Source organism: Felis catus, chromosome C2 (genome assembly GCF_018350175.1).
Source record: "Felis catus isolate Fca126 chromosome C2, F.catus_Fca126_mat1.0, whole genome shotgun sequence".
Lineage (NCBI taxonomy): Eukaryota > Metazoa > Chordata > Mammalia > Carnivora > Felidae > Felis > Felis catus.
In genome coordinates this window covers 132107731-132396088 of record NC_058376.1, presented here as the reverse complement: position 1 = coordinate 132396088, position 288358 = coordinate 132107731, and the positions used below count along the sequence as shown (strand labels likewise).

Below are 288358 nucleotides of genomic sequence, written 5' to 3'. Positions count from 1 at the left end.
TGTTTGTGGAGACGTGTTACTCAAATGGCTAGGATTTTCTGTGGAATGGTAAAAGAACTGGGTCGGCATTATCTTCTCAGGGAGAAGGCTGGCTTTGTGTTTAGCTTTTAACGCGTCTTGGATGAATAGGCTTGTTGGTGGTTGGACGTCAGCCAGCCATGCATCATCATCCCTGGCAACACAGCCTCATTTATAGAGGGAAAACACTGATGTCAAATCAAGTCCTTTGGGTGCAATACCCTTTGATAGCCACACGCTTACCCAGGCTGGTGGTCCCAGGATCTGCCCACCAGCATCCCCTGAGAAGCCCTGTTCACTCTTTGGTAAAACCCAGATCTGATCTGGTCATGCCTCTGCTTAAAAATTCACCACGGTATCTTAGCACAGTTTTTAAAAAGGCAAAAAAAAAAAAACCCAAAAAACAAAACCCCCCGTCCTACCCCATTCCCATCTTCCCCTCCCTTAAGGGCAGTTTGATCAGTTGACCATATTTTAGCTGATTAGGTATTAACTTCTATGACTTAATGGTGGGCCCTGTGTGGCTGCTTGTTGATTTGTCAGTTTTAGTTAACCATCTGCCAGCATCCCAATTGGAAGATGAGATTTTCATTTCTTTCCTCCCTCCGTCCCCCCAAACCACCTCTCTTTCTCACTTCCTTTCCTCCCAACAGAACTATCTTGTAGTCAATATTCAGTGTACGTTATCGCAGCTGTGGAAGTGCTTCATAGTGGAGTCTTCCAGTAAACTAGATCACTTTTCTTTTTGTGGAAGAATGCATTCTTTGGTCATTTCTGCCAGGGGCTCATGGGAAGTAAATTGAGATTTACGTGAAAAGAAAAAAAAAATCCACCCCGTCTCCCCACTGTGCTGGGATAAAGTTCACATGCCTTAACTCAGCACCCACACCCTTCCTTGCTCCAACTCCCACCAGCCCTCCCGCCAGACGCTCTTTGCTCACGTTCCTCCCTCTGCTTCTAGTGCCCCTCCCTCCCTGTCTGGTGAAATCCCCTTTCTTCGGGGCCTGGCTTGGGTGACACTTGGGGTGGCCTTTCCAGCTGTGTGTCCGCCGCACTGTGTGTGTATTGAGGCCTTAGTGTTTATCACGCTGCCTTATACTTGTCTATTTACTGCTTGAGTTTAAATCTTGGTTCTGCCATTTCCCAGCTCCGTGGCTTCAGGCATGTTACCTTCAGGCCTCAGTTTTCCTCTTCGTAAAATGCGAATAACAGCAGTCTAGCACCTGCCTGATCAGGTTGTGATTGCACGAATTGATGGAATGAAAGCATTTGTGGTCACGTCTGCCACATAGTAAATTGCCCATCTGGGCTCTGCATCCCTCTCCCTCCCTCAGAAAGGCAGGCTTGGTGGGCTATATTCACCCGTGCTCAGAATAGCTCTTGGCAAATCAAAAGTCTCCGGGGGCCGATCTGGGCACCTCAATGGGTGATGCAGGCTGGCTGTGATTCAGGCAAAGGGCTAGAGGGACTGGAAAGGGAAATCTCTTTCTTTTTTTTTCAAAATTTTTTTTTCAACGTTTATTTTTGGGACAGAGAGAGACAGAGCATGAACGGGGGGAGGGGCAGAGAGAGAGGGAGACACAGAATCGGAAACAGGCTCCAGGCTCTGAGCCATCAGCCCAGAGCCTGACTCGGGGCTCGAACTCACCGACCGCGAGATCGTGACCTGGCTGAAGTCGGACGCTTAACCGACTGCACCACCCAGGCGCCCCCGGGAAATCTCTTTCTAAGGGGGCGTCTCCTCCACTTCTAGCCAGTGGTTTCCAGGTAGGAATGAGGGCCCCATGTTGCTAGATTATCAGATTCTTTTTATGAGAAAATTGAGAATCCACTTTAAAAAAAAAAAAATACAGATTTTCCTGACATTTAGTACCCAGCGTACGGACCAAAGGCACTAAACCTACTGGCCCAGGGCCACTGGTTTGGGGCCCAATTCTCATTTTACAAAAGAGACCCGGAGTGATGATGTGATCTGCCCTGGGTCACACGCTGTTGATGGCCCTCCGTTTTCTCACCTGTGGTCTGGATACAGCACTGGTCCTGCGTCTCGTCAGGGTGGGGACTTGAAGAATTCAGTCATGCTTGTGAGTGCATTTGCAAAGCATCTGCCTACACGGTGTGACAGGTTGTTACTTCCGTCCTGTCAGCTGCCCCTGCCTCAGAGGGACGACCTCGGTGTTTTTAAAACAGGATCACGGGTCTCTTTTTGTGCCAGGTGGTAATGGGGGATTGCGTGTACTTGCTGAGCATGTACTGTGTGTCCAGCAGCTATCAGTTGTGTTACATTTGCATTCTCCTTTATTCCTTTTTTTCTGCCCTCCCTATGAGATGGAAAGTAACGATTTAATTGGTAATAAAAATGATGAGTCCAGAAGTTGCCTGATGAGGGCCTCACAGAGGTTTGGTGGAGATTGGATCCATCTCTCTGGTTAAAAAAAGAAAAAAAAAAAAAAATCCCGGGCTTCAGACAACATGCTGCCTCCTACATATTGGAAATGCAGTCTGGCCGGGGCTCAGCGGGGCTAGTCCCTGGGCTGCCCTGTGCACCCACACCACTTCCTCTCCAGGACAGACCTGGTGTGCTTTGTTTCCAGAAGCTGTAGCAGGTGACTGCGGGCCTGGCCACATAGAAGAGAAGGCAGAGAAGAAGATGATGATACAGGGCCCGCAGAAGGGACCAAGGCCAGTGTCAGAAGTAGGATGGGGCTCAGGAGCTGTGAAGCGCCCATGTGAGGCAAAGGCAGCACCCTCGTATGCTCGAGTGCCGGCATCATTTTCAAACCCATCTAGCAAGCCCTGGTGCAGTAGGGTGGAGGACACACAAGTGGGCAGAGCCTTCTTCACCCCCTTGAGCCATCCCCTTGGCCCAGGAGGCCCCTACAGTTCGATGCTTAGAGATAGTCTTCAGATAGTTGCTTGTGAGGCGGGCCCTCTGCAGCCAGTGGAGCACACGTGTTTGTGTGTTTGTTTTAATTTTTTTTAACGGTTGTTTTTGAGAGAGAGAGAGATGGGGGGGGGGAGGGAGGGAGGGGCAGAGAGGGAGGGAGACACAGAATGTGAAGCAGGCTCCAGGCTCCGAGCTGTCAGTACAGAGCCCGACGTAGGGCTCAAACTCACGAACCTCAAGATCATGACCTGAGCCGAAGGTCAGACGCTTCACTGACTGAGCCACCCGGGTGCCCCAGCACATGTGTTTTACCAGCTGGGTGGCTGCTTGGTCTTGGGGCAGCCCCACGGCTGGTGTTCATGCATTGTTCCTTCTCTGAGTATCTATTTCCCCTCTCAGATGTGTGCCCCTTTCCTCCCACCCCCACGAGGCTTTGTCAGGCAAATGCCTAAGGGAAAAGGAGTAGAGGGGTGTGGGGTCTGGAAAGTACTAACCCAACCCTCCAATATGTCGCCCTAGACATTGGACTGAGTTCCTTCTTTTTAATTTTATTTCCTCCTCGTGAAGTCCGTGGATCTGGGTTTCTTGACTTTGACATTGTGGTTAAGCCTAGAATGGGCTGCCTGCCTGTTCCTCCCTTCCAACCCCTAATTGAGACCCAAGTTGCTTGTAGCTGCCTCCAGGATGGGTGGCCACCCTTATCTCTTGCTGTTTTCCACATTTCGGACTTCTAGTTTCATTCAGACCGTGCCGTTCCCTCTCCCCTCTTGGCCGAATATGGCTTCTCTGCCTGCTCGGGGCTCAGTATTTCCTCTCCCTCTCTCCCAATGACCATTCATGCTCCGGGCTTCTGTATAGATATCACCCCTCTGGATGTTTTCCAAGTCTCTCTCTCACCGCCCCGCCCCGCCTTACCAGACCTTGTGAGGTTCTCTGCTGCTGGGTTCCGTGGCACCTGTACCAGTCTCATCCTGGCTTGGACTTTTCTGGAATGGCTATAATGCCTACCTCACCCGCCAGACTGGACGTGTCCTGTGGGCAGGGACCAAGCCCCACACCCAGCATAGGGTCTGGCATGTGAGAAGTTTCCAATCAGTGGAATGCATGGAGGACTACATTATATGGTTGAGGACTCCATGGGAGCATAGGACATGGTGCCATCACTGAAGCTGCCCACTGAGGAGATAGAGCTTTTAAATCAAGCCTGAGCTGTCCACCTTCATATAGTAGTCACTGGCCACACTTACTTTTATTTTTATTTACTTTCATTAAAAACTTTTTTTGGGGCACCTGGGTGGCTCAGCCGGTTGAGCCTCCGACTTCAGCTCAGGTCATGATCTCACGGTCTGTGGGTTCGAGCCCCGCGTCGGGCTCTGTGCTGACCGCTCAGAGCCTGGAGCCTGTTTCGGATTCTGTGTCTCCCTCTCTCTCTGACCCTCCCCCATTCATGCTCTGCCTCTCGCTGTCTCAAAGATAAATAAATGTTAAAAAAAAATTTAAAAACTTTTTTTAATGTTTATTTTTGAGAGAGAGAGCACGAGTGGAGGAGCAGAGGGAGAGGGAGACACAGAATCCGAAGCAGGCTCCAGGCTCCGAGCTGTCAGCAGAGCCCCGCGCGGGACTGCGAGATCATGACCTGAGCCAAAGTTGGCTGCTTAACCGACTGAGCCACCCCGGCGCCCCCGTGCTTATTTTTAAAATAGAAATACATTTAATTAAAACTGAATAAATTGGGAACCCATTTCCTCAGCCTCCTTAGCCAATTTCAAGTGCTCAGTAGCCAAATGTGGCTAGTGGCTACCATATTGGACAGTGTGATAGAACATTTCCAGTATCACAGAGTTTTAGATGGTGCTGCTCACAAAGATATTAATTTAGGAGCTTGTAGGTTTTGCGAAGGCCCTCCTTGGTGCTTTTGGATAGAGAAAGTGGATTTTCGCGGATGCCTCCTTAAGCCTCCACTGTTCCTCGTTTTCTCTTGGCTGCAGGATGCTCGTCAGAAGTTCCGCTCCGTTCTGGTGGAAGCAACGGTGAAGCTGGACGAGCTGGTGAAGAAAATTGGCAAAGCTGTGGAAGACTCGAAGCCCTACTGGGAGGCCCGGAGGGTGGCGAGGCAGGTAAGGTAGCCCCGCTGACCGTCTCCCCTGCCTCCGCCCCCAACCGTGTTTTGGATGCGCCTTCTGACTTCTGTGTCCCCGGTCGAAGGTTAGAAGCACGAGTCCCCCAGGATGCAGAGCCACCACGACTTTGTATACACTGCATTTGAAGACAGCCTCTTGCTTTCTCCTTCCCCCTACCCAAGCTGCTCCATTCCAGCTCCTGATGCTATTAATAGAGTGTGGGTGCTGGCATTTGGCCGACCCTGTGAGTGGGTGCGACCTGGATACCGAGATAGTGCCCAGATCCGCCCCCCCCCCCCCCCCCCCCCCCCAGGCAGCTGGGCCAGCTGGTGTGGACGAGAGGACGTGTCTAGAAGACAAGGTGTCTTCCTCTGCCCTCTCTGGTGATCGCCTGGCAGGCAGCAGGCAGAAGCCTCCCTCCCTTGCAGCGTCTCCTCTCTGGTTTGAGAGGAATTTACCATTTGCTTCTCTTGAGAAGTGGGTTCTTTGCCCCGAGAGCCCAAATAGGCAACTGGGGAACTGGCACCAACAAAAGGGCAGCAGAGGGGAGCTGTGGTCAGGCGACTGCTGGACGGCATGGGACCGGGCTCTGGTTTCAGAGTGTGTCCTCCTTCGTCCCCACTGAGGTGGTGCAGTGTTCTGCCTCTGTCCCCTCCCAGCCTCCGCTAGCCGGGCCCCGTGAGTGGGGGGAGGCAAAGAGCCCCCGACCCTCACCGGTGTCTGCTGGGTGCCAGCCCCGGGGCTTTCGCACGCCCCCGCTCGCTCTGGCTTCCTCGCACCATGTCTTTTCAGCGTGCGTGGCCACCCAGAACGGGCCTAAGCGGTTGGTCCAGAGCGTCGGTCCCATCCGTGTCGTGTGTTTATGTGACGGAAGGTGCCGGTAAGAAAGCGTTCAGTGAGCGACGGGGACGTGTGCACCAGGGTGCGCACGCATGCGGTTGGGCGCGGTAGAGCAGGGAAGGTGAACTCTTGGGGAGACGAAGCCTCAGAAATCTAGGAACATGTTCAGACCAGACCTGTTGAGGGTCAGGGGCCAGGACTTGGGCGTTCTTCCTCTTTGCCCTGCCTCCGCGGGCCTCTCAAATTTCTCATCCGGGGATTCCCTTGATGCTTTAGTGGCTCTCCTGAGATCCTAGCTGCATATGTGTGTTCATACTCTGAACCCTGAGCTGAGCTTTCTGTTTGGAACCTGCCAGATAGGTTGCCTTATTCCTAGACAGAATGGCCACCTGAACCCTTCCTCCTTCCTGACCAGCTAAACCGGGTTGGTCAGCATCGGAGTGCCTGTTACTCACTGGGCTGCAGCAAGCTCTGAGCAGCCGCCCCCTCTTTCTGCCTTTCTCTGGGAGGTGAAACCCTTCTTAAAAGGTCCTCCAGACCCTGAGGTATTGTCTCCAAAGTGCCTGTGTCTCACCGGTCTTTAAGGGGCACCCCCAGCTGGGATGTAGCCCAGAGTAGCAGTATTCTTGACCTGAAATTGCAGTGCAAAGGGTTTGGGTTTTGGGTTTGAGGAGGAATTTACGATAATTTAACATAAACATTGATCAGTACCAAGGAGGTCGTGAAACCTTTTCTGAAAGTCTTCAACACTTGAATTTATTGCCCTCTGACTCTCTTGAGCCCACAGATATCTCTTAGAACTGTCTATGTGCCTGTGCCTCGGGATCGTTAAGACTGGTCTGTTAAAACAACCCCTTGGAGTTGTGGCAGTGGTTTCCTCACTTGGTCCCCTGAGCTCGGGCTTCGACACCAAGCTGGTGAACAAGACCTTTGTGTTCAGGGACCAGTGGAGGTTGGCCCATCAGGTCACTGGCCCCAGCAGGTGGGAGGTGTCCATCTTTGGCTGTACTCGTGTCACATGTGCTCCTACCTCAGAGTCTTGGAATTTGCTGGTCCTTCTGTTTGGCATTGTCTAGTTTTTTAGTGTTTATTTTGAGAGAGAGCGTGCACAAGTGGGGGAAGAGCAGAGGTGGGAAGAGAGAGAGAATGAATGAATGAACGAATGAATGAATGAATTAATCCCAAGCAGGCTCCACGCTGTCAGCACAGAGCCCGACATGGGACTTGAACTCATGAGCCGTGAGATCGTGACCTGAGCCGAAATCGAGAGTCAGACGCTTAACTGTCTGAGCCACCCAGGTGCCCCTCTGTTTGGCATTGTCTTAACCCCAGAATCTGCATGGTCTGCTCACTCAGCTGTTCTTCACTTTTCTGCTCAAATGTCACTTTATCAACAACAAAGCCTCCCTGGGCCACCATTTAAATAACTGCTACTTGCTGTCTCCACCACCGCCATCCCTTGTTCCTTGATGTGCTTTTTCTCCATGGCACTCTTTCTGACTTGTTATTGTTGTTTGTAGTAGCGAAGCTCCGTGAGGGCTAATGGAACAAATGAGTGAACCATGCATTGACAGGCCTCCAGCAGGGCCAGTGTTCCTCCCGGCCCTTCCTTGGCATTCTGAGCGTTTCCTTTGTTGTCCCTGGTCCTCCCCACCCCCCCGCCCCCCGGCTTTCCTGCCCTGTGGCCACATAAGCGGAAGGATAGGAACACAGCTGGCAAATCTGTTCATTTAAATCTCATTTGCCGGGTAGGTCCCCAGTTGTCTGTGACACGTCTGGCATAGATCTCCTACCACTCTCTTCTTTTCCCTCCCCAAATGCTCTTTGATGGGAAAAGAGGTAGGAGGGAGCTGGGTCGGCAGAGTCTCACTGCTGGGCAGCTGTGAACTATGGCATCGCTCCTTCCTCTCATCCCTTCTCGTGGCTAGTGAGGCTAGTGATCGTGACAATTATGGAGTCCCTTGGGTGAGCCACTGAGTCATCAGGTCTCACAAGATAACAGCCAGACCCTGGGGATGACTGAGTGACTCACTGTCAACCGGCAGAGGCCAAGAAGAATGTGAAGGGAACCCCTGCCTTCTTGCAGGTGGGGCAGGAAAAGGAGGGCGGAGAAGGCCCAGAGTGACCTCTGCCCCTCGCCCGCAAGGGACCTTGCTGGCGTATAGCCGAGGAACTGGAAGGATGCTCAAAGGCTGAGGCGGGGCACGGATGTCACATTTCATCTGGGCACACGGTGGGCTGTCTGGGCTTGGGCCAGGTGACTGGGTCTGTTTGTGTACCAGCATCCTCTGACCTTCCTGATGGCGAAGGGGGTGGGGCCCACCTCCAGCGGCTGCCAGTTGGGCTTCCTGTTTTCTTCCTGTCTCTGATCCCCACCCCCTTCCCTTCTGTATTTACAGACCCTCTGGCTGTGTACAGCCGGGACGGTCTCTGAGCATCTCCTTCAACGTGTATCGTGAGGCACTGTGTTCCCAGAGCCTCTGCCTCCTGGTCTAGGAAGCAGGGGTGGTTACGGGAGCCGCCTCGGCTCTCCCGTGAGGTTGTCTCAGGACTTCAAGGAGGCACCGTGTTTGACAGGGGAATCCCTGCATGAGCGTAGGTGTCAGCTGCATTAAACAACTTTTTTTGTTGGAGAAAATTTCGAAAATAGACGAAATGAAGAAAAGAAGTCCCTGTATCTTCTGTTAATATTTGATGTGTGTCTCCTTTTTTTTTTGTTTTTTTTTGTTTTTTTGTATGAGATCATCCTGGTGGTGGTTTTATGATCTGTCTCTCCGAATGCCCATGTCCATCCACCCAGAGCCCTGATGCAGAAGAGACTTAAAGAGCTTGGTTTTCCATAAAGAGTCTACAAAGAGTTGTAATTGTTGGGTCAGTAGAAATTGTATTTGCTCATCAAAAATTTGCGTTAACTTTATTGGTCCTGTTGTCACGTTGGATAAGGGATGAGTCAGCTCCAGTCCTATGATTGTGAAAATCCAGCCCAAATTCCGCCAAGAGGAGGGAGAACATAGCTCCCCACGCCCAGCTGGGGTGGGGGCAGGGAACTGGCTTTCATTTATTTGAGGGTTTTTGTCCTTGAGCCAGAGCGTGTTTGTAAGGCTGCTTTGACATACCTGTCAGCCCACGTGGCCTTCAGCGTGTAGAAGGCGTCAGTGTCTGACGAGGGGGTGGAGCCATGTGAGCCCGAACAGTTGAGCGTTTCTTGCTAGCTTTGCTCCTGGGGCTCTGACTGGTCTAGCAGTGGCCCTGGGCCTGTCGTTTTTATCACTGCCAGTCCCAATGCTTCTGCTTTTTTGTTTCTGTTTTGAAAGTGCGGTAAACTATAGAGAAGGTACATATCACCATTTGAGCCATTTCGAAATGTGTAAGTGAGCAGCATTAAGTATGTTCCTATTAGGGAGCAGCCCCACTGCCATCCATCTTCAAGTTGTGTTAGATGCCAACTCCCCCTTCCTCCCTCCACCCCAGCCCTTGGCAACCATGGTTCTACTTTCTGTCTCTGGGATTTTGACTCTTCTAAGTGCCCCATACAAGTGGAATCAGGCAGTATTTGCCCTTCTGTGACTGGCTGATTTCACTTTGCATAACCTCTGCAAGGTTCGTCCATGTTATGGTGTATGTTAAAATTGCATTCTTTTTTAAGGCTGAGTAATAGTTTGTGGTATGGATATAGCACATTTTGTTAATCTGATGGTGAACATTTGGGCAACTTTTGTTTTTTATTAATTTGAGTTTATTTATTTATTTATTTTGAGAGAGAGCAAGACACAGACCACAAGCAGGGAAGGGGCAGAGAGAGAGAATCTCAAGCAGGCTCTGCACTGAGCCCAACGCGGGGCTTGAACGCATGAACCATGAGATCACGACTTGAGCTGAAACCAAGCGTCAGATGCTTAACTGACTGAGCCACCAGGATGCCCCAACTCTTATTTTTAAATGGTTGCAGTGTGTCAGAAGACTTTGCGAACCTGAAGAGCAACATAAATGCAAAATAGGGTCATTCAGTGCTGGAAGTGGCCTGTATTGTGTTTATGAGGCCATGTGAGTCCACGTTCTATACTCAGCCTCCTTTGGGGAAGTAGGTGAGAGGAGAGGCGTTTGAAACTTGTAGAGTGACTTAGCTGTAGGACAACCGGCAAATCTTGGCCTTTCCTCTGAGCCAGACAGATTGGCTTTGAATCCCACCTTACCATTTAATAGGTGTGGGACTTGGGGTGGATTACTTAATCTCTGTGCCTCAGTTTCTTCATCTATAAAATTGTGTATGTTAGCTTTTGCTGTGAAACAAACCACCCCAAACCTAAAATGGCCTAAAACATTTATTTAGCTCGTGATTCGGGTGGGCAGTTTTTCTGATGTTAGATGGCTTCATCTGTTAGGCACTTGGCCTGTTGTCAGCGAAGGCATCCCGGGTGACTGGACCATATGAGTCTCATCCAACAGGCTGGCTTCTTCCCGTGGTGTTGGGATTCCAGGAACTAAAAGGACAAGCTCTCTTCGAGCCTCTTCCTGCATCACATGTGTTAATGTCCTGTTGGGCAGAATAAGGCACACGGTCAGTCCAAATTCAAGAGGTGGGGAAAAATAAAGTCCACCCGTAAAGCACCTGTGAAATGTTGTAGCCATTTTTGGCAACTTACCATAGTAATGGAATTAGTACTTGTAAAACGTTTGCACCAAAAAACAAAAAACAAACAAACAAACAAACAAAAAATCTTAGTTCTTATTCCAGATGCATTTTCCTCTCAAATATTGTGTCTGTCTCTCTGGTGACTCTGCTGCCTTGACAACAAAAGACCACCACACCAAAAACCTCTGGATGGAAGAAACAGTCCTGTGTTGGGTAAAGTGTCAAGAGTGTGAGGACAGGAGGGTGACCCCACGCAGTCAAGGAAATACCGAGTTGCTTGTGGGGGTAACATGTGCCAGAAGGTCAATAATAATGCAGCGGGAGTCTCTGACTTGCCTGTTCACTGACCGCAAACACTCTGAGCCCTCACAGACAGCGTGGTGAGGGCCTTGAATGCATGGATGGAGAGTCACGTTTGCCACGAGACGAGACCGGTCAAGTGCATCAAATAATGCCTTGAATTCTTAGGTTAGTCATAGAGGAACAGAGCATTGTAGTCTTTTTTTTGGTTGGGGAATTCTAGATGCTGATTTTGTTGGCAGAAGGAAGACCTTCCGCAAGTAGAGAAGTAGAGGGCGAGGTTCCACAAACTTGGGACACAAACTCGAAGACATGTCAAGCATGGGTCCTTGCTCGTTACTTGTTGGTTTTTTGTTTTTTTTTTTTTTTTCCTTCTAATTTATTTTCTTTCATTCAACAAGTATTTACTGGGTTCCTACTAATTGTAGAGCACTGTTGTAGCCACTGGTCAAGAATGGGACAAAGACCCTAACCCTGTGGAGCTGGCATTCCCCTTTTAGTCTTATAAAAGCATGTGGGGTGGGGTGGGGTGTTTGGGGGCAAAAGTGGAATCTCTGTTACTGATCTGATTTAAAGTGTGGGGTTGTTCCCCCCTCCATCTGAGACATAGAGTGAGTCCGTGGATTATAGTGGGCTAGTGGGTTGGCAAGTTAAAGGTTTCTGAAAGTGTTTTCTGAGCATCTCCCCTTTGTCTGTGCTGGCCATTGTGGAGCATAAAATGTGGTCTGTATCATCCAGGAGCCCTGTCAACACATACAAATAAGATGATTTCTACGGCATAGGTAATTACAGTCCATTGTTCTTATTCACAATAGTTATGTTCTCCAAAGCCCCTACCCGGATGCCTGGGTGGCTCAGTCAGGGGTCTGACTCGGTTTCAGCTCAGGTCATGATCTCAATGTTTGTGGGATTATTGGGCTCTGTGCTGACAGCGTGGAACCTGTTTGGGATTCTCTCACTTCCCTCCCCTGCTCATTTGCATGCTCTTTCGCTCTCAAAATAAACTTAAAAAGTTGCTACTCGTGCTGAATTAGAGAGGCATCCTATTGAGGTATTGCTTGTAGGTGAAATACAGGGTCAAGTTCCTGAGAGCCTCTGGTCACGTTTTCATCAACTGACCCATACGTAGCCTTGTTTTACGTATGTCTGTCTTTAAAGGCACCTTACTTAATATATATATTTCTTAAAAGTAATTATGTACAGTACTTCTTTATAACAAAACACTAGCCAAGGAGGGTCAAACATTTTTCCGACCCTGGGTGACACGATTGTAAATTTACTTGGCTTTGAGCATCACACAGCGCTTTTTAAATTGGTCAAGACCTCCCATGCATTGATACCAAACAGAGTCCACAAATTTAAACTTGTCCGTAGCTTCCTCATGCGCTATGGACGTGACTTTAGCACTCACTGGAACAGCCTCTTGTAGGAATCTGCAAATTTCCTCTTTCTTTTTCTAGATGCACTGTATTGTTGATTCATTAACAGTAGACTCATGGCCAACAGCACTATGACTCACACCTGAATGAAGCTTATGTAAAACATGTATTTTCTCCTTACATAAGGCATGTCAGAGCCTTCTTGCACTTAGGAGCACTAGACAGCGCTTCAGCACTAGGCTTGGGGGCCAAACAGCTGAATCGAACAAAAAGCACAAAAATGTGAGAAATGTGGCACTAAGACAGAGATGGACAGTTGTTTACAACATGAGAGTTGAAACAAGGAGGCAGAGTGTTGCCTTGTTGGACCTCAGCTGGGAACATGCATGTTGAATAACTAAATGTTTTGCTTCTCTCGGTGGGTCTGGACCCTGGAGATACCACAAATGTTGATTTGGGGTAACAAGTTGTAGTGAGTAGACACATTTGCAAATATGGGATCCATGAATAAGGAGAATCATTTGTATTCACTGAGTAAAGAGTCCGATGGGTGAGGCTCGTTGGTTAGACAACCGAACCACAGGGCACAGAGGTAGACATCGTGTGGAAGAAGCCAGGGGGTGGTGAGGTCACTGTAGGGGCTGGAGTTGGAAACCTGGGCAGAAAGGTGCACCTGAGCCCCAAAGTGCAAGAGTCTGGGTAGAAAAGAGAAAAGAGCTGAGATCTGAGGGAGAAGTCAGTGTGGACGTAACCTGGGGTGAGTGCATCATCAGCTCCAGAGCTGTGGAAAGGAAGCTTTCTGGGAGCTGAAGAGCCAGAAAGGGAAGGAACGACGGCCAGCTGAGCGAGAACCAGACAGCCTCAGCCCGGCCTCCACTCTGGGTTGAGACACCACAGAGCAGCCACAGTGGGCTCTTAGGTGGGGGGTTCTATTCTTTGAGACGGTGATTAGACATTGAAGCCAAATATTGTGTCTTCCCTTAATAGCGGCATCATCTTTTGAGATCTAACTATGTGCCAGGCACCATGTGTACTGCTCTGTGTAGGGGAGAGCATTTATCTTTCCTGTTTGTCCCCACATCACAGGTGAGGGACCTGGTCTTAGAGCCCAAAGACCATTACTTGCGTCCGTGCGTAAACCCTTCTGGTGTCATGGCTTAGTCTGAGAGCATACGAAGGCCAGCTTTAACAGACGGAGTGGTTAACCGGCGGTCAAGAATGAGTCACTGGGAACTCCGAGGTTTTGACCTGAATAGCCTGAATGCCAGTAGGAAGTTGACCGTGGGGATCCAGCTTTGGGAGAAGGGGGTGCGCTCACCCTCCTGAATGTTAAGCCACGACGGGGGCCGCGGTGGGGATGTCATGGGCGAGGATGCAGGATGGCTTGGAGGCGGGGGGGAGCTGGGAGTCGACTCTGGACAGTTTACTGGAAGCGTGTGCGTGGAAAGAACTGAGTCAGAGCTTCAGGATGGAGGGAAGGAGGGAGAGGAGAGGAACTTTGGCACTCTGTGTACAGAGCACTTTTCTACGTACTTCAGATGCAGGAGGGAGGTACTTTTGTAGGTTTTGCAGAGCGGGAAACTGAGGTTTAGCGAAGTCGAGTTACTCAAGGCAGTGTCCCTGCCTTTTCTGCTCAGGGGGTAACTGTGAGGCTCTTCTTCCAAGCAATTTGGGGCCCTTTGAAACTCCTTCCCCTTGTGGCACGCCCTCCTGGTTCTCCTGCGACTCGGGCGCGACCTCGTCATGCCTCCCTTCTTCCCGGTCACCTTTCATTTCCGCTGGGCGGCAGCTCCCACGTAGGACTCGGGTGAGGAGGTCTGGGTCACTGACGTCCTTCCCCATGGCCCTGATCACGTTCCCACTGGGGGGCCACAGGCCAGTTTCTGGGAACTGCGTCATCCCTGCGGCCCAGGGTAAGGGCAGGCGGTGAGTGATGGGGCACCTGCCCCAAGGCAGAGCTCCTGGTGATTTACAGCCAGAGAGGAGAATGGACTGTTAACTCTCCCTTGCCTGTAAGACTGCATCCTGCTTTGCAGTCTTGCTTGGAATTTCTGGGGAAGAAGCAGGTGCATTTGGGAAGCCTAGATGCTTGATCACAGATGGGGTCAGTGGGAGGGTCGAAGTGACCCAGGTCGAAGCCTCCTGACACAGAGTAGGTCTTGAGGCTTACATCGGCAGGGCTCACCTCCCTGGAGTCACTGCGCCTCGTGCTTGGCTGGCTGTGCATCGGGCTGTGTTGGGGCTGCAGCAGGGCATGTTGCTGATCCTGGGGTTTTCTCCTCTGGTGGTGCAGTGGGCCGCTGGCTTTGACCCTTTCCTGCCTGGCAGGTGTCAGGAAGCTACCAGTGCGGGTCTGGTCGCAACAGAGTCTCAGCCCAGCAGTATTACCCCCCCCCCCCCCCCCCCCCCGTTACCTTGTCAGTTGGGAGTGTCGTCAGGGCCAATTCCCTCTTCCTTGTCCCCTTTGCCTTTCATGGGGTCATGGCTGATGCCCAGTAAGTGCTGCTTGGCGGGCAATGTGCTACCTGAAGCTGACACAGGTGGTTTGTCACCGCGGCTCAAAGGTAGTGGGAGGTGTGGAGTTTTGTACCGTATCCAAAACCGTGCGGCTTCTTGGATGTTTCTCTTCTTTCTTTCCATCTTCAATAAAATTGTTGCGTTAACACGGATCGACCCTTCCCTCCCCTCTCTGTAAACCACTCTGGAACGAGTGGCAGGACGACCGATGTCTCAGCTGAAGAAAATCAGACTATGGGACATATTTTTGTTTTGTAAATGGGGGTGGGCCTTTTTATGCTGTCAGGTAACAAGGTTTGGTCCCGGACAGATGGTGGTGTTTCTCTTGAGCGCTTTTGGCTCACCTTTCCGTTCCCTTTCCTCACCTTGCGGGTACCGACTGCCCACCCCGCTTTCCTTCCTTTCTCCTCCAGTCCCCCTCCAAGCCCTCCCAGTGTGACTTCATATTCTCCTCCTTTCCTTCTGTGAAAATCTACCCTGAAGAATCGATGGCCTTATTCACACTAAGAAGCAGATGAGCGACAACAGTCAATCAGAGAAAGACAGATACCATATGATTTCACTCGTATGTGGACTTTAAGAAACAAAACAGACGAACATAGGGGAAGGGTGGGTGGGGTAGAGAAGAGAGGGAAACAAACCACAAGAGACTTTTAAGGACAGAACAAACTGAGGGTTGACGGAGAGAGGTGGTAGGGGATGGGCTAGATGTATAATGGGCATTAAGGAGGGCACTTGGGATGAGCACTGGGTGTTATATGAAAGTGATGAACCACTGAAATCTACTCCTGAAACTTGTATTACACTGTGTGTTAACTAACTTAAAAAAGAAACACTCAAAATAATAAATTAAAATTAAAGCAATGTAAATACCTGAACCTAAAAAAAAAAGTAGATGAGTGATAAGGCTTAGGGATTTACGGACTCTGGACATCTGAGTAGCTCTGCTTTAGAAGCATTCCCCTGTGTTGGGACACTCTGCTTCCTGTGTGTAGGACTGCAGATTCCCAGCTCAGGGTCTGTGGCACAGCAGAAGCTTCTTGACGTGTGTGAAGGAACCACATCCATTCCCAGGAGGGGAGTGTGTGTTCATTTCCGCATGGTGGAATGTTTTCATGGAACGTAAACCAGAGGTGGAGGCAGCAGACAGAATACAGGATTTTCGGTTGATATGAATTTCAGATAGTTTTTTAAAAGATACCTCCGTCCGATCAAACTCAACACCCAAAAAACAAATAGTCCAGTGAAGAAATGGGCACAAGACATGAATAGACACTTCTCCCCCAAAGAAGCCATCCAGATGGCTAACGGACACATGAAAAAGTGCGCAACATCACTTGCCATCCAGGAAATACAAATCAACACCACAATGAGATACCACCTCACACCCGTCAGAATGGCTAAAATTAACAACTCAGGAAACAACAGATGTTAACAGGATGCGGATAGAGGGACCCTTTTGCACTGCTGGTGGGAATGCAAACTGGTGCAGCTACTTGGGAAAACAGTGTGGAGGTTCCTCAAAAAATTAAAAATGGAACTACCCTATGAGCCCACAATTGCACTAGGTATTTATCTGAGGGATACAGGTGTGCTGTTTTGAAGGGGCACACGCACCCCCATGTTTATAGCAGCCCTATCGACAATAGCCAAAGTATGGAAAGAGCCCAAATGTCCATCGACGGATGAATGGATAAAGAAGATGTGGTATGTATATATGATGGAGTATTACTTGGCAATCGAAAAGAATGAAATCTTGCCATTTGCAACTACGTGGATGGAACTGGAGGGTATTATGCTAAGTGAAATTAGAGAAAGACAAATATCATATGACTTCACTCATATGAAGAATTTAAGATACAAGACAGATGAGCATAAGGGAAGGGAAGCAAAAATAATATAAAAACAGGGAGGGGGACCAAATATAAGAGACTCTTAAACATGGAGGATAAACAGAAGGTTGCCGGAGGGGTTGTGGGAGGGGGGATGAGCTAAATGGGTAAGGGGCTTAAGGAATCTACTCCTGAAACCATTGTTGCATTGTATGCTAATAATTGGATGTGAATTAAAAAGTAAATTAAAAAAGGTAAAAGATACCTCTATCTCATGTGATATTTGGGACTTACGTAACTAAAAAAATTATTTGTTGTGTACCTGAAATAAAATTTCACTGGGAGTCCTCTGTTTGTATGTGTTAGATCTAGCAGCCCTCCAAAGGATGGGAGCTGTGTCATCAGCCAGATGGATAAGGTGGTTTTTGGAGTCAGCCCTGCCCCACCTCAGGTCCCTGAATTCATGGCATGTGTTGCTGTGGAGGGATTCTGGTCCCTGCTGTGCCATTCCTTAGCCTGTAGCCTTGGGCGGGTACAAGGGAACGTGTAGGAGTGCCCAGGACAACTGAGAGCACTCAGCATCTCTCACTGAAGTTCTGCTCTCCTAAGCCTAGTGTTTCCAGGAAGCAATGGGTTTCTAAGAAAAGTGGCTGAGTCTACGATCACGGCCCCCCTCAGCCTTACCAGCTTGATTGCTGAGAGCTGGTCAGCTCCAGACAGAATTCTGAAGGGCTCCGTGAACGGGCCACACAAACTAGGTCTCTTCTGAAGGATCTTCCCAAATGTGGGCCCCTCAGCCACTCTTTCCCTCGACTTATCCAGGCACCAACTGGCATCTGCCTCCCTTGAACTGTCTCCCCTTCCCCGTGCTCAAGTGTCTTTGTTAGTTTGATCGTTTATTCATGTTTGTGTGTTAATTTTTCATTTGAAAGCTTTGCTAGGCGCCTCTGCGCTTACATTCTCGCAGGGGAAGGAGTGCCTCTTTGGTTCACTTAGGGCAATGATCTGCTATGTTCAGGAAGCCTTGCTTTGTATGTTTCCCTTGGAGGAAGTAGGTTGAATGGAAGTAAGGAGGAGACCATTTGTTCTTCAATTCGTTACCAGCCTCAGCACATTCCTGTGGCAGAACACCATACCGCAGAGAAGATGGTGGGCCTTTTTTATTTCTAAAAGTCATGGTGTATCGATCTCCTCTAAGCTTCTCTTATTCTTTGAATTTAAGTCTCTTGATCTTAGGCTGAGGCCAACTAAGAGAAGGTTGTCTTTACACAGAGGAGACTGGGAAGTCTGTTTTCACACCGGCCTGGGCACTCAACCAAGGTGATTGAAGGCATCTCTAGTGGGTTCTTTTGAGAACAGTTGGAAGGAAATCATGAGAAGAGGGCGCTGTATTGAGTTTATGTAGATTCCTCTTCTGTCTGGCCTCATCCCAACACCTCAGGCCGTAAGAAGATATAAAGCTCCACAGCCTGAAGTCCTGAAATTTACATTGCCTTATGCACAAAATAATGGCCTCCTCTTATGTCAACCAGGAATTGCATTTGGTTGCAAGTAACCAAGGACTCAAAAACAGTTGTCTACACACATTAGCATACTTTCTCCTGCTTAAAAGGAGGACCCGAAGGAGGCAGTCTAGGTTGGTGCTCTGACCCCATGGTCATCTGAGACCTAGCGACTTACGTGTTGCTCAGTCCTGTGTGAGTCCCAGCCTCCAAGCCACATCATGGTCCAGGGTAGCTCCGGGAGCTCCAGCCATCACATCTGCATTTCAGAAGAGAAGGGGTAAAAGAGGAGTGGGGAAGAGACATATGCTTCTTCTCTTTTAAAGAGTCTACTTGGAATTCTCAGACACCACTCTGCTTCCATTTTACTTCCAGAACCCAGTCACATAGTCATGGGTAGCTGCAAGGGAGGCTTGGCTTAGGGTGGTTTTTTAGGTGTACGTTAGGGTGGAGGGGAGGATAGATATTGGGAGGCAGCCAACCAATTGTGCCACGTCTGTGCTGTGGTTTGCCTGTCTGTCTTGTAGAAAGACTCTGGGTTGGAAGGAGGTAGAGGTGAGCAGGTGTGACCCCCAGAGCAGACCAAGGACTCGCTGGAGTAGGGAAATGTTACACCCCGTTTTCCTCTGCTATGTCACTTCCCTCCCTTCGTGGTATGTGGAGAGACTTCCTGTTCTTTATATTGTGTCGGAGACCTAGGAGGAAATCGTAGTAGCTTCCCACGAAGGTGTAACTGTGTGCGTGTATGTGTTTTGTCAAGTCACAGAATCCATTCATACTTTCTTTTAACAAATGTGATTTAAATGACTCATTTCCTATCGACACTTCTTTGGTAGAAGCCCTGCTGTCTTGCAGGGATGATTGAAATAGCCTTTCAGTTGGTGTTCAGTTCAGATGGTGAAATAGCCTTTCAGAAGCCCTGCCTCCTGGTGCCCCTCCCCTACCTCCCCCCAACCCCCCCCCCCCCTGCTGCCTCCCAACTGAATCTTGCCAGAGTCAGTTCTGCTGATAGTTCCCAAAAAGTTTGGCGTGTGGGCGGGATGGTTGATTTTGTGTGTCAACTTGGCTGGGCCACACCAGCACCGAGGTATGTGGTTGAACATCATTCTGAACGTTTCTGTGAGGGTGTTTATTGGATGAGATTTGCATTCAAACTGGTGGGATTGAAGTAAAGCAGATTGCCCTCCATAATGGGGGGGGGGGGCGGGGAGGGAAGGTGCTCGTCCAATCAATTGAAGGCCTGAATGGAACAAAAGAGCGACCTGCCCCAAGCAAGAGAGAGTTCTGTAGCAGATGGTCTCTGGACTTGATTAAAGTAGTGGCTGTTCTCTGAGTGTTCAGCCTGTTGTCCCACCTTGCAGATTTGGACCTGCCAGCCCCATTGTTACGTGAGTTGATTCCCTAAAACCGTTTTCTTTACAAACAGACATACCTTGGGGATATGGCAGGCTTGGTTCCAGACCACTGCAGTGGCACAGTAAAGCAAGTCAAGTGATTTTTTTTTTCCACTGTGCATACATAAACTTTGTTTATCTTGTACCGTAGCGTATTAAAAGTGCAATAGCATTATGTCTAAAAAAAAGAGAGCACGTGCCTTAATTTAATCGCCCAGTCAGTAGGTTGAGCGTCCAACTCTTGATTTCAGCTCAGGTCGTGATCCCGGGGTCACGGGATGAAGCCCTGTGTCAGGCTACGCGCTTAGCATGGAGCCTGCTTGGGGTTCTCACTGTCCCTCCCTCCCTCCCTCTCCACCCCCCCGCCTCTGCCTGCCCCTCCCTCCCTCCCTCCCTCCCTCCCTCCCTCCCTCTCTCTCTCTCTCTCTCTCTCTCTCTCTCTCTCTCTCTGCCCTTCTCTCCTGCTCATGTGCTTGCTCGCTCTCTTAAAACAAAAGGCCTTAATTTAAAAATATTTTATTGCTTGAAAGAAACGTGTTAACCGTCATCTGAGCTTTCAGTGAGTTGTAATCTTTTTGTCGGTGTAGGGTTCGTCTTGGTGAATGATCAGATGGTAGTTGGTGCAGGTTGGGGTGACTGGGGCACTTTCTTCAGACAACAGTGAAGTCTGCCTTTTCAGTTGATTTTCCCTTTCGCGAATGATTTCTCTGCAGCGTGTGATGCTGTTTGATAACATTTTACCCGCAGTAGAATTTCTTTCAAAGTTGGGAGTCAGGGGGCGCCTGGGTGGCTCAGTCGGTTGAGAGTCTGACTTCCGCTCAGGTCACGATCTCGCGGTCCGTGGGTTCGCGCCCCGCGTCGGGCTCTGGGCTGATGGCTCAGAGCCTGGAGCCTGCTTCCGATTCTCTGCCCCTCCCCCGTTCATGCTCTGTCTCTCTCTGTCCCAAAAATAAATAAATGTTAAAAAAAAAAAATTAAAAAAAAAAAAAAGTTGGGAGTCCGTCTTCCCACACCCTGCTGCTGCTTCGTCAACTAAGTTTACGCGATACTCTAAATCCTTCATTGTCATTTGAACGACGTTCACGGCATTTTCACCGGGAGTAGTGCCCATCTCAAGGAACCACTTTCGTTGCTCATCCCTGCGAAGCACGTCCTCATCCATTCGAGTTCTATCGTGATGTTGCAGCAACCCAATATAATAATAATGAAAACGTTTGAAATATTACGGGAATCACCAAAACGTGACAGACTCGTGAATAGATGCTGTCGAAAAGTGGCGCCGATGGGCTTGCGGGACACATGGTTGCTGCAGACCTTCGGTTTGTAAAAACCTCAGTGTTCTTGAAGTGCAGTAAAGGGAAGCAGCACGGACGTCGGTGGGCACGTCCTTTTGGTTCTGTTTCTCTGGAAAACCTTGACCCGTACAGCATTCCTGTGTCCAATGTCAGGCCCGGATCTGAGTGCGGACACAGGGCTTTTCAGTCTGGCTCGTGCACTGGCACCTGTGTTCTCGGTGCTGCGCCCCCATGTACACCCTTAGCCCCCCGCCCCCGCCGCTGGGTCCATCCTATGGTTGTGCTCCCAGCTTCGGAGCACACGATCCAGCGTTTTGCATTGTTGCGTATTCTGTTCTCTGCCTGTGGTGTCTTCCTCCCCAAGCTGACTGGCTCTGTGATGAGCAGAATGGCAGCCGTTAGCCACATGTGACTACTTAAAGGCCAGTTAATAAAACTGAAAGTTCAGGTCTTCAGTCTCCTTAGCCACATTTCAGATGCCCAGAAGCCACATGAGGCCGATGGCTACTATTTTGGGGACGGCACACATAGAGAACATTTCTGTCATTGCAGAAAGTTCTCTTGGGCAGCTCTACTTGGCTTTTATCCTTTGCCTAGTTAACAGGAGGGCACAGGTAACTGCTGTAGTTGTCCTGCAGTCCCCTCCTTCACTAAGCTTTCCTTCAGCTTTGCTTCTTGAGAATTCGATGAAGTCTACGGCCATACCACCCTGAACGCGCCCGATCTTGTCTGATCTCGAGAATTCGATGAAGGCTATGGGTATTATCCTCGGAAAACCTGTGCGCGCGGGGCATAAATTACAAACATAGTTTCAAGGTATTCACCAGCTTCCCTTAAAGGTCACCCACGTCCTGTGGGTTAATAACTATGAGCTAATAGTGCTCATGCCGCTCGCCTATGTAACCGCTGGCACTTCTGGAAGGCTTACCGTGTGCCCGTTCTGAGCAGTTGGCGTGTGTTAACGCGTTCTTCCGAGCCACACCATGAGCTAGCTTCTGTCGTCACCTGCATTTTGCAGATGAGGAAACTGAGGCACAGAGAATTGAAGTGCTTGGGGTCACCCAGCCAATGAGCGGCCTGGCCAGGATTTGACCCAGGCAATCTGGGTTCCAAGTCTGCGTTCCTCACCTCTACGCCCAGGGCTATGAACCCTGCGCTGGAAACCTGAGCTCCCCGAAGACAGAAATTGCTTGTTATCCTTTGCAGACCTTCACCATGTGCGGTGCACAGTGAAGGTGAAACAAATGCCTGACGAAAGGAATGCTTGGAATTGAGTTACACAGGCTTGAGGCATAATCGTCTTGGCCCTGGGACGTTTGGATTCTTCCACGGGGTGTCTTATCCTTTTTCTTAGTTTTATTGGCTGCAATTTGTTTCTGACCCCTTAGAGCTGGGAGACAGCCCGAGTGCTCAGAGCAGCTTTGCTTGGCAATCGCAGGTGGAAAGGAGAGGGTTTGCCGGGAGACCCGGCTCACTTGGAACACCCCCGCCACGCCAGCTAGTGCTGCCCTGAGCTGGGGACCCAGCTGCCGCTGCGGCCCTGCCACAAGGCCGTTCCTGTCTTTTTCAGATTCCTAGGTGACTCAAAGTGGCACCACTCTAGCAGCCAGGGGGCCCTGGATGCCTGTGTTCTTGTGTCCCCGTCACTTTCTGACCGTCAGCTCCTGCTGGGGTTTGCTGGCCTTAACCTTGTTGACGTCTTTGCCTTGTACTGCAGGAGACCCCCAGCTTTTCCATTTACTGAGCTAAGCAGGGAGCTGTGTTGTGCTAACTCCGGTTTATGTTAAGCCCTCCTTTTCATCTGCATCCCCCTGACCTTGAATTCTTTTGGAGATCTTACTGCAGGTAGAAGTTAAAATTAAGCCAAGTCATGCTGACCCAGAGGCAGAAGATGGGCTGGAGGGGAGGGGGGTTGACATTTCAGTGAATTGGTTGTTCCCCTGGCCGTACTTAAGTGTACCTGGCAACGAATAGTGCCGGATGATCCAGGGAAGCCCGAAACTCAGAGAAGGTGGGAAGAGGCAGCCAAGGTCTTTGGCTCAAGAGGGTTTGGAATAGTCTCTAAGTGCAGATTCTCCATTATTCTGGTCATAGTGACTCACAGAGGTACAGAACGTGGTCGCTGCCTTCTGGGAGTTTGTAATTTCGAGAAGACCCAAATGAAGGGCAAAATAATTCAAGAGACGTGTCATCCATGTGTTCAAATACTGGGCAGTTTTCAAAGTGCTTTTCCACTATCTTGTGATGTGGCAAACTGCTGACATGAGTATAGAAACTTGGTCCTATGGATTCAGAGGGGGTAAAATTTCACCCAGGAACAAATTTTCTGGAGACCCACTGGGACCTGGGTTACGTATCTTTTTAGCTTGTAGGAGGCAAGGTGGAGTGGAAGGGGGAATTATTTCGATCTTGAGAGAATAGCATTCACACCACATAATTTAGCACAATTTAGTATATACAGTTAGGCCATTATTCAGGTGAGTTTTCACATCATGTAAATGGGCATTTCCAAGGAGAATTGCACCCAGAGAGACATTAATCTGAGTGTGTGAGCCACAGAAGAAAAAGAATCACAAGGCGTATTAAAAGATTGACCACAAGGGAGTTGTCTGGGGCTTATCATTGGTACCCAACCTGGTACCTTAATGAAACACGTATTTATTGAACAACTGCAGCCACGGGCCACTAGGGCTAGGTTTGGGGAATTTAAAAATTCAGTGACACAGTCCCTGTTCTTCTGAGGCTCCCCGGGTCACCACTGGTGATGGTGCTGCAGAGGTCATAGAAATTCCATGCACTGTGCAGAAAGGAGACTCTGTGGGTCCTGGGCCTTTTCTGCTATAGCACCGACTCCAAGGATTCTGGGTCTGTGGCACTGACCAGGTGTCTCTCATCACTGAGCCCGTGGCAGTGGCCCTGGGGTTGAGCTGTCCTACTGTTAACCTCTCTTCCCTCATCTCCCTTCAGTCCCCCTCGGTGGGTTTCTCCCAGGCTTCCAGACCAAGAATAGAAAACTTTGAGAACCTTCTTTCCAGTCATCTGTTCCAGGTTGCCAAGTGAGTTAGTGTTAAAGGAAGTCACTTTGTCTAGAATGGGGGTGTCCTCTGCCTTGTTCATGGCAGCCTTGCAGGAGTGAGGCCCAGCAGCTGTGGACCGGTGGCTCATGGGAGACCAGCGCTGGCTGATACAAGGAGGCTCTCCAGTTGAGAACTTCTTTTTACGGATCCCAGCCGGCAGGGAAGGGGCCGTCAACAGTTACTCCCATTCATTATTTCTTGTCTCCGAGGCAGGAGGAATGTTCATGACTTTGAACCCATTTATTTTATTTATTTTTAAATGTTATTTGTTTTTGAGAGAGAACAAAAATGCTCCAGTGGGGGAGAGGCAGAGAGGGAGAGGGAGAATCCCAAGCAGGTTCTGTGCTCAGGGCAGAGCCCGACTCTGGGTGCAGTACGATGACTGCCAAATCACGACCTGAGCTGAAATCAAGAGTTGGACCCTTAACCTACTGAGCCACGCAGGCACCCCTATTTTAGTCGTGTTAGAAAGCAGCCTCCAAATGGAGACAAGCGGAGCACAGGTAGCTTGTGAAAGTTTGGCATGTGGCATGTGTAGCCAGCGGGCGGGGGGCAGGGAGGACGAGGGGAGCTCTGGAAGGCTCTAGAATCCAGAGAGTTAGCCTCCCTGTGGTGCGCTTAATGATGTCACTCTGTCCTTTATTGTCCGTATCACCTTAGGTTAGTTTCTTAGTGATCCGAATGTGATTCGAAGGAGTTGGAGTCTTTATTGTTTTGGGAATGGTGGGTGTCTCCCGAACCAGTCAACCGTAGGCTGCTAATTAGTCTTCCTGCCTATGCCAGCAGAGTGGGATCATGGCCCTCCTTAGCAAAATGGGATACAGGAGCCAGGGGTGGACAGTATAACCAGAGTGCCTGGGAGAGCAGCTTTGGGTGGGGATGTGTGTTCATCTCTGTGCTGGTCTTTGTGAGTGGTAGGGTATAAACCATACTTCCTGCCCTCAGGAAGGTTTCATTGTGCAAACTTTCACATACCCAGCTGCTTTTGGGCAGTGCGGGTCAACCTGAATGACTTCTCCATCAAGTGTTGGGAAATTAATCAGTGGAGGTTGAGAAAAGAGGGAAACCTGTAAGTCCTAGAAGAATAGGACTGTTCACTTCGAGGAAGAGGCTGAAGGATGACAAGGACTTTTTTTTTTTTTTTTTTGCCTATGAAGTGTCATAAGAAAGAAGATATGATTGTTTAACAAATGAGTCCAGCCAGCTGCAGTGAAAAGAGAATTCACAGAAGATGGGGTGTTTGAGATGGGTTTTAAAGGATGAATAGGAGTTCCCTAGGTGGAGACAAGGACGAAGGGCATGTGTTGCTGGCGGAAGGCATGGGACATACAAGAGCGAGGAGCGTTGAAGGAATGGTGAGTGGTCGGGCATCACTGGGTGGATGGGAAGTGAGAACCTGGGCTGTGGCTGGTGGTGTTGGGGTGGGGAGAGTGTCAGGCAGGGAGTGACATCATCAGATATACACTGCGGACAGATGACCAGGTGTCCTAAGTGCTATTGTGTGAGACTACGTGGATGCCGTGCGGAGTTTCTATGGCTATATGAGATTGGAAGCTAGGAGACGAGTTGGAAAGCTTGTAAAATAATCTGGGTAAGAACCGATGCTGGACAACATCTGCTGAGGTTCCCTTAGGGCACGTTTGTTCCTTGGTGCAGAGCTTCAAGGGGAGGGGAGCTTGGGCAGGGCTCGTCAAGCCTCTGGATGCTCTACAGAGAAAACATCTTGGCCACAGTGCTCGGCAAAGTTGGTGTGCAGATGGTGTGGTGGAGATTGTTTACCGGACTGAGGGTGGCCCCTAGGGTCCTGTGATTTCTCATCCGGGTCTAGGGAATCAGTTTTGGAAGTGTCCCTGCTGGAGAAGTGAGTAATACAGGGCTCTGTGTTTATGCTTTTCCTCTCTGGGCCACTGGAGTCAGAGGGCTTGGGTTTGAGTTTCCTGTCCTTTCTAGCACATGACCTTGGGCCAGATTTCTTAACCTCCGTTTCTTTGGATGTGAAATGGGTACAACAGGACTTAACCAGCAGGGGCTATAGGATAGATTCCGTGACGGGGGACAGCTGGCACACAGCAGGATTGAATAAACACCCCTGCCCCAGCTCCTTTGTCCTTCCTCTCCCATGGCAGTAGAGACGCAGGGAGGGACAGGACTTAGCCAGATGCCTGCAGTTCGGTTTCAGCCCGCCTTACGTGTGCTTTGTTGCCAGTGGGTATATGTATTTTTCTTCTCTGTCTCTGCCAGAGTCGGAGAAAGAGCTGAGGGCTTCAAGTCATAGCAGAAGAGACAGAGAGATGAGAAATTCTGGATCACTCGAGTGGTTTGGCCACTAGCAGGATGTTGGGGGGCCAGTGTTGGATCCCCATGTTTTGATGCAACTTAAACGCTGCACATGGGCAGGATGGGCTTTGAGGGATCAGGAGCCCTTTCAGTCTTGGAAACTTGTCTCTCGCTTGGACAGCATTCTGACTCTTTAACTTTCCCTCCTTGGCAGTCTTACTCTTCTGTGGTTTTATTTATTTTTTCGCTTAAATTTTGCCTTTAGTAAGGACAACCTTTGACAAATGTCTTTGGTTTCTCTATCCTTTCGGTGAGTAGTGTTTTCTTGAGTTTTGTGATTCTGTGGCGGGTAAATAGGCAAGCCTTCAAAAAACATTTCTTTGGGGCGCCTGGGTGGCTCCGTTGGGTAAGCGTCCGACTTTGGCTCAGGTCACGATCTCACGGTCCGTGAGTTTGAGCCCTGCGTCGGGCTCTGTGCTGACAGCTCAGAGCCTGGAGCCTGTTTGAGATTCTGTGTCTCCCTCTCTCTCTGCCCCTCCCCTGTTCATGCTCTGTCTCTCTCTGTCTCAAAAATAAATAAACGTTAAGAAAAAAACAACAACAAAAAAACATTTCTTCACCATGTTTTATTATGAAATGTTTCAAGTATATACAAAAGGGAGAGAGTAGTCAGTGAACCCCCTGTATGCATCCCCAGCAACTAACATCTTGCCAGTCACGTCTTCTCCACTCTCCTGTTTTCTTCTTTTCCCCTCCTCCTCCTCCTCCTTATTTATTTTTATTTTTGAGGGAAAGAGCAAGCGGGGGAGGGGCACAGAGAGAGGGAGAATCCCAAGCAGGTTCTGCACTGTCAGCACAGAGCCCTCTGTGGGGCTCAAACTCGCCCATGAGATCCTGACCTGAGCCAAAATCAAGACTCAGGCGCTTAACCAACTGAGCCACCCAGACGCCCCTGTTTTCATATTTTACAATGTCACAGATATCCTATCACTTCTACCGTAAATACTTCAGTATTTTATCTCTAATAGATAAAAACTTGTAAAAGATCACATTCTCTTACCAAAGAAAATTAAAGTTCTTGTAATATTCTCCAGTACCCAGTCCTTTTTCAGATTTCCCCAGCTGTATCAAAAGTTTTTCTCACTATTAAAGCCCCTGACCTGGAACAGCTGTTCTGTTTTGACTGGACAGTATGGGCCTCCCCTTGCCCTTGCGTTCTGCTATCGCTCAACCCAGTGACATAGTTTTGAGTGGATAGAAAGAACTATGGAGTAGATAAATAGCGAAGTGATAGCTGACTGAGAAGCAGTTTTGTGAACTTTTTATTTTGGGAAACTCGCAAACATGCGCAGTAAAAATGACGGCAAAAGTGAAACAGCTCGGTGGTCAGCTCGCCTGCTGAGTGACCGTTTGCACCTGTTTAAGCCGGACACTGCATCCCGGAATGACCTTGTGAGTCCTGCTGTGATTGTGTATCCTCAATACTGAAAACACAGCTCCCTGGGAGTTAACAGAAGGCTTGGCAGTCCCGTCTCAGGAGTCTGATGACTTACTTGTTCAAGGTTGTAGACGCAAGACAGTGGCCCTTGTGGGTGCTAGGATTTGACCCCGTTGCTCCCAGTTCTTTGGACGTAGTGTGCTGCCTCACGGAGGCCCAGCTGTCCTGTTGAATCAGCGCCAGCTCTGTGCAGGGCTTTGGAGCGTTTCTTTTGTCGCTACCGTGGTCTGTTAAGAGCTGGGGTCCCTGGGGGTTGGAGAGTTGCAAGGGGGGCCCATTTGTCCCCTTTGCTGTTCGAGGCACTATATCTCTAGAGGGAAGTCCCCTGGAAGTGTCGGCAGCTGTGTGCACACTTGCCGGTAGAGAGAGCTATGCCTTGGGGGGGGGGGGGGGGGCGAGCGGAGGTGGGGGTGGGGAGGGGTGAGGGCGACCAGCCACCTGGCTTCTCCACCGGAGGGGAAGAGGAGAGAAGTAGGGGATCAGAGCTTTGCCCCAGGGGCACCTCATGGCTTCTAGCCCTTGGCTCCCCAGCTGTGGCCAAAGGGAGGGAGATGCTGTCCCCAGTTCTGACACCCCAGTTCTTCCTACGCCCACCTCTCGGCCAATCCATCCTCACAGGATACACGGCAGCAGCTGACTGGCGGGAGAAAGACTGTCATGTAGTTACAGAGTACGAGGTTTCTCTCCACGTGCGGGGTTCTGGTTCGCCCCCAGCCCCCGCGCTGCAGCACAGACAGCATTCTTCACTCCCTCAGAATCCAGGGCGGTGATCAGGCCACGTGTCGTGGCCTTTTGTGGCGCAGGTCTGCGTCGTGTTTCCCTGGGAAGGAGGACGTGGCTCCCCTGATTGGGGTGTGTGTGTGTGTGTGTGTGTGTGTGTATCTGGCCTTGGGACGGGGTGATGCTGATGCTTCCTGGGTCCTGGGAATGACAGTGTGGGGGGCCGAGGCGGGGAGGGAAATACATTTGAGTGGACTTGCAGAGAGGAAGGTGCAGCCATGCTGAATTTGGGGAAACCCTCCGCGTTTGAAGAATTTAAGAGATGGGGTATGTGACTTACGCACTCGAGCAGGCCATTTTAACTTGTTAGGCTCTTGAATTTTCTTCCATAAAGTAAAAGGATTGGTTTACACCGTTTCCATTGCCTTGAGCCCAAAGACTCGGTGGTTTGTGGACCAGGGATCAAGGTGTGGTGGTGGCTCCTGGGACAGTGTTGGGTCACGTGGGCCTTGACTTTGGGCCTTGCTGCCGGCCTCTGCCTCGGGCCTCTGCCTCAAGCCTGGCCCCAGATCTTGCCGGTTTGTAATTCTGTAGCCAGCGGACACTGCTCCAGCCCAGCCAGCATGTGTGCGAGAGCAAGAGGAAGCCCGTAGAGGAACACGGATGTTGCCTTGCTAGCTGGGGTGGGGATGGCTAGGCACCTGTCATGTCCCTGCACCCACAGAAAGGATTTGGTTTGGGGTCCTGCAGGGAGGTGCCGCTCATGGTTAGCAGGTTTTGTAATCCGCTGGTAGTTGAATGGGGTAGGAGTATGTGAAGGGGTCAGAGACCTCCCGCTGGCCGACCAGCTCTGACATCCCGAACTGGACTAAGTAGCCCCTGGTGGCCTGGGGAAGTACAAGGCATGTGCCTTCCTCCTGCCGGGAGCTTTTGGCTGAACTGGGGAGATTCGGTAGGACGACAATGGTGCCACCCTAAAGCAGAGGGACAAGGGGCACACGAGTGGATCCGGAATCCCTTTGGTCTGATTGGGATGCGTATGCTTGCATCCAGAGGTGAGTTGCGGGCTGATGCCCAGCACAGAAGAGGAGACAAGGTGGGCTCAATCCTGGAGGAACCTCCCCAAAGCCCCCAACTGAAACCCTTGAGTTCGACCCACCTCTGGTCAGCACGAGGCCCTGCGTGACCACGGGGAGTAGGGGATCATCCGGCCAGAAACTAAGTCACTGCACACTATTGGGTTGGCTGGGCCTTCCCATACCCAAGATCTAGTCACATCGTAGCCTCCAGGTTCATTATGGGTTTTTAATTTTTTTTTTTCATGTTTCTTAGAGAGAGAGACAGAGTGAGAGCAGGGGAGGGCAGAGAGAGAGGAGACAGAATCCGAAGCAGGCTCCAGATTGAATTGTCTGCACAGAGCCCAACACAGGGCTGGAACTCATGAATTGCAAGATCGTGACCTGAGCCGAAGTCAGAGGCTTAACCGACTGAGCCAGCCAGGCGCCCCATATTATGGTTTTTAAACGTATGATTATTTATAATCTAAAGCAGGAATGCAGATGCTGTTTTGTTATTATTATTTTTTTTAATTTTTTTAACGTTTATTTATTTTTGAGACAGGGAGAGACAGAGCATGAACAGGGGAGGGTCAGAGAGAGGGAGACACAGAATCCGAAACAGGCTCCAGGCTCTGAGCTGTCAGCACAGAGCCCGACGCGGGACTCGAACTCACGGACCGTGAGATCATGACCTGAGCCTAAGTCAGCCGCTTAACTGACTGAGCCACCCAGGCGCCCCTACCTGTACTATTTTGAAGCAGGTAATAGCTTTTTAATTTTTATTATTAAACAGCTCGTCTCCAGGACAGAGCAAAACTATTTGACCTTGATTTTTCTGATCCCCTGAGGCTCCTCTGACCCGGGATCTGTTAAAGAGCTTTGGGGCCTGTCCCCTGAAATGGCTTCAGGCCCTCCATTATATCTCTCCCGGAACTGCGCACAGCTTCCTCATGGGTTTCAGATATACATACCATGGACCTTTCACTTAACTTAGAATCTCTGTCGTTTCGTTTACTATATCCTGTATTAGGCAATTTGCTGTTAACTGATAATGGCTCAACCTGTACCTGATAACAGTTGGGACTGAGTGAGAATTTTTGTCCCGTATGCTCAACTGATTCTTAGATGTGTACAAAATCGATCCAGGAAAACTGAACTGGGTAGAACTTATGAAAACCTCCATGGCACAAGCTGCATTTAGTAAAGGTTGATATGGATGAAACTATTCAGTGGATCGAACCTATGGATTTGAAATAGGAAAGAACTGATCCTAATTAAAATAACTTCGACTAAAGAAAAATGAAAAAAATTAGGAACACTGGCTTTGAAAAATGATCCAGGACCTAAATGGGCTTAATGGCATTTTTTTCTAGAAAATGCTTTCACATGAAAATGTGTCTACTCTGGGATAACTCTGATTAAAATGTTTGTATCCAAAACATCCTCAGGGGCCGAATGGCCTCGTCAAAATGGCCGGCACCCACCTCTGGCCAGACAGTAATTTTTGCTCAGACAGAAGTTGTTTTTTGGTTTTTTGTTTGTTTGTTTGTTTTTGACTTTTTTTTAAGTTTGTTTATTTTGAGAGAGAGCGTGTGCTCGCGCAAGGAAGCAGGGGAGGGGCAGAGAGAGAAGGAGAGCGAGAATCCCAACAGGCTCTGTGCTGACACAGAGATCAAACCCACGAACCGTGACCTGAGCTGAAATCAAGAGTCAGATGCTTCATGGACTGAGCCACCCAGATGCCCCCCCCCCCCCCCCCGGAAGTTTGAAAAGGGAGAAGAAGGAGAGGAAAATTTCCGAATGGAAAGACTCAGACTGTCAGCTGCTGATGAGTGGGATTGCTCGGAATAGACGCAAAACTCTAGAGCTTGAATCGAACTGAGAACGGATGCCGCTGTTGTCACTGTCTGTTGTCCCCTTTGATGTTCATCCCAGACATGCCTCCCTCCCTGAGGCTGAGGCCAGCCCGGTTTTTGATCCTGCTTTCAAACGTTTTGATTTCCTCAGGTGGCCTGGAGAGGAATCCAGGACTTTTCTTCACGAGCTTCTAGCTGGAAGATGGGTTCTTTTCAGCGGCACATACAACATTCACTCTAAAGGGCAAGGGCAAAATTGTATCAAGTGTAAAAAAAAAAAAAAAAAAGACAAAAGGCTGGGACAGAGGGTGTCCTCCTGGTGGTTGCTCAGTGCAGCGACCATACCCTGGCGCCTGTGGGGCTCAGGGCCAGCCCAGTCAGAGCACCGACCCGGCAGGAATAGGCCAGGCCTCTCTTTCCCCAGTGACCTGCGGCTCATGTCTGCTGAAGGGTCAGTGCTGACCTCATTCTCGGGCAGCCTCTGCTTCCCCCCCACAGGCTGATGTCTTTCCGACCCTGTTTAGATGGAAGTGGGCGTGCCCCCCACTTCCATTTCATGCCCAAGTACCCAGCGGCTTCTGGAAACCTCGTTGCTCTGTAACTTGCCCTTCCAGGAGGGCCCACACTCTCCTGTGTCTCTTCCATCCCCGCCCCCCCCAGCTTCCCTGTGAGTGGGACCCAAGTTGTTCCCAACAGCAGATAGGGAAACGGCGTTGGGCGGCAGGAGAAGTTAAACCCAGCATTCAGGATCAGCTCCCAGACCCCACGGTCGGCATGCTGGCTCCACACTGTGAACGCTCTGCTCTGACGAAGCAGCCTGTTCCCTGCCCGCTCTTGGCGGAGGAGGGGGGCGGGGAACAGCGTGCTCCCCTTGGTGGTTGGCCTGGTTTCTCCTGGTAACCCCCCTACCTTCTTTGATCTGTGTAGCAGTGGCCAGTGTGGCCTTGATTAGGGTGAAGGCGTAAGACCCAACTTAGCTTGACCTCTTTGTGAGGAGTTTGTAGCCCCAGCAGGTGGTATTTAATAGAAATCTAGAATGGAGGCTCAGGGTTTGAACCTTGACCTCACCCTTGGTGATGTGGAGCAATTTATTCAACCTTTCTGCGCCTTGGTCTCCTTTATAAAATAGGGATGATCATTGGACCACCCTCGTCGCATAATTTTGAGATTGAAATGAGGCACTGTACTCAGAACACCTTTCATACGTTATCGGACTCAGGAGAAATGCCCAAACAGTAACTGCTATGATTATTGTCCTATAACCATCTATGTCCACCCTTAGGGGTTTGCTAGTGGTCGGGTACAAGACTGGTCTCATCGTGGGGGCTTCCTCTGTGACTTAAGGCCATCCCCAGCTGGAGTATGGCTTTGGGAAGCCATGTGACAAGACTCCTTCATCTTTCCGGTTTCCTTAGCTGACTGGCTGGTGTGTTAGTGACACCTGCGTGAGCCACAGTGGGAGGCAGCAGTCCCACACGACAGCTTGAATTCCCGTCTCCTCTTTGGCCCCCTGAGCAGCCTTTCTTGCTGTGTATTAGTTACAGGTAGGCTGTCCAACTCTCCAATGATTGTGTCCTTGCCAGAGGTCTACACCTTGGCAGATACTGCCTGGCAGAAGAGAAACAGCCCTGTTTAGGGGTCAGAGGCTCTGGTTTCCTGGCTCTGGCCAGGCCTCAAGAGCTGTGTGACATTCGGCAAGTTGCCTTGCATTTCTGGGCTGTCTTTTGAAAAGTGAAAATGAAGGTCTTGAACCCGGTGGTCTGTAAACTTCCTCCCACTCTGAACCTTTGTTGCAACCACGTAAATGTCCAGATACCCTTGTTCCTTCCTGAGACCAAATATGGGCCGGGGTGGAAGTCCAGTGCAGCCTCTCTCTTCTCCCGACAGCCTCAACCACGGCGGACCTCTTCCCTCATCCCCCCCCCCCCCCCCCGCCCCGCCTTGTTGATGACACAGGGGACCATACGTGTGAGTGCTTCATAGTCACAGCTGGCCCCAGGCCAGAGTCTAATGAAGGTCACTGTCAAATTCATTCGTAAGCAGCCTTTTAAAATTCTTTCCAGCGAGCTGTTTCCATGAAAGTCATTAGTATCCCTGAGTCATGAAGATATTTCAAATTTTCCTATGTTGCGTCTGACAGTGAAAACCCAGCTCCCCCAACATTTTCCTCGTCGGTGCTCTTCTAAGTAGAGCCTCAGCCAGTTTGCTAACTGGGTTTCTCTGCAATGAGACCCACTGTCTGATTTGTGTACACCGGGGAGTAATATATTCGTAACTGGAGCTTGAAAGGGCCTTTTTTTTTCTTTTTTAGAGTTTGAAGATAAAACTTGTTGGTGTTGGTCGTGCCAAAGATTTCTGGGTGTCCTCTTTCATACATTGGTGAGAACCAGATAGTCAGCTCTTGGTGGGATTGCTAAGTCAGTTTCTGATTTTGGTGGTCACGTGTCCCCCTTGTGATGAGCCGTCTCAGAGGTAAGCCCTCCCCAGGTAGATATGTGTGTAAACTCATGGGTGCCTCCTGTATTTCCATGACCTAGCCTGGTGTCTCACCCTCTCCTGGATGAATCTTCCTTAGGAAACCTTTGATAAATCATTCTGTCTTCCCTGTGTTCCCATAGCGCTTTCCACCTCTGTTAAGGTCACGATCTGTCTTGGATTGGAGTTTGTACTGAACGTGTCTGTTTTCCTGACTGACTTGGAACCCCTTATTTGGTGTGGGCCCCCTGTCTCCAGAAATCAGGTTCCAAGACGTAACTCAGCAGTGTTGAATGGAGTATATCCTACTAGCAAGGGTACGATAGGATGTTCCCCGCCTTGCGTGTGCGCCTGCCTGTGAATGTGGTTTTGGAAAATGTCTTATGAAATGCCTTACAAAGAAGCTATGAACTTTGGGATTCTTTAGGAATCCCCGAAAGTTTGGTTCCTTGGGCTTATTAGTAGTAAAGTGGGCTGTGAGCAGCCAGAAAGCTGTTGAGGGAGATTTGGCCAGTCTATGCTAGTTGCTGTAGTCCCTTCTGTCATGTTTACAGAATAGCCCAGCTGTATAGAAGGGAACATGTGATCACTTGGGTTTAGATTTCACCAAATGTAGCAGAAAACTGGCTTAAACATGAGCCTGTATTATATTTTTTTCTGTCATTTAAAAAGTTAGGAGGTAGGCAATCCAGGGCAGGGACCTAACTTACTTTTCTTGTACCCTTAGGAGAGTTGCCTCATGATCCAAAATGGCTGTTGAGGCACCAGCCGTTGTGTTGATAACACAAATGGAAAGACAAAGAAGCCCTCTTGGGAGGCTCCAGGAGTGTCCATTTATATCTCATTAGCTAGAAGTTAGTAACAGGAGTCTTAGCTAACTTGACGGCTGGGAAGTAAGGTCTCTAGCTGGTACATTGCCTCGCCGTAAGACACAAAGGCTCTCTCACCAGAGAAGATGGAGAGAACAGACTGTGGTCCTGAAGAGCCACCCACCATTTACTTGAATAAATGAGTAGGTAGGGAAGGGATGGAGAGATGCCATTCGGTTTCCGTGGGTCAAGTGTTGACTGAAGCCTCCGACTAGATCTTTGATATGACAAGGCCAGCACATTTCTGACACCACCACGTGGGAGAAAGAGCCTTGAGGAAAATTCAGAAACTCACAGACTTGACAGAAAGCATGTTCTTCTAAAGTCCCCTTCAGATGGGCCTCCTTTTTTCCTTCCTTGTAGAGATCCGGTTCCCTTATTTCGAACTCATCAGATGCAAGACAGCAGGCGAAAAGGGTGCGGGTCTGTGATACAGCAGCCACATTTCAGCTTGTTCTTTTGTTTGCTGGAAGAAAGAAAAGCTTCATAATTCAAATGGGGAGACGGGGGGGGGGGGTTGGGGGGGTGGGGGGGGTTGGGGGGGTGGGGGGGGTTGGGGGGGTGGGGGCGGGGAAGAGAGTTTACCCTTAAATGGTGCTGAATTGAAATACTAACATTTCCGGAGCACCTGGGTGGTTCAGTCAGTTAAGCGTCCGACTTTGGCTCAGGTCATGATCTCGCGGTCTGTGAGTTCGAGCCCCACGTCGGGCTCTGTGCTGACAGCTCAGAGCCTGGAGCCTGTTTTGGATTCTGTGTCTCCCTCTCTTTCTTACCCTCCCCCGCTCATGCTCGGTCTCTCTCTGTCTCAAAAATAAATAAACATTAAAAAAAAAATTAAAAAAGAGAAATACATTTCCTTGAAAAAAACAAACACAAGTACAAATCCCGCCTAGGGAACTGTTAGAATCCTGTGGGATTGATGGTCTCTTGGTGTGGTTCAAAGCCATAGGTGGTCTGTGGGGCAGGTTGGGGGTAGCTTTGAAGTGCCAGGTCCCAGTGCCTCCCCGCTTGTCCCTCGGTGCACCTAGGCAGAAGGGGGTGGGAGAGCCACCGGGGCTGTCCTCTCATGGGACTTCCATGGACTGGCCTAGAGGCCTGGGGTCTGGAGTGACGTGTCATGTGCCGAGAGCATCCACGCGTGCTCAGTTGGTCAGTTCTGTAGGACGCAGGCCCCTTGTCCCCATGTGTGGCTGAGGCACGCCTGTGTGGGCATGTGGCCTGGGGCCACGCAGTGGTCACAGCAGGCAGGCCCCTGGGCTACTGGTTGAAGCATTAGCCGGGCGTTCCCTCAGGCCCACGCTCTTCATGTTTTTTGAAACTTTTTTTTTTTTTAAGTTTACTTACGTATTTTGAGAGAGTGCATGTGAGTGGTGGAGGGGAGGGGCAGAGAGAGACGGAGAGAGAGAAGCCCAAGTAGCCCAACACAGGGCTCTACCCCACCGACCCCGGAGATCATGATCTGAGTGAAATCAAGAGTCAGACGCTCAACCGACTGAGCCACCCAGGTGCTCCTGCGTCGTTTTTGATAGCAATGTACGTATTTTAATTTTAATTCTAGCGGAGTTAACATACAGGGCTATATTAGTTTCAGGAGTGCGATATAGTGATTCAGCAATTCCATACGTCACCCAGGGCTCCTCGAGATACGTGTGCCCTTCCATTTTGAAATTTTGATCCTCCTCTTTGTCAAGGTCTCCTGCAGATACCGTGTCTCATGAGGCCCCTTCCTCCTGGCCCCCCCACCAAGGCTGAATTTTTCAGGTCATCTTGTCCTCCAGTCCTCCGTTCCTGCTCATTCTCTTTTCGGAAGGAGCCCCGGATTCCCTCTCCTGGAACCAGTTTCCTCTTCACACCCTGGTACTGTCTGTATCTCCCTCCCTCCAGTAGCAGTCTTCGCGTGCAGCTCTTGAGGACGGTTTCTGGATGTCCGCTCTGTGCCTGTTCCTGTTCCCCGACCAGATTGTCATCCTGGAAGGTCAGGCTGGGTGTGGTGCACAGCACGAGTCCACCGTTTGCTGAAGGGTGGAGAGCGGCACCCACAGGGTCACAGAGCTGTTCCTTGCCTCGGGGGCTGCTGTGTTCCAGGTCTCTTTTGTTCCCTTTAACCATCTGTGCCCTGTGGTTCCCGAAGACTTCCTCTAAGTCATGTGAGACTCACCCTGGGGATGGATGGGGATGGTTGTTCCTCTTGCTCCTGAGCCCCAGGGGCTACCCCGTGGATGTCCCCGGGGTTTGTGGAACTGATCTGGTTAACCAAAGGTGGTGGGTAGGCGGCTGCAACGGGCCAGCGTGTGCTTGTGTTCTGCTGGGAAATTCAGAGTGGTGGCCGGAGGGTTTTGTTGCTGGTTCCTGATGCAATCTCATGGGCCACTCTTGGGGGAGAAGTGTTTACTGTCCAAAAGAAATAGAAAGTGAGCCAACAATGTAATTTTAAATTATCCGGTAGTTTCATTAAAAAAAAAAAAAAAGTCGAAAGACACAGGTAAAATTAATTAAGACAGTCTATTCAACCAACGTTATCCGAAATACCATCATTTCATCATGTAGTCATTCTGAATACGGAGATGGTTAACAATTCTTTTTTTGTACTAAGTCTTTAAAATTTGGGGCGCTTTAGGGGCGCCTGGGTGGCTCAGTTGGTTAAGCGTCTGACTCTTGGTTGGTCTCAGCTCAGGTCATGATCTCACGGTTCGTGGGTTCAAGCCCTAGTGTCACACTCTGTGCTGACAGTGCAGAGCCTGCTTGGGGTCCTCTCTCCCTCTCTTTCTGCCCCTCCCCTGCTTGCGTGCACGCGCGCTCTCTCTCTCTCTCTCTCTCTCTCTCTCTCTCTCTCTCTCTCAAATAAACTTAAAAAAACTAGTACAGAAAAATACCTTTAAAATAAAGTCTGGGGTGCTTTGCACTCAGCGTGGATTAAGGACCTTTGAGGTGCTCAACAGGCGCGTGCGGCTGGCGGTGCTCTAACATACAGCCCGCTACGATTTGTGTCCGTCCCTCCCTCCGCCCGTCGCTGTTGGTGAGTGCGAATTGGGCGAGAGCCTGTCTGGCAGAGTGACAGCACTTAGTGGGACTTTGAGTAACTGGGGTCACAGCTCTGCTGCTCGCCCGCGTCGGGTGGCCTGGCCGGGTCTCTCAGAGCCACAGTTACCACCTGTAGAATGAAGGAGGCCGTTGGACTGCAATCCCCTGGGCCCCTCTGGCTCTGACCTGTGGGCAGGGAGCCACGGATCTGGGCAGGGATGGTGCTGGGAACTGCTGTGTCCGCCGTGGCATCCTTAGCAAATGAGAGCTGCTCTACGAAAGGCCACAGCCGGCCTCACCTGGCTCGTGAGGGGCTGGTTTGCCGTCTCCAGCTGACTGAGCCGGCATCCGTATCTGACCTCTTGGGTCCTGGACTCTGGAAATCGTCTGCTCCTCTACCTGCTGCCTGTCCCCTTATCCAGCATTTGCGAGGCCCTGCAGGTGCCCGGCTTGTCCCCACGTGGGAAGGCAGAGATGGACAGGGCAGCCCCAGACCCTCAGGAAGCTCATCTTTTGGAGGGTGTGACGGGCCAGAGGGAGCCCCTGCCGTTTCCTGAGGCCTCATGAGGGTTCTTTCTTGCACAGGCCCAGCTAGAAGCTCAGAAAGCCACGCAGGACTTCCAGAGGGCCACAGAGGTGCTCCGAGCCGCCAAGGAAACCATCTCCCTGGCTGAACAGCGGCTGCTGGAGGATGACAAGCGGCAGTTCGACTCAGCCTGGCAGGAGATGCTGAATCATGCCACCCAGAGGGTATGAGTCACAGCCATGTGTGCCGGGAGGGGGGGGGGGGGGGTGGTTCGTGCGCATGTGTCTGTGTCTGCAGGTGGGTGGGGGGGCATCTGCGTCAGTGCCTCCCCTTTGTGGGTGGGGGGTGGGAGCATCCTTCACACTGCTCGTCCATGCAATACAGACTGGTTCTTTTATTTATTTATTTATTTTAACGTTTATTTATTTTTGAGACAGAGAGACAGAGCATGAACGGGGGAGGGGCAGAGAGAGAGGGAGACACAGAATCGGAAGCAGGCTCTAGGCTCTGAGCCATCAGCCCAGAGCCCGATGTGGGGCTCGGACTCACGGACCGTGAGATCGTGACCTGAGCGGAAGTCGGACGCTTAACCGACTGAGCCACTCAGGCGCCCCGCGACCCAGACTGGTTCTGACGAGCTCGGCGTGCCCTGCTTCTCCCAGCAGAGGCTTGGTGCCTAAAAACACTCTCTGAAAGTCACAGGCTGTCTCTCCCTGGGGTCTCTGCTGGCCTGGTACTAAGGCGTACTCGGAGTGAGTCTCCCAGTAATGGGTACAGCTGTTGCTTCCCTGGTCACTTGAGTTTATCTGGTTCGGATCCTCTCTCTGAAGGTCTTGACTGTGGATTGGCCTTCCCAGAGGGACCAAGTTGTTTTCCAGGGTCTGTTCCCACTAAGTTCCAGGAGAATGGTTGAATATAGAATCCAAGGTGGAAAACCTTGATTAACGGCCCCAAACCACGTAGGGCCTGGACTGTGTGTGTGTGTGTGTGTGTGTGTGTGTGTATGTGTGTATGCGTGCCCACACGTGTCTATAACGTTGGCGGGAGGGTGGGGGCCATGGTAGATGAAACCAGAATCCAGTGGCCACTCCGGCTTGGCCTTTGGGCTCGGCTGGGATTCGAGGAGGCAGCACGGGAGCAGGAAGTGGGCCGTGTATGATCTTGACCCCAATTTGACTCCTAGGTTTTGTAGCCATTATTGTTCGGGTCTTTACCAGCTCACGTGACCTGCGCTCTGACCACACTGCTCAGAATCGAGACAGCTGCTCGGTTCAGCAGGACTTGATACCTTCACCTAACTCCACTGGGTTTTCTAGGAGTCGCACTGAGTGTTCTCGATACCCCCCGCCCCCCCAGGCTGACTTGGCTTGCCGCAGGGTGGGTGGGTGAGCTGACATGTGGCTTTGGCGGCTGCAGCTAAGGCCTTAGACGGAGGGGTGATGGAGAGGAGGCAGTGGGGGAGGGTAGCCGCAACTCCCCCTGGCCTTGCCACCTGTGGGGCTAGGAAAGTCAGGAGTTGGTGCCACAGCCTCTCCTTTTTCAATGTCACCTGCCACAGTTCAAGTCCCAGGGGATCTGATAATTAAAGATGGCCTTGTGCTTCCCTAAATAGAAAGCCTGACACGCAAATAAATGACTTCCAGTCAAATCAGCGTCGACTGTACCGCCTCCCTCTGAAGCCTGAGGTACGGGCCTGGCTTTGTGTGGCTTTGGGCCTCCTGCCCCCTCGTGGACATGATGCCCAGAGAGCCAGACACAGGCCGAGCTAGCTTTTCTGGGTCAGCCCGTCAAAAACCCAAGTAGAAGTTGGAAATCTTGGAAGTTTACAAGCCACAGGCTGACAGATGTGGAAAGGACCAAAACAAAAAGAAGGGAGGTGGGGCGGGGGGTTGGGGTGGCTCAGTCAGTTAAGCGTTTGACTTCGGCTCAGGTCATGATCTTCCGGTTTGTGAGTTCTGGCCCCGTGTCGGGCTTCTGCTGTCAGCGTGGAGTCCACTTTGGATCCTCTGTCCCCTTCTCCCTGCCCCTCCCCCTCTTGTTCTTTCTCTCTCTCTCTCAAAACATAAACACTTAAGAAAAAAAAGGGGGGGTAGCTTCTTCCAAGAAATTAGCGAAAGAGCCGTTTCCTTTTTGCCCTCCCTCCCCCCCAACTGGAGCTCAAAATCAGGCTTAATAAAATAATTTCAGAAGCTATTTAATCTGTTCTTTAGAAAGGAACAAATCATGTGTGTGCTTAAAACAACAACAACAAAAGCATATATTTTGTAAGTCCCAGGGCCCTAGCATGGATGGTGAGCGGCTGGTCAAGGAGAGGTGTCCCCAGGACCTCTACGTTGCACAACTCTTGGGAGCACCGTTTATGCCATCGTCTTTGAGAATGATGCTTCTTGGGGTTGGGCAGTGCATAACTTGTGGGGCTAAGAAGGCAGTGAGGTCACACGGGCTCCTAAGGGCCTGGGAAGTGTCATCTGATGTGTGCCCTCCCTGAGGCCACTGGAGGTTTCTAGGCGGTGGGGATGACTACTGCAGATTAGCAGGTGCTCCGGGTCACAGGCCGGGATTTCCCCCCTGGAGCCACCATTCTGTTTTCCCAGGTTCCTTCACGGTTGCACAGGTTTGAACCACTGAGAGAGAAGCAAAGTTCGAAACTGAAACCAGCAAGAGACAAGGCTCTGGTGGCAGAGCCTTCCCCAACCAAGGCCTTGCGTTGCTGAGAACCTTAACCTGGAACGGGGCATGCGGAATTTGATGGCTGTGGGGTGCAGACCCTCACTTTCTGCCTGGCTGTGGGTCTCCGTCTGGATTTAGCACTTCACGAAGTGGGGCTCATGTTGCCTGCTCCCCAGACCTCATGGGGCTGGCACACCCAACCTGCTGCATGCTGGGTGGTGAGGACAGTGACAAGTGCAGACTGTTTCCTGCCTTGTCTGACTTCCGGATGCTCCAGGAAGCCCATTCCTTCAGAAGGAGCTAGCTTTACCTCACCCTCTTCTTCCGAGGAAAGTGCCTCTTAATGGTCTAGTCAGAGATCCAGAGCTCAGAAAGGTCCACCGTCTTGAGAAAGTGGCAGTGGTTTGGGCTGCGTGATTCCCTCACCCCAGGCAATTGGAGAAATGCTGGAGTGAGTGCCCTTGTTCCTTGCCCAAGCCCATCAGTGTGTCCCCTTTGCTCCCTTTAGACTTCTTATGGTGACGTGGGGCAGCCACACCCTGAAGCCATGGCTGAAGCCAGCATTCTAGGAGACCCTAAGCAATGCCAGGAGTCCCAGTTTCTCTGTTAGGCCACATGTAATGCCAGACAGGGACAAAGGGACAGTTCTCCACTTGGTGTTGGGGTCAAGGAGGGCCTTAAAAGCCACAGTGGGTGAGGCAGCGTGGCTGAGCAGGCCATACCTGTACGTAAGTGGCTTTCCAGAGGACACACGGCCTAGGGTCCCTGCTGCTCACCACTTGGGGCCTTGGGCAGCAGAGGCCCCTACAGCCTCGGCCATTTTGGCCTTGAAACAGCCTTTTTTGAAGGGGATAGCTTTTCATCAAATGGGAGAGGAGGCCCAGCATCTGAGGGGAGAGGAATTGGCTTTTCTTTAAAAAAAAAAAAAAAAAAAAAAATTTTTTAATGTTTATTTTTGAGAGAGAGTGTGAGTGGGGCAGGGGCAGAGAAAGAGGGAGACACAGAATCCAAAGCAGGCTCCAGGCTCCAAGCTGTCAGCACAGTGCCCGACGCGGGGCTTGAACCCGCAAACTGTGAGATCATGACCTGAGCCGAAGTCGGACGCTCAACCGACTGAGCCACCCCGGCGCCCCAGAATTGGCTTTTCTGATTGATATCTGTTGAAAGAGAGCAGATCGGGGAAGGGGCTGTGACTTGGAAATGGGGAGGCGTTAACTGTGGGTGAGCAGGCAGCAGGTGGCCTCCGGGGAGGAAAGGGCACAGGGCCAGCGTCTCACCCCAGGTCTGGGTGCGTGGAGACTGCCTGGCAGCGGGGATCCAAGGCCTGGGGTGGCACACGCGGAGCCGGTGAGGCCAGCTGCCCTGGGCTGCCTCCCGCATGGTGGTGAGAAGCCATCTCCACGGGCCCCCTCGCCCAGGGAGGCAGCAGAATCAGAAAACAGCGAGGAGCTGACTGAGGTTCTGAGAACCCGCAACCGCCCTCCCTGGGAGGACCCTGATCTTGGCTCTGGGATGTCAGGGGTGGTGGAGCGAGGGTGGAACGCTTTGGGGCTTGAAGAGGAGTTGAGAAAGGGGGAACTCGAGGCCATGAGGAGCCAGGCCAGGTAGAGGTCTTCTGGCCGGTGCGGGTGGTTCTGCAGGCGTGGGGCCGGGGGGGGCTGGGCCCAGTGCAGCTGGCACACCAGCTCGGTGCCCATTGGGATCCGGGCAGGACGGCCGCAGCTGTTTGAGCAGCTGTGTGCTGCTGTGAGCAGGGTCCCTTGGGCCGTTGGGACCCAGCTGCCTGCCTGCCCTGGGCTTTCAGGAGGGGGCCGGTCGGGCACTCCCGGACCCCACGCTTCTCTCTGTCCTGCTGACCTAGGAGGAGGGGCAGAGACCTGTGTCTTTCCCTGGATCCTGAGCACAGGTGGCTGCTGGCCCGCATGCTCTCCCCAGGGCCCCCTGCCCACTTGCCTGCCCATGCCTATCCTAGAACGGACCCTTCGGTGCTGGTTCTAGGCACTCGGGGCCACCAGGCCCCAAGCCTTGCCGTTGGGCCCCGGTGGATGGTCGGTTCTTGAGCATTTGGGACAGACCCTGAGATGGACACATCCAGAAGTGGACACAGCCAGAGGGTCACCTCCAGGACTGGGTCATCTCTGGGGAGAGAGTTCTCAACTACCCCGAGGGAGTCCAAGACTGTTCCTGTTGAACAGTTCCTTCCTTCCGGAGCCTTCCAGCTCCAGGAGAGGAGGTGGGAAGCCCAGCACTGCCTGTCTTCCTTTGTTGAGTCCTCACGCACATCCCAGTGGGGGTGGCAGATGGGGCTTGGGGGACGTGTGCGAGGCAGGGGAGGGCTGTCCGTGCTGACCCCGTTTCAGCCAGCCCTGCTTCCTCCCTTCATAGCCTTGACCCCAGCTGCCCGCCCTGAAGACCTCTCTCGAGTGCCCCCTCCGAGCTGCCGTGGCCGTCCTGACAGCCCAGACTCCTGCTGCCTTGAACGGAGGCCGCTGCTGCCGGGCAGATCTATCCCTGCTGGGCTGTCCGCCCGAGGTTTGGTCTGCGGCGTGCCCCGTGCGCACGGCAGGTGCTTGAGCACCGTGTGTGGCTCCGAATTGAGTGGGAAGGTGGCAAAAACGCCAGAGCATGGCACAGACGTGGGGGCAGCTCTGTGCAGAGGTTAGAGTCAGAACCCAATAGCTATCGATCCCAGGCTCGGAGGAGGGCAGGGGTGGCCCCGGGAAGCCCAGGGTGATGGCGGTGTGCACCCCAGTGCTGAGTTGCATCTGCCCATTGGGTTGCTTGGCCCGGCTCCTGACTGCCCTGGGGCGCCGAGGGGCTTAGTTGTTGCTTTATTTCGTGGCTCGCCCTGTTTCCTGTGGCTTCAGCCTTCCTAGCGGAGCCCCTGTTCCCGTGTTCCCGTGCTGCCCTGCCCTCTCTTTCCCCGCCATTGCAGACCTCTCGTGCCTGATGCTGGGCTTCAGATGGGGTTGTTCCTTGGTTACCCTGCAGCCAAGGCAACATGCATGGTGTCTTTCTCCCTGGAGGTGGAAGGAGGAGTTCGGGGGGTTGGGGGTCTCCTCCAGGAGCTGGGGGTTGTTTTTCTGTGGGAGTGCAGATCGGGATGGGATACGGCAGACATGGCCTGGTAGGGGTGAAGCGGGGGACCGTGACACGTCTCTTCCTCAGTCTTCACTGGCTCCAAGTCCTCGGAGCTTTCTGAGTGTTTAATTTCAGACAGACTTGGCTTCTTTTTGCAGACTAGGGGCTGAGATAGACGAGGGCCTGTGTGCAGCTGGTGTGGATCCTGCTTCTGGTGGGGACCCTTCTTGTTCTGTAGCCACAAATCACAGCTTTTGTGAATCGGTCTATTTAAAATGCTTTCGCCCGCTCCTTGAAGGGAACCCTGTATCGCCTCTTGTTGTAACGGGACAGTTCTCCACCAGTACGAGTCTTGATCTGCCTGATAAAGTTGGGGTTTGCGCTTTCGTGAAGGTTACACCGGTAAATCCTTAGCACTTACCATTTAAGACGAGGCTGAAGAGTTACTGCGGTTTCCCTAAGTGGCCAAGTTTTTGTGCACTTCGTTTCAAAATTGTGAAATCTTTGGTGTTTGAAGCCAAGGGAAAGGGGTTTCTTAGCCCCTTGGGCTTGGTTGAGAAGTCATTTTAGGGAGCATGTCCCCTCCTGCCCGCTTAGCTCAGTTCCTCATACTTCCCTGCTTTGAGGTGGTTTTGATTCTGTTGTTTAAAAGTATCTCAAGCATTGAAGCCTTTTGCTAAGGTATGTATATTTTCAAAAAAGAAGAGCATAACTGGTAAATATAAAGTGTTCAAAATTTTAACTCTCTCATTGAGGACACTAATGAGATGTTACAGTTATTTCAAAGGAGAATTACACACACGCACACACACATCAGGAATGCCGAAATGAATTTACAAACATACAAAATTGGTCAATATTTACGGGCAATCAATAATCAGATCCATCTCTACCGGGACATAATTCATCTTCATTTCTAGGGAGAAGAATCATTTGTATTACTATTCATTTCTACAACGTGTATAGGGTTGTAAAATACCTCCGAGACCATAAAACCCAGGATAACCTGGAAGGGTACACTAGACAGGACACCCACTAGTTTTTTTATGCTCATTTGAGTCTTTCATAATTTTTTCTGACACTTTAAACAATCTTTTTTTTTTTTTTTTTAATTTATTAATTTGAGAGAGACAGAGTGAGTGAGCACGAGCAGGGTAAGGGCAGAGAGAGAGGGGCGGGGTGGACAGAATTCCAAGTAGGCTCCACACTGTCAGCACAAAGCTGGATGCGGGGCTCGAACTCATGAACTGTGAGGTCATGACCGAGCCAAAATCAAGAATCGGACACTTAGCTGAGCCACGCAGGCACCCCTAAAATCCTTATGAGTAAGTGCCTAAACAAACACTCTCAGGGCTGCCTGGCTATTGACTGGAGGGGATGGTAGGGCGTCAGCAGCCTCAAGTTAAAGGCGTGGTGGTGCCTCCCTAAAGTTGTCCTGCTGGGGTCCGAGGGAGTGGACCCATGACCTGAGGGCCCTCTGGGCTCCACTCTGATGCTCTTCAAGTAAAAATAAGTATGGGCCTGTAGCCTGACCTCACCCCTGCCTCCAGTTGACTTTAATTATTTTTAATTTTTTAAGTTAAAAATTTTTTAAGGATTTATTTTTGAGAGAGAGCATGAGCAAGCATGAGTGGGAGAGGGGCAGAAAGAGGAGACACAGAATCCGAAGCGGGCTCCAGGCTCTGAGCTGTCAGCACAGAGCCCGATGTGGGGCTCAAACCCATGAACCATGAGATCATGACCTGAGCCAAAGTCGGTAGCTTTACTGAGCCGCCCAGCCAACCGGTTGACTTTATAACACGTGTGTGAGCTCTAACAGGAAGATGGGATAGAACTGGTGAGCTGGGCCCGTGGCCTCAGCTGCCTTTCGTTTCCGTCATCCTCTCTCCTCAAGGCAGGCCTCCTTCTGATGCTTTTCTTTCGGTAAGAACTAACATTTCCATGTATTAGGCAATGAGCCTTTCAGCCTCCTTGGTTTTGGCCATCGACGGCTCCTGATTGTTGGTTTTAAAACTCATTTTTATCAACAGGCTCAACACAATGTTTCCTCCAGAATTTCCTGCCAGGATGCTGACTGGTCTCCTCCTGGTCACGAATGTCTGTGAACCTCAAACTCTTGATATGAATGACTTGGTACTAATTTGTTTAAGTGTAATGTTTGACTCCTCTGGATCCTGGGTTCTGGTGTGTCCATTGGCTAATGCAGGATATTTGGGAAAGGGCCAACAAGCTGAGATTGCGATTGCCTTGCTATTCTGATGCGGTCATGCCTGGTTGTGCTAGGCGTGACCGTCCCTTGACGTCTCTGCCGGTGCTGTTGGCCCATTTGTGAGCCCGTCAGCCCCTGTCCCAAGGCAGGAACCCAGGAGTCCATGGTGGCTACTTAGTGCCAGGAGGGAGGAGCAGGAGAAAGTGGACATCGGTTGACTCACAGAATGTTTTCAGTTTTCTGATTTTTCTTTATCCTTGTTTTCTTTCTCAGTCATTGCCACAGCCAGTTTTGGCTGCTTAATCTCACCTGATAAGACTTTGCCGGAACAGATCGATGAGAAAAGTGATCCTCTCCTGTTTGGAATTTAGTTTAATCTTAGTCCACTAAATCCCTCGAGGAATATTTTTAAAAAATGATATAAGTAATACTCCAACAGGGGACAGTCTGGTCAGTGACATCTGCTGTTGTTTGAAGGTCATGGAGGCGGAGCAGACCAAGACGCGGAGCGAGCTGGTGCACAAGGAGACCGCGGCCAGGTACAACGCGGCCATGGGCCGCATGCGGCAGCTGGAGAAGAAACTCAAGAGAGCCATCAACAAGTCCAAGTGAGTCTGGCCACGTGGGTCCCCGGCGCTGTGTGTGATTGTCCTCCTCGTGCAGCTTCTTCTCCTTTCGTGTTCTCAGGGACCCGCCTCATCAGAGCCTCCCGCCCCGGGCTGTGTCTGCCCCCCAAGTTCTGTATAACCCCCAGAGGCAGGAAGTGCTGCTCCAGACACGACCGACCCAGGAGACAAAGAAAAAGCAATTTCAGAAGCAAACTATTGTGTGGTTCATTGGCTGGGGCTTGGGGCTGGCCTTTGGGAAACCCTGATTGTGCCCTTGGCTCTGGGGCAGCCAGTGTGGACGAGCCCTGTCCTTCATTTTACCTGTCAGCATACTGGGGAGGAGCTGTGTGGACCAAGAGTTGATGAGATGACCCAAGACTCGTTTTGATGGGGGTTTTTGCAAACTTTTCTCACTATTCTTCCTATATATTTTTATTTTTAATTTTTATTATTTTTAACTTTTATTTTTTTTAATTTACATCCAAGTTAGCATATAGTGCAACAATGATTTCAGGAGAAGATTCCTTAATGTCCTTTACCCATTTAGCCCATCCCCCGCACCCATTCCCTCAAATAACCCTCTGTTTGTTCTCCATATTTAAGAGTCTTTTATGTTTTTGTCCCCCTCTCTGTTTTTATATTATTTTTGCTTTCCTTCCCTTATGTTCATCTGTTTTGTTTCTTAAAGTCCTCATATGAGTGAAGTCATATGATACTTGTCTTTCTCTGACTTATTTCGCTTAGCATAATAGCCCCTAGTTCCATCCACGTAGTTGCAAATGGCAAGATTTCATTCTTTTTGATTGCCGAGTAATACTCTATTGTATATATATACCACATCTTCTATATCTATTCATCCATCAATGGACATCTGGGCTCTTTCCGTACTTTGGCTATTGTTGATTGTGCTGCTATAAACATGGGGGTGCATGTGTCCCTTCGAAACAGCACACCTGTATCCTGTGGATAAATGCCTAGTAGTGCAATTGCTGGGTCATAGGGTACTTCTATTTTTAGTTTTTTGAGGAACCTCCATACTGTTTCCCAGAGTGGCTGCACCAGCTTGCATTCCCAGCAACAATGCAAAAGAGATCCTCTTTCTCCGCATCCTCGCCAACATCTGTTGTTGCCTGAGTTGTTAATGTTAGCCATTCTGACAGGTGTGAGGTGGTATCTCATGTCATTTTGATTTATATTTCCCTGATGATGAGTGATGTGGAGCATTTTCTCGTGTCGGTTGGCCATCTGGATGTCTTCTGTGGAGAAGTGTCTATTCATGTCTTTAGCCCATTTCTTCACTGGATTTTTTTTGGGGGGTGGGGGAGGTTGTTGAGTTTGATGCGTTCCTTATAGATTTTGGATACTAACCCTTTATCTGATATGTCGTTTGCAAATATCTTCTCCCATTCTGTCGGTTGCCTTTTAGTTTTGCCTTCTATATATTTTTAAATAGTAATCATCTTGGGGACATGCTCCCTGCTTCATTCACAGTTGCTGGGTCTCCAAGCAAAAGAGCTTCGTAGCGGGTGAACAGCTGGAGAAAAAAGCTCTGGTCTACTCTTAATGCTCAGACACCCAAGTTCCTAAAAAGAGCCAGGGTCTTTTGACCCAGAGCCGGAGGACTAGTAGAATGTTGGCATTTGTCCTCTCTCTTGCCCATGACCTGGCCAGGTCTGCAGACTGTCTGATACCTTCGGTCCTGGACAGAATTCAAGAGGACCAGTCTGAGACCCCCTCATTTCGGTGAGGGAGGGATGGCACTTTTCCCTTCCCCCAGTGACCTCAGCAGAGAAGGGAATGTGTTGAGGCAGTCCCCTCCCCCGCCCCATCTAGCCTTCATTCTCGGGGGAGCCGACGTCCTCCTTGGGAGAGGAGATCCGGGCTGCCTCAGCTGCCGGGCACACCCTGTGTGGCCCTGAACAGCCTCCTAGAGAGGAAAGCGAGCCAGGGTACAAAGGCTCAGGATAAGCGTTCCCATGTGTGGGTTCCGCAGATCTTGAGGCGGGCCTTCTGTCAGCTCAGCCCCGGGTGAGTCCAGCAGCAGTGACTGGCTCCTGTATCTCCCTGGCTCCGGAGCTGGGTGCGTTCTCTTCATCTGATGGCCTTGTCAGGGTTTGCTAAATCCCGGGCGGGTGGCCTGCCAGCCGTAGCTAATGCCTCTTATCCGCCCTGTGCTGTCTACTGTGGCCATCGTATTCTGTTACGCTTACGGTTTTCCTTTGTGTCTTCCACAGGCCTTATTTTGAACTCAAGGCAAAGTACTACGTGCAGCTTGAGGTAGGTGTGGCCTTCTCTGGCTTTGTCGTTGATGGGATTTTTCTGCCCTCGAAGTCCCACTTTTGTGGTAGCGGAGCTTTCAAATGGCGCATTTGCCACAAGAGGAGGGTGGGGAGAGACACGTCCTTGACTGAGCGTTCAGTCCTCGAAACGGTCTTCGTCGGGTCTTCAGGGAGTGGCCTCTGAGGTCCTGTAAATCTGCCGTTCAGCCGCTTGCTGTATCGTGCTGGGGTCGTGGCTCTCAGTGGCTCTGAGGGGCCAGGGGCCTCAGCATCCCCGAGGAGGTGCAGATTCCTGAGCCCCACCCCAGGTCCACCGAATTAGAAACTGCAGGTGGAGCCCGGCCGGCCGAGTTTTAAAAAGGCCTCCAGGGGATTCAGATGCAAACTCCAGGGTGAAAAACCACAGTACAAGGGCTGGAATGTGTGTTTGCCACCCACTGATGTTTCTCCGATGGGGTTTATTCTGCCAGCGATAGTTTCTGGTTATTGGCTTGAGTTTGTCACCCGGATGGGAGCCGGGGCTGGCTTGTGGAGAGCCAGATAAGAGAAAATCAGCTCAGCAGTCGTGTCTCAGGGAGGTCGGGGGAGTGGAGTGAGTGCTGGGCAGAGAGTGTGCTTGAACCTTGACCTCGATCCCGAGGCCGGTAGGGGTTGCCTCCACTTACTGAGCCTTCTGTTCTCCTGACCAGCAACTGAAGAAGACCGTGGACGACCTGCAGGCCAAACTGGCTCTGGCGAAAGGCGAGTACAAGACGGCCCTGAAGAACCTGGAGATGATCTCAGACGAGATCCACGAGCGGCGGCGCTCCAGCGCCATGGGGCCTCGGGGCTGCGGTGTGGGGGCCGAGGGCAGCAGCACGTCTGTGGAGGACCTGTCGGGGAGCAAGCCTGAGCCGGACGCCGTTTCAGGTGAGCTGGGGGCTCGTGTGCGCCTGGGAGGTGACACAGCTGGTGTGGTCTCCTTCTAGGCCCGTCTCGCTGATCGTGGAAGGGCCTGAGAGTTGGGCACCCCTCAGGGCTCTTTCTGGTGGCTTCCCACATCTTGTGGAACACTGTGATCATCAGGGTGCTACTGAGTGTTCCTCGGAGTCAGGACTCTGTGGTGCCTAAGTTCAGAAAATGTTACACTTTCACCCCTGACGTTCGGAGTACCTATCAGGACATTCAGGGCTCTGAGCAGTACTGCAGGAAAGAGGAGTTGCCTATGAATAGAGACCATGCGATCAGATTTGATTCAAATCCTGGCTTCCCCGTAGTACATGATGTGGGCAAGGGCTTAGCTATGTCTGTTTCTTTACCTGTAAAATGGGGACTATGAGTGTCTGCTACCCACTGTGTAGACGGAGGCTGGCACCCAGTAAGCAGTCTGAGAACGGTGGTTCTCACTGGTGTCTAACTGTGGAGACCTTTTTTCCCCAGGGCCACTCCTTGGGAAGCTGATACAGAGGTTTGCTGTGCCCCCCCCCCCATTTTTTTTCATCATGATAAACGTACTCTTTGATCCCCATTCCCCCTCCCCCCCCCAACTCTGGTAACCATCAGTTCTCTATAGTTGAGTCTGTTTCTTGGTTTGGCTCTCTCTCTTTTGTTTTTTTTTCCATTGCTTATTTGTTTTGTTTCTTAAATTCCACGTATGACTGAAATCATATGGTCTGACGTCTTTTGCTTAGTATTATATTCTCGACCTCCATCCACGTTGCGAGGGGCAAGATTTCAGTACTCCATTGCGTGCGTGTGTGCATCTTCTTTGTCCGTTCATCAGGCCATGGACGCCTGGGCTCTTTCTACAATTTGGCTATTGTTGATAATGCCGTAAATATCAGGGTGTGTGTATCTGTTCAAATCCCTATTTCTGTGTCCTTTGGGTAAACACCTAGTAGTACAATTGCTGGACCATAGGGTAGTTCTATTTTTAACCTTTTGAGGAAGCTCTATACTGTTTTCCACAGTGGCTGCACCAGTTTATAGTCCCACCAGCAGTGCGCTTTTTCTCCTCCTTGCCAACACTTGTTTCTTGAGTTTTTGGTTTTAGCCCTTCTGACATGTACGAGGCGATACTTCATTGTCCTTTTGATTTGCATTTCCCTGATGTTGAATGACGTTGAGCGTCTTTTCGTGTGTCTGTTGGCCATCTGTGTGTTTTCTTTGGAGAAATGTCTGTTCATGTCTTCTGCCCATTTTTAAAATGGATTATTTGTCTGTTGGGTGTTGAGTTGTATCAGTTCTTCATTTTTGGATACTAACCCTTTATCAGATATGTGATTTGCAGGAATCTTCCCCCATTCATTAGGTTGCCATTTAGTTTTGTTGATAGTTTCTTTCGTTGTGCAGAAGCTTTAATTTTGAAGTAAACCCAATAGCTTATTTTTGCTTTTATCTTCCTTGCCTCAGGAGACCTATCTAGAAAAATGTTGCTATGGCCAATGTCAGACATTAGTGCCTGTGGTCTCTTCTAGTATTTTTATGGTTTCAGATCTCACGTGTAGGTCTTGAATCCATTTTGTGTTTATTTTTGTGTATGGTGTAAGAAAATGGTCCAGTTTTCCTTGTGTGAATTAAGAAAACCTTTCCAGATTGTCTTTGAACACTGTCTGTCTTTCCTTGTCTGTAGAATCATTCCTCTTGGTGCTCTCCAAAGTTTTCCTTCCTTAGGAATTTTTAAATTCAGTTAACAAGTGTTTAAATGCCAGGCCCAAAGGAAGGTAAAGGAAACTAAAATTTGAGGGTCAGTGATGTGTGAGGTACTCTAATACTCATCCTTTCATATGGAGAGGAAGATGAAGCTCAGAGAGGTTAAGTAACCTGACCAAGACTACACAGCAAGTAGGAGGCAGGATCTGAATTCAGGTAGGAGCCTGTTTTCTGTCCTCAGCGTTACAGTACTTCTCGTTTATGGTAGTCCTCTAGGGGACGCTACCGAGGCTGTTTTTAAAGATGAGGGAGGAGGGAAGACGAGTAGAACACGAAAGCTCTAATAAGCAGGCTCGTGTGCAGGCTGAGGGGAAAATGGTTAAAGGTTGAAGTGGCTTTCAAACCACAAGAATGACCTGTCCTCTGGGCCTTGGTTATTCTGATCCACAAAACGAGTGAGGCGCCAGCCACAGAGCATTCATTGTAAAGGAATTTTATCCTTTTGCAGCAAATGGTGACCCAGCTAGTTAGGCCCCGAGTGTGTCTTTTATGCACGTTACCTGGAAGATCACAAAACCCCAACAGACACTCCACACGGGACTGTTGCTTCTAGCAGCTCCTGCTTCTACCGTGTGGAAGATGAAAGCTGCTAAGTCTGACTGGTTTTGTTCAGTACGCATCACACGGCACCAGCTGCCTTCCCGCATCCGTGTGGCTCTGTGCGGGGGCCCGGGGTGGAGAAAAGCCCCTGATCTGTGGCTGCATTCATCTTCCACCTTTAGGTCGTGTCTTCAGGGAGCAGACGCTGACTTCTAGGGCAGGAGCTAGAAAGTTGTTGCAAGGACACAGAGTGTCCATGGGATCCAGCCGCTTCCCTTCAAGTTGTTTTATAGTCCGGTCACGCAGGCTCCGGCGGGTGCGCGAGGCGGCAAGGATTGTGCAGGCCCCTTGCCGTGTGGCGCTGCTGGCCAGCAGGGGCCACTTCTGGAGGTGTTGAGGGAACCGGGCGGCTGTCGGGCAGAGCCCTGACCGGTGTTCTCTCTCATCCTAGTGGCCTCCGAGGCCTTTGAAGACGACAGCTGCAGCAACTTTGTGTCTGAAGACGACTCGGAAACCCAGTCTGTGTCCAGCTTCAGTTCAGGACCAGCGAGCCCGTCTGAGATGCCCGACCAATTCCCTGCGGTTGTAAGGCCTGGCAGCCTGGATCTGCCCAGCCCCGTGTCTCTGTCAGAGTTCGGGATGATGTTCCCGGTGCTGGGCCCTCGCAGCGAATGCAGCGGGGCCTCCTCCCCGGAATGTGAGGTAGAACGAGGTGAGTTACCGCGCTCTCGCCGGTAGTGCCCGTGCCAGACGACTCACTGCCTGGGCGGCCAGACCCCTGCACCCTTCTAGACCTCTGCCGGCTCTCAGGCCCCCCGGCGCTGTGGTACGGGGCCCTGTGAATGTGCTGTTACGCGGTCGGTATCGATCCCTGAGACGCCAGCTGCCGTCCTGGGGGCTCCCGGCTCCGCTCCTGAGCTCTTCTTCAGAGTGCACGTTGGGTTCTGGGTCTGTCATCATAGCCGTCCCCGTGACGAACGCAGGCCAGAGAGGTTTGTTTTCCGGCTGTTAGATGAATGTGACCGATCATCTCTAAAGCTAAGGAATATATAAGATGCCTTGAGCAGTAATCCCACGATGGAGAACGCTCTGTGACAGGCACGGCTGGGCAGCGCTGGGAGATCCCAGAGGGCGGAGTTGGCTCGGGCCCAGGTGACTCTTAGAACTGTCAGTACTCACTCAATAATCTTTGCGTTTCTGTAGGAGACAGGGCAGAAGGGGCAGAGAATAAAACAAGCGACAAAGCCAACAACAATCGAGGTCTCGGCAACAGCAGTGGCAAGAGCCAAAGCAGCAGCGCCCGCGAGGGCCAGGCCTTGGAGAACAGGATGAAGCAGCTCTCCCTCCAGTGCTCAAAGGGAAGAGACGGGATTATTGCTGACATAAAAACGGTGCAGATTGGCTGACCCATCCGAAGCCCGGGCCCAAGGGCATATCCGTATTTATACATGGAGCTGTATGGAGAACATTGTGCCAATTATCATTTAATACATGCCAAATCTTAAGCGTTTACTCTACACTGCACTAATGAAGTTGTGACCGTGAGGGCTGAAGAGTTTTCTTCTGGGAAAGAGCTCTTGGGCTGGTTTGTTTTTCAGAGCAGAGGCGTTGTTGCGGTGGACTGTGACCAGGGTCCCAGCCTTTGTGGAATATTACCTGTGACCGTGTTGTGGAAGCAATAACTAGTTCCTGTGAAAGAACCAGAGCCAGGAAAGGGACCGGGAAGCTGAGCCAACCTGGGGTCAACAGCTTGCTCCTCTTTCCTTTCTCTTACCCTCAATTTGGGAAAATGGGCGATGGTCTCTCCTTTACATCCCAGGGGATCTAAATGAAAAAACACAAGAACAAAACTCACATCTTCAGAAAACACCTTTTTGACCCAGCAAAGGCTTAAAAAAAAAAAAAAAATCCAAGAACACGATTCCTTTTCACCACCTCTGGTATTCGGAAGGGGCTTTTAAAAAAGCATATAAGCTGGGATACCCATTAGAACCATTTTCTATAAAGGTTACCACGAACTGCACTTTTTGGGGTGGGAAAGGTGAATGCCAACGTGGGGATGGGAGGGACGGAGAGTAGCAGGGACGTACCATAGAAGGTGATTTGTGGCTGTGGGAGAGAAGAGTCTGTAGCATAAACCTTATCCTGCCAGCCAAGGGACTTGATTCTTAAGAGAAGTGCATGTGAAGAATGGTTGCCATTGTTATATCTAGATTGACAAGGTGTCAATTTCTCTGTAGGTTGTGACTTTAAACATAAATTATTTAAGGGTTATGCTGCATTAGGATTTCTTAGAGGGAATCGTTCCTTAAAGATAGGAAAGGGAGTAGGCATGTGTTGGCACAGGCTGTTAAATAGAAGCAATGAAGTCTGTTATGCTAATAGTAGTAAGTGTTAAGATTGCTTTTCTTTAATGTTTTCACGGTTACACGTATTTAGAGCACTGTATTTTATTTGTCCTTTTTTGTTAAGAAAAGTTAGCATTTCTAAAAGGAAAAAAAAAAACCCATTTCAAGTTGTCTGTGATTCTGACACAGCTTGTCTATTTTAGTCATTTGTAAATCTCTTCATACTATAGTGTTTTCTCCTTTTTTAATGACTGATCCAGTATCCTAATTCCAAGGTTATTTTGTACTTGTCTTAATTCCTTGAGTGTAATAAAAATGGCTTCAGAAACTGTTTACCTTTCTGTGTCTTCAAAGAACAAACCCCGATGTTGCCTAAATCTTCCATTCTAAGCAGCCTGCTTCAAGGAGGGGCATGGAACGCAGTGACCATCGGTCCTCATTTCCAGTTAAGGTCCTGGGTCCTAATAATTGAAGTCCCGATTACCAAGGTTTGAGTTAGAATTCTACTTTGGCTGCTACTAAAGCTGAGCGGTAAGGAGACATGGCATCGGGGAAAAGTAGACAAGGTGATGGTGTTGGAGGAATGCGTCTCAGTCGGCTGCGCTTGAGTCTCCTGGGAAGCTTAAAAACTCCCTGGTCTTAACCCTAGAGACCAGTATTATTAATTTGGGGTATACTTGGGTACTGAGCTTTTAAAAGCTCCCCCAGGTGATTGTCATGTGCCTCTAGTTGAGGATCTGTTTTCTGTGTTGGTCCAGCCACACCTGGTCTGCTATGTCCATAGCACCATGCGTGGAGCTCTATTATAGAATTCAATAGTGTATTGCTCATGTGTAGGCCTCTATTAGAATTTTGAAGGCAGGGATTTGGTTTTATTTCATTTTCCACCCTGTACAATATACAGTAAAATCTTGGATTGCGGTAACTTGTTCTGTGAATGTTCTGCAAGACGAGCAAAGATTTCTAATTTTAAGTTGATACACGAGCCAGGTCTTGCAATAGTAGTATGTGATGCTGAATGTCATATGATCACAACTTAGCGGTGGTTCGTTCTCTCTGTGGGATTGTGGGTGATCGTCTCCCATGCTCAGTCTCAGGCCATAGTGTTCAGCAGAAATCAATGATTTTTCAGAATGTTGGGAGGTGCCTATAACTGGCCCTAGTGTATTTTTTGTCACTTCAAAGCACCTACGGACAGTCCTTTGCTTTTCCATACAAGAGTAAATTTAGGAATGCTTTGCTTCATTCTAGGTCAGGCTGCCTGCGGATGTAGAACCTTTCCTTATTGCCAGTAACATTAAATACAGTATATGACAAGTTTATTAATACTGTAGTCCATATCCGTGCGAGCATATACAATGGCCCGAATGCGGAAAAAGGTTGAAAAGAAAAGCAGTAAGGCGGAGGAGATCATTACGGCGGAAGTTAAGAAGTCATCGAGAAGTAGGAGCAAGGTATGCAAGTGGCCGAAATTGCAAGATTTTATAAGAAGTCTACGTCTGCATCTCGTCTGCTAAGAGGAATCCCTCACTTCAAATGAAATTAGGGAGATGTGTAAAATGTGGAAAACAGTGCAAAATTTTGTAGAAAAGCACCACTCGAATAAGGCTGTAGCAGTGTGAGTGATGAATCTGTTTAACGACAACACAATGTCACATTTCCACGATATCCTCAAAAGGAGACAAAAGCAAATGTCATTGGATAGGTTGTTAAAGTCACACAAAAAGAAAAAGTTTCCATTGAGCCGATACTCGTGATTCCATTATAGGGAAAGTCGTCCTACACAATCACCCTCCTCTCTCATCTCCGTCACACTAGCCACGAAGGTTTTCAAAGGTAAGTGCAGATTTTTTTCTTTATATTTTGTATTATATTACAGTGTTATAATCATTTTTATACAAATTTATTTGGGTTGTGGAATGAATCAACTGAGTTTCCATTATTTCTTATGGAGAAATTCACTTTGATGTACAAGTGCTTTGGATTACAAGCATGTTTCTGGAATGAATTATGCTTGCAAACGAAGGTTTTACCGTATTGAATACAAAAGGTTCCAGTCATGTGTTTAAAATACACTTCACGCTACAAATTTTTCTTTTTAAAGGGCTACAGAAAATTAATCCATCTAAAATTGAAAGCACAAAATAGTTACCAAAGTAGAAATCACTGTTCTGAATATGAAACAGATTTGTTGAAGTATAAATTTTCATTTAGATGGAACGTACTAGATGAAGTCCTTTAATAATTTCTCTAGGTTAAACTATGCAGTTTCCATAAGTATAAAGATTTTATTTCAATTAAAGGAAGTAGAAATACAAAATAAGTTGTGATAATTATAAAGCAGAGACAATGAAAAATTCCACCTTATTTTCAGATGTTTAAAACCTTGAGCATCATTCTGCTCTGATGGATTTTTATGTAAACTGGGAATTTATACACGGCAGTAGTACCTTGGCAGTTGCTCTAAATGCAACCACAGTTACCATATATTAAATTTTCCACTGTATTTTCTTCAGTGTCACCATAAGAGCAGTTTTTAAGATTATTACCTTCAGTCAGCCTGATAAAAAATAAGCATTCCAATAATGAATTTATCTCAGTTCTCTTCACATGAATTAATGGGAGACAGGTACCTAAGTTCAACAACCTTCATTGTTAACTAAGTTAAAATATTTCTTAAAGCTTTATTCTTTCATAACATCTGGGCCACAAACACTGAAAGTCATAGTACAGAATTAAAATCTGTTATGGCGACATGATTCATTTGGTAATTCGTTGCCCAAGATGTAGAGTCACAACACAAGCAAGTTTAACTTACGACATGCTTTGCCAAAAGACAAATATAAGTATTTCGGGATCTATGTCAGCCTACTGTTCCACCATGTGAGCGGATATGTCCTGTTGCTATCTGGTCACAGCTCTTTCAGCAAAGGCATCTCACAGTGCGGAGTCTAACCTTGAATCATCAGCATGTGCTTTTATAAGATGTGGCCCCTCAATGCAAACCAACTCCTTGTACACACAAAACTGTGGAACTAGGACTTCTAAGTGATTTAGGGTAATTCTGACTACATACATTTCTAAACACTGTGACCCAAGCACCAGATCCCACTGTGACATTTTTAGAGATTTAATTCTGTTCTGAGGGTTTCTGTCTTCATTCGAAGAGTTGATGTTCGGTAAGTATAAAATCCAGTAAATGCTGAAATCTGCATCATTGAAGTTGTGTTGTCTTGATGGGGATAACACTATTGAAGTCCAAGAAAAAAGGTCCTTCTTGTTTGGGCAAAAAAGTACTAGGAATGATATTGTAGATCCCGGCAGGTATACTTTCTAATTCCAGGTAGCAAAACCCACACCTGTATGCAAGGAAAATGAGAACAAAGTTTACAGAAGATGAAGCCACAGAAAGTAAAGTACAAATTAGATGCAATCAAAATGCCAACATTACCTATAGTCACCACTAGATTTCCTCTGAAAGCCATGGGGACCAGGGTCTCCCACCATGGAAACTGTTACAACCTCAAATCCAACACTATATTGCCTGCCAACAACAAAAACCAATTACTGTTATTAAGTAGTATCAAACACATACCTAAAAATAAAGTACAGATATACTATTAAATCAAGCATATGCTTTCTAAAGCTTTAGGAGCAGGCAACACTCTGAAATGCATACTATTTTCACTCTTAATTATACAAAATACCATTTATATTTTTAAATTGAAGGTATGGAGATTAATATTAAACTTACTTTAGAAGAAACTATTTTTACCACAGGCTTTCAAGAGAATACTGTGGAATTTCAGTGGTAAAATACTGTCTTTGTATGCAGAAAAAGTGGAAGGAGAGGGAAAGCCCTGAAATAAAACCTAAATTTACAAAAGTAATAAGCATATAGTAAACATGACATTCTAAATCAGTAAAGACAGGATTAAGATGGTGATGAAGTGACAAATTTAGGGGAAAAAAAACCCTGTCAAATTGTATTCACACCAAATATACATTCTATGTGGATGTTAACAGTAAACCATAAAAGAACTAGAAAAATGTAAAAATTTGATATTGGGGTGAGATTTCCTGCCCATAGCAAAATAAACCAGAAAAGACAGATCTGATTACTTTAAAATGGAAATTTTTCTCTATGCAAAAAAAACCAAAACAAAACACAATCTGGGAAAAATATTTGCAAATATGTGCTACAGATCCTTATTTATGTTTACAATTCAGAAAAACATGACAATTCTAAGAGAAAAATGGGCAAAAGACGTGAATAGGCAAAGGAAAAAATACACACTGTCAAACGCTTTTACTCTATTGACGAATACAAAAGGGCAACTAAATACATTATTTCACCTATCAAACTGTAGAAAAATAGCTTAACCACATCTAAAGGATTGAGTTTTTGAAGTAGTTTGTAAAAAAGGCAAAAATTGTTTTATTTAGAAATATGTACTATTCTTATTCTGTGTGCTTTAAACCTTTTTAAGTTGAAAAAAACAGGGGCGCCTGGGTGGCTCGGTCGGTTAAGCGTCCGACTTCAGCTCAGGTCACCATCTCGCGGTCTGTGAGTTCGAGCCCCGCGTCAGGCTCTGGGCTGATGGCTCAGAGCCTGGAGCCTGCTTCCAATTCTGTGTCTCCCTCTCTCTCTGCCCCTCCCCCGTTCATGCTCTGTCTGTCTCAAAAATAAACATTTAAAAAAAAAAAACAGAACACAACGTACACAGAATAACCTAAATAACCTATAAATGAATACACATACGGGTTGCCACTACCTAAGTCAATACAACCCTCTCTGCACCACAGAAGTCCCTGTACGCTCCTTTCCTTACAAATCCCATCCCCATAAAGCAAAACATTTAACACTTCCTTGCTTTTTAAAAAAAAAAGCTTGGTTGACATATCAATTTCAGGAATACAACATAGTGATTCGACAGTTCTCGATGTCATGCTCACCAGGGTAATTGTAGTCACCACATAACAATATTATTGACCGTATTCTCTATGTTGTACTTTTCATCCTTCTGACTTATAACTGGAAGTTTGTGCCTCTGAATCCCCTTCACCTATCTCACCCAATCTCCAACTTCCTCCTTTCTTGCTTTTATACAGTTTGATAACCTAAGTGTGCATCTTTAGATAATAGTTTAGTTTTGCCTGACTTCACAGAAGTGGAATCACACAGCTGACGTTCTGTTATGTGTGGCTTCTGCTCAGCATTGTTTTTAAGACTTCTCTATCTTATTCTGGGTAGTTGTAATTTATTTTCATTGTCATGCAGGACTCTAGGACTATTCTATAATCTTCAATGCCATGATGAACACTTGGGTTGTTACAAATGGTTGGTTCTTATAATGGTTTACTAGCCATTTGGGACTCTTCCTCTTACGTCATGCTTATTTTTTTATTTTTTTTAAACTCGATTTTTTTTTCTTTTTTACTAATGTAGCATATTTATAAATCTTTGTCCTGTAGTCATTAACATAGATTTGATGTGAGAAAGCTGTCTAATGACCTTTTTGGCACACGGATACTCAATTATTTCAGCACATTTACTCAACAGACCATCCTTCCCCCACTCCTCTGCAATGCCATCTTTTTCATTAATCAAGTGCATGTATATGCATGTCTGTTTCAAAACCCTACTGTGTTCCATTAAACTCATTTTTAAGAAGATATTAATTTAAGAAAGTTACTTAATCACAAACCTTGGTCCTCTTAGCTCAATCAGTAATGGCCCAGTCTTTTCTATATGGAACTGGTAGATGGGGTTATTTTTGTGAGTTTCCTGGAAATTTCCACATCCTCCAGCACTCTGACCACTCCACTTTCCATTAATCTAATAAAACAAAGTTTCTGTATTAATAAAACTTCTCATTCTCCAATTCTACTTTAAAGACTTTAGAAAGGGAATGAGGTCACCAAGATGGCAACAAAGGTTCCTCCTCCTTTGCTCCCACTCATAAGGACAACAAACAGCTAATCAAGAGTAGGACACCACTGAGAGAATCCTAAACATGGGGGTGAGACTGAAGGACCCCTGTGCACCACAGAGACCAGGACAAACTGCCTTAGAAGGTGAAGAGAAATAATACTTGTGGGCCCCATTGTCTCTAGGCCAGCACTGCACCATGTGGACAGGTCTCCCCTGAGTCCGATTACTCCAGTGGCCAACCAGCATCCCCCAGCATTATGGGTTACTCTGCAGAAACCCTTACTCTGACCTTCCACCATGAGGACTGCAGGGCAATCTGCGGCAGTGGAGTGGGGGGAGCTTGCAACAACCAGCGCATGGACCTTGGCAGACTGAATTCATACCTGCAGTGTCCAAGTAGCAATCGGCTCATGCAGAACCAAGTCCAGGGTACTCTCTGACCAGGGAATTTGGCGGGGTGATCTGCCTGATCTGGACACTCGAATGAGTTTTGGCAGCCCTAGAGCCTGGTTTGCCCATACCCACCCAAGGAGCTGAATCAGCTCCAACTGCTGTAGAGTGCCTTCCAGCCCAATCTGATCAGAAGGGCTGGTGACAACTACTGGATGCTGTGTGCTCTAGTGGCGCTTTAGCCAAGTGGTAGGCAGAACTGATAGTTTTCAGAGCAAAGCCTGTGGCCTTGTTTGGTTATGGAACGTGGTATATAGGTGGGCTTGTGTTAAGATGACAAAGAGCTGCATCTCCTGCTGAGCCCACAAGGCGAGGAATTTGTAGCCCCGTTCATCACGGAATACAACCTTCAGGCTGTCTAAGGAATCTAACCAGAGCACATGGGAAGCCGCCAAACCCAACACCCCTGCTCACAGTGGCACTCGAGCAAAGCACAGCTTGTGGCTTGCCCTGTCTGCAGAGCAACACTGGTGGCCTCTCCGGACTAGGAAATTCAGTGCACATTCTGGCCTGATTTGGGTTCCCGCACGATGAACTGCACAATGCCTGGGTCCTGTCCTGCTGCCCAGCCAAAGCAGGGAAACTAATTCACTGCTATTACGATCTACTACTGACTATAGTAGTCCCAAGCAGTACGTAAGCCTGACCAGAGAATGTAAGCAGCTGTGCAGCCAGATCCACAGCCTCATTTGGGTAGGGACCAAGCCAGCAGTCCTACCCAACTGTTCTCAGCTAGTGGCACAACTGCCATCCCTGTCCTCAGAGTTCTAACAGCTGCCTTGCCCAAAAACAGACAATCATAGCAGGCCCCAATCTGCCCAAGGCCAATACCAACAGACACACCCAGAAACCCAAACTAAACTAACTGGTGGAAAACTGTTCTTGCCCAAAGCTGTAAAGTCTGCTAGAGGAGCCTGATGACTCAAATGCGAAGATTCACAAACATAAGAAACCAAGGATCACAAAAATGCAGGTAAATATGACATCACTAAAAAAACTAATAATGCTCCAATAACCCTAAGAAAATGGAGATCTATGAACTGTCAAAGAATGGAGAATAATCTTTAAGGATGTTTAATGAACTATAAGAAAACAAAATTAAGAAAACAACGAATGAACAAAACAAGTTTAATAAGGAAATAGCAATCATCCAAAGAAATAAAACAACACCCAAACAAATCCTAGAGTTGAAATATACAATAATTGAAGAAATCAGTAGAGAGTTTGAAAGGTAGACTCAATAGTGCTGAAGAAACAATCAACGATCTGGAGCACAGGACGTTGAAAACTACCCAGAGGAATAAAACAAAAAAAGAATGAAAAAGAGTGAAGAAAGCCTATAGGAATTATAGGACACAATGAAAAGAAACAATATTTGCATTACATAAATTCTAGAAAGAGAAGAGAGAGAAAGGCAGAGAAAGTATATTTAGAGCAAACCTTTCCCAAACCCTGGGGAGAGAGAGGAATATCCAGGTCCATGAGGCCCAAGGATTCGACAGCTTAACCCAAACTGGGCTACACCAAACACATTATTAAACTGTCAAAAGTCAAAGACAGTTTTAAGAGCAGTAAACGAAAAGAGAGATTACATACAAGGAAGGACCTCCTATAAGATTATTAGCATATTTCTCAACAGATACTTTTTCAGGCTAGGACAGAACAGGATGACATATTTCAAATACTAAAAGAAGGTAGCAATCAACCAAGAATTCTATACCTGGTGAAGCTATCCTTTAGAAATGGAGGGATAAAAGGGTTTCCTAAACAAAAGCTGAGGGAGTTCATTACCCCTAGATCTGCCTTATAAGAAATGCTAAAGGGAGTTCATTAAGTGGAAGTAAAAGAATGCTAATTAATATCATAAAAACATAAAAAGATAGTGTAAATCTCACCGGTAGTAGTAAATATATAGTCATAGTTAGAGTCTGGAATATGGTAATAGTTGATGCATAATTCACTTAGCACTGCAGTTTAAAAGTTAAAAAACCCTGAATGTAGTAAAAATAATAACTACAATAATCTGTTATTAGTTATGCAATATTAAAAACATGTAAACTATAACAGCAATAACGTAAAATGTGAAGAGGAAGAGAAGTAAAAGTATAAAACATGAATTCCACTGAAGTCATTAAGTTATTATCAGTTTAAAATAAAGTATTATAAGTTTAAGATACTTTATGTATGCCTCATGGTAATAGTAAGGAAAAATCCTGTAGTAATTACACAAAAGAACCCAATAAAGTCAGAGCATACTTATTTTATACCAAAAGACTTCAAAACACACACAAAAAGACAACAGGATAAGAAACAGAGAATGGATCTACAAAACAACCAGAAAACAATAAAATGGCAATAGTAAGTCCTTACCTATCATTAATGTAAACATAAGCATTAAAATTTCCAATTAAAAGACACAGAATGGGGCACCTGGGTAGCTCAGTCAGTTAAGCACCTGACTCTTGATTTTGGCTAGGGTTGTGATCTGTTAGTGGGATCAAAGAACCTGACAGCAAAGAACCTGCTTGGGATTCCCTCTCCGCTGCTACTGAACTCATGCACTTTCCCTCTCTCTCAAAATAATATAAACAGCAACAAAAAGGAAGCAAGGAAGATCCCAAATAACCTTACTCTATGCCTTAAGGAACTAGAAAAAGAACAAGCTGAGCCCAAAGTTAGCAGAAGGAAATAATAAAGATCAGAGCAGAAATAAATGAAATAGCAAACAGGAAAAAAAAAAAAAAAGATGAACAGAGTTGGTTCCTTGAAAAGATAAAACAAACCCTTAGACTAAGCAAGAAAAAGGACCCAAGTCAATAAAATTATAAATGAAAAAGGCTACACTGCAACTGATAACATAGAAATTCAAAGGCTCATAACAGGACACCTATATGCTAACAAACTAGACAACCTAGAAGAAATGGAAAATCTGAATAGACCAACTACCAGTAAGGAGACAATCTGTAATCTGAAGATCTCCTGATGAAAAAAAACCCAGGACTAGATGACTTCACGGGTGAATTTTACCAAACATGTAAAAAAGAATTAACATCAATGCTTCTCAAGCTCTTCCAAAAAAATCAAAGAGCGCTCCCAAACTCATTTTACAAGGCCAGCATTATCGGGATACCAACAACAGAAAAGGACACTACTGGAAAAGAAATCTACAGGCCCGGGGCGCCTGGGTGGCTCAGTCAGTTGAACGTCTGACTTGGGCTCAGGTCATGATCTCATGGCTCAGGAGTTCGAGCCCCGTGTGGGGCTCTGTGCTGATGGCTCAGAGCCTGAAGCCTGCTTTGGATTCTGTGTGTTTGTGTGTGTGTGTGTGTGTGTGTGTGTGTGTGTGTGTGTGTGTGTCTCTCTCTCTCTGCCCCTCCCCTGCTCATGTGCTCTCTCTCTCTCTCTCAAAAATAAAAACATTTATAAAAAAAAAAAAAAAAAAAAAGAAATCTATAGGCCAATGAATACAGATATAAACATTTTCTTTTTTTTTTTTTAAGTTTATTAATTTTGAAGGAGAACAAATAGGGGAGGCACAGAGAGAGAGGGAGAAAGAGAGAATCCAAAGCAGGCCCCATGCTGCCAGCACAGAGCCTGAGATGGGGCTCGAACTCATGAACCAGTGAGATCATGACCTGAGCCGAGATTAAGAGTTGGATGCTCCACTGAGACACCCAGGCGCCCCCAGATATAAATGTTTTCAACAAAATATTTAGCAAATCGAATTCCACTGCACATTAAAACGATCATTCACCACAATTACGTGGGATTTATTCCCAGGGATGCAAGGATGGTTCAGCATATGCTAATCAGTCAATGTGATACATCATAAAAGACAGAACAAAAGAAAACAATCTTCTAATCATCTCAACAGATGCAGAAAAAGCATTTGAGAAAATTCAGTATCTGTTCATGATATAAACTCTTCTCTAAGAAATGAGCCATAGATGGAACATATCTCAACATAATAAAGGCCATATATGACAAGCTCACAATTAACATCATACTCTATGGTGAAAAACTGAAAACTTCTCCTCTAAGATCAGGAGAACAAGACAAGGATGTTCACTCTCACCACTGCTATTCAATATAATTCTGGAAGTCCTAGCTAGAGCAATCGAGCAAGAAAAAGAAAATGTATTAGAATTGGAGGGAAGAAGTAAAATTGTCTCTCTTTGCACGTGACATTTTATATATAGAAAACCCTAAAGACTCAACCAAAAACCTGTTAGATTTAATCAACAAATTCAGTAAAGCTGCGGGATACAAAACTAACATACAGAATATCAGTAATATTTCTGTTAACAAATTTTCTGAAAAAGAAACTGATCCCATTTACAGTAACATCAAAAACAATAAGATCCTTAGGAATAAATTTAAGGAGGTGAAAGATCTCTAATCTGAAAACTACTATATTTCTAATAAAAGAAATTGAAGATGACAAAATAAATGGAAAGGTATTCTATGTTCATGAACTGAAAGAATATTGTTAAAATGTCAACACCACCAAAAGCCATCGATAAGTTCAATGCAATCCCTATCAGGACTCTAATGACAAGTAAAAAAAAACACTCCTAAAGTTTACATGAAACCACAAAAGACCCTGAATTGCCAAAGAAATCCCAAGAAAGAAAAAGCAGGAGATATCAAACTTTCTGATTTTAAGCTATGCTATAAAGCTACGGTTATCAAAACAATCCCAAATATGTATGGTCAATTAACATTTGACAAGGGAGCCACGAATTCTCCCTCGAATCTTCCGCTACACATCTAGCACACCCTGCAAAACCAGTCTCAAATTCTACTTTAAAGGTTCGTCTACATGATGAACCCTTCCCTATGACCAAAGTCTACATAATCTTCTTTCTTTGAACTTTAGTTCTTCCCACAGAATCACTGAATGTTGTTCACTGAAGATCTCGTATTCCAACCCAGACTGCAGGCTACTTACATTTCCCTTGTGTTACTGTCAAGTCCAGAATGTTTAATTGTTAAATGTGAAAGATAAAGTGAGAAAAGGAGAAAAAGGCAAGGGAATTCTAAGATTTTTCTGAGATTATGACCCAGAGAAAGAATTCACTTACCTGTTTTGATAAGGTGTACGGTGAAGGAATCTTTGAAAAAGTAAAGCTGCAGGCTGAATATACCTAGATTAAAAAAAAAAAGTTTATTGTACTGATCAAGTGTATACTTATAAAAATACCAAAGTGATAAAAGAATATATTGGAAGGTTGAAAACTTAGTTGGCATACATAAAAGCCATGATTCTGTACACAGCCTAGTTATCAAGTCAGGTTTAATGAACTGGGAACTGAACAGCTGGGGTTCTTGTCCTGGCTTTCTGTGTGTTTGACTCAGGACAATTTTGCTAGGCCTCAGTTTCTGCATCTGAAGAATAAAGGGGTAGAAGCAGTTCCCCAATGTCTCTAAAAATCTATTCAAACTGAGCTCCCTTACTGATGTATGGGAAAACAGCCTATGCAGAACAAAATTAAAATAACCTTCCCAGCTACATGATAACAGTATGTTTATAAGCAATTGATTTCCTTTCACTAAGTTCAAAGTTGTGTTTTTTAACTCAATGAAAGTATTATAGAGGTTAAAGAAGTTTTTAACTGCTTGATCTGAAATAGAACTTATTAGTCCAACATACCACATTACCTTAGGACTAAATTATTCTGAAAACTAAAATGTTCACTCAAAATAAAAACATTACTTTTCAAAAGCATTACTTTCTGCAGGAAGCATAATTTAATACCGAACTGATATACAGATAAACACACAAATTTATAGAGGACAATCAATTTTCAGATATAAACTTCTTCTATAGCTAATCCCACTTATGAGGCCAAGCATACTATGTACTTTATATTATCGTGTTCTGTCACTGTATGTTGGTTTACTCACCCGGACAGTGTAATGGATTGTATTCTGTTTTTCATACTGAGAAACCACTAATGTAAAGGTATGGGTCCCAGGCGTGGTCAGCTTTATCTTAGTCAAATAATGAGGGCTGTTAATTCGAATGCCATCAATATATGGAGGTGGGTCACCTACAGAAAAGTAGGTTTATGCTTTAGTTTCTGTAGTTTTTAAGTTTTATAATTCATGATACAAAAAAAATTAAATGGACGGACCCCCCCAACTGATTCAATCTTTAAAATATAATGCTACTAGAGAATTTAAATTTCAACTTAAAACTTTGTAATTAAACACTTTAAAACTTTAAATAATTTCTAGTAAGTAAAAGGAATCTTTTGGAATACATTCAGTGAGGTATAAAATAATCCCTAGTAAGCCTTATGTAGCATTTTTCTCTAACGGGATTTTAAAGTCAAGATTGGCTTTGCTTTGTTTTGTTTTGAGGAAATGTTTTAAGATGCAAAGAACTATATAAAAATATACTTCCCACCAACAGATATATTCCCCACCATTCATAACTGAATAACACTTTTTGTCATACTAGATTCTTTATAAAACAAAGTCCCTTTTAAACACCACCCTTAGTCCTATTCTGTTCCACTCTGATGGATTTAGTGGGCTTTTCAGACGCTCACACACACACATCCCTAAAAATGAATGAATGAGTGAATGTTATTTCTGTGGGCATATATCTAAAAAAAGGACAGCATAGGTCTTATTTTAAGCTTTCATTTTGCACTCAACATGTTTTTAAGATTCATATTTTTCTACACAGATACGGTTTATTCCTTTTAAAACTGCCTGCATGATATTCCATTATATGAATGACTTATTTATACCCCCATCTAGTTATTCAGTCTGACAGATTATTTACAGTATTTTTCTATTACAAACAATGTTACCGAATATATTCTCTGATGTCTCCTCAATCAAGGCCAATGCAATAGAATCATTTCATGCATGTCAATTAGTACATGTCATTTAAAATCAATGCTGTATCACTTAGCTTATTTAGGAACACTGAATATTTATAATGTAATCTATTGAAATAACTAACATTTTACTGTCTATCTGTAACAGGTAAAGTCTCTAATGCTCACAGTGGTGTGATCTAGTGAAGAGAAAAAGGGCCTATCTGTGATCTTGGACAAGGTTTTTAACCTTTCTATGTCTCAGTTTACTCTTCTGTGAAATGAGAAACAATTTCAGAGTATTTTAAAAATTTTCTTCAGCGTGTTGTGATGAAAATAAAATTATAAACCAGAAAGTACTCTTTTCTGAAAAGGCAGTATCATTATATGTAAGAGGGAGCAGCATTGTTTTAAAAAAAACAAAAAGAGAATCCAAATAAAAAGAGTACAAAAATATTTTTGAAGGTCGAAAGCCTATATATAAACATCTTAATGCTAAGAATATATAGCCACAGTATTTGTTTTTTTGGTTGTATAGTGGCCAACATATGAATAGAAAATCTGGCTAGTTTAACTTTAATTCTTAGACATACTGCCTTGTCCATTCCAGGATATCTAGGGATATTGACTGATAGGAATCAGTGCCCGCCTCATGACCTTCACAGTGTAATGGGTACGAGTATCATTTTCCTCTGATTAAATAAGACTTAACAAAACCACTTTCCATCTCATCTCCCCCAGTAATGCCCATTTCTTTGCCCTTTTTAAAAGAACTGTCAATAATTGCTTCCTTACCTCCCAGCCTCTCCTCAATTCACTTCTAACTGGGCTTATAAGTCCACCTATCCACCAACTCTGTTCTTGTTAAGGTCAACAATGACTGCCAAGATGCTATGCCCATTTGTTTCTTCTCTAACCTAAATTTCCTGACCTCTAAAATAGCAACAGATGCGGTTGCTCATTCTTTCCCTCATGAAATATTCTCTCTCCTTGGGTCATGTGAAACCTTATTCTATTTCATCAGGTATTTTGTTCTAATTTTTTGCAGTAACCTTCCTCTGCTCAACTTTAAGATGTCTGAATCCCAGGGTCAGGTTCTGAGTGTTCATCTCTGTACCTACAGCTCTCTCCATTGGTAGTATATACAGTCCTGTCTTCAAATGGCAGGACTTTATCCCAGAACTCTTCCCCCAAATCCAATTGCTTACTTAGTTTATACACTTGCATATCTAATAGATATCTTAAATGTAACAAAACCACAAAATTTACTTTTGATTTTACTCCAGAACAAAACTGGTCCCTCCCCACCCCCACCAACTCTTACCCATCTCAGTAAATGTTACAGCAGCTTTTTATGAATTAAGCCAAAAAACAGGAATCAGTCTTGATTCCTCTTTGCCCCCTACATCAACTCAAGTCCTGATAATCCTACTGAAACCCAAATCTGTCCACTCTTTCTCTACTAAGTTCAAACCACCATTATTTCTCATACAAAATCATGTAATTTGTTTCTCTGCTTCTATTTTTTTGCCCCCTCCAATATATTCTACAGAGAATGTTCTTTAAAAAAAAGTTTCTATCAAGTCATTTTCCTGATCAAGGCCCTCCAAAGATTTCCCAACACACTGAGAATGAAATCCAAATCCTTGTGGCTTACAGAACATCATGCGATCTGAGCCTGCATATCTTTCTGACTTCTTGATATCACACCACCCTTGGCCTACTGGTCTTTTTTCTGTTTCTTTTTCTCATTTCAGAGTCCTTGTATTTGTTCTTCCCTCTGCCTGTAATGCTTTTCCCTCGATTTCTTTACATGACTGATTCCTTTTTGTCATTTAGGGTTCCTCTTATCCTTTCCCAAAGAGGCCCTCCATGGCCACCTAACCAAAGCAACCAACCAGTCACTAACACATGACCCCATTTATCTCTTTACACACATATCACTATCTGTATTTTTCTTATTATCTGTTTCTCCAGCAAGAACATAAACTAACAGTTCCTATCATTTAATATGTGATAAACTTTTTTTAAAATGTGAAAGCAAAGTGGTTCCAATACAGCATGTTAAATGCCTCAGGAGTCCTGCAGAGGGAAAGATTCACTTTGCCTGGCAGAAAGGTTATCACAGAGAAGTAACATATAAGCTGGATATTAACCATGTTCATTACACAAACTAGGGTAAAAGGAAAAAAATGGGTAGAGGACAAGGAGGAGAGAGATCCTTAGGAGAAGAAACTGTATGAAAAGAGGGGAAACAAGGGCATGGTATGTTCAGGAGTAGCCAGTACCTCACTGAGGGTACTGTGAAAAGCTACGGCATGAGATAACAGGTGACAGGAAGTTAAGGTCAGAATATCAAAAGGCTTATAAACCATGCCAAAGAGCTTAGATTTTATCCAGGAGTTCAGGGAAAAACCACAGAATTTTTGATCAGGGAAAAAGATATTAGTTTTAGAAATAAAACTCTGACAGCAACATATAAGAATATAGGAATCCCAAATTCCTGAGGTCTCTAAATTAAAAACAAATCAAAACAAAACACAAAAGTAGTATAAATACCACCTCGTCTGTATGAGTGGTTTTTGTTAGTCTATCAGCATTATTATTTCTGCATATTATCTACGTAAAGCGTGTCATTTTAAATGTAATCAGGTAAATAAAATTTCAATTGTTTGTCTGAATGTCTACCAAACATACCTGGGTAATAAACTTTTTTCCCATCAGTCTTGTATACAACCATTGTGATAAATTCTCGATTATTGGCAAAATCATCCTAAAAGTACAAAGAATCCAATGTAGTTAGGAAAACGGGCTCACAATGCTCTTAAGTGGGAAGAAAATTCAAATTTTAAGAGCATTTAAGCTACTTAGTGCTATAAAAAATGTTCTCTGAATTAAATTCATTTCAAGGATGACTACACTGTATAAAGTAATACATTAAACAAGACTAAGGCTATTAAGATTATGGTAGTTTCCCTTTATAGAATCAGGCCTAATAATTTAACATCTCCAAACCCCCTTCAGAGTATTTTAATGTTAATACTCTTAAGACCTAAAGCATATATAATCAACCTCAAAACCCTCACTGAAAAGCATAAACTCCCATTTTTCTTCGAAGATGATTTCTGAACAAGATTGTAAGTATATAAATTTCCTTAGAGGAAAACATTTACCTAATACTACACTATTTTCAAGCCACTTACATAAATGAAACAGGATGATGATCAAATTACATATCTTGTTCATATTGGTCTAATTACATTTTTTAAAGTTTCTGTATGGGATAGATATATAAGGAAGGGATCAGTACCTTGTCTGTTATGTGCCTGCTGAGCAAAACCCAAACTGCAGCGCCCCCTTGTGGACACTGCACCTCCAGTTTGTACTGGGGATTGTTAGCCAGGCTATAGGCATCTTTCACAGGTCCTTGCTTAGCATCCCAAGTACTAAAAGATAAAGTCAACAAAGAAAGTAGTAATTAATTGCTCATTGAGCTAAAGTAGAACACTATTTTTAAAAGCTTTGTGTCTCTAATACAACCAAGTTATCAGGATTTTTGTTTTATTGTTTAAAAATTTTTTGGCGTAACTGAGAAATACATAAAATAATTACGTGGCAGTCATCTGTGGGCATGGCAAAAAGAATGCTGGTCTTCATAAATGATGTAATATATATATAACTCAATCCTTCATAAATGAATCCTTATATATGAAAAAAGTAGAGACTACCATAAAGCATATTCTGAAATGTGCAAAAAAGTTACCTGTGAATACATGTTGATTCTTTAAAAAGACCTGGATTCCAACTCAAATAAATCACATCATAATACTGGCAGAGATCATCCCATGAAATCCAAAATATTCCTGAAAATTAGATGTCTGTTAATCCATAAAATATCTTAATGATAAATGACTTGAATAAATACCTTTCATATTATGAAACCGTGTTATTTAAAGATCAAATGGTATTAAAATTAAAGATACTTACCATTGTCTATTTTCTGAGCTGTTCGAGGATCAAAGTTTAAATATTTTTGTAACTCTGGGGTCCAGTTTTTTACATCATTTTCACTGTATCTTCCTTTCCAACGTAAATGACTCCAAGGATTTTTCAGTTGGATAAATCGCAGCCCCTATTAATAAAAAAGCAGGAGATAAAGTTGCAGAAGAATTTTAGCCTATTTTTAATTAATTATATTCGAACACTTTTCCTTCCAAATCCACTTGAAATATTCTTTAATCAGCACTTTCACTAGGTCACACATCTGATCAAAAACTGTAAATGGCTACCTATTCCTGAGGGCTATGCAGTCCATATGGTAGTCACTAACCACAGGTGATAATTAAAATTTTTTAAAATTTAAAAATCAGCTCCTTAGTCACACAAGCCACATTCCAAGTGTTCAAGGACCACGTGCAGCTAGCAGTTAATGCGCAGCCCAGATACACAATATTTCCATCACGGTAGGAGGTTCTTTTGCATGGTGCTGCCTTAGAGCATCAAGACTTTCCCATCCTTTCAAAGCCTACTCTGCTCTGGCCCCACTTTATTTTCCAGTATTCATATCCCATGTATCTTTGGCTCTAACTTAGTCTTTCCTCTCAAAATTCCCACAAATAATCCTTACTCAGTTTTACCTCGGAAGGGATTTACCACGCTGTCTCCCTTCCCCAGAAGGCCCTTTCTGATCCCTTGTGACCACCCTCCCTTCAGATCCTGTCAGGTCCTCCTTAGCTTTTTCCTCCACTGACCCTCTCTCAGTGCACACTGAAGCAGTGAAGAGGAAAAGAACATGGACTTTGGAGTCAGAATGAAATGGGACCGAACACCAGCTCTATCAGTTTTATGGGCCTTGGGTGGGGATCATTTACTCTCTGAGCATTTGTTTATTCACACGTAAAATAAAAATTACAATGTTTCCTAGAACACTCTTGTGAAGATTAAATGAAGTAATGTATGCAAAATATTTAGCAATCAGTTTTCTTCTCCTTTTAATTAATTACTACCTTTTCTTTAAACATTTTAGTGCTAACACTCCGTATTACTTTAGTTTAAAACAAATAAGTTCCCATTGTATCTTGCTTCCTACTTGTGCAAATGTACCAGCCTTGACTCCCCAGTGAGATTGTACACTGAAATGGTAACACTATTTTCCTTTTCAAAAGTCTCCACTGAGCTTATAAAACCGAGCATTAAGGTTATGGTAAGTGCTCAACAAATACTGGGTATGTCTACAGAACTGATTACATGGACTCAGAAAATCCAAAGAGCTTGTAAATCCAGAAGGGTATTTGTCTTATTTCAGGCAGTCAAATTAGGAAATCGTATTAATTTTCTAATGAAGTCATAAACTGTTTGGGGGACGTTTTTGAAAAACACATTCCTCTCCTATTTTTAAATGTGGCAAATCATAGCCTGGGATAGATGTGATTTCTAGACATGAGACTCATTCCTCTCAGGAATCTTCAAATTCCTTTTCTCAGTGTTTTCTTACCACTTGTCCACTCTTGCCCCTGCCACACAGATATTTAACTCTAATTTACTACTATTTTTTTCATTAAACCTAGTTCTACATAAACAGGAAACGTGCCTTATTTCAGAACTCTATCACTTTAAGTTTTTGAGAGAGAGCGCGTGAGTGCACAAGTGGGGGGAGGGCCAGAGTGAGGAAGAGCGAGAATCCCAAGCAGTACCCAAGCGCTACCAGTGCAGAGCTGGACCTAGCGCTCAATCCCGTAAACCAGGAGATCATGACCCAAGCTGGAAATCAAGAGTCAGACGTTCAACGGAGCCACAAGTGCCCCAGAAGTCTAACACTTCTTTAAAAAGGAATATAAAAGAGAGGAAATTGCTGCTAAGCTTTTCTGGGGCAGGTCTGAGCAATCACTGACATTCAAGGACACTAAGATATAGCTGTAGATTTTGTTTGAATAGAGAGCCTACAAGTCAGAGGCCCTGAATAGAGGGAAGAAATGTTAGACTAAAAAAGGATCTGGATCTGGTTTATGATGACACGTCCCATTTTCAAAGTTATTTCCACGTGGCAGCAAATGCAACGTCGTGGATGGATTCAGAAATCCCTTGGTGAGACTTGCTGCACTTAGAGACAGCAGCCTGAGACCGAGATGTATCTTCATAGTAGACTATGGAATATCACCTTAAGGAGGAGACAAAAAAAATGACCCAAAGGACTGCTGAGACTAAAGTCTTAGATCTTAGAAAAGATCTTAGAAAACTCAAGCTGGTTAGAGACAAACAAAAAGGATAACATTTTCACACAAGTGTTAATAAAATCTTATTTAATGAAGAAACTCACAAATGATAGAAGATTGGCAGTAGCTTTAGTTTAAGATTAGGTCTACCTGCACAACAGAGGTTCTAGAAATTAATGCCTCAGGGAGAGAAATATTTTTGGAAATTTTTTTTTTTAAGTTTATTTTGAGGGAGAGAGAGAGAGAGGAGGGAGAACACGAGTAGGGTAGGGGCAGAGAGAGAGGGATTTTGATCAGGGATTTGCACAGAATTAAGATATGACCATAAAGCACACATATGAACAGGGTGAAGAAACCTGTCTTGGGGCCACAGTTTACTCCATCTACACAGGCTCTAAAATGCCTTAATCTCTACGAAATAACTGCCATGTGAAACTGATACTATGTGAATAATGCTTCTGATTTTTTAAAAAGGCTATTATTTGAAATTCTTTACTGACATTCAGCAAATTTTTAAATGTTTTGTTTTCAGGTCAAACCATAGATGCCTATTTCTCTCGTAAGCATGTTATCTATCTAGTTTCCTCTGAACAATCAGAAAAATAGCCTTGTAAATGATATAATCTTCACAGAAAATTTCCTCAAATTCAAGATTAAACTTCCATATTGACTTTCATTATCTAAATTTAATTATCTTACCATTACCTCACTATTGATCACCTATCAGGATGTTTTAACAATAAAATAACATACACATAGTACTAAATAATAGCAACTGTTATTCCTAATGTTTTGACTGATGTTTGTGGAAAATACATTTCTAAAACACAAAGCTCTCAACTTATTCAATTTCATATATTTTTAATTTTTTTGCTTTAAGTCATCAAATTTTATGCTACTTTTAAAGGAATACATAATTCTACACAGTATGGTTAGGGATACACGAGTGGCTGATTTAGAAAGCCTCGAGACTATAAAGACTTGAAAAACAATGTTGCAGCAGGTCCCTATTGCCTTCATAATTCATATAATTGCATATAATTGCCTGTGTCATCTAAGAAGATCAATCTAATAAATACACAGTGGAACACTGTCATTACTGATTGATAACTACTTCCTTCTGTAAGTTGAAACAGGGAAGTGGAACACATGGCTAGTTAAACTTTCTAGTGACTGCATAGCTCAGGTACTATATAACATCAGGGAAAATGAATCCTCCTGTAATCTTTGTATTTTCTAATCCGTAGAACAGACCTATTTTTCAGTTGAAAATAACTAATCGATAACCTGAGAAGTAATGAAGTCAACCATTCCAACATCAGAGCACAGGGCCAGGGTCTGAAATACGTGAGGGCAACTAGGAAGAGAAACATTTGCAAAACCAATGGCATGTTTCTTATTCACAGACACTCTCTTATTTTCTGTCCTTTCACAAATATTTACTGAAATCTACCATGCTCTACAGCCTAACACTATGACTGACCCTAACGCCAGAGTATAGCCCGGAACCTTGAGGGCTGTGTATTTATCTCAACCTTTTACTTTTATGAACAATAAAAAGAGGCATACAGCATGTCTGTTTTGTCATCAGTATCTGTCTTTGTCATTACATTTCCCATCTTTTGATTTCATAATTTCCAACGGTGAGGTCAAATTATTTAATGGAACATAGGTGGAATGATTTTTAAAACTTCATCCAAACCTTGACTTGTCAGTATTCAAAAGTCTATTATACTATTAGGGATCCTTGCAATGTCTTACTATCAAGTAAGAGAAAGGAGAAAAAAATGTAAAGCAAAACCTTGAACTCTCTAATATCCAAAACAGCATATGCGTGTGTGGGAACCAGACCCCACTTCTCTCCTTCAGCTTCCGTCATCATTCCAGTTGATGCAGTGATGAGGACGTCCCCTTTGTGAAATCTGGAATGACCCCGACAGAGAAATAATTAAAGAAAACATTTCTGTAACCTCAGATCACACTATCTTTCCTTTAGTCTCAAGGTTTACATGAAAATTTCCACAAATTTGAAATCTTTTCTAAAATGGGCTATTCCCGACACCCTTCAAAGAACAGGAAGTACATTTGTACTTCACAATGTAGCAGATAAATTATCATACTGCCCCACTCTCCTCCAGTTTTAGTCAATTATTAGGTAGAAACTTATCAGTGAAGGAAAGTAAATGCTAAGTTTTCAAAAGATTTACAAATAAAGTTGAAGATGTGAAATACATTTTGTGAGATCTTTGAAGTTTTCTAGTTTAACTAATGAATGTGTACTGTATAGACAATTTTCCAGTCCTTACATGTGGATCATTCTTTTAAGGCTTAAGCTACCTTCCTCTTTATATTCTCAGACTTCTCTTTTTCCACCTTCCCTCAAATTGTAGGTACTTAGGAAGTACAAAACAAGTTGTCCATATGACATATTCCAGATTCAAATGTTTTGGGATTATTTATAATCTGGATTAATTGTAACCATCAGTGAGGATAACTGAGGGCTGGCCATAGCAAGTACATAAAGTGAACTCTACTTTAGAAACACAATTTCCCGGGGTGCCTAGCTGGCTCAGTTGGTGGAGCATGTGACTCTTGATCTCAGGGTTGTTGAGTTCGAGCCCCATGCTGGCTGTTGAGATTACTTAAACCAAAAACAAAATAAATAAAATCACAATTTCACTAAGTAATTAATAATGTTTCCTCAGCAATATCTCTTCTATAAATAAGGCATAAAGTTTTAAAACAGCCTCTTTTACTACCGAAAAAAGGGGGGGGAAGGGAGGGAGAGAGAGAGACAGAGAATATGAGTATGTTTACCTTTGATAAAGCATTCTGAAAGAATTATCCTTACTGAAAGTTTGGCTATCTGAATGCATAGCGATCCTTTCTGGTATCCACCCGGTCAGTGCATGAAGATCAATATTCTGTAACATAAACACATTTTCAGGAGTGTCTATGTTGTTGCCAGACTCTTAAATCCCACTAATTTGATATAATGATTTCGATAGAATAAATCAGAGGGCAGTAAGCTGTTTTCTACCACTAATAAATTTCTTGTTTAACTCAAATTCCTACTTGGATTTAAGCACAAGTTTATCTATTCCTTATAATCTCTGTTGCTTTCCCTGAATGCAAGAATTATTTTACTGGTAAGTATGATGAAAACTCAAAACATGTAACAGGAAAAAGCTGCTTTAATAATGATGGTGACTGTCATTCACCATTTAGTACTCACTAAAGTGACTCACTTGTGAGAGTCACTTTCCTAATGATTTACATATATTCTCATTTTCTAGGCTATGCTGGGTAAATTAAAAGGCACTGAATTGGAAAGCTAAACTGAAAATATTTGAAGGACAGAACACTTGAGCACGCAGGCTGAGAAAAAATTTTAACATCCTATTTCATTTACCTATCACCTATACATTCTCTGCCTAACATTGTAAGAACCAGAGAGTGAAGGAGGCCTGTACCAGGCAGGGAAACTAACCAGCTATGAACAATGGATGATTTGCATACATTATTTCATTTAGTCTTTACAATTCTGCGAGGTGGGTGTTATCCTCATATTTTAGACAAGCAAAGAGGCTAAGAATGCTTAAATACCGTTTCTAAGGCTCCAGGCTGGTTAGTGCCATAATTCAAAGTTATAATATGACTAATCTAAGCCCAGTTTACCTCATACAACTAAAGGACACTGGCACACACCTTGTTTTATAGGCTAAGTAGTGTTAGGATTGGGAAAAATTAAGAAACAAGAAACTCCTTGAATGTGAATTTATAAAATATATATATATATATATATATATATATATATATATATATATACACACACACACATACATACACACACACACACACATAAGGATGACAATATGACACATCCTTTGATCTGAAGAGACTTCTTTGGAAAGGTACACTGTATCTAACCGGTCTTGTATCCCAACAGGACAGGAGACATATATTGTAAGCTTCCCTGAATACTGAGTCTTTACAACGCTCTATCCTTGTAAAAGAAAATAAGTACTTCCTTAATAGGGGAATTGGATCAGCATTTTTCAGGAGTTAATATTGTTTTATTTTCCTTTAAACAAACATATCCTCCATAATCTCTCCAAATAGTCATACTGGATAGTATAAATCTGTCTGGATCATCCTGTTACTTACTGAATTGGATCCTGGGAAATCATATCCTCCCATGACCTTCATATATGCTTTCTCTATGAGAGAAACCCATAATTCACTTTTGTTGTTAGAATAAGAACAGAGCAATTCTCCCTTATGATCAACAGGTAACTGATCATCAATTATCACCTGGAGAAAGAGAACATTAATTTCCTTAGGTGGTACAAAATATCTTAAAACCCTTCCTATCAAGGAAAAAAATACCTTTCATACAGATGAAACAAAGGCACAATATGACTATTATAAAGATCATGATAGTTTCAGATTTCTAGAATCTGGTCAATTATAAAATGTTATACATATATGTCTTTATTCAATTTTACAGGCTAATCTCCCTATCAGGTGATACCTTTGAGCCAAATGGTTAAATGGATCTACCATCAAAATTATTACAGATTCTAGAAATGTACATTATATCTAAAATAATTACAAAAGGGCTTCACTATTAAGGTAAAAATATTATTACTATCTGTACCTTTAACCTAAACCTAGAAAAAGACTCATGTTCAGTTGTAAAAGTAGAATATTATGGCTAAAAAATATATTTAAATAAGGGAAGAGATCACCACAAATACAGTTTCTAGTTCACATTATAAAGTGATTTGGGAAACAAGGATAGGAAGAATTTCGATCTAACACTAATATGAGAATCATGGAACTACATTTTCAAAGATTCTTTAAACAAGGAGTTAAAGTTCAGAAAAACCATTCTCAATAATTTTAAGTAATCAGCTAGAGCAGCAGTTCTCAAAGGGTGTTCTCAGCAGCATCCGTGTCACCTGGGAACTTGTTAGAAATGCAAATTACGGCCCCACCCACAACTTCTGAACCAGAAACTCTGGGGGTGGGGCCCAAAAATCTGTTTTAACAAGCCCTGCACCTACTTCTATACACACCAAAATTTGAGTATTACTGACTGAGCCACTGAACAACAACTCAGCTTCTCAAACTGAAAGGACTGTTTAAATGCAAATAGTCATTCAGTAGGTTCAAGGTGAGGCCTAAAATTCTGCAATTCTAGTAAGTTCCCAGGAAATGCTAATGTTGATCCACAGACTTCAGAGTAGACAAGAGCTAGAGAATCCCAACAATGCCAGGCCATCACAACAGGTTCACAGTTCTTAAAGAAACTAGTGTAATTTAAAACTGCATATATATTTCATAAAGGAAAACATAATTCTAAAGACTTCTTAGATCTGAACTTATGACTATACATATAAACTCTTGTGACCTAACAGATTTAGTTTTGTCTGATTTCCTTTTTTTTTAATCAATTAAAAACTATCAGATTAAAGTTTAAGCATTGGTAGTCATTAGCTCATTGTTACTTTCTGAAACTTTCTATAAATTTCCCAAAACCATTTTTAAAATGACTTTCTTGATTTTTAGTTTTAATTATTAACATATGATGTTATCGGTAGTAATATGCATAAAACCAGACTCAAAATCTTTTTAAATGTTTACACAAATTAACATTTCTTAATGATTCTACTCAATATTCAAAGGTGGGGAAGGGAGAGAGAGAAGGGGTTGGGGATGGGGAGAGACATTATTCACCTTTCTTGGGACACCGTTGAGGTGAAGTTTTACCATATACTTTCCACATGGATTGTATTCTGGCTCACCATCCTTATTCTGAGGATAAATTATGCTTTTGTAAGGAAAATAAATATTGAAATACCAAATTAATATTCAATATAAATTACTAAGCAGGATATTATATTTTATTTAGACAGATGTCTTGGCAATTTTATAAAAATAAACTTGAGAATATTTTTCTATAATAGGTCTAGAAAAAGAATTTCATGCTTATTTAATACAAAGAAAGTATCTTACGAGATCACACAACAGGGAATAAATTTCACAATACTCTGAAAAATACTAAGCTTTTCATTATGTACTCTAATAAATTTTCTACTAAGTGGATATATTTTAAGCCAGTTAAAATAATCTTCTACCACTGGCTCAAGAAAAGACCATTTCAGTTAACCAGAACTACTTAACTACAACTCTGACAGAGATAAAGTTACACAAAGTTATCCAATAAGATACTTGTATCAGTATCAATTTTCTTTTACACTACATATTATTTATATGATCTATTTATCCAAGATGGTAAACAGCTTGGAACTAAGGTCTGTATTTAATTCATCTTTGTAATCTCAGGACTTACACAAAAATCACTCAGGACAAGCTGCATGAAAAAATTATAACGCTTAATTTTTACAATGAATGATTTTAAGCTAATAAAACTTTTAAAAATTGAGAAAAAAAGTATTTTGGTAACATTTCAGGACACACTAAAGCAGTTCTAGCCAACAGAAATATTTTATATTTTTCAGTAGGATATTAAGTTAAAAAGGTGAGATTTTAATATATTTTATTTAACTGAACTTATCCAAAATACTATTTCAATGTGCTATCACTATAAAAATTTGAGATATTTTCCAATTTTATATTTTTTTGTGCTTAGTTTTCAAAAATCTGATGCATTTTACACTTAACAACCCGTTTTGATTCAGACTAACCCATTTCAAGTATTCAATATCCACATGTGGCTAGTGGCTACCATAGAGTATAATTATACATATGACATAATTTTATTTTACCAATTTACCGATTTCATTTACTTCAAAATATACTTATATATATATTTAACACACATGCATATGTTCTTAGACTATTTTAGGGAACCTTTCCACATTCACAAATCATCTGCTTAAGACACAAGGTAACATATTCTAAGTGAAATGCCTTCTTCACTTTCTATGCAGATAAGACCTAAGCTATTAATTTCTAGTTAAGAAACAATTACATGAAAAGGGCTAAAGGGACAAATACAAAATTTTACCTGGTAATCAACTTCTTATTAAATCGTCTTTCATAAGCTGCACTGATAGCCAGTGATGCCACAAAGGAACAATCTGATACTATTGTCTGTTAATAAGAATTTATTAATATATCAATTCGTTCATTCATGTAATTTCAACATTATTTAATCACTGCACCTAAGCACCAACTTTTTATACGGGGTACCCTAACTGTTGCTTGAATACTAAAATAATAAATCGAAATGCTATGCTGCCAACTCATACAAATTTTCTTCAAACGAATCCTAGAAAAACTAAGGTATTTCAATAAAGTTAATTTAGAATACATATGAATGATGTATTTCTTACATGGATAAAAGCATACTTCACCAAATCCACACATTTTTAATGATAATTTAAAGGTATTTTAAAAAATGGTTTATTATCATATTACCAACTGAAGTGAACACGCACATGAAAAGATTCTTGAATCATAATATTTTAGGACCATTGTTTTTATACCAATTGGAAGATATCTCTACGTCAATGCAAAACTTTTATTAATAAAGCTTGCAATAAAGCCATATTGTTGTTCTACCACTGAAGTGTTTTTAATAAGCCTAATATCTCCCTTTTTAAAAAATATATATTTTCTTATCAAAGGTGATGTTCAGATCTTCAACTTTCTCATCTGTAAGAACATATTGATAAACAGGGTCTATATAAAAATCTGTAACTGCTCAAAACACTTACTTATATTATCCCAGTATGTCTAAGTCAAAGTGGGCAGAATAATCTTTCCAATTATACTCATGCACCTCAGTATATAATAAAAACCAAGAAAAAACCCAAATCTACATTTAAATTACTTCAAAATGTTAGCTTTCATATAAAATTATATAAAATATTTACCTGCTTTATGCTAAAACTGGACACAGTATAAATCATTGTAGGATTGTTGGTGAGGTCTTCTGGTCGTACCCATTTGGAAAATGTAGCTTTTTGTTTAGGTGATAACGGTAGCTTGCCCCATCTATCACTGAGGTAATAATAAAAATTAAATACTACTGCTAATAACAAAATTAATCTTTAAAAATAACACAAAAACAAAAGTAAATCTCCTAGAGATTTTTTACGGGGGAGGTATAATGATCATAGCTATGCTTGTACCATCCTAAAATACTGCTTGAAGAATATAATTTAAAAGTTTAATGTTGCATTGTTATATTCAAGGAATTCAGTTTCAATAAAATGGAGCCATTAATTACAATACAAACTGATTCAAATCAAAGGGACCTAGGAAGCTACAGATCCTTACCGTGGCTCGACAGACTCTTCTCTGCAAAGCTAACGTTTAGAGTAGCTAATTACTAAGTAATAACCACGTGTTAGGCATCATGCTAAAGTATTCTACATACGCTATTCATTTATCCTTTAAAACAATTCCATTAAAGCAAGTATTTTTGTAAAAGGCTTAAAGTGATTAATTTGCCAAGGTCACACAGCTAAAAAGTGGCAGAAGTGGTATTTGAATCCAGGTCTCTGGTGCCAAATCCACCATTCTTATCCATTACCCTCTAACTCACTGTGTGTTGGGAATACACTGTGTAGAATTCCTCTAAAATTAATGTATAGCACAGAATAAAAAACATCTACCTTTCCTTAAACCTCTTCTAGAAGAAGGGTAACAGTCTTCAGGTTTCTTAAGATTTCTAGGATAATACAAAGTTTATGATATGCAAACTGAAGCAAATATGCTTTTTGCAGGAAGTGTTGATACTAGGCAAAAGGAGGTTCTGTGATCAGGTGTGATCTACAAACTCCTACATTGTTTTTTTTCATTAGAGGACATCTGTAAATGTTTAATAAACCAAGGTTTATGTAAATTTCTTCGACTATCATATATAACACTTCTCAAACTTTTTGATGATCGTCTCATAGAACCACTGGTGTTCTAGGTAACATTTTGGTACCTGAGTAGTTAACAGTAGCTGATTGTTAATGGAAAATGAGCTGAATGAATTAAGAATAATTTAAAGACAGCCATCACAAAATTTTAGGGGAAAATATAAAGTTAATTCAAATCCATAGTTTAATCACTTTGTATTAACCTGCCATATGAGAATAGAGTAAATCCAAGATTCCTTAATATCCGATCTCTCAAAAGTCCCCACAGTTATCAAATTCAATGTTTTCTTATAACTTTAATCACTCAACCTTTCTAGCCAAAGATTTACAAATTGTGGAGCCCTTCTTCATTAGTCTGTTACCTGTGAATTTTGAAATATTTACTGTTACTTTTTCTTCTGATTACTGGAGCATAATTTAATTAAAGTAGACATGTTCTCTGTCCTTATGAAATTTATAATCCACCGTGGAAGCCTGGCATTAAACAAGTAATCTTATACAAAACATGTAAAATTCCAACTGTGACCAGTGTTATGCCTAAATTAAGGGAATTTGCATGGTGTTACATTTTAGTGTTTCAATTATAAGCATTTTCCCATGTTACTTAATTTCTTGAAAACATGTTGTTCATCGTTGTACAGTATTTGTCTTAAAGACTTTCGGTTGCATGAGCACTAAAAACATGATTTATCTTAACTTGTTACACAAAAACTGGAACTGCAAGTTTACATCTCTACTTGGACATAACCATTTAAGAATATATTAGAATAACTGATTCACACGTTCACAATTACAATATTGATGAATATCTTTTATATCAATTTTTTACTACATCCATAAACACTTTTCAGAAATGGTTTCCTGAAGTGAAATTATTGTTCAAAGGGATACATTTTTTGTTTTCTTGTGTATTGTAAACACTTTGAAGTGTCTGAAATGTACAACCAAATTTTGTAATCTAATTTAGCATTTAACAAAGTAATTATTTTTCTACCAGTTAACCCTTATTATATTAACAATATAACAAGCACCAGTAAGTGCTTTGCATTTTATTGACTAATTACAGTAACACTATGAGGCAGATTCTACTATTATTTTAAAATCTGAGACAGATTTAACAACTTGCCCAGCATCGTACAGGATATGAAACTGGATAGTCTGGCTCTAGAATTTGTGTGCCCTTAACATCGATCAATACTATAGAACCTCTCAGATATAAAAATGTCTCAGACTCTAATCAGTAACCAGCATCAAATGGTTGAGTGCAAAAACTTAGGTTGATAACCCATTGGCTTGGAGATATCAAACTTTTGCCCATCTAAGAATAACAAAACACTAGAAAATGGGAAAGAGCCCTTTTGTTCTTTATAGAGCCTTTTACATATTCTGTATATAATAAACAATCAACTCTGATTTTTTTCTGGTAAGTATAACAAGCTCATTGCAAAAATTTTGAAAAATTTTAAAAAATTAAATCACCCAATTTTCCCATCAAGATAACCACTGTAAATACTGGATGTGTACCTTTATATCTTTTTTCTACATCTCTATAAATACATAAAAAAGGAAAAATACACATACAACATCCAAATTTTTTCTTTTTTAATTTACTACACTGCAAGCGTTTTCCCTACATCTTTCAAAGATGTGTTTTTTATTGGTAGCATAAACATTTACTATAACATAGATGAGCCATTAATTTAATCATTTCCATATTTTTGGATAGTTTGTTTCAACAATTTTTTGCTCACAGATGTTTTCATGAATGCTCTTATTATACACATATTTAGCCAAATCTTTATTTCCTTAGGATTAGAAGCCAGGAGTCATGAACCAAATAACATTTTTAAGGCTCTTCATATAAGTTGCCACAGTGCTGGAAGGCTGTGCTAACCAACACTTTCAAAATTAACCCTTTCTTGAACTGGATTTTAGTAAACAATGACACTGTCATTCCGCAACTTTTCCATTCAATTTCTTTACTGACTTTGTTGTTGGGATTCAAACACCAATTTGACAAACATTTACTGAGGGCTTACTCTGTGCCAGGTACTGTGCTAGTGTAATGGCAGGCAAAAGGAGATTCGTACGTACCCATTACCAGGCAAATGACAACAGAGATACTCTTGCTATGTTGCCTTACCTTTTTCTCACAGCTGTACCTCTCTTCCAAATTTTTATTACAAATTATAATTTCAAGGCTGTGAATTAAGTTGGATTTCAGAGTATGGAAAAACTACAGAAAAATTAAAATGATCTTGGAAATAGAAATTACAATAGTACTTACTTACCAAAAAGGCATTGGATAGGCAAAACGTTCCCTCAGATCAATACTCATGAAAGGAACATATTCTATACCATTTATTTTTGATGTTGTCCTATAAAGCACAAGAAAAAAAATCTAATTGTTCAAGTTTATCTTAACTACCAATCTCATTTAAACGCCTTAAAATTATATGACAAGGTATGGCGCTGTAGTAAAATTAAAGTGACAATCTCATACTGTTGATATCTTTATTTTAATATCATTTTCACAAAATAGTTGAATACCAAAAAATAACCGATACAGTTCAATTCAGTGAGAGTTATCCTTTTAAAACTAACACCCTTCACAACTAAACCATGGTCTCAAGATAAGCCTATACTAAAGGTATCAAAAGTATCCCTGACAGCAGGACACAAAACTTAGGCTTCTATCCTAAGCCCAAAAGGAGAAAGTGATCACTTAGTTATTTTGGAACTTAAAAAACATGACATTTACAATTCTGAAAAATATGTCCTTCAGATTTTCTGGTTATGAGCATGAGCGATGGGTAGTGCAAGAAGGAAGCTATGGTCGTTGACAAATTAAAGAAATGTGGTTTGTAGCAGCTTTGCATATTTTGTGTATATGTTTATTTGTATGTAACAACTATTCTCTTCTTCTGTTTCTTTCCCTCATTTTATTTAGAAGTAGTTTCAGGGTAGCTTCACAATTTAGTCTTTAGGTAATAATATTCAGTGAGACTGTGACTGACCTTGAGGACTGGTTAATAATACAGTGAGCAATGGATACAATGACTGTGTATTCTCATTTTGAGAGGATGAGAACTTTTCACCTGTATAAAGGATAGCTGAATTCTGTTAGGTAGAAATGGTAGAGTTGTTTTGTTGTAGCATGAAATTCAAATGTGTGTACAAAGGAGCATATGGATGCTGAGTGGCCTCAGTGTCGGACTGTTACTTATGGTCTCTCAACTCCAAAACCAGCCTTCTTTGTCCTGTGTGTTGTATTGGTTCATGTGCAATTGTTCTAGGCAAAATGAGTCACATTAGTAGAAGAATGAAAATCTTCAGGAAGAAAAAAAAGAAAACTGCCTTCTGGTGGCGGTTGCAAACGAAGGAAGCCTTTCAGTTCAATTTTAGGAAATTAAAAGTGAGACTACATGACTTGCACAGTTATGAGCACTTTGGATCTCCTCCAACTGAAGAAAAGCCACACTGGCTTTAGCCCATCTACACTGGCTCACAACACAATCACAAGGATTTCCACAACTTTGTTGTTTTGCATTTTTAATATCCCCTGAGGCTGCTTCCAGACTCTGAGTTGGCTTCCTAAACCAGGGATTGGCAAATGTTTTCTGTAAAGAACCAGACAGTACATCATTTTGGCTTTGCAATGAGGTCTCTGTCACATATTCTGTTTTTTCTTCGTTTTCTTTTTTATAACCCTTTAAAGACCATTCCCTTTGCTGACCTAGGTCTAAACTATTTCAAGGTGACAACTGTTTTCCCTAATGGGCTCTGGTTACCAGTTGCATAGATTATGAGTGGTCTACCATAGCTCTATTTTATTAACCTTTTCAGTGTTCAATTTTAAAGTACGTTAGGATTTTCAGAAAGATCTACTAGAAATGCTAACACTAAAATATATGAGAATAAATTTTAACTATTTCAAGTTATGGCTATATGGCAATATAATTTATACCTGAATAAGAGCACAACACACCATAACAAAGATGTGAATACAACTCAGCGAACCTGATGAAAATTAAATTACCTGTGTTGATTATGTTAACAAAATTATTCATTACAATGAATTGTAAACTGATTTACCTGAGAACTTCTATTTCTTCTGCTGTATATCTCTGTCCTTGTGCATCACATGACTGTGGACTTATAAAGGGCTGAGGTCTTTCAAGGAAGGGACTAGTCCCTAGTGGAAAATGTGCTCTCGTTGGAGGTGGCTTTGGTTTGATATTTGTTGACTTGATTTTACATAATGGTTTTGTTAAAGGCTCACTCAATGCTTCTGCTCTATAATAGAAAAAGGTACAGAAAAACTGTTCTAGTTTTTAAGCTTTCCAGAAAATAAAATTTACTTCAAGAACCAGTCAAGCATTCCTAATGTAAAACTAGTAAGATTCATACATACCAGTCAACAGTTCACTACTTAAGCTACTTCCCAAAGTAAGATTCAGTATTTCGCTACTGATAAACATTAATTGATAATATTACTGAGAACATTAATTGAGCACATATTGCATGTCAGATACTATGCAAAGTAAGGGGGATATAAGAATGTATAAAATGCAATCTCTTCTCTTAAGGTGTTCAGAATTTTGTGAGGAAAGAAAGACAACTGCATCAAAAGTAACAGATGCTAGAAGTATTACATGCGAGTGAACGCACGGCAGAAGACATTAACTTAATGACCGAGAAAAAAGGGTGAGTCAAGGGAGGTTTTTCTGAACTGGATGTGTGAGCCACAGAAGTCCACCTGGGGAGTGAGGGAGCATTCTAAGTAGAGAGAAGAGCACGTGCAGATGTGCAGGAGTATGAAATAGCACAAGTTAAAGATAACTTCAAAAGAATGGACGATGCCCCTGTGAAAAGTACAAATGAGAGGCAGGAGAAGATGAGACCAGGGCAAGAGTTGATCATGGAATGTGTCACATGATATCCAAGGAAATTGTGGCTTTGTTTTGTCAAAGGTTCAAACAGAAGTTCTTAACTTGAGGTCCACATAGGAGCTTCAGGAATCTTGTGAACACTGAAATTACATGAAATGTACATGAAAAAAATTTTTATGTACATTTTTCTTAGGAAGAGGACCCATAATTTTGAACAGACCCTCAAAGAAGCCAATGACCGACCCACCCCTCTGTGCTTAGGGTGCACTCAGAGGACACCGGATGGGTTATCCACATGGGTAATAAACATCACCTATGATTCTGACTAGTGAAGTGAAAATGGAGAAGATAACTATGTGTCAAGTGCTCATACCCTCATGAATCTGGAGAGACAAACTAAATGTTAGATGATGGCAACAAAAAGGAAGGATGACTCTTATACCTCAATAAAAAAAAAAGAAGGGCTGGGGGTGGTATAGCTACCTAGTAAGATCCTCAAAAAGAGGTAATTTTATTCATACATAAATGTAATTTCCATCCTTTACTTTCATCTCTAACACTCTTTTTTAAGAGGTATAGTTCTCTTGCACAAATCTATTCATTCTCAAATACCCACTGAGCACATACTGTATGTCTGGCACTCAGCTAGGTGGCTACGGCATTGAACAAAAGAGACAAAATTCTCTGCACTCACAGTTTACATGGAGGGTTGGAGTTCAAAGGAGCACAGACATTCATAATAAACATGATAAAACTGGTAAATGTCATATACTTTAGAAAGTGGTAAGGTCTGTGGGAAAAAGAGTAAGCAAGAGGAAAGTACTGGATGAGATTCCATCTTAAATGAAATGGTTAGGGCAAAGCCTTGTTGGAAAGTGGACATCTGAGCAAAGAGTTGAAAGAGCTACAGATACTATATAATTTGGGGGTATGTATATGGATGCAGGCCAGCGCAATGTCAATTTCTCTAATTTTAATAGTTCTGGAAGGCTCTCTGGAAATCTGGTACGACACAACAGAAGGAAGTCTTCCACTTCAATATCATAATCGTATCAATATCATCATCATTTTCTTTTACACATAGCAAACACTAAATAAAAAGTGTCTTGACTGATTTGTTATTTCTTGAGTTGAAAGCAGGGAACTAGAAAGAAATAAATTCACCCAGAGGAAGGTCGACTTGCTCTAGATCTCAGGTTAAAGATGGACGTTTGTCACTACGAACTCTACAACACATTTAGAGACATCTGTCAAATTTAAGTAACACAGTACACTGCCATCCATAAGAACTTGAGTGACCAAAACTCACCTATCTAGTGCCTGTCGAGCCAACTGTTTCAGTTTATTTTGCAGAGTTTTATCAGCAGTTTCATAAGACTTAAGAGAAAGAGAGACAGACATTCTGAAGCATAATTGTTTTCTTTGCTTGATCCATATTTCTAAGCAGATAATTTACAACGCAATATATTTCTTCAAATAACGAGAGAATAAACCAAGATGACCATTTGTTTTCATCCTTAAAGGTATCATTTAAAACAGCATTGAAAACATGTCACTGAGGTAAACTTTAAGACCACGTCATGTGGTAAACGAGCCACAACTGTACAAACATGGTGTCATGGAAAGCTGAGCAGCAGGAGCCTCAGGAGACCAACACTCACCCCCAGTCTCAGGTTCCTACAGAATCAGGCAAGATGGTTTCCCTGGACAAAAAGCCAGTCCTCTGACAATACTGAGAACACCACTCTCTATCATTCCACCTCATCTTCCTGTCAAATACACTACACTGCTCTCTCTCATGCCCTAGATGTCCCTTAAAGCTAACTGTCCCAAACAGGGTCCAGAGGAAGCAGTAAAAGCCCCTCAGCATATAGATTTTACATTGCAACACAATAAAGCTCTCCCAAACCACTTATTTTTTAATGTATGAAATTAAAAAAAAAATGGGGGGAGGTTTATTCTAAATTCATGGATTTGTGCTGGTGAATTCTTCCTGTAATAATTTTAGGTACATGGGTTTAAACAGGTTAAAAAATAACACCTAAAATTAAAAACAACAACAACCTTGCCTAACGATTCAATCTTAAAACTCCATTTTTTAACAAAATGTTAAAAATCCATCATTATCTACTCTTCATCATCTTTTAATGAGGAGTGACTTAATTATATTTCTTAACGATACAGTAATTTTTTTCTTAAAGGAATTGTTAAATAAAATTCACCAGTAACAGAAGAAATCTCTTCGCTTAATCCCACCAAATTTAGTAGCTATACATACGGTTTTCAGACAGAGATCTACAGCTTCGGTATACAATTCTATGGCATCTTCCACATTCCCTTTTTCATCTTCGTCAAAAGCTTGTGTAACAAGGAAATGAGCACGCTCTAAGTCCAACTGCTGTTTTGATTTCAAAGGATCTGCACTCTTTGACTGAACTAGGATAGGAAAAGGGCCATACAGATGAAATATTACATTTATGTGTATTTATATATATCCAGGAAACACACCACTTTAATACATTTAAGACATTTTTTATCAAAACTTTGTAATTTTTCATTTTAAAAACAAGGTCAAATAATGATCCCTAAAAACTAATTTCTCCCCTTTCAATCTGAATTTTAAGGCCTAAAAAAAAAAAAAATCCCTACTTTTGTAATTCATCACACAATACATGCCAGAGACCAAAATAATCAAAAATGTATTATTTACAAAAAAAAAAAAAATTTCCCCTGAATTTATCCTTGCCAGCACTTTCTTCCTTTAAAAAATAAAACACCTGGAGTACTCCTCACATACCCCTGCCCTGCCCCAAAGACAAAACAAAAAAATTTGGAAAATGTTGATTCTAAAGAAACTCTACTTTATTTAAGGAAATTAAAACAATGTTTTTCAGTACAGACAATAATTGTGTGGCACAGTATCTTAGGCCCTGATGATAAAGTTCCTGCTGTTTCCTATTCATCTGAGTCCAGGTTAAATAATCATGTATTTTTACTGCTCTTTGAAATAAGTGTTTGTTTTTAATATAAAGGTTTCTAAGGGACTTATTTCAAGAATGTAAAAAATCTGGGGCGCCTGGGTGGCGCAGTCGGTTAAGCGTCCGACTTCAGCCAGGTCACGATCTCGCGGTCCGTGAGTTCAAGCCCCGCGTCGGGCTCTGGGCTGATGGCTCAGAGCCTGGAGCCTGTTTCCGATTCTGTGTCTCCCTCTCTCTCTGCCCCTCCCCCGTTCGTGCTCTGTCTCTCTCTGTCCCCAAAATAAATAAACGTTGAAAAAAAAAAATTAAAAAAAAAAAAAGAATGTAAAAAATCTCTTACAACTAAATAATAAAAAGACAACTCCAATTTTAAAAATGAGTGTGATGATTAATCTTATCAATTTGTATCAACTCTAACTGGGTGCCTAGATACTTGTCTAGACTTGGTTTCCAGGTACATCTAAGAGAGTGATTCTGAATGAAATTAACCTTTGAATTGGTAGTAAAAGCAGACTGTCTTCCCCAATGTGGGTGGGCATCAACTAATCCCCTGAGGAGCTGAAAAGAATAAAAAGGCAGAGGAAGGGAGAATTTACTGTCTCCAAATGATGGCTTTCTCTCTGTCTGTCTGTCTGTCTGTCTCTCTCTCTCTTTTTATTTAAGTCTTTTCCTGCCCCAGGGACTGGGACTTACACAATCAACTCCCCTGCCTCTCAGCTTTTCGACTTGGACAGAACTATACCACTGGCTTTCTTAGGTCTTTCTTGCTTGCAGACTGTACACGATGGGATTTCTTAGCCTCCATAATGAGGCTCTGTTATGATTCAATTCCTTATGCTAAATATCTTTATATCCTATTGCTTCCGTTTCTCTGGAAAGCCCTGATTTACATAATAGGCAAAAGATCTGTACAACCCTTTCTCCAAAGACATTCAAATGGCCAACTGGCCCATGAGAAGATGCTCAACATTAGCCAGCAGGGAAATGCATACCAAAACCCAAGATGCCACATTTATACCCACTGGGGTGGCTAAAATTAAGAAAGACAGAAAATAATAAATGTTGGTAAGAATGTGAAGGAAATGGAACCCTCATACATTGCTGGTGGAAATAAATGGTGTTGCTACTTCGGAAAACAGTTCAGCAGTTCCTCAAAAAGTTAGACATAAAACTACCACATGACCCAGCAACTTCACTCCTGGGTATATATCAAAGAGAACTAACAATCTATGTCCACACAAAAACACACACACGTACATTCCAAACAGTATTATTCACAACAGCCAAAAGGTAGAAGCAAGACAATGTCCATCAAACTGATGAATTGATAAACAACACATGGTATATTGACACAATGGCTTTATTATTCAGCCATAAAAAGGAATGAAGTGTTGACACATACTACAACACGGATAAACCCTGAAAACATTAATGCTAAAGGAAAGAAGTCAGACACAAAAGGCTACATACTGGATGACTCTATTTACATGAAATGTCCAGAATAGGCAACTCCAGGGAGATACAAAGTAGGTTAGTGTAGTGGCTGCTAGAGGACAGTGGGTGGGAGGAATGGAGAGGGGGTGACTACTAATGGATAAGAGGTTTCTTTTGGGGCAACAAAAATGTTCTACAATTAGCAGTGATGGCTGCACAACTCTGGAAATATACTAAAAACCACTGAATTGTATACTCTAAAAAGGTGAATCTTATGGTAAGTGAATTACAGCTCAATAAAGCTGTTATTAAAAAAAAAAAAAAAAGCTGGGGCGCCTGGGTGGCGCAGTCGGTTAAGCGTCCGACTTCAGCCAGGTCACCATCTCGCGGTCCGTGAGTTCGAGCCCCGCGTCAGGCTCTGGGCTGATGGCTCAGAGCCTGGAGCCTGTTTCCGATTCTGTGTCTCCCTCTCTCTCTGCCCCTCCCCCGTTCGTGCTCTGTCTCTCTCTGTCCCAAAAATAAATAAACGTTGGAAAAAAAAAAAAAAAAAGCTTCACATTTTCTCTCTTAAAGGTATGGTGGCAACTTTTTAGAACTTTAACACCTCTCTGAAGCATATACTCATCCCATTTACAAAATGAAGACACCAAAGTTCAAAAATGTTAAAATATCTAGCCCAAAGTTTCTCGGTCACACATGACTGACATTTTCATAATTCTTTGCTGTAGACTATCCTCTGCATCAGAGGATCTTTAGTAAGATCTCTAGCCTTTACCCAACTAGTTGCCATAGTATACTTCCTACCTCTCCCTATTCTAAAACCCCAAAAATCTCTCCAGACACTGCCCAAAATCTTCTGAGGTACAAAACTGTTCCCAGTTGAGATGGACTGATCTGGCCTAAGGTTTTGCAGCTACAAGCTACAATTTAGATCTTTTAATTCTAAATCTTGAGCTCTTTATACTATACTGGTGAATTTCAAACTGTGTTACCCTTCCCCACCCAGAAATCAACTTATCCCTCAAGAGTCCCCTGTCAGCAAAACTTGTTTTACACATTGTCTGAAATGTTCACCTGAAAAGGGATTCTTTTGCTTAAAATAATAATTAATCCATTGGATTCTCTACAAATTATACTTCATTTGTTGAACAAAGAGGGTCAAAAAGCTAGCAAAACAATTAAGGTACGCTATGCTTTAAAAATCCTTTTGAACTTTACTTCTGTTTCACTGGCAAACCTTTATTCCTCAAGAGATTAGAGTTGTCACAATCCATGCCTGAATATCACATTTAAAAATATCTTATTTATAAACTCATTTGGCTGGGAAGACAGAGTTACTTTGAATTTCATGTTATTTTGACTACATGAATCAGCAGAACTTTGTATTAATTGAGGCCCTAATACACAGGCAGATGACTTTTCAATACACGCAATTTCTGGGCACTGTCTTAAACTAAACTATCTCGTCCTTAAGAGGATTATCCTAACAAGAAATCCAATGATGGGATCTACTTTTTCCTAACCATGTGCTAATAACTGCTCTGATCTACTGAGAACAAGTGATGGAAAACAGCACAAAGTCCAGCACGGAATGCTGAATAAAGACTCCTCTAAGCTGCTTGTGGTTTTATTACAGGGTCACAGAAGAAAAGGGGTAAGAAGAGCTCTTAGTGAGATGAATCCATTTTTAAGGCTAAATATCAGTAGGCTACCACTTCCTTTTCTACCATGTCAACAGCAGATTTTGACAGCAGCCACATACCTCTAACAAAACTGTGATCATTAAGCCTGTGTGCTTGTGTCACAGCATTTGCCATGCTGTTTACTATAAAAGTAAATACAAGTTGTTCCAGGTATCAACTTACATGTTGGTTTCCAAGATATGGCTTAAAAAAAGAGTTTAGTTAAGGTCTTGAGGTTGAGGATACTGATATAGAAGAGATTATGAACACGCTGCTGAAGTCGTTAACACTGGAGACATAACCCCTGAACAATGAAGAGGTTAGGGGCACTGACAGAAATCCGCATGTAACTTTTGACTCCCGCAAAACTTAACTACTAATAGCCTACTGCTCACTGGAAGCCTTACAAGTTGATAAACACATATTTTAAATATGTGTTATATACTATATTCTTACAATAAAGTAAGCTAGACAAAAGAAGATGTTATTAAGAAAATCATAAGGAAGAAAATATATTCACAGTACCATAAAAAAAGTCTGTGTGTAAGTGGACCTACACAGTTCAAACCCCTGTTTGTTCAAGGGTCAACTGAAGTCATTTAATCTTAATATCAGGAGAGGGCATGTGACAGATATTTAAAAAGTAGACTTTAACAGGGTCCTAATCCTGACTCTGCCACTGATACAGTTTAAATATAGGTAATTCAGTATCTCTGTACTCCTGAGAAATTAGAGGAGACTGGACTATATTATCCCTAAGTTTCCTATTCACAGATCTATCACTTATTTCCACATTATGACTTATAAAGACATGACTACCAAAAAAGAAATGAGCAGCAAGAGTGAAGATCAAGACGTAATGATGAAAATGAAAAGGAAAGAGAAACATAGGGGGCTAATGTAACACTATATATGTCAACTATACTTAATAAAAATTAAAAAAAGAGAAACATAGGGGGAAAGGATGTGATGAGAGAAGGAAAAAAATGACATTTAGTAGTCCTTTACTAACCTGCTGAATGCAAAGCCTGAACTCTTTCCAGATACTCATTTATTTTTTCTTGAATATGTTCCAGGCTTGATCCTGCCATCTCAGCATAAATTAAGGCTTGTGCAGCTTCCTAAAAAAAAATAAAAATAAAAAAAATAAAAAATCAAAGGAATCTAATAAATGAATTACAATTTGAATTTTCTCTACCACTTTCTAACTCACTACTGCTTTCTATAAATGACAAAATAAGGTCTTTAAGACAGTAGTAAGTGGGGTTTATATAACCCCCCGATACCTTTTCTTCAGTTCTCAATTTTTTCATAATGTTAAAAATTTATGAACTCAAATATGAGATTATAAACATTTTCTCAGGATAGCTGTACTTCTACGTTTTCTGCTTTCCTTTTTTATGCAATAGGTCAGACTTAAAATTATATACCTTGAAAATATGAATTAGGCCTGAAAAGCATTAGAATAAGTATATAATAATAATACTGGTTATTACTGGTTCATACTAATAGGCTAATGATAACTGAAAAAATTAAGTGTCAAAAAAAGATTGTAAGAAATTATAAAGCTTAGGGTGCCTTGCTGGCTCAGTCAGTAGAGTATGCGACTCCTGATCTCAAGGTTCCAAGTTTGAGCCCCTTGTTGAATGTTGAGATTAAAAATTAAAAAAAAAGGGGGGGGATTATAAAGGTTAAATATCTCACAGTGGAAAATCTTTTTTTCCATGTAAAATATTGCCAAAGGGTGACACATTTTTTTTAAACTTTATTTTGAGACAGAGAGAGAGATCATGCCAGCTTGGAGGGACAGATTGAGAGAAAGAATCCCAAGCAGCACTATGCAGAGCTGGAACTCAGGAACAGTGAGATCATGACCTGACCCCAAATCAAGGGTCGGACTCTTGACTGAGCCACCTAGGTGCCCTTTTAAATCTATTTTAAAGCAGATTTCAGTTGTACGGAATCAACGTATTTTAATTAAGAAAATCTGCATTCATCTTCCAGTTCTTTTAATACTCCCATAGCCAGTTATGCTGCGGCTAGTTCTCCCCATTACCATTTTAGGATAACAGGTTACAAATGCTATGGTGAGAAGGACCATAAAGAGATTTCTCCATGCAACACCTTCCTAGCAATAACCTAAGCATGTGCACTTTGCAGAGGCTGTTGCCAAATTGTCTGGATCCAAAGAAGCCAGCTATCTACTGAACAAAACTTTCTGAATACAGTTAGTGGAGCAGGGGTTGTTTCACTGAACTTAACAAAATCAGTAAGAAGAGTATGGTTTTGATCCATATGAAAATTTATTGAAAGGCTGTGGGGGGTAAGGAAGATGATTTCCTCAGATTCTGTAACTCAAACATTTCATAGGAGAAAGAAAATTTTACATGTAAACATTAAATATTTTATGTACTATTATTATCTAAATACAACATAGTTTATCTCAAACTGATGTTATATATGTATAAATATATATTTCATACCTCCAATTATCTTGCATGTAAATACTGATTTTCAAATAACTATCTGGCTTAAAAGAAATAAAGCCAACTAAAAACTTGCTGGTATCAGTTTTTATTCATTTAATCTATATTTGAAAATGACAATTAAGGAATCCCTCAACAACAGTATGAAGACAGAAAATGCTAAATATCTGGTAAAGTTTACATAAACAGTTCCTAGAAGCACAACCACTTTTCTGACTTTCTCAAGGATAAAAAATTCTTCATGCATGCAATCTTACAGCAAAATAAGAGGCACTGGTATAGTATTTTCTTTTGCTTTAGACAAAGCTGTTTCATATGGCACTATTTTAACCTATGAATATCTGTCAGTTATTTCACAAAAGTAAAACACATTGAATTTTAAACACATACCACCTTCGCGAAATTGTTCAAAAAAAAAGTCCAAAAGGAATGATTCTGAAACACACCAAAAGTCTCTAAATATGGATTATTAAATGAAGGCAATAAAATAATAATCTGAGAAAAGCAAACCACACATTACTGATAGCAAACACGTTTATATATAAAAAAAATTACTACTACTGGTATGATCAAAGTCCGACATTCTTTCTTTAAAAAAAAAAAAAAAGATGACTGTATCACGAGGATACAGCTACCTCCACTAGGAAGCAGAGGCCATGGCTAAGAGCTGGAGGAGTGTATTTGCAAATCCTCAGGACCGGAGAGCAGAGAGTGGGCTGTAGAAGGTCATATTCTTTAATTATTCCGCCCCCGGTAACTTAGGAATAAACTGCCAAGAAATGTGTAAAGCGTTAGTTATAAGGAGATTAACCGCACCAATACTTATGATGCTGAAAAATCAGAATGAACCTAAATGTCCATTAGTCTGTAAATAAATTATGGCACATCCACACAATGGAATACTACGCATCTGTCGTTAATAAGATTAAACAAGCAACTTTAATGACTTTTTTAAAGCTCAAATACAAAGAACAGGCTAAAATACTATCAACAGTACAATCCAAGTTTGTCTTGTACAGAGAAGCTGAATCACTGTGTTGTTCACCTGAAACTCATGTAACGTTCCACGTCAACTATACTCGCTTTTTTTAAACGTGTGTACGTGCATACGCGTAGACAAACAAGCACAAAGATAAATGCTCCGGTAAGAGACGTGTTATTCTTCTTTAAAACTTTATTTTCTTCAAAGAACATGCATTATTTCAGTGTTTATCAGAGACCACTTCCCACTAGCCATAAATCAGAGCCAAATGACAGCGAGAATTAGCTGGCTACTTAACAACCCATGCCTAACTACTGCTGCCATGCGTAGCTCAACGGTGGACACTGGCCATCCAAGACTGTAACCAGAGAAGTGGTGGCTCCCAAGCCGCTACCAAACCCGCCCACGGTGGCAGGAGCCCGGGTGGCCTCTCCCCTGCAAAGGAGCGCAACAGAGCAGGAAGAGGGAAAAGCAAAGCTCAGTGGGCCTGGCCGCCGCGGCACCTGGACCCGCCCCCTGGCTTCATAAACAGTGCAGCGATCCCCCCGCTCTACCTTGTAGTAAAACACAGCCTCGGAGTAGCGACCTTCGTGGTCGCGCTGCACCGCCAGCCGGGCGAACTGCACGGCGTCCCGCTCCAGCGCCGTGGCGTCCATGGCGCCAAGGCCCGGCACCGGCGGAGGGAGGGAGGGAAAACCTGACGAACGAAGGCTCCTGGCCGACCTCCGCACAGGCCGGGAGGCGGACTCGAGAACGCCGCCAAAAGTGCAGCAAAGTTTATTTTCAGTGACTGAGGGAGGAGAGCGGGTCTTCCCAGCCCGGGTCCGCGGCTACACCGAGCCGCCTCAACGCCGCGCCGGTTCCCAGCCTGTACGGCCGCCCCACTTCTCGGCCACCGCATTTCCCCCGTCCCGCCCACCGGTTCCACTGCGCAGGCGCAGCCCGACCCTCGGGAGTTTCTCGGGAGATGGGGCGGCGGAGACCGGGCTCGCGGGAGTACGTGGGTGATAGGCGGGGCCTGGCCTGCGCGGCGGCAGCGCGCACGTGATCGCCAAGGCTCCGGGGATTGGGCAGACGAAAGCAGAGTGGAGTCCGGGTGGCACACCTCCCCTTGGTTTGCGGGGGTGTGGCAATGCCTACGGCGGCTGTTGCTGGCAACGCTAGGCAGGAGCGGCGCATGCGCCTTAGGGAGCTGTTTTCTCCACAATGTGTAAAGGTGGGGGAAGCGTAAAGGGCCATGGAAGAACAGTTTCCAGAGTCATCTGGACCGATTTCTTAAAAATTAGGGACGTAAAATAGGACATAGGATTCTCTTAAGATACCCTTTAATAGCATTTATTTTCTATCAACTCAGTCATAACCCTATATAGCACCCCCCACCGTGTGTGATGTTGGTTGAATTGTCAACAAACAAGGTGATTTATCTTCACTTGTACTTATCCTTTGTTCAACTCAATGCTGTTGTAATTAATGGCTTAATTAGGTGGCTATTTGATTAATGTCTTCCTCATGTGGCAATGTGGATGAAAGTCGAAATTCAATCATGATGATTCAAAGCAGCAAGACACCAGAGTACATATTGCATGGTTCTGTCCATAAGAAACACTGGAAAGGACAAGTCTAATCAATAATGCTAGAAATCAATAATTGGGGAGGGATACAAGGGAAACTTGGGATAATGGAAATTTTTTTATGTCTTTTATGTCTTTTTACGTGTGCTAAAATGTAAACGTTTGTCAAAACCCATTAAAGTCTACGTTTTACATGTGTGATACAATGTTTTTCTTAATAACACCTTAATAAATTTTTTTTGTCATAGTCTTTATTTAAATGGAACTTTCCATAGTTTCTTTAATTCTTCACATTTAGTGACGTTAATATAGTAACTATCAAACTGGGCTGTTGTAAAAAGCACAAGAGTTGGACGCTGTGTGGAACAAAGATAGTTCTCGTCACTAGCTACTATATACAGTTTTATAACTGAAGCAGGGATGGCTTCTGTCTTTACCAGTTTTATGGTAATACTGAACACAAGCCTTGATCCACAGCAGGTGTTTAGCAAGTATTGTCAAACATGAATGAATGAACTCCCCTACTAAATATATTCAATGTGCCCTCCCCCATCTTGATTACTGAAGAATGAAATATAAATTCCTTAGCATAGATTAGAAGGTCCTTCAGAACATGACCTCAGGCCATATTCCCAAGGTATTTACAGTCACTATCTTGCACAAACTGATTAGAGGCTACAGCAGACAAATGCAGTTTTACTCATAAGAGGATTTCTATGACTTATGTTCTTTCCTTCATTACAGCTTATAGAATTCCTAGTCCATCTTGAAGGAAGCCTTTTCTAGCACTCCTACGTAGTTGTGATCCCTTCCCGTACTTATTCATTTATTCCCCATACACGTAATCCTATTTCTTATTCATTTATTCAATGAACACTGGACACCTACTTTGTGTCAGAGACAGAGCTACTACATATTGAAGACACAAAGGCAAGAGAGTGAAATAAGGCAGGGTAAAAGCAAGTTGAAGCTCCAAAATATCTGCAGTCTCGGCGAAATGGAGTTTTCTAATCCATGAACAGAGTAAATCTCTTCATGTGTTCAGGTCTGTTTTATCATAATAATGTTTTACAGTGCACAGGTCTTGCACATCATTGAATAAATTTTATCACTAAGCATATCACTAATGCTATTTTCAATTGCATGGCTTAGTTTCAATTGTTTTTGGTAGTGTATAGGAAGAGAATTGATATTTATTTATTGACCTTGTATTGAGTAATTATGAATTCTCCAGAAATCTTGAGAGTTTGGTGGTAGAACCTCATGACAGGCCACCTCCGTGGACCATCTGCCAGGATGCCCAATCACACCTCCACCTTAGGCTAGGTGTGTGACATGTACCACAGTAGAACTTGTCCAATGTTAAGGTCAAAAGTCCAAATGCCCTCATCCTGCACCATGACAGCCCACATGGAGAGCTGGGACAGACCCAGAGGGAGGGGTAGGCTTGAGAAGACACTGATCAGCACACAAGCCCTCCTCAGGATGCCCCATGGATTGTCGAATCCCTTGCCGCCCTCCCTGCAAATGGCTTCACTGTCACAGCAGCAAAATAAAGAAGCAGCAAAAGTTTTGCAATTCAGCCTTGCAAAGGGCTTCGGGGAAATAGCACTGCCCTGGGACGCTGTAGGTGGAAGAGAGAATATCATTGCTAGTAGTAGTGTATTACTCTCTTTAAAGTTCCCTGCCTAGGAATGGTCATTTGTTACTTTGGTCAACAAATGCTAAGAATTCCTTCCACCGGACATGGGGGGGGGGGGTTCGAACAAAGGGACCGAAGCGGTTCACACTCGAGCCCGTAGGAGGCACAGAAGCTAACAGTGCAAACACCACTGGATGACTGCTGAGAGAGGGGGCAGGCAGGGGCTGGCAGGGCCAGAGGAGCAGCTTGTCAATCAGCCTGGGGAGTCTCACCCCCAGTCCCAGAGGAAGGCAGACAAGAGCAAAGCAGAGAGGAATAGAGGGATGTGTCAGTCTCAGGATGAGGCAGGAGTGTGGAGCCAGGGTGCAGGGAGGATTTCCGTTCCCGGGTATGGCTGTATGGCTGTATGGCTGTTCCCGGGTATGGCTGTATGGCTGTATGGCTGTGGGGAAGTGACGGCAATGACCCTGGAAGGAGGCAGGGCTCCTCACACTTTGGCTGAATTGGGCTCACCTGGGGGGGTAGTGGGGTTCCACCCCCAGGGTTTCTGATTCAGCAGGTCTGGCTGGGGTTCTCTCCAATGTGCATTTCTGACAGGTTCCCAGGTGCTGCTGCTCTAGAGTTTAAAAGGAGGCATGGGAAGCCCAAGATCAGTTCCCAGCCAAGACCCTTGACCATGGCTCCATGGCCTCGTGGCCTTGAACTTGCAGGGCTCGGGGAGGGCGTGTGTCATGCTAATGATGCCAGGACAGGGCTGGGACCCATGGCTGCTGTGCCAGCTCCATGTTCTTGAATTTTCCTGCTTTCCTAATCTCTTCCTCTGCAGCCCTTTAGGCTGTTTGGGTTTTGGCCCTGCAATGTGTCTGAACACAGCTTTTCCAGGCCTCACCACCTCACAGGGCTTGTAAGGAGACAAAGCTTTTGTGAGTTATCTGGGTGCAAGTGGATCGCCCTTGGGTGCTCCCACACTCCCTCCAGACTCCAGTCCTGGTGCCTCAGTCCCTGCCTGACTTCTTGCAGAAACTGTCTGATTTCAGTGACCTCCTTTCCTCCCCACATAATGGGAGGAACTGCCCTGTGATTTCCCGTATGCAAAATAATCATTGGTTTTTGTTTTTTTGTTATAGCTCCTCAACAGTATGAGGAGGGAACAATTTTTCAAATCATTAAAGAATTGGGACACTGTAACTAGAAACAACGGACGAGTCTGGGGAAAAGTTGCACAAAATGAGCTTCGAACGCCAGTAAATATTATTATTTTGGCTCATTTAAAGTATGAGGCTCAGCCATATCAAATCACCATTTTTGTAGGTCAAAAATAGTCAAATATCTGTCACAATAAGCAACTTCCTATGGTTCAACCTAATTCTACATATATATGTATATATCCTAATTATATATTCAAAATTCTTAATCCCATTTATATCTATATATTCTAAATATATATCCTAAATTAAATATAAATTATAATTAGATATATATTCTAATTGTATATGAATACTCTATGTATAAATTATATATTAATAGGTTATATGTGTAATTATGCATAGATTATATATAATAGGTTATTTTATATACAGCTTAATTATATATCCTTATCAAATATATGCCCGAATTAGAATAAATATATATACATATGCACAGAATTAGGATATATATATATATATATGTAAAATTAGAATGTACGTATATGTATGTGCATTTGTGTAAGTTAGGGCTTGGTATTAGACACATGCCACAACAGCTTGCTCTCATGACCCGGAACCCTGGCTACCCTAATCCTTGCCTCTCACGCACGTACAGCACATACCCCGCCAACACATAGAGGGCATCTGGGGTCATCCAGGCTGGTGGAGTTCTGATGGGTCCCAAACCACCTGCATAACCTCTAGGGTGAAAGGAGCCCACCTCCTAAAAATCTGTGGTGGCAGCTTTCCACAGTGATAGCTAGTCCCCAGTTACACTGGCTGTCTGATGGGTCCCAGGCTTACCAGTCATCAAAAGTCCCAGGTGTCTTAGGGAAGGCCATCGGGACAGGCCCCATACTAACAAGGCGGTCCAGACTCCTGCAGCTTTACCTTCAGGGCAAATATTTCCGCGCCTTTATGTAGATTAAGGGCTTGGAATGAGTCAGGTACCTTTCACCCCCAATAGCCTGTTCCTGTAATCAGGCCTCTCCCCACAGCTGTCCTGTGCCCGGTCTCTGGCTACCCTGACCTGCACCGCTTAGCTTGCAGTAAGCACCCGTCAGCCGGCCTGGAGCTCCAGTGGAAACCACCTACGTGGCCTCCGGGGTGGGGGGGACTCCTAGCCTGAAATTCCTTGTGAGGCATCAGTTTTTTGTTTTTGTTTTTTGTCTTTTTTTAGTTTATTTATTTATTTATCTTGAGAGAAGAGAGAGACAGAGAGAGAGAGAGAGAGCACGAGAGGGAAGGGGCAGAGAGAGAGGAAGAGAGAATTCCAAGCAGGCTCCACACAGCGCAGAGCACGATGTGGGGCTCGAACTCACGAACCATGAGATTACGACCCGAGCCAAAACCAAGAGCCAGACGCTTAATGGACTGAGCCCCCCCGTTGCCCCAGAGGCAGCAGTTTTAAACTGGCAACAGTCAGTCCCCATCAGACCACATGCCTGATGGGGGTCCTGATCTCAGGCACATGCCTGAGGAGTTCTGATGGGTCCCAGCCCATTGAGGGCAGCTGGGGCCCTCCAGCAACATCGAGCTTGGGTCTTCTCAACTACCTGCATCGTCTCCAGGGCAAAGGGGGCCTAACTCCCCCAAATCTTTCTGAGGCAGCAGCTTTAACCTGGCAGCTTTCAGGTCCCATGATGGAGTCCTTGGTTACTTGTCATCAAGGCTCAGAAATTTCTTACTGGAGGTTACCCTGGCAGACCTGGAGGCCCAGCCTGGAAAGGCAGTCCAGACTCCGCCAGCTTTACCTTTGGGGGAACACAGGCACACCTTGTTTTATTGCATTTCACAGTCACTGCGTTTTTTTACAGCTCAAAGGATTGCAGCAACCTTGCGTCAAAGAAGTGCCTCAGCACCATTTTCCAATAGTCTTTGCTCACTTGGCGTCTCTTTGTCACATTTTGCTAATTTTTCCAATATTTATAAACTTTGTCATTATTATATTTGTTATGGTGATCTGTGATCAATGATTATGACTCTGAAAGTTCAGATTATGGTTAACCTATTTTAGCAGTAAAATATTTTTAAATTAAGTCATATACATTGTTTAAGACATAATGCTATTGCACACTTAATGGATGACAGTGTGCACGCACTTTTAAATGCACTGAAAAAATTAAAAAATTCATTTGACTTGCATCGAGATGTTCACTTTGTTGTAGTGAGCTAGAACCAAACTGTAACATCTCTGAGTTATGCCTGCATCATTTATACACACATATGGACATCCAAATTATCTTTCTATCCTGATTTTTAAATATAGCCCAACTATATGTACATATTTTTATCTATACACACTCTAAATTTATTTGTATATATCTAATATACAGATTTTATAATCCTCATTTATAGAACTCCTAAGTTTATGTACATATCCTTATTTTATACTTATATACGTTGATGTACTTATTTCATACATATCCTAATATGTACCCACACTCAAGTGGTCCTAGATTTAAAGCCTGGCAGGTAGTAAGAATGGAGAAAGGACTTGTTTGGACACAGGAGTGTGCTGATGCTGGTCCTTCACAGTTGCCATCTCATACACATAAAAAACCCAAACCGAAACAAAACAGGTCCGAGGAACAACTCGTCCTGTTTACTGCAGAGCTTCACCAGCCACGCTGGGTTTATGTGAGTTTCTGAGATCACACTGCTACTCGTGTTTCTGTGTGGCCCTGGGGCTGTATACGGTAATGTGACATGGCTGCATGTTACCCCCCAAGTTCTTATGGTCACTAGTTTACTCTTTTTTTTTAAATTTTTTTTAACGTTTTTATTTATTTTTGAGACAGAGAGAGACAGAGCATGAATGGGGGAGGGGCAGAGAGAGAGGGAGACACAGAATCAGAAGCAGGCTCCAGGCTCTGAGCCATCAGCCCAGAGCCCGATGAGGGGCTTGAACTCGCGGACCGCGAGATCGTGACCTGAGCCGAAGTCGGACGCCCAACCGACTGAGCCACCCAGGCGCCCCACTAGTTTACTCTTTTGAACAAATATTTATTTAAAACCCTTACCGTGATGCCCAAGAGCACAATGGTTCCCAGTCCCAAGCCTTTGTGGGGCTAACAGCTCCATCCCTAGGGCAAGGAAAGGAAACAGAAGTAGGCTGGGGTTGGGAAGGGGAGTTGGAGGGTCAATGTCCCACCTAACTGGGCTAGCCACTGCTCAGTTCTTAACAGTTCAAGGGAATTGGCGACCCAGTACTTTTTAATTTTTTAAGTAAGTATTTATTTATTTTGACAGAGAGAGCACATGCATGCATGGGGGAAGGGCAGAGAGAGAGGGAGAGAGAGAATCCCAAGCAGGCTTCCCGCTGTCAGTGCAGAGCTTGACACAGGGCTTGATTTCAGAAACTGTGAGATCATGATCTGAGCCAAGATCAAGAGTCCAACGCTCAACTGACTGAGCCACCCAGGCACCCTCCAGTACTTTTTTTTTTTAACTTTACTTATTTTTGAGAGAGAGAGAGAGAGAAGCAGAGGGTGAGTGGGGGAGGGACAGAAAGAGAGAGAGACAGAGAATCCCAAGCAGGCTCCCCTGACACAGGCTCATGAACTATGAGATCATGACCTGAGCTGAAGTTGGACACTTAACTGACTGGGCCACCCAGGCACCCCTCCAGTACTTTTTAAAAGAGAAGTCAGAACTGCAAATTTTGGTGTAAAAATCTCCGTTTTTAAATAAACATGAATAAACATGTTTTTCTAGATACAATGAGCCAACAGTGTGTATCTATCTGTAGGCTATCATGGGCCCACATCCTGACATTTTGATCTTTTGGTTTGTACTTTATTTCTTTTGCTTTCTATAGAGGGATCTCTGTTGGGGGCGTGGGGGAGGGGTAATGCTGGTACCTGTGGTCGCAATGGTGAGTGAAAACAGAAACAGCCCTCTGCTTGTGGACCTTTTCGGTCTAGTGGGAGATATGATGACAAAAAAAAAAAAATCCACTGGCAAATGAATAGTTACAAGTGGAGATGAATATTCCAAAGGTAATTCTATTCTGGAAGAGCTTATGAAAAGGAAACTGACCTTAACTAGGGGGTCAGCAAAGACTTCCTCTAAATAGAGGGACCTCTTTGTACAGTGGTTCTGTGACCAGACTTAAAAAATGGGACAGGACCACTGTGGCTGAAGCAGAGAGAGTAAGAACAGTAAGATGTACAGAGAGGCTAGGGAGGTGGGTGGTCAAGTACCAGACCTGTAGGGTCTTGCTGGCCATGTTAAGGATTTAGATTCTATCTTAATCCTCAGTACACATTATAGACCACTGGACCCAATTTTAGTTTTTGACTTGCTTTATGGAAGATGCTTAGCATCTAAACAACCTTTGGAGATCTTTCTGTGTGTTAAAAATATTTTACTATTTTATGATTCAATGATGAAATTCCTTACTGAATAATTACTAAATATTACTACTAACATTACTAAGTAATTCCAATCTATGGTTCAAAAATGCTAGGATAACAGGGAAATAGAGGATGGAATGCCTAAATCAATGAAGTAATAATGAAATAAATCATTACATGACATCGCTCTTCAGTTTTCTCACTGAATTGCTCGAAGAATTGTATCACCTCTCAAAAAGATATAAAAGAAGTCTGGAGAAACCATCTTTGTAGGATAACTTTAGTGTATTTTAAAAAACTTTTTTTTTATTTTGAGTTGTGAATTAACATACCATTGTAAGAAATAATACAGATAAACTAAAATAAATAATGCTAACATTTGTATGCAAGCACAAATGACTCCAAATCATCAAGCAATCTTGAGAAAGAAGAATAAAGCTGGAGGTATCACAATCTCAGACTCAAGGTATACTATAAAGCCATAGTAATCAAAACAGTATGGTAAGGGCATAAAAATAGACACAGATCAGTGGAACAAGATAGAGCACCCAGAAGTAAACCCACACCTATATGGTCAATTAATCTATAACAAAGGAGGCAAGAATATACAGTGAAGAAAAAGAATCTGTTCAACAAATAATGTTGGGAAAACTGGACAGCAACATGCAGAAGAACGAAACTGGACCACTTTCTTACACCATACTCAAACATAAACTCAAACTGTATTAAAGACCTAAATGTGAGACCTGAAACCATCAGACTCTAAAAGAAAATATAGTAAGTAATTCCTTGGTCTTCACCCATAGCAACATAGTTATGGACACGTCTCCTCAGACAATGGAAAAAAAGCAAAAATAAACAATTGGGACAACACCAAAATAAATAGCCTTTGCACAGTGAAGGAAACCATCAACAAAACAAAAAGGCAACCTATGGAATGGGAGAAGATATTTGCAAATGATTATGTCCAATAAAGGATTAATATCCAAAATATATAAAGAACTTATATAACTCAATACACACACACACACACACACACAGTAATAAAAGAAAACAAATAAAAATGGGCAGAGGACCTGAACAGATTTTTTCCAAAGAAAACATACAGGGGACGCCTGGTTAGCTCAGTCAGTTAAGCGTCCAACTCTTGGTTTCAGCTCAGGTCATGATCTCATGGTTTGTGAGTTTGAGCCCCGCATCGTGATCTGTGCTGACTGTGTGGAGCCTGCTTGGGATCCTCTCTCTCTTTCTGCCCTTCCCATGAATGCTCACCTTCTCTCTCTCAAAATAAATGAATAAAATTTAGAATAAAATAAAACAAAATATACGGATGGCCAACAGACATATGAAAAGATGCTCAACACCACTAACCATCAGGGAAATGAAAATCAAAACCACAATGAGATATCACCTCACATCAGTCAGAATGGCTAGTATCAAAAAGATAGGAAATAATAAATGTTGGCAAAGATGTGGAGAAAAGGGAATTCTTATGCGCTGTTGGTGGGAATGCAAATTGGTACAACTAGTGTGGAAAACAGTATGGAGGTTCCTCAAGAAATTAAAAGTAGAATTACCATATGACCCAGTAATTATACTACTGGGCATTTTCCCAAAGAAAATGAAAACACTAAGTTGAAAAGATATATGCACCCCTATGTTTATTGCAGCATTATTTACAATAGCCAACATATGGAAGCACCTCAATTGTCCATTGATAGATGAATGGATAAAGAAGATGTGATATGTACAGACACACACACACACACACACACACACACACACACACACACAGAATATTAGCCATAGAGAAGAATGTGATCTTGCCATTTGCAACAACATAGATAAACCTAGAGGGCATTATAGTAAGTGAAAGAAATCAGGCAGAGAAAGACAAATACCATATGATTGCGCTTATATGTGGAATCTAAAAAACAAAGCAAATAAACAAAAACCAGAAACAGAATCAGATACTGAGAACAAAACTGGTGGTTGCCAAAGGAGAGGGTAGTGGGGTAGGGGGGTTGGCGAAATAGGTGAAGGGGATTAAGAGGTACAAACTTCCAGTTATATAGAATAAGGAATCATGGGGATGAAAAGTACAGTATAGGGAATATAGGCCCTAGTATTGTAATAATGTTTTATGGTAACAGATGATAACTACACTTATCTGATAAGCACTAAGTAATGTACAGAATTGTTGAATCACTATATTGTACACCTGAAACTAATATAACACTGTATGTCAACTATACTTCAGTAAGAAAGAAAACAAAGGAAACAATATGGAGAGATCATATCCCATGTACCTTTACCCGGTTTCTTTCAATGGTAACATCTTGCCAATCTGTAATATAATATCATAATCAGGAAAGTAGTGTTATAACAATCCGCCAATTTATACTTAGGTTTTCACTGGACAAAGTGGAAAATTCAGAAATTTTCATTTCTACCGTAATAGCAAAGACAAGAAAATTGATGGAGAAGGTTGCTTCACAATTTCTGCTACCATCTTCTAGGTTTACAAATTTTGAGCATATTACCTAACATCTCTAAGTCTCAACTATCCCATCTAAGTGGGCCAACATAAATGGGGAGATTTATACAAGCACAGGGTTTGCAGAAGATTGAATGAGACAGTGTTGGAAAGGCCCTTTGTACAGTGCCTGGTATATTGAGGCATTGGACAGTTATGTCCTGCAACACTTTGCTGTGCTCTGTAGCCTTCTGGTTGTTTCAGGGGATGATCTGTCAGTGTAGGGCCAAAAGGGATGGTCCTGGAACAGTGTTGCCTTTGAGCTGCTTGGATTCAGCTTCCTGGAGACTGATCACCTTGGGGAAACAGAAGCAACGATAGCATCATCTGAAGAGCTTGGTTATTAACAGGTGATGTGTTTATCAGGTTTTTTTCTTACACTCTGTGGGTGCAGATCCACAATTCTTTACAACACCTTTGGAACCAGATGTATTTTGGAATTTGGAATTCATAGGAAAAAACTCCCTGAGAGTAAGAATAAGACCGAGTTCTTTTTCTTTTTTAAGTTTATTTATTTATTTTGAGAGACAGTGTGTGAGCGGGGGAGAGGCAGAGAGAATCCCAAGCAGACTCTGCACTGTCAGTGCAGAGCCCAACGCGGGGCTCAAATCTACGAACCGTGAGATCATGACCTGAGCCGAAATCAAGAGCTGGATGCTCAACTGACTGAGTCACCAAGGCGCCCCAGGACCAAGTTCAAATAAGGAACTGGAAGTGTGTATTCAGCTGGATTTCAGAATTAGTATGAACTATTGCTGTGTGCCTCCTGCCTCCCTTCCCCATGCCCTTTTGAATAAGATTTTCTGTACTGATCGCCCTGTGTCTGTCTTATCATGGTATGTTGACTACGTCTATATGTGAAGCAAATCACTAGTCTTTTCAATTAACAGCTCCCCAGTCAAAAGGAGTGGTATTAAAGGAGCTGTACCCAGTGAATCACACCCAAGGGGTCTCATCCACACCTGGAGGTGATGTAGAGGACAAGATCAAGCTCATGCCATAAATGGTCTAAGGCAGGTTGCTCATGTGGACCAATTATCATCTATACCTTCCAGGAAGTTTGTCTGCCACCCAGGGGCAGGCCTCTCCTTCAAATAGGTTACTCTGGTAGGATGCATATGCCCGTGGCAACCATACCCTCTGCCAGGAGACCTGAATGTCAGCCTTCCAGGGCACCGTAGCCCGTGCCTAAATTTCTCAGCTCCTTCCTTGCTCACTTTCTCTCAGCCATAGTAGTGGTAGCTTTCTGCAGTTGCTTCTTCTATAGGACTAAGAATGCTCAAAAAAAAAAAAATCCTTTTCAGTAATTAACTACCTTTTAAGAGTTAGCATTTCTTCATGTTTAATTTTCCAATTGGCATTACTTAAATGGTTTCTATCTCCTATTACCTTCTATCTCATAATTAAATATGCTTTTACTACACCCTGTAGTTAATTATGCCCACTGATTGTAGAATCCAGAACAAAGAAAGAATACATCGTTTCTAGTAAAGGAGGTAAAGGTTCTTGGAACTAGATGACAAGGTTGTCAATGTTTTACTGGTTTTACTAGTTAAGCTTCCATCTGGCTGGTGTCTAAAATAGTATCCACCAACCTTTCCTGGGTAGCAATTTAAAAGTACTTCCTCCCCACAAATTCCCAAAGGTTAAATGTGTAATATCAAATTAAGGAAGTTTATGCTTTTCTGGTGATCTCAAGCTGGTGTATGAAGCAGAAACAGAAAATATGATTGTTTTCCATCTTTTTCTAAAGAAATTACGTGTTTCTATTTCAGATATTCCTGTTGTCCAATACATGGCAGTTGGGTTGGTTTGTACACATTTTTTTCCTGGCCGTGGGGAGTCATCCTAGGATGCGCAGAATTAAAAACATCAGCAGGAAAGGAAAGGAAAAGCTCTCTGATGGCGACTACCTGGTAAAGAGCTGTTTCAGCTCAAGTTTAAGAAAATGAACAATGAATGTGTGCATGCCTTGCACACTGCCGGCGGGTTGTGTCTCTTCCCACGCCCGCCTGAAGAGTACCTCTGCTAGTTCAGAGCCCCACTCCACCCTCTTTGTCGCAGAGTGCCATCCAGGAGTTCCACATTGTGTTTCCGTGCATTTACAAACATCCTCCCACTAAGCCTCTTGACGTTCTGGGGGGCTGCCTAGATTATTTCAACCTAACAATTGTTCCTTTTTTTAGGGATTGGTTACAAAGTTGCACAGGTTGTGAGTGATCCACTCATAGCCCTTGTGGTAGGGTCCCCTCCCTAAGGAAAGAAGAAAACAAAAAAAAAAACCTCAAGCAACCTGGCTATATGTAGGTGACAACATTCCTCACGACCTTGTAACTCTTGTAATGGCAGAACACCTACTCGGACTTTATGTTTGTGTGTTACCATATATGGTAGACAAAGAAGTAAAAGATATGTAAAAAAAACTATGCCACATGGCGTTTGGGGCTCCGTCCTTCGGATACAAACCCAGTTGAGCCATGTGGGCACCAATAAAGTTGCTTCCTGGAAAGAAAAGCCTTGGTGTCATGGCTCTGTGTGAAAATCCCGCTACACCCTATTTTTCTTCATTAGTTTCCAGTGCTTAATTTTGCAGACTACCAGGCCAGGTATGTCAGAAACTTATCATGTCTAGAAGGAATGCATATTAAAGACTGTTAGAGGCAACACATTTTAGCAGATTATTTCAAGTTTTGACTACAGGGTGATATCACTTCTAATTACATAATAACAATACTATACACTGTGACAAAGGTTTGAGTAGGAGAAGCCTAATGAGAATAAAATTGCCTGCCTTTATTATGTTAACAAAATCCCTCATGTCAGTGACTCATAAGCTAGTTCCTGACCTATCTGAGCATTTTCATATAGCATTTCTTCTGCTATGTATCTCTATCCTGGTACGTCACATGACTGTGGATTTATAAATGGCTTTCCAGGACGGGATTAGATTCTAGGGGAAAATGTGCTCTCACTAAGACGTTTCTCTTTAATATTTGTTGACTTGATTTTCTAACATGACTGTCAAGAGGTCACTAAATGTTTCTTTTCTAAAATGAAAGGGAAAATATAGGTGGAGAAAAGTGTTTTTCTTCTTACATTTAAGCTTTCCAGGACATCAAATTTATTTCAAGACCCAGTAAAATATTCTTTTGACAAAAATTTTTAAAATTTTATATTTGAGAAAGAGAGAGACAGAGCACAAGCAGGGGAGGGGCAGAGAGACAGAGACAGAATCTGAAGCAGGCTCCAGGCTCTGAGCTGTCAGCCCAGCGCCAGATGTGGGCTTGAACTCACTAGCAGTGAGATCTTGACCTGAGCTGAAGTCAGATGCTTCACCAACTGAGCCACCCAGGCGCCCCGACCCAGTAATATATTCTTAGTGCAATAATTGATACATAGAATTCATACATATCTGCCAGCATCTGACAGTGTAAACTGTTTCCAAAGGTAAGATAAGTATTTTTCTAAACAACATTCCGTTAACATTAATTGGGCACCAGTTGCATTCCAGACTTGACACAAGGTGATAGGGATACCATGTGTAAAACACAACCCTACCCTGAAGGTGTTCAAAGTTTTGTGGAGGAAGACAGATGTTTGAACAAATTATTGTGTCAAAAAGTATCAAAAAGCTGTATCAAATAGTATTGCGGATGCTAGCACCCAAGTGATTGAAAGCACAACAGAAGATATTAACTCAATGGCTGGGAAGAGTGTGTGTCAGGGAAGGTTTCTTTTAATCAATATTTGAGCTGCAGAGAAGTCCACTTGAGGGGTGAGAAAGCATTGTTAAGTAGAGAAAAGAGCATGTAGATGTGCAGAAGTAGAAATAGCATAGCGAGTTACGCAAACTGCAAAAGGATGGATGGAGCCCCTGTGAAAACTAAAGGTGAGAGGCAGTGGGGAGTTGGTACCAGAAAGGAAGGTGGGGTTCAATGGCAGAATGCCTCTCATGATATACAAGGGAATTTTGACTTCGTTCTGTGGAAGAAATTAACTAAAGATACACACTCTTAACCTGGGATTCATTGATAGCTTTAGGAGTGCTGTGGACACCAGGAAATTAGATGCAACATTTTGTTTATGTACATTTTTCTTTGCAAAATGGACCGTAGGTTTTAAGATCCCCAGAGAAGTCCATGGCTACTTCTTCCTGCCAGGCACTTAGGAGCACTGGGAGAACACTGGATGGGTCATCCATGTAGGTAATAATGACACTTATGATTCTGCCTGGTGACAGAAGTAGAAATGGAGAGGACAGCTGTGTGGCAAGTGCCCAGCTCTTCATGAATTTGGGGGAACAAACCAAAGTTTGGTATATGATGGTGAAAAGGAGGAGTGTTATATCTCAGTGAAAACACAAAAAAAGAGAAGGGCTGGGGTGGTACAGCGGCCTTATCAGAACGTCAAAAGGAGACAATTTTATTCACTCATGCTATTAGTACAAACGCAATCCCTGCCTTTTCCCTTTGTCCACAATACTCTTTAATTTCCCTCCTTTTTAGCAGACTTCTTCTCCTTGAAAGCACTTGACATGTGGCTAGCCCAAATTGAGATGTGCTGTAAGTATAAAATTTATACCAGATCTCGAAGGCTTAGTACAAAAGAGAACAGAAAATATCTCATTAATTATTTTTAATATTGTTTACATGTTGAAATGACAATATTCTAAACAAGGTGGGTTAAATAAGATATTTAAAAAAGAAATTTCACCTGGTTTGTTAACTTTTTATATGTGTCTACTGGAAAATTAAAAATTATACATGTGGCTAACATATCTCTGTCATCAGCATTATTCTAAGACATTCTGTCAGGGCATTTCATTCAGACTGTAACACTTGCTTTTCAAACAACATCTAGGTGGTGCTCTAGTCCTATGTAACATGCTGGGTTCTCGGGGAATCAGAGGCTGAAATGGGCAAAAAGGAGTCTTATTGGGAACACTTGGGAAAGAAAGTGGGAGGAAGAAAGATTGGGAAGGCGAGTGATTGGCCAGCTATATAGACAAAGCCTCCTCTGGTCTATTGGGAAACTTCAGAGCAAATACTGTTCTCTAGAGGTGTCTCACTTGGGGCATGTCAGGTCCTTGTATTGCTGCCTTGCTCTGATATAGCTTGAGGGCTGTTCCCAGAAGAGGATGCCTCCATTGAAAGCTGAAGCAGATGCAAAAGGGTTAACAGCTGGAAGCACTCAGTTAACCATACTCTTCTTCACTACAGATCGAGTTTTTCCTTGAAGGGGGTTCTGACCAGAACATCCCTGTGTCTGCTAGATTATGTTTAAGCTCACTTTTCAAGGTCCCTCCTTTACATTCTCTAAGGGTCAATAGCCTGAACAATTTCGTACAAAATGTAATAAGAGCCACTCTTTGGCGAGTACATCCAGCTCCGAATTGCACACGTCCCTAGGGATTCTAATTTGTTTGATCTTTTACAAGTTTAGTAATAATAATAATCCAATAAAGTGCACAAGTTGCATGTGTGTATCTCAATACACTCTTACATTTGTGTACCATATTTAGCCATACCCAAATTAGATTATAAAACATTTCCAACATCTTAGAAGAGTCCCTTCTATCACCTTGCAGGCAGTATCTCCCTTCACCCAGAAATGAGCACTATTCTGACTACTATTATATAGATTAGTTTTACCTGTACTTTAATTTTATACATTTGCAATCGTATGGTTATGTACTCTTTTAGTCTTGTTTCTGTAACCCATCATTATATTTTCAGATTAAAAATATTTTTTTTAAGTTTATTTATTTATTTTGAGAGAGACAGAGACAGTGCAAGTAGAGGAGGGGCAGAGAGAGAGGGAGAGAGACAGAGATAATCCCAAGCAGGCTCCACGCCGTCTGCGCAAAGACCGATGTGGGGCTTGAACCCATGAATCATGAAATCATGACCTGAGCTGAAATCAAGAGCCAGATGCTTAACCCACTAAGCCACCCAGATGCCCCTTATTTCCAGATTTATTCATATTTTTAATGTATCAGCATCAGTGATTTTTTCCTGTAAAGAACTACTGTATGATATTCAATTGTAGAGGTATGGCAGAATTTATCCATTCTATTCATGATGAACATTTGGTTGTTTACGGTTTTGTGCTATTGTGAATAAAGTTGCCAAGAACATTTTTCCACATGTCTTTTAGTGGACACATGCACTCATTTTTCTTGGGTGTATACCTGGGAATAAACTTGCTGAATCTAGGATATGCATATGTTCAGCTCTATAAGATATTACAAAAACAGCTCTTCAAAGTAGTGTAATAGTTTACATACCTGTTGGGAATGTGATAAAAAGGACATGACCCCCTATTGACCTGTGAGCTGGACCCGGGCACTCGGAGGCTCCTTTCCCCTGTATTTAGAGGGTGGGTTCCCCTTGCTTTTTCTGCTCCCAGAGGCTGCTCCAAGGATGTAGCTTCTAGATGGTGATGGGAGTGTTAAAACACATGCACAGTATGTGTCACTGAGCCCAGTTAGGGACACTTTATAAGCTTTTAAGATTTTGAAGGTGGGTGCAGGGATCCATTGTCTTACTGACGCCCAAGACAAGCCTTATATGTAAGTTCCCTTTGCTATTATTATTATTTTTCAAGTTTCTTTATTTTGAGAGGCAGAGAGAGAGAGAGAGAGAGAGAGAATCCCAAGCAGACTCTGCACTGTCAGTGCAGAGCCTTATGCGAGGCTCGATTTTGTCAATCGTGAGGTCATGACATGAGCCAAAATCAAGAGTCAGATGCTTAACAAACTGAGCCACACAGGGACCCCTCCTTAGTTATTTATTAAAACTGCCAACCTTGGGGGGGGTATGCCTGGGTGACTCAGTCGGTTAAGTGTCTGACTTCGGCTCAGGTCATGGTCTCACTGTTCATAGGTTCAAGCCCAGTGTTGGGCTCTGTGCTGACAGTCTGGAGCCTACTTTGGATCCTCTGTCCACCCCCCCCCCCCCATCCACCACTATGCTCTATCAAAAATAAACAAACTTTTTTATTATTATATGGAATTTATTGTCAAATTAGTTTCCATACAACACCCAGTGCTCATCCCAGAAGATGCCCTCTTCAATGCCCATCACCTACCCTCCCCTCCCTCCCACCCCCCATCAACCCTCAGTTTGTTCTCAGTTAAAAAAATTTTTTTTTGATGTTTTTATTTATTTTTGAGACAGAGAGAGCATGAGCAGGGGAGGGGCAGAGAGAGAGGGAGACACAGAATCCGAAGCGGGCTCCACGCTGTCAGCACAGAGCCCGACACGGGGCTCGAACTCACAGACCGTGAGATCATGACCTGAGCTGAAGTTGGATGCTTAACCGACTGAGTCACCCAGGCGCCCCTGTTCTCAGTTTTTTAGAGTCTCTTATGCTTTGGCTCTCTCCCACTCTAACCTCTTTTTTTCCTTTTTTTTCCTTCCCCTCCCCCATGGGTTTCTGTTAAGTTTCTCAGGATCCACATAAGAGTGAAAACATATGGTATCTGTCTTTCTCTGTATGGCTTATTTCACTTAGCATAACACTCTCTAGTTCCATCCACGTTGCTACAAAAGGCCATATTTCATTCTTTCTCATTGCCACGTAGTACTCCATTGTGTATATAAACCATAATTTCTTTATCCATTCATCAGTTGGTGGACATTTAGGCTTTTTCCACAATTTGGCTATTGTTGAGAGTGCTGCTATAAACATTGGGGTACAAGTGCCCCTATGCATCAGTACTCCTGTATCCCTTGGGTAAATTCCTAGCAGTGCTATTGCTGGGTCATAGGGTAGGTCTATTTTTAATTTTGTGAGGAACCGCCACACTGTTTTCCAGAGTGGCTGCACCAGTTTGCATTCCCACCAACAGTGCAAGAGGGTTCCCGAAAAATAAACAAACATTTTGACAACAACAACAACAACAACAACAACAACAACAACAAAAAACAACTGCCACCTACCAACCTGCCTCTTTCTTTGGTTTCTCCCTGCCCTCTGTATGCAGGGCTGGTTTCAGATTATACCAGGAAAGCTCCAGAGAGGGTTGTGAACTTGCAACACCCATCAGCAATGTATGAACATTCCAGTTCCTCCACATTTTCACCAACACTTCATGTTGTCAGCCTTATCAATTTTAGTCATTCTGGTGGGGGTTCTAATGTAGTTTTATTAGTTAAGAATTCTCTTGGTACTAGTCACAGTGAGCAGGGGTATGGTTGATCTCGAGCTTTGTGCACGTTTTCCTCTACCAATTTAACCCCCACCTCAGATGGTGAGATGTACTGAAGCAGATGCTTAGCTCCTTGTTAAGGTGGGGGAGGGGAGAGGTACTATTTGTTCCTCTTTATCACCTACTCTCTGTTATGTGACTTGCCAAGATTAAGAACTGGCAGATTGTTAGCTTATTCCGGAGCAAAGTCTCTAGGTATGCTAGACTGCTGTGCTTTTTACCAGTCTAGAAAATACTCTTATCAATGTAGATGTTAGCAACTGCCATTTTTGTAACCTCATGAGAGGAGGGCTGTGTCTGTGTTTGCTCACTACTGTATCCCCAGGGGTCAGTATTTATCCGCTCTCATTCATGAGGCCCCACCAGAATGATGGAAAGGGATACAGAAAGGGATAAAGAAAACCAGGGGTTCCAAACCGGCAGGATGTGAGCTGAGCCCACAGACGCATGATGTTGGCTTACGGTGTTTAGACATAATTAGAATTCGCTGTTATTTAAAAATTGGATTTTCACACCAAAATTTGAATTTCTGGCTTCTCTTGGGAGAGAATACTAGGCCCATACTCTCTTCTGCCTTCTTGGAGAAGCTGTCTAGAGCTGAGCAGTGACTGCTCCAGTTAGGTGGGACATGAGCTGTTCTACTTGCTTCCTACACCCAGCCTGCTTCGCACACGGACGTTCTTTGCATGTGGTATGAAGCTAATGTTGTCTGAAGAGCTCCAGAGAAACTTCAGACTACAAATCATCGTACCTGGAATCTATCCTTGTGCAAAGTTCATAGTAGGTGTTAAATAAATGTTTACTAAACGAACAAACGAGCGGCCACAAGTCCCTTCCAGAGTAAGAGGCTATGAGACTCACAGTTCCTCAAGGAGACACAAGGTGGTGATGTGCTCTCAGAAATCCACATACGTCCGAGGTGTAGCCAGAGAAGTGGAACGGAACAGTCCTGATTTTCTTTACAGGCCAGAATTTGAATTCTGTCTGCCATGAATGTGTGTGCACATCTTTTAATAACATAAATATATTGTAATTTTACGTATTTCCTAATGTGTGTTTCTTTACCCCCACATATCCACACATATCACATGTAATAAAAATGTTTAAAATTAGAAGATACATAATTAGGATATATCTAATTGACATGTAATTGGGATATAAATCTGATTAGGATGTATGATAGAATGTATAGGTATAGTTAAAATACATTTACAATTTGTTATATAATTAAAGTATATATACATATATATAAAACTAGTGTCTATTAAATACATATAATTAGGATATATATGAAATTAGGATATGTAATCAGAAATACATTATTTAAAAACAAGTAAGATTTATATGTATAGAATTATATAAATTTAATACAAGTAGAATATAAGATTATGTCGAACCATATGAAAGCACAAATATTTCGCTATTTAGACCTTCAAAATCAGCAGTTTTCTGGAGTTGACCTGAGTGTTTCAAGTGGGCCACATTTATTTTATCTGTTAGAAGACAAAGCTTAACTTATGTTCACTTTCACTAGGATCTTCTCTCTTAGTTTCTAGTTCAAATGTCCTCAATCCGTCAGTGACATGAAAAATTGGTCCCTTTTTGGAATAAGTGAGACAATATAAACAAGAAACCAAGGACCAACAGTTATTTTTGCTTCTCCCATGTGGGAAATCACAGGGCAGTGTTGGTAGGTAGGGAAATTATTCCATTTTCCCATTATGTGGGGAGGAAAGGAGGTCACTGAAATCGGACAGTTTCTACAAGAAGTCAGGCAGGGACTGAGGCACCAGGACTGGAGTCTGGAGGGATTGTGGGAGCACCCGAGGGCGATCCACCTGCACCCAGATAACTCACAAAAGCTTTGTCTCCTTACAAGCCCTGTGAGGTGGTGAGGCCTGGAAAAGCTGTGTTCAGACACATTGCAGGGCCAAAACCCAAACAGCCTAAAGGGCTGCAGAGGAAGAGATTAGGAAAGCAGGAAAATTCAAGAACATGGAGCTGGCACAGCAGCCATGGGTCCCAGCCCTGTCCTGGCATCATTAGCATGACACACGCCCTCCCCGAGCCCTGCAAGTTCAAGGCCACGAGGCCATGGAGCCATGGTCAAGGGTCTTGGCTAGGAACTGATCTTGGGCTTCCCATGCCTCCTTTTAAACTCCAGAGCAGCAGCACCTGGGAACCTGTCAGAAATGCACTTTGGAGAGAGCCCCAGCCAGACCTGCTGAATCGGAAACCCTGGAGGTGGAACCCCACTACCTCCAGGTGAGCCCGATTCAGCCAAAGTGTGAGGAGCCCTGCCTCCTTCCAGGGTCATTGCCGTCACTTCCCCGCAGCCATACAGCCATACAGCCATACCCGGGAACGGAAATCCTCCCTGCACCCTGGGCTCCACACTCCTGCCTCATCCTGAGCCTGACACATCCCTCTATTCCTCTCTGCTTTGCTCTTGTCTGCCTTCCTCTGGGACTGGGGGTGAGACTCCCCAGGCTGATTGACAAGCTACTCCTCTGGCCCTGCCAGCCCCTGCCTGCCCCCTCTCTCAGCAGTCATCCAGTGGTGTTTGCACTGTTAGCTTCTGTGCCTCCTACCTGCTCCAGTGAGAACCACTTCGGTCCCTTTGTTCAAATCCCCCGAATCCCCTGTGTCCGGTCAAAGGAATTCTTAGCATTTGTTGACCGAAGTAACAAATGACCATTCCTAGGCTGGCAGCTTTAAAGAGAGTAATACACTACTACTAGCAATGATATTCTCTCTTCCGCCTACAGTGTCCCAGGGCAGTGCTATTTCCCGAAGCCCTTTGCAAGGCTGAATTGCAAAACTTTTGCTGCTTCTTTATTTTGCTGCTGTGACAGTGAAGCCATTTGCAGGGGGGGCGGCAAGGAATTCGACAACCCATGGGGCGTCCTGAGGAGGGCTTGTGTGCTGATCAGTGTCTTCTCAAGCCTACCCCTCCCTCTGGGTCTGTCCCAGCTCTCCATGTGGGTTGTCACTGTGCAGGATGAGGGCATTTTGACCAAGTAGCTTTGAGTCCTTAACATTGGACAAGTTCTTTTTTTTTTTTTTTTTTGAGAGAGTGAGGGAGAGAGGGCTCAAATGAATGAGGGGCAGAGAGAGAGAGAGAGAGGGAGAGAGAGAGAGAAGCAGGGCTGGAGTTCACCCGATGTGGGACTCCAACTCACGAACCATGAGATCATGACCTGAGCCAAAGTCAGATGCTTCACCGGCTGAGCCACCCAGGTGCCCCAACATTGGACAAATTCTGCTGTGGTACAGTCACAGACCTGGCCTAAGGTGGAAGTGTGATTGGACATCCTGGCAGACAATCCACAGAGACGGCCTGTCATGAGGTTCCAAATCCCAAGAGTTTCTGGGGAATCCATGAACTACTGTAGGTGTGTTTCTTCCTAGCCTCATCAGCCTATTCAGTACAGAATGCGACTCTAGATTCATTGCCCATTTCCGGCCTCACCCCCCGCCCCCTGGAAAATGTGCAGATAAGACCCACTGTAAGTTTTGTAGTCTCCCATCTCCCATAAATCCTGTTTTCGCTTTTGTTCCTTCACGCATTTTACCCATTCCCTAATAACTGAGCAAACGATTTGCATGCAAAACAACCAAATAGCATGAAGAGTGGCTAACTATGTGTATGAGTTACTCTTTGACACATTTAAATGTCCTGGGAAGAAACTCTTGCTAAGGCAGCAAAACAATACACTCAGAATAATACTAATGGTATGATTTAGTATATATAAACATTTCTTTTAAAGATATATATATTTCTGTATATATACAGAATCGTATATATACATTTAATCGTATATATACATAGGTATGGATGTATACAGAAATGCATAAAGAAGAGACTGGAAGGGTGCATACAAAACTAGTGGTTTGTATACAAAATTTTGTATTTTTTTAAAAAAAGCTTGGGACATCTGGGTGGCTCAGTTGGTTAAGCATCTGACTTTGGCTCAGGTCATGGCTCAGGGCTCATGAGTTCAAGCCCTGCACTGGGCTCCGCGCTGACAGCTCAGAGCCTGGAGCCTGCTTTGGATTCTGTGTCTCCCTTTCTCTTTGCCCCTCCCTCTCTCTCCCCCCCTCAAAAATCAGTAAACACTAAAAAAAATTTTTTTTTAAGTTTATTTATTTCTTTTGAGAGAGAGAGCATGAGCAGGGGAGGGGCAGAGAGAGAGAGAGGGAGAGAGACAATCCCAAGCAGGCACAGAGCCTGACTCAGGGCACAAACTCACAAACAGCGAGATATGACCTAAGCTGAAACCAAGAGTCAGATACTTAAGTGACTGAGCCACCTAAGTGCCCTCCAATTTTGTATTTTGTCTACAAAAATAGTGGTTACCTCTGGGGAGCGGGTGGGGAGGTGCTGGAGGGTTTAGAAGGAGGACTTCCACATACGGCTCGATACACCTAAATGCTGTGTGAATACCAAATGTCTTAGTTTGGGTTCTCTAGAGTCTGGCCCCTACACTTAGGAAGTACAAACCTGGGAAGCAGGAGTGAGGGATGGTTGTGAGGGAGGAGGTGGAACCTAGGCAGAGAGTTATTGAGTTGGCTGTTTTGTTTAATCCCATGGGGTCCTCCACCAGAATTTGTTAAGACTGCTCAGTCTCAGGGCTGTCTGGAGTCAGTTAAACATAGTGAATTCAAAGGAGAAACACCACTCTTGCACATAAAGGAAATTTCACTTTGGTGGCCAGTGGTGCCCAGGGGTCAGCAGTGCACAGATTACCCCAAGAGGTTCATTCTTAGAAGGCTGGTTGGGTTTAGTTTTACCAGTCTGCTTTCTTTATGACTCTGAGGTCAGAGCCTATGAGCCGACATATATATATATATATACATATATATATATACACACATATATATGTATATGTATATATATATATACATATACATATATATATGTGTATATATATATATACATATACATATATGTATATGTGTATATATATATATATATATATATATATATATATATATATATGAAGCAGTAGTGACCAAGGGTCTGGCTATCTTTGTTTGGTGGCGTAAGGAGGAAGAAGGTTGTCAAGAAGGTACCAGATATAGGAACTCCCATACATGCCTGCCCATGGATGAGGATGACTTCAACCGACACGTGTGAGGGAAGCAGCTATGAAGTTGATATTAATACTCTCAAACCCCATGCTCTCTCTTTAAGTTCTTGGTGGATAGAATCTTCCGGCAAACCAGATGCTAATAAACATTTCCTTGCTTTGTGAAGCATTGATCTGGCTCGGGCTGACTTTGTTCCAAGGCTACTTTCTCCAGGGGAAAAAGTGCTTTTAGGGACCCCATTTATGTAGAAAAACTGAGGGGGTGCCTGGGTGGCTCAGCCGCTTGAACTCCTGACTCCTGATTTCAGCTCAGGTCATGACATGATCTCACGATTTGTGGCATTTGAGCCCCACATCGGGCTCCATGCTGTCAGCATGGAGCCTGCTTGAGATTCTCTCCCTCCCTCTCTCTTTGCCCTTACCCCCACTCATTCAATCTCTCTCAAAATAGATAAATAAACATTAAAGAAATTAAAGAAAAAAACCCCTGATTCCCAAGTCCTTAGTGTGGCATACACTCGCTCTGTGATCTGGCCACAGTTTGTCTTACTCTACGTCTCCCCACTGCCCCTTGCACACTTTTACTACAGCTGTGGTCAGTCCTGTGAGGTCATACAGTCTGTCCCGGGTAAAGTACGGTACTGTCCCCACTGCCAGAATTCTTGTTTTCCCAGTTACATCTGGCTGGCTTCTCTTTCTACAGTCACCTCCTTCGAGAAGCCTTCCCTGGGGCACCTGGGTGGCTCAGTTGGTTAAGCATTCGACTTCGGCTCAGGGCATGATCTCACCGTTTGTGAGTTCGAGCCCCACGCCAGGCTCTGGGCTGACAGCTCGGAGCCTGGAGCCTGCTTCAGATTCTGTGTCTCCCTCTCTCTCTGCCCCTCCCCCTCTCATGCTCTGTCTTCTGTCTCTCAAAAATAAACGTTGAAAAAAAATTAAAAAAAAAAAAAAGAAGAAGGTTTCCCTGAATACTCCTCATCTCCAATTGGATTAGTTCTCCTCACTTCCCCCAGTTATGGAGCTGGTCCTACCGTATTGCATTCCCTCTTTGTGGGTCGTCTTCTCCATTAAGCAGAAAGCTCTTTGAGAGAAAAGCCCACAGTCTTGTTTGCCAGCGCCTCATAGATGCCTGCCACATAATAGTACTACAGTACTTACTGAATGAAAGAAGAAACTTAATTGCAAGATTTTTATAGCTTATTTATAGTATTTATAGCTTATTATACTAAGATAATTTGGGTTAAAATCCAGTTCATCACAAGAGAATGAAAAGACACATACTGGGAGAAAATATTTGCAGAAGACACATCGGATAAAGGACTGTTTCCCAAATACACAAAGAACACTTACAACTCGATAATGAGAAGACAAACAACCTGATTTGTAAAACGTGGACAAAATATCTGAACAGAAACCTCACCAAAGAGGCGGTACAGATGGCAAGGAAGCATGTGAAAAGATGCTCACATCATATCATTAGGGAATTGCAAATTAAACAACTTTGAGACTGCGCTGCACCTATTAGAATGGCAAAAGCCCAGAACACTGACCTCACCAAATGCTGGCTAGGATATGGAGCGACAGGAGCTCTCATTTCTCCGTGCTGGGAATGGAAAATGGTACAGCCACTTTAGAAGACAGTTTGGAAGTTTTTTTATAAGACTAAACATACTCTCACCTTACGATCCAGCAACGATGCTCCTTGGCATTGACCCCCATGAGCCAAATCCTCACAAAAACCTGCACACCGATGTTTGTAAGCAGCTTTATTTACAATTGTCCAAACGTGGAAGCAATCACGATGTTCTTCAGCGGATGAATGGGTAAATTGTGCTGCCTGCAGACAATGGAATATTATTCAACACTCAAAATTAGTGAGCTATGAAACCAGAAATGTTAACATTAGCCGGTGTGTAGATTTTGCTGCGACAGATATAACAGAGCCGTGTCAAATAGTTTCTCTAGCTGAAGGAAATCGACTAGACCCGGGCTGGAGAAATCTTGCTCAGGGACCCACAGGAGTGTGGTAATGGTGACATATGGGTGATGATGGTGGCGATGGTAGATGTGGGAGAAAGCCTAGCACAGGTGACAGTGGTAGGGAGGGTGATGGTTGTGGTGATGAAAATGACCTTGGTGGTGCTAATGCTATGTGGTATGTCTGGGGTTGAAGGTGATAATTGTGACCATGGTGGGAGCAGTGGCAGTGAGGCACGTGACGCTGGTGACGACGGTCTAGCTTGAGGAAGAAATTGCCTCTGCCAAGAAGTTACCAGGTAGCAGAGGGAGCCCCCAGGAAATGGGGTTCTCTTACGGACCAGACATCGTGCAAGTGTTTTTCCTACAGGAATTCACCGAGTTTTTACAACGTCCCCATCTTGCAATAAGCTCATACCGCAGCTGAGAAAACCCAGGCCTCAAGTTATATTTTGTCTTAGCCTGAATTCCCTGAGAAAGCAGAAGGTGAGATGAGGGCTTGTGTGCAAGTTGTTTATTTTGGAAAGTGATCCCAGAGAATATGAATGCAAGGAGGAAAAACTAACGCCAGGGTGGATTGTCTTGAATTGGCCATCACTCTAGGCAACAGGGGCTGCTTCCTCATAGCTTTCTCGGGGAATCTTCTGAGGAGCTGAGTAGAATGTGCTTCAGAATTATGTGCATGGGAGAGAAAAGTAAAGACTTTGTTATGGGCTCTGGACCCCTGTGGTTAAGGCTACGTCAGGGATGGAACATACGCGTGAAGGGCATCCCAAGCACCCTCTGCCTTAGAGGAGCCTTGGGCAAGACACAAGGAGATACTCAGCGAAGCCGGGGCCAGCCGCCATCACTTTACACGGGCTACACCTGTGAGCCAAGATGCGCAGTCAGGCACAAAATGTGGCCGTAGCTTTTAGGTGACAGAGCCGGGATTTCAACCAAGTCTGCCGAATTCCAAAGTCCGTGTTCTTTCCATTCTCTCAAGCAGTCAAGGAAGGACACACAGCAAATTCTCACAGTTATTTACGACTAAAAAAAATCAAACCCTCATCATTGGCGGTTCCCAAAGTTCAGTCTCTTGTTTGCTGCAGTCAATCACAGAGGACGTCTTGTTTTGCACTTAGCGTGTGCCCCTAGGGGCCTTTAGGTGGCGCTAGTACATCTTGGCTGCTTGGAGGCTGGTAAAACGTGTGGGTTGTTCGGCAAGTCACAACTGGAGCATGTGATTTGGTAACCGGCAAGTTTTTTTTATTAATAGAGCAAGTAACATTTATGAGCCCTCAATAAATAGAATTTTAAAATAACCTTTAGAACATCATGCTAACATAAATAGCAAGTTTCTTTTTTTTTCAATGTTTTTATTTATTTTTGGGACAGAGAGAGACAGAGCATGAACGGGGGAGGGGCAGAGAGAGGGAGACACAGAATCGGAAACAGGCTCCAGGCTCTGAGCCATCAGTCCAGAGCCCGACGCGGGGCTCGAACTCACGGACCGCGAGATCGTGACCTGGCTGAAGTCGGACGCTTAACCGACTGCGCCACCCAGGCACCCCAAATAGCAAGTTTCTAATCTCCCACCGCTGCCTTTCTGTAAAGATACTCTCTGATGTTCCCTCAATTAAAATAACCTGCAGCCACCAGCTTTTGCAGCCGGGGTAGATTTGGGAGTTTGCAAGTTGACTTGCAAGCCGCTAGAAAAGTCTTGAGTGTGGACTAAGGTTCACTGGTGGGAGAATCATTTTGGGTGTTAGTTGAAACACAGATTCCCGGGAGTCCTCCCGGACCTTCCAGGATCATGGGGGGGGGGGGGGGGGAGGAATCTGTATGTTTACCACAAAGTGGGGGATTTTTATGGAGTCCAATTTCTGTGTCTAGATTGCATTTCTCATCTTGTCCTGAAGAGCCAGCTTGTCAAGAATCTGTCCTGAGTTGCCTCCCTTGGCTAATTGGTATGAAATTCAACTGAAATCAATTACACCTCCTAAAATTTCCAAGGTTGCAGTTTGCACTCTGCCCCTCTTTTCTGAGAACTGGCTGTGAGTTAGGGTTTATGGTCAGCACCTGATTCTTGTGCTTAGACCCTCTCTGAGCTGGAACAAGGAGCTTCACCCTCAGGAGAGTCTGACTTCTGGCCACCATGCCAGGGGTTGTGGTGGGTTTCTTTCACGTCGACTCCTCTTAGTTAGGACTACATTTTCCAGAGTTTTCTTTTCTGCATGGTGGGGACCCCATGTGACATTTTGTGTGAAATGATTCAGAAATGAATCAGCAGCTATATTGTCTTCAGTGCTTGGAAGGTGGGTTTGGGGTACTGGTTGGTGTGGTAGGTGATGCTTGTTGTCGCTCTTCACCTGGTTGGCGGGGGGGGGGCAGCAGCCCTGTCCGTAGCGACTCTGCTTCTGCCGAATCTCCTCTCTGGCTTCTCCAACTCCCGTGCCAGCTGCGTGTTTATCTCTGTGACAAAGGACACCAACTTTGCCTACAGGTCCCTTGCATCACTGAAGATGGCGGCTGGGAGGCTGTGAGAGTCTGACATGGCTCCATCCATCTTTGTGCTTTCCTGCTCAGCCTGAAAAGTCTAGCTTGTCCCGTTTTCTCCCACTTCGCATCCACCTTTGCTTTTGCCGACCAGCCCTGCTGACTCAGTCCCCAGTACCAGATGTGGAAACAACAGCCCTGTATAAACTGTTTAACCGGCGCTCATGATTACAAATGTTCAGATCCCTTTAAAAAAGCCATAATTGCTTATATTTCTCCTGGTGGTTCTCTGATTAAACCCTGACTGATACAGGTATGGAAAGAAACAATATTAGCAGGCAAATTTGAAGCCTGTCTACATACTGCTTTCTTATGACTCCCAGTTTCTTGAATTTACCACAGCCACCATATAGCACCAGTGTCATAACAGATTAAAAAAATAAAACCTGTCAACTATTACCTTGTTTAGTAACTTGATTAGGAAATCAGCATTTCTTGAGCCCCTATCGCTTCCCAGGTGCCGTGTATGAGGTGCTGAGTCTCAAAGAGGTGTGAAAGCTGCGCCTGGGACTGGCAGGGGGGCGGAACAGTGGGGCTGAGGGTTTTGGAGGCTGCACGAGACCGGATATGCTCTGTCAGCCCCATTCTTTGTCTCTCGGTTTCCCGGAAGTCCCAGGAAAAGTCCAGGCCTGAGACTGCAGCTGCTGAAGCCAGGGTGTTGGTCAGGCCCCGGCTCTACAAAATCAGAGGTCGGTCCGCAGTCCCCCGCTCGCCGCGGGCCAGTGCGGCAGGGTCTGATCAGGTTGGATGCCAGCTTTTCCGCCCCCCACCCCTTCCCCTGGATGGATTAGGTTGCAAAGAGCTACACCCCCACCACAGTCCAGGATTCTGCAAACATGGACCTTCTTTTCAGATACCCTTGCCAACAAAGGTAGTCAGAGCTGGTTTTGTAATTATAAATTATTCCTGAAGCTTTTCTTAAGATTCTACTTTAGGGGCGCCTGGGTGGCGCAGTCGGTTGAGCGTCCGACTTCAGCCAGGTCACCATCTCGCGGTCCGGGAGTTCGAGCCCCGCGTCGGGCTCTGGGCTGATGGCTCAGAGCCTGGAGCCTGTTTCCGATTCTGTGTCTCCCTCTCTCTCTGCCCCTCCCCCGTTCATGCTCTGTCTCTCTCTGTCCCAAAAATAAATAAACGTTGAAAAAAAAAATAAAAAAAAAAAGATTCTATTTTTTTTTCTAATGAAGAGCCACGATAAGACAGTTTGGGACAGACTCTAGGTTACTTTGCTTCTTGTCACTGTTAGTACAATTTACAATAATGTGAAAATAATATTAAACTTCCCTATTTAATTGCGATTTGAATAAATCACAGGTGTTCAGCTTTGAGAGAGGTCTTATAAACATGGGAAATGTTATTCTCAGTTGCCCGTCCTGGATAAAGACTTACATAAGTGGACGACTGAAAATTTGCTTGGCTTCCTTTCAGGTTCTGGCAAGGGACGTGGCCGTCCTGCGAATAAGACTACAGCCCAGAACTTTGTTAAGCCACAGCCTAGGTGTTGCCTTTGTTATCTAGTTAATCCCCAGGAAGTCTGGTCTTTTTTCTGCTAGAAATAATAGCTCCCATGTATTGAGCTCTTACTATGCACCAGGACTGTACTAAACATTTGAAATACATTACTTCCGTTCTTTCCACAGTCGTTGGAAGTGAGAGTGTGGATGAAGAACGTCTCTGTCATTTGCCCAGATTCAAGTAGCTAGCAAACAGCCTGCTCTTTCCCTACACCAGTGGCTCCCTCGCTGCAGTCCCCAGAGCAGCAGCATCGCCTGGGAACTCGTCAGAAATGTAGGTTCTTGAGCCCCGTCCCATACCTGCTGAATTAGAAACCCTGGGAGTGGAGCCCAGCAATCTGTTTAAAACCCTCCAGGTGCTTCTTATGCACACCAGCATTTGGGGAGCACTGAATTAGAGAGTTTACAAGGTCATAGACAACCGTTAAGTTGGATTCTAAAGGTCCTAAAATACTGGATGGCATTGGGAAAAAGAGACGTATAATGGGTACTACAGGGAGGTTCTTGGGGAGTGGATTTGGTTTATACAGAAGTGTCAGAGACTGGACTTAGTGTAGCAGAAAGGAAGAAATTTGGGAGTGATGTTTCATACTTTTTTTTTACAAATACTTTTACGATTTTAAGGATTAAACTATAATTAACATACAATGTTATGTTACTTTCAGGTGTACACCATATTGATTAGACAAGTCTATATATTATTCAGTGATCATCATGGTAAGTGTAGTGACCATCTGTCATCATCTAATGTTATCACAATAACTTGCCTATATTCCCTATGCTGGATTTTTAATACCTGTGACTTATTTATTTTATAATTGGAAGTTCGTACCTATTAATCCTACCACCCACTATCCCTCTGGCAATGACCAGTTTGTACTCTGTATGTAAGAGTCTGTTTGTTTGAATTTTTTGGTTTGTTTTATTTTTTTAGGTTCTATATAAGTAAAATCATATGGTATTTATCTTTCTCTGTCTGACTTATTTCACTTAGCATGATATCCTCTAGTTCCATCCCATGTTGTTGCAAATAACAAGACATTCTTTTTTAAAAAAAAAAAAATGAAATTTATTGTCATATTGGTTTCCATACAACACCCAGTACTCATCCCAACAGGTGCCCTCCTCAATACCCATCACCCATCCTCCCCACCCTCCCACCCCCCATCAGTCCTCAGTTTGTTGTCAGTTTTTAAAATTTTTTTAAATGTTTTTATTTATTTTTGAGACATAGAGAGACAGAGCATGAGCAGGGGAGGGGCAGAGAGAGAGGGAGACACAGAATCCGAAGAAGGCTCCAGGCTCTGAGCTGTCAGCACAGAGCCCGACGCAGGGCTTGAACCCACGAACCCCTTGAGATCATTGCCTGAGCCGAAGTCGGATGCTTAACCGACTGAGCCACCCAGGCGCCCCTGTTCTCAGTTTTTAAGAGTCTCTTATGCTTTGGCTTTCTCCCACTCTAACCTCTTTTTTTTTTCACTTCCCCTCCCCATGGGTTCCTGTTAAGTTTCTCAGGATCCACATAAGAATGAACACATGGTATCTGTCTTTCTCTGTATGGCTTATTTCACTTAGCGTAACATTCTCCAGTTCCATCCACGTTGCTACAAAGGGCCATATTTCATTCTTTCTCATTGCCACGTAGTACTCCATTGTGTATATAAACCACAATTTCTTTATCCATACAAGATATTCTTTTTTATGGCAGAAGACTACATATATATCTTTTTAAAAAAATTTTTAATGTTTATTTTTGGGACAGAGAGACAGAGCATGAGCAGGGGAGGGGCAGAGAGAGAGGGAGACACAGAATCTGAAGCAGTGTCCAGGCTCTGAGCTGTCAGCACAGAGACCAACGTGGGGCTTGAACTCATGAACTATGAGATCAAGACTTGAGCCAAAGTTGGATACTTAACCAACTGAGCCACCCAGATACCCCTATATATATATATATATATATTATATATGTTATATAGGTTATATAGGTGTTATATATATATATATATATATATAGGTTATATAGGTGTTATAAGTATATAGGTTATATAGGTGTTATACGTGTTATATGTGTTGTGTTATATGGGTTATATGGGTTATATGTGTTATATGTGTTATATATGTTATGTATGTATATATATATAATTTCTTATTTATGTTTCTTATATATGTATCTTTATCCATTCATCTATCAGTAGGCACTTGGGTTACTTCCATATCTTGGCTATTGTAAATAATACTGTAATAAACATAGGGTGCATATATTTTTTTGAATTAGTGTTTCATTTTCTTTGAGAAAATACCCAGCAGTAGAATAACTGGATCATGCAGTAATTCTATTTTTAAGTTTTTGAGGATCCTCCATACTATTATCCAGTGGTTGCACTAATTTACATTGCCACCAACAGTGCACAAGGGTTCCCTTGTCTCCACATCCTTGTCAACACTTGTTATTTCTTGCCTTTTTGATACTAGCCATTCTGACTTGTGTGAGGTGATATCTCATTGTGGTTTTGGTTTTCATTTCCCTGATGGTTAGTGGTGTTGAGCATCTTTTTCATGTGTCTGTTGGCCATCTGTATGTCTTCTTTGGAAAAATGTCTATTCAGGTCCTTTACCCATTTTTTAATTGAATCGTTTGGGTCTTTTTGGTGTTGGATTATATGAATTCTTTGTGTGTTTTTTGGATATTAACCCCTTATCAGATACATCCTTTGCAAATATCTTTTCCCATTCAGTAGCTTGATTTTTGTTTTGTTGATGGTTTCCTTCACTGTGCGAAAGCTTTTTATTTTGGTGTAGTCCCAATTGCTTAGTTTTGCTCTTCCCCCTTTGTTTGAAGAGATCTATCTATACATGTGTTGCTACAAGTGATGGCCAAGAGATTAATGTTTTCTTCTAGGAGTTTGATGGTTTCAGGCCTCATTTTTAGGTCTTTAATCCATTTTGAGTTTATGTTTGTATAGAGTGTAAGAAAGTGGTCCACTTTCATTCTTTTGCATGTAGCTATCTAGTCCAACACCACTTATTGAAAAGACTGTCTTTCCCCCATTGTATATTCTTGCCTCCTTTGCTGTAGATTAATTGACTATATAGGTGTGGATTTATTTCTGGGCTCTCTATTCTGTTCCACTGATCTATGTATCTGTTTTTATGCCAGTATCATACTATTTTGATTACTACAGCTGTGTAGTGTATCTTGAAATCTGAGATTGTGATACCTCCTGCTTTGTTCTTCTTTCTCAAGATTGTTTTGACTAGTTAGGGTTTAATTTTGCGGTTCCATACAAATTTTAGGAGTATTTGTTCTAGTTCTATGAAAAATGCCATTGATATTTTGATAGGGATCGCATTGAATCTGTAGATTGCTAGATTGCTTTGGGGAGTATGGATATTTTAACAATATTAGTTCTTCAAATCTATGAGCATGACATATCTTTCCACTTGTTTGTGTCCTTTTTCATCAATGTCTTATAGTTTTCATAGTATAGGTCTTGCACCTCCTTGGTAAAATTCATTCCTAGGTAGTTTGTTCTTTTCAGTGTAATTGTAAATGGAATTGTTTTCTTAATTTCTCTTCCTTCTACTTTGTTATTAGCGTATAGAAATGTGACCGGTTTCTATATATTAATTTTGTATCCTACAACTGCACTGAATTCATGTATCAGTTGTAATATTTTTTTTGGTGGAGTCTTGAGGGTTTTCTCTATATGGTATCATGTCATCTGTGAACAGTGACACTTTTAACCTCTTCCTTACCACTTTGGATGCCTTTTATTTCTTTTTCTTATTTGATTGCTGAAGCTAGGTCTTCAAGTACTGTGTTGAATGAAAGTGATGAGTGGACACCCCTGTCTTGTTCCTGATCTTAGAGGAAACGCTTTCGGTTTTTCACCATTGAGTATGATGTTACCTGTGGGTTTTTCATATATGGACTTTGTTATTTTGAGGCATATTCCTTCTTAACCCACTTTGTTGAGAGTTTTTATCATGAGTGGATGTCTATTTTGTCAAATGCTTTTTTTGCATCTATTGAGATACTCTTATGGTTTTTATCGTCTCTCCTACTAATGTAATATATCACATTGATTTGTGATTGTTGAACTACCTTTGCATCTCTGGAATAAATCTCATTTGATTGTGGTGAATAATTTTTATAATGTATTGTTGAATTTGGCTTGCTAATATTTTGTTGAGGATTTTTGCCTCTATGTTCATCAGAGATACTGGCTTGTAGCTGCTTTTTTTTTTTTTTTTGGCGTGTCTTTGTCTGTTTTTGGTATCTGAGTAATGCTGGCCTTGTAGAATGAACATGGAAGTTTTACTTTCTTATCTACTTCTTAGAATACAGTACTTTAAAATTTTACTGATGAAAGGAGTATTGCTCATACTGCAATGAGCAATATGGAGCTATTCTAAAAGTCTGAGCAAGGGAGTGGTCCAGTTGGCTCAACAAACTGGGAGAGTTTGCTGAGTTGGGGAATTTTTTGTGCCTTTATATTTCAGTGAAAAAAAAAAGCTGGAGTAAATTTCAGGTGCAGGATGTGTGGATGTGCACGTGTGTGCAAGTGTGTGAGTGTGTGTAAAGTGCTGGGATGGGGCAGCTCCTTCCATGGGGCAACTTCCATGGAGCAGCTACGTTCAGTGACACTTGTGAGGAATCAGGGGATGGGGAAGATGTTGGCTAACTTACTAAGACAAAGCATTTTTGCCCATTACCTATGCTTACTCCATTTTGGGCAATAAACAACCATTATTGATTCGTGTTAACCTCTATTCTTACATCTTCAGCTGTCTTCACACAATGTTGGCAAGAGTAGAGATGAGGGAAAATGTGCTGAGATGCAATTTCTGGGAATTTATTAAGATATGCAAACTAACAATGTTTATACTTACACATTTCAAGAATAATTTTCATTTCTAAGGAAATTTTCAGTGCAAACATTAATCTCACAGTCGGTCTCCTTCAAAGAATCGTATGGGTTTATCTTTCTATGTTACTTCTGTCAGGAAACAACTTGTAATGAAATATTGTGCAGTGGATGGGGAATGCAAAAAGACTAGAGATTCTCAAATGCAAGCATATGACGTTAAAGACTGCATTATGCTACTGCAAGCTGAAGATTGGGATATGGAGTCAGGGATAACTGGATCTGAATTTTAGGTCCCCTACTTAACAAACTGTGTGGCCTCGGGCAGGTCACATTTTTCCAAACCTCTAGAGAGATAGAAATAATTGACCTTTGAGAGTTGTGCAAAAGATTAGAAAGAAGAGGTGTAAAGCAGGTAGCATGCTGGGCACATGGAAGGCCACGTAATAATAATTAGGATCATCTAATATACTTAATAGTGTTGTGGTCTCCTTAAATGGAGAAATGCACCCAGATTTTTTTTTTCTTTTTTTAGTGGAAATGCTGGTTCTACTTCTTGAACACCCCTGAAATATTGGAGTTGACTTGTAATTTGCGTTGACCACATCCGGAAGTTAAATTCCCGGAAGTGGAATTGATCCATCTAAGAGTATATGCATTTGTAATTTTGATAGATATTCCCAAATTGGTTTCTATGGGGCTTAGGTTAATTTGTTTTCCCACCAGCAGAGTATATGAGTTAGGCAGATACTTTTTGAACGCCACTAGATGACATTTTGGCGGAAGTTTTACATGTCTGCACATTCTTTGATGCACCTCCCATCGGGAGGTAGACTGTATGTCCCCTCCCTCTGAACCTGGATGGGTTGTGACTGCTTCAAGAAATAGTTGTGGTCAAGTGATGCTCTATGATTTCTGAGGCTATGCCATAAAAGGCCATGTAGCTTCTACCCAGTTCAGTTTGCGAGCTCGCACTATGGAAAGCAACCATTATGAAAGAAGTCTGACCACCCTGACCACCAGGCTGGAGTGGCCACGTGTAGGCACTCCAATCGACAGCTCAGCTGAACTACCAGCCACAGAAAGGACTAACTGGTGGCCATGTGAGTGAGGGCGACATCTGGACCTCCAGGACAGTGGAGCCATTAGATGAGCACAGGCCCAGCTGACATCTGGCTGCAACTTCATTAGATACCCCAACCATGTTGGACACCCCCAGGAGCGAAAACTGTAGGCAAGCCCTTCCTGAATCCCTGACCCAGAGTAGTGAGCAAAATGAAACGGTTGCCTCAAGTGTTGGGGTACTTTGTTATGCAGCAATAGTAACTTGGACACTTTTCTACATTGGTTCTTAAACTTTATTTTCAGCTTCCCTAGAAAGCTTTTACAGTGAGGGTTACATGGGTTTACCCAGGTGAGATGGAATTTCTAGCTCCCAGTCCAACTCCAGTCCTCTCCAGGCCAAGAAAACATAGAAGGAAGTGACTAAGAATGACAGTACCATCAGGACAACTTGGAATCAGCACTAACTTACACATTTTTAAAAGTTATTCATTAGTTAATTACAATATTTCAGCTATTATCCAGAAGACAGGGAAAGGACACAAGAGGCCTTCTTTGAGGTCTGAGGGACCTTGCTGTGAGAATTTGGGAAAGATGCTTCATTTCTCTGAGCCTCATTTTATCCATTTGTATTGTTAATATTCAGCTCATGGAGTTCCTGGGACGTTAAATGATACAATGTAGGGAAAATGCATAATGGTGACTGTCTAAATACTTTAGCTAGGATATGATGGAGAGTTTCCTATAACTCCTGCCCTCCTAGGCAGTCGCTCAAGGCTGGGCATCACTAGGCTTATTACAGGAAGCCACTCCCTGCAGAAGTGATACTTCTGTAAAACTAATACTTATAACCTCCTCAAGTAGTTGCTCTGCTCCCACCTTTGCCCTCTCTTTTCACCTCACAGGCAGTGTGATTTTAAGTTAAATCCTATCACTTCTCTGCTCAGAGCTGTCTGATGGCTCCCATTTCATCCAGGGTAAAAGCCAGCGTCCTTACTGTAACTTAGAAGACATATTTACCTCATCTTCTGTTACCACTCCTCGCCTCAGTCAGCTCCAGCCTCTTAGACCTCCTTGCTGTTCCTTGAGCCCTCCCAGAACCACCACAATCCGTTGTGTGAATTGAGCTCTGTAGGAAGCACCCAACCAAGGGGGCAAAGAGAGCAGAAATCCAGCCTGGGCTGCACTTGGCACTCTCAGTTCTTGGCATGATTGACACCAAGGTGTCCTCTTACCTGGCAGCAGTCTTGATTTCCTAAGGCATGCTCCTTCCCCAGGGCCTTTGCACTTGTTGTTGTTTGCTTTGTATTTTCTCCACTCAGAATACCTGAATTGCTCATTAACTTCCCTCAGGCCCTTCCTCAAACGGTACCTTAATCAGAGAAATCTCCTCTGAGCCCTGTGGACGAGCTATCACCCACCTCCTTCTCCCTGCTCTGTTTTTCTTCACATTACTAATTGCCATCTGGCATATGCTGTCTTTACTTACTTTACCTTCTAGACAATGATTCTAGAAGATCAGCTCCTTGACCAGCAGCAGCAGCCTAACCTGGGAACTTGTCAGAAATGCAAACTTCCTGGCCCTACCCCAGACCTTTTGAATCAGAAACCCTGGAAGTGGGACCCATTTACCTGCGTTTTAATAAACCCTGGAAGTAATTCTGATGCACACTCAAGTTTGTTTTTTTGTTTGTTTTTTGTCTATTTTTCATTAGCACCATGCACTAGGAATTCTAAACATTGCCCAGGATAAAATACTCCTTCCTATGGATTAGACTGTATAGCAGCCTACCTCCTCCCTTGCTATACCGCTGAACATACGTAGGTAAATGCTTGTGTATACCATATACATGCAGGCAAATGTATAAATACGTATTTTGCACAACATCTATTCTTTGCCAAATACAAATGGAATAGCACTATGCATTTTTTTTAATTTTTAAAAATTATTTTATTCTTATTTTGCATCCCAGTGAGCTAGCATACAGTGCAATAATAATTTCAGGAGTAGAATCCAGTGTTTCATGCCCTACATATAACACCCAGTGATGCACATGCAAGTTTGAGAATCTCTGGTCTGGGAAATGAGAGAGAAGAAGTTTTATCTGTTCGTTTTCTGCCACATCTTCAGAACTTAGAACAGTGTCTGACATAAAGTAGGTGTTCAGTGAATATCTGTTGAGTGAGGACTGAATTTATTGAGCACTTCCCAAGAACAAGGCTGCCTTTTCGTGCTTTATAAATATTAATTCATTTCAGCCTCAATCAGTGCTATGAATTAGATACTATGATTATCACATTTTATAGCTGAGGAACCTGAAGCACAGACTAGGTAATGAGCTCAAGGTCAGAATGGCAGAGCCAGGAACCCAGAGCTCATGTGTTTAACTACAGGCTGCACGACACTGACTTTCGGTGGGACCAGGGGGGGCTCCAGGGGAAGTGCTGGGCCGCTTTGAGATCCCAGGTAGGGGAGCTTTTTGTAAGAAAAGAAGAGAGGGAAGGATCTCCGTGTCCTGCCGTCATGAGTGGGGCTGGGGCTGAAGGAAGACTGTGTCAGGTAGCAGGAGACCCAGATTCAGTCCTTTGTTCCCACTTTCTGGAGGTGCGAAATTGCAAGCCATTCAAACTCTTTGAACCTCAACTGTGAAATGAGGTTAATGCTGGAATGTGCCTAAAGCTGGAAGTCTAAAAATTGGGGCCAGGATGGGTCTGCAGCCAGCTCACGCTGTGCTGAAGCGGACACTGTCTGTGCCCCCCTTCACGTCTCCTCGGCCACCTCTGACTTCAGCAGCTGCTGTGGTGGAGAGTGCAGGGGGAGCCCAGAAGCCCCTTACCCTGATGACTTGCCCCTCAAGTGTGGCCCCTGAATCTCCCCTCTTTTTGAAAAATTTTTTAAAATATTTATTTTTGAGAGAGATGGGGGGAGGGAGGGGCAGAGAGAGAGGGAGACACAGAATCCGAAGCAGGCTCCAGGCTCCGAGCTGTCAGCTCAGAGCCTGACGTGGGACTCAAGCCCACGAACTGTGAGATCATGACCTGAGCTGAAGTCAGATGCCTGACTGACTGAACCACCCAGGGGCCCTGAACGTCCCCACTTTTTTTTTTTAAATGGTTATTTATTTTTGAGAGAGAGAGAGAGAGAGAGAGAGAGAGAGAGAGAGAGAGAGAGCAAGCAGGGAAGGGGCAGAGAGAGACGCACACACACACAGAATCTGAAGTCAGGCTCCAGGCTCCCAGCTGTCAGCACAGAACCTGTCGCAGGGCTCGAACTCCTGAACAATGAGATCATGACCTGAGCAGAAGTCAGACGCTTAAATGACTGAGCCACCCAGGTGCCCCTCCCCTCTTTTTAATCCAGGGCTTTCTCTAATGCTAAGGGGGGCAGTCCATTGGGCTTTTTAGTCAGCTTGGTTGAAGTTGATGCCCTTGGAAGCGACGCTCAGCTAAGAGGTAACTGAGCCATTCGGTGTGGTTTACTTCTCACAAGGCTGCAGCAGGATCAGGCCCTCACCTGGTTTGGTAACACAGCCTCCGGTCTGCCTTTCCTCCTTCCCTGCCTTCCTCTCTCCTGCTTCCTGGCCTTACCTTCCACATTAATCACCTGCCTCCAGGTTGCTGTGTCTAAGGCTCTGCTTTAACTAAGACACTTATCTCTCTCCAGGTTGGGGAAAAAAGGAAACCACTCAGGGAGAACACAGATCCAAGGTGCACATCTCTGCCAGGAGTGTGGCTGGACGATTGCCTTTGGGCTGTAAATGTGCCTGGCAGCCCGAATTCTGGTCTAAGCTCTGATCAGATAGATGGGGAAACAGATTTTTTCCTCTTTCCTCTGGCAATCAGCTCATTCATTCCAGATTTTAAATGAGCTTTGCAGAAAGACTGACATCTCCAGCATTGTGTTCAGAAGCTGGAGCCAGAGGCTAAAATTTGCTGAAAGTTCAGCTTTTATCCTTTGGATCCAGGAAAGACCTGCCAAGAAAACCCTGCCGGTGGCCGTGCTGTGTAGATCAGAGAGATCAACTCAGCTGCTGGTGGTCATGTGGCCAACCCAAGTCTTCATCTCTGCCGTCTGGGCCATTCTTTTTTTTCCCCCTCTGGGCAGTACCTGGCTCATCTCACACCACTTCCAAACACAGGAAGGAAAACAACCTTCAAAGAGCAAAACAAGGCACATTTCCCTTTTTAAAAGGATCCCTGAGGTTATTTCTGAGTGATGGGTTGTGTTATGGGTGATGTTTATTTTTCCTTTAGGCTTGCTTGTATTTTTTAGATTTTTTGTTAATACCCTGGGACATGTATTTTGTGTGTGTGTGCGTGCGTGTGTGTGCAGCACAAAGATTAAAAAAAATAAATTCAGCTGCACAGATAATTTGTAAATTAAATAAATCATCAAACAGCTGAACATAGAGAGGGATAATACATATATGTACATATATTTATATCTGTATATATTTCCTTCCTTAGGTCTTAAGTCAAATTCCTGCATACTTGGTCCAAATCCCTCCACCAACCCCACCCTGCACCGACTCCACAGCAGCTTTGCAGAAACAAGCTTAAATCTTAGGAACTCAACTTCCTGCAGAACAAAGTGAGAAACAGAAGTAAGACACTTTTGCCGATGGGTAATATTATTATTTTTTTAAGTTTATTTATTTTAAAGTTTATTTATTTTGAGAGAGAGAGAGAGAATGAACCAGTGGGGGAAGAGCAGAAGGAGAGAGAATCTCAAGCAAGCACCACACTGTCATCACAGAGCCTGACATGGGGCCTGAACCCACGAACCACAAGATTGTGACCTGAGCTGAAACCAAGAGTTGGGTGGTTAACTCACAGAGCCATCCAGGTGTCCCTAAGTTTTTTTTTGTTTTTTTTTGTTTTGTTTTTTTTTTGAGAAAGAGGGACAGGGGATCTGAAGCAGGCTCCACACTGACAGCAGAGAGCCCGATGTGGGGCTCAAACTGGACACCTAACTGACTGAGCCACTGAGGTGCCCCTAAAATTGTTCTTAAGGACGTAGTTTATCCCTGCTGAGGGCTGTAGATGTAGCAGGTGTGACTTTTACTCCACTGCATTTGAGTTTCAGAATAAGTAACTGGCCCAAGTCACACAGCTAATAAGGGGCAGGGCCAGAATTTAAACCTAGAACTATCTGGCCCCAGAGTCCCTGCTCTCAACTCTGTACTTTTTTCTCTCACTGTGGTGACCTCTTCCAAGGATCCCTCTACCTGGCTGGCAGGAAACTTAACTTCAGATATTACTGAGGTTCTCGTCTCTGCAGGGTCAAATACAAATTCTCAGCTTGGAGCGAGGAGGGGGTCATGAGTCCAAGGTGCTCTCCCTCGGACTGTGACTCCTTGAGTTCCATAGTGGCGGCCATCCTCAGGACTGGTTTTCCCACCTGGCTCCTAGCAAGCTAAGGAGGCACTCTTCAGGCCCCCTGCATGGGCCCTCATCTACTGGGGCTTACCGGGCATGCCCGGCCCAGAGTCTGTCCTGTGTGGAGACCCCAAACCCCACTCCAAGAGTATAGTCTCACGGCATTTCTGCCTCCTTTCTCAATCCAGATAATGGCCCCTGTCATCTCTTCCTGCAAACGCCCGGTTGAATCCTCAGTTGTGCTGAAACAAAGGATTTTTGATTAGTTCATGAGGTTGCCTGGAGAAGGGGGCAAATATCTTAGTGCCATCCCTCCGATCAGGGTGGGAGGTAGGGAAGGACAGACTAATAGCATGTATAAGTTTGTAAATAATTTATCCTCCTGCACATTCCCATGAACCAAGAGCATGTGAAGTAAATGAATCAGGAGGGAAGCAGAGGTGGGAAGCAGAAAAGCAAGAATGCCTTGAGGATGATTGTTAAAAACACCCAAACGCCACCCCAGATTAATGGAATCAGAATCTACCAGAGGTTTTTATAACGATGAGCACGTGAGATCCTTAGGTCTGCAGGGTCGGGAAACCTGTTGCTCCATCCATGAACTGGCCTCCTACTGTTGAGCAAGGAAAGGTAGTAGATAAGGCCTATCAGGACAGCTAGAGCAAACCTCATGGCTCTGCCCTAGCAATGGGAGGCAATGTCATGTGTGAGTGTGCAAGTGGGGTTGTTGGGGGTTGCTCCTGGCAGCACAATCAGAGGGAAAACAGGTCACTTGTTGGTTGACTGACATTAGGAAAAAAGGAAGTGTTCAGGAGAATTATCTAAAACCTGAGAAGGAAGTAAAAAGATGATTGTCTGACATTTTAAATGGCATGCTAGAGCATTTTCTAAGCCTGCCTCAGGATCATCTGAAGCTCAGGGAATGGAACTTTGTTTGATTTGCTATTCACAAGTTGATTAGATCCCATTCATTACACAGCTCTAAAAAGTTAGAGATTAAGTTGCATTAAACTAACAATGGATTTTTTTTTCTTGTCCAGTAGAGGAGATTACTCAGACATTACAGTTTTATTGCCTTGTGTGGCGTTCCTCAACATTGTACATCTGACCATATGAACCAAATTTCTCATAGCCTCCTAGAACTGTCTTTGCCTTTCTGCTAGTTCCCACATTAATGAATTGAATACAAGTTTGAGTGTGCTTATTACCATTTGTATGAGAATTATGATAACCTTCAAATTATGTTTGGGCAAAGCATACTGAGTGTTTTTAGGTCCGAGGAGGAAGCTGAGGCAGCGAACAGGAAACCAGTCAGATGCCAGCCGACAGGAAGAGCTCTAGGAAAGGTGCGGTGAGCAGTTCAGAATGAAGGTCATGAACCCAAAAAGGCTCACGAGAGTCATACTATTCAGGTGCAGCATCGCTGGGGTGGACTGGGATTGTTTTGAGGAACTGTTCTGGACCAATCACCCAACTCTTGCCCTGTTAGGAAGTTCAATATTAAGTCCTATGCTCATTTGTTCTTCCTCTTTTCAGCCCACAGGTTTTTACTCATTTTTCTCCATTCTTATTTTTTTCTTAATTGGTCTTTTTTTTTCTTTATTTAAATACTGGTTACTTAGCATACAGTGCTGTATTGATTTCAAGAGTAGAATTCAGTGATTCATCACTTACATACAACACCCAGGACTTATTACAACAAGTACCCTCCTTAATACCCATCACCCATTTAGCCCATCTCCTACCCATACTCCCTCCAGCAACCCTCAGTTTCTTCTACGTATTTCAGAGTCTCTTATGATTTGTTCCCCCCCTCTTTTTCCCTACCCAGATACGTTCATCTGTTTTGTTTCTTTAATTTGTAAAATCATATGGTATTTGTCTTTCTGTGAATTACTTATTTCACTCAGTATAATACACTATAGCTCCATCCATATTGTTACAAACAGCAAGATTTCATTTTTTTGATGGCTGAGCAATATTCCATTGTGTGTGTGTGTGTGTGTGGGGGTGTATACCACATCTTCTTTATTCATTCATCAGTCAGTGGACACTTGGGCTCTTACCATAATTTGGGTGTTGTTGATAATTCTGCTATAAACATTAGGGTACATATATGCCTTCAAATCTGTATTCTTGGATCCTTTGGGGAAATACTTAGCAGTGCAGTTGCTGGATCATAGGTAATTCTATCTTTAACTCTTTGAGGAACCTCCATATGGTTTTCCAGAGTGGCTGCACCAGTTTGCATTCTCACCAACAGTGTAAGAGGGTTCCCCTTTCTCCACTTCCTCACCAACACCTGTTGTCTCTTGTGTTGTTAATTTTAGCCATTCTGACTGGTATGATATGGTATCTCATTGTGGTTGTGATTTGTATTCCCCTGATAAGTGATATTGAGCATCTTTTCATGTGTCTGTTAGCCATCTGGGTGTCTTCTGTCCATTTCTTCACAGGATTATTTGTTTTTTGGATGTCGAGTTTGATAAGTTCTTTGTAGATTTTGGATAGTAACCCTTTATTAGATATGTCATTTACAAATATCTTCTTCCATTCTGTAGGCTGCCTTTTAGTTGCCTTTTAGTTTTGTTGATTATGTCCTTCGCGATGCAGAAGCTTTTTATCTTGAAGTCCCAATAGTTTATTTTTGATTTTGTTTTCCGTGCCTCTGGTGATGTGTCTAGTAAGAAGTTGCTCCGGTCAAGGGGAAAGAGGTTGTGGCCTGTGTTCTCCTCTAGGATTTTGATGGTTTCCTGTCTCGCATTTAGGTCTTTCATCCATTTTGAATTTATTTTTATGTATGGTGTAAGAAAGTGGTCCAGTTTCATTCTAACGTGTTGCTGTCCAGTTTTCCCAATACTAGTTGTTGAATAGGCTGTCTTTTTTTGATTGGATATTCTTTCCTACTTTGTTGAAGATTAGTTGACCATATAGTATGGGGGCATTTCTGGATTTTCTATTTTGTTCCCTTGATCTCTGTGTCTGTTTTTGTGCCAGTATCATACTGTCTTGATGACTACAGCTTTGTAATATAGCCTGAAGTCCAGAATCATGATGACTCCAGCTCTGCTTTTCTTTGTCAGGATTGCTTTGGCTATTTAGGGTCTTTGAGGTTCCATACAAATGTTAGGGTTGTTTGTTCTAGTTCTGTGAAAAATACTGGTGGTTTTGATAGGGGTTGCATTAAATGCAACAATATTCTTTTAACAATGTTTGTTCTTTTAACAAACAATGTTTGTTCTTTCAATCCATGAGCATGGAATGTTTTTCCATTGTTTTGTGTCCTCTTCAGTTTCTTTCATAAATGTTCTATAGTTTTCAGTACAGATCACTTACCTCTTTGGTTAGGTTTATTGCTAGGTATCTTACTGTTTTTGGTACAGTTGTAAATGGGATTGAACCCTTAATTTTTTTTTTTTCTGTTGCTTCATTATCGGTGTATAGAGATGCAACCAATTTCTGTAAATTGATTTTATATCCTGCGATTTTGCCGAATCTGTGTCTCAGTTCTAGCAATGTTTTGGTGGTCTTTCAGGTTGTCTACATACAGGATCATGTTGTGAGCATATAGTGAAAGTTTGACTCCTTCCTTGCTGATTTAGATGCCTTTTATTTCTTTTTGTTGTCTGATTGCTGAGGCTAAGACTTCTAGTACTATGTTAAACAGTAATGGTGAGAGTGGCCATCCCTGTTTTGTTCCTGCCTGTAGGGAAAGGCTCTCAGGTTTTCCCCATTGAGGATGGTATTAGTTGTGCGTCTTTCATATGTGGCTTTATGATGTTGATCAATTCCTACTTTAATGAGGGTTTTCATTAAGAATGGATGCTATATTTTGTCAAATGCTTTCTCTGAATCTATTGAGAAGATCATATGGTCCTTATTCTCTTTAGTAATGTCGTGTATCACGTTGATTGATTTGCAGATACTGAACCAAATAAATCCCATTTGGTCATGGTGAATAATTCTTTTAATGTGCTGTTGGATTCTATTTGTTAGTATCTTGTTTAGAATTTTTGCATCCATGTTCCTCAGGGATATGGCTTATAGTTCTCCATTTTAATGGCATCTTGGTCTGGTTTTGGAATCAAGGTAATGCTGTCCTTATAGTATGAGTTTGGAAGTTTTCATTCCATTTCTATTTTTTGGAACAGTTTGAGAAGAATAGGTATGAACTCTTCTTTAAATGTCTGATAGAATTCTTCTGGGATGCCATATGGCCCTTGACTTTTGTTTGTTGGGAGATTTTTGATCAGTGTTTCAATTTCTTTGATGGTTACGGGTCTATTCAAATTATCTATTTCTTCCTGTTTCAGTTTTGGTAGTTTTTATGTTTCTAGGAATTTGTCCATTTCTTCCAGGTTGCCCATTTGTTGGCATATAATTTTTCATAATATTCTCTTATAATTGTTTGTACTTCTGTGATGTTGGTTGTGATCTTTCCTCTTTCATTTGTGACTTTGTTTATTTGGGTCCTTTCTATTTCCTTTTTGATAAGTCTGGCTAGGGGGTTATCAATTTTATAAATTCTTTCAAAGAACCAGCTCTTAGTTTCATTGATCTCTTCTACTGGTTTGTTTGTTTGTTTGTTTGTATATCATTTATTTTTGCTGTAGTCTTTATTATTTCCCCTTTTCTGCTGGCTTTAGGCTTTATTTGCTATTCCTTTTCCAGCTCCTTTAGGTATAAGATTAGGTTGTGTATTTGAGACTTTTCTTGCTTCTTGAAGTAGGTCTGTATTGCAATATACTTCCCTTTTTGGACTATGTTTGCATCCCAAAGGTTTTGGACTATTGTGTTTTCATTTTCATTTGCTTCTGTGTACTTTTTAATTTCTTCTTTAATTTCCTGGTCAATCCCACCATTCTTTAGGAGGATGGTCTTTAATCTCCATGTATTTGTGGTCTTTCCAATTTTTTTCTTGTGGTTGACTTCAAGTTTCATAGCGTGTGTTCAGAAGATATTCATGGTATGAGCTCAATATTTTTGTACTTGTTGAGGCCTGATTTGTGACCCAGTATGTAATCTATTCTGGAGAATGTCCCATGTGCATGTGAGAAGAATGTGTATTCTGCTGCTTTAGGATTGAATGTTCTGAATATATCTGTTAAGTCCATCCATTCCAGTGTGTCATTCAGAGCTATTGTTTCCTTGTTGATTTTCTGCTTAGATGATCTGTCCATTGCTATAAGTGGGGTTTCAAATCACCCTACTATTATTGTATTATTATTAATGAGTTCTTTATGTTTGTGATTAATTGATTTACATATTTGGGTGTTCCAAGTTGGCATAAATATTTATAATTGTTAGATCTTCTCTGTGGGTAGACCTCTTAATTATGATGTAATGCCCTTCTTCATCTCTTTTTACAGTCTTTGGTTTAAAGTCTAGATTGTCTGATATAAGTATGGCTACTCTGTCATTCTTTTGATGTCTATTAGCATGATAGATTGTTATCCATTCCCTCGCTTTGAATCTGCAGGTGCCTTGTGTCTACAATGAGTGTCTTGTAGGAAACCTATGGATGGATCCTATTATTTTATTCATTCTGATACCCTATGTCTTTTGATTGGAGCATTTAGTCCATTTACATTCAGAGTGATTATTGATAGATGTGAATTTCATGCCTTTGTGTTACCTGTAGAGTTGGTGTTTCTGGTAATGCTCTTTGTTGCTTTTGGTCCCCCCCCACCCCCTGCAAAGAGTCCCCTTTAGTATTTCTTTCAGGGCTGGTTTAGTGGTCATGAACTCCCTTAGTTTTTGTTTGTCTGGGAAACTCTTTATCTCTCCCTTCATTCTGAATGTCAGCCTTGCTGGATAAAGTATTCTTGGCTGCCTAGTTGTCCCATTCAGCATGTTCAATATATCATGTCATTCCCTTCTGTCCTGTCAAGTTTGTGTGGACAGATGTGCTGCAAACCTGATCTGTCTTCTCTTATAGGTGAGGACTTATTCCCCCCTTGCTGCTTTTAGGATGCTTTCTTTGTCTTTGTATTTTGTGAATTTGAGTATGGTATGTCTTAGTGATGGCTGGCTTTTGTTGAATTTAATGGGAGTTCTCTATTTCTTGGATTTCGATGTCTGTTTCCATCCCCAGGTGAAGGAAATTTTCAACTATAATTTGTTCAAATAAACCTCCTGCCCCTTTTTTTCTCTCTTCATCTTCTGGGACTCCTATGATATGAATGTTATTATGCTTTAAGGAGTTGCTGAATATCCTTTGTCTACATTCGTAATCCAATACTTATCTTTTCCCTCTGTAGACAAGCTTACGCCCACCACTCCTCAGGAAGCCCTCATAGAAGAGCAAACAATCACCCCTCCTGTGTCCCTAGCTTGTGTCAGATCTCTGCCTTCTCCCTGTGTCTGAGCTGTCCACCTGGTTCCCCTGTGTTTTATCTTAGGTGCAGGTGGGTTTCAAAACTCCAAACTTCAGGGACCCTCATGGCACAGACCCATAATGATTCTCGGGCAGAGGTCCTCCCTGTGCTGTGGCCAGGAGCTGTTTTTTCCTGGCCGGAAAAAGGGTCGGTCAACCACATAGCACCTTGGAGTTTATGGTAAAGCATAGCAGGAAGCCGGCACCAAGGCTCACTGCCCGCAGTCAGAGTCCCTGTTCCTATGCTAGTGAATGGGGCAGCTCAATGGTGCCCTCAGGGTTTTTTGTCCCCAAAGAGGCCATGCCACCTCTCCCAAATCACTCCAAGAAGAGGAACTATTTCTCCCCATGTGACTGAGGAACTGTTTCTCTCCATATGACTCAGATGGAGCTGCCCACTTCCCAGTCTCTGCCCTCCTTCCCCACCGGAACATTGCTAAGCCCACAGGCATGACTCTGGTGATGGTGCAGACCTCTAAAACTTCAGACTTTGCTCTATGTTGCTTATTAAAACTTGTGGTTATTTATCCCCCCTCCTTTTTCCAATCAATGGGTTTAGGAAGAGTTTTTCTTGTGGAATCACTTGTGCATGTTTTCACTGTCTCTCTTTCTCCCTTGCTGCTCTCTTTGTGATCAGGGTTCTTTTCCCTTAAAAGCACTTGTAGCCCCTTTCTTGCCCAAATGAACTCTCTGCAGCTCCTACCTTCTATGAGGTGGTCATTTTTCTACTTGTGTATGTGCAGTTTTGTTCTCTCAGTTGTCCGATCAATTTCTTGGATATTCACAATAATTTGATATTTATCTCACTGTGTTTGAGGGACAAGGCAAGCCTGGGGTCCCTCTACTCCTCTGCCAGCTTAACTCCTCCCTTCTTTTGTTTTGTGTTTGTTATTTGAAGTACCATTATATTATAAGCTGTTTAAATTCCTGTTATAACTTAGCAGCGAAAAAAAAAATCCACAAAATAAAGGTAGATGCCTCAGTATTAAAACCTGATTTAAGTGGACATGGTTGTTCATAATTATTATGCCCTTTGTTTTTATTTTGTTTTACTTATTGATTAATATCAATTGTGTCCAGTACTTAGAGGCTAGAGCTGTAAGTCTAGATATAAGTCTTTATATTAAGTTCTAAGAGAGCAAGTTTCAGGTTACATTTATGCAGTTAGACATTTATGCTTAAGCAGGAACAAACAAGCAGAGTAAAGTTGGAATTAGAGTTAGTTTACAGACCACCTGCTTGGCAAGATCTGGAAAGTTCTAGTTCTTTATCTTGTAGGAGTTTTTTTCTTGTTTTTGTTTTTGTTTTGTTTTGTTTTGTGTTTTGTGTTTTGTCTTTTTGTTTTTTTTCCCTGTAGGCTTTATACTCAGTGCAGAGCCCAATGTGGGGCTTGAACTTATGGCCCTGAAATCAAGACCTGAGCTAAGATGAAGAGTCAGATGCTCAATTGACTGAGCCACCCAGGCACCATTTGTAGTAGCTCTTGATAGCACCTTGCACAAAAGAAAGTCTCTCTAACATGACAATGTTCTAGGGATAAGGTTTGGCTCACTGTTTAGGTAAGTGAGGGAACCAAGAATCCTTTTAAATCAGGGGCTAGACCCAGAACTTTTGAGAATTATCTCTCAGGCAACATTTCCAAAAATATACCAGGCTTGTTAAATTCTTATATCCTGTTTGTGTAATGATGGGAAGCATCTGTAGCATATGTGGAAATTCCCATATGTAGGACATCACTGATTTCACCAAAGAATCCTTTTCCAATGGTCATGTTAATTAACAAAATACCTGGTGTTGGAGATAATAACATCTAAAACACTGGTGGTAGCGATCTCTGGTGTGTGGCCTTTTGATTAAGTGCTACTTGACCATTCAGATTAGGGCAATACACTTCTCCTAGGGTGTAGATGAAAACCAAAACCTACATGCCATACTGTGGGAAAATGTTTTAAAGAATTTTCCATAGCATCACACTCAGGATATGGGAAAATTTACTGAGCTCTATCTGGCTTGTGTAGGAATTAAATAATAAGTCAGTCAGAATATCTTTGAGTCAAAGTTTGAGAATTTCCATAGCAGTAACTTTGAAAAAATAGTAAGTGCTTTGAAAATGGAAAGCACTGCTTTATGTAGATTATGATAATTAAAAAAGATTTATGCAGAAACTTCAAAAAATGGGATTAAGCATGCTTTTAACCTGTATCTTGGCATCATAAAGTTGACTTTCAGGCTAAGTCAGTTTTCTAGAAAGGCAGAGTTTCCTGTAATACTCAAAAGTTTACTTAATATAAACCTTGGAAAGATTGTTGATTAGTAACCTTGGGATCATTAGTTTGTGTTATGAGGAACTACATTTGTTAGAATATTTATTATAGCCTGCAGTGTTTATCATTTAAAGTTGAAAGCTATGTTTGTCATTGAGATTGAATTTATGGCTAACCTTGGGATCACTGATCCCCTGACTATGATCTCTTGATCTTATTGTAATTAGCAAGTCATAGCATGAAAATGAACTTTTTTTTTTTTTAGGAAGGACTGTTATTCTTCCTTCCATAAGTTCTATCTAAATAAATATTAAATATGTGACATAAAACAAATTATTTTTCTCCCACAATGGGTTTGGATCTCTTGCCCTGTAGCCTGGTGAAGTTGTGTTACAGAATTACTGAATATTCTGGATAGAGTTTTAAAAATGATGATATTACATGAATGACCAAAAGTATAGGCTTTGACTATATGAAGATAGGCTGTTCTTTTTGTTTGTGTTTTGTTTCTTAATTCCTTCCTATGTGCTCTTTGTCATGGGTGCAGAAATCTTGTCTCTCCAAAGAACATAGAGTTTGGGATTAGTCTGGATTCCAAGAGCCAATGAAGTACCACTTCCACTGTGAATTTTCAGCTCGCATTTGTTGGTGATGACTAGGGTTCTTCATCTTTGGGGATCCAAAAATCCTCATACCTTCCTTTCTGGCCCCATATGAAGAAGGTCTTTAGGTCTCTGTTTATAGGGATGAGGATGGAGGACAAGACTGTGGTCCTGAGTGTACCTTCCAGCTTCCAGATCAAGAGATGTTTGAGAGGGGGACAAGGCTGATGTTACCAATGAAGTTAGTTTGTTCGCTAAGGCATATTCTTCTGATGGGGTCTGATGTTGGTTCATGGAGTTGACAATTATCCATCTTCTTCATGGCAGCTAGCATCTTACCTCCTGAAGACTTCATAAAGACATTATGAATCACAGATGACATTTCTTGCATCACTTCCCCTCTTGCTATTTCTCATCCATGAAGGGCTTGTGAGGGGTGGCTTACATCTGAGATTCTGTTGCAGGCTGGCTGTTATATACCTTTAATTGAATACACCAAGTTACAAACTTGTGACTAGCATTGCCTGACTCATTCCATGAGTCGCATGTAAATGTCTTTAAGTTTTCAGAGTACTAGAGCTGTAATCATTTTTAAGGAATTCCTGTGTATAGCACCAAGCCTAAGTCTTCTCTTGACAGCCTTAAAACTCTCTTCCCTGGCTCCTCAATAATCCCTTCCCTTTCTGGAATCACTGTGAACTCCATCTCTCCATGTAAACTTCCAGGCTTTCAGTAGGGCCTGAAAAATATTTACTCCTTGGTTAAATTCTGTTATAGGTGCCCCTTTCCCTCCATAACTTCCTAGAATCATCCCTTCATCCTCTGCCATCTGTCCTTCCATTAGTGAAGATGAAAATGGAGATGGTTATTTAAGGCAGTTTTCAGGTAGAAGAGCAGAGAGAATATAACAGCAGTAGAGTGAGTAGAGGTCATTAGTTATTGAAGAAAATTACCATTAATTGCTTACGTGTTTCTTGGGAAAATTGCATCACCTTTTATGACCTCAAGTTTTCCCTGCAAAATAATGAGATTTGACTAGATGATCTGAAAGATCCTTTCCAGGGCTAAATTTTGTAAACTGCACAAATATTTGTTGCTGCTGAATATTGTATTTGACTCTAAGATTCCTGGTAGCAAAAGAAAACAGGAAGAGATGTTGAATTATCTGGTGTTCATTGACAAAAAGACATGTAGGCTTGCATCTGCAGAGAGGGAATAAAACTCAAGAAAATCTGATATTGGACCCTGGAAAAAGTTTTAGATTGTGTCTACCTAAGTGTCATAATGATGATTCTGAGTTACAAATGACAAAAATCAAAATAAAACAACCACCCCCAAACAAACAAAAACAGTAGAAGGGCAGGAACTTGAATGCCCTCAGAGTTTCATCTCTGCTTTCCTTTGCGTTTTGAGGTCAGGCTGGCTGCCCATGAAGTTGAAACCATGGCAACAGACAAATTCAGCATCATATCTTAAAAAAGTTTTTTTTAATGTTTATTTTTGAGAGACAGAGCGTGAGCAGGTGAGGGGCAGAGAGGGAGACACAGAATCTGAAGCAGGCTCCAGGCTGCACTGAGCTGTCAGCACAGAGCCAGATACAGGGCTTGAACTCACGAACCATGAGATCATGACCTGAGCCGAAGTCAGATGCTTAACCGACTGAGCTACCCAGGTGCCCCTATGCTTTTAAAGCTTTATAACTGAGATGTTGGGGGGAAAATCTAAGGAAGAATTTTGATTGGCCAGTCTTGGGTCACATGCTGATTCCTAGACCAATCATGGGGTGGGGACTGCAGCTCCCACTGGGACAGAGGTTGGAATGGAAGTTTCTCACAAGGTGGCTGGTTATCATTCCAGGTGGGCAAAAAGTAAATGATTGTTTTACCTTGTCCTGGTTGTTCTCTTTATCCCTTCTACTCTAGGTTTGGGTCTACCATATAAATTTGCCCTTCTCAAAAGTTCATTATACAGTCAAAGCCCTAGGTCTTCCAAAAAAAATTATGACTTAGCTCCTGACCAAAGTTTATGTGCCCAGTCTTCTCAGTGTCTCTCTCTAAGGGCTTTTTATGATAATGACTGGCAACCTTGATCAATTTGTGCTACTAGCAAATTGGCCAGAGGTGATAAAGTCCATCTGATAAAAACCACCAAGGAGACACTTCTCATCCAACAAAGTTAACCTGCTGAGCAAGGGGACTCATGCACCAAAAGGATGATAGGACACCTCACCAAAGGAAGACACAAGCTTGTTCTAGTATTTGGGGAAATGGTGGGGTTTAAGTAAAATTTCAACAAAGCAGTGATAGGCTCACTCAGAGCAAAGCGGTGGGGGTATATTAAGAGTTGACATTAGGCCTGGGCTGAGATGAGAACTCAGGGTCCTGTTTCCTGGGAAACTACACAGTTGAGATAAGTATGGAATGTTGTGTTTAAAACCCTTATCTGAAGCTCTGGATCTGGGTTGGAAATCCAGGCTGTTTTTCTGTGTTAAAATGACTTAGATCCTCTAGGCAAAAAAGAGGTGTTTCATTTTCACTAAATGTGATTTCAAACAGCAGTTTCTGACAGTCAATGATTTTAGAGAACAAGTTTTTTCATGTCCTTTTGTTAATTAACAAAAGCATTTTTTTTTCCTCCCAGAGCTTCACAGAAGAGATTCTTTCTCTTCTACTTATCAAATATATGCTTGATCAGGGTCTCTCTTGAAATACCAGCATGGCTTTTGTAGCCAATATCAAGGAGTGAGTTAAGGTGGAAATGTCATGTCATTCACAAAGAGAAGTTGAAGGATCTTTGGAGTTTCTGTATATTATTGAGGCAATTATTTGCCATTTATTCACTCTGCAGGTATTTGTGGAGCTCCTACTGTGTGTTAATCTTTGCGAAGGAGATAGAATTTCTACCCTTGAGCAGCTCACAATTTAGTGATGGATACAATGAGTAAGGAAAAAAAAAAAACAACTCCGTGAGCCAGGGTGAGGGCAACAGTGGATTTTGTCATACATGTTTGCGAGAGCAAAGAGGAGGAAGTTGTGAACTCTGAGCTTGGGAATCTGGTTCTACCCATGGGGAGAACAGTCAGTGGGAGGAGGAATCTGGGGTCCTGAGGAGAGGAGACTTTGTTCTGAAGAAGTTGGCACACGTAGGAGACACTGTTGGTGCCATGCTCCAGATCCACTCAATGCATCTCTGAGCTCCCCTGCAGCCCAGCACAGTTTCTGAGCATGCGTACAGTTGCCCACCACAGCCTTCCAGCTTCTCCACTTGAGGGAGGGCTTTTTTGATTGCCAAGGAGGCTTACTCAGTCTGCTCACAGGGCAGCTTGGAAGTGCCCAGGACTTCATCCTTCCCATTCCCCCTATCCCTGTAGTTCTCAACCACCGAGAGATGGCATTTAGTGATGAAATCCAAGCTGTCTCTCACTGGGATGGTTCTGAGGGACATTCTGAGTTTTTCAGAGGGTCCCCAGTGAGACTGAACCTCAGTTGCCTACAGAGTTAACACATACGTTAAGGCAAATTTTGGCTTTTATTCTTTCAGGTCTTACTTTCCATATTCCCTCTCTTGCTTCCTCACATGGCTTTCCAAATAAATTGCCTACACTGAAGTCCTTGTCTCAGGGTCTGCTTTTGGGGGAACCCAAGAAGCAAGCTTCTTCCTAGCACACAAGGAGAAGCAGAAATATTGCTTGAAGGTCAAGGAGAGGATACAGAGCACAGCCAAATGGTGACTTCTGAAGTAACAGAATAAATAAGGACCTTGCTATTTAACCAGGGTCAGTGTTAGAGTTTAAGACCTTGAGTCTAAACCTATCTTGGGGTCTAAGCTACCTGTTTGGGGAATGAAAGGGAGACAGAGGAGCGGGATGCTGTTGGGTGGGTGAGTCAGAGGGGAGAACATGACTTCCTGAGCAGGAGGGAACAAAAGACTGAAAGCATCATATGGCATTAAATATCTGCACTTCACTGTTTTCACTGAAGAATCTTACATATGATAGTTTGATTATTTCCCTCAGGGAATCAGACTATTTAGCGAGCTCTTACTGTTTCTTAGCTATATATGAAGTGACTCTATTTCCGCGTAGAGCAAAACTTTGCCCCTGTTATCCACACCTCATGAATAATGAAGGGACAATTGATGAAGAGTGAACTAACCTATCATTTTGGAAGTTATCTTCTGTGGAGGAGACTCTCTAGGTTTTATGTCAAATTTAACAATCCCGGAAAAACACAGAGAAGCCTGCATTCAACTCCGTTAATGACACACTGTCCTTCTATTGACAATTTATTTTGAGAAACTTCATTTGACCCCACTTCCTTGAATACTCATGCCAGAAACAAAACAACACTGCATTCCAAGTACGGGTCTTCAGATTTTGAGATAATGGTGAAAAACATGTATACAAAATGTGATGGAGATGGTCGCTGGCCACCCCTCCTCCCCCTCCATTCTCCCTCTCCTTCTTTTATGGTCACAGTTGAGCAAGGCACATGGCTGCCTAGCTGGAAATAAAATCTCAAGTATCCCTGCGGCTGGATGTGGCTGTGTGACTAAGGTCTGACCAGCAGAATGTGAGTGGAAGAACTATGAGCAACCTCTGCCTCACTTGTTTAGGAGGCAGTCTGCAGAGTTAGCTCTTTCACCCTCCCCACTGGCTACCCTGGTGGTACTTGCAGAAACCTCAGGTGCCACATGTTGAATATTAGCCTGGGTCCCTGAATGACTATGTGGAGGAAAGCCTCTTGCTGACCTGGAATAGACACCTTGGACTGAACTATGTGAGAAGGAAACGATCTTGGTTATTACATCTCCTGTTACAGCAGCTTAATTGTTTAACTCATGTATGTGCACACACAAAAATACTTCTCTACTTCCTTTGACTCCATCCTGATCCCTAATCTGGTTGGTATGAGCTAGTTTAGAGCATCCAAGATGCTCTAAGAGCTTTACCTTGTTATCAATGCAGGGAGTGTTTGCTATTGTTCAGTTCATTGATTTATCCACCTATCCATCCATCCATTATATCTGCTGTTTTGAGACCTAGTATGTACAAGCCTCTTTGCTAGGGGATATCCAGGGGATATGAGTGACCCAAAGATGAATTATACCTGTTCCTGCTCTCAAGTGGCGCATGGTCTAGAGACTTCAGGCGGAGACTAAATAATTGAAATAAGGATAATTAGGATTAATTTTTATTCTAGGAATTTTAAATTAAATTTGAAAAAGGTTAGTTTCATTTATATTATTTAAAAAATATTATTATTGCTATTTTTTGAGAATACTCTCCCTGGGAACTTTTTGTATTCATTTTTAGGATCAGTGTTTACAGAGTGAAGGATCCTTTTGATTTAATGGCAATAAAGCACGCATAAGAACAAGCAATGCGTCAGTCATCATAAACATCGTTTTTGCTCCTCCCCTCACCACCACCCCCCATTCCCTTTCCCCCAGGAGAGTATTAAATACCGGAAAAGCTGGTGTGTCTTTGTACCCTTGAGGCTTCCTGTGCTCTAGGGAATTCCCAAGGCTCAAACAGCTTCTTAAGGGATGAAGACAAGAAGGAGGAATTAAAAGAACAAGTTGCAAAGGTTTTGCCAGGTAGGAGGAAATTCCTTTTCCCTGGGAGAGTTGGGTAGGTGGGAACACTAGTTTGTTTCTATGTGTTTTTGCAAATACACTGCTTCTCTTTCACTTCCAGGCAGAGAGAGACAGGGACTCAATGATAGACCAACAGAGGAGAAAGTGATAGAGACTGAAAGAGAGATCTTGCATAGCAAAGAGATGGAGAGAAATTGAGACAGGGACAAAGACACAGAGGAAAAAACCCAAAAGGTATCTCTGTTAGACACACAGAGAAAGAGTAACTTTCAAGGTTCAAACTGTGGCAGAACGAGACGTGTAACTCTGAACTTTTATGGAGCAGGAAAATGGGAAATGTTTTAAGATGGGGTCCAGAATTTACCATCTGTGTGGAAAGGGGAAACCAATGTATGGGGACTCACAGATGTCTCATGAATTATTTCACTGATGCAAATCTTTGGGAGAATTTAAACATGGAGATTAGTATTAGAATCATAAGGCGAAGGGAAGAAGAAAACACTAAAGAATCAGGGAATAAACAGGCTTAGTAGAGATATAAAACTTAGGTAAAAATGACTCTCTCAAAACAATGCCAGGTGCAATTTTGAGTTGGAAATAAAGTTTTCTTCCATCTAGTTTGCCAGGATGCCTGTAACTCCACTACTAGGTTTCTTTTCATTTGACCACCATACACAGTTTTAAGAAACAAGTGAGGTGGTTATTTACATTTTTAATAAAAAATTTCAAACATACAGCAAAAGTTAAAGGATCCACAGGGAATACATGTATACTCACCGCTTAGATTCACTATGAACATTTTAATATCGTTGTTTTTTCACATCATCCCTCTGGCCATGTGTTACTCTACCTTATTTTTAAATGCATTTTAAATTAGAAACATCAGTAAACTCCCTAAGGACATCAGCATGCATATCATTTACTAGAGCTGAAGAAAATGATTGTTTTTATAAAGAACTTCAAGAAAGGTGAATGTGAAATTGATCAGGTTCAGGTTTTATGTATAATTTTTTGGTCACTGGGGTTGATACCTACACATTTAAATTCACTGAATTTAGTGATGGTGACAACTATTCAGGATGACTTCTGTGGGTGGAAGAATCACATATTGACTGAGAATTATTCCACAGGAGCACAGGAGAAAAATCTAGCACCTTTTTGTTCTCTTTTGTATTGATCTTCAGAGGCTACGAAATAAGCCCAGGGAATTGCAAATGTAGGATGGTCCTTTTTATTTCAACCCAGAGTGTGCATGCCACAGGCCTTTGAAAGTAGTCTGCCATCACATAATTTTGTCTGATAGTTTCTGGCTCATAGGAATAGGCCTCGAGAGGTCTGTGGATGCATTTATTCCATCACTGACCAAGAACAATGAAGCCCTGTCTACATTTTTGCAGAAACAGTAAATATGGTCCCTTACAGAGTTGCTAGAAAGTGAAATAATGAATATTATCTACCTGATATTTTGGTCTGAAATAAAAGCACCATGAGTCCTGTTAAAAAGATCCTATAGGAAATTGTTTTGCCCAAACATTCCAACCTAATCTTGTGTCTTTATGTTTGAGCAACTCACTGTATAAGTGGATTTTTGTGGCTGTGAGTTTTTAAAGGTTCACCTCTGGCTGCGTCTCTCTCCCGCCTCCTTGGGCACAGTTGTAGTTGCAGACTGGCTCCATTTTGGATTCCTCAAAGGTCTTAAACCAAGACCCTTCCAATACTATGCCTGTGATCTGTTTTACTTATTCTACAAATTTGCCAAATGTTTAGTTTTATGCTATTTGTTCTGATTATATTTTTAATACAAATGAATTAAAAATAGAATTATAATTAAAATATAAAAGTGAACCCAATTGGCTTTGAGTCCTCCATTTACCAAAAAAGAATAGCCTAGGGAGCGCCAACCTTCCCAAGAATGCCTCTAAATCTTTGTTTAGAACATTCTGTCTTAAGAACAGGAAATCATTCTTTTTCTGAACAAATGAATTTATGCAACGAATCTTTTTTGAGCACCTACAATATGTCAGGCACTGGGGATATGTCATGGAAAACAAGATTCCTCGTAGTGCTTCTATTCTAGGTGAAGGTGCGGCATGATTACAGGTAATTGATAAAAACCATGATGAATATTACATAGCCTGTTAGAAGGCGATAGGAAAAGAGGAAAAGCAGAGCAGGGTAAGGGGGCTTGGGTGTGCTGGGACAACAAGGGTAGGTTGCAATTTTAAGTAGAATGGCTAAGATGGACTGCACTGAGAAGGTGATACCTGAGCAAAGACTTGACGGAAGCAAGGGAATCAGCCATGTGGATATATGGGTAGATATGTATAGATATGAGTGGATATATGGGGATATATAATGTTACATGGGAACATATGGGAAAGTATGTAGATACATGGATACCTGTGGGAATATATATGGATATATGTGGACGTAAGTGGATATTTAGGAGATACGTGGATATTTGTGGATATATGTAGACATATGTGGGTATGTGTAGATGTGTGTGGGTATATAGGGATATATGTGAGTAAATGGGGATAGGAGGGGAAGAGCATTCCAGACGGAGGAAACAATAAAAGTATGTACAAAAACCCTAGGCAGTGAGTATAACTGGCTTATTTGAAGAACAGCCAGTAGGCCAAAGTGATCTGAGTCTAACGAGCCAGGGTGAGAAATGAGTCGGAGAAAACTGGGGGCCAGTTTATATAGGAGCTTGTAGTCTATCTTGTTTTTTTACTCTGAATGAAACAGGAAGCCATTGAAAGGCTCTGAGCAGAGGTCACCTAGGTTTTAAAAGGATTTCTCTGGTTATATTTTGAGAATAGACTTCGGAGGGAAAGGGTAGAAGTAGGGAGAGCCATGGAGGTTGCTGTAGTAATCAAGCAAGAGAGGCTTGAATCAGCCTGTTAGTAGAAATGACAAGAGCATCAGTTTCTGTGTAAACAGCTTTAAAGGTTGATCCAGCATGATTTCCTGGCAGGTTGGATGTAGGGGGTGTGTGTGAGAGAGGAGTTAATGATAGCTCCGTGGCTTTGGGTCCATGCTGTGAGAAGGTTGCAGTTGCCATGAACGGAGAGAAATGAACAGAGGGAGGGAAGAAGGAAGGAAGGGAGAGAGAAAGAAAAAAGAGAGCGGAGAAAGGAACTGTTCTAGGTGCTGAGCATATATTAATAGTAAAGACACAGTCCTAACAAATCCCAAAGAATTCATTGAAATAAATGTACGGACTTCAGAGGAAGAACAGAGCAGGGAGTGCTTTGCCATCAAGCTTGAGTTAGGAAGGTGACACCTGAGCTGGGTTTTGAAAGGTGAATAGAGCCTGCCGTGTGTGTGTGTGTGTGTGTGTGTGTGTGTGTGTGTGTGTGTGCGCGCGCGTGTGTGTGTGTGCGCGCGCGCGCGTGCGCGCATGCATGCACATGTGTCCCGGGCCAAGGAGTAGTATGCAGCCTTCCAGGTAAAGGGAAGGAATAATGACATTCAGAATCATCAAAGTCTGATAGACTTGGCAAACCACACTGACTTATAATTCTATAAACTTCAGAAAGATTTGTAGCCTAGTCAGGGCATCTTGGAATCTCTAAGAAATATCGTAAACTTTCTGAGGGTCAGGTAAGTTTGTGTCACTGCATTTAGTGGATATTCTTTCAGTTTGTCTTTAAACATTTTATTATACACTATTTCAGAAACTCAAAAAAGATACAAAGAGAAGTTCAATGGCCCTTAAGTTATTTTAAGCTAAAGCCCTGGAAACAACAGTAAAAGATTAAGCTCAAAGAACATGGACAGCTAAGGTTTCGTAACATAAGGTTTCAAAGAGCTTAGTGAAATAAGCCATACAGAGAAAGACAGATACCATATGTTTTCAGTCTTATGTGGATCCTGAGAAACTTAACAGAAACCCATGGGGGAGGGGAAGGAAAAAAAAGGAAAAAAAGAGGTTAGAGTGGGAGAGAGCCAAAGCATAAGAGACTCTTAAAAACTGAGAACAAACTGAGGGTTGATGGGGAGTGGGAGGGAGGGGAGGGTGGGTGATGGGTATTGAAGAGGGCATTTTTTGGGATGAGCACTGGGTGTTGTATGGAAACCAATTTGACAATAAATTTCATTAAAAAAAAACACCAAAAAACAAAGAGCTTATCTCATCCAGGTGACCACCAGCTTGCTGTCGCACCTGGTACTCCACTTCTCTGATTTAGGGAATCTTCTCTCACTACTGTCAAATGTCTGTTACTATCCAAAATCTCACTTTCATCATGGTGTAATTATTTCCTAGACATAATGAAGCAAAAATGTAGCCAGGACTCTTTTGGTTCAAGCAATGCATTTCTCTTGGAATAAAAATTCTGAGGCTTGGTTCGAAGGCGACAAAGTATTACATTTTTGGACTTTTGTTTTATAGATTATTGCTTGACAAAAGTGGTAGTAACCTCTGAAGTTTTCTAGCTTTCTCCAAAGTTTTTGCTACCCCCCATTAGCTTATGCTGTGCCCACAATAACCCTGTCAATAACTGGGTGAAGGCACAGTTTATGCTGCCAGGACTGAGTCTTAGTGAGTTCAAGAGACTTCCAAGAAGCTGCATAACAAGAACGTGGCAGGGTTGAAACTTGAACCGGAACATTCAAAGTCAAGTTCTATGCAATTTTTTATTGCTCCATACTATGCTTGCTTTACAGATTCTGAAGCAACCTTCTTAAAGGACATGAAATAAATAATGGATAGGGTATATGAGGCCAAACCAGACAATTGCAGAGGGCCATCTTGCCCTTATTCACTATCATGACCTGCTCTTCCTACATTCCTGGTGACAGGAAGTAGGGAGTAGCAGAGTGCGCTGACCTGCCCACCATCTTTGGAGGGGCCTGATCTGCTTAGCGGATTGCAGGCATTCTTCCTGAATGAAATACTTGAGAAAGACAGGGTAGTTATCCCCATCTCTCTGGCAAAACCAAGCTCATGAAACGCTGGGGTGGTGGAATTTATAAGTTACACGTCAGTTGTAAGAGTTTGAATATTCTTTTTCCTTGGATTAAATCGTTCAGCAGTTTGTTCAAACGTTAAATAATGATCATAAAAGGGAAAGATTTATTCGTTTCAACAATGTAGCCAGCACTACAAAGATTTCTTGGGCCGAGACTCCTCTCTCTGTGTGTTCACAGCCCAGTGGGGTAGATAAATGATTGATGGCAATACATACGGCAAATGGTGTAGGTGATGTATGAACCAGGCACTTTGGGAAACTAGGTGAATCAGGATATGAAAAGGGCCTAAGACAGAGAAAAACTGCCCCAAAGCTGGGATGCTATTCACTTCCAAAATTTTAAATACCTCACAAATTGTGTGCTGATCTTGAAATTATTGCAGCTGATGGGAGTGTCAGGACCCTGCTGAACTCTGACATTGTCATCCTTATCCCTCCCTGGAGCAATGCTCCAAGATTCTGCATCTTGTTATGGTTTTTTTCTTTTTTGAGCCTAATAACACATTAATTGTCATTGAAATGTTTGACACAGCCTCCCTCAAATATTTTACAACAAAGTTGTGTATATATCCAAGCCGTCATAAGATTTGTGAATGGGCACGGAAGCAAATGTTAATGTTTATGAAATAGGTTAAGGCTAACCTTTAGTTTTTCTTAACTGTTAAACATGCCGTGTGAATTCTAATGTGATGTGTACAGAAGAATCTGTTCACGTCCCCCAATTGTTTGCCTCCTGGAGCTTCCTGTTGCCCAGATGTGGTATACTCCAAGACTATCTTGTAAGAAAGCCAAGTATACACTGCCTGAAAGAATCCTGTTTAAATGACCAGAAAATTTTGGAAAAAAAAGAAAGGACATAGCTCTTCATTATTTCTGGGAATAGAGTATAATTAGAAGGCAAATTGAAAAATGCGTTAAATTAATTTTTCACATTTGCATTGGATCTTTCATCTAAATATTTTGAAGCTTCTGCTTACCTCTCAGTCATGTACATATAAAGAAAACATTTTAAATTGATCGTTTCTTCCCTTTCCCCACGTAGTTGATAAGAGACACTTGTTTTCTTCCCTGTGGAGCTAGAGATGCTGTTGAAAGTCAATGGAGCAGACATCTGCCTGGTTGGGAACCACTGCATGCTAAATGCATGGGAGAATGGTCTTCAAAGTGTGGTCCCTTGATTCCACTCAGCATGCAAATTCTCACCACTCAGACTTACTACATCAGAAACTCTGGAGATGGGGTCCAGGAAGCTGGGTTTTAACAGGTCCTCTGGGTGATTCTGACTCAATGCTTAGGCTAAGAACCAGTGGCATAGAACGTTAGAGATGGCATCTTTTCATTTCATTTTTAAGGGACCCATAGAGGGAGAATAGAAACCTTGAGGGAGACTTGTATATGAAACACTGCTGGTTTAATTAAATGAAGTTAAGGCAGTTTATGGATGAAAACTGAGAAATTCTACCCAGATCCCCTCTTATATCCCACCTTCTGAGTTCATGCATTTCAGAAAGCCAAAGGTTTCTATTAGATGCATGCCCTCAGAGCCTGTGCAGCAAGGGGGTATGAGCTCCAAGAAGGCTTAACCAGGTCTCCTGTGGTCAAAAACCTTAGCTTCCAAGGCCTTGGATGAGCTCTACCTGGGGTGTCCAATACCTCTTCTGAGGCCTTGCTCATGCTGTTCCATGTCTGGAATTCCCTTTCTCCACTTGCTCACTTGTACATTTCTACTCCTTCTTTAAGTCTCAACTCCAGCATCATCTGCTCTTTGAAGCCTTTACCAAGTGCAGAGGGATGCTCACCCACTGTGTTCCTCAACACCTTGTACAGATTTCGATATAATTTTGCTCATCCCACAATCTTACAATTCATCCATTTCTTCCTCTCCCCTAGGGTTCCAAGTCCTCCCAGGAAAAGAACTATTTCTTTAATACGCCTGACATATTATGTGGTAAACAATAAACACTCAATGAAAAAGTTATAAGATTCTCACCATACATTGTTTCTTTATGAATTATTATAATTCTGCTGAACATTTGAGAGTAAGCTGGTGACCCCAAGACCCTGTGCTTCATATTATGTATATTTCTTAATAACAAGGGCATTCTCTTACATGACTACAACACAATGATCAAACTCAGGAAATGTAACACTGATACAGAATTATTATATAATATTCGGTCCATGTTTAATTTTTACCTATTATCTCACTTTATGTCCTTTATAGCCGTTTTTTCCCCCCAATCCATGATCATGCATTGCTTTTAGTTTTCATGTCTCTTTAGACTGTTTTAACCTCAGTTGGTTTCTCAGCTTTTCTTTGTTTTTCATGCCATTACTATTTTGGGGGCGCCTGGGTGACTGAGTGGATGGAGCATCCCACTCTTGATTTTGGCTCTGGTCATGATCCCAGGGTCATGGTATGGAGCCCCACATCGGGCTCTGTGCTGAGTGGGGAGCCTGGTTAAAATTCTCTCTCTCCCCGTCCCTCTCTCTCCCACTCATGCTTCCTCTCTTTCTCTCTAAAACAAAACAAAACAAAACAAAACAAAACAAAAAATAAAAATAAATATATTTGAGCAGCACAAGCCAGTTGTTTTTTAGACCATCTCCAAGTTTTGGTTTGTTTGACTGTTTATTAGATTTAAGTCGTGGATTTGGAGGAGAACTACCATATAAGTGATGTAGAGTTTTCTCATACATCAGTTCAGGAAGTATGTGATGGTGGTTTATCCCAACATTGTTGGTTAAATCATGTTCACCATGTTCCTCTTTTGTAAACATACTTTTTTACCCTTTATAACTTAGAAGTTATTTGTTAGGAGATATTTTGAAACTTGTGTTAAAACCTTGTTCCCTAACATGCTTCTACCCGATGGTTTTAGCTTCATTTGGTGATTCTTCCCTGAATCAATACTACTATAGTGGTTGGTTGCAAGGTAATTTTAATTGAATGGATTAATCTTAAAAAAAAAAAAAATAGATTGTTCTAGAGTCACCTGAGTGGCTCAGTGAATTGTCTGACTCTTGGTTTCAGCTTAAGTCATGATCTCACAGGTTCTTGAGTTTGAGGCCTGCATAGGTTCCACATGCTGACAGTGTGGAGCCCGCTAGGGATTCTTTCTCTCTCCCTCTCTCTCTGCCCCTCCTCCTTGCTCACTCTTTTTTTTTTTTTTTAATTTTTTTTTTTAATTTTTTTTTTCAACGTTTATTTATTTTTGGGACAGAGAGAGACAGAGCATGAACGGGGGAGGGGCAGAGAGAGAGAGGGAGACACAGAATCGGAAACAGGCTCCAGGCTCCGAGCCATCAGCCCAGAGCCCGACGCGGGGCTCGAACTCACGGACCGCGAGATCGTGACCTGGCTGAAGTCGGACGCTTAACCGACTGCGCCACCCAGGCGCCCCTTTTTTTAAATTTTTTTAACGTTTATTTATTTTTGAGACAGAGAGCATGAACGGGGGAGGGGCAGAGAGAGAGAGGGAGACACAGAATCCGAAGCAGGCTCCAGGCTCTGAGCCGTCGGCCCAGAGCCCGACACCGGGCTCGAACTCCCGGACTGCGGGATCGTGACCTGAGTTGAAGTCGGACTCTTAACCGACTGAGCCACCCAGGGGCCCCACTCACTCTTTCTTTCAAAATAAAATAAATAAACATAAAAAATAGATTGTTCTAGTTGACTATTTATTTAACTTCTTTCAGCATACTTTGTGAGAAGTATCTCTCTTCTCCACACCCATTAGAATTATTTTCAGAAAGAATCAGTATCATTCTATGCTAGACCTACCCAATTGCATGCCACTTAGTCGCTTTGGGTTTATTTTTTGTTTTTTCCTTCACAATGGACCCTACATGTTCAATGCAAAACCCCTTCAGCAGCTTAATTAGATAGAAACATCATCAGGAAATAGTATATATAATATAGGTATTAAGTCCTTAAGCTACAGACATTTTTCTCTTCATTAATGTAAATACAAATATGCACAGCTGTAAATGTTTAGAAACTTTTGACTTTCCCATTGTATTTCCATAAACAGCTCTGGTACTTTATTTACAACTAACTAAAAATACTTCTCATTTTTTGTGATTAATTGCATTAATACTAATAATTAGGACATAACAGAATATGAAAATGTAGATACCCTACTTGAAGGTTTTCTACTTCCTCTAATTTCATTAATTCAAGAGTTAAAAATTACAGTATTGTATTTTATTGTAACAATAGCAATGATCATAATATCTGAATTTATTTTCTTTTTTGTTTTGTGTATGTATGAGCAATGCCTTTTTATCTTATTTTTTTCTTTTCAAATTTTTATTTAAATTCTAGTTAGATAACATATAGTGTAATATTGTTTTCAAGTATAGAATCTAGTGATTCATCACTTACATATAACACCCCCTATTAAACACAAGTGCCCTCCTTAATACCCATTACTCATTTAGTCCATCCCCTACCCACCTCCCTTCATCAACCTTCAATTTTTTTCTATTGTTAACAGTCTTTTATGGTTTGTTTCCCTCTCTCTCTTTTCCACCTTCCCCTACGTTCATCTGTTTTGTTTCTTAAATTTTACAAATGGGTGAAATCATGGGGTACTTGTCTTTCTCTGACCGATTAACTTTCCTTAGCATAATGCACTTTAGCTCCATCCATGTCATTGCAAATGGCAAGATTTCATTCTTTTTTTTCTTAATCTTTTAATGTTTATTTATTTTGGAGAGACAAAGAGAGAGCATGAGTGGGGAAGGGGCACAGAGAAGGGGAGAGAGAATCCCAAGCACGCTTCGTGCTGTCAGCACAGACCCAATGTGGGGCTCCATCTCATTAATTGTGAGATCGTGACCTGAGCTGAGATCAAGAGTCCAGTACTTAACTGACTGAACTGCCCAGATGCCCCAAGACTTCATTCTTTTTGATGGCTGAGTAATATTCCATTGTGAAATGGAGTGTGTGTGTGTGCGCGCGCACACACACACACACACACACACACACACCACATCTTTTTCCATTCATCAGTTGATGGATATTTGGGCTCTTTCCATAGTTTGGCTATTGTTGAGAATGCTTCTAAAAACGGTGGGGTATCTCTACCACTTTGAATCTGTATGTTTGTATCCTTTGGGTAAATACCTAGTAGTGCAATTGCTGGATCATAGGGTAGTTCTAAATTTAACTATTTGAGGAACCTCCATACATTCTCTAGAGTGGCTGCTCCAGTTTGCATTCCCACCAACAGTGCAAGAGTGTTCCCCTTTCTCCACATCCTCACCAACACCTGTTGTTTCTTATGTTGTTAATTTTAGCCAACCGGACAGGTGTGAGATGGTATCTCATCGTGGTTTTGATTTGTATTTCCCTGATGGTGAGTGATGTTGAGCATCTTTTCATGTGTCTATTAGCCATCTGGATGTCTTCTTTGGAAAAGTTTCTATGTATGCCTTCTGTACATTTCTTCACTGGATTATTTGTTTTTGGGGTGTTGAGTTTGGTAAGTTCTTTATAGATTTTGGATACTAACACTTCATCATATATGTCATTTGCAAATATCTTCTCCCATTCCATAGACTCCCTTTTAGATTTGCTGATTGTTTCCTTCACTGTGCAGAAGCTATTTATCTTTAAGTCCCAATAGTTTATTTTTGCTTTTGTTTTCCTTGCCTCCGGTGATGTGTCTAGTAAGAAGTTGCTCTGGTCAAGGTCGAAGAGGTTGTGGCCTGCGTTCTCCTCTAGGATTTTGATGATTTCCTGTCTCACATTTAAGTCTTTTATCCATTTTGAATTTATTTTTGTGTATGGGGTAAGAAAGTGGTCCAGTTTCATTCTAACATGTTGCTGTCCAGTTTTCCCAATACCAGTTGTTGAATAGGCTGTCTGTTTTTTGATTGGATGTTCTTTCCTACTTTGTTGAGATTAGTTGACCATATAGTATGGGGCCATTTCTGGATTTTCTATTTTGTTCCCTTGATCTGTGTGTCTGTTTTTGTGCCAGTATCATACCGTCTTGATGACTACAGCTTTGTAATATAGCCTGAAGTCCAGAATCATGATGACTCCAGATCTGCTTTTCTTTGTCAGGATTGCTTTGGCTATTTAGGGTCTTTGAGGTTCCATACAAATGTTAGGGTTGTTTGTTCTAGCTCTGTGAAAAATGGTGGTGTTTTGATAGGGATTGCGTTAAATGTGGAGATTGCTTTGGGTAGTATAGACATTTTAACAATGTTTGTTCTTTCAATCCATGAACATAGAATGTTTTTCCATTTCTTTGTGTCCTCTTCAGTTTCTTTCATAAGTGTTCTATAGTTTTCAGAGTACAGATTACTTACCTCTTTGGTTAGGTTTATTGCTAGGTATCTTACTGTTTTTGGTACAGTTGTAAATGGGATTGAACCCTTGATTTTTTTTTTTCTGTTGCTTCATTATCGGTGTATAGAGATGCAACTGATTTTTGTACATTGATTTTATATCCTGCAACTTTGCTGAATTCATGTATTAATTCTAGCAATTTTTTGCTGGAGTCTTTCAGGTTTTCTACATGGAGTATCATGTCATCTGCAAATAGTGAAAGTTTGACTTCTTCCTTGCTGATTTGGATGCCTTTTATTTTTTGTTGTTGTTGTTGTCTGATTGCTGAGGCTGTGACTTCCAGTACTATGTTAAATAGTAATGGTGAGAGTGGCCATCCCTGTTTTGTTCCTGCCTGTAGGAGAAAGGCTCTCAGTTTTGTCCCCATTGAGAATGATATTAGCTGTGGGTCTTTCATATATTGCCTTATGATGTTGAGGTATGTTCCATATAAAATAATTGCCTTTTCTTTTTGTAAGGAAAAAAATAACAATATTTCCCTAGAGCTGAAGCTTTATAGTACCCTATGATCAGTAGACTTGGTGCATGTGAGGGGTTTGTGCTAGTCTTCTGGGGGTGGGGCCTGCTTTGCTGATTCTCAGGTAGACTTGCCCTAGAGGTAAGGCACCTGCAGGGCACAGAGGGGAGGTGGTAGGAGACTTGTGTATGTGGCCCCAGCCTCCACTTGGTGGCGCTGTTTTACCCACTGAAGTTGGTTAGTGCTGACTGGTGAGAGGCATGGCCCCACTCTCTTGTCCCCGGAGTGGGGATCTCACACCTGTCACTCTTCTGGAAGCCCTCAAAGAAGAGCAAGCAATCACCTCTCTTGTGTCCCTGGCTTCTGCCAGATCCCCACCTTTACTCTGCCTGCATCTGAGCTGCCCACTGCCAGGTGGCACAGCACTCCTGTGTTTTATCTCAGGCACGTGGCTGGGTTTCAGAACTGCACATTTTAGCCATCTGCGCAGTGCTGACCCATGCTGATCCTCTGGGGGAGGGTCTCGCTGCGCTGTGGTGGGTGCTGGCTTTCCCCAGAATTCAGTTGCATGAACTTCGGAGTTTATGATAAAGTGCAGCAGAAAGCTGGCACCATGGCTCACTGCCCTCAGCCAGTGACTCTCTTCCTATTCCAGCGAATGGGGCAGCTCATTGGTGCCCACGGAGTCTTTTGCCCCCCATAGGGGCTATGCCGCCTCTCCAAAATGTACCCAAGCAGGGGACTTGTTCCTCTCTGTGTGACCCGGGGTCTCCTCAGAACACACTGCCTGCTCCTGGGTGTCTGCCCTCTTTCCCCCCTGCAGCACTGCTAAGCCCTCCACGTGTGACCCGGGCAACGGCACAGACCTCCAAAACTTCAAGCTCTGTGCTTCGCTCTTTCGAAGAACTTGGCGGTATTCAGCCCCTCTCCCTTTCCCAGTCCATGGTTCTGGGGAAGGATTTTTCTTGTGCAATTTCCTGCACATGCTTTCACTCTTTCTACCTCTCTCCTTTCTCTCTCACTCTGCCCAATTAGGGCTCCTTCCCCATCGCAGCACCCACAGCTCTTCTCTCCCCCAAATCAACTCTCTGCAGCCCCTACCGTCCGTGAGGTGGCAGTTTTTTCACCTCTGGTTGTACATTTTTGCTCTCTCAGTCCTTGGATGGATTTCTTGGGTTTCAAAATGATTCGATATTTACCTAGCTGTGTTGGAGGGATGAGGCAAGCCTAGGGCCTCCTGACTCCTCGGCCATCTTAACTTCTCTCCCATGCATCCGATTTATTTTGGATCATTCTTCCTGGCACTTTCAGACTCTGAAGCTCTTTACTCTTACACTGTCCTTAATCCATCAGAAGAGTCTATTCTTTATGATCATGCATTCATTTGTTTGCCGTGAGATGAACGTTTGTTGGGGAAGAGGATATTTACAGTCTGAAAGTGCCTTCCCTCAAATTAGTCTCCTTGAGGAGGCATTAGTGGGAGGTTGATGTAGAAACTGAGGAACAGGGAAGTCCAATCATATCACTTGTGCTTATTGGAAAATTACCGGACCAATACCCTGGGGAGTGTTTGTAATATCATGGGAAATGTAGTAGGTGTTCCAAATCAGCGCCAAGCCCTTGAGAGTCGGCACATAAACCTTCAAAGGTGAACTGGATAGCTCAAGTCCACAAAGGCAATGGTCAAGCTGACAGGAGAATCAAGGTTTCCGGCTTCTTTTGAGTTCAAGGCTTCTCCCGGTGTTTTCTGTTAGCATAAGATAATAAAATAGATGTGTTTGTCTCACATCCTTGAATCCTTTCTAAGGAGTAAATTAAACATGAATAGTAGAAATATGTCCTATGGGAAGCAGAATGGCTCCACGTCCACTTTCTGGAAAGAGGACTTCAGTTGCTGGGTAGCTGGGATTTCTGGGCATCATGATATAATTTTTACACACTGTCCCACTTAAAGGGCCCAAGACTGCAAAGTGATGTAGGCCCAATGAGATTCTATCTGAAACTCTTTGATATATTTAAAGTACGCGTTTAAACTTTCCTAAATTTCTTCGTGTTTCCGGTGTGTAACATTTCTCTCCCCAAATTGTTCAGTTCTCTAAACGTGAAAGCAGGTTTGTAATTCCATTATCTGGAGCATCTAATACAGTGTTTTGTACATAAAACCGTTGTCTTTGAAGACAAATTGGTGGATGCTAACACTTAGGGCTTGAGCTCACATTTTTTACCCCATTGCAAATCGCTCTTCATTTTACATCATTTGGGCTCTGGGTGGAGGCGGGGGGGGGGGTGGTTGTTGAGTGACAGTCTGGGCTTAGCGATTTTCATTGAAGGGTTTGAGTTCCTGCCATGCACTGCACCCAGGGTCGGGTTACCTGGTATAGAACCTGCCAGTCCATGGCCAGGGGGCTGGAATATGCAACTTAACCTTTGTGGGGCCCAGTGTCTCCATTTCCATGAACAAGATGAGCAGGGCCTTTCCCAGGCTTGAGGTGAGGAACGTAGAGATATTAGCATAGTGACTTACAAAGCAGTGATTGAGAGTGAAAATTAAATAAGTTAAATAAAAAATATAAATGAAAATGCACAAAACAAAATAACTTCCTTATGAACGCACACTACAGAGTGTTAGTGTTCCTCTGCTTCTACGGATTCTGAGTCTCAAGTTGGGGGCCCTACTTTGTCACTTTCACATTGTGGGCATCCAAGGAGACTTATTTCACTTAACGAGCACTGAAAGAGTGATTTCTCTGTGCCAGGTATAGGTGAAGCATTTTGCAGCAATGAACTCACTTACTCCTGATTTCAAGGCTCTGAGGTAGAGGGGCCAGGCAGTGAAGCAACTTGCCCAAGATTAACTATTAAGTAGCGGGCCTGGGATTCCAACTCAGACGGTTTATCTTCAAGAGTCCTTACTTTTAACCTTCGAGGATGCTGAGGGGAGCTGGCTAAGAAGACAAAGGCGGGGTATTCCTTGTTCCAGCTGAAATCTCCTTCAAATGTGAATGCCATGATTTTCTTAATTTTATTTATTTAAAAAAAAATTTTTTTTTTCAACGTTTATTTTTGGGACAGAGACAGAGCATGAACGGGAGAGGGGCAGAGAGAGAGGGAGACACAGAATCGGAAACTGGCTCCAGGCTCTGAGCCATCAGCCCAGAGCCTGACGCGGGGCTCGAACTCACGGACCGCGAGATCGTGACCTGGCTGAAGTCGGACGCTTAACCGACTGCGCCACCCAGGCGCTTTTTTTTTTTTTTTTTTAATTTTTTTTTCAACGTTTATTTTCGGATTTTCTTAATTTTAAACACATGGCCTTGCTTAGAGTCAAAAAATAGAATGGAATTGGGGACTTGATCATTTTCATGGAGGCCTTTGGAAATGAGTCCAAGTTGAAGGGAGGACACTGACGCTCTCCTCCTTCTGACAACGTAGAAAACATTTTCTGGCTAGCCTGAATTCATCAGGCAGATGTGCTCCTCCGATATTTGAATATTTCTGCATGCCACGAATGTTTATAAGGTCACCCAGTGCTTGTATAAAAATACAAGCAAAATCATCCAGAAATGTTTACGTTCCACCAAATGAATTCAGTGTGTGAAATGGAAGTCCAACCCGTGCCCTATATACTTTATCGTTTTATAGCCGCATCTGGACAACTTGAAACAGTAAAGTCGGAGGTATAGGCTTTGGGTGTTTACAAAATTCTTCCTGAGTTGGGTCAGCAAGGCCATCTTCTTTGTACAATTGAAACAATGTAGCAACAATCCCTTTATTTTTATCAAGTTTCTGTTGGTCTGTGGAAAGACATGGAGATATATATATATATATATATATATATATATATATATATATATATTTATATATATATATGTATGTATGTTTGTATGTATACACACACACACTATTTATAAATCAACTTTTTGAGATATAATTAACATATGGTATGGTATACTCATTTTAAATGTATGAAGACATAATTTTAATTACGAAGTTTTTTTTCTCCCCAGGTATATATCTAGAATGGAGATTCGGAAGATGTTTTGGGAGTTCATCTTTCTTGCAGCTAGTTTTGGCTTCGTCAAATCACAGAGAATGGGTAATGCATTGGATTCCCTAAGCCAAAAACGATGACCTTGCTGGGAACCTAGCGGTAGTGATAATCCTAAAAGAAAATATCACAGAAGCTTCATAATTAACAAAAGGGAAATGCTTCTTTTCAGTAGAGCTTAGAACCGAGAAGCTTTTAGTGAACAGCGGGCACTTGATGTTTTCAAAGCTTAACTTCAAACGACAAAAAAAAAAAATAGATGTGAAAAAATGTTCTAATTCTGAATGTATTACCAGGCTGTCAAATGCTTTTGTAAATATAAGCCTATTCTCTTGACTCTGCATTTTGCTTTCTCTCTTTGGGCAGAGTTGTTCTGAGGGGTAATTGTTGTTACAAAATGGATAGCTTCACTGAACACTAGTGACAGCTTTGCAATTTTTTTTGCAGCTATTTTAACAGATTGTTGTGACTTTTCACAATGAAAGTCTCATGAAGAGAAGATTGGTTAAGTAGCCTAAAGCCCCACTGAGACAATCTTGAAGCTTAAATATTTATATATAATTACACAGACTGTTATTTGTTAGGAAAAATACATGAAGCTCTCTAAATTTTCCCTCCAGCTCTGAATCCTCTCTCTTGTGGACAGAAGCTGTGACAGTCAGTCTTTTCATGTTTCAAACACCTTCTAAAATGACAAAGGACTTCTGGAGGGGCTAAGAAAAGCAACAATGTACGAAAATGTAATATATCTCTCAAGGTGCACGTGATGGAACCAATACTTAATTTGTCTGAAAAGAAATATTCTACAACTGTGAGGTTTCTCCTGATTGGAATGATCAGGGAAATACTTTCACGGTCTGTGTTTGATCTCCTCTGAAAGAAATGTTAAGGGGGTACAAACCAGTTGGCCCTTCCTGGGGCACTCACTGAATACTCTCCTCTCAACAGGAGTGTGTTCTGGAGGGCCAAGGGGAAATAAAGCTCAAAAGGCCATTAAGCTCATTTATTATCTGCCTTTTCGGAAATCATGACTCCACTTGGCTTTACGACCAAGATTAGGCAAACTCCTGAGAGGTGGGACTCTGGAATCTAGAAGTGACAAATGGATTTAGTGTCCCTAGGGTACACCAACCTTCATGAGCTCTTCTCTGCTTAAACTCTTACAGGGTCTTTGCCTTTCTATAATATGGGCTTTTCGCTTAATCTTTATGGCAGTCCAGAGTATGGACTGGATGTCAGGAGACCTGGTTTCTAATATTGACCGTTTGAACTGATTACATGGGTTACTTTGCCTTTCTCGGTCTCATTTTCCGTATCTGTGAGATGGATGAATTGGACTCATTATTCTCTACTCGCATTTTTTAATACAGTGGCCACTAGCCACATATGACTATTTAATTTAAAATAAGTTAAAATTCAAGAAAATTTTAAATCTAGTTTCTCATTTGTACTAGCTACATTCCAAGTGTTCAACAGCCACATGTACCTGGTGGCTACAGTATTTCATTGCATAATCTCATAAGATTATTTGTAACTCTAAAATTTTCTGATTCCCTTATTTGGTTTCATTAACGTTCAATATTTCCATTCTTGTAAGTGACACCTTCTCCTTTTCTCCCTCCCTCTCTCCTTTTCTCTTCCTAAGTATTTATTTCCTTAAATATTTTTGGGGTGATTACTCTAGGCTAGACACGAGTGATGGACAAAGAAAAGTTATGGTATGTGTTTTCGTGAAGCCCACAGTCTAATTGGGGAGATTGGCATTAATTGAATAAACACTTTAATGAATGTTGCACTACAAACCAAGATAAAAGAACATGATTCTATGAGAATTTACCAGGAGGGGGAGGGGAGGGAGGGAAAGGAAAAGAAATGAAACTCAATGGAAAGAAACTCAATGGAATCGTATGTTGGAGGCAATAGCAAGTGGGAACGTGGCAGGTTGAGAACTTAGGCTAAGGAGCCTGGACCATGGAGAACAAAGTGATAAGGCAGAGAGACAAGGAGAAGGCAGAGAGATCAAACTAGAGAGTGCAGGGTCAGCCCAAGGCAGTATTTAAACCCTCTTCCTGGCACAAAACCAAGCATAAGATGTGTTTAACCAGTGTGGGATCATCATCCCCCTTTTCCAGCCACTTGAAACTAACACCATCTTGAGGTGGTTTCTACTTTTGTTTCTCTTCTCTCTCATCACTAATTCATGTGTTCTCCTACCATCATCACAGATAATCACATTGCGAGGTATGGGGGAGAAGTCATGCTGGTCACTGATGAGTAGATCATAATCACCTCTTCCTTTTTTTTTTTTTTTTTTTTTGGTTCACACAAGCACTGTGTTTAATCTGTGTACTTACTTCTTGTCCCAGAAATGTAATGTTTGAGATGGAAGAAACCAGGTCATCTGGTCAAACCCTTATTGTAGAGAAGATGAAATCTGAGAAGCAGAAAGATTAGCTTTTTGCTCAAGTCCTGCAGCCACCTGGTGTCTGATCCCTTCCATACCGGAGACCAGGGTGGGCCCAGCTGGATCACCACTTAGTCTGACCACCACTGGGATTATGGTTCCCAGGGTTACAACTGGGTTTGGGAAAAGTAGTTGTACAGTGCAGACTTGAGTTCAGGGAGCCAAAGGACAAATGAGAGCCACACTTATGGTAATGCCATGAGTCAAACCAAAAGGGAATGGTGGTAGGTAGGGAGTGCCAGAGGTCAAAGCTGGAAAGCTGATCTTAGTTCGGGTCTCTAGAAGCAGAGCCTGGGACAGGGATTTGGTGAATGTGTTATTTTGAGGGAGAAACCTATAAGGGAATGAGAGAAGTGAGATAGGCTGGAGGTGAATAAGCCGAGGAAGGATGTAGTCGCAGGTAAAATGCAACCTTGGCCTGAGCCATGGAAGATGCTAGAGCATAAATAGCACCATGAATTATTTCAGTTAAAGGAAGGTGGCCAGGTGTTTGTATCCCCATGTGATGGAACATTGGCCACCCGGGCAGTGTAACTTTCCAGGTGTCTTCAGATGTGGCTGCTCCTTTTAGCCAGGGTCTGGTCTCTAGACAAAATCTCAGAGGGGAACAGTTAACTGTGGTGCTTGAAGCAGCTGGGCACAGGTGTGCCCACCAGCAGAGATCTAGGTGAGGTACCAACAGCATCCTCTGCTGGTAGAAAGGTGGTTTCTTTTATTAAGGTTAAGGGATGGGTGGAGGGCCATGGTCAGAGATCTCACTGAAGGGGTCAGGAGTCTGTTAAAATGGAACAGAGGCTGGCAGGTGAACGAGGGTAGCCATGAGGCAGCAAGGGAAGATGGTGGTGTGCCTAAGCCGTGCATATTAGCTATCGTCAAAGAGCTGTGCAGGCAGATCTCCGGGGTGTAAAGGCAATGAATGGGGAGAGAGATATTCACAGCCAGGAGCTGGCAATTTTGTGATGTTTTATCTTGAATTGACTCTCTTCCCCAGTCTGCAGGGACGCCTCTGTGGGAGATGTCGTGTTCCTGGTGGACACCATCATCAACCCCCAACATGCCCGTGACGTGCGGAACTTCTTGTACATCATGGTGAATGGCTTCAATGTCAGCAGAGAGACCATCCGCGTGGGCCTGGCTCAGTACGGCGACGTACCTCGTTCTGGATTCCTCCTTTCCACCTACAACCGCAAAAGCGATGTGCTGAAACACATTCAAAGGTTTCAATTTAAGTCTGGGGGCCGCAAGATGGGCCTGGCCCTGCAGTTCCTCCTAGATCACCACTTCCAGGAAACGGCAGGGAGTCGGGCCAGCCAGGGTGTGCCTCAGGTGGCCGTGGTGATCAGCAGCAGCCCATCTGAGGACCACGTGCCGGAAGCTGCGGAGGCATTGAAGAAGGCAGGCGTCCTGCTTTATACCGTCGGTGTCAAAGATGCAGTCTTGGCGGAGCTCAGGGAGATTGCGAGCAGTCCGGTGGAGAAGTTTGCCTCCTTTGTCCCTAACTTCTCTGATCTGAGCAGTCATGCTCAGAAGCTGCGGCAACGGCTCTGTGATACTTTGGCAAAGGCAGCTCAACCTGCCGGCTACGTCTTGCCAGGTACAGAGGATTTCCCCTTCTTATTTCTGATCTAGAAGTCACAGAGCTCAAACCTTTATCGCTTACTCATCTCTCCCGCCATCCTTCTTATTTCCCATATGTGTGCATGTTGAATTTTAGTATTACAGTCTCACTAAGCTATCTGTGCTCTATGCTCCTCTCCAGTCATTGACCAGAGACTTAGCAACTTTTTAAATAAATCCTGTGCGCCTGATGCTGGTTCTATATACAGATGTAGTGTAAGTCCATTTCTGAAGGAAGAATGTTTGTGCCCAGAATTATATTATTATGCCTGGATTAACTTATCCATGTTGTCTGGATGGGGGGCAGGGCAGAGGAGGAGAGAGGGGCAGCAGACCCCCCAGGAAGCTTATTTAATTTACTGCCAGCGTGTTGGTATAGTGTAATGGTTATGAGAATGAATTTAGGGAGAACTAAGGCCTGGGTTCAAATTCCAGTTCTCCACTTTTTAACTGTGTCCGTTTGAACAAGCTACTTTATCTCTGGGAATCTAAATTTTCTTCCCAGGATGGTAGGACCTGCCTCAGAGAGTTGTTGCAAGCATTAAGTAAAATTGTGCAAGTCGAGTGCTTCTCACAGTGCTCAGTCCTTCAGAAGTGATAAGCATCGTGGTGATAAGCATTGTGCTCATTACTTGTGATGACGTAACTATCATTAGCTTTGTACTTCCGTTGGTGGTGATGGGCATAAACTTGCAGAAATCCTCTACAAATTAATTACTTAATTCTATCAGAAAGCAGAGACCTTTGAGCAGAGGAAGAGAAACTTGTTAGTGGTTTTCATCAAAATCCATAAGAGGATAGAGCCTTCATTCCTTATTCATTATTTTGGGATTTCTAGATAAGATAGGTAGATGAGAAGAAGTGCTAAAATTTTTCACCCATTTGATCCTGCTTGGGTGCTATATAGTTTGCCAAACTTATTTACATTGCTCACCTGACAGATAGGTAGATACATAAGGCAATTCTTTGTTAGACACATAAGGGAGTGTATGCTATGTAGGGCAAATAGTATTTACTCTTATATAGATGTGTAAGGCAATTGGTATTGTTAGTTGCATTTTTCATGTGCGGCAACTGAGACCAAAGGTAACATAACTGGATGGCAGAGCTAGGATCTGATCTCAGGTTTGTTAGAGCAGATCCATCCCAATAGAACAAGGGTCAGAGATTGTGTTCCCCAGAAGCAGAGCCTGAGGCAAGGATTTGGCTATACATTATTTCTTGTGGAAGAGCTCCCACAATTTATTGGTAAGGATGTGGGGGGTGCAGGATGGAGAGGCAGAGGAAAGAAAGGAAGGATGTGATCTCAGGTAAAAGTTCCACAGAGGGTAGTTTTAGTTTGATCCTACAGGAGAACTCAGGAACAAAAATTATGCTTCAGCTAGGCTTTCCTATACTGTAGGCAAGGCAGCCCCAGTAGCTGAAGAGAAGTCCTCCAAAAAGCAGTGTCCAGAAATGGGAAAAAGGAATTCGAAAGGACCTGGGCAGAGCACTAATGATTGTACTACAGTGGATTATCTGACTTTATCCTCAAAACAACTCTGTGAAAGTGTGAGGGCTGGTATAAAGATTTCAGTGCTGCAGGGAAGAAAATTGAGTCTCAAAAAGGTGAGTGATAAATAGAGCACAGGGCTCCTAAGTGATGGAGCTATAATGAGATGTATCATGGAATACATGGGTATATTCCAGCTTTCTGACCTGTTGCTAGCAGCACACTTGTAGAGATGAAGTTTAATGCCATTGGGAAGAGGAAAACTGCTTTCTCAGCATGCTGCTATGTTTATAAAAGGGTTTTTCTTCTTAATGAGGTTCAAGGGATTGTCCAAATGGATTCTGAGACTGGAGGTATCAATAGAACAGGACGGAAGCCTCAGAAGATGATGGAGTCAAAGGAAGGAAAAGCTCAGGGAATGTTGTCAGTTCTCTGAGCGTTGTCATTTAGGGTGGCTGAGGGTCATGGAGTGTAGTCTGGCTGGTACCGCTCTCCTTTCTGTACACCGTTCAGCTCCATTGGTTCTGAGCATTTTGAGTGAAGCCCCACAGACCCCCATGCCTTTTGTCCTCTTTCTCGCAGCTTGCAGAGAGGCAGTCCTGGCAGACATTGTCTTCCTAGTAGACAGCTCAGCCAGCCTTGGACCCCAGAACTTCCAGAAAGTGAAGAACTTCCTACACTCTGTTGTCTTGGGGCTTGGCATCAGCAGTGATCAGGTCCGAGTGGGACTTGCTCAGTATAATGACATCTACCCAGCCTTTCGGCTGAGCCAGTACCCTCTGAACAGTGTGGTCCTGGAACAGATCCAGAATCTTCCCCTACTGTACAGGAGCAAACACAGGCAGTGCCCTGGAGTTTATCAGGATAGACTACTTCACTGAGGCAGCTGGCAGCCGGGCCAAGGACAGGGTTCCTCAGATAGTTATCCCGGTGACAGATGGGGAGTCAAATGATGAAGTCCAGGAGGCAGCCGACAAGTTAAAAGAATATGGAGTTCTTGTGTATGTGGTAGGGGTCAATGTGCAGGATGTTCAGGAACTGCAAAAAAAATAGCCAGTGAGCCATTTGAGAAGTTTCTCTTCGACACCGAAAACTTCAACACCCCGCAGGATTTCTCAGGAGGGATTCTTCAGACTCTGTGCTTGGCAGTGGAGGGTAAGGTAAAAGGTAAGCAGCTATGTCAAAATCCAATATTCCGACCGAGACACGTAATTACAGTATGATTCAGGACACACAGAGTGTAGTGAGAGGGCAGGAGAAGGAGTCGGCTGCCATCACTGTGGAACCTGGGAGGACTTCCCGGGTGAAGGAACATTGGAGCTGAGGGTTGAAGGATGAATGCCATTCTCACAGCTAGAAAAGGACATCCTGCCATGTTGTTCAGAGGAAGTCTAGAAGACCCGTGTTTCTGATCCGGCCTTTGCCACTTTCTAGTTATGTGAGTGTCAACGTGCAGGTTTCACTTCTTCAGTTTAGTGTTCTCCTCTGTACAGTGAAGATGACACTTGCCTACTAGGATGGTTGATGAGGATTAAATCAGGCCACGTATAAAAATTGCTAGCACAAAATAACTGCTCTGTATGTGTCCATTTCCCTTGCCTCTTTCATTGGTGGAAGAACAGGTAAGAGGTACTTTCGTCTAAGAAAGCAGACAGCAAAGGAAGTGGAGTGTGAGAGGGAGAGAGCCTTGTGATAGTCTCACATGGAGGAAGTGGGAGTACCATGCGTACCGTGTTACAAAAAGAGCGGACCTCTCCCTCTTATCTTCCCCACGTCCTTGTATCCAATCTTCATGCGATCTTGATTTGATTTACTTTCTCCTCTGTGTCTTTTCTTTCCTTCTTCTCTCTTTAATTCCAGAATTCACCGAGGCTTATGCAGATGTGGTCTTTCTTGCCGACACCTCACAGAACACATCACAGGCGAGTTTCCAGTGGATGCGGAATTTCATGTCCAGAGTGGTTGGCCTGCTGGATGTTGGCAGGGACAAGTACCAGATTGGACTGGCTCAGTATGGCGGTCAAGGTCACACTGAATTTTTGCTCAATACCTATCAGACCCAGGATGAGATGATTGCGCACATCCACGGACACTTTTTGCTCCGGGGTGGCTCCAGGAGGACAGGCAAAGCTCTGCGATACCTTCATCGGACCTTCTTCCAGGAGGCAGCAGGAAGCCGGTTTCTCCAGGGTGTTCCCCAATATGCAGTGGTTATGACCTCAGGCAAATCTGAAGATGAGGTCTGGGAGACTGCACAGACTTTGAGGGAGAAAGGCGTGAAAGTCATGTCTGTGGGTGTACAGGACTTTGTCCAGAGAGAACTGGAGAGGATGGCAACCCCACCCCTTGTATTTGAGATGCAAGGACAAGATGGAGTCAGACAGATTATGCAGGATGTGAGTGTGGTGATCCAAGGGACCGGGAAGACTGAGTTTGGGATTGAGTCCAAGAAGGAGGCTGTAGTAGGTAAGGTTTGGTCCCTATGTGTGTGAGCCACCAAGAGGTCTCAGATACTCTGGAGAAAGAACAGAGAAGGGGGCATTCTGGATTCAGTACTGGGATTCAACATCAGTGAATGGGGAAGAGGAGGAGGAATGGGGTTCCCTCAGGCACACACCTTATATTCGTTAACTGTGGTCACAATGACGCCACTTAAGAAGCCATCCAGAAAAAAGAATCATTTATTTTCTCAGATCTGCTGGGGATCATCTAATCTTTGTTGGGCTCAACTGAATGGCTTTGCTGATCTTGCCTGGGCTTATTCACGGATCTGAGATTTGTCTGAGGGTTGGTTGATCTACATTTGGCTTCGCTCCATAGCTCTCATCTTCCTCCTGGGATTATTAGGCTAGTCTGGGCATATTCTTCCCGTGGTAATTACACAGGTTCAAGAGAGAAAACTCAACTACATAAGCACTTTTTTTTTTATTTAAATTTTTTTTTCAACGTTTATTTATTTTTGGGACAGAGAGAGACAGAGCATGAACGGGGGAGGGGCAGAGAGAGAGGGAGACACAGAATCGGAAACAGGCTCCAGGCTTTGAGCCATCAGCCCAGAGCCTGACGCGGGGCTCGAACTCACGGACCGCGAGATCGTGACCTGGCTGAAGTCGGACGCTTAACCGACTGCGCCACCCAGGCGCCCCTACATAAGCACTTTTAAGACCTCTGAATCATCATCTGCTGATATCCCATTGGCCAAAGCAAGTCATGTAGTTATGTCATCATCAATGGAGTAAGGAAGTATATTCCTCCCATGGAAGTGAGGTGTAGGCAGTGAATATTTCTGCACAATAATTCGTTACCCTATGCCTTTTTCAGGAGAAAGGAGCATTCAGGCTTATCCCCAGAGATTAAACAAAGTCTGTCCTTAAATTGGTGTTCAAGATGTTCAAGGGAGGTGCTATTGACATTCTGAGAGGGACAATTCATAGTGTAGGATTGTACTGTGCATTGTGAGAGGCCTAACATTCCTGGTTCCTGCCAGTAGCATCCCCAGATCTTATGACAATTCGAAACACCACCGTATATTTCAAAATGTCCCCTGGGGATGAGAACCATGGAGACTTAGCTCCTGTTAAGTCCTTTTATACATTCTAATCACCAGCCAAGCTGAACTACTCAGCCTTTACTATATACTTGTCATACTTTCCCACCACTGTCTCTGCCCTTGAATACACTGTACTAGCAGCCTAGAAGGCCCACAGGCAAAACTTTATCCTTCAGTAGCTACGTTATTTTCTTGGTGGAACTTCTAGTTGATCCTCACAACAGATGTGATAAATCCCTTTTTTCTCTGAACTATCATAGCTCTGCCCAGACCTCTCAACACGTAGAGCTTGAGGGTCCTTGGAATTTTATAGGCGGAAGAGACAAACACATGTGAGACAACATGAGGAAAATCTAAGTAGAGGTAATAAAGAACTAAGAAGCACCTTCCAGACACTACACTAAGTAGAAGTAGAAAGGAGGATATAATGGAGAATCTGACCTGAGAGGAATTGTGTTGGTTCCTCAATAATAAGTATGATTTTAATATATGGGGAGAAGGGAGGAGGCTACTCTTGGTAAGGGGAAGAGTAGGGGTGTGGAAATGTGAATGGGCTGGATAAATGGGGAAGAGAGTGGAAAAATGGAACAAATGGGAGGAAGGGGGAGGGTTTAGAAGTAGTGAGAGATAAGATTGGATGAGGTAGGATGGACCCCAAGGGTCCCAATGGTACTGGTAAGTAACTGTAGGCTTTTAAGCAGGAAAAATGACATGACCAAAGTGGTCTTTAAAGAAGTCTTCGGGGGCCAGGCTGCATTCCACAGGACACCTCAAACTCAGAAGGACTTTAAGGCTGAGCTGTCCCCTAGCCACATAGGATGGCTGGGTCTAGCCCTGTGGTGCCTCTGATAATGAGAACAACTTGAAAGGAGAATACAGTTGACCCTCGAACAACTCAGAGGTTAGGGGCACTTACCCCAGCCCCCATATTTGAAAATCTCCATATAAATTTTGATGCCCCCAAAACTTAACTATTTATAGCCTTCCGTTGACAGAAACCTTATGGATAGCCTAAACAGTGGATTAACACATTTTTGTGTGTTACATGTATCATATATTGTATTCTTACAATGAAGTAAGCTAGAGAAAAGAAAATGTTAAGAAAATTATAAGGATGAGAAAGTACATTTACAGTACTGAAAAAAAAAATCTGCACACAGGCAGGCTGGGCCAAGGGCTGCACAGGGTAGGTGTGGCACAGCCTGGTGATTTCGGGTTGGTAAGGGCAGCTGCCAGGTGGGCCCATGGATGGTGGCATACATATAGCCTTGGGGTTCAGTACATCTGCCCCATCTGCCTGGAGGTGTAGCGCCAGCCTGTGCCCATGGGTAGCTATGGCCACACATGAGTGCACTGGCCTCTGCAAGATGCAGGGGCAAGGGCATCACATGGAAGGAGGTCTGCCTGGGAGCTCGGTGAGCAGAGAACGGAGGGGAAGTGTGCGGGTACACCAGGGGCTCAGGGGTCCCCACACGGTGCCATCCCTGCCATCTGGGTGTTTTCCTTTGCTTCAGCCCAGCCTCCTGCCCCAGCCCTGGCACTTTACCTGACCATCTCATGGACATGCAGGGCAACCTGTGGCCCTGCCCAGTTCTGGGGCCCCAGGGGGCTGCTGACAGCTTCAGCAGGCCTCCCTGGTGCTCAGTGGGCAGCGGGCGCCTTTGGTTGTGTCTGTGGAGATTTGGGTGACCTGCATCTTTTGGGGTCAACTCTTAAAAAAACAAAACCCACGTGTGTAAGAGGACCAGCACAGGTCAAACCCATGTTGATCAAGGGTCAGCTATAATACTAGCAGGTATAACTTTGTACTAGCAGGTGAAGGAAAGGAGAAGTCAAAGGTGCCTGGAGTTTCTAAAGAAAGTGTTTTAGGCTTGGCAAAATTTTTGGTTCCTTATAAAAAGAGGGAAATTACAGGACATCACGAGGCCACAGGTAAGTCACAAGGTTACTCTTTGGCTTCTCTAAACTTTGTGTCACAGTGCCCAGCTGTCTATAGCCTGGCTTCAGCCTTCTGCATGTGTGGCTTTGCTCTGTGCTAGGCAAGCTTCTGTCTTCACATGTCAAAGCAGATCTGGACCTTTTTGGTGTGTGGACACAGTGGATTTCTGTTAGGAACTGCCTTAAATTGGATGGGAAGAGTCTGCATTCCTCTTGGAAGGGAGTTTATGCAGTTACAGCTCCATTCTCCCATTTGAGGAACATTCAAGAGAAGGCTCTTTTATAGCAAAGTGAAAAAGTTTGCCCAGGTTTTGGACAAAGATTTTTCATAGGAACTTGCAACATTTCATGTTGTCTCTGTTGAAATGACATGAGATCTTTCAGAGAAAGAGGCACAAGTTAATAGTCACAATTTCTTATTTTCTTCTGTACCAAGAGGAAAAATTATTAAATCAAGGAGGTTTTAGGTCTATAATAGAGAAGTTGACCCAGTTGTTTCCTGAAACTAGAAAAATGAACAAAAAAACTAGTCAAGCAAGACTCAGATGCTTTTAATGAACTTTGATGAATTGAAAAATGATCTTAAAGCACTTTCTTGTGGATATTCATATATTTACATATTTTGCAAGTAATGTGAATACTCCTTCCAGTGAAAAATTTTGCAATAGGTATGAAACCTGTGATGTTCTTTGACTGTCATGCCAAATAGTGGTCATAAATAAAGGCTTCTACTAAATTCTAAAATTCATTAGTATAAGTTAGTATAACATATTTATTAGAATTTTTGATCCTAAATATATTATTACAGAATTTAAAAATGTAGCATACTACAACATAAGAATATAGCAAAAATCGGTGACTCAGTTGGTTAAGTGTTGGACTCTTGATTTCAGCTCAGGTCATGCACTAGGGATTCATAAAATTGAGCCCAATGTCGGGCTCTGCACTGACAGCATGGGGCCTGCTTGGGATTCTCTCTCTCTCCCTCTTTCTCTGCCCCTCTCTCACCTGCACACGTATGCGTTCTCTCTCTCTCTCTCTCAAAAAATAAAAATTAAAATAATTTAAAATATGGCAAAAATGTAGCATGATGCAAAAATGAGTATCATCTTTTACTCTGTTCTCATCCTAAAGCCCTTCTTTCTGTTTTTGTTTACAGTATGTTCCACTGCTGTCCCAGCTGATTTAGTCTTCCTCATTGAGGAATTCAGCAAGGACAGGCAGTCGAATTTCCAACAAGTTGTCAACTTCTTAAAGACCACTGTACGCTCTCTACGCATTCATCCTGATGTTGTGAGAATTGGCTTGGTATTTTACAGTGAGGAGCCACGACTTGAGTTTTCCCTGGATGCATTTCAGAACCAAGCCAAAATCTTGGAGCATTTGGACAAATTAACCTACCGGAGAAGAAGTGGAGGGACCAAAACTGGTGCTGCTTTGAATTTCCTAAGGAATGAGGTTTTCATTGAGGAGAAGGGTAGCCGGTCGAAGCAGGGTGTGCAGCAGATGGCTGTGGTCATCACAGAAGGCTTCTCCCAAGACCATGTGTCTGTTCCAGCTTCTCTCCTCCGCAGGGCAGGGGTTACCATCTATGTGGTGGGCACCCAGCTTGCCTCAAACAGAAAGGACCTGGAGATGATGGCATCATATCCTCCTTGGAAGCATGTTATCTTGCTGGAATCTTTTCTTCAACTCTCTGTTGTGGGGAGCAAGATTAAGAATCAGCTCTGCCCTGAGATTGTGGACAACAGTGTTTCCATTTCTGGGATTGGCCGTGCCCTGAAAGAAGGTAGGAGGACCTTCTCAAAATCTGATTTTTTTTTTTTTTAATCTTTACTCTGTTTGTTCCATATACCCACATCCTCCACTCCTCATCCAAGGAAGGATTTCAGGGTCAGTTTATTAAACAGGAACACAAAACTTACAAAGTCTTTATTGTGTTTTGATTCCAAAAGAATATAAAGAGTGAACATGCCTCACTCTACCTTTCTTGGCTCTCATCCCTTTTATCAGTTTGAAGAAGATCTATGTATATTTACAGTAGAGGCCTTAGGGATCTAGGTATGGATTTACTAAATCTTAAGCTACTTGAAGTGGAAAATTATTTCTAAAAAGACACCAACATTCCTGAAATTAAAAGATTTTAACTTTAAAATATAAATGAACGTTAATTTGCCAATCTTTTGTGGAGGACCGAGGCTTCTTTGCATCTGAGCCCAGCTGATTGGAGTTCTGTATATTTTCTTCATCAATCATCCATAGGTATCTATAATTTCCAGTTTCAGTTTCTTTAAAGTGGGATGAAAACTTAGTTGCTTTTGAAACAGCTGAGTATAGAAATCCCTATTTTTACGATCTCAAAAATTCAATTTTTGTAGTGCTATCTTGTACGTCAACAATTTCCTTTAAAACAATTTACTTTCATTGGGTCTTTTCTAAGCAGTTAACCTGGTTTTCATAGACGTAATAAACCTCTTTTATTCACGCTCCTGTCCTATTGATCTGCACAATATTTGATTTGTTGTGTACTTGTAGTAACAAAACTGCCATAAATAGGCTGAGAACAAACTCATGTTGTTCTTGGTAGGCTTATTCTTTGTTGGCCTTACAAATAAAAGAGTCAGTTATTTTACCAGGAAAAATGGGTTTATTTGGGAATAGCAGAGAACTGCAACGAGGGACAGCAAGGCACAGTAACAGTGGGTGAGTCCAAGAAACAAAGGAGAAGAATGTTATTTTATTAAGAAGAAGGAAGAAATCAGGAGGGATTGTTCTGAACAAAAGCCCATTGGAAAAATGCAAGAGTTCAAAATGATGGCAGTTTCTCATTGGCTGATGTGCTGGGGTAGTTGGTTTTTTGTAGGAGATGCATTATTCATATTTTTCCTGTTGGGGCTGTAATTGATTCTTTCCTACTGAGGATTCTTCTGTTGAGGTCTGTAATGGACAAGTGGTAGGGTGTGAGAGCTCCCCTTTCTACTTTCCCGTGTCCATTTTAGAGAGGTTTCCCTTTATTAATGTTCACATCTTCCACTGAGTGAAGCAGAACTGTGTAATGTTGCCCTTGGGGGCTTCTAAGGGGAGGGAACTCAGTGTATTGTGTGGGCATCACTCATGTGTTATAGACGGAAGGGAGAAAGTCAATTATCTGGTGAGCTGCTTCAGAGGAAGTTGGTTAGGAGAGCTCCTACTGCATATGCAGTTTGAAAAGCACATCCGAGAAAACATAGCAGTTAAGTATATGCACCATGGAGTCAAACTGCCTGAGCTTTTTGTAAATATTTTTTTTTTAGAGAGTGAGAGAGCAAGTGGGGGTAGACAGAGAGAGAAAATCTTAAATAGGCCCCACACTCGACCTGGGGCTTGACCTGGGACTCGGCGCAGGGCTCAATCCCATGACCCTGGGATCATGACCTGAGCCAAATTCAAGGGTCTGATGCTTAACCGACTGAGCCATCCAGGCACCCCACAAACTGCCCGAATTTTAAATCCCTAATGTTCCACTTACTGGTTATTACAAGTATCTTTGTGTTTGTCTATTTGTCTATTTTTGTCCACCCATGCTAATATTTCTAAGATTCAGATCAGAATAATAGAAGTTGACTACTTAAAATGTAAATAATTAACTTAAAAATTCAAGGCTGTGATTATATCATCAGGGGAAAAGCACTGAGTCTTTTTTGAAAAATAATCATTAAATAATTTTGTAGTTTCTTGATTACTTGTGCTGAAGTCTAGAGATTTAAAATATCTAAATAAATCCCCATCTTTCGCTTTGGCCTGTATCTTTAGTCCCTTTCTCTGTTCTGGGAATGAGAAACAAAATCATTAAATATGAATTTCATTTCCTTGTGCACCCTTCCCTACAATCTGTAGGGGACAGGGAGAGAAGCTCTTTTTCTCTTCTAATTCATAGACAGTATAAGGGCTGAGAGTTGATTTCATTCCCAGACTGCACAGCAGCTAACATGAAACCCGGAATCAGGAAAATCAGCCCAAAGTCTACAGTGGTTAGAGGCAAATGGAAGTTTGGGAAGTTTTACCAGAAATCTGTCCTGGGTGATCACAAGATCATGTTATCTATCATTTATTGGTCATCAGCTATGTGTCAGATACTCTGCTAAGGACTTTATGTATGTAATAGATATGGATGCATAGCAGCATCCAGACTGTAAAAATTATTCTGCCTGCCTTCCTGCCTCAAATTTCCATCTGCCAAGACTGGCATGAATGTGTAGTGCCAGACAGTCTTCAGGGCTCTGGGATACCTTTGGACACTGCAAAGGCCCTGGGCTACAGTGGAGTGTCTTTGGAGCACTGCTGCATGGGACTGGCTCCAGAGATGCCCCTTCCTGCCCCATGGTCTTTTTCTCAGACTCAGGCCAGCCACATACCTATTACCAGTGGTTGCTGACTTCCAGCAAGATCTGAATTTCTGCCTTCTTTTTCTATAACTTCCCCTCGATTCGCCAAGCATTCAAAAAACACTTTACCAGAGAGGTGGATAACTATCTCCACACCTTTCCAGTGCTTTCCCTGCTGGGGTAGGATTTCCAGGTACAATATGGGATGCCCAGTTACATTTGAATCTAATTCAGATAAATAATAATACTTATTTTTAAAAGTATAAGTATATACTCCATATTGTGTCAACCAAGATCCTCTCAAATGAAGGCCTGAGCAAGGAAGCCCATCTCCAGCCTCAGACCGCTTCCCTTTCAGCCAAGAAACATGAAAAGGCTCTTGATTCTTCCCTGAAACAAAGGGTTCTAGAGATGCATGACACAAGGCTGGCCCACCTTTTATGAGAGGTGCAAGGAGAAAATTATGTTTCATTCTTTTTTTAAAAGTCTATGAATTTATTTTGAGAGGTGGGGGAGAGAGGAGTGGGAGGAGGCAGAGAGAGAGGGAGAGAGAGAATCCCAGGCAGGCTCTGCACCATCATCATGGAGCCTGATATGGGGCTTGATCCCAGAAACCATGAGATCATGACCTGAGCAAAAATCAAGAGTCAGACGCTCAACTGACCGAGCCACCCAGGCACCCCTTTTTGATTCTTTCTGAGGAATCTGCTATGTGATAATGAGTGATCTTAACCATTACTTTAAAAAATCAGTTCTGCTGTTTTTCTATGATCTTATTTAATCCTTACTATAATCTTACTGAGGAAGTGTTAAGATCATCATTTGACGATTAGGAAATTGAGATGCAAAGGGGCAAGCCTGATACTAACTGGTTGAGAAAGGATCTGATTGTAGAGCCATTTTGCCCTTTGGAGTCTAAGCCTTAATACAAAGTGATTCATTTAAGTAAGGCTCATTTAAAACAAAGTTTTATATTAGCTTAAATTAATAAAGCTTCAGCAAGTGTACTCTTTTGCCCTTATTTTAAAAGTCTGACTTGCATGGGAAACAGGGATATTGGATACTGAGACAATTCCTAGCTTCAAATATGTCCTGATATTTTACTTTAGCTTGTCTTCAACTTCCCCATTTGAGAAAGGTCAAGTACTGTTACTTCAGATCTTAAGTGGGGTTCACCAGAAATAGACTCTGAGACAAGGATATGTATGCAAGTGATTTATCGGGGAAGTGCCCCCAGGGGATACTGGTAGGGGAGTGGAGATTTGAGAAAAGAAGGGAAGGCAGCCAACAGAGGCTGAATTGGTGAGCACATAATTGCTGTTGGTAGCTGGGGCTCAGTTCTGTTGGGGACTCAGGCAAACCGTGTAGAGCTCACCTCAGAGTTGTCCCACCCAAGGGGATGGGAGCTGGGTGTTTATCCACCAGCCCCTGTCAGTTGTTGGTTCGTGGCTTCTTTGAAACTCATTCCCAGGCACTGTGGTCTGCCTGGTGTGCTCTTGGTCAAACAGCACCTCTAGGCAGAGTCACAGGTGTTTTTGGTAAAAAGCTGTTGGCTCTCAGGGGAACAATGAACGCTGAGGAGGTATGGCTGGGGATCAGGATGAATGGCTTTGGCTACTTGCTATCTCACCCTGTGTTCTAACGGGTTCCTCCTTCTTCTTATTGCCTAGACTGTGTGCACATCGAGAAGGCTGACATCTACTTCCTTGTCGATGGGTCTAGCAACATCAAGCACAATGATTTTCTTGAAATGAAGGTGTTCATGAATGAGGTGATAAAGATGTTCCGTATTGGGCCTGACAGAGTACGGTTTGGAGTCGTTCAATACTCAGATAGAATTAATAGTCAATTTATCCTCAGCCAGTATTCCAGTGTGGCAGAGCTGAAGGTAGCCATTGATGGCATCCAACAGAGGGGAGGTGGCACCATGACCGGTCTGGCCTTGGGCAGCATGGCTCAGGTCTTTGTGAACACTGCTCGCAGCAATGTGCCTTGGTATCTCATAGTCATCACTGGTGGTAAATCTGAGGACCCGGTGGCTGAACCTGCAGACGCATTGAGGGCAGAGGGAGTCATCATTTATGCTATTGGAATCAAAAACGCTAATGATAATGAACTCAAGGAGATAGCTAAAGACAAGATGTTTTTTGCAGCTGAGTTTGATTCCTTGAAGGCCATTCAACAAGACGTGGTACAGGACATCTGCTCCTCAGAGTGTAAGAATTTTTTCCCTTAGTCTCTCTTTCCTGCCAAGTATATGCATGCAATCTATTTGAATAGGCTTCATTCTCAAAGTGTGGACTCACTGGTCCAAAAGTGAATATTGGACACAGAGTGACCGTGACCTGGAATGAAGCAAGTTGGTTAAATTTTATCTTTATCATACAGCTGTATCTCATTTGTGCTGGGTCACAGAAAATTTATTTCATTGACTTCCTCTCCCACCCCCTTTAAAAATGTTTTCATGCTGTGTCTATGCCACCCCAGACTGTCCTGGGGATTTATAATTCATTGGTTTCAGGCTCTGAGTGAATGTTCTGTTCTCCTTTTTTTTTTCCCCAGCCTGTAAGAATAGGCAAGCTGATATTATCTTCCTGATAGATGGTTCAGAATCCATCTCTGCAATAAACTTTGAAAAGATGAAAGGATTCATGAAGAGGATGGTGAACCATGCTAATATTGGTGCTGATGAAATTCAGATTGGCCTTTTGCAGTTCAGCTCAACCCCCCAGGAAGAATTCAGGCTCAACCAGTACTCCTCAAAGGTGGACATCCACAGAGCCATCTCAGATGTTCAGCAAATGAATCATGGCACCTACACTGGGAAAGCCCTGACTTTCACTCTGCCTTTTTTTGACAGTCCAAGAGGAGGGAGACCCAGTGTTCATCAGTATTTGATTGTGATCACCGATGGGGTTGCCCAGGATAATGTAGCCATACCAGCCAAGGCTCTCAGGGACAGGAACATCATTATTTTTGCCATTGGGGTGGGAGCAGCCAAAAGTGCTCAGCTTTTGGAGATTACTAATGACCCACAAAAAGTATACTATGAGGAGAATTTTGAGTCCCTGCAGAACCTGGAGAAGAAAATTCTTCTTAAGGTCTGCATTCCACAAGGTAAGTGACAGAGGGTTTGTTATTTGATCCAAGAGCCCATTGTAAGTGTCAGGGACACTGTTGTCTCTCTTAATAAAATGAAACAAGTCCTTCTAACTGGAGGAGGGAGGGAGGGTCACCCTGAGGAGAGGACAGCTGGCCTGAACTCTGAATGCTGTGGTTCATTTTCACCAGGGTTTTTTTTTTTTTTAAGTCATTCTCAAGGCTGTCACCATTCTGGACTCCAGTGGCCCGAACCTTCCCAGGACTCTGTAGAAAGTCCTTACAATTCTTCAGTGTATTCCTTGTAGATAGAAGAACTAGAATGGAATATGTAAACACAACTTAATGAAGATTTGGGCATACCAAAAAGGAAATCGAAGCAGAGAGTAATATCAGTTACATGGGTGCTCTTATGAAATAAAACACATTGTTTTTTTCTATGTGGCTTTGAAGAGAGGTCTCTCTGCTTTGTTGACAAAGCTCCTCCTCCCAACAGTTTGGGTCTATGCTGGTCCCCAAACTTGCCTTTCAGTGGGAGATTGACCCAGAGAATATCTTCATGGACAGTGCTCCCTCCTACCCACAGGGAGTGAGATTCTCCAACACAATCACATTGTAGTCAGAATGGCCAAGCTTTAGATGGTCCTTTTTTGTGTGTGTGTGTATGTGTGCTAGGGGCTATTCTGAGGGCTTCCATGTATAAAAACATTTAATCTTCACATAACCCTATTAAGTAAATACCATTTTACAGTTGAGGAAACGAAAACACAGCAAAATCAGGTTATTTGGCCTGAGTAAGTGGCACAGCTGAGATTTAAACTTGAGGCAGTCTGGTTCTAGAGTCTGTGTACTGGATATTGTTCTAGAGTGTCTTTTGGTATAGTGTGGTAGAGCAAAAGAGGGCCTCTCAACCTTGAATATGCATTCAAATCACCTGGAGATCTTGTTGAAATGTAGATTCTGATTCAGTAGGTGAGGGTGGGATTCTGCGTTTCTAACAAGCTCCCAGGTGATGTTGATCCAGTTGGTCCTCAAATTACACCTTGAATAGGAGAGTAGTCTAGTAAGTCTAGTGTAGTAGAGTGTGTAGTATAGTACAGTACAGCATAGTATGGTATTGTAGGGCATAATGAAGGATAATATAGTATAGAAGAGTATAATATAGTATGATATAGAATACCATAGAATGGCATACAATGGTATAATATGGCATAGTAATGCATAGTATAGTATAATAAAGCAAAGTATAATATTAAATCATATAAAGGAGCATATGATGAAACCCATAAAGCCCAACATTCCTACATCAACTCCATGGGAAGCAGATACTTTTATCATACATAATTCCCAGGTGAGAAATGCAGATGGGAAATAATGGAGGCAGGGTTTTGAACTTCCCAGAAATTTGGTGTTGAAAGCTGGAGCCAACTTTCTAGAGCATTCAATTAATATTTTTGTTCATACCGTGTAAGGGATATCACTTTGTTGTGTCCTTGTGAATTCAGAAATCAATTGAAAAGAGTGGATGTGTAAAATTATTTTCTAAAAAGCATGGATTGTGGGATGTCTTGTATTAAGCAGTTTGGATTTTTCAGGAGTCAAAGTCCTATTTTTGTTTGTTGTTTGGGTTGTTATACACACACACACACACACACACACACACACACACACACACACACTCCTGGGTATTATCCTGGGCAGGAGAAGAAATACAGGATTCCTGCTTCTCTTTTTAGACTATTTTATAGCATGTAGTAAATTAGCATTTACATTCATCTTCAGCTTTGTCTTCTGACTTTTTTGATAGAAGTAGCTGGATACCTCCATAAAGACTGGAATCTAATTAATTCCAGAATTCCAGAATCATAAAACTGAATCATAAAGACGTTAGAGATTACCTGGCAAGGTTCAACCCTCTACATTAATAGGGAAAGAAAATGCTTACATATTCTTGCATTACATAAAGCCAGCTGGAAATGTTCCTGGGAAAAAATGTAAATTAGAAATGTTGGAATAATACACCATACTGCAAAAGGGAAATTTCTGTTTTTCTGAAATTGGATCCAATGTAGAAATGGGATTTACATCTGTGGAAATCCCTTTTGGTGAATTTCAATTAGAGATTTAAAAGTCAAAACAAAACCAAGATATTTTATATGAAAGGAGGGGAGAAAGGCATTTTGTGTCTTGGCACTTCTGGAAACATCTGGCCAGCTAGCATGGATGTATATTATTTAGGGGATGGAAAACTCATGGCTCAGCCCTGGATCTCAGATCCCTGAGATATTGTTTATGACCATTTTCACTGGTAAAGGGTTCAGTATTTATTTTCCTCAAATTTCCTCCTAAAATCTGCAGTTTTGTTTTTACAACTTCTGAGCCAAATACTCTAATGTGCACTGGACTAAGGAGAAAATATCCATGTGTCTTGGCTTGTCCTGGACAAATTGCAAGTTATGCTTGTTGTCTAAAAGTAGTTAATGGTAGAGGCCCTTTTATTATTGATAAGTTACATTTTAAGTTATTTGTCCGCATTCTAACCCAGGTGCATCTATGATCAACTTCTGCCTCATTGAATTTCTGTGCATGGTTTTATTATTCACCTGTGAGTGAGTGGGTATAGCCTGAAGGATCACTGGGTTTTCAAATTTTAGCTCTCTTCCAGAAGAGCTTAACAATTTTTAGGTACAAGAAACAGAAGATTGGGAGTGATTGTCAGTTTTGATATCTTCTAATATGCTTCCCTGAAATAAAGGATACATGTGAGTGGTGAATGAGGGAAAAAACTTTGAGGGGAGACGGAAATAGGACAGCTTTGTGCTGGAAGAAGACTCAAGGCTCATTCATATTCCCTTCTTCATTCATTTGTCAAACATTTAATAAGCATCTGTCTGTATCAGGCATTGGGGAAGTTAGATGTCATAGTTCTTACTACGAAGAAAACTTTGTTTAGTGGGAGAGAAGGTCAAGTAAAATAACGGTGGACATGCAGGGGTATTTAATAAGTCAACTTGAGTACCTGGAGACATGAGTCAGAGCTTTAGGGAAGGGGATCACTTGAACTACAACTTGAAGGACATGTATGGGTTAACCAGATTGGGGTTGAGGAGATGAGAAAGGACACTTCAGGTAAAGGGAATAGCATCTGCAGAGGAACAGAGCTATGAAACACTATATATTGTATCAGTTAGCTTTGCTGTGTAACAAACCACTCCCCAAATCAAACAATCCCTACCATTATTTAGCTTATATTCTGTGGGTTGGCTGCAGGTTCTTCTTTCAGGGTTGGCTGATATATTCTGGGCCCGGTCATGCATCTAGAGATGACTAATTTGATTTTTTTCTCCTCCACTTTCAAAGGATGCAACATAGATTTGTCCGTAGGAATTGATATTTCCAGTCCCATTAGGCAAGATCAGCAGAAGCTTCAAGGGTTACTGCCAGAGCTGATGCAACAGATGGCCCAGCTTTCCAGCATCAGCTGTAGGGCTCCTGGTCGCCCCAACGTGATGTTCCGCTACTTGGTCCCTGCCTCAAATAGCCAGCTTATTTTTGACTCCGGCTTTAAAAATTATAGTGATAAGATTATTCAGACGTTCTTAATTCATCAGGCTGCCAAGAGGAACTATATGGATGTGGATTTTTTGCAGTCCTTGGGAGATAATGCTATCCAGCTCTCTTTTGCTACAGTGAAGGTAATAAAGGCTGAGAATCCATAATATGGAGCCAATTGCCAGGGTGGGAGGGATTGGGCTTTTGTGACCGAGGCCAATAAGTTGTCCTTCACCGGAGATTCTACGTAGAGAAAAACCATAGTCTTATTCAGTAAAGACCAACGAGGGATATGTTTTCATTCAATCAACAAATACTCACTAAGCCCAAGAAGCTCTGTGCTAAATAATGCCAGTAGGGATAAAAGGATAAATCCCTGCCCTCAAGTTGCTCACAGTTTAGTGATCCAGATTCTTCCATGATGCAAATTCACTCCAAAGACAACTTGGAAGATATTAGCTCATTATGGTCACTCATTGTCATGTAGAGTAGAGCCCATTATTTTCCAGTCGGCACTTTGAACTGTCTTTGGTAACTCACTAAGGGCTTGTTGGTTGTTTTCCCTTCCTGGTGCCCAAAAACTATACACCTGCTAAAGCCTGTAGAGATGAAAAGACCTTACGTGATGTTTATTTGGAAATGACAGCCCCAAACTTTGAAAGTTACATTTAGTTTTTCCTTCAATCATGCAGCCAGTGGATTTATTTCTTAAATATGTAATTCACTTTTAAATTAAAATTTTCTGTGAGTAAAGGTAACCCATTTTAATTATTAAAAACGCATTAAAATTTTGGTATTTTTTTGTGTCAGTAAAGATGGATATTGCAAGACAGTTTTTGGAGGTATTTTAAGTGAACAAGTTAAGCTGGTTCCAATTCTCTTTTTGGTGGGGGGTCTTGAGATTGAAGTAAAAACGAATGTGTAATAAAGTAACAAATAAATGAAGGGGTGAAACAAAACAGGGTGAAAGGCTGGATACAACCAGAAAAGCTAAGCTTATCTTTGCATTTTTATAAAATGTGCAACACTCAGCATCCATTTTCTCCCTCTTCTTTCTTCCCTTTCCCCTCTCCCCTTCCTTTCACTCCATCCCTGCTCCCCACTACCCTCCTTTCTCTCATAAACAACAGGTCCTTTTAGTGTTTACAGATGGACTGGATGATGATCTCCAGAGACTGAAGGAAACCTCTGAGCTCCTCCGCAACAAAGGTGGGTGCATGTGGTTACCCTGGGTGGGTGGTTCCTCCCACAGGAACTGAGATACTCGTTGAGATTTCCAGATGGCACTGGATTCCGTTAAGCCATCCATAGACTAACCATAGAGTGGTTGGCGCTCAGTGCCCACAAGGGTGATGCTTTGTATGAATTAGGGGCTGTTCAGGGCTGAGAGAACCCAGGATCCCATAACCCTGACAACGATCAAGGGTCTCTCTGACTGAGACAGGATTGGCCAATTATCAGCCTGGCACCTGCTTTTGAAGGTTGAATGTGCAACTTCATGATAATTGAGTGCTGTTTGCGTTTTCTTAACAAGGGTCTCTTTTTCCTAAACTCTGGAATCACCCTAGAGCTGGGCTTCGTTTTTTCCACTGCCCACCTTTCCTCCTCTGCTCACCAGTTCTTCCTCTTTGACCATCCCCAAGGGCTGCTACTAGTCTGTACGGCATCTTTGTGAAATTAAAAAAAGATGCCAATGCTCCTGGTGTATGCGACCCTGTGCCTGGGTGCCTGGCTTAATGAATGGTGTGCTGGCTGGATTTCGGTGCCCACCAGCTCCCTCAGCTGGGTGTGCTTGGGCAATAACACCTGTGCGGCTGTGCGCGATTGCCGTTCTGTCCCCATTTGGTGCCACTCAAAAGCTCTAAAGCAAACTCAAGATGAACCACCAGCAACTCATGCTCCGTCTACCTTTCTCCCTCCTTGGTAGAGTATGTTCAGTGTATTTGTCTTGAGATGATGCTTTCCATTGGTCGACACTATGCTGGAATATTTTCTGTGATAACTTGCTTCCAACTAAATTTACCACATAGGAAGTTTTAAAAGTAAATTTTCTGGAAGAGAATTTTAAATCTTGGATGAAAGACAGCGAACTTTGCCCACATGCTAGATCCACATTCCATTTCTAGAAATTTTAAGGAATGATTAAGACTGTGCATACAACTTAAAAAAATTTTTTTAACGTTTGCTTATTATTGAGAGACAGAGAGAGACAGAGTATGAGCATGGGAGAGGCAGAGAGAGGAGGAGACACAGAATCCAAAGCAGGCTCCAGGCTCTGAGCTGTCAGCACAGAGCCCGACGCGGGGCTCGAGCTCACAAACCGCAAGATCATGACCTGAGCCAAAGTCGGACGCTTAACCGACTGAGCCACCCAGGCGCCCCTATGTATACAACTTTTAACCACAGGATTGTTAAGTGGTTTGTTTACGATAGCAAAAAGCTGATGTGTGTGTGTGAATGTACTGCTCAAAATATTAACAGAAATATTTGTTCAGAAATACTACAAACAGTGACTTCTAGCTGTTTGAAAAGCATCCTTGTCTGTTGGTTCTCTGTCATGTGGACAAAGCCAGATGATTTTGTAATGCCTTCATCAGTAGGATAGGTTCGTGCTGCCATAATAAACAACCTTCAAATCCCAGTGGCTTAAAGGAGCAAGAATGTATTTATCTTATGCCTCATGACCGCTAATTTGTGTCTCATTCTCATCACTCGAGGACTCAGGCTGAGAGAGGGTCTGTTCCTGTGGCAGGGGGCAGGAAATGGGGCAATGTATGCGCTGCTCTGAAAATTTCTCCCAGGGCGTGACACACGTCACTTCTGCTCATGTTTCATTGGTCAGAAATGCAGTTTGACACAAGACAGGTGAAGGCTGGAGAAAAGGGTGGGATGATGCACGCATATTTAGGGCCCGGACAAAGACCAGTCAAAAGACCTACAAGTAAAATCTCCCACCTGCTGGCATTTTGAAGGATTCTCTGGGCTCCTCATTATTGGCCTGGAAGGTGTGCATAAATTAGAAGAACTCCAGGAGCTAGAATTTGGCAGAGGATTCTCATACAATCAACCTCTGAGCATCACACAGCAATCCCTCCCAAGCATCTTACTGAAGCAACTTGTAAGTATTTTTTTTTCTAACCCCATCCTTCACTAGGTCTGTTTATTCTAATAATTTAAAAAATGCAGAGGGAATTAAAAAAATTAATGTTTATTTATTTTTGAGAGAGAGACACGCACAGCATGCAAGCCGGGGAGGGGCAGAGAGCGAGGCAGACACAGACTCTGAAGCAGGCTCCAGGCTCGGAGCTGTCAGCACAGAGCCTGACGCGGGGCTTGAACCCACGAACTACGGGATCATGACCTGAGCTGAAGTCAGACAGTTAACCGACTGAGCCACCCAGGCGCCCCAAAACCCAGAGGGAATTTTGTCTCTTTGGTGTATCACGTGACATAGGTTAGCACAGTTGGAAAAAATCACGTTATGTGAATTCTGTTTCTCAGGACACAATTGCAGAAAGAAGATGCTGCAATACATATACAAAGTGTTTTGGAGAAGATGGGCACCGGGGTGTTGGTGGGAACCCTGGGAACAAGGTGAGAGTTTGTACGATGTGGACGGTGGGGGGTGAGAGATGACGTTTCAGCACCGCTAGGTACCAGGCCCCGTGTTCTGTCTTTAACATACCTTTGCTAATTCTACCCTCTTAATAAACCTTCGAGGTGAATATTATTTTTACGGGTGTGCAATAGAGGCTTAGAGAGGGAACATTACTTTCCTAAAGTCACACTCTTACGAAGAGGCATTTGGGGATTTAAGCCCCTTTGTCCACCTGACTCCAAGTCTCACGTTCTTTCCACTCTCTTATGCTGTCTCCTTACATTTATTTGACAAAAAATTTCACAAACAAATTTTGCAGCCTCTACTGCTGCACAGAAGTTTTCGCTTGTCTGCAGAATTTTCACTTGTGCCTCATCTGCCTTCTTTACAGTGGTTAGTACTTCTTCCCCTCTGAGCTAACTAACCTTCTGTTCTAGAGGATTAAACTGAGGAAAGATACAATTGCTTTCTTTGTTCAGTAGTGGTCATTTTGCATCTGCCTGTTAACTCCATGGTGAAGTGATAGAAAATTACCATGTCCCACTTTAATTTTTTTTTTTATTAACAAATTACCTTAATGTTTATTTTTTTAAGAGAGAGAGAGTGCACATGAGCGGGGGAGGGGCAGAGAAAGTGGGGGACAGAGGATCTGAAGTGGGCTCTGTGCTGCAAGCAGATAGCCCAATGTGGGGCTCGGACTCATGAACTGAGATCACAACCTGGGGCAAAGTTGGACGCTTAATTGACTGAGGCACCCAGGCTCCCCTAACGTGTCCCACTTTTAAAGGAGAATAAATCTCATTAAAAATGGTCCTCATTTATCTACGAGGTTCCCTCGCCCACAAATGACAGCTTTATGATGGGATAATCACAAATCCTCCTGTAAGATTGAGTTAAACCCATTGACTTTGCCCATCTTTTTGCATTCCCTCTTTGTAAGATATTCTGTGAGGTTGTTGGAATGAGCTCTTACTGACTTTGCAGGTCAATCGTGATTTAGAAGAGTATAAAGTATATGATTCCTTTTAAAGAAAAATTGTAGTTATTCCCTACTACTAGATTTTTCCTCCTTGTGTTGTTCTTAGGTATCAGACTGGAGAATTAGGAAATCAAGCTTGGGAACCTCTTGACATATGTTTTTTTGTTTTGTTTTGTTTTGCATCTCAAGGACTATGCCTCACAGGCCAAAGATGGGAATGCTTTGAATAGTTGACTTCTCTGCTCTGTCTTAAGAAGTCAGTGATTGGTTGGTTGCATCGACATTCATGTCTTTGTTGAGCCCAAAGAGAATACGGCTCCTATATCTTATTGCCCAATTTTTCAATCAAATAAGCACATCTGGCTATAAATGGCAAGCCAAACTTCCTTGAGAGGAAATAGTTTATGTGTTTAGTTATCTCAGAAGAAGTTAAAAAGAGAGCGAGGAAGAGACTAAACATCTGAGTCATACAGAAATAACCATTTCTCATAAGCAATAGGGCAGTAACACCTTTGCTTACTGACTTTTTGTAGAACAAGGTCAAAGGCCTCTTTAAGAGTAACAGTGTTCCTCAAACATTTAGCTAAAAGTTATCTTTGGCTTGGATTTTCATGATAAAATGGCTTAAAAAGTATTTTAGAAAAATAAAAGTAGGTTGATGTGCCAACTATTAAGAAAAACAGATATTCAAGACAGGCCAGAAATACTTGTTTCTGTATGTCTTTACACACTGTACTCAATGTTTAGTAGGTTCCCGATATCATGTCAACTCCATGAGACAAGGGTATCTGTTAGTAACAATTCTTATGTCATTTGGCTTTGAGGGAAGAATTTAGAATCCAAGTTACTTCTTTTGATTTCTTTTTTTCTCAGGGAAAGAAGGGTGCTGACGGGTTGCCCGGTCATCCTGGTGAGGAAGGGGGACATGTAAGTACTGAATCTGATTTTTTTTCTTGGAAGGCATATGGTAAAATGGGTCAAATATTAGAAACACTTAACTGCACTTGAGTCATGAGGTTTTTTTTTTCGTCTATACCATTTAAAATGGGTTTAAAATATCTTCATGAAAATAACCGTTTGTTATAACAAATGTTAGGGGGACAGGCTCCAGCAGGTGTTTAGTGATGAAGTGTGGTCATTTTAATCTGAATTTGAGGTAACTTAAAATGTGGTCTGTGTCTGATGAGTATGTATATAGTAGTAGTTGTTAATTGTGAGCTAAATTACAGGCAATTTGTTAGTATCAATGAGATCGCAATGTTGGTAAGTAGTTTGACAAAATATAATGAAGAGAATCAAGGCCATTTTGTAACAAGATCACTCAGATGCCTCCTGAGTGGTCGAAAAGGTGATAGAGTTGTAGTTACCCACAAATAGTTTGCACATAACCCTGCCTGTATCCCTGGGCACGGGAAAATTAGCTGTCACGTGATTAGATGTGGAGAAAAATGCATACTATAGAGAGAATTGTTAGCTAAGGGACTGGAATGTGGTAGGGACCGTCTTTATTACACCGTGTAAACATCAAAAGGATGTTGGGATGCCATAGGTTTCAGTTAATTTCAAATTGTGGAAAACCCCTTTACCACAGGTATCTATTTTAAGGTTGATTTGTATACACCACTGGTTCTCAAACTTTCGGTCCCAGGAAACTCTCGAAGGACCTCAAAGAACTTTTGTTGATGTAGTTTCTATCTATTGATCATTACCATGTTAGAAATCAAAACTGCCAGAATTTTAAATTATTTATTTATTTTATTCCCCCCAAAGAAAAACAAGCCCTTAATATAAGTGACTTCTTCCTTTGTGAAGGATAACTACATTTTCCAAAACGAAATAAGTGCGTGAGAGGTGTGGCATTGTTTTCACATGGTTTCAACGTCTGGCTTCTTAGAAGACAGCTGGATTCATATGTCTGCATCTGTGTTCAGTCTGTTGTGATATCACTTGGTTTGTGGTTTCTTAAAAACTCTGCTGTACACTTCGGAGAGAATAAGAGTAAGAAAATAAAATAGCATCTTCGTGTAATTAGGAAAATAGTTTTAACTTTCTGAGCACCCCCTCCCAAAGGGTGTTGGGGGCCTGAAGTGTCCTTGGACCATACGTTTCAACTTGCTGGGATAGTCAAGCATTAGTGTTCTCATTGACCAGTTAGAGTTTCACATTGTTTTATTGTTCTAAACATTTAGGCTGCTGGAACTTGGAAAATCAACAGAAATTAAGAAAAGAAATGCAGCTGCTGAGACCTATATAAGCTGATTCATTTCTTTGATTATATTTGTTGGAGAACTGCTCGACTTTTCTCTCTTTAATTTGCCTCAGTAATTAGTCTTAGATGTTAGAAATACATTCAGAAATGTGGGCTGTGGATTTTTGCAATTTTGTTCAGGTATGGTGAAAATATTTTTTTCCCCATTTTTATGATGTTTTAAACGTTCTTTAAGTGTTAGTTTTGAAAAATATATATGTATGTATGTATCTGAGAGAGAGAGAGAGAGAGAGAGAGAAAGAGCGTGAGCAAGGGAGAAGGGCAGAGCGAGAGAATCTTAAGCAGGCTCAGCATGGAGCTCAATGTAGGGCTCGATCCCACTATCTTGGGATCATAACCTGACTCGAAATCAGGAGTCCAGTGCTCAATTGACTGAACCATCCAGGCACCCCAAATGTTATTTTATTTTTTTTGCTTGGCCTGTGGCTCAATGTGTCTGGCTAAATTTAAGACAATAATTTAGGGCCTGACCAACCGATTAGTGTCATTGACACCAATTTCAGACAAATAAGATATAAACAAGCCCTTGTCTGTGTAGAGTAAGAGGCAATTTTGTCCCCCTTCTCTGCTCTGTTAACATCCTAAAACAAAGATGGTTTATAAAGACTCTAGTACAGAGCTAAGAATATAGTGTGAGCGATATATATAATTTTATACATTTAAAATTTCATAGTAGTTATTTTAAAGACAATAAAAATAAATAACTAAAGTTAATTTTAATAATATATTTTATTTAATCCAGTCTATCCAAAATATAATTATTTCAACAGGTAATTAATATAAAAATTGATGAGATTTACTTTTTAATGTTTATTTATTTTTGAGAGACAGAGGGACAGAGCATGAATGGGGGAGAGCCAGAGAGAGAGGGAGACACAGAATCGGAAGCAGGCTCCTGGATCTGACCTGTCAGCACAGAGCTTGATGCGGGGCTTGAACCCATGAACCGTGAGATCATGACCTGAGCCAAAGTCGGATGTCTAACCGACTGAGCCATCCAGGCGCCCCAATGAGATCTTACTTCTTAAAATATACTGTCTTTGAAATCCTGTGTGTATCTTATACCTACAGCCCATCTCAGTTTGGACTAGACACATTGCAAGTGCTCAGTAGCCATGTGTGGTATATATGGCTCTAGTAGGTGCCATTTTCTTTTTACTGCATTTCTCACGAGAGAAGGTGACAGAATATGTTGTCCTCTGAATGGCTTTTAATATTGTTTCCCCCCAAAGCAGGTCACACTGGTCTGCTCAATGGCCAAGACAGCTCTTTGCAGATGGCAGGTTCCAAAATGGGGCTATAATTTGTAGATTCAAATTGAAAGTATGTAATGACAAATAGTTGATTCGTTGTTCCACTTATCTATTACTCCTCTTTCCCCAACACCCCCCCCCCAAAAAAAACCTAGTGGTGTAAAACAACAATCATTTTATTACATCCATGGACTCTGTGGGTGGGGAAGCTGAAAAGGAAAGAGCGGATGGCTCTCTGCTAGGTGCCTGAGGTCTCAGCTGGGCTGACTGGGCAGCTGGATGACCCCTGCAGAGATGACTTCCCCTCCAATGCTCTGGAGCTTGGCCGGGATGGCAGAAGGATGGACCATGGTGGTCCAAGGACAGGTATGGTGGCTGGTTCTAAGAGGGAGCACCCACCAAGGAGGTTCCATCCTGAGAGGGAGCCTTCCAGGAGATCAAGGCTGAAGCTCAAGCCTTCTGAGGGAGCCTCAGAAGTCAAGAGGTAACTTTTCTGCCTCATTCTATTAGGTACAAGCAAGTCCCTTACCCCAGACCAGATTCAAGGGGGATGGGGGTGGGTGGGTGGGGATTAGATCCTTTCTCTTGATGGGGGAGTGGCAAGGTCATATCCAGAAGAGCCCTGAGATTTTGTTGTGGTCATCTTTGGAAAATACCATCTGCCAGACTCGTACGTAAATTCTATATATTTTCAAAATGTACCTAGTATGAGGTGGTGGTTTAAATATGCATTGGTTACATACCAAAGCCTTACATATCGAATTAGTCAGATTATCTAGGGTCCCCAAGAACAGCTATGTAACTTCAGCAGCAACAAAACCAGCCAACATTTGTTGAGAACTTCATATGTGCCAGATGCGTGGCTAAACATTTTATATACATTTCCTCATTTCATCTATAAGATATTACTGTTATTCTCATTTCTCATAAAATAACTTGAGCCAGCCTAGCATTTGAACAGCTTTCAGCACAGCTTTTGATGACGTTATTCTTTCCACGAAATCATGGCTATAGTTGATAGCTTTAAACAACTACTGTGAACAAATGAGGGATCGATTTTTAAGCAGGATGGAGCTTCGTATCTGAATGAAAAACACAGTAAGCCCAAATTTTATCTTCGAAACCATTAGACATACATGCTCATTATAAGGCAATTCCTGTTTTCTCATGAGAACATCTGAAAAAATGCTTTTGCTCAATTAGAATATATGAACTTTGAGGAACATAGGTGACAAGTGTCTACTTAAAACATTTAACTTATTTAGCTATACAAATACTTTGAAGTCTTTCACTATGTAAAATGATGTAAGAAATTCTGCTTTTTCTCTCTTTCTCATATTTTCTCAGATCATTAAAAATTCTTCCCACGGAGTTTCTATATCAGTTTTTGCAGCACTCCTAGAGTCTCTTTTATGACTGTCTTATCTGGTTTTCTAGAGTCTGTTGTGTTCACTTCTATCTAAGTTATTTAAGATAAACCACTTTTTAAGCCTGTTTATAAAGGCTGTCATTGCAAATTTCAGTTTTAGCTTCAAAAGCCCAGTGCCTCATTTTTCTTGTGGGAATATCTTTATGGCCTCCACAGTGTAATCATGAATTCTATTGCTTAGAAAAGTGATTTTTTTTTATTTTTTTTTAACATTTATTTAATTTTGAGACAGAGAGAGACAGAGCATGAATAGGGGAGGGGCAGAGAGAGAGGGAGACACAGAATCGGAAGCAGGTTCCAGGCTCTGAGCGGCCAGCACGGAGCCTGACGCGGGGCTTGAACTCACGGACCGTGAGATCATGACCCGAGTCGAAGTCGGACGCTTAACCGACCAAGCCACCCAGGCGCCCAGAAAAGTGATTTTTAAAAATCTCGTTTGCATGGCATCTAACGTCCGAAATTGCGAGGTCTCACTTTCAAATATGATGAATAAGTAATCTCTGTTAGATTTCTTTACTTCCTTTGTTTTTCTTTTTTAACTGATCTGGTAGGTCACATCCATAGGGATCCTAGAAATATCTTAACACTGACTGGGTGTCACTACTATGCTGTTCAAAGTGAAGCAATGGAGAAAGTACTTTGAAATATGAGAATCTTTGTGAAGACTTTGTGAAAATTCAAGTTTAAGAATACTCTTTCTCTGAGGAATAATTTTGGGCAAACACATACCTGATCATGTATGCACGGCAACTGAAACTTTAGGAACTGTGAGTAGAAGTCATAAGAGTCAGCTTTTTGCTTTTTCTTCACAATTTCCTTGTAAGTGTTTAGTCGTGGCAAAATATACATGACACTTGTCATCTTAACCATTTTCAAGTGTACAGGTCGGTGGTATTACGTCCAGTCATGCTGTTGTGCAAACCATCACCACCGTACATCCCCAGAACTCTTTTCATCTTGCAAAACTGAAACTCTGTCCCCATGAGCCCCTCCCCGCTAGCCTCTGACGAACACCATTCTACTTTCTGTCTGTATGAATTTGGCCCCGCTAGGTCCTTATAAAGTGGGAGCAAACAGTAGTTGTATTTTTAGCTCATTTCGTTTGGCATGATATCCTTAAGATTCATTCGTGTTGCAGCCTGTCAGAATCTCCTTCCTTTCTAAGGCTGAGTACTATCCCATTGCATGGATATGCTACGTTTTGTTTTTCTGTTTATCTGTTAATGGACACTTGGGTTGCTTTCGCCTTACGGCTGTCGTGAATAATGCTGCTATGAATATGGGTGTGCAAATATCTCTTTGAGACACAGCTTCCAATTCTTTGGGGGTATATACCCAGGAGTGGAATTGGGAGATCATACGGTAATTCTGTTTTTCGCTTTTTTGAGAGACTACCGTATGTTTTCCATGGCAGCTGCACTCTTATAGCCCCACTAACGGTGCATAAGGGTTCCAGTTTCTTCACATCCTCTCCCACACTTGTGTTTTGTTTTGTTTTGTTTTTGTTTTTGATGATAGCTATCCTTAGCGTGTTTTGTTTTATTTTGTTTTGTTAAGAATAAATTTTAAGAATTTTCCCTTTGTGTCCCTGCTTTGTTAGGGACATTTGTTTTGTAGGTAACTATTTTCTGATAAAGGCAACAACCGATTATTCATGACTGATAAGACTATATAGTGCAATATTGTAAGTGGATATGTTAAAATTAGATTGTCCAGATGAAACGTAAACACCATACATTGAACCTAACAATGTGGATAGCTAGGAAGAAGGGGGAGAATAGACATTGACTTGGCATCTACTGTGCGTTAGGTTTTGCATTCGGCATTTTATACACATTATGACGTTTAGTCTTTCTCACAACCCCCTCCAGATAAGTGCTAATACCTTTATTTTATGGATGTAGAGTTCAAAACTCAGCGTGACTTTTAAGGTCAGACAGAGATGGTTGCCGATGTGCCCAAATCCATGTCTGTCTGATGCCAAGACCTCTGCTTTTCTCATCATCTCTTGCTATCTAATTATAAAACACCTCATGTGTCTAATCTATATGACTTGTGAAGTACTTTCAATACAGTATCTCATGCATGCAATACAACAATCCTGTGAATGGGCAGAATCAGTATGACCCAGATCCATATTTTGTAAATGGAGAAAATTGTAATTCATAGAGTCATGTGCTCATCCAAGCTCACGAAGCAAATTAGAAGCAGAACTAGGACTTGAACCTGGGACCTTTTCACTTTTGATCCAAAGTGTTTCTCACTTTACCATGTTCTCTTTTACTGTCCTGGGCAGCTTATGTGGTGAAGTTATCTAACATTTTTAAATCAAAGTGAGATTATATTTGTAGACTCTTTTGATGAAAGCTCACGGGCCATACAGTACTTTCTAATTTATAATTAATTAATTTGGCAAAAAGGCATGCTATTTATCATTCTCTTCCCTATCCAATACCTAGATCAAAAGATTTTTGTTCACTAATATAATTTAGGCAGTCATTCTTCAAATTTGGAATGGACGTCCTGAGGGCTGGAAACCCAGAGATAAATAAGTGAGTCCTTGTCTCCTTAGAAGCTCTCCATATAGCAGGAAACACAGAAACAGGTAATAACACACAGTGTAACAGAAAAATCGTCTCAGAAGAGGACGTGACGTATGGTCTATACCTTAGGAATGGGCAGGATTTCACCTAGAAGAGAAAGAGTTAAATAGTGGTTTATTCTTTGTGGGCTCACAAGGAAACCTTTATCCAATTTTAGCTGCCTGAAGGCAGTGTTCAGACACACCTTCTGTTTTGTTTGAATTCCGAAGTGGCTTGAATGAATTGGTCAAAAATATAGATAAGGCTGATTTGTATGATTTGGGGTTGTCAATATGGGCAGTTGACAGATAAACATTCTGATTACCTTGCAGGTGATCTGATCAGGTCTTTGAGGATGTAGAAGTAATTGGAAGGACAGCACCATATTTTAGTCATTCTGACGGTCACTATTGCTGATTCGAATCAGTTGGGTGATGATAGAGATAGTTGCTTGACTCTTTCTGTGTGTATTTTTATTCCACAGGGAGAAAGAGGCCCCCAAGGTCTTCCTGGACCCCAAGGTGAGGAAGGATGCCCGGGTATGAGAGGACCTAAGGTGAGTGTGGACCTAAAGCTGTGGAATTCTTTCCCTATCCAGGCTTTATCCCTTGAGTTTGAGGAAAATCTTAATTCTTCAACATAGCATTTTAGCTCCTTCCCAGTGTAGGGTTTCCCAGAAGTAGAGCCTGAGAAAAGGAGTCAAGTGCAAATAGTTCATAGGGAGGGGATCTCAGTAAATACTATCAAGACAGGAGAGAATTTAGGGAAAGGAGGTGGCCTAAGAAGGGTATGGTTTCAATTAGATCACCACTGTGGGTAGATAGAGCCTCGTCCTGCTAAGGAACTGTGTGAGCCAGTGTTGAACTTGCACCTCAATGTTACCCCATCCAAGGGGTGAGAGAGCTGGGATATATATGCACCAAATCCTATCAGGCATTAGTTGCAAGCTGGTCCCAGTGGATATTAATTCCCCAGTACTTCTGGCTTGTCTTTTGTGTGGACAGGCTCCAGTGCCAGAAAAAAGCCCTCAGGAAAAGACATAGTGCTGGTGGTTGGAAGGGGGTTTGAGAATACTGAAATTTTAAAGCCTAAAGCAATAATGGGTGGGGCTCCCTTTTCAGTGGTGTCGTCAGTGTCTCTTCACCTTCCAGGATTAGAGAATCTCCTTGAAGAGGGCCAGAAAATTTTCTCTACAACTCAGAGTCCTATGGAGAATTTTTCTGACCAAAGTTACCGTATTCTGTACACTTTTAACAAGTTACTCTTTCAGTTCATTTGTGCGGTTGTTCCTGGAAGCCTTCTCACGCTTGTTAGCCGGTGTACTCTCACTTTTGTTTGAAAAAAATACAATTCTTCTATTAATAAGCGGCAGGTCGCTGTCATTTCCTGCTCACCCCTGCTATGTGAGGAGTTACCAATGTGATTTTTATCAAAGTCACACTCAAAGGGGAGCAGTAGTGATCAAGGTGCTATGATGTGCATTGTAGTTGCTGGAGACGAAATCTCCATTTTGATCTACTAATTAATTGCCTTTTCTTGGATTTGGGGAATATATGGTGTCCTAAGAGAGAAAAATCTTATTCAAACTCAATTCTTTTCATTTTTTTCCCCCTAACTTTAGGGAGCAAGAGGATTTTCAGGAGAGAAGGTAGGCGACCTTCCTTACCCTTCTTAAATGGGAGAGCAATTTCTGTGGGAAACAGTAACAGGTCACTTGCTTTTCCTTTGCTTGAGTGAGGTGAGCCTCCAAACTTTCTGACAAGGGGATATGCCAGATGATATTAACAGCCAAACTGCTATGCCAATAAATGGCTATTTGTCAGGTATGTATTTCATATTTAAGGCAGGGACATATATAATTTTCCTCCCCTGCTAACTCTATAACAATTGGGCCGCCATATTCATCATATGATGCTCTGGGAGAGTTGGTCCTGAATTCAAGGTGTGGCAGGGAGGAGTCTGGTCAAGCTGAGCGTCAACTGGGAGATGGACGCCAGGACGGGGTTGGTAGGAAAGGAGCTGCACAGTAAGGGGATGACCTTACATTCAGATTCAGAAGCAAAGTATCCATTTGCTCATTCGTGCACTCAAGAAATGTTTTTGTGGGCACCCATTCTGTTCCCCACATTATCGTTGAGAGTGGTTACAAAGTGAGGGACAAGACAGACAAGGGCTGACAGAACTTTACTCCTATCTCCTGGTACCACAGATTCACCCATGTGGCTTGTGGCAGATACATTGCATAATTTTAGTATGGGAGTTTGGTGTGCTTATTTTCATGCACTAACTCAGCTGTCTTTTGGTTTAAAAAAAGTGCCTGACATGAAAAGGTGCTCAACGTTGCTCCTCATCAGGGAAATACAAATCAAAACCACACTCAGATATCACCTCACACCAGTCAGAGTGGCCAAAATGAACAAATCAGGAGACTGTAGATGCTGGCGAGGATGTGGAGAAACGGGAACCCTCTTGCACTGTTGGTGGGAATGCAAACTGGGGCAGCCACTCTGGAAAACAGTGTGGAAGTTCCTCAGAAAATTAAAAATAGACCTACCCTATGACCCAGCAATAGCACTGCTTGGAATTTACCCAAGGGATACAGGAGTACTGATGCATAGGGGCACTTGTACCCCAATGTTTATAGCAGCACTCTCAACAATAGCCAAATTATGGAAAGAGCCTAAATGTCCATCAACCGATGAATGGATAAAGAAATTGTGGTTTATATACACAATGGAGTACTACGTGGCAGTGAGAAAGAATGAAATATGGCCTTTTGTAGCAATGTGGATGGAACTGGAGAGTGTTATGCTAAGTGAAGTAAGTCATACAGAGAAAGACGGATACCATATGTTTTCACTCTTATGTGGATCCTGAGAAACTTAACAGAAGACCATGGGGGAGGGGAAGGAAAAAAAAAAGAGAGAAAGGGAGCCAAAACATAAGACTCTTAAAAACTGAGAACAAACTGAGGGCTGATGGGGGGTGGGAGGGCGGGGAGGGTGGGTGATGGGTATTGAGGAGGGTACCTGTTGGGATGAGCACTGGGTGTTGTATGGAAACCAATTTGACAATAATTTTCATATTAAAAACAAAGTGCCTGAAACTTGATTTCCTCATGTGGTTGGTAGGAATGAATCAGTTATTCCACATGCATAATATGCATTTTATTTGGCTGGCAAAACTCTGGACTTTTTTTTTTTTTTCAAAAAATGCTTTGTAATAAATACGTTAACTGTCATTCTGAGACAGTCAGTAAAGCGAAGGGCCCACGAGATGGAAGTGATGGAATATTTGAGGAGATGTCACCACACCACGGCCAGTGTTTAGTCTTATCCAGTTAGCATCAATTTTTCAGTTCTTAAGGACTTTTCTTACTGTAAGTTTCCCCAAATGCATACACGTGGATGCACTCCCATTTAATTCCTCCTTAATCTGGGCTCTTCTAAGTTTCCATTATGTGAATTAATTCAGGCATATTTGTCTGTCTTTTTAAAATAAAAAAAGTCAATGACAAAAGGACCATCTTTAAAATTTTTTAAATGTTTGTTTTTGAGTGAGGGAGGGAGACAGAGCACAAGGGGGAAGGGGCAGAGAGACAGGGAGACCCAGAATCCGAAGCAGCCCCCAGGCTCTGGGATGTCAGCACACAGCCCAATGTGGGGCTTGAACTCACAAACTGTGAGATCATGACCTGAGCCAAAGTCAAATGCTTAATGACTGAGCTACCCAGGCGCCCCGGACCATCTTTAACATGTAGACAACCAGTGGGAAATGTTTTATCCAGTCTTTTGAAAGAGTGACTACTTGTTCCCAGTGCAAAAGTGGAAAAAAGAAGTCTTTATACCCATTTGAATTTTGAGTTTCTTTTTTTTTTTTTAATCTTCCCCCCCCCCCCCCCCCTTTAGCACTTAAAACTGTCAGGGAAAACAGTGTATAATCATTGTTTTTTAGTATGTGAATGCAGCATATAAATGTCATTTCGGAAGGTCTAGACTCTTCTACCGACTAAAAAAAAATATTAGCAAGGATATCAACATCAAAGCAGTAGTCATGTACCCCTGGTCCTCTTTTCTTCAATAGTTTATCTTCCTTTGCTCCACAGGGAGATCCTGGTGACCAAGGCGCTGATGGCTTGGATGGGGAACAGGTATAGAAAGTTTCTCATTCTATGTTTCTCCCTCTACTAGTTTGGCATTTATACTCTCTATTTATATTTTCCCCGATATAGCCTAGAAACGTTAGCATGCATACTCAACAAAGTCTTAAGTCAATCTCTTATTTTTCCTTATCCTCAGAATATAAGGACCTTAGAAACTTAGCTCTAATCAACTTCCTTCTGTAATACATATTATTGTTCAGTATTTTGTTTCCATTTAGTTTTGTTCAAGTCTATCAATTAGTTGTTGTTATTATTTTATTTAGTCATTGCTCATCTAGCTTTACCCTTATTTGTTACTTTCACTGATGCCTTCAAAATATCATGAAAGATCCTGTGTCTTTTGCCTAAGGTACCACTTTTGGAATTTCCTTTGATGAAGTTTATAAACTTTGGTTTTTTTAAAAAAAAATTTTTTTTTCAACGTTTTATTTATTTTTGGGACAGAGAGAGACAGAGCATGAACGGGGGAGGGGCAGAGAGAGAGGGAGACACAGAATCGGAAACAGGCTCCAGGCTCTGAGCCATCAGCACAGAGCCCGACGCGGGGCTCGAACTCCCGGACCGCGAGATCGTGACCTGGCTGAAGTCGGACGCTCAACCGACTGCGCCACCCAGGCGCCCCATAAACTTTGGTTTTTGTTTCTCTAAAAATCTCTTTATTTTACAATTTCTCTTGTAAGATAGTTCTTGGGGAAATAATGATTTTCTTTTGGCACTTAGAAAATGTCATTTCATAGTCTTCTGGCTTCTGTTGTCTTCTGTCTTTCATTATTGCTTTTAAGAAGTTATTTGTCAAACTAATTATTGTTCCTTTGTCAGCAGTCTTAACAAAAAATATTATATTGCTTTAAAAATTTCCCCTTCTAGGGGAAGCAAAAATAAGATAAAAACAGAAAGGGAGACAGAGTATAAGAGACTCTTAAATACAGAGAACAAACGGAGGGTTGCTGGAGGGGTGTTGGGAGGGGAGATGGGCTAAATGGGCAAGGGGCCATTGGGCCATTGACGCTTGTTGGGATGAGCACTGGATGTCATATGCAAGTTTTGAATCACTAAATTCTATTCCTGAAATCATTATTATACTATATGTTAAGTAGCTTGGATGTGAATTAAAAAAAATTTCCCCCTTCTTTCTAGTGTTCTGTAGTTTCAATATGATGTGTCCAGGTGTGGCTTTCTTTTTATTTATACTGCTTGGGACTTGTTAGGTTTTTTAATCTGAGCATTTGTGTCTTCTGTTGTTTTTGGAAACTCCTTAGCAGATTCTTACTTTGAAGTTTTTATCCTTCCCATTTTCTCTATTACCTGTTTTTGGAAGAAATTTGTCCTGATATCTCTTAATCTCCCTTTCATGTGTTGTTTGTCTTCCTGTGCTGCATTCTGAACACTTTCTTCAGTTTCAAGTTCATTAATCCTTATGTCACTTGTGTCTAATATACCATTTAACCTGTCCATTGGATTTTTAATTTCATTTATTCTGATTTTCACTTCAGGAAGTTCTATCTTTCTCAGTTCTGCTTGGTGTCTCTCTCTCTTTCTCTCTCTCTCTCTCTCTCTCTCTCTTTTAACAGTTGCTTGTTATTTTACTCATTCTTTTTTTTACCTATTTAAATGTATTAAAAATACTTATTTTATATTCTGCATATGATAATTCCAACAGCTATAGTCATTGCAAGTCTGATTTTGTTGCCTGTGGTTTCTACTGGCTTTGCCGCCATGGTGTCTCCCTCACGTGTATGGTGACTTTTGATTTAAACTCATTTTTGATTGAACTTCAGCTGTGAGAAGTCTCTAAGGCCTGAATTGAGGTTATTTGCTTCTGCCACGTACTTGGGCACTTCCTCCTGAGATCACTTTAAAGTAAATGATGAGATTTTGGTTTTTCCTCAACTCACAGAGTGACTAGAAGTCCTCAGGATGGCCAATGGCTATTACTTCTCTGGATTTCTACTTTCCCTTTACTCTGAACTCTAAGACTTTCTCTTGTTCTTTATCAGCTCATTAATGTATATAAAATATTTTAAACTTTGCTATATGGAATTTTATATGATTTTCAAAGGGAGGATTTTTCAGGGCATCTAGTCTGTCACATACAAGGAGAATGGTAACCTTTCTGCTCTTGGCTAGAATGTGAAACTACATGGAAAAAGTTCCCACTGTGACCTGATACACAAAGCTTCTTTGTATATTTCTTTTTCTAGGGTAATCGTGGAGCCCCGGGGTCATCTGGAGAAAAAGGAAATAGAGGAAATCGGGTAAAGTGTGAGAATTATTCTTCTCTCATATTTCTATTGCATAAACTGACCTTGATAGTTTATGTTTAAGTTCTGGGAAAGAATCCTCTAATGGTTTAAGTTCTAGATCGGGAGTTAAAGGGCAATAAATATTATCTTTTTGGAGTCTTTAGTTGAGACCCTCCTGTGCTGCTAGTGAGATGAGTGATAAAAATCCAGTTACTTAGCCTTTGGAACAGTAATCACTGCGTCCTACCTCATGGGCTTTGCAAAACTCCCTGTCACCAGTGATCCAGTCCCACACCCCAGGCCTCTCAGCCACGACCTTCATTACTCTCAGTCCAGAAGGGTCCTTCCCAATCAGATTGTACTACTCATTGTACCCTGAAGATTTCTTGTGCATGCCCACCCCTGTTTCTTAGCTCGTCCCAGGCACCCCATCCTGGAGTGGTTTTTCCCTGCCTCCGTCTTCAGGGCTTATTTGAATATCAGTTTTTCTCCAATTTCCAGCTCCTCTCTTTCCTCCTCAGGACACCCTCCTTGACCATGTCAGCCTGTAGTGCTTGCTCTCTCCCTTCTCTACATCCTTCTCATGTACATTATTCGCACTATCTGCTTGACAGGGACTATTCACTGCCTCGTGCTGGTAATTATATTTCTATGCAAGGGAAAGCAGATCCCTATGCCCACTGCAGACATTACTAAGAGATTATGAAATCCAGTCTGAAGGATCCATCTCAGAACTGTTATAGTCAGCTTCTGTCGATTGATTGGATTAGATAAGGGGGGGGGAGGTAAATTTTATTTACTTTTGTTCTTTTTTTTTATTTTGGGGACCCCTCATGCAATTAGAGTAATACTTTTACCCCAAGGTGTGGATTGATTTCCCAATAAGTAAAGCAGGGAGTCACATGAAATGTTTCTTTATTGAGGGAGGTTTAATCGATGATGTGCAATTTGTGGATTCGATTTTAGAGAAGGTGGGGGACACCACATTTCTTTCAAGACTGGAGAGCCTTCAGCTTCCATTGAATTTAGTTAAATTCTACAAACACCTGTCAAAGTCTTCCTACCTGTAGAGTGTTTTGCTAGATAAAAAGAAGGGTTCAAAGATAAATAAGTCATGGTTGTGACCAACAAAGAGCTTATTCACAGTATAGGAGATAAGATTTGTACAGGAAGAACTATAATCCAAGATAGGATAAGATAAAGGTTGTAAGAATGGTGTAAATAAAGAATCAATGGGAGTATAGTGACTTGGAGAAGAATCTAAACTAGAGCGGCATTTCTTCATCTGAACAATAATAAAAATGTGCTGAGTATCTATCTATTGTAATCCAGGTATGATTTTAGAATGGGGAACAAGACAGGCATGGGTTCTGTACCTCAAAACTGGCCTCTGTGAGGAATGAAAGATATTAATGAAATAATCACAAAGTAGCTGTAAGGTTATGGCTGAGATAAGGATGTGAAGGACAGATAAATGACGGGGATCTGATCCAGACTGTGTATTCAGGAAGGCTTCATCAAGGGAGTGAGGATGGCATGAAATTTGAAAGATGAGTAACAACCAGATGGTAAAGGAGGAGGGAAGGGGGCAAGAGGTCAGCCTTCCATACTAAGGTCCTGTGGTAATTGATAATGGTGCCCAAGGCAGGAGAGGACCCTGGCATTCCAGGGAGTACAGGAAATCAAGGCATTTTTCATAGATCTCTGTGAGGGAGACACACAACCCTGTTAAGACACACGATTCCAGGCTAAGAAAAAGGAAAGGCTTAGAGTTAGAGGAGCTCAGTGTGAGTTTGGACAAATAATGATTCCAAGTACACAGGAGTGGAGGGTGAGATAAAAGGTATGAAGAGTGGGAAGAGGGGCACCTGGGTGGCTCAGTCATTAAGCATCCGACTTTGACCCAGGTTGTGATCTCATGGCTCGTGGGTTTGAGCCCCGCATCAGGCTCTGTGCTGACAGCTCAGAGCCTGGAGCCTACTTTGTATTCTGTGTCTCCCTCTCTCTCTGCCCCTCCCTAGCTCATGCTTGCTATTTCTCTCTCTGTCAAAAATAAATAAACTTATAAAAAAAGAGTGGGAAGAAAGTCTGAAAGGGCAAGTTGGAGTCAATGTAGTGCCATGGTGAGGGATTTGGGATTTTCTGGGTCAGAAAAAGGAAGGACTGGAAGTTGGGCATGCACATCATGATAAGAACCAAATGCCAGCCTCTGTATTCAGCATTTTAATTTATTATTCCATTTAATCTCTATAACAGCTTGATAAAATGGGTATATCTATTTCACAAATGAGAACATTGCATCTTAGAGAAGTCAAAAAAATTCACCTAGCTAGTAAATTGAACAGTAGGGTTGGAATTTAGAATTAACTAACTCCCTTTTACCATTATATCAGGCCAGGAAAGAGGTAAGGAGGAGTAACATTATGAGGTGGCTGTTTTTAGAGCCTAGAGAACATTCCATTCCCTATGTGTCTGAGAACCATATCTCAGAGATGGGTCCCACTCCACTGTCCTCAGAGTGTGGCATATACCCTCTAGAACCAGGCACATAACCCCATTTGAGGAAGTTTCCTGGGGTGGGGGCTCTCCCTGACACCGTGGCTCTGTAGGAACTACTATACAGAGAGAGTACCAGTAACCACAGATTTTAAGAGAAGCAACCATTTGTTTATCATGTCATAGTCTTATGGCAAATTGCTTCACTTCACTGGTTCCCCTTCTAGAGTAGGAGCTCCAGAAGCATTTTTCTCTCATTTGCCTCTTTTTCATGAGATCTTGCTGTGCCAGTGCTTCCCATGTTTGTGGTAGAGACCACCTTCTTCTCATGTGTGTTTCTGTGTAAGAGTATCAGGGAGATGTGAAAAGATTAGGAATTTGGTGGTAGGGACAACTGGGTCCAACTTTGCTGAGCCTTAGGTTCCTTGCATGCAGTATGTAATTCCTGAGTTGTAAGGGTTCACATCCCTAGGGTGAGGTCATGCATACCTAGGGCCACATATATCAGAGATTTCCAGTAAAAGTATGTTCTTTTCTTCATCTCCTCCTCACCTCTTGGGCAGCAAATGCTTTAAAGTTCAAGTACTAAATTGCTCTTTTAAATTTTTTTTTTTTGACATTTATTTATTTTTGGGACAGAGAGAGACAGAGCATGAACGGGGGAGGGGCAGAGAGAGAGGGAGACACAGAATCAGAAACAGGCTCCAGGCTCTGAGCCATCAGCCCAGAGCCCGACGCGGGGCTCGAACTCACGGACCGCGAGATGGTGACCTGGCTGAAGTCGGACGCTTAACCGACTGCGCCACCCAGGCGCCCCTAAATTGCTCTTTTAATGTGATTCTCATTTTGCCTCTTAATGTTCTCTTTCCTTTGGGCAATAGATGATCTTTTAATGTGACACATTTTTCCCCCTGTGATTTCAGGGCTTGACGGGACCACCTGGACCACCTGGAAAGCGTGGAGAGCCTGGGTTAAGGGGAGATCCTGTGAGTGCTTTAATCCAGGGCCTTATAAACAGTTTGCTTAGACACAAAGTCAGAGAGCAATTAATTATTCATTAATGAGGCATCTGTTCAGCCTGTCTTAGCATTGCAACAAATAAGAGATTTGTGAGGAGATCCATCTTATAGAACATTTGGGTTCTTAAAGAGTTTGCAACTTTAATTGCATTGGGTATTTGGGATTTCTAAGCAAAATCAGACAATTAAAAAGGTACACTTTGATGCCTTTAAAAAATCATACTTCCTGTAATTTCTTTTCCTATCTTTTCTGTCCATTTGAGGTAAGCAACCTTTTCTTTTCTCAGGGGGATCCTGGAGCAGATAGTTTCATCCAAGGCCCTAAGGGAGAAAAAGGAAGGCGTGGACATCAGGTAAGATCATCTCTGTTGACTTGGTGATATTGGTACATGGGGGGTGGGGTGGAGGTGGGGCTGGGGCAGGTGTGGGGGGCGGTTGGAAATTCTAGTTGGTGAGGAAGGCTAGAGCACTCTGGTTGGATCAGCACTGAAAACTAGGGAGCAAACCTCTGGGACTCCACTACCCATGGAGACAAGAGCTCCGAATGCTAATCCCCAGTTATATCCTTATATTCTTGCATCCTTGTCTTGTGGTTTCTTTTTATCTTGAAAAAAATCTCATTTCCCACAACACTAGCAGTACAGGTTACTTTATGTCTTTTGTGCTTGGTTTCTTCACCTCGAAAGTGAAAGCATCAGGCTCCGTGATGCCTAAGATCTTTGCAGTTTAAAAATTCTCCAAGGTCATCATGATGCCTTGATTCAAAAGACGGTCAGGACATTACACTGTTGACTTGCTTTCCACCACTGCCATTGTTGACTGATGTGAATCGAGTAGTAGCCAGTTTTAGAGATAAGCTCCTTGTCTGGTTTTGAAAACTGGAAGTGTTATGACAGAAGGTAGCACCAAAGGAAAAAGACTTGTTCACTTTGCAAATGCTGCTGATTGGAAGCCATCTTTAGAATTTTTTTGATGTCCTGGTTATTAAAATGCATGACTGAAAGATGACTACCCCAAGTGCCTCAGTCCTCACATCTTGTCATTCCAAATTTCCAGAAACAAGGTCTGCACAGCAAAATGTTTATAACTGTAAAGCAACCTCTATTTCCTTTGAACTCCAGTTTGCCTCCTTTGACAAAGCCTTAGGATGTTGATTCTTTTCCCTGAATTGTGACTCGGTTGCATCCATTTTGTAGATGGCGAGGTCCTGTGTAAAATCCAGTTTGTAACAAGATCATTATTATGTAGCTATGGGAGAAAACTGTAACTCCTTGCTGCAAGAATTTCTCATCCTGTTGTGAATTACAGTTATTTTGGACAAACTCCATCGAGAGGGTTCTCTTGGGTGAGTTGAGATTGGAGAGCCCTGTGAATAGCCAATAAGTTATAGAATTGAGCAAAGAGAAGCAACCCTTAACCCATCTGGGTCCCAGTTCCCTCATCTATAAGGTGGGAAGTTTAGAAAAACCATTTCAAAGTTCCCATGAGTTAATGGGCGTCATGGGAAGGAAGGCATATAAATTGAGCTTTGATTCCATGGTTTGCTCATGGTTTTACAGCTGGAAAGAACTCAGGCCTCTATACAAACTGTCCAGTACTGTGTGCATCACAGCACCCCAGCCATGGGGAAAGTCTCATGCTCTCAGTTTTCAGAGGTCTCCATCACTGACTTCAGCTGAGGGTTAACTTAGAACGTTAGATCCCTGAATTGTGTGTGCAAACAAAAATTGGAACCCTCTGAGGTGGTGCCATGTAACAGTGAACTTGTGTTCCACATGGTTTCTACTCCCATTCCGAGCTCAAAGAAGGGTGTTAAATATTCTTTGAATAGACTTGGGTAATAGAAGTCACTCTCACAAATTATACAAGCCTATATAGCTGGGAATGCTGAAATTCTAGGTTGGTAAGTGCCATCAGAAGATAGACCTCTAGGGGGCAATCTTTCCTCGGTACAAGTTTCCTTGGCGGCGCGAAAGCAGAGAGTTCCTCTGAAACCAATCAGAAGCGGAAATGGAGTCAGCGAAGAAACAATTACCATTAATTTATATGGAAACATATTTGAGGGTTCCAAGACCCCCCAAAATAACCTCTTCTAGGCTTCTCTGATACCTTAGGACACATTTTGCTAAGGGATGAACAAATAAATTGAGATGCAGGGATGCTCCCAGAGTTCAAAGCTATGGCGGCTGGATGCTGAGATGCTGAGTGTGGTCCCCAGGGAAGGAGCTTGGCGGGGCCTCTCGCTGCTTGGGGTGCGGGCTGCTTCTGTAAAGGCTCAGTGCAACACACATGCTGATGCCTAAGATCTGAGCGCTGATCAAGGACTGTGTGGTATATTTAGTTGTCTTGCCTCAGTAGTATCCCTCAGTCACAGCTGTTGTCTAGTCCTTTGTTTCCGTGACATGGGCATTCCTGACCAGTTATTTTGCCAAACATCCCTCAGTTAGGATTTGTCTGATTGTTTCCTCATGATAAGATTCAGTTTAAATATTTTTTTTCAGGAGATTAAGTAAGGCTGTAGCCTTCTCAGTCACCAGGAGAGAAACTATGTCTGGCTGTCTCATTACTGGTACATTAATTTGGTCACTTGATTCAGATGCTGTTCACGAGACTTAGCCATTGTAAACACACTTTTTCCCTCTTTGTAATGATCAAGTAATCTGGCAGTGATACTCAGATTGTAAATTTCTTGTTTCCCGACAGTCTTTTCCCCAATGATTCCAACATCTGCCCAAATGACTCCTTTGCTACGCTGGCTGCAAAAAACTACTATTGAAGTGAGAAAATGATAAATGTTTTAAGAAAGAATCTTTTTTATATCTAGACCAGTTGTGAGAGTGCCTTGTCTAAAGCCTCCTTTCTCATACAGCCTACTATATTTAAAAAAAATTTTACAGTAAAAGTAACGCTATAGATATTTGGGAATACAGGATGTAAAATGTAAAGAAAGAAATGAATAGTTCCAGTAACCAAGAAAAAAAAGTAAGTTTACAGAACTTTCCTAACTTGGTGATGCAATTACTTTCCCCGAGAAAGTCAAATAAGGATCCCATTGGCTTATTAAAAAATGTTCTAGTACAATATAAAGAAATGAGGAACTGTCATTTTATCTTTCTCCGTATTTGGGATAAATTATTCTTTCAGCAAATTTAATATACTTGAAAAGAATGTTAGAACACATTTTTTCTCCTTTATAAACTTTTGATAAACGTAATTTGTAATTGTTGCATACTATTTCAATAAGCGTTCCTACCATAATTTAATCAACGCTTCCTTCCATGTTGTGGAACATTTATATTGTTTTCGAATCTAATCTATCATAAGTAACCGTTGGAAGCACAGCTTTGCGCAAATGCTTTTATTTCTGTATTTCACATTCTTACCCTGTTTCTGTGTTCTTACTGAGTTAGCATGGGACTTTACTGAGTATCTAAAATGTCCCTCCTTGGCTTCCAAGGTAGTTTCTGTTTCTCCTGAAAGATGGACTCATTTTTTTTTCTCTGGACACCATTTATTTTCCCGCTTCTGAGCTTAGAGAAGTGAGAGCAGCACAAAGCTTCCTCATCGGGACTGTGTGTAAAACCTCTCCCTCCATCATCATCTGCGCATACTGATCGCTCCACATGTGCAGAGACACGTTCATCTACCTTCTGGTTCCGTCTGCCGCTCTGTACCTATAGGATGGGTAGAAAGGGAAATCCCAGTGTTTTTCAAATATTAAGCATAGCTCATCGGGGGAACGTGTATGACTACTGTCGCAGCACGATGAACCCTGAAGAGTTGTCACATGAACAATCTTTGGGGGAGGCTGCCTACGGTGCGGATATTTTAGAACACCAGAATTAATCCGTTTGCTTCTAGAGAAGCGCTGACCCACAGAACTTTTTGAGATCAAATATTTTATATCTGTGCTGATATGGTAGCCACTGGCCACGTGTAGTTACTGGACACTTGAAATGTGCCGAGTATAACTGAGAAGCTAAAATTTTAATTTAATTTTAATGAATTTAAAATTAATAGCCACATGTAGCTAGTGGCTTCTGTATTAGAGAGCCCATGTCTGAAGAGTAAATCCAGAAGGATGTAGACATCGAAACTTATATTCCCTTTACTTCTTCCTTTTCAGGGAAGGTCTAGTTTTGACGGACCTCAAGGGGAACCTGGAAATGTTGGCCCTCAGGTAACTATAACCACTCTTGGGTTGAATTTCACCTGCTTTTGTGGAAGAGTGAGGTAGGCTGGGGTGAAAATTGGGTTGTTTCTTTCTCTAAGGTCTTTGCCTCCCTTCTGTTCTTAGGGGTCAAGAGGAAGACGCGGTGTGCCAGGGCTGGAGGTCAGTGCTTTCCGCAAAGACTTGCTTTACGTTCCGCACGTATGGCTACTTTAAAGAGTTCTCTCTGAGGTCAAGGGGAGTGCTGGCTGGGCTGTCTGAGATTGCAGGAAGATCACTGAGAGGTTTTCATGGGAACTTTTCCACGAAGAAGACAAAGTTTGTATGGTTCCCTGCTTCCCCTCCAACCTGGAATATTTCACTTAGATTGAAAAGAAGCTAATACCTTAGTGAAAAATGGTTTTACCTCTGAAATAATGATTTTTCCATGTAAAGAAGTGGGGCTTCCTATGAGTGCTTAAGGGGATTGCATGGTCCCTAAATGAAGGAAAAAAATCGAGCTTTTACCATTTATCCAAATGGGAAGGATGCGATTAGAGGGTGGGATAAGGGGATATCTCTGTGGGGGAATTGTATTTTACTAAGCAATTATCTAGCACCAGTCGCTGCATTAGACCTTATTTTTATCACCTTCTGTAAACCTTTATACAACCCTCAGAGTTATGAGCATCATTGGTTCCCTTTTATGAATAAGAGAGAAAATATGGTTTAGCAAAACTTGTCAGAGGCCACATACTAATAATAATTGGTAGAGCTGGATTCAAATCCAAAGATCAGGATCCTTTTGGAATTTTTTTACAAAATAAGTTTATTGTGTAGACTTCTCTCTAATACAGTGTGGTCATGCTCTGCTGGTATTATTTTTTCTAGCATCGTCCTGATTTAGTGATGGAGGAAAATCACAGATTGATTTATGTTAACTCTGAGCCCAAGTGTGTGTGTGTGTGTGTGTGTGTGTGTGTGTGTGTGTGTGTGTGTGTGTGTGTTGGGCAATGACCTCCGAGGTACAAAGAAGATGTGACTCCTGTGTCTTTATAACAACAGTGTTGGAAAAAGCACGGATGTTAAGAAATTTCAAGTCTCAAAAATCCAAACAAGTTTTGTTGACATCAAGTGAAATGTTTTTTTCTCATAAAATGTTAGGATTTGAAATAAGTTCTTAAATAGATATTTCCTGTTAATTTGGTTTTAATACTTATGAAATAAATAATGTCTGGAACTATCATTTTATCTTACTGTTTTTATCTCCAAAAGGCAGAAAGAAATAGACTGTTTTGGAGAAATTAAGTGGCTCTAGGCAGTGGAAGGAATTTCCTACTTTTGAATCATTTAATTCTTTTGTGACACTACATATCGTTTATCTAAATATCCATTAACAGTGGGTTCTCTGTTCAGCTGGGTCATGGTTATTTTTCTTTCCCTATGTCACTTCATCTCCTGTGGGTTTTTTTTAAGGTTTATTTTGAGAGACAGAGAGAGGGGTGGGGGAGAGAGAGACAGTCCCAAGTAGGTTTCACGCTGTCAGCACAGAGCCCAACACGGTGCTTGATCTCGTGACTGTGAGATCATGACCTGAGTGGAAATCAAGAGTTACACCTTAACTAACCAGGTCACCTACGTGCTCCCCCGCCCCCATCTCCTGTGTTATTTTAAACTTAATTTAAATCAGAGTGAAGCCTGTGCATACATTTGAAGTCAGATTACATTATCTCCCTGTCCATTCTTCCCAGCTCTTCAGGAGCAACTCACTGCGGGCTAAGTCCTTCTGGTATTATTGCCGTTTCTCTAAACAGCATGGTTACTTTGGTATTTCTTGGTTTTCAGTTTGGGATGTTGTTCTATTGATTTCTTGCTATGGGGAGATAAAGATTTTTCTTAACCTATCCATCTCCTTCTTACACTTCCCACAACTCATCCTTGCGAGATACTTACTTTCTCCACTTTTGGTCGAGACAGTTCATTGTTCATACGATTGCTAGGTAAATATTATTTGCAGCTATATAACTCTTATTTTCTCTGAGGTACTCTTTCCCCTCATTTGCTTGTAAATTAACTTTGCCAGTTAATTATAAAGCTCTTTGACAAAACCAGTAACCTCCTAGTATGTTCAAACATGTGACGTTTATTTCTCTCGGATTTCTCCTTTCTGGCCTTCTGACCTCCTGCTCTGATTCAGACCGATAGCTGCTTGGGCCTCTGCTCTGTTTTCTTATTGGGAAAGATTGTGGAACAGTAACCACTCATTTTGGGAGCAGAGAAAAATGTGTGCAAACTACTGTCTTTAATAGGAGACCTCTCCATTTAACACATTGTAATCTTGATGAATCCCTGTAGTTGTCTGCTCTTTTTCCTATTCAAGCTTCGATTTTTTAAATAAGAGATAAAATCATATTGAAGTGGACTACTAACATGTCAGTAGTTTGCTAGTTAACCTAGTGTTGGAACATTGGTCACATAGATTCATTTATGTTTTTGAGGCTATGACTTGCTAACGATGAGCAAGTAGTGTTGGAAGATTATAGTTTCCAAGGGTGCTGAATTCCAGATTACAGCATCCCTTGGATCTGGGGAAAATATGGCTCATTACTGTCTATAAAATTAGATATGCTGACATCTACAAGATGTATAATACGTTGAAAATTTAAATAAGATTTTGTTTATGGAAAATATTGTATTATGGCAGACAAGTCAATGCATAGATTATTTTGGCAATAAGGGGAAACTTTAATTAAGAATATCATTTTTAGGGGTGCCTGAGTGGCTCAGTCGGTTAAGCGTCTGACTTTGACTTAGGTCGTGATCTCTCGGTTTTGTGAGTTCAAGCCCCGCATCGGGTTCTGTGCTGACAGCTCAGAGCCTGGAGCCTGCTTCGTATTCTGTGTCTCTCCTCTCTCTGCCCCTCCCATGCTCATGCTCTGTCTCTCTCTGTCTCTCAATAAAAAATAAATGTTAAAAAAAATTAAAAAAAGAATATCATTTTTAAAGTGTAAGCTCACTAGCTTCCTGCAATTATTTTCATGTTTGTGTGTTTCCTGTAAGAGATAGATAGTAAGAGTTATTATAATGGATATATTATGTTATAGTCTGCTTTTCTGTTTCCAAATCATCCTATTATCATTTAAATATATTATAGCATACTCTGTAGAAGAACAACTATTTGCTAAACTATTCTTACGTTAAGCATTTAGATAATTTCTGTTTTGTTAGATATTGTGGTTAGTGATGAAAAGAAAAACTATTACAGGTTTTTTTTTGTTTTGTTCTTGCTTTTGCTTTGCTGAAATGATTCCCTTAATATAAATGTACAAGCGTGGAGGTATAACAAGAGTTTGAACTTGGCTATATAGAACCAAGTTGTTTTCAAGATGTTGCACTCTGAATGTCACTAATGTGATGTGCAAAGATTTTCACAACCTATTTCAAAATTTCTAGCTACAGTCCTTTTAAAACTTAGCTATGTTCATAAATCTAGAAGTCAACTGTTAAAGGGCAGAATAAGATAACGATAATGATTAAGACAAGTGTTTCCCAGGATGCCTGGGTGCCTCAATCAGTTAAGCATCAGACCCTTGGTTTTGGCTCACGGTTCCTGAGTTCAAACCCCATGTTGGGCTCTGTGCTGACCGTGCGGAGCCTGCTTGGAACTCTCTGTCTCCCTCTGTCTCTGCTTCTCCCCTGTTCATGTGCATTCACATGCTCTATCAAAAATAAATACACATTTAAGAAAAAAACTTAAAAAAAAAAGGAGTGCTTCCCATTTACCTGAACAGTTTAAAAAACTTAAGAAGCACGAGGAATTGACCTACATGGTGATTAATTCTCAGTTTAAGGTTTTTTCTCTTTGCAAATCTATGAATAATTAGTAGCCTTTCTGACACATGAGCAACATGAAAAAGAAGGCAGAATAATTCACAAAATGGGTATTATCTTCAATCTTAGAAAATGTATCTTCTCCGTAGAAGTGAAACTTTTAATACGAGGGAGAAATGAAGTCAGTTATTAGACGAATCATGTTAAGGGCTCACCCTTTGCCCAGAGAGCCAGCTTAATCCTGTAAGAATCTATAGGGTTTATTTTTGGTTTTGTTTCAAGAACCCGTAGGGTTTAGAAAAAAATTTTTTTTAATGTTTTATTTATTTTTGAGACAGAGACAGAGCATGAGCAGGGGAGGGGCAGAGAGAGAGGGAGACACAGAATCGGAAGCAGGTTTCAGGCTCTGAGCTGTCAGCACAGAGCCCGACGCAGGGCTTAAACCCACAAACTGTGAGATCATGACCTGAGCCAAAATCAGACGCTTAACCAACTGAGCCACCCAGGTGCCACACAAGAACCCGTAGGGTTTTAAAGTCAGGTTTCTGCCCTTTCTCTTTGTGCTTCATGTGCCTTCCCCCAGAATGTCACACTTGTTGCTGTGTTCAACATTCTGAGTTCCTTCACGTGGGATAAGAGTCCTTAACACCAGTGAATACTTAGCCCATATCCCTTAAAAGGAATGGATGGGCTTTTAGGAACCTGCTATTATGTCAAATGGGAGCTTGAGTTGTTTAAACAAGGTGTTTTTGCTTCTATCACTAAGCTAAGACATTGGAAAGAGTCATGCAAAGACTGAAAAAAAATCTGGCTTTGTAACATAAGTGGAGCCCCCTCCCCCCATATCTTCTCACATTCCATATCCTAAGAGAACTGAGCACAGACAATCAAATCTTTCCTATCTTTCTCTTGTGGCTGTCAAATGACATATTGCAGGGAAGCCTGCCTTCAATAGGAACCCTAAGGGTGCCTGGTGAACTCACTAAGTTTTGTTCATTTTAACAGGGTATGCGTGGAGAATCCGGTGAACGGGGTTACCCGGGAGAGCTTGGATACTCAGGCCCACAGGTTGTATCAGTGAAGTTGATTTTAGTGCTAAAGGATATTTGTTTGAAATTATAACTTAGATACTTGGATGGGGATTTAACATATATCAGAATGGCTTTGGATACCTCTTTTCCAGGGCCTTTCCCAAGCAAATTGTGTATCTCTCTCCTGGGCAGGTTGAACCCTAATAGCAATATTTGTGAATTCTTAAGATGTCTTAAAAATGGCCCTAAGCACTTGTATTAACCCATTTAATCCTTTAATTGGGGGGGGTGGTTATTATCCCTATTTTACAGAGAGAAGTGGAGGGGGGGATAGAGAAGTAAGGTAAAGTGGCCAAGCTCCCACAGTTAGTAAATGATAAAGATGGGATTCAAACTCAAGCAGTCTAGTTATCAAATCTGTGCTCTTAATTACTGCCTTTGAAACCGTATTGAACTTACTCAAACAGTACTTAATTCATTAAAATTTTATTCAGTTTGGCATAAAAAATCAGCAAAGTGTCTATTGAGTATCCGTAGTACGTAAGTCACTTTGCCAATAGGCGTGGGACCTTCAGGAAGGACGTTAAGGCCAGGAAGAGTCTTGCCCTCAAGCAGGGCATTGTAAAGGATTCAGTGATAACTGGAAATTTAAATTTCCCCGTCCAGTTCTTTTGGAATCTTCTAAGCATAACCCAAATCTGGCATTCTGTAAACCCTTCTGGAACATGTTCTACATCTTTCTTTTAAAAGCCAAATTGTTCCCAAGTATCAAGTGGAAGAACCTGAAAACAACACATTTTACTCACACATTGAATCATTCTCCATAACCTTAAAAACTCTATGAGTGTCAGGTGATAACTTTGAAAGGTTTCTGTTGTTTTTCGACTTCACAAAGGTACTAAAGGAAGAAATGGGTAATCAAAGTGTAATTAGGGATTGTATTTATTTTATGATAGAAAAGTGTCTGAACATAGGGGAAAACACCCTAGAGGTTTATTTTTGCCTTCATTTTGATCGCTGGCTTAATTCAAATTTGGACCCCCCGCCACTGTTGTGTCCTGGCTTTCTCTTTTATATTCACTCTATCCTACTGCTGAACGCAAGGGGAACATGTTGTTTTGTGAACCATGAGCAAGATAATCAATAAAACCTCTCCTTAATTTCACCTCCCACTGGGATGTGGGTATGATGCTGTATTTAAATAGATGACTACAATACCTCACCCAGGAGTATAGAGGCCATGATCAATGCTTTTAATAGGAAAGCATTTTTTTCAGAAAAGCTGGAGAAAAATTAGTGTTGAAATCAGTACAATAAAATAGATTGGGGAGAAAATGGGTAACTCCCCAGCAATGTGTCCAGTGCGATTAGGCTTCTTAAAGGTACTATTGGTTCTTGAAAAAATCAAAATGTGCCCTTGTGTGTATACAGAGAAGGTTGAATTTTCAAAGGAGATCAATATCCCAGCAGCCCCTTTCATTCCCCTTTGAGGATTTAAAACTAGTTGGGTGTATTAAGATATAAAAGCAATGTTCTGAGATTTTAGGGCTCATCAGATTCAACTGCAGAGGTGGTCACAAATATGGATGCTGAAGGCTCATATCCAGTGCTTCAGATGGAGTGAGTCTGGGTTGCTTTGGTGCTGATGCTGCTGAATAAAGTGTGATACATGTGATAGTGATGGGTCAGGGCACCTTGATTTGTGCTCCCGTCGGTGACCAAGGCGACTTTGTGGTTACATGGGAAATAGACCATAAACACTGATTGAATTCTAATGTCATCTTTGAACCAGGGACCAAGAGGAAGGCAAGGACAACCAGGAAATTCTGGACCAAAAGGCTCAATGGGTGCTAAGGTACGTCTGAAAAACGAAAACTACAGCAGAGTTGCATATTAACAGTGGCCAATTCATACACCTGAGTGTTCCTGGATAAATAACATAAAGCTACACTGTTTGTTCTGGAATTGGTAGGTATCAGGGGTTTCTAGAAATAGCTAACTTGATCACTGGCTGTACCGCCTTCTATTCTGGTAAATTGTGGGAATATGGTGCTCAGTGAGATTGGGTTAGAGCCCCAAGGGTGTTTAACACAAACTGATCGTGACTTACCTATAGTGCAAGGAAAAATAGAGCTGTACAGAGGTATAAACGGCCAATATGATCCTCACAAGCATAAAAAGAAGCGTTACTATCCTAATTTTATAGATAAGGAAACCGAGGCTCAAAGGGATTAAAAATGATTTGTCATGGGGACGGTACGTGGTGGATATTTGGCTTCCAACTTGTTCTTTCTAGTGCCCCTTCTACTCCTGACCCAGTCTCCCAGTGGTTCATAGAAGCATTAGACCACATTGAGACAGATGATTAGGAGTGGCTTCCTGATGATGGGAGCATTTGACACAGCTTAAATTCTGAGCAGCATGGTTTAAGTTAGGGATAAGCGTCTCGATCTGGAGATTCAAAATAGCAGCTCCAGGATGGCCTATGCCCTAGTTCTGTTCGTATTGACTCTCGATCAGAAAAAGTCTAGCCTTGTACTGATTGTATTATTTTCATTCTCATTTGATAGTATTTTCTGTTTGGAGCAGGTGAAAGTCTAGGTGTTTGTCTTCCTGATCTCTTAATCAAATGGCGTTTTTCCCTCTAGTAGCCAGATCATCGCTCCAGTGCTCAGAGCTTGGTAGATGTGGCCTCTTACATAGAACGCCTCCCCCCTTCTCCCCCACCCCACCACCAGCCCAGACATTAAATGTGTATATGAAGCGTTTTGTATGTTGAAGGATACAATTAATTGTATCAAACACTAAAGGTGATTTATGCGTATATTACCAGTTCCAGACCATTTCGATAATAACAAGAGAGTCAGGGAGTTAACTTTGTGGCCTTGAGGTGATTTTGGTTGTGGTCTTGTTGTAGGGGATTCCTGGGCCTCCAGGGACAGTTGGTTCAAAAGGGAAAGCGGGACCAACAGGAATGAAGGTAAATGTCAGAGAACACATCTTTTTTTGTTTTTTTTTTTCTTGTAACTTGGGTATTCTCATGTGAATCTCTCCGTATGTGATCATTTCCAGTGTGAGTTTTTGATATCATTGGTGATGGTATTGACTATACCTTATAGTTGGACAGTGGATACAGAGAAGGAAAAGACATATAGACTGACGTATAGAAAGATAGATAGACGGCCACCTGTATCAGTAGGCAAAGACATATCAATAAATAGATAAATATATGGGTTCTCTACAAACATAGTCTTACATTCACACCTAGAAAAAGCCAGAAAAATATAAAATTCTGTCACGGATGCCATATGCCTCATTTCACTAATTTTCAGTGCCCAAATCTCCACTATATTTGTTAGTAATCTCTGTGTAACAAAGTCCAGAGGAAGATACTCACCTTAGACTGTATGGTGTTGGCAACGGGACCTGAATAAGGGTGACTGTAAACTCTCTAAGGAAAATGACATAAAACTGCATGAACTCATAGGAAAAAATTAACTTCATGTTTACCTTTTGTTACAAAAGGGAGATCTTGGTGACACAGGAGCCACAGGCCCACGGGGTCGACAAGGACTCAGAGGGCAACCTGTAAGTCTGGCTTCTCTGTTTTGGACTCTCGGCTGAATTTCTTGTTTGTTATTTGTTCTTGTTTCACACAAAGTTCGAATATTCCTGATGAATTTTGGGGTACAAATATGATATGATGCCAGAGCTGTTGTGACCCTAAAGAGTCAAAGGTTCTCAAACTCCTCCCATAAATAAAGAACCTAAAGATGTCTTGGGATTTATTTTGCCTCCTCACATGTTGTGGAGTGAGCCTCGTCTGTTTGACAAAGATGTTTTCTAAGCATTTGAGATTTTTTGGAATACAGATGTGTTCAATGAAACAATTTTTCCAGGGAAACAAATAAGACAGGCAATCAGACTTGCAAACTTTTAAGTGCATGGCCTCAATTACCCAGAACATAGAAATAACCTTTGGAGACCAAGGATCATCAAAGGTTTACTTGAACAGATAATGCTCCCAGGGACAGGGCTCTGCATTTAGACCTTAGCCATCCCTCTGAACATGAGAGCCAGTTAGTTTTTTTATGACTATTTTCAGTTCATCATTTTATTGGAATGAGCTTTATGATAGGGAGAAATGTGGTCTCTCCTGCAGCTCCTATGTTTGAGATTTCTTTCATCAACAGTGGGAACACCCTGCCATTGTTTTGCACTCAACATTGAAATTGCATTTGTTAGCAAGGGGAGAAGAAAAAAGCAGGCCAAAAAGCTTAAAATTAAATGTGCAAGGGGGAGAAAATAGAACAAGATTACTGTCAAAAGGAATATGGGATAAGTAGTGTTCTGCATCTACTCTCAGTTCGGGTGATGAAGTTAATGCTGTTTCACTTTATTAAAATTTCCTGGTTTAAAATAACGCAAAGGTTGTTTCTACCGGTCTCTCCTTGGGACGGACGAAGCTGGGGAGCAATGCCTTTCTGGAAGGTGTCATTTCAGGAATGTCAGAAGCGGTTATCTCCAAGATAGGCGGTTTGGATCTCTGAAATTTGTAGGTGCCCGAGGCTGTGTGTGTCCTTCAGCAGAGAGAAAACGGAGGAACAGCAAATGAACCTCATTTGCATCTTTTTTGTCCCCAAACAATTCATCTTTGGCAATCTTCTTTATCTTATTCTTTTTCATTTTTCTAATGTTTCAGGCTTTTCCCCCTTAGGCCATAGGAATGATCTTTGTGGCTTAAAACTTAAAATTGTTCTCCTCAGTTGACTGCTTGGTTTAGGTACAGTTTTTGTCCATTCAGCAAGGTGCACCTAAAAGGTTCTGAATTTACCTGTTGTCATAGGAAGCTCACTGTGTATATGTACAGATGCTAAGATCCCAGTAGTGTCATTAACATACTCATAATTGTTGTCATCACCATCACCTCTGCTTCCACTGTCACTGCCTCCACCACGAACACCGTCATCATGACCAAGATCACCACCATTGCCATCATCACCTCCACAGCACCCCCCCCCCCCCAGAATAACTTGCTTCCAACCAGTGTTGGAAGTGGAATGAAAATTCAGGTCTGTCTGGGTATACGTCCTATGCACTTATTCACTAAACTCTATTGCCTCCATCCCAGTCTTTTCCTCCGTAAGTCTGCATTTATCTCTAGAGATTTGCCAAATTCTAGAGCTTCTTCCTTTGTTACCTTACCCTGAAAAGAAAGGAAATTTAGCCCAAGAGGGATTTTGTACAGTGATGTGGCTCCCTACATCTGTGGCATCATTTTGGTGAGGTACAGAATCTTGCTAAAGAAGAAGTTAAAATTGAAAAAAAAAATACTTTTCAAGTTTTAAATCCTTATCCTCTCCTTATCCTATAAAGGTAGCCGAGGATTTATCCTATGATACAGTATAAGCCTCCACCAAGCCCCTCTGCCTTCTCCACTTCCTTGCACTGCTGATTAATCCAAGGGTTCAGATAATATTGTCAACCAGTATTGATCTGGATGACTCTACCATTCATCTTGTGTCATTTTCTTAGGGTCTTACTGGTCCAGATGGATATGGACATCCGGGAAGAAAAGGAAAAAAGGTGAGGGTTATCTTACAGGGTATTCTGAACTAACTACTACGGTGATTTGTTTTTAATTTTACTAGAATAAGTCTTTATTATCCAAGTGGTATGCCAGAAATGGTTTCTAAATGCTGCTTATGACATGTTATGGCTGCCAGACCTCCCTCCTTAAAAAATAAAAGCTGATTTTGTTACTGCCTTATTTAAAACTTGAACTCCTTTCCTCATCTTCCACCTATGCCAGATATTTCCACCCCAGCCAGGAACTTCCCTAATTTCCTGTCTTTGCAAACACTCTTGACTCTATTTAGGCATGTCCTTACACACCTCCCTCCTTTGGACTTTTTTCACACATTTTCTCAGATCAACTCATGTATCAACTTTTCCTTGTGGAACCCTTCTTGGACTCCCCCATGGAAAGATTTGGTTGTCCTATACTCTGTGTTCCTCACGCACATTGGTCATGTTTCTATAGTAGCCCCTTTCTATTGAGGTTATATTGAGGTTTATCCCTACATATCTGGCTACCTCCCAGTTTGTGAATTTGACAGTCGATTGCACCTTATTCAATTTCGTATTGCTTGAATGAGCCTGGCACAGAGTAGGTACTCAGTAAGTATATTTGAATATTTCTACTCTCATAGGATATGGTATTTTAACATGTAGTTAATGGGTTACCGACAGGTTTTTAAGAATGGAAATCACATGAAGACTGTTGAACAAATGTCAATAGCTACAGTTATTCTGAGTGCTTCAGTCTGCGAGTTACCATTTATTGCTTCACAACATAAGAAATCACTAGGATGTTTAGTGATGCCTAGCTACTTAACCCTGCAATTGTCTTGTTTCCCTGGATGACACTGTTGCCATTTTATTGATCAGGATATTGCCCTTAGTATAATTAATGTGTATACATGCCCAAAACATAGTAGGCTCTTAGTAAATATCTGCACAATGACGAACCATGGGTGCCTTGGTGATCATCTAGTTCAGCCTTTTTGATTTATAGATACGAAAATTGAGATGTAGAGAAATGGAGTGATTTGCTGATGGTCACACAGCTGCTTAGAGACAGAGCTGAGTGTAGAAGCTAGCCCATTGGAGCTCCACCCTGGCAAATTAAGTCTTTCTTCTCTAGGGGAGAGTTTGCATAGCAGGGGAATTCTGGGTAGAATTCAAATGTCCAGTTTTTCAAAGTTTATTTTATTTATTTTGACAGACAGAGAGAGTGCGCACGAGCAGGGAGGGCACAGAGGGAGAGAGAGAGAATCCCAAGCCGGCTCCACGCTGTCAGCGCAGGGCTGGATATGGGGCTCGATGTCACGAGCCGTGAGATTATGACCCGAGCCAAGATTAAGAGTCAGGTGATTAACTGGCTGAGCCACCCAGGCCCCCCCTCAAATGTTCACGTTTTAAGCCACATACCAGCCCTGGTACTACATCCAAAGCAGCCTATGCTTATTGTGGTATGGCTAACACCGTGGATTCAGTCCACACTGCATGGGTTTTTCCTGGCAAGGCTTCATGGCCTCACTTTAAATAGCCCTATTGCTGCTTGGCCAGCTGGCTACCATTCCCTTCTCTGTTCATTTTCCTCTCTGAATCAATTGATTCATCCCTGCTCCCCTCTCCTCAGACTTCCAAGACCTGCTTTCTCTCCCACGTTTTCAGCAGGTGACTGTGCTTCTTGTTTCATTAATTAAATAGGAGCAGTGAGCAGAGAACCTCTACATACATCTGCCACTACGTAGGCCAGCCTCTGTACCCTGCCTTCCCTCCTCCTGCTGTGGATAAGAGTCCGTGCCCTTGTCTAAGACTGATCTCTTCTCTCATGGGCTGCACTCTGTTCCCCTTTTGCTTCCTTCCTGGGTCCTTTCCCTTCTGCCATTCCCTTCTGTAATGTTTTTCCCTCTCCACAGATCATTCCCGTCAGTATACAAAGAAGTGGGAATATCACCCCTCCCACAAGCAAACGGACAATAAAAAAAACCCACTCATTTAACTACACAATACCATTGTCCCTTTTCTCTCTGGCAAAATTCTTTGCAAGAGTAGGTCTAGATCTGTGGTTCTCACCCAGGGGTGATTTTACCCTCTCTGGCAAAATTCTTTGCAAGAGTAGGTCTAGATCTGTGGTTCTCACCCAGGGGTGATTTTACCCTCTAGGAGATGTTCTGGTTGTCACACCAGGGGAGGGGATGCAAACGGCACCTAGTGAGTAGAGACCAGAGATACTATTTTTCATCCTACAAAACACAGGACAGCCCCTCGCAACGAAGAAGAATGGTCAGGTCGAAAATGTTAGTAGTGCCGAGGTTGAGAAACTCCACTTTCTTTCCTCTGGTTCTCTCTAACTGGTGACAATTGAGCCTTCACCCCTCGGCTCTGCCCGCGCAACGACTAAACACCTTTAGTCAAGGTGAGACCCACGGTGCTGAATCCATTGGTCACTTCTCTGCCCACATCATACTCCGCGTCTCAGCAGAATTTGACAAAGGGGATCAGGAGCTTATTCTTGGAACCTTTCCTCTCTCATCGTCCAGACCAGCCCACTCACTTGTTTTTTGCTGACTGCTCTTTCTCAGTTTCTTTGGAATGTTCTTGACCTCTAAATATTAGAAAACTCAGTGATCTATCTTTCTACTTCTCTTACTTCCCTCTTTACTCACTTCTCAGGTGACCTTATCCAGTTACATAGCATCAAGTATCATCTATCCTGTGATCTCCAGCGTATTTCTCCAGCTTGGACCATACTCTTAAACTCTAAATATGTTTCCACCTTAAAATTGGCATGTCCCCAGACAGCCTCCTCCTCCTCCTTCCTTCTTCTTCTTCTTTTGTTTGTTAACCTTTGATTCTGGAAAAATTCAAACATGTGTGCAAGTGGAGAGACTAATATAATGACACCTATCCCCATGTACCCATCACCTAGCTCAAAGAATAAAAAACCTTGACCAATTTAATGTTGTTTTTTTATGTATTCCACCACACATATATCTTTCTCCCAATTATTTTGAAGCAAATCCCAGATATCATATATTCCATGAGTAAATATTTCAAGCTGCATCTCTAAAAAATTCTTTAAAAACATAACCACAGGGGGTGCCTGGGTGGCGCAGTCGGTTAAGCGTCCGACTTCAGCCAGGTCACGATCTCGCGGTCCGTGAGTTCGAGCCCCGCGTCGGGCTCTGGGCTGATGGCTCAGAGCCTAGAGCCTGTTTCCGATTCTGTGTCTCCCTCTCTCTCTGCTCCTCCTCCGTTCATGCTCTGTCTCTCTCTGTCCCAAAAATAAATAAACGTTGAAAAAAAAAAAAAACATAACCACAGGGGCATCTGGGTGGCTCAGTCTGTCAAGCGTCTGACCCTTGATCTCAGCTCAGGTCTTGATCTCAGGGCCATGAGTTCAAGCTCCGTGTTGTGCCCCACATTAGGTGTGCAGCCTACTCAAAAAACTAATAAAATAAAATAACAACAATACATTATCAACCAAAGAATTAACACCGATCCTTTAATTTCATCAGACATCTGGTCAGCCACAACAATTGCCCTGACAACCTGTCTCTCCTCCAGCCTTCCCCATCTCAGGGAGTGGAGCCTCCCTCCTGCCAATTGCTCAAGGCAGACATTTCCCCATCTTTAACAAATGTCTGTCTCTCACCCCCTATATTTAATCCATCAACAAATAATGGTGAGCCCACCCTCCAAATACGTGCAGCCTCTCATCACCTCTCACCACCACCGCTGCCACCCTCTGGGCCAAGACAGCATGATTTCCACCTGGATTACTGCAGTGGCCACCTAAATGTTCTCCCCGCTTCTACTCTTGCCTCATCTAGTTAGTCCTCCATGTAGCAGCCAGAGCCCTATTTTATTTTATTTTATTTTGTATTTTAAATATTTTATTTTCAAGTAAACTCTACACCCAACATGGGACTTGAACTTGCAACCCCAAGATCAAGAGTCACATGCTATACTGACTGAGCCAGTCAGGTACCCCCAGAGCCATCTTTTAAATGCATAGTTAGATCACTCAAAGTCCAGCTGTGCCTCCTGATGTCATTCAGAATTAACCCCACTGTTAACATGGCCTACAGGATTCTATATAATCTGGCCCCTCTGTGAACTCTCTGACATTATCTCCGCCTCCTCCCCTCCCCCTATTCTGCTTCAGTGTCCCTCAAACACAGCACAGGTTCATATTCTTGCCTCAGGATTCTTCATACACTCTTCCCTCTGCTCAGAATGCTCTTTTCCCAGATACCTATTTGGCTGGCTTTCTTGATTTATGCTGGTCTTGACCCAAATGCCACCTTTACCAAAAGGCTTTGTCCAACCACCTCATATAAAATAATGACCCTCTTCCTAACCCCATCCATATCATTCTTTATTCTTTTTTTTTTTTTAATTTTTTTTTCAACGTTTATTTATTTTTGGGACAGAGAGAGACAGAGCATGAACGGGGGAGGGGCAGAGAGAGAGGGAGACACAGAATCGGAAACTGGCTCCAGGCTCTGAGCCATCAGCCCAGAGCCTGACGCGGGGCTCGAACTCACGGACCGCGAGATCGTGACCTGGCTGAAGTCGGACGCTTAACCGACTGCGCCACCCGGGCGCCCCCATTTTTTATTCTTTAATCTCCTTTCTGGAATAGTATTTCTCTCTCCCTGACATACTTTTCTTCCTTACTAGCAGTTAAGTTCCATGATAGCAGGGTCTTTGTTCTGTTCAGTGCTGAATTCCCAGTGCTTAGAAAAGTGGTTGGCATATAGGTGCTAAGTAAATATTTGTTGAATGAACAGTTGCTTTGTAGTGTGCCTTTGATCTGACAATGGGCACCTGCTTCCCACCAGTCTGTTTGGTCCCCTTTCCTTTGGTTTCCATTGAGTCAGACCTCTGGATAGTTAGACCAACAGATAAAATTGTTTAAGAAGGAAGTTCCATTACATAATATATCAAGGAAGTGGAAGAATTTGTAAAAGTCATTTGCAAGTTGTTTCACTTTGAATTATAAAAATAAAATATGGCCACTTGGGAGTAGTTCAAGATAACAACTGTTGCTCTAGTTGTTTTTCCTGGCACCTGTTTTGAGTCTGTTTTCTCAAAATTATAATTTATTCTTTTTCTCGGAGGAATGCGAAAGAAAGACTTAATCACATGACAGTAAACAAGACCTTATCTCTTTCCTGACACTAGGGTGAACCTGGATTTCCTGGCTCTCCTGGTGCACAAGTAAGAAGCTATCTTTTGGGGTCTGGCATCTGGTATGCAGCATGTGTCATTTGTTTGTACTTATTTTTCTGTACACTCAACGCTCTGCTTTTGATTCTATTAAGGGAGAAGATGGTGACCCGGGCCACCGAGGAGAGAAGGGGGCGAAGGGAGTCAGAGGGAGGAGGGTAAGAACCAAAGGAATTTCCCAAGATCTGTAGAGGCCCACATGACACCGCTCACAGGAGCAGATTTCTATTGACTTAATGGACTTCTTAGCAGGAAGGCCATTGTCCCCCTAAGTCAGTGCATATTCCACACCTCCCTTGGGCTACCCCACTCTCCCACTTAATACCACTCTCACTTACCTTATAAATGCAAATGTGGCTCATCAAACCGTAATAACAGAAAATCTAAGTTGGAGTTTCAGTTACACAATATCAATATCTGTGTGAAGTCTAGATATCATTCAGAAGGGCATTGTTTTAGCTGCAGAGTAAACACTGATGTTTCTTCAAGATTCTTCCAAGCCTTAAATTTTTCTTTGTTAATTTAGGACTAGAATCTCAAGAATATGGCTGCCATCTTGGTGGACTTTGAGCCATGTTTTCACTGTGCTTTGTAGAGTCTACCATTAAAAATCCATTCCTTCAGGATGTAAAGACTCAATATTGAAAGGCTGCTATCACTGGTGGCTCTATTCAGAAAGAGTAATCTTGTGGATATCTAAAACCCTGGTAGTGTTTAGCTGATAGACATTAGAGAGCAAGGCTTTTGGGAAAAGGACACGAGTAATGTTCAGCGCAGAAGAGAGGAAAGAGAATATTTATTATCTAAGCACTCAATAATTGGTATTTTCACACATTGGCAAGGACATAAAGAAAAATTTGATCTATGTCTAACTTGGTTTGCTGCTGGCTAATATTGCCCTGCTCAGCTAAACTTATCTCTCTGGTTTCAAATAAAAAAAGATAAAGCATCAATTACATGCAGGTAATGCTGTGTCAGTTCAAATACCTGTAAGATGAGCAGCGAGCTAAGGTCAGCTCATACCTTTTTTCAGACTCCAAAGACCAGAAGGTGGTGAAAGAAGTTTTCCTTTCTCTTGTTGCCAGGCCCTCAATGTGTATTTCCTGCATTCTTTTAATTATACGACCTGGAATCTCAACTGAGTATTGAGTCAATTTGGACTCAATTGTGTGTCTGTATGTATGTCCTCATGTTGGCTTGGATTAGGGGGCAATTTAGATAGCTCCCATAATGAGCCCCCTCCTTTTCTAGTCTTGGTGTCTCACTCCATTGATACAGTTCATAAACTAACTGGTCCATAGCAGACTCATGGGACCTTAGAAATAATGACAGCTTGGTATCTTAAAATGGGTCTGATGGTTTTAATCAAGTTGTATTCAAGAGGAGAAGCTTATTCCTTTGGTTTGGCTATTTTTAGGGTAATGCTGGCTTTCCTGGATTTATTGGAACTCCAGGTGACCAAGGCCCTCCAGGACCAGTGGTAACATTGACTCTTCTTTCTATTTTCAACCCCTGTGTAAAAGTAAATGAGAATTTGCAAAGAGCTATCTTAATGAAGAAATGAACATTTAGGATGCACTAGAGGATGTATATAGGGAATGGGCCAGATTTGCTTTAGAGGACATCAACCGATACAGTATATTTATTCGGTATATAGTTTTTACCTGAACATGGGGAAGATATTAGAGTGGCTGGAGATTTATAAACATGTCTAAATACATAATACATAAAACTCACTGGACAGTGAGTTTATCAATGCAAACAAGGCGAGTAACAACATAATGCAAACACTAGAAGGAAATCCTAACAAAATATGAAATTTCTACAATCTTAACTAAACTAACAATGTTGCTGGTCCACAAATATTTTTAAAATTGCCTGGGAGTTCATCTGGTATGAAAGGAAAGACTTTGGGGCTATTGTCACTTTGTGCCACGCCTTATCCGATGAGGCTAGGCTGTCATTTCGTGAGGGATGGTGTAGTGAGTGAGTCCTGGGTTGAACCTGGTGGTTTCACTGCATTTACCATTCACTGTAGAGCAGCAACAAAGTTCATAGAATCAAAAATCTTAGAAGCAGAAGGACTGGACGTGGCCATTTACAGTTGAGAAAACAAAGGCTGAGAAGATTATAGTTATCTGCCCGAGATGACAAGTTACTACCTTGTAGAATCTAAATAGAAGCAAGGGTCCTTCGACTCCCAGAGTAGCTGCAGTAAGGCTTATCTGTTCTGAGGGTTTCCAGGGATGACTTGTGCAGCACAAGAGCAGAGATGGGGTGTCAGTGAGTAGCCTGAGGAGAAGGGATAGGGAATGACTGAGGTCTGCTTTACAATTGTCTATGAACGGTCCTGAGATCTTGAAAGGTCTTTTTCTGAATTGGATCCTATACTGTGGCTTGGTCACAAGATGACCTGATCTTCTAAAGGTCCTTATGTACCATAATCCTGGATATCCTGGATTCTGAGGTCTGGGCCACACCTCCTAGACACTCCAACTTTCTTCCTTAAGGAGTCAGAAATTCAGGGCCAGGAGTAAAGGGCAGAAAGTGGGCTATACTGTGGTAGCTTTCTCAGAATCTCTTGCCAACTCTGGAGAATAATATGTTGTACCTCAGAATCTTGCATTTTAAACTCATATCTGTTCTTTCCAGGGCATCAAGGGCGCCAAAGGTTTGGTAGATGTGATGGTACGTGAACATTTTAATTCTAAGCCTTATCCTTTTTAGCATACAAAGCTTTCCACTTTCACCAGATAGAAGTCTATGAAGCTTCTTTAGCTTCTCCTCTTGTAAATTATTTTAGTACTTTAAGTTGATCTATAAACTTTACTCAGAGATGTTAGAATCACATCAGTGAAAAGAGTCGGATAATATTTTAAATTGTGGAAGGAATTTGGTTGTTTTTGAGTACTGCAGGTGGAAGGAAAGACTTTGAGGCTACTACCCCTGTGCTATATGCCTTGTTGTAAAGTTTGAAAGTTGCTTATAAAGTATTTATAAGCCAACATATAGTATAATACAGGTCTTCGTGTCTCGTGACACACCTGAAAACAATCTCAGAAGCTATGATGGCTTTTTATCTCACAAGTACAAAAATACTACTTTGTGGGGGAAGGAAGTGGGAACAAATGAGAATCAAGAAGTAATGGGGTCAAGGGATGAACAGAACAGAGGGGAGAGATCAAAGGAACACAGCAGAATTCTAGGGGAGGTGTGAGGGGCCCATGTCTTGGCAGTTATCTAATGAACTGTTCCAAGAATTGCTGACATAGAGATCCAAGAATTGAAGGCATTTCTTTGCCTTTTATACCAAGATTTCTGGATTGAAACTTCTTCAAAATCAGATTTGATTCCACTGCTTTGTGAGGCAGATAAAAAAATAAAGAATTCCCCTTATTTACCTATCTCTAATAATACGAGCACTGTGTTGTATATAAAATATATTTTAAATGTTTTTAAATATCTGCTGTGTCTAGAAGTATAACTTCTGGATAGTTTCATGTGCTGTAACAACTTTTTGGTTTTCGATTATAGCTTAAAAAGCTTCAGAAAGGCACTGATAACACACATATAACATTTCTAAGTCCTGGGGTTAAGAAGGAATATGCTTCACATTAAATACCTTTTACTTTTCTCTCTTTTTCCATCTTTCTAGCAATCTTGTGAAATCATTGACTTAATACAAGAAAACTGCCGTAAGTTGTTTGGGAAAAGGCTCAAATGGGGGCCAGTGGTGAGAAGTTGGAATGGGTCACGGATTGGGGACTTAAGTCACCTGTGGATTTGTCTCACATGAAAAGCTCTTATCAGTTAATGTATTTGGCTCAGTCTCCCCTGGGGCAAGTAATCTTCATGAATGTGGTCTCAGAAATGAAGTGGTTAAAAGGCATGCCATCTCAATGGTGGAGAAAAATTCTCTTGTAATGTGGCACCTCCTGAAATGCACTGGCAATCGCACACCTACGTGTCTGCATCTTGGTGCTTCTTATAACAAAACAAATACAGAGAAGCCTTGTTGTTTTTATCCCATCCATTTAAACAAGAGGGATCACCAGTGAGCCTTCAATAAGAAATGTGTCTTTTTAAATTTATATTTATGTTTTAAAAATGGATTTGCAAATGATCGGATCTTAATGTTTTGTCACATTCCCAGACTGGAATTTACTTAGTGTCTTCAATGTATGCCAGGATATTTGCATCCTGTAACATGTACTTTTCCCTATTCACTAGCAATAGGGAGAGAATGTTGATTTGGCAGAGTGCTTAATTTAGATGCTTGGGTTTTCTCCACATACACCCGGCCCTCCTTATTCAAACTCTAAATTCTGTCCATTCCCTTTCAGTTTCTGGTCCAGGAGATTCTGGGGTCCTCTTTCCTAGAAATCATAAAGAATAATACTATAATTTTGACCCCAAAGGGAGAACGTCAGAGTTGACCATGTCAAAAATTAAAACCCCTTTATATTGAAGAGCACCGTGAGGTCAAAAGCACACAGAAAAATGGGGGGAAATATATGCAATATAAGCAATGGACCCAAGCAAAGGACCTATCTTTTTAACTCTGTCAGGTCAAAGTATATACAGTTGGTCCTACTCAATCATTTTCACCTACAAGCACAGATATTTCATATTTGTTAAACCTGATGTAAAAAAATCTTGGATTGAAAATGGGAGAAAAGACATGAATGAATGGAAGATTCGGAGAAGAAAAAAATACAAACAAACAATAAACCTGTAAAAATGTTTGACCTCCCAAGAGATCAAAGAATACAAGTGAAAATGAGATACTCTTTTTGTTTCTCAAATTGGAAATACTTTTGAGATGAGAAAAAATTCTCTACCTAAATTTGGGAAATGTATAAAAGTACACACTGCGGGTTGGAGTGTCAGTTGGTACAACCTTTCTGAAGAGCAATTGGACACTGCATATCAAAAGCCACAATTATAGAGATATTATAGGACCATGATTGGACAGAGATGCACAGATACATGTATAAACGCACTCATCACAAAGGGTTGTTGGTGGGAGTATCATGAGACGTCTATAGTAGACGAGGTGATACTGCTCTAAACATATGGACGAGAAGAATAGATGTTCATCATATATTAAGTGAAAAAAGATTCAACATAGGACATATACTAAGGTCCGAGTTTTATAAAACTAAATTAACAAATATACATACACATGCATATACATTATAGATTAAAGGTAATTTTAATTTTTGGTTTTCTGATATTTTCCATAAAACATATTACTTGTGCATACACACTTATACATAATATATGGTATATGATATATATATATATAGTATATTATACATAGTTTTAGATATGTGTGTATATGTATGTGTGTGTGTGTGTGTGTGTGTGTGTGTATATATATATATGTATATATATATATATATATATAGTTTCAGAATATCTCAGTGTATTAGTTAGGTTTAAGTTCCGTACAGAGCGACCTCAGTGCTCAATAGCAATGACACAAGTGTATTTCTCAGATCAAAGCCAGGAAGTGGCCAGTCCAGGGTTGATACAGAGCTCCACAGTATTCAGGGACACAGGGTCTTTATAGTTTCTTGCCTTGCCATTAGGGTAAGGGGGCCCTGTTTCCCAAGTGCCCTCAAGGTCCAAGATGTCGATCAAGCTTTAGCTGGTAGGAAAAGGAAGGGAAAAGGGAAGAATATCTTTTTGAAACTGTTTCTACCATTTCTCTTATTCAGTTACTCAGAACTTAGTAAGATAGCTCCCCCACTGGGAAATGCCATCTTTGTGCCAGGCAGCCATATGCCCAGAGACTGGGATCTACTGCTATAGAAAAAAGGAAGAATGGATATTGGGGAGCAAATAGGCAAGAGCGAAGTTCACTGCTTGAATTTCTCAGAGGAGATGGTTTTTTCATATTAAAACACTCAGCTGGAAAACATACCACTGCCTATATAAACTAACAATGTCTTGTGTTTTCTCCAAAACAATTTCCCTTCCAGCTTGCTCAACAGGTACGTAATGGATCTTCTTTTTCACTTGAATCTCAAACTTCCCCTGTTCAGAGGCATTACAGAAAATCTTAAATCTGTGTATCCATTGTGTCAAGGTGTTTCCAAATGCCCCGTGTTCCCTAGCGAAGTGGTCTTTGCCTTGGACATGTCAAATGACGTCTCCCACTTGGATTTTGAGAGAATGAGAAGCATTCTATTATCCCTACTGATGAAGATGGATATAAGTGAAAGTAACTGCCCAACAGGTGCCCGAGTGGCTGTCGTTTCATACAACTCCAAAACAGACTACCTGACTCGCTTCTCAGACTACAAGGGGAAGCCTGCACTCCTGCAGGCGGTCAGGAGAATCCCCTTGCAAGGGTCAACTGGCAGCAGGAGCCTTGGGGAAGCCATGAGGTTTGTGGCAAGACACGTATTCAAACGTGTGCGCTCTGGCCTTCTCATGAGGAAGGTGGCTGTGTTCTTCCAGGCGGGCTGGGCCCATGATACAGATACCATCAACACTGCCATTTTGGAATTCAATGCGCTGGATATCACCCCTGCGGTCATCACCTTCACAAGAGAGCACAACCTCCCAGATGCCCTGTTGGTAAGTAGGGGAGCTGCTCGGGGGCAAGCGTTAGTACCTGCTTCTTACTCCTCCACCGAGGACCACATGAGGAGTGAGAGTTTTTCAGAGGAAGGGATTCCCTAGGTATGCACGGGAAGGGGTGGTCCTCAGTGTGGACTCTGCTCCTAGTGTTACCACTAGTACCAACGGGCCATCTTTTAGTACTTATTCTGTGCCATGTGCCTCACAATATTAACTTATTTAATATCCTCAAAGCTCTATGAGGTGGGTATTCCTGTATGTCTCCATTTCAGAGATAAGAAAACTGAGGCTTAAAGAGGTTAAGTGTACTATCAAAGGTCAAATAGCTAATATGTAGTTAGTAGCAGACTGGTATCTGTCTTCAGAGCCTATGCTTATCTACTATGCTAAATTGTATCATGAGGGTCTATAGAATGTGGTTTTCTCCCTCCCTCCCTTCCTTCCTTCCTCCCTCCCTTCCTTCCTTCTTCCTTCCTTCCTTCCTTCCTTCCTTCCTTCCTTCCTTCCTTCCTTCCTTCCTTCCTTCCTCTCTTCCTTCCTGCCTTCCTTCCTTCCTTCCTTCCTTCCTTCCTTCCTTCCTTCCTTCCTCTCTTCCTTCCTCTCTTCCTCCCTCCCTCTCTCACCCTTCCTTCCTTCCTTTCTTTTTTCTTTTCTTTTCTTTTTTATTCCTTCCTTCCTTCCTTCCTTCCTTCCTTCCTTCCTTCCTTCCTTCCTTCCTTCCTTCCTTTCTTTCTTTCTTTCTTTCTTTCTTTCTTTCTTTCTTTCTTTCTTTCTTTCTTTCTAAAATATATGCCCATATAGCAAAATGGGTAAAGTGCATTAATTTAAAATACACAGCTGGATGGATTTTTATAAATGTTTAAGCCTTCGTGACCAAGACATGGTTCAAGATATTGAACACTTTCAGCATCCAATCAGTTTTCCCAAACCATACACTCCCCAGAGGCACTGCTCTTGCGTCTTCTATCACAGTCAAACAAGGAGTTGGGGTAGTTCCAAACCTTCATGTCATTTGAATCCTATAGCATGTAATCTTTTGTATCTGGCTTTTTCCACTCACCATAATATCTGTTCGCTTTGTTTATCTATGTTGTGTATATAGGTAACCTGTTCTTTGTTACTGCTGTTCTGAACTATTTTAAGTGTGTATATACAGCACAATTTATTTACCTATTCTCCAGACTTGGATTTTCTAACTGAAGCCCACATAACACATTTCATGGAATATAAGGGATGATCTATCAAAATAAAGAGTGATTCTCTATTAAGAGACACCAGGATGCTTATGAATGTCATACTGAACCATGTGACATTGCCAATATTCAACTGTGTTGGACCAACAAAATTGGAATTATCATATGGTTCAACCTACTAACTAATTAATTTGGCTGTGCTAGCCCATTTAATTTTCTCTTAAGCAGAAATGGGAGGTGAGGGATATTATTATTGCAGCTGTGAATATGCTCCTAAGAATCACTAGGTAAAATTGTGACCGCTTGCAGGCTATTGGACTGCATACCTTGGGTTTTGAGAAACAAAGTGAAAATGCAGAAGCTAAGTTCCTTGTTTGCTGTTACATCCCTCTTGCCCACCAGGATGTGTGGACAGGGATGGGTTGGCGAGGCAGGGTGTAAACGAATAACAGGTAAAATCAGAGTGCTTTTATCAATAATGAGGTGCGTTTGGAAAAGTCTCTTCATCTCTCTGGGTCTCATTTTGCTTAGCTCTAAAATGGAGAGAGGGTCACAAATGAATGTGATCTAGCTCTCTTACAGGTATAATGATCTATTTTCCAAAAAGCATTTCCCTAACATTTGGAGAGTGATCCTTGGGGTACAGTTATGTCCCCCAAATGCCCATCACTGCTCTTCTCTGACAGGGGATCCTGGGCAGACAGTGTTGGGATCTGATGTAGAGATGATTTTGGTTAGGATGTTCTTGCCCTCTTCGTTGCTTTGGCTTCCAGGTAAAAGAATGTAATGGTATGTGAAAAGAATTTGCCAGCTTCAATATACTCGAACCTCAGCTCTGTCGTTTCTGTCTGCTCTCCTTTCTATTTCCTGGACATGTTCTTGCCCCAGGATGCTGGAAACCAATTCTGTTTCTTAAGTGTAGCAATGTAGAAATGTTACATGGTGTTAAATGGCGCTTGCCAGCTCAAATATAATGGATGACCTCATTTCTGGTGATACTAGTAAGGGGAGAAATTGTAAAAATAAAAATCCCCTTCTCAGGACCTGTCAGAAAATTCTCATTTCTTCATCGCTGGGCATATTATAGCCTTTACCCTCCCCCGCTACTCTGTGTGTTATGCTTAGGGAGATCCTATTAGGAGAGTAGGAATAACCTATAATTTGTCTTTATAATTATCTGCCAGAAGAATCTCTGACTATCTGTGGGGTTTGTTTTTGTTTTTGTTTTTGTTTGTTTTTGTCTTTCACCTCTATGTTATTTTATTTCACAGAACAATGCTCACATGCTTCTTCTGGAAAAATGGTTGTTCAATTTGAAACAATTATATAAACAGATGTCCTAATTTCTTGTTCCATTTAAACATGCTCAAGGCTATAGGACATATTGAAAAGACTTTTTAAAGCCATCCACTGGGTCATCTTAGCCCTAAATAAAAGTTTTTATGGGCACCTGCATGGCTCAGTTGGTTAAGCATCTGACTTCAGCTCAGGTCATGATCTCACAGTCCATGAGTTTGAGCCCCGTGTTGGGCTCTGTGCTGACAGCTCAGAGCCTGGAGCCTGCTTCGGATTCTGGGTCTCCCTCTCTCTCTGCCCCTCCCCCATCTGTTCTCTCTCTCAAAAATAAACACAAAAAAATTTAAAAAGTTTTTTAAATCCAACTTCCATTTCTACCACTGTAATGGAAATGATGGGCAAATGGCTACATTCCTAGCCAACCCCCCCCCCCCCCCCCCCCGCATTTAGATGTAGCTATTTGTGTCCTCTACAGTGGACTTAAATACAATATCGCAAATGACAAAAATATATTTAATATAAAAGCAGAAAAAGGCTTTAAGAAAAAGACACAAAAATTAAGTTTAAAAAGTTATTCTCTGAAATAGATTCATAAAATAGATAAATTACTAGGTAACCTATCAAGAAAACAAAACAGCTTCCAGTCCAGGATGGCAGTGCAGAAAGATTCTGAACACAACTTCTCTATGAACACACAAATCCACTTATAGAGCAATTCCTCTTGAAGAACTGAGGGCTGACTGAACAGCTTCTGCACACCGAGAGAGACACTACAGAGGGAAAGGCGAGAGAGACGCTGACACGGCAATGAAGGGAACTTCACCTTTGATGTTGAACTGCAGTGGGGAAGGCTATGCGGAGGGAACCCTGAGCAGACTTGTCTGCCCTGGGGCACAGAAAAAAAAAAGCCACAGTCTAAAAGGATACCTAGAATATAAAGAAACCATGGGGCACCTGGGTGGCTCCGTCGGTTAAGCGTCTGACTTCAGCTCAGGTCATGATCTCACAGTCCATGAGTTTGAGCCCCATGTCAGGCTCTGTGCCGACAGCTCACAGCCTGGAGCCTGCTTTGGATTCTGTGTCTCCCTCTCTTTCTGCTCGTCACTCCCTTTGCTCGTGCTCTCTGTCTCTCTCAAAAATAAACAAACATCAGAAGTTTTGTAGCCTTGGACTATTTGTGCCTGATCCCATTTTTTTCTTGGTCTTATTTTTTAAATTTATGTAAATTCAAGTTAGTTAACATATAATGTAGTATTGGTTTCAGGAGTAGAATGTAGTGATCCATCACTTACATATACCACACAGTGCGCGTTCCAACAAGTGTCCTCCCTAATGCCCATCACCCATCTAGCCCCTCTCCTCCCCTCCAGTAACCCTAGTTTGTTTTCTGTGTTTAAGAGTCTCTTATGGTTTCTTCACTTTCTGTTTTCATTTTATTCTATGTTTGTTGTTATTTTATATTTATATAAAATATTTTTATATATTTTATATACATAAACATTTATTTTATATATTTTATAATAAATATAATTTCATATATTATATATAAATATTTATATTTATATATTTATATTTATTGTTATTTTATATTTTATTTTTATTATTTATTTTTATTTTAATGTTGATTTAATTTTGAGAGAGAGACCACGCAAGCAGGGGAGGAGCAGAGAGAGAGGGAAACAGAATCCCAAGCAGGATCCATGCTCAATGTGGAGCCTGACACGGATCTCAATCTCACAAACTGTGAGATCACAACCTGAGCCAAAATCAAGAGATGGACTCTCAACTGACTGAGCCACCTAGGCGCCCCTATCTTATCTTATTTTTCCTTCTGTTCTCCTATGTTCATCTGTTTTGTTTCTTAAATTCCACATATGGGTGAGATCACATGGTATTTGTCTTTCTCTGACTGACTTATTTCACTTAGCATAATACCCTCTAGTTTGATCCACGTTGTTGCAAATGGCAAGATTTTATTCTTTTTGATCGCCAAGGAATTGTATATATGTATTACCACTTCTTCTTTATCCATTTGTCTGTTGATGGACATTTGGGCTCTTTCCATAATATGGTTATTGTTGATAGTGCTGCTATAAACACTGGGGTGCATGGGCCCCTTCGAATCAGCATCTGTGTATCCTTTGGATAAATAAACTAGAAGTGTAATTTCTGGGTCATAGGGTAGTTCTGTTTTTAATCTTTTGACCTCCGTATGGTTTTCCACAGTGGCTGCACCAGTTTACATTCCCACCAGCAGTGCAAAAGTGTTCCCCCTTCACTGCATACTTGCCAACATCTGTTATTTCTAGGGTTGTTGATTTTAGCTATTCTGACAGGGGTGAGGTGGTATATCATTGTGGTTTTTATTTGTATCTCCCTGATGATGAGTGATGTTGAGCATCTTTTCATGTCTCTGTTAGCCATATGGATGTCTTCTTTGGAAAAGTGTTACTTCATGACTTCTGCCCATTTCTTTACCAGATTATTTGTTTTGTGGGTGTTGAGTTTGATAAATTCTTTATAGATACTAACCCTTTATCTGATATGTCATTTGCAAATATCTTCCCCCATTCCATCAGTTGCCTTTTAGTTTTGTTGATTGTTTCCTTCACTGTGTAGAAGTTTTTTATCTTGATGAAGTCCCAATAGTTCATTTTTGCTATGTTCTCCTTGCCTCTGGAGACTTGTCTGGTAAGAAGTTGCTGCGGCCGATGTCAAAGAGATTGTTGCCTGTTCTCCCCTCTAGGATTTTGATGGTTTTCTGTCTCACATTTAGGTCTTTCATCCATTTTGAGTTTAGTTTGCGTATGGTGTAAGAGAGTGGTCCAGGTCCATTCTTCTGCATGTCACTGTCCAGTTTTCCTAACACCATTTGCTGAAGAGACAGTCTTTTTTCCATTGGATATTCTTTCCTGCTTTGTTGAACATTAGCTGACCATATGTTTGTGGGTCCATTTCTGGGTTCTCTATTCTGTTGCATTGATCTATGCATCTGTTTTTTTGCCAGTACCATGCTATCTTGATGATTACAGCCTTGTAATACAGCTTGAGGTCCAGAAATGTGATGCCTCCAGCTTTGGTTTTCTTTTTCAACATTACTTTGGTTATTTGAGGCCTTTTCTGGTTCCACACACATTTTAGGATTAATTGTTCTAGCTCTGTGAAGAATGGTGATGTTATTGTGATAGGGATTGCATTGAATGTGTAGATTTCTTTGGGTAGTATAGACATTTTAACAATGTTTGTTCTTCCAATCCCTGAGCATGGAATATTTTTCATTTCTTTGTGTCTTCTTCAATTTCTGTCACAAAATTTCTATAGCTTTCAGCATACAAATCTTTTACCTTTTTGGTTAGGTTTATTTATAGTTACCTTACAGTTTTTGGTGCAATTATAAATGGGATTGATTCCTCGATTTTGCTTTCTGCTGCTTCATTATTGGTGTATAGAAAGGCAAATGATTTCTGTACATTGACTTTATATCCTCCAACTTTCTGGATTCATGTAGGAGTTCTAGCAGTTTTTTGATGGAGTCTTTTGGGTATCCCACACAAAGTATCATGTCATCTGTGAAGAATGAAAGTTTCACTTCTTCCTTGTATGCCTTTTATTTCTTTTCATTGTCTGATTGCTGAGGCTAGGACTTCAAGTACTATGTTGAACAGTGGTGAGAGTGGACATCCCTGTCGTGTTCCTGACTTTAGGGAGAAAGCTGTCAGTTTTTCCTCCACTGAAGATGATAGTAGTTGTAGGTCGTCTGTATATGGCCTTTATGATCCTGAGGTATGTTCCTTCTATCTCTGCTTTCCTGAGGGTTTTTATCTAGAAAGGATGCTGTATTTTGTCAAATGTTTTTTTCTGCATCTATTGAGAGGATCATGTGGTTCTTATTCTTTTTTAAATTAATGTGGTGTATCACATTGATAGATTTGCAGATATTGAGCCACCTCCTGCATCCCAGGAATAAATCCCACTTGATTGTGGTTAATAACTCTTAAAATATTGTTGCATTAGATTAGCTAGTAATGTGTTGAGAATTTTTGCATCCACGTTCATTGGGATATTGGTCTGTAATTCTTATTTTAGTGGGTCTTTGGTTTTGGAATCAAGGTAGTGCAGGCCTCATATAATTGTTTGGAAAATTTCCTTCCATTTCTATTTTATGGAACAGCTTCAAAAGATTAGGTATTGGCTCTTCTTTAAATCTTTGCTAGAATTCCCCTGGGAAGCCATGCAGCCCTGGACTCTTGTTGGGAGATTTTTGTTTACTGAATCGATATCTTTACTGGTTAGAGGTCTGTTCAAATTTTCTATTTCTTCTTGTTTAAGTTTTGGTAGTTTATATGTTTCTAGGAATTTATCCATTTCTTCCAGAGTGCCCAATTATTGGCATATAATTGCCCATAATATTCTCTTTTTATTGTTTGTATTTCTGCAGTGCTGTTTGTCATCTCTCCTCCTTCATTTGTTATTTATTTGGGTCCTTTCCTCTTTATTTTTGATCAATCTGGCTAGGGGTTTATCAATTTTGTTAATTCTTTCCAGGAACCAGCTGCTAGTTTCATTGATATGTTCTACTCTTTTTTAATTTTTTTTATTTCAGTATTATTGATTTCCCATCTTCTGCTGGTTTGGGGTTTTATTTACTGTTCTTTTTACAGCTCTTTTAAGTGTAAGTTTAGGTTGCACATTTGAGACCTTTCTTCCTTTTTAGGAAGGCTTGGATTTCTATATACTTCCCTCTTATGACCACCTTTGTTGCATCCCAAAGGTTTGGGATTGTCTTGTTTTCATTTTCATTGGTTTCCATGTACTTTGTAATTTCCTCTTTAATTTCTTGGTTAATCCATCCATTCTTTAGTAGTATGTTCTTCAACCTCCATGTATTTGAGGGCTTTGCAATGTTTTCCTTGTTGATTTCAAGTTCCATAGTGTTGTGATCTGAAAATATGCATGGTATGATCTCGATCTTTAGTGCTTGTTCGGGCTGATTTGTGACTCAGTATGTGATCTATTCCAGAGAATGTTCCACCTGCACTCGAGAAGAATGTGTATTCTGCTGCTTTAGAATTAAATGTTCTGAATGTATCTGTTAAGTCCCATCTGGTCCAGTGTGTCATTCAAAGCCATTGTTTCCTTGTTGATTTGCTGCTTAGATGATCTGTCCATTGTTGTAAATTGGGTGTTAAAGTCCCCTAATATTATGGTATTATTATTATTGATGAGTTTATGTTTGAGATTAACTGATTTATATATTTTGGTGTTTCAAGTTGGGGCATAAATATTTATACTTGTTAGATCTCCTTGGTGGATAGATTCCTCCATTATGATATGAGGCCTTTCTTCATATCTTGTTACAGTCTTTGTTTTAAAATCTAGTTTGTCTGATATGATTATGGCTACTCTGGCTTTCTTTTGACGTCCATGAGCAACATAGATGATCCTTCATCCCCTCACGTTCAATCTGCAGACATCTTTAGGTCTAAAATGAGTCTCTTGTAGGCAGCATATAGGTGGGTCTTGTTTTCTTATCCATCCTGATACCCTATGTCTTTTGATTGGAGTATTTAGTTCATTTACATTCAGTGTGATTATTGAAAGATATGAATTTATTGCCATTGTGTTGCCTGTAGAGTTGGTATTTCTGGTGATGTTCTCTGGTCCATTCCAGTCCTTGTTGCTTTTGGTCTTGTTTGGTTTGGTTTGGTTTTGTTTTTTCTCCACTCAATGAGTCCTCCTTAAAATTTCTTGCAGGTTTAGTGGTCACGAACTCCTTCAGTGTTGTTTGCTTGGGAAACTCTTTATCTCTCCTATTTTGAATGACAGCCTTGCTGGATAAAGAATTATTGGCTGCATATTTTTCCCAGTCAGCATGTTGAATATATCCTGCCACTCCTTTCTGGCCTGTCAAGTTCCTGTGCATAGATCTGCTGCCAACCTGATCTGTATTCCCTTGTAGGTTAAGGACTTCTTTCCTTTGCTGCTTTCAAGCTTTTTTCCTTGTGTATGTGTTTTGTAATCTGACTATGATATGCCTTGGTGATGGTCAGTTTTTGTTGAATTTATGGGAGTTCTCTGTGCTTCTTGGATTTTGATGTCTGTGTCCATCCCCAGATTAGAGAAGTTTCCTGCTATAATTTGCTCACATAAACCTTCTGCCCCCTTTTCTCTCTCTACATCTTCTGGGACTCCTATGATTCAGATGTTATTCCTTTTCAATGAGTCACTGAGTTCTCTAAGTCTTTTTTTCCCCCCTTTCTTTCCCTCTTTTTTTCCTGCTTCATTATTCTCCATAATTTTATCTTTTTTTTTTTTTGATGTTTATGTATTTTTGTGAAAGAGTGAGCACAAGTGGGAGTGGAGCAGAGAGAGACAGGGAGAGAGAATCCTAAACAGGCTCCATACTGACAGCAGAGAGCCTGATGTGGGGCTCAAACTCACAAACGTTGAGATCATGACCTGAGCTGAAATCCAGATGCTTAACCAACTGAGTCACCCAGGTGCCCCCATAATTTTTCTTCTATATTGCTGATTCACTGCTCTGCTTCATCCTTCCATGCTGTCACAGCATCCATTCAAGATTGCATCTCGGTTATAGCACTTTTAATTTCAGCCTGACTAGAATTTATTTCTTTTATCTCCACAGAAAGGGATTCTCTGATGTCTTATATGCTTATTTGAACCCAAGCTAGTATTCTTATAATTGTGGTTTTAAATTCCAGTTCAGACATCTTACCTATTTTGTATTGATTAAATCCCTGGCTGTCATTTTTTCCTGTTCTTTTTTGGGGGGTGGATTTCTCCATCTTGTCATTTTGGGAGGACGAAAAAAAATTAATAAAATTAAATGTAAAATTAAGATTAAAAAATTAAGAACAAAAAAACCCACAATCAGATAAAGGAAGCTAGATTCAAGGCGTGTTTTGGTCTACTTTTTGAGAGAAGCTTGATAGAAAAGACAAAAGGAAAAAAAAGCTAAAAAATGAAAAAAAAGATTTTTTAAAAATAATAAAATAGAATAAAAAATGTGCTGTTTCCAAGAAAGAAAAAGAAACAAAATAAAGAGAAAAAACAACATAAGCAGAAAAAGAAGCAAGGAAAATGAACAAACAAACAAGCAAACAAAATGAAATCCAATTGAAGCTATATCAAGTTTCCCTTAGAACTGGAACTTTGCAGAGTGGAAGGGATTGTGCTGGTCTTCTTGGGGAGGGTCCTGCTGCTCTAATTCTCAGGCTGACTTGCCCTAGTGGAGATATGCCACTAGGTTGTACAGGTTGGCAGGGCTTGTTGTAAATGGGTCTGTTCGCCACTTGATGGCACTGCTTAGCTCACTGGGGTTGATCAGTGAGAGCGTGCTAGTGGTGAAAATGGCTTCACCCTACTCTCTAATCTCCAGTGCAGGAATTTTGCACCCTCACGGATGCATGATCAGTCACTCCTCCTTTGTCTCAGGCTGTCCTCAACTCTCTGCCTTTACCCTATCTTTGTCCAAGCTGTTTGCCTGCCAGGTGGTGCCTCCATCCAGAGTTTTGTCTCACACAGTGCTATGTTTCAAAACTCGACGCTTTAGCGACTCCTGTGGCTTGGATCTGTGCTGGTCCTCAGGGAGGGTCTTGCTGAGTAATGGCCAGGTGCCACCTTGTCCCGGAAAATGCTCGTGTGATCACTCAGTGGCAGAGGCTCAGAGTTTATGGTAAATCACAACACATAGCTGGCACCAGTGTTTGCTGCACTCTGGTGTCTTTGTTCCAATATGAGTAAATGTGGCAGCTCTCTGGGGTCTGCCAGGACTTTTACCCATGGCGTGGCCATATTGTCTCTACCAAATACACTCCAGCCAAAGGAACTGCTTCTCTGTGGGGCATATGGGCCCCTCAGACTAAACTGTCTGCTCCTAGGGATTCACCCTGCATTTCTGCTGGAGCACCACCAGGCATTGGGCTGCAAACCTTAAGACTCTGTGCTCCACTGTTTATAGAAAATTGGCAGTATTGAAACCCTCTCCTTTTTCCCCATCAGTGGCTTTGGGAAATAGTTTTCTTGTCCAGTCCTCTGTATTTTCACTCTTTCTCTCTCGCTTTCTCTCCAGCTACTTTCAGGGGGAGTGCTTTTCTTGTAGGATCCAATGCACTGCACTCTATCCCCCTTTCTCTTTCTTTCTCTGTCCTCTCTCCATGAAAATTGCTCCCTACCTTCCACGGCACCATGGCTTTTCTCTCCCCCAATTCACCTCTCCACACTGTGTACCTGCCAAGATCTATTGCTCAAATTATGCAGATTGGTGTGTTAATCCTCAGACCAATTTTCTAGGTGTTCAAAATGGTTTGATGCTGATCTAGCTGTGTTTCAGGGACAAGACAAGCTCAGGTCCCCATACCTTTCTTTTTCCCTGATCCCATTTGTTAAGAGCTGTCCAGTTGCCCGTGTCTCAAAATATTTGCCCTATTTTTAAAGTTAAAAAGCAGAGGATTGCAGGGAAAATGCAATTTCAGTGCCAGGTTTCAAATTTCATGTTTCTTTATGAAAAGTCTAGTACATGTTCCTTTGAAACATTACCTAGGATAATAGCTCACGTTTATTGACTCAGGCACTGTGCTAAGTCACTTATGTCTTTTAATCCTTAAACAACTCAGTGAGATAACTATTATCATAGCCTATTTTTCAGATGATGAGACTGACAAACCGAGAAGTTAAATAACTTGCTCAAGGTGTAGAATTCCCAACAGCAATAAGATTTTGAGTTCAAAAGTGAAAAATAGGAAAAGAGTTTAGAAGTTCTAAGTTCTTCCATGTATTAATTCATTTTATCTTTACAACAACACTATGAGATAAATCTGTGAACTGGTTCTATTTTTATTTCTATGTATTGCTCTTAAAAAAAAATCCAAATCCAAAGAATGGAATGCTGGCTATCGTGGAGACAAAAGAAATCAGCTTTAGAAGATGAAAACATTAAGAGGAGGGCCAAAAAATTTTGGGGGGTCACTTTAAATTTTTGTTTAATTTCAGGACTCAGAAAAGTTAGAGGAGGACATTCTTTTTATTTTATTTTATTTTATTTTATTTTTAATTTTTTAAAATTTACATCAAATTAGCATATAGTGAAACAATGATTTCACGAGTAGATTCCTTAATGCCCCTTACCCATTTAGCCCATCCCTCCTCCCCAAACCCTTCCAGCATCCCTCAGTTTGTTCTCCATATTTATGAGTCTCTTCTGTTTTGTCCCCCTCCCTGTTTTTATATTATTTTTGTTTCCCTTCCCTTATGTTCATCTGTTTTCTCTCATAAAGTCCTCATATGAGTGAAGTCATATGATTTTTGTCTTTCTCTGACTGACTCATTTCGCTTAGCATAATACCCTCCAGTTCCATCCACGTAGTTGCAAATGGCAAGATTTCATTCTTTTTGATTGCTGAGTAATACTCCATTGTATATATATACCACATCTTCTTTATCCATTCATCCATCGATGGACATTTGGGCTCTTTCCATACTTCGGCTATTGTTGATAGTGCTGCTATAAACATGGGGGTGCACGTGTCCCTTTTAAACAGCACACCTATATCCCTTGGATAAATGCCTAGTAGTGCAATTGCTGGGTCGTGGGTAGTTCTAGTTTTAGTTTTTTGAGGAACCTCCATACTGTTTTCCAGAGTGGCTGCACCAGCTTGCATTACCATCAACAATGCAGAAGAGGTCCTCTTTCTCTGCATACTCACCGACATCTGTTGTTGCTTGAGTTGTTAATGTTAGCCATTCTGACAGGTGTAAGGTGATATCTCATTGTGGTTTTGATTTGTATTTCCCTGATGATGAGTGATGTGGAGCATTTTTTCATGTGTCATTTGGCCATCTGGATGTCTCCCTTGGAGTTCTTTATAGATTTTGGATACTAACCCTTTATCTGATATGTCATTTGCAAATATCTTCTCCCATTCTGTCGATTGCCTTTTAGTTTTGCTGATTGTTTCCTTTGCTGTGCAGAAGCTTTTTATTTTGATGAGGTCCCAGTAGTTCATTTTTGCTTTTGTTTCCCTTGCCTGCAGAGACGTGATGAGTAAGAAGTTGCTGCGGCCAAGATCAAAGAGATTTTTGCCTGCTTTCTCCTCTAGGATTTTGATGGCTTCCTGTCTTACATTTAGGTCTTTCATCCATTTTGAGTTTATTTTTGTGTATGGTGTAAGAAAGTGGTCCAGGTTCATTGTTCTGCATGTCGCTGTCCAGTTTTCCCAGCACCACTTGCTGAAGAGACTGTCTTTATTCCATTGGATAGTCTTTCCTCCTTTGTCAAAGATTAGTTGCCCATATGTTTTTGGGTCCATTTCTGGGTTTTGTATTCTGTTTCATTGATCTGAGTATCTGTTTTTGTGCCAGAGGAGGACATTCTTTTTTGAAGAAAGTGTTGGGTTGTTCAAAGAGGCTCTTGCAGAGGTCATGGATGACCTGCTGCCAAGGCCATGTGGGTTGTTATTTTCCATTAGATTGTTACTCCCATACAGCCAGGATCAGCAACCAAGGGAAGAAATTAGGCAATTAGGCTTCACACTATGTTTTTGTTCCTTATGTTATCTAGATATGTTTTCTTGGCATTGGAGCCTCACTTATTCACCTGTAAAATGGGAATAAACTCACAGATTTGTTCTAAGAGTTCTAGGAGATGGTGTCTACAGGCACGAAAACTGACACTTTCTATTTATATACTCAGTGTATAGCTGTTATCATTACCATCGCTTCAAGGACCTTAAGAGTGCCTCTATGCCCAGTAACTATTTATTAAATTAGACAGCTTCCATTAAGTAAGCACCTATGACGTTCCAACCACATGCTATGTGGTTTTCATGCTTTGTCACCTTCACCCCTCAGTGCTCAGAATGTGGCCCCGGGACTGGCAGCATGAGCATTACCCAGGTCCATGAGAAATGCCAAATCTCAGACTCTACCCGATCTAATTAATCAGGTTCTGCATTTTTAACAAGATCCGCAGATGGTTTGCATGGGCATTTAAATTTGAGGAGTGTTGGCCTAATCTTCATAACTATCACACAAGTTAATAATGATAATCTACATTTCCCAGATGACGTAAGGGAAGGTCAATGGTGAAGCATCTTGTTCCTGGGGCGCCTGGGTGGCTCAGTTGGTTAAGTGTCCGACTTTGGCTCAGGTCATGATCTCATGGTTTGTGAGTTCGAGCGCCACGTCAGGCTCTGTGCTGACAAATCAGTATCTGGAGCCTGCTTCGGATTCTTGTCTCCCTCTATCTCTGCCCCTCCCCCACTCATGCTCTATCTCTGTCTCTCAAAAATAAACGTTTAAAAAAAGATTGAAAGCAACATGTTCTAAACTGCATAATCCTGGAAGTTGCACTCCAATCTGTCAGGTTCCCAAGTCCCACTCTGCCACCTGACACCCCATTCTATCTAATGCCAACCCCTGGGGAGTCCAGAAGAAGGCAGCTGTTTCATAGCAGTCTTGGGGTGGGATGGGACCATGCCGACTGCGAGGAGTTGGGGCTGGACTCAACCTCCTGGCGTCCATCACAGGTTACATGATGATTCTTTTTCTATTTCTGTCTCTTTCCCTAATTTGTCTAGTTTCCCCTTCTTGTTCCCCAAGTCCTTGCCTCAACTGGAAGCCAGATGGTTTCCAGCTCTCCCTCCTTAGGGTCAAGTTAGCTCCCCATCTGTCCAAAGCAAATCCTCCTTCCCAGCACTTGGTTCCTTCTCTTCTACTCCCATCTGTCCAAGCCAAGAGCCTCCCCCAACTTAGTTCTAGAAACATTGTCCCATGACCCTGGCAGCTTAGTACAGCAGCTGAAACTTGAATCAAACCCTGTGGATCTCTCCAGCTCAGGGCTCATGGATACTTCTTTAACATTGGGGCTAGGGTTTGAAGGTTGTCTGGATCCTTTGAAAAAAATATCTGTCTGTGAAACAAAAGAGGACATTAATACAAATCCATGTGCCATGTCTTCTCTCCTCCATACACTCCTGTCTTTTGTACACAACTAATCCCAACAGACCACAGCCGGGCATTCAGGAGGCTGGTTGAGAGAATCACCAAAGGTGTCAATTTAAACCACTGTAGGGGCGCCTGGGTGGCGCAGTCGGTTAAACGTCCGACTTCAGCCAGGTCACGATCTCGCGGTCCGTGAGTTCGAGCCCCGCGTCAGGCTCTGGGCTGATGGCTCAGAGCCTGGAGCCTGTTTCCGATTCTGTGTCTCCCTCTCTCTCTGCCCCTCCCCCGTTCATGCTCTGTCTCTCTCTGTCCCAAAAATAAATAAACGTTGAAAAAAAAATTTTTAAACCACTGTAAAGCTTCACCCACCAAGCAGATCACTTAGTGTTTAAGGTACTCTATATTTGAAATTTCCTACTCTGGTGCTGATGGGAGTTTGTAGTAAGGATCATAGAGCCAATTTTCTCCTCTCTTTCTACTGGATTCCCTCCTATACTGTTTCTCTGCTTAAGCTTTCCCAGGAATTGTCTCATTCACCTTATCAATGACAAGGACCATGCTGGCCAGTCCAAATTCAAAGTAATTAATTTTTCATTGATAACAACTACATACAGATGATCTATACTGAATCATATTTCCCTGTGGACTTGCATTGGATTTTGTGTACTTGTTCCCACAATTTTATTTTAAGAACAGGAAAAATTTTAAGCGTGACCATAAAATTATTCTCCCTAAGAAAAGTTTTTAAAAAGATGTAAGTTTGTAACTATTCCAATTCAGTTGAATTTGGTAATTTTCCAATAAGCGTACAAGAGATGGAATAGTTATATCTTCTGAGTTGCTCAGAGTTGAAAAGGTGACACAGTGTCCTGAACATGAGGCAAATACAGAAGACTGTAACTGAAGACCAGGCTGTATTGAAACAGAAAGAAATCCCATGGCATCCATTCAGATCCTAAACTCTGTTGCTGAGGAATCAGAGGCCAGAGGCTTGTCCAAGGTCACACAGCCAACTATGGCAGAGGACCCTTCCCATGGGTCACACTTGGGGAGATGTTTGAATTTCTTTGAAGTTTTTCATAGTATCTTAAAATTCCACACAAATCCTGCATTTTGGAATACACTTCACCGAGGTTTCCTGTGGTTTAAAAATAATATACACTAACTTAGCATTTCCCCACAACTCTGCATAAAATTGATACTCCTAGGATGATTTTGGACCTCTCATAGCTTCTGGAACACTGCTATGGGTCCTGCTTTCAGAAGCATTTCACATTGTCTCTTGTGGATTCCAGTAAAGCCATCAATGTGTCATATCTGTGCCTACGCTCTTCTCTTTAATTCCTGATGATTTGTTTGGTTTGGTCAGTACTCAGATCTGATGACCATTTGGAGTAAATCAGAATGTTGAATTTTGGCAACGCTGCACTTTTCCTTCATGTCAGCTTCCTCCATCTGTCAGGGGAGGGGGTTCCAGGGTTTCACATGTGCTGTGTAGCTGCACATTGGAGGTGGGTGTTCTCTAATCTCTGGGGAGTGGGGACACTGGGGAGAATTCTATAGGCAACCACTGTCTACTCTGGGCCTTCATACATGGTGTTCCTCCACACTGTAATACTTTCGCCTGCTTCTTTGCTAAGTAAGTATCCTACTCATTCTCCCCAAAGTGCTAGATGTCGCTATCTGCATCAGGCTCCCTCTATCCCTTGCTCTTGAAATGGACATTCCTAAAACATATCAATAGATCTTTTTCTTGAAAATTGTTTTCCTCTCCTTCTTGTTAGGTTTTAAGCTCTTTGAAGGTGTGATTATGTCAGTTTTGTATCGCCACATGGCTTGTTAAGGCTTTTATGTAGTAGCTGTTTAATTGATCTTGGTTAATGTGAATTTCTAATTCAGCAAAAGGTATAACCATGTGAGGAAGAAGAGAAGATGCATTTTGCCTTTCTTCTCAAGAGACTTAGTAAAGTTTCCATGTTTTGTTTTTTTTGTGTGTGTTACATTAGCACGAACAAAAGTCCAACTCTACATTTCTTTCTCCACATGGGATTTTCTTTCAAGTAAGCTCACTCTGAGAGATAAAGCTTGGGATACGTTGCAGTCCCATACAAAAAGAGTGAAGAGCTCTATAAGGAGTACATGTTACAGAAAATTATTTTCCAAAGTAACATGATGTTAGCCCTAGACCTTAGGCCCTCAATTCCAGAGGAGGGTCCAGAGCCTGCTTGGTCCTGGCCACAGGGATGAAGGAGGAGGAGATTCTCCTCAGTGGGCCACTGTCCTTCATGGTTTGGCAGAGAGCAGACAATGGGATGGATATGACTAACCTAACAACCACCTCACATCTGGAGAGAAATAATCTGAAAGTATTCCTAATTTTGTCATGAGTTAGAAGTCCTGGAAATAATCTGCATCTGTCAGAGAAGATTAATTGTGGAACCATTCATGCCCAAGTCTCAGTGGCTTATCATAGTAAAGTAATATTTATGCCATCCTTTGGCATAATGCAATTCCTTTGATGTGCATTGGAGGACAGGAGCGTTTTGTGCTATGGACCCATTTCAGCACCTGGGCTCCTGTGAATGTCCCCACCATACCCAAGGTCCTCAGAACCTTTTTCTGGACCATCTACATTTGACTGGCAGATGTGCATGCACTAGAAATGGCATCCATCTGCTTGCTAGACATTGGCTAGACCCTAGTCATGGTCCAATTAGTTACGAGGAAAGGTGGGGAGGAGTTAAGATGGCAGAGCAGCATGAAGACCCTGAGCTTTTCTCATCCCTGAAATGCAGTTAGATCATCACCAAGCCATTTTGAACACCTGTGAAATTGATCTGAGGATTAACACAACAATCTGCATAACTTGAGCCATAGAACTTGGCAGGTACATGGTGTGGAGAGGTGAATTGGGAGAGAAAAGCCACAGAGGGTAGGGAGCTGTTTTTGTAGACAGAGAGGACAGAGAGAGAAAGAGAAAGGGGGAGAGTGTGGCACGTTGGGATCGTGCAAGAAAAACACTCCCCCCAAAAGTAACTGGAGAGAGAGAAAGAATGAAAACACTTGCAGGTGACTAAACAAGAAATCTGTTCCCCAAAACCATTGATGGAGAGAAAGAGAGAGTTTCAATAGCACCAGTATATAAACAGTGAAGAGCAGCGCCTGAAGGTTTGAAGCTCAGTGCCTGGTAGTGTTTGGTTGAGGAAGCAGGGCAAATCCCCAGGAGCAGGCAGTGGGGTCTGAGGGGCCCGTGTGCCACAAGAGGAGAAGTGGTTCTCCTGGTTGGAGTGCATTTGGTAGAGACCATACAGCCTCCTCACAGGCAAAGGTCCTAATGGACCCCAGAGAGCAGCCACGTTTGCTGGTATTGGGACAAAGATGCCAGAGTACAATGAAACCTGGCACTGGCTGTGTGTTATGATTTGCCATAATCTCTGAATCTCTGCCACTGTGCAATTGCATGAGCACTTTCTGGGGCAAGGTGGCACTTGGCCATTGAGACCCTCCCCCAGAGAGTTGGTGTGGGTCCAAGCTTCAGGAGTTTCTGAAGTGTGGGGTTTTGAAACATAACCCCATCTGAGATAGGGGAGGGATGCTTGACAGCGGGTCCATGGGAGTGTGAAGTTCCGGCACCAGAGGCTAGGGAGCTGGGTGAAGCCATTTTCACATCTACTGTATGCCCATGTGTGCATGCACACGAACCCACCTCAGTAAGCTAAGCAGTGCCTCCTAGTGGAGAATGGAGACATTACACCAAGACCCACCCAGCTGAGCACCCCAGGCACATCCCCCAGAAGACCAGCACAAATCCCTCCACCTGCTTAGTGTCTGGATTATAGAGTGGTTCATAGTTTCAGTTCTAGGCGAAACTGGATGTAACTACATTTGAATTTCATTCTGTTTACTGGTTTGTTTATTCAGTTTCTTTCCTTCTGTTTTTGCTTAAATTGTTCTCTTTCTCTTTCTTGGATACAGAAAGAACAAATTATTTTTTTTTGATTTATTTTATTTTCAATTTTAAAAAATTATTCTATTTTATTTTCTTTATTTTACTACATATATATTTTTTTAATTTTTAAAAATTTCCTTTATTTTTCTTTCTCTTTCCTTTCCCTTTTTTCTCTATCAAGCTTCTTTCAACCAGCAGGCTGAAACATACCTAGGATCTAGCTTTCTTAATTGATATTTTTGTTTTGTTTCTGATTTTTTAATTTAAGTTTTTTGGTTAATTTTTTCTTCCTCCAAAATGACAAGATGAAGGCATTCACCCCAAAAGAAAGAACAGGAAGAAATGATGGCCAGAAATTTAATCAACACAGATATAAGTAGAATTTCTGAACTAGAATTTAAATCCAGGATTATAAGAATACTAGCTGGGGTTGAAAACAGCATAGAAGACACCAGAGAATCCCTTTCTGCAAAGATAAAAGAAATAAATTCTAGTCAGGCCAAAATTAAAAAGGCTATAACTGAGATGCAACCTTGAATAGATGCCCTGACGGCAGGGATGGACAAAGCAGAGTGCAAATCAGCATATGGAAGATAAGATTATGGAGAATGGTGAAGCAGGAAAAAAAGAGGGAAAGAAAGGGAAAAAAAATCATGACACAAGATTTAGAGAACTCAGTGACTCATTAAAAAGGAATAACATCTGAATCATAGAAAAAAAAGCCCAAATGTCCATTGACTGATGAATGGGTAAAGAAGATGTGGTGTGTGTACACACACACACACACACACACACACACACACACACACAGAATGGAATATTATTCTGAGATCAAAAAGAATGAAATCTTGCCATTTGCAACAATGTGCATAGAACTAGAGAGTATTATGCTAACTAAGCAAAATAAGTCAGAGAAAGACAAATATGATATTATTTCACTCATATATAGAATTTAAGAAACAAAACAGATGATCACAGGGGAAAGGAAGCAAAAATAAGATAAAAACAGAGAGGGAGACAAACCATAAGAAACTCTTCAATACAGAGAATAAACGGTTGCTGGAGGAGAGATGGGTAGGGAATGGGCTAAACGGGTGATGGACAGTAAGGAGGGTGCTTGTTGGGATGAGCACTGGGTGTTATACGTAAGTGATGAATCACTAAATTCTATTCCTGAAATCATTATTAAACTATATGTTAACTAACTTCAATTTAAATTCAAAAAAATTTTTTAATTAAAAAAATTTTTTTTTAAATAGCTACAAGGTAGGGTGGGAAATGTAGTCTAGTTGTGGCCTTAAGAAGAAGAGGGAATGGTTTGTTGATAACCAGTTGTCACATGGACTTTGCTGGATGATTTATTATTATTATTATCATTATCACTATTTTGATTTATTAATAGTTTGCTTTTAAGCTTTGATATCAGTTATTAGTCATAATTGGAAAGGTTGAAGGAAAGAGATAAACATATTTGCCTTCCCCCAAAGCCTTCCCTGAGTGCTCCTCACTCTTGGCTTCTGGCTTGGGCATGTACCAGCCCTAAACACCAGGAATATGCTAGAAAGGCCTCTCTTATGTCTACCTCTTTGTATTTTAATGCTATATTACCTATATGGCCACCACAACCATGAAGGGTCTGCCTGTTTGTGTTTGTAACTCCCACCACACTGCATCTTGCATACTGTGGGCAGCTCCAGATGTATGGAATTTATAAATGACCGAACCTTCAACTCCCTGATCTTCATTCCAACACGACATGACATTGACTGAGTTTTACACACATTGGGAGTCTGAAGACCTGCACGTACCCACAGCAATGATAGTCTCATATCCAGTTTAGAACTGGAGAACTAAATGGCAATAAATGACTGTAATAGATAATACCAAATTCTAATTATGTATATAAGTATACATGTTCTCTAAAAATATCATATTAATGTCCTTCTCATCGGAATTGGGAAAAGCATGAACAGCATGGCTGGAAATTTAACTCAGCTAATGATAACCTTGTGTATGTGTTTGGATTAGGTGGATGGATCCAACAGATTTCACGTGTTCGTGTGGGAGACCGAGAGTCCACAGGATGTGGAGCACATGGCCCGCTGCACTCTGTGTTATGGTAAGCCCAGATAGTATTTCTGATAGGACTGATGTTTTTAGAATGGGATGAATTAACTGGTGGCCACAGGCCAGGTCTGCTCTGCAGATGTGTATTTGCTTGATATGTGCAGAGTCTTAGAATCTGGGAATCACTTTTTCTTAGGAATCATCTTGAGAATCACACACACACACCGCATTCCCTTGTGGCCACAGTCAGCCCAAACCGAGTTATGCCTGACCTCTGTTGATGGGGCAGGCATCTGTGAGTGCCCCATAGTCCCTTTCATCCCTATTGTCTTATCCCTGATCTGCTCTTACCTGTGCTGGCAGGCTCCTGTAGATGGCTGGGCTTGTGTTCCTTACTTAGTGACCCCTTAGTGTATAAGGCAGACCTCTGAAGCTAGACACAAGGGTCCGGGGTTCTAGGAGAACACGGGTGACTGAGTTGGTTAAGCTTCTGACTCTTGATTTTGGCTCAGGTCATGATCTCATGGTCGTGAGATGGAGCCCCGCTTAGGATTTTCTCTCCCCCTCGTCCTCTGCCCCTCCTCCCTCTCTAAAAAATACTTAAATTAAATTAAATTAAAAGAGTCCTGGGCTCTAAGCCTGGAACTTCCATTGACCACTGGTGGGATATTGGCAAGCCATCCAGTGTCTCTGGGTCTCCAGGTTTCATCACTGTACCTGCCCCCCATGTTAATCTGTGCCAGAGAGAAATTTGTACTAAAGCCCATGCATGCCCAAGTGTGAAGGGCTCTCATCCACACCCATAGTATCTGGGGCCAGAGTGAGGTGAAATTGAAAGGAGATTTAATTTTTCCCTCTACTTGATCCACACTTAGACCAAACACTGCCATGGGACATTTGGCTCTGAGAACTCGGTCGAGTCAAATGCAGTAACCGCCATTTGTAGAATATGTTACAGATGATGAGCTGCTTTCACACCCATCAAATCGTTTGACACATGGCCTCTGGGGGCCTCAGTTCCTTCTCCTGTAGAAGCTTAAACCTAGCTGGTATTTATTGAGCTTGAACTCTTACATACACCGGGCATTGTTCTGAGCACTTATATCTATTAACTCATTTTTTTTTTAATTTAAACTTCACAAACAACCTCATAAGGTAGGTACTGTTATTATTATCGTTATCTCCATCTGACAAATAAGGAAAACAGGCAGGAAGAAGGCTGGATAATTCATCCAAGTAAGAGAGCCAGGACTGAACCAGGCAGGTGTCTGTGAACCTAGAGATTAGAATGCTGTGGCCTAGTGGTTAAAAAACTTCTAAGTGTGGGATCAGATCTTCTGAATCCTTTCTTCTGAAAAATGGGCACGTTTACTTACAGGGCCTATCAGCTTGCCTTGTTAACACAATGCTGGTAGAGCTCAGCGGCAACTATTCTTACCGAGAGGCTGGAAATGTGTTTGCATGGAAAAGAAAGGGATGCCTGGTAACCCCAGCCTCTCTTGGCGCTTCCTCCCCAGACAAGTGCAGACCAGCCCCAGAGTGCACGGCGAGCGTGCCGGGACCCCTGGCAGTAGACATGGACGTGGCATTCGTGGTGGACAGCTCCTATGGCGTTGGGGCTGACGTGTACCGTGCCGCCCTGAGTCTAGTGGACGCCATGCTCGGCGATCTGGAGGTGGCCGCACAGCCGAGCACGTCCCCCCATGGGTCGCGCGTGGCCCTGGTGATGCACACAACTCCAGGCTTCTGGCCAGGTGCGGGACAACCCCCTGTGCTGGAGGGCTTCCACCTCACCTCCTACGGCCACCGGTTGCAGATGCAGAGGCACCTCCGCGAGGCCGCCGGTGGCCCTCTACGGGGAGCTCCCGCCCTGGGCCACGCCCTGGAATGGACTCTGGAGAAGGTGCTCCTGGCAGCCCCTCTGCCCAGGCGGGTGCAGGTCCTCTTCCCCATTGTGGCCAGCGAGACCAGCGCCTGGGACCGGGAGAAGCTAAGGACTCTGTCCCTGGAGGCCAAGTGCAAGGGCATCGCTGTGTTTGTGCTGGCCTTGGGCCCCGGTGTAGGGGCCCATGAGCTGGCGGAGCTGACTGACGTGGCCAGCCTCCCCTCTGAGCAGCACCTGCTGCGCCTGGAGGGCGTCTCAGGCCCAGAAGTAGCCTATGCCCAGGGGTTCACCCGGGCCTTCCTGAACCTCCTAAAAAGTAAGCACTGGGGACGCTCTGGGTGGGGTGGGGAGAGGAACTTACCAGAGCCTGGCATCTGGGAGAGCAGGCACCCATTGCACCCTTCACCTTGCTGAGGCGTGCCTCAAAACCCTGAGTTATCATTGCCCTGACAGCGTGCCAAGCCTGGTGCTGGCTTGGTGGCTCACTTGGTGGCCGAGAGGCCTCAGGTTTCTGCTTAACCTTTTGATTTTCTCATTTACCCAAATGAGGATCACAGTCTCTTCCTTATTTGTGAAGCCTACGTTCAAATATGGGTGCGGAGGGGCTTTGAAAGCCCAGTGTTGTACAAATTTAAGGCATAGTTATTGTTATTCTGTATCCAGGAATAGAGTCTGGAATCCAGTGGCATATAACAGTGCTTCTTGAATTTTAATGTGCACGTCTGTCTCCCAGGGATCATGTTAAAATGTAGATTCTGACTCAGTCGGTCTCGGTTGAAGCCTGACATTCTGCATTTTTAATAAGCTCAGAGCGATGCTAGTGATGCCGGTCCATGGACCACACCTTGGATAATAAGAGCGAAGGACATTTATTTTCAGAGGTCTCCAGAGACTTTCCAGGAACTGGGGACACAGGATGGATGTCCCGGGTCTCCCACCTCAGGCTGGGTGGATGAAGCCAGCAGGGAAGATGAAGGGGCACTGTGCCAGTGGGTCCTGGCCCAGATTCTTCCCCCCTCCTGTCCTAGTATCCCTACCTCCAGTCAGAACTAGTTGAACCAAATTCATAGACAGCCGGTTCCTGTGTCCCTAGCACGATAATGCAGAGCGTTAGGGTTGGGTGTGGGTATTATCACGATCACCTTTCCAGGAGCTTCTGTTGGGCTTTGTCTACCAATGTGCAATCTAAGACAACTCATGTGCAGGGTGCCTCCTTGTGACACATCAGGCCTTCTTGCCCTCCTTACAGGGCGACATTCGCTTCTGCATTTATAAGGGGGTATGACAACCCATTGGGGCCTTGAGGGATGCCTGCCCCTTCATCACTGAAGGAATAAAGGGAAGCTAATGGACATCTTAGAAGTACTGACAGCATTTGTGCCTCTTGGATTCTAGAAGTACAAAGATCAGTGAATTGGTGCTAGTCCTGGCTTTACCACAAGTGAGCTGTGTGACCCTAGAAAGTCATCGAAACACTCTGAATTTCAGATTCCTTATCTTCGTAGGAGGTACAGGAGAGAATTATAATAGATGGCTGGTGGCTTAGAGAGAAGCAGGTGGAGGGAATCACTTTTCTGGTCTGTTCCAATTTCATTTTGTTTTTGTATGTTTTATTTTGTTAGGTTTAATTTTATGTTTTGGTATATTCTTTTATGTTCGATTTTATTTTATATTATTTATGGGATAGAATGAATTTTATGGGTTTTTTTTTGTTTTTCTTTGCTTGTATTTTAGTATTTATTTTATGCTTTATTTGAATTTATTTTATATATATAGTTTTTTCATTTTGTGTCAGGGACTTTTGGGATTTTGTTTTGTTTGATTTTATTTTTATTTTTTATGCTTTTTATTTTGTTTTAGTTCATATTTGATTTTATTTTGTCTTTAAAATTTTATGTCTTAATGGACAACATTTTGTTTTTATGCTTTATTTTACTATATGCTTCTGTTATTTTTAAAAAAAAATTTTTAAGTGTTTATTTATTTTTGAGAGAGACTGAGACAGAATGCGAGTGGGTTAGGGACAGAGAGAGAGGGAGACACAGAATCCGAAGCCGGCTCCAGGCTCCGAGCTGTCAGCACAGAGCCAGACGCGGGGCTCGAACTCAACGAGCTGTGAGATCATGACCTGAGCCGAAGTCGAACGTGCCACCCAGGCGCCCCAATGCTTATGTTATTTTTAAGTTTTATGTTATTTTATGCTTGATTTGACTTGACTTAATTTTTTATTTTCTTTGTAGGTGGAGCAAACCAGTACCCATCTCCAGAGCTCATTAGAAAATGCGGGGGCCCGAACCGAGGGGACACTCTGCTGCAGTCATTTAGGTCTCCCAGGAGGTAGGCTGAAGGCAGAACTGAGGTTGTGTCACATCTCTGTCCCTTGCAGGAGACTCTGTCCCTAAAGAAAGGTCACAGGCAATGCCAGTCCTTGACCTGACCCAAACCACAGGGGCGAGGATGCTCCTGTGTTTGACAACTCCGAAATGGTTTGGGTTTTCTTATTTTTTAATGTTAAGAGTAATATAGGGACAATATAAAAAATTTAAAGGGCCCATCAGTATATAAAAGCAAAAAATAACACAGTCTCCTTTCTACTACACCCTGCCAGCCCCTCATTCCATGTCTCAGAGGCAAAAGTAATAATGCTAAACATATTATTTTGATATTTGTCCAAACCTGAGAACATAGCTAATTGGATACCGAAGTCATCAGGAAATGCTCAAAACCTCCAGTTTATCGAGCCTGCCAGTGTCAACTGGGAACTGAACCTTCCAGTTCCTGCGGTTCAGTTTTGCAGTTTGAGATGGATTGTCTCTGTGTAGGTTGCCCAAGGGCCAGGTTGGCATATCTGGCTTTGCTGACGATTTGGAAGCACTTGAAATGACAGACTTTTTCCGAGAGAATAGAAAAGCCACAGTGAAATCTATAACTCAGCAAGAAGCACTAGAAAATTATAAGAATGTATATGATGCTGAAGGAAATGAACAAGAAATGCCTGCAAAACAGAAACGAACCGGGATAAAAAGAAATTCAGGTACTGCCTATGGTAACAACCAAACTACTCCTTGTTCCTTCGGTTGTTTTTATTTTTAATTCCTGTGCACTGTGTTCACATGCAAATTTTGGCTTTTAATACACTTTTTCCTTTCAAATGCGCAAATTCATGTACGCAACCAAAGAAATTAATTGAAGAAAACATATGAAGGCTAACTTTCCTCTGACTGTTAAGGTGGAGCTGAACAGCAGTTTTTTCAGGGAGTATTATGAGACAGACCCTATGAAGTGTTTACTTCATTGCCAGAAGCAATGATCTATTGCAGAAGTGGTGAACATCCTCCTGACCTTGAAGGAAAGTAGAAGGTTCCTTCCTCTCTGAGTGGCTACATATAAACTGACCAAGTTTAAGGAACATTTTGGATCCATCTAAAACAATAGAAAAATAGCATCAGTTTTGAGTACAGCAGATAGTAATGCAAATGCCATGATTCCATGGAATCAGCAAGGTAAGCAAAACAGTGAACACATTGGAAAGAGACATGGGGTGGGGTGGGACTCTGAAGTTTTGAAAAGGCAGGGACAAGATAGCTGAAAGAGGTTTCTAGTGAGTGGTGGGGTCAGCCCTACTTAGGTTAAATGAAAGATAACGGTCTAGAAGTTTTGAATGTGCCCAGATGGCTTACCATCTGGGGCTACTAGCTAGGTGGCCATGGGAAAATTATTTCATCCTTCTGTGGCTCAGTTTTCTGATCTGTAAAATGGGGAATATGTGAATCTTTACTTCATAGGATTATTTGAAGAGTGAAACTTGATAATGCATGTGTTTGCCACAGAGAGGGATACAAGTTAGCTATTAAGATATCAATGGTATGTCCTACCTCTTGGATTCTAATGCAAACACATGTCCAAAGGGAAATAACAAAACCAGACAGATCTAGGAATCGGGACTCCTGGCATAGACAGCAACGTTTCACCTCCTTAGGCTGAACATTAAGCATAGAAGAACTTACCTTGTCAGTTATTATATTTTCAGTATATAATATCCTCAGGTAATCTTACTAAAGCAATGATTTTAAGTCTTGGCTGTACACCAGAACCACCTTGGAATCCAAACACTGTCAATGCCTAGACCTCAGCCCAGACCAATGCAGTCACGGTCTCTGGGTGTGGAACTTACCCAGCGAGTCCACTGAGCAAACAAGTGTGACAACTGCTCTAAGGCTCCGTATCCCTCACGTTCAAAGTGAAAGAGATGGAGGAGAGCTTACTGGTTATCGAATCCGATCCCATTCGCAGCCAAACACTGAGGCCGGAAGTCCCCCCAAATTTCCCACCCCTCTGTAAGAGGCTCTGGTCAGTTCCTCTCCTGATGCATTCCAAGGGCACCCTAAACCTTCACCACCTCCCCAAGCTCCTTCCGCCACGTCCCTTCCTCTAGCAGATGCCCTTATTTTATTTTTATGATTTTTTTTTGCTTTGAAAAGAAATAAAGGTAGCCAGGTACAACTTCCTGTGACATCCCATGTGCCTGGCCGCACACCTTCTCCTCCAGCCGTCCACTCAGAGAAGAGAGCAAGCCCTTGTCTTCAAGCATGTTCCAAACTGTCGAGAAAGACCAAAGGGCTCTTTCAAGCCCCACTGACTTGGGTTCCTTGGGGACTGTTAACCATAGCCTCCTCTTCAAACCTCATCCTCTCTTAGCTTCAGATATAGCATTCTTATCTTGGTCTTCCACTCCTGACTGGTCTATCCTGTGGGCTCCTCCCCCACTCCGGGTCCATCCTCACAGCGGGGGTCTAGGTTTTATGGAACCTGATGTTTACACAACGCCTACATTTAAGCCTCTCTTTAAGGAAACAAAATTATAACAATTCAGTACAAAGAGTATTTCTTTAGAAGAGGATTATGCAGGTGAAGGGCCCAGAAGCTTAGGCTTAGTTAATTTCATGGTGAACCCGCAATACTCTCCCCCAGAGGCTGCGGTCAGCCCCCTGAGCACTCTGGGCACATGCCCTGGGGCGAGCTTTCCTGCCATGACTTCGGCTCTCCCCTGTGTGCTCCAAATCCGTATCTTCTACCTTCACTCTCTTGAGCTGCAGACCAGTGTATTCACCTACCCTCCACATTGCACCACGGCACATGCCCTCAGTCATCTCAAACAAATTCAGTTAAATGAGCTGGATTTGTCTTTCCCATTCATACCTTCTCCTCCTCTGTTCCTTTACTGGAATGCACCACCATCAGCCCAGGAATGGAAAGTCAAAACCCAAATATCACGCTTCTCATTCTCTCCTCGCCTCCCACCTCCAGCTGGTGACCAGATCTTGGTGTGACTTCCTCCTTGTCATCTCCGAGGTCCATCTCTCTTTCCTGCATCTTCCTCCCCACAGCTTGGCTTTCACTTCAAGTGTAACTGTGGAGTTCTCCATCTGGTCTCATTTCTTCCAATTTGGCTTGCTTCCACTTGCAGTTTGAGCACCAAGTTCATTTTCTGATGTTCCTGCACATGTGGCCATGCCGTTTCTCTTCTTCTGTATTTCCCCATCGTTTAGTAAACAATGTTTCCGTGCAGGGGTAAGGGACACATGCCTCTGTGATCACACCCCTGCTGTGGTCCTCCGGGGCCTCATTGGCTGCCACTCCCCTGCAGATGCCTTTTGCACTATTTGCCCCTGATGCCCTGTTATTTATCCCGAGCCACCATGGAGGTGCTCACTCTCACCTGCCCTTCTCTACAGTGTCCACCCATACCACATCTACTCACCTTTGACCACGCAGTTCAAGTTTCACCTCTACTTAGAGTCTATTCTGGCCCAGGGAGATATTAAATTTTCATAGCCTCCTTTGTGTCCCTGCATCTTCAGTTAAATTCTGCCACAACACTGGCAACCATTTATTGCACCTACTTGTGAAGAATTAAATGAGTATCCTCTTTTTCACAGAACAAGGCTGCTCTTGGTATATTTTCAATTTCAGTGTATTCTCCAAAGCACACAGGTCAATTTTTTTGTGTTTTTTTTTTTCCCCTGCAGATAGGACTGCATGATAAGACATATATACTAGGAGACAGACCCATACCTGTCCAACAAACTTCTTTCTCTCCCCCTTTTTTCCCCTTCATTCTTGGATTTTATGGACCTGTTTGAGTAATGCTGTTGTTGGATCTTTCTGATAAGACAAAAGTTAATACTCATGGTGAAAATAATGTAAATGTAAAATTGGGGGGCTAGCACTAATTGCTTGGGTAACACTCATTGCCCCCCATGCCATATCCTACTGATAGAATAAAACTGAAGACTCTGAGTGTTAGGTTACAAAGAATACCTCAGAGATAAAGCATCAAAGATTTACTCACTTCTAGGTGCACCGAACAACCACTAGCCAAATTGGCTATCTAAATTTAAATAATTTGGGGGCGCCTGGGTGGCTCAGTTGCTTAAGCAGCCAACTTCAGCTCAGGTCATGATCTCACAGCTCAAAGGCTCGTGAGTTCGAGCGAGCCCCATGTTGGGCTCTGTGCTGACAGCTCAGAGCCTGGAGCCTGCTTCAGATTCTGCGTCTCTCTCTTTCTCTGCCCCTCCCCTGCTAGCGCTCTGCCTCTGTCTCAAAAATAAATTAACATTAAAAACAATAAATTTAAATAATTTGAAATTAAAGAAAACCAAAAAATCACTTTCTTACTTGCAATAGCTACACTTTAAATACTCAGTACACACTGGGTATTTATGTGCAAAGATAGAACGTTTCCCTCATTGGAGGAAGTTCTGGATGGTGCTGCTCTAGAAGTATAATCTAGAAGAAGCAGCCTCTGTTTGTCTCCCAGACTAAAGGCAAGGGTAGGGTTTTAAAGGCAAAAGCCACAGTGTCACTAAGAGAAGTGAATTATCTGTTTATTTTTTTTCTTCCAAGTTTTTATTTAAATTCCAATTAACATACAGTGTAATATTAGTTTCAGGTGTAGAATTTAGTGATTCAACACTAAGGTAGAATACCCGGTATTCATCACAAGTGTCCTTAATACCCATCACCCATTTAACCCATCCCCTCACCCACCCCCCCTCCAGCAACCCTCAGTGTGTTCTCTGTAGTTAAAAATCTGTTTCTTGGTTTTCCTCTCTTTTTCTTCCTTTTTATGTTTGTTTGTTAAATTCCATAGGAGTGAAATCATATGGTATGTCTTTCTCTGACTTATTTCACTTAGCATCATACTCTCTAACTCCATCCATGTCATTGCAAATGGCAAGATTTCATTCTTTTTGATAGCTGAATTATATTCCATTATATATATATATGAATTATATTCCATTAAATATATGTATATTGTGTATATACACTATATATACACACTATACATATATACACATATATTTTGTGTATATATGTGTATATATATGTGTGTATATATACGTGTATATATATGTGTGTATATGTGTGTGTATATATGTGTGTATATATATGTGTGTGTATATATGTGTGTGTGTACACACACACACACACACACACACACACACCACATCTTTATCCATTCATCGGTCAATGAACATTTGGGTTTTCCATAATTGGGCTACTGTTGATAATGCTGCTATAAACATTAGGGTACATGTACCCCTTCAAATCTGTATTTTGTAGCCTTTGGGTAAATACCTAGTAGTTCAGTTACTGGATCGTAGGGTAGTTCTATTTTTAACTTTTGAGGAACCTCTGTACTGTTTTTCAGAGTGGCTGCACCAGTTTGCAAGCCCACCAACAGTACAACAGGTTCCCGTTTCTCAGTATCCTCGCCAATATCTGTTGCTTCCTGTGTTGTTGATTTTAGCCATTCTGACAGGTGTGAGGTGATATCACATTGTAGTTTTTTAAAGTTTGTTTGCTTGTTTGTTTGTTTATTTATTTATTTTGAGGGGGGGAGGGGCAGAGAGAGAGGAAAGAGAGAGAATCCCAAGCAGGCTCTGCACTGTGGGGTTTGAACTTGGCCAGCTTGTGAGATCACGACCTGAGCTGAAATCAAGAGTCGGATACTTAACTGAATGAGCCACCCAGTTGCCCCTCATTGTAGTTTTTTTTTAAGTTTATTTTATTTATTTTGAGAGAGCACACCTGTATGTGAATGGGGGAGGGCCAGAGAGAGAGGGAGAGAGAGAGTCACAGGCAGGCTCTGTGCTGTCAACATGGAGCCCAACGTGGGGTTTGATCTCATGAACTATGCGATCATGACCTGAGCTGAAATTAAGAGTCAGATGCTTAACTGAGTAAGCCACCCAGGCTCCCCTCTCATTGTAGTTTTGATTTGCATTTCCCTGATGATGAGTGGTGTTGAGCATCTTTTCATGTGTTTTTCATCTGTATGTCTTCTTTAGAAAAATGTCTGTTCATGTCTTTTGCCCAGTTTTTAACTTGGATTGTCTTTTGGGTATTGAGTTTAAAAGTTCTTTGCATAGTTTGGATATTAACGCTTTGTCAGATATGTCATTTGCAAGTATCTTCTCCCATTCCATAGGTTGCCTTTTATTTTGTTGATTGTTTCCTTCACTGTAAAGAAGTTTTTTTATTTTGATGAAGTCCCAGTAGTTTATTTTTGCTTTATGAATGATTGGTTTAAACAAGTCCTTGGCTTGTTAAATTAGAGGGCACCAGCTGATTGCTGACCCGCAAGTCTGTTTATTGAATCTACAGAGTACAGCCAAAAGTTTGCCACTGGAGTGTTCTCCTGTTGACTCCAACAAGTTTTGGAGAAGCATTTGCTTCTCGTGGACAATTTCCATGATCAAATCTTTACCCTACTAAGAGTATATTTCTTTCCCTTGGGTCCAGCACATCTGATCACTCCTTCAAGAAAACTAGTCTGTGCTGATTATGCCAATGGGAGGTGTCTTCCAAGGAACAGACAATGATTTTTAGCCCCTTGCTTTCTGAAGACATTATCTTCTTTATTTGGTGGTGCTTGGAAGACCCAGGGGAAACCATCTGGAGCATGGTTTATTCTATACTGTATGGTTGAACTCAGACATGAATATTTTTCTGTGACTTCAAGTGTACCCAAGGAAATTGGTTCTCTCTGGAAGGCACAAGTTACATACGTGGGGAAATTAGCGTCTGATTTAAAATTCAGGGCATCTCAAATCTTGCTCTGTTGTAACTTGTTGATCTCAATACTATTTTATTCTCCAGAAACATCATGTTTTTCTTAGAAGAGATATTTTAACTTCTTGGGCAAGTGTCAGGGTATACTATATAATAAATTAGCTGCCTTTTTGGTAGGCCATTAAACGGCTGGAGGTTTGGGATTAGGCAAGGGATTGATACGGTTTGAAAAAGAGGGAGAGGGGCGCCTGGGTGGCTCAGTCGGTTAAGCAGCTGACTTCGGCTCGGGTCATGATCTCACGGTCCGTGAGTTCGAGCCCCACGTCGGGCTCCGTGCTGACTGCTCAGAGCCTGGAGCCTGTTTCGGATTCTGTGTCTCCCTCTCTCTCTGCCCCTCCCCTGTTCATGCTCTCTCTCTGTCTCAAAAATAAATAAACGTTAGGGGCGCCTGGGTGGCGCAGTCGGTTAAGCGTCCGACTTCAGCCAGGTCACAATCTCGCGGTCCGTGAGTTCGAGCCCCGCGTCAGGCTCTGGGCTGATGGCTCAGAGCCTGGAGCCTGTTTCCGATTCTGTGTCTCCCTCTCTCTCTGCCCCTCCCCCGTTCATGCTCTGTCTCTCTCTGTCCCAAAAATAAATAAAAACGTTGAAAAAAAAATTTATAAAAAAAAAAAAATAATAAAATAAATAAATAAATAAATAAACGTTAAAAAAAAAAAAAGAAAAAGAGGGAGATGAGTATTATAAGCAACTGAGGAGTTTCTTGGTATCAGAAAGCTTTATTCATTCATTCGTTCACTCATTTCTGCATTGTCTAGCGTGCATTCCATATGCCAGGTACTGCGCAAAATGATAGTTACAACTGTATTGCACTTTTCATGTATGTTCTGTGCCACCTTATAAAAACATTGGGATGTGGGTTTTTTTTAACTGCTTTTACGGTTGAAGAAATTGAGGCTCAGAGAGGATAAGCTCAGGCTCACACAGCCAGTTGGGGGTGAGATTAGGATTCATTCCCAGTCTGTGTCTCCAAACCATCGTTCCTTTGCTGTCAGGCTCACGCAGGAAGTTCAGCTCTCTCTGCATTCGTTTTGCTGCAGGCCCTTGTTCCCTCGATCCGGTGGGAGGCGAGTGCCAGAATTACACCCTGAGATGGTACTATGACAAGGAGAAGCAGGCCTGCCAACAGTTCTGGTATGGCAGCTGCGGGGGCAACGCGAACCGGTTCCAAACCAAGGAAGAGTGCGAGGCCCGGTGTGTCCCAACACCCCTGTAGGGCCTTGCAGCTGCTTCTGTTTTCAGAGCTGACGAAAATGAGATTACCTTTCCCGAGACAGTACCACACGGCTCATAAATTATGTAGCTCACTCTACAATCTCATTGGTCGGGTTCCTCACCCCTGAATTTTTTCCGACGAGCGAGGACGTGGGCCAGATGATTTGTCACTTGAGAAGGACTGCATTCTAGTGGTTAAAAGACTAACCGAAAGGTTCCTGCAAGCATGTCAAGGACTTAGAACTGAATGAAAAAGAAACTTGAATTTTACCTACAACATTACTTAAAAAACAATTTTTTTTTTTTGGCTCCGTGGCAAAAGAAAACTCAATGGGAGCAGTGAATAAAACCTAATTTGGAAGTGAGTTGCAACTTGAACTCTTGTTTGTCACTAAGAGAACATGGAAGTGTTAGTCAAAGTGGGGGTCTGGAAATTTTTAATGTGGTATTTAATCCATGCTACTCAGTGTAAAAATAAAGGTATTTTGACTAAGTCACTTGGTGTGAAACTGTGTGTGATACCTGCTCCCTGCAACCTGTGTTATATTTTGTGACATAGCAGATGATGGTGAGAAAGCAGTGAGTTTGCCGTGGGACTGAGTCTTTGTCATCCGTTACGACTCTTGTGCTTTGAAACTTGGTGACTCAACAATTAAAGCTGATGTTTTCAATGCAAATATGAAATGAAGGGTCTAGGTTCACCCTGGATGAGAAGTTTTTCCATATAGATAGTGAAGAAATTATGATTTTGGGAGCTCTTCCTCTGGCTTCATGGCTCTATCCCCCAGGCCTCTAACTTGGGCCCAGCTTCAGGGCAGAAATGGGCACTACATGGAATTCTAGAGTTGCTAGATATTGAGGGTGCCTGATGTGGGGCCTTGGGAGGGTCATGTACGAATCAGTTTGGGCTGCCATAGCAGAATACCACAGACTGGGTGGCTTAAACATCAGAAACTTCCTTCTCATAGTTCTGGAAGTCCAAATTAGACTGGAAGTCTAAGACCAAAGTGTGGACGATTTGAAAAAAGAAGAGGGTTCCTGGGTTTGAGAAAGCTGCCCTCTCACTCCGCCCTCAAATGGCCTTTCCTCTGTGGGGAGAGAGTGAAGGAGGGAGGAAGGGAGGGAGTGAGGGAATGAGGATGGGGGTGGGGAGAGAGAGAGAAGGAGAGAAAGGGAGGGAGAGTTCTCTCGTGTCTCTTCTGACAAGGACACTAATTCCATAGAATTAGAACTCTACCCTTATGACCTCATTTAACCTTAATTACCTCCTAAAGGCTGTATCTCCAAATGCAATCACATTGGGGGTTAGGGCTTCAGTATATGAATTTTGAGGTGACATAAACATTCAGTCTATAAAGGATCACAAGCAGCTGGTGGGTGCCCCCACGGACCCAGAGGGGAGTTTGCTCTCTGGCAAGTTTCTGGTTCAACAGAATCCTATTTGTTCCTCCTCTCAGCCCAGTGACAAAGGAGATGGGATAGGAACCAGTTTTATATAAAATAATCACAGAAACATTAACGTTTTGATTCCATTTCTATGGCAATTATTTTTATCTGATCACAAAATGATAACTATGTGTTCATGGCAGCAAGTTTGTAAAACACAGAAAAGCACATGAAAGAAATATCACTTATAATCTTTTCTCCAAAAGGTAATCATTTGGTATAATCCAGAAATGCCTAGAATACTATCTTTTTCCCCTTCCTTAGCACACTACCTTGTACCTGATTTTGCTAACGCATTTTCATGATTAGAATGAAACGGAAATGTTCCATCTTGTTTGAAAGAGCTGGTCATTGTGCAGGTGTGTGTATGCATTTCTCTCTTTTAGGCGTAACCTCAGCTGCCTGGGCATAAAGGGGTTGAGCATATCTATCCTGAGGATGGTATGTGATTTGAGCTGTGATCTATTTTCCACTTCTTATCCCCACCCTACCCTTCCAGTGTCTAGAAATTGAGAACCCAAAGGCAAAGATTCAATAGAAGAGGAATGTTGGGAGGAGTTGTTCAGGTGTTGGCTGTTGCCATTCTTGGAACGCTTATAAGGTCCGCCTGTAGTTCCCCTTGCATTTAATAGATGGTGGTATAACTCTCCCTCAGAGCTCCTCTGACCCAAGCAGAAAGTGTACTTGGAAAGCTTTCAGGGAAGAGAGGGCAATAAACCACAAGAGACTCTTAATGATAGAGAACAAACTAAGGGTTGATGGAGGGATGTGGGTGGAAGATGGGCTGGATGGCTGATGGGTATTAAGGAGGGCAACTGTTGTGATGAACACTGGATATTGTGTGTAAGTGATGAATCACTGAATTCTTCTGAAACCAATATTGCACTATATGTTAACTAAAATGTAAATTTAAAAAATGTTAAAAAAAAAAAGAAAAGAAAAAAGAAAAGCCATGAGTTAGACAATCTGACCAAGGATTGGAAACAATATCTATTGTTCTAGATACTATTCAATTTATAAGACACTTTCCAACATTATTTCATGTACTTACCTACTCCTACCACTAAATCTTGGATGTTGGCATTGTTCTTTCTAATTTTTCCCCTTGTTCTTCCCATTCTCAGAAAGGTGAAGCTTCTTGACCCAGGAACCTAACAGAAACTGGCTTGGAATTCTTTTTGATCCCCAGAACAGTGCTCCTTCAGCTCTACTCCATTGTTACAAAACATTGGCTGCCACCGAAGGTCAGAGAATTCTGAAGGTCAGAGCCCAAAGTGGGTCGGGTAGGAGGATAGACTGAGACAGAAGAGAGAAATTTCCTGCTTGACATAAAGGAGCTGGACTTTGCTGTCTACCTCAGATGCTCCCCTCCCAGCCCTGGGGGTTCTGGTCTGGCCCACGTCTGGAAGAGGAAACAGCAGGGATGGACTGAAAGAAAAGCTGAACTGTGAGGCAAGGAATCTTAAGGACAGCCCTGGCCAACCCCACAGGGAGCTTTGGAGCTAAAAGTCTGGCCAAAGTTGCCTCAGGTGTGTGGAATTAGTTGGGACCAATGGCTGCCTCCACTAGCCGTTGGAAGTGGGATGCCCCAGGAAGGGCACACTCATGGGTGAGACAGCTCTGAAGGGGCCCACCTGAGAGCTGTCTGCCAACCGTGCTCCTAGCAGCTGGGGCAACATCCCTCTGTCGAGGGAACATCTGGGGGATGCATCTGCATCACAGTGCTGTTACAGGGAATGTCCTTCTGCATTGTTTCCAAATTTCCAAAGCTTCCTGAATCCGATAGGACACACTCAGAAGCATTAGTGTAGCATCTGAGGCCTCAGAGATTGGGTCTTCTCATCCAGTCTCTGGCCTCACCGACGGTGACAGTTGTTCTGTCCCTTCAAGTTTTCACTTGAAGTTTTCACTTATAGTTTTCACAATACTGAATAGAACATGTATAGTTTTCTGGAAATTCGACATCCTATATATCCATGCTGCTGCCTTTGGTGATACTTCTGTGGGGAGTGCCCTTTTAATTCTTTTGTTTGTAAAGTATTTCATAGGCATCTACCAGATCCATTACCTGTATCAAAATCCAGCTCAGGTCTCATTGCCTCTCTGAAAACTCCTCTGATTATCCCTTTTAAAGAAAGAATTAGTCATTACCTGCCATAGGCTGACTTGGGCACACTTCTGTTTTTGCCTTTTTTCCACTATGTTTACATCATTTACCTATTGGTCTCCTTAGACTGTGAGTTTTTTCACCTTAGAACCGCCTGCCCTGCACAGGGCCCAACTGATTTTCTTTCAGTCCTGATTTTGTAACTCTCTACCTGTTTTCAGAGACTGTTAGGAAGGAACCCCCACCCCCAACAATGCTTGACTCATGCCATACCTCTCACTGTAGAAACTTTCTCTGCTTTGTAGATGTTCTGCACTTGTTCCAGATGTCAGGACATCAGTGCCCCACCAGCCAAGTGTAAAAAGTTTTGTGTGTTTTTAATTTCCTCTTTGGATCAGTTATCATATCATCACTATAAACTGTTTTGGGGATATTGGTTTTTCTGATGAAGGAATTAAGATTAGAAAGGCCAAGTGAAATCAAATCTCATGTAATGAATCATTTGGTAGCCTAAAGTTAGAATAATTTTTGTTATTAAATTTTATTAAACTTTGTTAAATTTTTGCCATCTTGAGATCTTGTGTTTGATTATTCCTTTGGTTTTTGAATAGTCCCAGAGGTATGTTTTCAGTGTAGCTGGGGATTCATAGTTGGGACTGTGGTGTTATGGGAAATACCAAGACTGGGCACCAGAATTCAGCATCTGATTCCCTCTGTGATTTCCCTGGTGATGTACACAACTGACTCCATTTTTTCTGGACCTTGGTCTTTTCTGGCTGAGGAGACAGGGATGAGAAGAACATCTCTTGCCTCCTGTAGTCTGTCTAAATTTTGCACACAAACTAATCCATTCCTTCTTTGGCTCTTCTCTTACCTTAGGCACCTAAAAGAAGCAAGCCCAGCTGAGGACAAAAGAACCACCCAGTGGAGTCCCACACAAATTGTCGCCCCACAGTATAATGAGCTGAATAAATGATTGTTGTTTTAGAACACTAAGTTTTGGGGTGATATAATTTGAAGAAAGTTGGGCTGAGCTGGCTCATGTATCTGCAGCCAGCCACCAGTCTGTTGATCAGTTAGCTGGCTTAGGGTATCTTCTTAATGAGAAAACAATTATATATTTGTATGCATCTAGTAATAAAGCCTTAAAATATATAAAACACCAATGCAGTGAAGTTAAAGGAAGCTTTAGAAGCCGAAGAATGGGAAAGGAAGAAGTAATATAATCTCTGTTTGTAGATGATATGGATATGTTTCTGGAAAAATAAAAAGATCTAAGAGAACAGCAGTGTTACAGATAGAGACTGCTCTATCAGCCTGGATCTTGCAGTGATCAGGAACAACTTACCATGAAGGACACAAAATACAGCTGAGAAGGAACCTTTTTTGCTGTAAACCACTGAGATTTAGGGGATGTTACTGCAGCATTACCGAGCCTATTCCCAGGGATATGGATAGCAATGGGGACTCACAAACATGGTTCTAGGGAGTGAAAATTAGAAAGAATTCTGGCATTTTCTATTAAAATTAAAAATACAAATACCCTGGACCAGCAACTTCAGTCTTAGGTGTATCCCCTGGAAACTCATGTGCATGATCACCGGGATACACACACGTTAATGTGCAATGTTCACAACACCAAGTTCAGACCCCCAAGTCATGAACAACCCATATGTCCATTAATAAAGACATGGGTGAACATGCTGTGCTACCTTAAAACAGGGTGTACAGAAATGGAAAGGAGTTAATGAAACTGAATTAAGATTCGGCAACATGGCTGAATCTTACAAAAGATATTTTTGAGAGAAAGGAATATGCACAGAGTAGGATTCCATTCCTCTGAGCTTCAAACACAGGCAAAATTAAATTATATTGCTATACCTTATGTGGTGAGACTAGGCAGAAAAAAAGCAAAGATGCAGTTACCATTAGAGTCAGGATGGCAATGTGGTACAGGCTGTGATGTGTCACCCATACCCGCCTTTTAGGAATGAAGAATTCTTTCCTCCAGCTGCTGTGAGTGCTGCTGGTTGGTGACCCTCAGAGGCTAGCCTTCACTGGAGATTTCCTTGGTTGAAGAAAAACTCGCATCCTGCCATGGGCAGATGTATCCAGTGACTGGTCAGTATTAAATTTAAATTATGAAGGTCCAACCCCACCACTTGGGACACTTACGGGGCCATCCCAGCTCTGAGCTGTCTGTGGGGTCAGCGAAGAACTTCTTTGGGACTCCCACACAGCCCAACTAGTGTCTCTGCCTAATTGGATTCTCTTCCCTTCCTTTCCACAGGTGTTGGCCTCAAAAGCACTCCCTTATAAATAGTCTACATGTTAAGCTCTGTTTCAGAGCCTGCTTCCTAGGGTCCCTAGCCTGTCATCCTTTTGCAAAGGGAGGTGCCTGGGATTGGGAAGTAGAACATGGATGGCAGTTATGTTCAAGTCTCCTACCAGAGTTCTGTCTCCACAGGTATTTCCTTTACGTGTAGTCCCTAAAGTGTACATTTATGTTTTGTGCTATTGATTTATGTTCTACGCACCACAGTACTCCAGAAATTCCTTGGAAATACAAAGCCAGAACATGTGAGCTAATGTTATCTGCATATAACTTTGGATTCAGGCAAGTAGAACACGTTCTATGTTGGTCTGAGTTAATGTCTTTCTTTGGAAGCGGAAGCAAGCTCTTCACTATGTATTTATGAGTGGGCTCATTGTAAAAACATGAGATTTTCATTCATCAGAAGACAACAATTACATCAGAATGCCTTCTGTTAGGAAAAGAAATACTCAGACTGGGCCCGGGTTTGATTTCTTAATCACTTTCCTCAGGGGAAAGTGAAGAGTTATGTCCGATGTTCAGTCTCATTTTAATCTCGAAGTCCATTGAAATACCTTGGTTGTTTTATTTTAATTCTAGTACAATTAATGTACAGTGTTATATTAGTTTCAGGTGTACAATACAGTGATTCAAGAGTTCTATATTAGTGCTCATCAGTGTAAGTGTACTCTTTTTCTTTTTTAAAGTTTATTTAGAGAGAGAGCGAGAGCGAGCGCGAGCGCGCACAGTCAGGGGAGGGGCAGAGACAGAGGGAGAGAGAGAATCCCAAGCAGGCTGTGCACCACCAGCACAGAGCCCAATGTGGTGCTCGAACTCACAAACTTTGAGATCATGACCTGAGCTTAAGTCATACGCTTAACTCACTGAGCCACCCAGGTGCCCAATATAAGCGTACTCTTAATCCCCATCACCCATTTAACCCATCCTCCCACCCACCTCCCCTCTGGTAACCATCAGTTTGTTCTCTATATTTAAGAGTCTGTTTTTTTATTTGTATCTTTTTTTTAATTTGTTTTTTATTTATTAAATTCCATGTATGTGTGGAATCACCTGGTATTTGTCCTTCTCTTACTTACTTCACTTACCACTATACCCTGTAGCTCCATCCATGTTGTTGCAAATGGCAAGATTTCATTCTTTTTATGGCTGAATAACATTCCATTGTGTATATATACCACATCTTCTTTATCCATTCATCTATTGAGGGATGCTTGAGTTACTTCTACAATTTGAATATTGCAAATAATGCTGCAATGAGCATAGGGGTGCGTATATCTTTTTGAACTGGTGTTTTTGATTTGGGGTGGGGGATACATAGCCAGTAGTTGAATTACTAGATCATATGGTAATTCTATTTTTCATTTTTTGAGGAACTTCCATACTGTCTTCCAGAGTGGCTGTACCAGTTTGCATTCCCACCAATAGTGCATGAGGGTTCCCTTTTCTCCACATCCTTACCAACACTTGTTTCTTGTGTTGTTCATTTTAGCCATTTTGACAGGTGTGAGGTGATATCCCATTGTGGTTTTGATTTGCATTTCCCTTATGATGAATGATGCTGAGCATTTTTTCATGTCTGTTGGCTATGTAGATATCTTCTTTGAGAAAAGTCAGTTTATGCCTTCTGTCCATTTTTAATTGGATTATTTGTTTTGTTTTGTTTGGGGGTTGAGTTGTATAAATTCTTTATATATTTTGGATACTGACCCCTAATCAGATATATCATTTGCAAATATTTTCTCCCATTTAATAGATTGTCATAATTTTGACTCTTAGAACTGGGCAGGACTTAGAAAGAAATTTAAAAGGAGAGATATAAGAAGTAATATTTATTTATCCAAATAAAAATTTACTGAACCCTTCTTATCTTAGTTATTATATGCTAAGAACACTTCTATTAGCTTGGGTTGTAGAAGTGAAGAATAAAGAAATGAATTCTTGCTTTCATCTGCTCACGTAGTTACCTTTTATTTTTATTTAAAATTTTTCTTTAATTTTAGAGAGAAAGTATGAGTGAGAGAGAGGGGCAGAGAGAGAGAGAGAGAGAGAGAGAGAGAGAGAGAGAGAGAGAATCTTAAGCAGGCTTCACACTCAGTGCAGAGCCTGACGTGGGGCTCGATCCCACGACCTTGGGATCATGACCTGAGCTGAAACCAAGCAGTGGATGCTCAACTGACTGAGCCACCTGGGAACCCCACCATTTTTTTCTTTTGGTATGTGGTGAGAGCACTTGAAATCTACCCTTTTAGCAAATTTCCAGTATACAACATAGAATTATTAACTAGAGTCATAATGCTGTACATTATATCTTTAAATATTCATCCTACATAACTGCAACTTTGTACCCCTTGATCAACATCTCCCCATTTCTCCCACCTGTTAACCACTCTTCTGTTTCCATGTATTTGATTTCTTTTTTAGATTCCACATATAACTGAGATCATACAGTATTTTTCTTTCCATATCTGAATTCTTTCCCTAGTGTAATGTCTTCTAAGTTCATCCATGTTGTTGCAAGTGGAAGGGTAACCATTTTTTAAGACTGAGTAATGTCACATTGTATATACACACCGTAATTTCTTTATTCATCTGTCAAAGGACACTTAGGTTGTTTTCACATCTTGGCCATTGTGAATAATGCTGTAGTGAATAAGGGAGCACAGATATTTCCAAGGTACTGGGTTCAATTCCTTTGGATAAACACCCAGAAGTGGTATTGCTGGATCATATGATAGTTCTAATTTTCATTTTTTTAGAGGCCTCCGTATTATTTTCCATAATGATTGTGCCAATTTACATTCCCACCAACAGTGTACAAGTAGTTCTTCTTTCTCCACATCCTCACCGACATGTGTTACCTCTTTTTAATGATTGCCATCCAAGTGTGAAGTGATTTCTCATTGTGGTTTTGATTAGAATTTCCCTGATGATTAGTGATGTTTAGCACCTTTTCATGTACTTTTGGCCATTGGTATATCTTCTTTTAAAAAATGCCTATTCAGCTACTTTGCTTCTTTTTTTTCAGCCTGGTTGTTTGCTTTCTTGCTATTGAGTTGTAGAAGTTCCTTATATATTTTGGATATTAACCCCTTACTGAATATATGGTTTGCAAATATTTTCTCCCATTCCATAGGTTGCCTTTTCATTCTGTCAATTGTTTCCTTTGCTGTGCAGAGCTTTTTAGGTTGAGGTTATCCCTCTTGTTTATTTTTGTTTTTGTTGCCTAAGCTTTTGATGTCACATTCAAAAAATCATTGCTGGTCAGCAGCGTGACAGAGTACTTGATCCTGGCCTTTGTCTCCTCGCACACCAGCACCAAAACAATAGCAATTAGGCCACTATCCAAAATAACAATGGAAGGGCTCGAATTCCATCAAGAATCTACTGTAACACAGTGTAGCAAAAAATGAATCACTGCATAAAAAAGATCACTGGGGAAATTGTCTTAGTTGGGACATTGGAGACGACTAGGACGAAGAAGAGGGGCAGGGGCTGCCACAATCAGCTGTGCAGCAGGTGCTACTTGCTGCCATCTCCCTGGTGACCTGCTCTGCAAAGGGACCCCTCCTGCCTTTGCCACAGAGGGCCTCACAGCCCCTGCAACAGTGGCAGATTCCCCATAGCTCTCATAGCAGAGGACCCCATAACGTTCACTGGCATGGACCCCAAGAGCCAACAGCCACAGACATACCAAGAGCCGTAGCTGCCACGGACCCCCAGAAGAAAGATGCTGCAGTGCACCTTTCAGAAGGAGCTGCTGTTGTGTTGCCCTGGAACTTGCACTTCCTGCCCCCACAGCCCTGTTTATGCCTTGGACCCCAGAGCCATAGCTGCTCCACATGTAGCTGCATTTCAGACACCAGCTTTGTGTGCACCTGCGCTCCAGACCCTGGCTTAATGGCTGCTGTGTGCACACTCACATCTCAGGTGCCAGAGCCACATAATGCAGGGAAACCAGCACCTCAGCCCCTCAGATGCTATCTCTGTCTATATCTTTGCTCTAGAACCTGGTTCTGTGGCCTCTCGGTGCTCACCTGTGACTCAAGTACCCAAGTCATCATATTGTAGGCTAGCCAGTTGCCCTGGACCTGCCCTGCCACTGTTGCTCTGTGAATGCTCATACTCCAGACCCCACGTCCATAGTTGTGCCACAAGCACTCATACCTGAGGCACTGGAGCCACTACCACTGAGGCTAGCCAGTGCCCCAGACCTTGGAGCAGCTGTCACTCTGTGAGCACCAGCGCTCCCGATTCCAGCTCACTGGCTGTTCGATAGGCACAAATGCATCAGACACCAGTGCTGCCACCACCATGAGGGCACCCATAGGCTTGACCCAGCACCAAGAGGAATCCCCTTGGCCATGACATCGCTCATAGGACAAAAAGAGATCAGGTGGTCCCCCGTGGCTGTTACCACTGAAGACTCCAGCAGGCTTTACTGCAGCTACAGACATCTTGGTTGAAACCTTGATTGTTGAGGATCCCTACAATCTTTGCCAGCACTAACCTCAGCTGAGAGATTTGCACAGAGACGATACTAGACCTTCCCCAAATCTGAAAGCACCACACCCCACCCAGCTGGCACCCTAGCACCCATCTGCAGGTGAACCATTTGTGTGTCTGAAGGAGGTGATTGCTTTAACACATATGTAGACATCAAGGCTACAAAAAGCATGAAAAATCAAGGAAACAGGACGCCACCAAAGGAACATAATTTTCCACTAACAGAGCCCAAAGCAAAAGAGCTCTACGTATTGTTCGACAAAGAATTCAAAATGTTTCTTTTAGGGAAGCCCAGCAAGTTATAGGAGAACACAGATAGACAACTCGATGAAATCAGGAAAACAATATGTGAATAAAATGACAAGTTCAACAGAGAGATAGAATTCATTAAAAAGAACAAACCGAAATTCTAGAGCTAAAGTATATGATGAATGAGATTTAAAAACGCAATAGCACCAACAGCAAACTTGATCAAACAGAAAGTAAGAATCTGATCTGGAAGATAAGTCACTTGAAATTACCTGGTCAAAGAAGAACAAAAAATGAAAAAGGGTGAAACAAGCTTGTGTGAATTATAGGACACCACCAACTAAAACCATATTTGCATTATGGGAATTTCAGAAGAAGGACAGAAAAAAAGGAGCTGAAAGATAAGTAAAGAAATAATGGCTGAAAATTTCCTAAATCTGAGGAGGCATATGAACATCCAGGCACATAAAGCTCAGAAGTCCCCAGACAGATTTAACACAAAGAGGACTTCATTGAGACACATTCTAATAAAACTGTCAAATATCAAACAGAGACCTTATTCACAATTAGTAAGTCAAAGAAAAAATCAAAAGAGAAATAAAAAAATATCTTGAGACAAATGAAAATGGAACTGTCACATACCAAAACGTATGAACTATAGTAAAAGCAGTTCTAAGAGGGAAGTTTATAGTAATAACTGTCTACAGTAAGAAAAAAACAATCTCAAATAAATAACCTAACTCTGTACCTCAAGGAAATAAAAAAAGAACAAACTAACCTTAAAGTTAGCAGAGGAAAGGAAATAACAAAGATTAGAGCAGAGAGCAATGAAATGGAGACTAGAAAGACAACGGAAAAGATGAACAAAAGAAAGAGCTCGTTTTCTAAAAACGTACATGAAATTGTCCAACCTTTAGCTGGACTAAAAAAAAAAGAGAGGAGACTCAAAATCACAAATGAAAGGGAGACATTATAATTGATATCACAAAAATATAATGGATCATAAGAGATTACTGTGAACAATTATACATGCCAAAATTGAATAACCTAGAAGAGATGCATTCCTAGAAACATACAATTTACCAAGACAGAATCATGAAGAAATAGAAACTCTGAACAGATTGATAATGAGTAAGAAGATCGAATCAATAGTCAAAAATCTCCCAACAAAGAAAAGCCCATGTTTTTTGTTGGTCTCAGCCTATCAGTAGTGATGCTATGGGCTAGAAATACATGGGGGCACTCACCTGGACTGGTACCTGGTCTGGAAAGCCCCCACAGACATTTCCCTGACCAGAGCTAATGTTATGGCTGCACTGACCCTTGAGGCTCTTATTGTGATTGTAAGATGCACTTCAGCAACAACTCTCTGGGAACCTCGAAAAAAAGTAAGGTTTATTACACATCCTGGAGGGCACGTAGTATGCCCTGGGGCCAATAGCAAGGTTGTGGGTAGAGAGACCGTGAGAGTGTGGTCCTGGGTTCTGCATTTATTAAGGTTGAAGGAGGAGTACCTAGGGTTTCACAGGCTCACTCACTACTGGTGAATTTAAAACAGAAGAGCAGGAGTTAAGTCACAGGAAGGGAAATGCAGGGTCACTCAAATGGTCAGTTTCGTAGGTCACCCAAGACTTGCATGGGTATGGCAACCTGGCCATTTCTCTTGTGTGTGGCGATATGTTTATTTGAGATGGAGGTCTTTGAAATGAATGCCTCCGCAACCAGAAGATTAATGTTGGGAACTTAAACTAAAATCAAAAAAGCTAATTGTCAGGCATTTACAACACATCCCAGAACCAGATGGCTTCAGTGATTAATTCCATCACACATTTAAAGAATTAACACGATCCTTTTCATACTTTTCCAAAAAACTGACCAGGAGGGAACACTTCCAACCTCATTTTATAAAGCCAGATAAGTACACTAAAGAATAGAAAATGACAGGCCAGTGTCTCTGAGGAATATAGATGTAAAAATCCTCAACAAAATGCTAGTAGACAAAATTCTACAGCACATGAAAAGGATAATATACCACAATGAAGTGGGATTCATCCCTGGGATGCAAGGATGGTTTAACATATGCAAATCAATAAATGTGAGACACTACATTAACAGAACAAAGGATAAAATTGATCACGTCAATAGATGCAGAAAAAGCATTTGACAAAACTCAATATCTTTTTATGGTAGAAACTCTTAACAAATTGGATATAGAAGAAATGTATGTCAACATAATAATGAACATATACGACCAGCCCACAGCTAGCGTCATACTCAATGGTGAAAGGTTGAGAGCTTTTCCTCTAAGATCAGGCATAAGACAATGGTGCCCACTCTCCTCACTCCTATTCAACACAGTACTAGAAGTCCTAGACAGAAGCAATTAGGAAAAGAAAAGGGAAATAAAAGACATTCAAATCAGGAAAGACGAAATAACATGGCCTTTCTGCAGATGATGTGCTCTTATATTTGGAAGGCCCTATAGAATCCACCAACAAGCTGCTATAATAATAAGCGAATTCAGTAAAGTGGAAGGATTCAAAGTGAACATACAAAAATCAGTTGCATTTTATACACAAACAGCAAACTATTTGAAAGAGAAATTAGGAGAGCAGTCACATTTGCAATTGCATCAAAAAGAATAAAGTATTTAGGCATAAATTGAACTAAGGAGGTGAAAAACTAGTGCACCGGAAATTGTAAGACATCGTTGAAGGAAACTGAATTTGACACAAATAAATAGAAAGATGTCACATATTCTTGGACTGGAAGACCGCAATCTACTGAACTAGTCTCCTACGGACAGATGAGTTGGTAACTTCCAGCTTTTAGTCAGTAGATACATTTTAAGACTGATATTAAAGACATTACATGGGCACTTATCCAACAGATGGACACCAGCAGAGGGCCATAACAGCATACAAAGGTTGAATGTAAGTTTTGATTGCATTATGTTTTGGCAAATGTCGATAAAGAAATTCACTACTAGCAATGAGATTGCTGCAGCAAAAGAAGTATGTGTCTTAAATTTTATAGATCTTGCCAAATAGCTAGCCCTGCAAACTTAAATTCCTCCCTGTGGTATCATAATGCCCACTTCCTTATACATTTGTGAAATACATTATGAGATTACAAAACCAGCACCAGTTTCATCAAATTTCAAAATTTTGGTGAATCCGATCTATTAAAAATGGTAGCTTGTTTTTATTATGGTTATTTGATTATGAATATTTTGGTCACCTTTTTTAGGAGGCCTGTTTTGATTTCTGGGTTTTCTTCAACAACTGCCAATCTATAGCCTTTAAGTCAAATTTTCTACAGAGTTCATTATCTCTACTTATTGATATTGGGATTTCTTTGCAAATAAAGAAGATTATCTGTCATATATATAACTGATATTTTTTATAGTTTGCCATTAGTTTTCAGACCTTGTTTTACATATATATATATATGTATATATATGTATATATATATATATATATTTTCAGACCTTGTTTTACATATATATATATGTATATATATGTATATACATATATATATGTAGTAAAGATAGAGAGTAGAAGTTTTCAAATTTTATGTAGCCAATCTGCCAATCATTTCCTTGTGGTCCCTCCCTTTGTGTATTTTTTTGTGTCTTTTCTCCTTTATGAAAAAAAATAGGGGCGCCTGGGTGGCGCAGTCGGTTAAGCGTCTGACTTCAGCCAGGTCACGATCTCGCGGTCTGTGAGTTTGAGCCCCGCGTCAGGCTCTGGGCTGATGGCTCGGAGCCTGGAGCCTGCTTCCGATTCTGTGTCTCCCTCTCTCTCTGCCCCTCCCCCATTCATGCTCTGTCTCTCTCTGTCCCAAAAATAAATAAAAACGCTGAAAAAAAAATTTAGGAAAAAAAAATAAAACAAAATTATAGAATGATGTTTGCAATGATCACTTCTCTTAACAGCAGCAGCTCCCCACAATCTGTACCTCCCCAGGACTCTCCAAAGCTGGCAATGGGAAGAGACTCTCCAAGCTGGGAAAACACCTGACAAACTTTGTCCCTTGAGTACTGACTTCCTTTCTTCCTGTCTTTTTTTCTCACTGCCACCATCACACTGTCTCTTGGGATTTCAACCTTTCCAACGCTACTCTACTCTACACGCTGGAACCCCGAAAGCCCACTTTCTCAGACTCCCTTGTAGCCAGAGAGGCTGTGTGACTCAGAAGTACATAGGAGCCTGTTGGTGTTGCCTTTCGGCTTCCTCGCTCTTGTCACCTACAATGTGCACATGAGGATGCGGAGGCAGACCCCTTTGCTAGGGACGGCAGACCCTTGGAAAAAGTCTGGCTTCTTGTTACAGGCATTCGAACTACACACTGTCAACTGCCTATCCTGGACTCCTTGTCATGTGATTACAAACTCCTTATTCATTTGATTAGGTTTATCAGGCTTTCTGGAACCAGCAACCAAACAGGACCCTACTTGATACAAAGGCACTTAAAACTCCCCCTTTAAATCTCTAGGTCAAGTCGACAGATCCCTCATCTCTTGTGCTTTAGTCAAGACTCTTTAGGACTTAAGTGACAGAAGCGAAACTCA

The 288358-nt window shown here is 42.5% G+C and overlaps 3 protein-coding genes and 3 long non-coding RNA genes across 12 annotated transcripts in view; 3 read left to right on the top strand and 3 right to left on the bottom strand.

Moving 5' to 3' along the window:
* The window catches only part of SH3BP5 (SH3 domain binding protein 5), a 77284-nt gene extending 22431 nt beyond the window's left edge, over positions 1-54853 (top strand). The window contains exons 3-9 of the mRNA XM_003992129.5: positions 4894-5022; positions 38154-38318; positions 46532-46662; positions 48897-48939; positions 49631-49850; positions 52624-52884; positions 53376-54853. Coding sequence (XP_003992178.3) covers positions 4894-5022; positions 38154-38318; positions 46532-46662; positions 48897-48939; positions 49631-49850; positions 52624-52884; positions 53376-53578 — 1152 coding nt within the window. The 3' untranslated portion in view covers positions 53579-54853. The remainder of the gene's footprint in view (positions 1-4893; positions 5023-38153; positions 38319-46531; positions 46663-48896; positions 48940-49630; positions 49851-52623; positions 52885-53375) is intronic.
* LOC109491511 lies at positions 10170-22773 on the bottom strand. The gene is made up of 4 exons (XR_002745446.2): positions 22678-22773; positions 19461-19600; positions 18207-18287; positions 10170-10399 (listed from the first exon to the last, which is right to left on the bottom strand). It is a non-coding gene; the product is annotated as an uncharacterized LOC109491511 (long non-coding RNA).
* A 1935-nt stretch (positions 54854-56788) lies between the features above and the next one.
* CAPN7 (calpain 7) lies at positions 56789-98233 on the bottom strand. 2 transcript variants are annotated; one of them, XM_006936421.5, is made up of 21 exons: positions 97862-98230; positions 94852-94960; positions 90024-90181; positions 89055-89122; positions 86949-87149; positions 85145-85231; positions 81858-81984; positions 80987-81072; positions 79693-79786; positions 78118-78264; positions 76768-76874; positions 75752-75872; positions 71726-71870; positions 71502-71601; positions 71049-71184; positions 70436-70511; positions 66813-66958; positions 65990-66052; positions 60229-60359; positions 57972-58064; positions 56789-57879 (listed from the first exon to the last, which is right to left on the bottom strand). In XM_006936421.5, exons 1-21 carry the CDS (start codon positions 97961-97963, stop codon positions 57735-57737), a joined length of 2442 nt encoding a protein of 813 aa, XP_006936483.1. In that variant the 5' UTR covers positions 97964-98230; the 3' UTR covers positions 56789-57734. The 2 variants fall into 2 exon arrangements, with proteins under 2 accessions (XP_006936483.1, XP_044893564.1); XM_045037629.1 differs by lacking the exons at positions 66813-66958; positions 71049-71184 and having other exon boundaries at positions 97862-98233.
* A 27694-nt stretch (positions 98234-125927) lies between these two features.
* On the top strand, positions 125928-273642 carry LOC101096163 (collagen alpha-4(VI) chain-like). 6 transcript variants are annotated; one of them, XM_045037626.1, is made up of 41 exons: positions 125929-126180; positions 126369-127110; positions 128059-128206; positions 128598-128649; positions 138330-138466; positions 153935-154081; positions 169889-169977; positions 173385-173987; positions 177363-177968; positions 182150-182779; positions 187025-187570; positions 187917-188471; positions 191814-192148; positions 193136-193214; positions 194978-195123; positions 195507-195599; positions 197456-197509; positions 204600-204671; positions 205737-205763; positions 208221-208265; positions 210479-210532; positions 213940-214002; positions 214323-214388; positions 218162-218215; positions 218333-218368; positions 223022-223084; positions 224840-224902; positions 225965-226027; positions 226573-226635; positions 228583-228633; positions 233809-233844; positions 233949-234011; positions 235271-235333; positions 236506-236541; positions 237509-237548; positions 239841-239852; positions 239948-240441; positions 260872-260962; positions 262428-263111; positions 265036-265132; positions 272971-273642. In XM_045037626.1, exons 7-41 carry the CDS (start codon positions 169902-169904, stop codon positions 273032-273034), a joined length of 6123 nt encoding a protein of 2040 aa, XP_044893561.1. In that variant the 5' UTR covers positions 125929-126180; positions 126369-127110; positions 128059-128206; positions 128598-128649; positions 138330-138466; positions 153935-154081; positions 169889-169901; the 3' UTR covers positions 273035-273642. The 6 variants fall into 6 exon arrangements, with proteins under 6 accessions (XP_044893563.1, XP_044893561.1, XP_019666278.3 ...); XM_019810719.3 differs by lacking the exon at positions 125929-126180 and adding an exon at positions 265618-265829 and having other exon boundaries at positions 126926-127110; XM_045037624.1 differs by lacking the exons at positions 125929-126180; positions 126369-127110 and adding exons at positions 127175-127292; positions 265618-265829.
* Positions 265864-275747, bottom strand: LOC123380136. The gene is made up of 2 exons (XR_006585508.1): positions 275643-275747; positions 265864-268960 (listed from the first exon to the last, which is right to left on the bottom strand). It is a non-coding gene; the product is annotated as an uncharacterized LOC123380136 (long non-coding RNA).
* LOC109491509 lies at positions 275459-277694 on the top strand. The gene is made up of 2 exons (XR_002144904.2): positions 275459-276120; positions 277578-277694. It is a non-coding gene; the product is annotated as an uncharacterized LOC109491509 (long non-coding RNA).
* Positions 277695-288358: the final 10664 nt, after the last annotated feature.

Coding starts and splice junctions, on each gene's coding strand:
- CAPN7 (XM_006936421.5), bottom strand. CDS start 97,963: ATGGACGCCACGGCGCTGGAGCGGGACGCCGTGCAGTTCGCCCGGCTG. Junction 94,961..97,861: donor AGGCTGTGTTTTACTACAAG/GTAGAGCGGGGG, acceptor ATTTTTTTTTAG/GAAGCTGCACAAGCCTTAAT. Junction 71,871..75,751: donor TGGATATTAGAGAGTTCAAG/GTTTTGCTTTAC, acceptor TTTTATTAATAG/GGGCTGCGATTTATCCAACT.
- LOC101096163 (XM_045037625.1), top strand. CDS start 169,902: ATGGAGATTCGGAAGATGTTTTGGGAGTTCATCTTTCTTGCAGCTAGT. Junction 214,003..214,322: donor CTGGGTTAAGGGGAGATCCT/GTGAGTGCTTTA, acceptor TTCTTTTCTCAG/GGGGATCCTGGAGCAGATAG. Junction 263,112..265,035: donor CTTCCTGAACCTCCTAAAAA/GTAAGCACTGGG, acceptor TTTTCTTTGTAG/GTGGAGCAAACCAGTACCCA.